Consider the following 288358-nt stretch of genomic DNA (forward strand, 5'->3'; position numbering starts at 1 on the left):
CAAGAACCAGTTGCATTTTTACAAGGATATCTGTTTGTGGTGTTGTTGTTGGAGGGAATATACAGCACAAGATGCTATTTGAATGGCACCGTGTGTGAATGTATCATTGAAATGTGTAATCCCTGAGCAGCTGGGGAGCTGTGTGTGATGGAGAGAGCTGGGCTTCATCATAGCCTCCACAGGAGACTAGATGAGTCCAGAGTGAGAGAGACAGACAGACATAGAGACTGAGAGAGAGAAGGAGGGGAGGTGGAGAGACACCATACTGACAGTATGAATGATACATCATATGATTGTCTTGGACAGAGCTGTTCTCTCTGACTGCCTATACTGCACTCTCCAACTGTCCTCCATTTCACAAGCCCTGTTGGACTGATTTATTACACTCAACAAAACTGCTATAGACTAGACTCGATGTTGCTGCCCATAAGTTTTCAAACTTTTTCACAGGGGAATATTCCCAGAATGTAGTTTTGTTTTTTTTTTTGTAATTTATGTTTTTGTTTTCCCCTCATGTATTTCCCCAGTCCTGGTGATGGGTAATCAAAGATGAATACATATGAGGTCCGATCAAAAACTCGCAAGTCTGTGTGTGCCTATAAAAAGCAAAAACAATGCCCGATTTAAATTTAGTCAACTTGTGCAAGCTCTGCTCTGCTCTCAGTGCTCGTCCCACATCTGGAACGCTCCCTGGATGTCCTGTTTGAGCACCGGCTGCAACGCATACTCAGTCAAAACGGTGACCCGGCAACTTGAATTTCATTTTGAGGATTAGGAGGAAGTCGTAGGGTGCCAGATCTGGTGAATATGGTGTGGTTAACTACACATGACCATGCCACACGCAGAATCAAAACTGTCCTCATCAAGTATACATAAGTTTTGAAATGCTAAAATTTAAACCAGCAACAGTGGCATGTTTGTTAGGCATTAGCTCAAACGTTTTAGATTATTTCCCTTTATCTGCAATGTCAATCAGTGTAAAAAGTTCACTGGAATTGTTGAAGTCCTTTTGAGGTTGAGACGGAATTTTTTTGTATGACAGCCACTGGACAAATCAATAGCAAAATCAAATAAAGGTGGCATATCAAGACATATTTGAGTAGATATGCCTGAAATGCACTTTTGTTTTATCTACTATCAACCTGTCAATACCAGTCAATAGTCTTTGAAGAGTGAAGTCTTTTCTTTCCTTTTCTACCACTGCTCAACAAGCAAAGGGCTGGAATAAACACATGTCATCATTGGGATAACAAGAATGGTGTGTTTGTGGGATGTAGGTTACATTTCAAAGGTTTGAAAGGCCAGAGAAAGCTACCGTCTGTGAATTATTGAAGAGGTAAGGGATAGGATGGAGAATATGAGTGAGTAGCATTTAGAGTTCAGAAGAGAGAGAGATGGCCAGCTCACAGTGCAGTTCCGTGTATGACTACGATGGGAAATCTATATACCCTAACCTTTCTTTGTCTGTAGTTTTATTGAAACTGACTGGTCAGGGGGACGGTATTTCACCAGAATAGTATAGAGAATCCAGGCACTCCTGCTTCCAGACCTCATCCACTCGTCAACTTACAAAACTGACTTTGCATTGTATGTGGATGATGAAACCTTGTGAATATGTGAAATTCTACTTTCCAACTCCGTCTGGAACTCATATCGAGCCTCTTTTTTGGACTTTTATGTTTGATAGAAATTCACACTCCTGATAATAAGTGTCCCTTTGTGCAACTATCACATGCAAGGAGTGTTATTCAGTTTTTATCTTAATAAAAACACTTTTTGCTTGTTTTCTGACAATATATGCAAACTTCACGCAATCTAGATATTCAAATATCACGCGGTATAGCCATAGGTTCTCAAAACACCTATGGGATTACATTTGTTATGGACAAACATCAAATTTTCACTTCCATTTTGCACCTATTTTCTAAATTTGCCAATTTACCATAAATACAGACAATCATCAGAAATGACAACATATGGAACTGCAAAGAGGATTAGGCATAAACATCTCCCATATCTCCTCCAGCAACCCCGTGGAGGGAGGGCAGGTTGGCAAATAGGCTTTTCACATTTCAGACACCACAATGTCACTCCATCTCATTGCGGCATCCATTACGTGCTACCTTGGGAATGAGGAGAGGTCCATGCTGAGAATCAGGGCAGAAAATGGCCGCCCGCTAGGAGGGGTAAAATGGCCAGCGTTATTATTCTGACTCCCCCCAGGGGGAATTGGCCTGAATATAGATATGCAACATTATAAAACCAGGTTATTATCTGGGTGCAGGGTAACGGCCTCTCGCCTGTCTCTCCCCAATGACACACACACACATATATACACACCAATAAACACACATCCACACATAGCTTGCACACATATTATAAAATCTGGGTAATGTAGCATACTGTGAAGATTGTAGCCTTTCTGGTTGATTGAGGGATGTTTACCATCCCTATTGTTGACATTTTTCTGCTTTCATCATGTGTCATTGTTTTTGTGATTATTTTCTTTCTTCTTTCATTTGCAGAAAATTAACATCCAGCTCCCCTCCGTCTCTCTGCCTCCCTCTCTCACTCAGTGTACATAATGTCGTTTTATGGTGCAGTGATATTTCCGATTTCAGTAATATAGACGGCCGCTTCATATCAGTGAGCATTATTCACTTATGGGCTCCTTGCTTTAAGACATATTATTTTGTCAGTAATAAAATTATTATTTGAGTCAATATCTGTGTTGTTTGTGTGTGCATGTGTGTGAGTGTGTGCGTATAGGGTAAGAATTATATATAGGTTTTACAGATTATACCTGGCATGTAGAGCCGTGTGTAGATATTCACTACCACAATGATCTAGCTCTTTTCACGAATGCACGCTTGGACAAATGGACATTTAATGTTATCTCTTCATGCAGCACAGGATTGACACAAGCAATTTAAATTAGACATAAAGCCACTGGGCCACCCTTCTCTCTCTTTCCCTCTGTCTGTCTCCTCTCTATATATGTTGTCTTCTTTCAATTTATGCTCTTATCTTCCTCTCCTCCTCTGTATCTTACTTTCTCAGTTCTATCTTCTCTCTCCCTCTTTCCGCTCTTGTTCTAAATTTCCCCTTTTCTGTTGATCTCCGCTGATTATGCCTCCCCTCCGTAGATTTGCCCCAACCTTCCGATGTTTTTCATACAGTTTAATAGCCCTCTCTCTTCTCTTCCTCCACCTCTCTCTATCTGTCTATCTGACTTCTCCAGGTCCGCTCTAATTCCCTCCTTTATTCATGAACCTAACCCTGCTGGGTTGGCTTGGTGTATGTGTGTGTATTTGTGTGTGTACGCACGCGCAAGAGGAGAGGCAGACAGTAAATAGGAATATGAATCTTTAAGGGCCTGCTGCTACTGTGGCTGAAATGACTTTTCAGAGCCGCAGTGATTTTCCAAGAAGGATGTTGATGAGGGCCGGATTGCAGGAGATGTGTAAGTGTGTGTGTGTGTGTGTGTGTGTGTGTATCTGTGGGCTTTGGGTCTGTTTTGTCTCTATGAATATGAAAAAAAGCGATCTCAGTCGTCTTGTCTCCAAAGCTCCTTTATAAATCCACAATCCTTTTAACTTTATAATCTCCTTTTTTGACCAAAAAGCACCATTTGTTCAGTGCATTGTTTTCCTAACGGATTGGGAAGCAAAATGACTCCTATGCACAAAATAAACTATTTTCTGTCTTTCGTTTAAACTCTTTATATAAGAAACTGCATTTTATTCGTTTCCCAGCCTAAAATAAGTAAACGCAGAGTGTCACATTTATGTTTTACTCACCAAATAGTCCCCTTTATTCATTCAAAGTGACTCATCGTGGATTATCATGTATAAATATTAAAAATCCGCTCTTGTTTTGCACTTTGATTTATTTATTTTCGAAACACGAGCGTACGAGTTTCTACTTCAGCATATACGTAGTGGGCAGGGTGCTGGACCTAAATGGCTATTTGAGCACCACGGCCATGTGTCTTGAGCCCAGAGTGTCAAGTTGATTACTCACCGCTGACCATGATGAGTCAGCAATAATTCATTAGCGACCCGAGAGCACCATTGGGATGGCAGCTGGGGGGGGTCAGGGTTAGGGCTGGAGGTCATGTGGGAGGTGCTGCTCACTGAATTAAAATTAGTGGTTAGCCTTGGAGTGTATCCTTTCAAAATATTTGACATTCAGTGGAATTCAGTGGGGACATGAAATGCCACATGTCAAAAAAAAAAAAGAAGAAAGGAAAATATTTACCCAAAACGATGTAGATAACAAATCAACTGAACAAAATCTAGAAATGGTACAACTGTGGCTCTGGCTAGAGATTGTTGCTGATTTGTTACTCTCAGATTTGTTTAAATTCTGTATGTAATGTGACTGAATGCCAGCATTTGCCACCAATTTTAGAATTATACCTATTTTTTTGGGTGAAGATCCATTGAGATTAAATTACAGTCCCCTTATATTCAATAAAAAGTCGCTGCTTTTCCATAATATCCCTTGATATGTGTGCATGTCTATAGAGTATGTCTTCTCCTTTGTGGCTGGTATGTACTTAAATATGGAAATCATTCCATGTTATTTCACCTCATCATGTGACCCTAATATCTTCCTCATATGTCTTCCTTCTTTGTCCATGAAACTAGACTCTGATTGAACTATTTCTTTACTTTTAGATTTTACCTGCCTCCAAAAAGCTCATCATGCCTCACAAGGTTGGCTCATGGGCTACAACTGTTTTTACATTAGATTAGATTTAGCTCTAGATGGAAAGCTTAGAAAGGTCAGTGGGTGAGATACTCCTGTTTCATAAGCTAATCAAACCTGACAACCCCATCAAAAAGGTCCAAGTAACTGCTGACAGCTTCTGAAAAAAATTTAGACTGCAGTTGTGTGTGCTTGTGCGTGTGTGAATGTGCGTATTTATTTCTATGGTGTCTATGCACCCATGACTGTGTGTGGATCCACAGCTATACCTGCTAGAGTGTGCCTCTGCAACTCTGGGCTGTCTGTCACCAGCCTCCATCACATTACCATAGAGCCATGACATCTCTGGCAGCCTTCTGAAGCCTCAAATCTGATAAAAACAGAGATAAATCTGATCTCTGATCTTCCTGATGAATATGATAAGACCTGCTCCAGGTTAATGGACCTTGACACCTATCAAGGCCCCGGGAACCACTGATCCCGGATCAGAGGTGGAAGAGACAGCGGAGGTGGAGTAAGAGGGAGTGAGACCTGGGGGGGTTTAGTGGGAGCTGCCCTAGAGAGGTGGTCGCAGGCTGGGCTTGGATGACAGCCATGGCTGGGTGACGGTCCAAAGCTCCATGCAAAGCCTCCTTCATTCTCATTCACACACACACACCTATCCACTCTCACACACACACACACACACACACACACACACACACACACAACTTTCTGTTTCGCTTTTCCTGTTTTTAATTCTCCCATCCTACTCCCTTCTGTTCTCTCTCACTCTTGTCGGCTCTCCTTCTATTTCTGTTTTCTCTCTCTCACACACACACTAACACACAGGGATCTGGGGGATATATAGGGGTGTGGTAGAGCTAGTGATGGGGCTCTGCTTTGATGCCCAGTGGGAGATTACAGGGCCAAGAAGCAGAGATAAAAGTACAACCAAAACACAGGTAGCTGCTCTTGCTTATGCCTTACAAACACATTCACACATACACTTACACACATCCATAACACATGTTCAGAGTAGACCAAGGATGCACACACACAGATACACACCTACATACACACTAACATCTAATGGCTAGTCAGTGACACTGAGGTCTTAGCCCCTGTCTGCCAGTCCTCATTTGTTTCCCAGCCCCTCCTATGTGTGTGTAGCAGTAGCACTTGCTACTGGGTGTCTTGTTACTCCTCAGAAGGTCTATTGATTTAACTCTTGCCACAATCTATAACACTATTGTCTTGCCTTAAGTGTCTCATCTGTACAATTCACTGGCAGGAGTCTATACATCAAAAACCCCGCCTGCTTAAGGATATTGGTATTCTGCAACATGCTGGGAATACTTTTTTTTTTCTTTGTGAATTTCACATTTCTTGCACACTCAACCTTACTTTTTTAAAGCATAGATGCTTGCAGCTAGGCATAACACAGCCTGGTAGAGGTTTATTTTTACTGCTGTTGTGTTTATGAAGTCAATATTTTATTTCACAATATCATATAGCAGTGGTATAGAGCAGAAGTTGTATTTTAGGTTTTTTTTTTCGATCTGTTGGGACATAGATGAAATATTCAGCCTTATTGTGGCATCCTGGAAAAATATGACATCCTCTTTTTAAAATAAACACATAGGCATACAGCTGGGAAAATCCAAATGTTACAGCTGTGTTTGCTGAAAGGCTTCGATTTAGGCCTCAAAAGGCCTTTAGGTGTGCTGCTTGTTTAAAGCTGAAATACTCTTTCTTTTTCATGCACTTCTGAGAATACAGATCCTGTATGTATGTATGTATTGGCATTGAGATATGTACAGACCTTTTGATCCTTTTTTGTCCAAGCACGTCCAATCTACCTGAAAGCAACAAATGACCCCATTATTCTCATAGAAAACAGCAATCACCTTTTCTGGTATGCGAGAAATGCTTTCTTACAAGCAGTCTGTACACTCATGATGTTTGGCCTGTGCAGCGTTTATATCTTTATGAAGCAATCGAAATAGAAGAAACTATAAAGAATATGACTACTTACATAGTCATTCAGTTGATCTAAGTGCAATATTTTATTATCCTCAGCAAGCTTTGCACAAACCTCAAGGTTACCTTTCAGAATCTGGCAAGATCTTACCATTGATTACCTTCAAGTGGCACCTCAATACAAATCGTTAACAAGGGACTTCGGCCTCTTCCATGCAGTATTAATTGATTTTGTAAGAATGTTTATGATAAACAAGGATGAATGGCTATGCAGGTGAATAACACCGAAGCTGAAAGCAAAATTCCAAAATGTTGCAGTTTCTTTATCTTTTCATGGATGCAAACATCTTTGAAGATCTACACTTCATAACATTGGTTTTGACAAACAAAATGCCATTTCTTTGGCCTTGCAACCACCAAATATGTTGCCTGAAAAAGGGAAACAAAAGCCACTGAAATGCACTGACAAAAGAGGGATAAACAGAGCTTTGTCAGTATTCTTATCAGAGCTTCACATTGTTGAATGGAGTAACAGGGAAGTTGTGGTACATACCACAGAAATGTTGGAAAACTATGGCAGTTATACATTTGTGCATACGTGGGTGTATTTAGAAGTCTGGTAGCAACTCCACAGTACAGCCTGTGAAATAACTGGACTTTATTTTTTTGTTTTTTTATGTGGAGTGATGGAACGCATATAGATTTATGTTACATATGTGTGGATTGGGTCTTTCAGTTGAGATCTATGTAACATGGTGTGAAAAGATGCAACTTGTCAGCATCATAAGAAAATGCAACAGTGATTAAAAAAAGAAACATTAACTATCAGCTTTTGAGAAATTATTTCAATCTCACAACTACTACCACACGAGTGTTTGAGTTCTAACTATATATGGGAGATCCTAGGGCCAATTAAAAAAATAATAACAAATAAATAAATAAAAAAAATCTTTTACCTTGGACTACAGTTCACTGCTTGATTTCAGAGTTGTGAATCCATAAATCACTATGTGCTCTTTATTTTGTTCCTTTTTTTCTGATCTTTTTTCCCTCGATCCACATTGCAGCAGTGTCCATTTCCACGGTCCATTCTAAATTTCCGTGTACGTTTATTTTTATCTTAACTCAGTGTTTCGTATGTGCTCTGCTGCTGATCTCCATCTGACACTGTGTGTATCTGACCATCTGGTTAAGAACCTAAAGTCACACAGAGACGTGGTTGTCACGGTGAGGGCCTCTGTGACCGTGGAGACATCAGCAGTGTAATCCACGGGAGGCACATGTACCATCCTAGTTAGCATCATCAGGCTCCGCAGGATATGACTCAGGCCCAGCAGGAAGAGGTAGTGATTAGAGGGGGACTGGGTTATGGAGATGCCATTACACTGGGAAATGATCAGAGGTGTTCATTAGGAGCCACTTACAGATGACATTAGTTTTTCTTTCCACAAGCTGTGTTAACGTATCTATCTATCTATCTATCTATCTATCTATCTATCTATCTATCTATCTATCTATCTATCTATCTATCTATCTATCTATCTATCTATCTATCTATCTATCTATCTATCTTCTCTGGTGCATACATTTTCACTAATAATTCATTCGGTGACTGCATTGGTCCAGAATATTTACACTGAAAATCAAATTCTGTTGTTGTTTGTGGTGCAGGCATGAATAAAAACATGAGGGTGATTTTCCAAGGCAGACTAATGTGCCATTGGCGCCTTTTCCTCTGGAGTTCCATTGCCCTAAAATGAGGCCGGTCAGACAGGGAGTGATGGCGTTCCATGATGGTATTATATGATCACTACCTAGCCGCACGCTTCCCTCACCCTCTCCTGCACTCCCTCTCTGTTTCACTGTATCCCTCCTGCCTCATTTTACCCTCACCTCGGTGTCCAAATACTAAAACCAGCCATTTTGGATTCGCATCACTGTCATTCCATTATGACGGGAGCATGCAAGCGTGCATGCACATGTGCAAAGATCACAGTTACGTATGGAGTAATGTACACATACATAGCCACATGCCGACAGTGTTTCACAACGGTAAAAATCCCAAACAAAAAATACCTAACATTGTGAAATCAGTTTGTGATAGAAAGAGATTGTAGCTACTACATGCTGACAGGTATTCAGCATTATAGCGGGTCTGAACTTAAGTACACAGCACAGCTGGAGGGGAACATGGTATACTGTGACTCCACCGATCTATTTCAGTGGTGGCCTGAGTGGACTGATACTCCACATAAAGAAAATACATAAGAGTGTAAATATATCTTTTGACTAGACCACTGGTACCAAAGCTGAAATAGATACAAAATTTAACCAGTGTTCGCTATCCAAATTATGTGTTGCACTCTCTCTTCATCATGTATCATTGGCCCTACTGTCTTTGAAACATGTCAGATTTTTCTTTTTTTTTTTTAAATCTGTAAGCCTTCAAGTCTCACTCGGCATTTAACATTCCTCTGCTCCTGCACTTTGGTCATTACAGTTATTCTAATTATTATATCATTTTGTTCCTGAATAGACAGTACATCTGAGGCAGGCTGTTCATTTATCCGTGCTGAAGGTTCCCATTGAATGCAACAACAGTCCTACACTAAGTAATGTTCATAGCAGGAACTTGATCCCTGGATGATGACTGTGTTAAGATGGCAGATAGGGAAAGAAATCCCTCCCCAGCGGTGCCATCAGCTTTGATATGCAGGCCTCCTTCACATGTGGATCCTTCTATGAATATTTCACACGTTGGTTTATATATATTTACAGACACATTTTTATTACAGGGAATTATATCTTGGAAATGTCAAGGTTAATTTCCTGGTAAGGAGAGAGAGTGAAACAAGGTGACTGCAACAAGGAGAGGAATGTGGGGGACTGAATGTGTGTGAGTGTGTGTGCATGAGTCACATAGTGGGTGCATCTGAGTTTTTAACAACCACACAAGAGAGAAGGACAGCAGCCTATGAAGGGAAGACAGAGATACCTTTATTCACATATCTGCACTTATCTGAGTCACAGCACAGCACTTGTTCAGAATTAGGAGTAAAAAGAGCAGGAAAGAAAGGGAAAATGGAAAGTGAGGAATCAAAAAAGGACTTGTAGGAGAAATGTAGACAGTAAATATTTTTAATCCTTTTCTGCTCACAAAAAAGTATGAAACAAGGAGGACAAAGATGAGGAGAAACGGCCAAAACATATATCATTGCAAGGGCGAAAATTACTTGACTGTTAAAACATTGTAACATATTTCCAGAAGCCATGCACAAAATTATTACCATATTAAACTGACTATTGAGAAGCAACAGTATAGTAATTTCAGAGATAAAAAAAAGTATGAATCAACACAGTCATTTGGACATGAATGCAGTTGTCATAAAAACATCTTCGTCAGACACCAGCAGTGAAAGTTTAGACACCTCAGAACAGAACAAGAAAAACTGAGACACAATAGTTAGTATTCAGTCAAAAACAAAATATCACTGTACCTTGACGTACACAAACAAACAATAAAGTGCGTGTTGCGGTTTTATTCCATGCCCCAGCCTTCTCTCTTCCTTCCATCCAATTTACTCACTTTCTTTCTGTTTCGTGAGACATTTCCCCCCCGCTACAAAGCCGACGTCATGTTCAGAGCTTTTCTACATAAGTGTTTCATGTCACTCCTTTTCCTCTAAAACACACTTGCCTATTCTGTGTGTTCCTGGTCTTATATTTGGGTTTGAGAGTGAATAGGTAACATTAAAGAGCTATCACTTTCTCTTTCTGTCATTCCCCTCCTTCATACACCATTTGATCTGAAGCCAGATATGGCTTTTAGATGTAGACTTGGACACATGCACGCATTCACACATGCATGGCAGCACACGCACTAGCGCAGACAATGTGCGCACACTCTGTCTGACTGACAGATAAACAATTTGAGGGAACATACTCAAACGTGCAAAAACACACCTTTATTTTGCACGGCTTTTATTTTGTGTATCTCCTCCCAGCCAAACATCAAAAGGGGAATAGCATTTCACATCACACAAACAAACATCAATATTACAATCCTCTACAATGCCATTTTAAAATACCCCACCCTTGACAACTTGTGGAATAGGTTGAAGGAATGCAGTATTCAAACAAACAGACGTAAATACACAACAAATACCACCTACAGCCAATAAAATATGCATGGCAGAGGACGAGTACCTTTAAACAGACTACTGTCAGAATTAATAACATGCATCGAAAACAAAGTAACAGTGACTGTCTTCCACAGGTGTGTGTCTGTGTGTCTTCATATTCGATTCTACCCATGGTCTATTTTTGCACTTATGTGTGCATACTTCGGAGCTCAAATATAATACAGCTCAGTAGTGTCATGTCAAATGCATGAGAATCTAAGATTATTAGACGACGTGGAGGGGTCGGGGGGACTGCCGCAAAGAACAACTTCTCAGCTTTATGCTAATTTTTTTATGACACACATACATAGTATCCTGAAATACAACTTTTGCAACACAAATCAGAAATCATTTTAAAAACCTGAACAAAATTATGTGACTCTGCTGAACTGTTCAAGTACAAAATGTTCCAAAAGCTAAAATTAATGCACTCAGATTTTAGGAGTGCAAAGCCTTGATATATTAGATCCCAATAACTCATCTTTTCCTTTACTCCTGCCTTTGTTCACTCTCTTTCTGATCTGTAATTGAAAAAGCATTCCAATTTTTATTTTTCTCCGCTATCCAAAGGCTAAATCCAAAACACCAGCCAAGAGGTTAGCCTGGTCACCTGGCACCCACAGGCGCTCTCTTTCTCTCACACACGCACACACACACATACACACACACAAACACATACATAGGCACACGCACACACACACACACACCTGACTGCTGTGCTTCAATAAACTGTAAATTCCTCCTCTGCGCCCACCGTACCCAAGCTAACCCTTTAAAAGTCACCCGCCTCCACCTTGTAATGCATGAACACACACACACACACACACACACACACAGACACGCACACAGACATGCACATACATACTTACCCACAGTCACACACAACAGACAAGCCCAAACACACAAAAAAACAATGTGGCTTAGTGGATGGTATCAAATTTAGTGGCCACGGGGATCTGGCTGGGGTCATAAATCTATATCTAACATGTGAGAAAATCTCTACATGAATATCTGGAGACACAGAGGGAGAGGGAGATGGAGAGACAGACAGCAGGGTACAGAGGGGAGGAAGACAAAGAAAAAAAAGAAGCAGAAAGCAAAGTAAGAGTCTTGTAAAGAGAAGGAGAGCCACAGACAAGTAGCATCAGTGGGAGACACGAGGCTGAGCAAGGTATAGAAACGGAATAAACAAACACATGCAAGATGGTAGAAAAACTGAGTGGGAGAGTGGGCGACGAAGCACAGCGGAGGAGAAAAGGAATAAGTAAGAGAGATAAAGATAAACCGGCAGAGGGAGAAATAGAAAGATAGACGGAGCAAGAGAGTCACAGATGGAGACTGTGACAGTGAGAGATATATGGGCGGAGAGACAAAGCGAGAGAGGGAAGGAGGGCCCGGAGAGCTACAGGCAGACAGACAGACAGACAGACAGACAGACAGACAGACAGAGTGCGAGGGAGAGATACATGACCCCTCTCTCTCTCTAACAATGGCTCTTCATGTGGTGCCCAGCTTAGCAGGCGAGCCGTTGGAATCAGGAATGTGGAATGTGGGATTTCAGGCTTGGAAGTGATAGCTACTGTCTGTGTGTAATATTTAGGGCCGACACAGGGAGCCTCTGGCACGCCATGAAACACATGGACGGTACTGCTTTTTCTGCTGCGAGTCAGTTTATATCTCCTGGATACGTGTGCATGCATACATATGTAGAAAAGTGTAGAAACACAGAACGAGGTATATGTACAGTATCTGAGGTGATCTTCAAAATGATTTCTAAAATATTTTTCTTTTCTCTAAATGATCATCAATATTTATTGTTTCTAAAATATTATTTATTCATTATTATTATTTCTGTCACATTCATAATATTGCCCGAAGAAACATCTATAACTTTAACTTAAGTAAAAGCCGCACATGATAATATAAAAAAAAAACATTTATATATAAGCAAAAGCCAATTAAAAATGTGGCTTAAAGATGAATAATATGTGTTCTCAAATCAACTAAAAACATCAAAAATAAATAGTAATTATGCAGATATGCCCACGTTAGTGTATTTTATTATTATCTGTGTAAATGTGTAAAAACTTTTTTCAATCAAGATTTTAGATACATTATTTGAAACTATATTTGTATGTGTACAATCCAAATTAGACTAATTACTTAATATATTGTGGAATATTTTAATATTTAACAAAAACAATTTTTAAAAAATTATATTTGATTTATTGATGATATTATTTTAAAGTATGAATCGGCAGCCAGTAAACAGTGTCAGATATATGTAGTGGAATTAAAAACGCCACATTTGCCTCTTGAACACATCAGAGTAGAAGTATATAGTCAGATTTAAGGGAAAACTTTAAAAGCACAGCACTTAGTAAATGTTACTTCCCACCACTGTACGGTGAATGTATGTGATAAATGTATACAGAGGCCCTAATAAATGTCCAAACTCACAAAAACAAAAAAAAGTTGTGCAGACCCTGTACAGGTGAGTCTAATCTTCCTGAAGCTCCCTGTAGAAATAAAGAAAGTTGCATTTATACACGCATACTTTATATTGTCACTCTTTGTCTCTTGCTCTTCGTCTTTCTCTGTCTGTCTCACAGACACGGAGCTAACACACACACTGCTGCTAACACAGGAGACAGTTGTTGCTGGCCGCCCCAATGCCTGTCATGGCTGTCAGGCCAAATCCCACGAATTATGGCTGTTCCAGATGTAAGAGATTTCTAAGCTGCCTCCAACGGCCTGCGGTCTGTGGTGAGAGAGAGAGAGAGAGAGAAAGAAAGAGAGAGGGAGGAAAACAGAAAGAGAGGGAGAGAGAGATTTGGGTTTATGCAGTGTCATCCAAAAATCTATCTTCCTTTTCTCCATCCCTCATCTTTATTACCTTTCTTTATTGTATCAATGGAAAAAAGAACGGCCATTACTTCAATTACCTGTGGCCAAGGATATTATTTTATGTATCACACGTTTGAAAATTTCTCATGAATGTGTGACTTACATCTGCAAGAAAGACTGACTACCTAGCACGCTCGTATTTTTAAAAGGCAGCTGGAAAATTGATATTTTTGTAGGAATATATTTTTCCAGCTGAGTTGCGCTGTTTGTGTGAAATGAAATCACGACACATTCTACATTTTCTACATTTTCTATTTATTACCTGTTGGTACTACGGGGGTGTATAAAATCAGATCGTATTAGAGCTCCCAGTTCAACAATGACATTTGTGTTTACATATTCAACATTAATTATCGCTTTGAAAATATTTAGCAAACCACCAGAAATTTCTTTTTAAAACTACTAGTTGCTGCAGGATTACTGACACATTGATCACTGTGTCTGACCAGTACATTAGTTCAATTTCCCCGTATGCACGTCAACACTTAAAATTCAGCCCCCATCACTCTCTTACTTCTTTTGGTCTGCTCTCACTCTTTCTCTCATTAGTACTTCGTAACCAGACAGTTTATTTGAAATTATGAAAGCATTACACTCTCTGATGTAGCAGTTTAAAAATCAATAGCTGAAACCCTAGCTGCCTCACTTAAGCCCTCTCCTATGGCAAAGGGGATGTCTCTTTCTCCCTCTCTCTTAAATGGTAATTTCATTTGCAGTCACTAAGACCTCACCGATAATTACCAATGCCCTGAGAGAGAAAGGCGAGTGAAAGAGAGAGGGGAGGGATGGGAGACAGGAGAGGGAAAGAGGAGAGATGGATTAAGAAAGGAGAGTGAATGCCAGTCATTAGAAAAGCTTTCCTCTCTCCCTGCTTTGATCAGAGTTAAGAACACATTGCCTTCGCTCTATCGCTCCCTGACACCAACCTCTGAAAAGAAAAGATGGAGCACAGGAGGAGGAGAAGGGGGGTGGTGAGTGAGGAAGAGACCGACAAAAAAAAAAAAAAAAGATCCCTGAAGTCTTAAATAGCAGGCCTTAATTTTGACATTGAACCCGCTCTGTTCTTGGGTTACACCAGGGCCGTCCATTTTCAGAGAGCACCACCATCCATTTTTTCCCCTTCCTTCTTCATCTCTCAAATGAACTAATCAGAAAGAGGAATATGAAGTGTCCTGCAGGATCCATTTCTCTAGAAGCATATGGCAATGATTGATGGGGGACAACTTTGACTTTCCCAGGTCATCCTCCTTGCACACATCTGGGAGCATGCAATAATTCTTTTAATTTTAGACCTCGTCTCTTCCTTCTGTTCCTTCTTTTCTACCTCTTCCCCCTTCAATGTTGCTTTGGCCAAAAAAGAGCCTCCTCTCAGTCTATCCCTCTTCTTTCTCTCTCACTTTCTCAAGGCTAACGCAACCAGTCATTTTGGCTGAAATAAAGGTACCGTAGTGGTTACCAGATGTTTATAAGGACTGTTGGGGCAATCCCCTTGTTTTTTTTATGGCTCCCAAGATTTTTCTTTCTTGCTTAGAAAAAAAAACCTTAAGAAGCACTTATGTCATATAGCTATGGCAACTGGATTTACCATATGTGTAATGGCTAGTTGATATTTCATCATGACAAATACTGTAAAAGAGCCACAAGGAATATGAGTTACCTGTGTTTATTGCTTTTGAATGGATTTCAGTCTGAAAGCAGCTTCTTTTACTTAAGCTGCACATCCTGAGATTTATGCACATCCAGTTCTGAGGAAGGAAAATAAAAGGATTTCTTTGTTTTCTTTCAGTTTTACTTGGTAGTTCCATTGATTCAAAGTTGAATTAAATATAATGGAACTAAAAAGTTGAAAAAAAGAAAAAAAAGTGTTATTATTCAGAGCCATTCAACAGGGAAGGTTTAACTTTTTCAGTGTGTTATGAGAGACAGAGGGGGAGAGACAACCATTTCAAACCTCCCCGACAGCAACTGGGCCTTGTTAGCTGTGCATTGAAATCATCTTTGACTCCGGGTTTACAATAACAGAGAGGAACTTCGACCACTAAATGCTTTCGGGAAACCCACCCGTCCTCCTTCTGCCATGTGATGATCCCACCTCTGAAATATTCAGCACCATTAACATTCCGATGGGTATCATCCCCTTTCAGACACAATTCGCTCTGCTCTTCAGACCTGTGGGCCAAGGCAGGGAGAGGCCTGGAGCAGATGTTATCTGCTCTCATTCTTCACAAGATCTCTCCTCCTCCAAATGCACACTGTAAGTGTTATATTTGATGAAGAGGAAACCATATTCTTCTCTTGCTTAAAAAAAAAGAAGAAGAGGAAATCAATGTAATAGGACTTAAAAGCCAAATATTTACTATACAAAATGATTTTCTAATAGTTGACATTGGAACATTTGAATTTGGTTTCGTTAATAATATTGACAAGAGGATCTATGTTTAATTTCATTCCATGTCGGTTTAATTGTGTTTTTTTTTACATCAGCTTGTTTCAGCTTATCTTTAAATACTCAACCATTAAAAGCTTCCATCGGTTTTATTGTCCAATAAAGCTGAAATGTGTTTGATCTTAATTGCTAATGATGTGACTATGTGGGTAAATTGTTTTGCCAATCAAATCGTGTGTTCTCTCTCATACTTACAACTGCTTTCATGTTGTCAAACTCCACAGCTGAACTGCCCACAATTAGCTAGGTGTGCGTATGTGTGTGTGCCGTCCCTAATCACGTGTGATCATGTGAGAGACAGAGCGCTACACTTTGAGCACAATTAGCCAGGCATTTAGGCATCTTAATTGGTGACATTCGATCTCAGGCACTCGCTGATGAACCACTTAGCAGCAGACTTATGGATTAGCGCCCGGCAAAGCTCTCTCTTCTCAGATGTAACTAACAGGTCAGGAATTAGTGCTCTTAACACTGCCTTACAAATGAAGACAGCTGTATTGACTAACATGGAAAACTGCTTTCTCTTCCAGTTTGCTTTTTTCTAAATTTAGTCCCCCTCTTGAAGTCTTACTCCTGTCCTCTCTTCTTATCGTCTCATGTCATGTGTTTTCTGTTCTTATCAGCCGAAACAAGCTTTTGTTTAAACTTTGATTTGTTCACTCCTGGACAGTTTCAACTGCTATGTTGGCTGTGGGCCACTCACATTTGGCCGTGACAGTATTTGGCGTTTTGTTGTCATGGCGCTGAAGCTGTCTCAGTTGTCTGGGCAACATGTGCCGGGGCTCATGGGAGCCTCATAAATGTCATGTATCGACGGAACCGCTCCAGAGAGCAGGAAGTCCTTGCCAAAAAGAAGATAGATAGAGCGCCACTGGTGTTGGGGATGCCATGTTGCATTAAATCATTTTTGCGCCATGCATAAAAACACAGTGACACTTGCCAACATATGTACAAGTAGCTTTGTATGGAGTGATCAACAACAAAAACAGAGATGTTACAGATGTGTGAACAACCTCTTCCTCCTCTAACCTTTATTCTTGGCCTCCTTTTATAGACTAACCCCCATTGAAGGAGCCGATTCAGCAGCGCCCCATTCCGATCGGTGTAGGTGTGTCACTTCTCTGCCACACTCTCTCTTCCCTAGGTCACTGTCATGTGCCTGGACCTACTGAGCAGAAGGACTTTAAACAGGAGAGACAGCACTTGTCCGTTAGATTAGTGTGTCCCCGACGTCACATGCCTATGCCTGCACACGTCACCACTTGTCTGGAGGTGCCTGTCGGGGTTCATTAGAAAATGCCCAGATTTAAAGAACAGGGAAATTTTTGTCAAAAGGTGGACAAAACTGTCTGCGATGCACGTAATGTGTTTTCACTGAATATGGAAACATTTATTTGATTTGATGTTGCGTGTTGTGTAATTGCAGACAGGAAAACAGCACACTTTCATTAATAAAAGTACCTTATTTTTTTCTTTCTTAGATCAAAAATAAATATTCCTGACCCCACATCATCATTATTCAACACAAAACACATATTCTAACCAACAAAGCAACTCCAGGCTGAGGCGAGGGCCGGTCGGCATTTCAAGCGCCCCTGAGATTCCAGATATTCTAATACCGTGGGACCTCCTCTCATATTTATTGTGGGAATCAGAATTTATGATGAGTAAATTGGGCTTCTTCATCTGTGTGCCGGGGGGGTTGCAACATGCGGCCGAGATGGCTTGACTTATTGATTACAGGGAGCAGTATGCCCCATTTCAAAGGGAAGGAGAGCCCCCGCCACGCAACTTCTGAGAATTAATTTGCCCGGCATGGGCCTTCATGAGAAACACATGTCCATACACACACAAATGCAGGCATAGACACAAACAAGCACACAAAAACCAAAGCCTGCAGGTAAAAGAATCTCACTCCAAAAAAAGAAAAAAAAAAAAAAACACCTACACATGCATGCAGCCCCTTCTGCCCCCACCAACACACACACACGCACACACACACACACACCCGCACACACACATACATGAAACCAATTTTTGCAGTGCTCCAGGTATTGTTGTAACCAAAGATTGTGCAAAGATTGTGATTGTACTTGCTGGCACAAGCATAAACACAATCACAGGCATCTCAAACATTCTCCCACAACCTGAAAAAAATTAAGCCGAGAAAGTTATTTTTTTTCTTTTTGTTTATTTTCAGCTTAGGCATGACATTCACTTTAAATGAACAATGTTTCCCTGTTTAATTAAATACTGTTTGAAATGAAACGTTTCTTTTCATTCTTTCCTATTTTATTTTGGTTATTTTTTGTGAAATAACAAATACGATGAAAAGAAACAAGAAACACAACCCCCGTGACTGAAACGTGTTTAAAGAATTTTTTTTGCCCGACAGCTTCTCACATAAAGTACCATCCAGTGACACTGTAACTGTGCTAGAAGCAAATACGACTCCAACACGATCCCATCCAAAGTGTTTCTCCAGACCGAGTCACAGCTGAACAATCAATGGTTCATCCCTGGCATTGTCCACTGGATCGCCCTCTGCACTCAGACACCAGCTCCTATTTCACCAGCAGCACCCGCGCTAATTTATCATCATGGTCATGACAGACAACACATCTGTGTGTGAATGGATTGAGTGAGGAAAGAGGGAAGTGAAGGAGGGACGACAGTGAGAACAGGAGGGGCAGAAACAGGGAAGAGTAGGAGGAAATATGGTAGCGAGGAGGATTCGAATCGCACAATCGAGGCTCTTTAAGGGTCATATTTTGTTTGAAGGGCCCCATCCTACCCTTCACTCGACCTCTCGCTGTCCCTCCTGCCTCTACCCTCATAACACGCTGCCAGCTAACCCCCTCAGCAACTGGACAGCTCATTGTCTTGGGCTATCTTATATTACAGCCCATATACTACAAGTGTGATATGGAAAAGAATTAAAGAGCTTAAGGAGTGAATTGAGAATGTGAACCTGCAGAGGTTTATATTGCCTATAAAACTGCAGCTTCGCAGGCTATGAAAGGGCACATCCAATGACGACCAGCGTTCTGATGACTGTCCTGTAGGAAGCATTCTTTTTTAAATATTTATTGCTTGAATGACACCGCTGTGTTTGTCAGCGTGGCAAAGCTGTGCAGACGTTCCAGCGTTGAGATTGATGGGCAGATAGGTTGAAATACGGATGGACAACAGATGGGGAGACACACACTTTACACACACATCTTGTGTTCACATGTCCTACGCTGGCATTCGTACAGTGTTTGTGTGTGGTTGTGCGTACATGCATGCATACATGTCGAGACAGCAGGTGCGCGCATACACACGTGCTTGTGTGTGTTCAAGCAAGCATATCTGTTTACTTTTGCTCTCCAAAACCCACTCACATTTGAATGCAGGAGACAGGACACATCTCTCTGCTCTGTGAGCCGCTAGACAGCTCAGTCAGAATATTTTAGAGTACACACACATATTACACCCCTGTACACACACACTCACACACACACACACGCCTCCCTGGGGTAACCCATATGTGGCGCCTGGGGAGTGCAAAATGGAACTTTTTAAAAGCCAAAAACACTTCTCCCGAACAAACTAGTCTCGCTTAATAATACCACACTCGTGTTTCTCTCTCCTCTCTCACGACAGGCCGTCATTATCTACAAGGGGTGGGTGTTTCGGCAGCGTTTTAGGGAAAGGTCGTGGTTGTTGTTTTGGCATCTGAAAGCCTTGCAACATGACAGATGGCAAATAGACTATAAACTATTTGCAATCTATGCATCAACAAATACATTTTGGTATGGAAATGAAAAAAGGAAGGAGTTTGGGAATTGCGGATTTAGCGCGAAGGTGCTGCGATTCACAAACTCCTGAGACGTTCGCTTGACTGAATTGCTTATTTTGGAGCCGCGTTACATGCTGCAATACTCTGTTGTGCATTTACATTCAGGAATCAAGAAAATCTATGTTGTTGAGCTGTTTTTTTATATATACAGCATGAGAGCTGCAAGGGTCTTCTTTTTTTTTTCTTCAGGTGAGGTAAATGAACTTATGTACACACAGACACACAAAAACAAACACACACAGAGTCCAGGCATACAACCAGTATGTATACAGACAAACACACATGCACCTTCTGCTCTTATGAAGATAAATATGGCAAGGGGTAGATTTTCACCCGCACCCACTGAACGGGATACACACATTCATCTTTGCTGTATTTGGTGTTTTGGGGTGTGTGTGTGTGTGTGTGTGTTTGTGTGTGTGGGTGTGTGTGTGTGTGTGTGTGTGTGGATGTGTGTGTGCGTGTATATGTCTGCTGGTGGTGGTGGTTGTGGGGGGTTATTGGGGATACAGCAGCAAGGGTGTGTGCACCTCACTGCCTTTTCAATGTATGGAAATGTATGTGCATTTTTAAAGTAGGGGGGCTAAATTTATTTCTCTTCCCCCCCGTGTACCCTTCGCCCCTTCCTCTCTCTCCACACCTCATTCCCGAAGCTGATAGACCTATGGATGCATGATAGATGGAGAGAGAGGGAGGGAAAGAGAGGTAGAGGGAGAGATGGAGGGGGTCTCTGCATGGATGCATACATGCATGCATGGATGTATATATACCCCACTCCCCTTTTCCTCTCAAACATGCGCTATAAAGTCACTAACACGTACACATGCATACAAACACACACCTTTGAATTCAGGATTCATGCGCATACCAAACGTAATCCATAGTTTTACATAATGGGGAGGAGGAAAGAGGGGAGGCAAGTCGACTCCTGTAGCAGGGTGATAAAGATAATATGAATCATCTGAGTCTTTCTCTTTCTCTCTGCATGTATACACATTCACCTAGGGAGATGCTGATATGCTATAGGGGAATATAATGAGATATGGAGAAGGTCCCCCCTGATCGTCAAGAACACATGTGGGTCATATGTGCGCTTTGTGCAATTTTCACAATGTGTAAGGATTATGGTTCACGGTATGCAGAGATTTAAGGAAATTGCTCCAAGTGCACGTCATATGTGTGCAGAATGGCAAAGCGATTGCATTATTTGCACGTATTGCATAAAGGCAATTACATTGGGAACGCACAATGGAGTGCACTGTTTTGATATGCAACTGATGGATTTCCTGCACATTTGAATAGTTGTATTGAGGTTGTTTGTCGCTGGAATTAATTAAGCAAGAAAAGTATGCAACACACTCTACATACAAACAAAAAGAAAAGTCACTGTTAATTATTCAGAAATAGTTAATTTTTTGGAATATAATTAAAGGCATTTAACCATCAGGGACAGAGTGAGATCAAAGATGTATATTTGATGTCATGCAGATAGCATTTTTAAATTAGCAAACCCTCTTAACTTTATAATTATCTTTGGCATGAGAACTGAGGCAGGAAGTTCTTTTGTGTTAATTCTGGGACTGAAATAGTCTCCTAAGAATTAGATGAAATTAATTAGAAATAATTGCAGATAGACATGCAGATTGCATTTACAATGCAAATAAATCTTAGTGGAGCAGAACTAAAGTTTGTTTTAAAGGTCCATATTATTCAGTGAGAAGATATAAGAAGACTATTGTATATTAATATAAATTAGCTTCATATGAGATTTCCTTCTATTTTTGGGAATTTAAGCACACATTATAACAGGAATATGTGTTGATTGAGGGTCACTTTTTCATTCACGTTAATTTCACTGCACAGCATGACAATATTTCCTATTCCTATTTCTGGGAAAGGATTCATGTTTTTGGATGTGTGTGTCACAACCACTTTCTCTCCCCTCTCCTAATGTTTCTGCTGCAGCTGACACACACAGTAATGTCCAGATATATCAAAAAAGAGAAACAGAAAGAGGGTGTGGTGTGTGTGTGTGTGTGTGTGTGTGTGTGTGTGTGTGTGTGTGTGTGTGTGTGTGTGAGTGAGTGAGAGAGCGAGAGAGAGAGAGAGGGGGAGAGAGGTTGAATTCTATCTCCCAGTATCAGCAGCCCCACGGAAAAAAAAATAGAATTGTTTCCTCCATATTGAGAATCAAAGCTAAGCCCGGTGTTATTGTGTCCACCATTTTGACTGCAGTCAACAGACCTTGAGGAAGCAGGTGCACCAGGATGAGTGTGTAGGTGTCAGTACATTTTACTTATTTTTCTTTCCTTTTTTTGTGAAGAAAAAAAATTGCAGGTCAAAACGCATGCTCCTGTGAATTCTTCTCCTCCCGAATCGTTGAATATTTTAAAATATATGTTCACATTACATATATACAGTGTATATATGTGTGTGTGTGTGTGTGTGTGTGTGTGTGTGTGTGTGCGGCTGGTGCACAAGCATGTAAGCCTGCAGGTGTCCGTGCCTTGTGCATTTATAGTCGCAGGAGCTGTTGACCTCATCCGCTGCCCCCCACAGCCACCCTGTGTGTTTCTAGGGGACCCTTGAACTTGACCATGGAAGGAAAGGGGTTATGGGACTGGAGACTTAAAACAAACCACTCTGATGGACAACAAAGACAAGGGGGGGAGGGTGGTGTTGACTTGGGTTGAGGAGGGGTGCATAAAGGTTGAGATTCCAGGGGGAAGGTCCCCAGGGTGTGTGTGTGTGTGTGGTGTGTGTTTGTGTGTCGATCAGCTCTTAGAAATGTGTTTCTTCATCTCAGCAACATGTGTGCTAGAATATGCAAACTGTGTGTGTCCATGCATATATATTGTGTTTAAATGTTTGTGTGCATTAATGCTCATGTTTATATTGTGTTGCCTTGTTTTGTCTTTGCATGGAGTCTCCCGCGCTTCAATATGAATGTTGATGTAGTTTGCAGTAATTTAGTGAACCATAAATTTGATGCAGAAAACAGTGAAAAATGTAAGCCCTGAAGATGTTACATTTTTAATTGAATATGAATAATTTCTCCTTTTGTTCAAACTGAGCTAAACACTCCGACAAAAACGCGACTACTGCCTCAAAATACGGTGTGTAAAATACAGTACAGTAAGGCTGAAAAGTGTATAAAGTGTGTATGAGAGAGACCAATATCCCAAATAGAGGTGGTAAATATAAGTCTAAATAAGAACCTGCAGAAGAGAAGATGAAAGGAGACATGGAATGGAGGCAGATGGAGAGGATGGCAGTTTGTGGATGAAGATGGGAGGATGAGGGGAAAGTGAGAGGAGGTCGAGGCAGGGAAGAGGAAAAAGAGGTGGTGGTTAGAGAGGAGGAGGTTAAAAAGGGAGAGGGAGGAGAAGAAGAAGAAGGAGGTAAGGAAGAGGAGAACAGGTGGAGTTGGAAGGAGGGTTGAAAGAGGTCAAGGAGTAGACCGTGTTTTGGCAGGGAAAATGAAGGGGCATGTGTGTGTGTGTGTGCGCGTGCATGAGTGTGTGTCTTCCTAATTGTGAGTAGAAGGTGAGGGGTGAGGTCTAGGCACGCTTCTTGCTTAAAAAAAAAAAAAATAGCAGATAGAGATGGACAGTCAGGCAGCACTGGGCTGTGTGTGTGTGCGCACCTGTGCACACGTGTATGTATGTGTGTCTGCGCACTTGCTCGGCGTGTGTGCTGCATGCATGCGCCTACGAGTGTGTGTTTTAATAGCCACAGTCAGAGAGCCTCTGTCAGACGGTCAGCTAATTGGCCATCTTACAAGTACAGAGGAGGCTGCTCGCAAATTGGCAAAAAGGGCAACCGGCTTCAATCTGATACCAAACTCCTTTCTGTCACGATGCTGTCCATTAGACAACAGCTTAAGTCAGGGAAATGGAACAAAAATAAAGAAAAACAGAATACAAAACAGGGGGAAAATAGTGGCGTAATTGTGCTTTGGAGACTAGTGTTGTTGCGCTCGACCCGTGTGTAGCGAGACAATGGGGATCATGCCAGACTTAGCGTAAATAAAATTTTGGCGCAAACATTGCCAACTCATTGGGCTGATGTGATTTTTTTCTTCCCTCATATTTGTGTGTGTGTGTGTGTGTGTGTGTGTGTTTGTGTTTTTTCTTGTTGCAGAAGCCTCATGTATTTTAATCCATGTAAAGTCCCAACTGGGTTCCAATTAGGAACAGGTTTCCTAGCGCCCTGTGGGGAAACTGATAATTATGCCGTTGACTGTGGTTGCGACTTACAGTATTTGTGTATTTGTGTGCGTGTGCATGTGTGTGTGGGTGTGTGTGTGTGTGTGTGTGTGTGTGTGTGTGTGGTGCAAGGGGACTTAACACAGTGTATGATATCCTTTTTTATCTCCCCGTAATGTTTACAATACTGACGTTGTTAGCTGTATCAAATGATCCTTCATAATTAGACACAATACAGAGATTCAAATCCTCTTATCTCAGTTGTTTATCATAAGTAGTGAACTACACACACGCACACACATGCACACAAACATTTGTGTATTGTATTTTACACTAAATTTAAGCTTGAAGACACAACAAGCTAATGCGGTTGAGTATAACTGTTTTTTGCACATTTTTGGGCCTTCATTAAGCACATGTTGAAGGGCTTGTGTGGTGTTTAAAAGGACTGCACAGTGGATGGTAGCCTATTCTTTTTTATCTTTCTCTAATGTTTACACTGCTGATGATCTTAGCTGTACCAAATGATTCTTCATAATTGGGCATGATGCACAGATTCAAATCCTCTTATCTCAGTTGTTTACACACTGTTTTAGCATTAAAACATACACATAGAGGAGTTATAGTGTTACTCTATTTAAAAAAATTTAAAAAATATAGATGTACATTATGCAAGCATCTGATTTTATCTATTAATACATGAGTGTATGTAAGTATGTGTCTGTTCTACTTTGAATGTGACAGGTAGCTGCACCCTAAAGCTCTTCCAACTCCACAGCCGCCAGCTAACCTTGACAAAAAAAAAAAAAAAGAGGAAAGAGTGACGCTGATGTAGTGGACAGTGCACCTCATATCTAAGCCTAAATGCTGAAAAATGTCCCCTCAGATAAAATGGATGACCCAGCTGCAGAATCCATTGGTATAAATACATTGTTTTGCAAGGCTGAGCTAACAAGAAAGCAAGAAAATGTTGAATTTTTCTCTGCGTGGTTTTCTGCAATTTGAAAAGCTTGCCATAGCGGCAAAAAAGCCGCCCGTGTTTATTTTCAGCACTGCAGTTTTTTGGGGATGCTAAAGCCCTCCTCACTGTGTATTCATGAACTCTTATTGTTGTCTCCACTATTTCCATACTGTGTCGCCACGAAAACGCCTCACAGAAGGGAATTGAATATGAGATATTTACAGCCTTTTTCTTAATCCGTACAGATGGCCATGCTGGGGTATGTACATATCGCCGTAAACTGTTGTAGACTTATTCATATCAGACGAGATTCTGGGAGGGGGTATTGGGTAAAAATCCAACTCCAATTTACAAATCTGAGATAATTTTCATATTCCCCTCTGAAGATTTTTTACATAGAAATGAAGGGAGTGCAGGGTTGAGAGGGACACAAGGAATCTTTTGAGACTGCAAAACAGCATAATTGTTTTGCTATCCAATCGGGTGTTATACTACACATAATATATGGTTATTTCATACAGCCTCCAGACTGCCAAGATGTTTTCAATTTGGCACGGCCCTGCGATCATGATATCACAGAGAAAAGAGAGAGGGAGAGAGAGAGAGAGCTTCCAGTCTGGGATGGCCAGAGCAGTGAGAGGGCGATCATTTCACCAAACTCAAAGGATTTTTTCCCCCCTTCTCTCTCTCTCTTTCTCCCTCTCTCTCTCTCTCTCTGGGACGAATAATTCCACAGTTGCTGAGGCACTGAAAAAGCAATCTGCGGAATACCCCAGGGTCATGTCTGTGGCCGGATGATTTGTGTGAAATGTCATACATTAAATATAAGTTTAACATTCAGCCCGGTGCACTGTAAAACTGCCCTGTCGTTGCCACAGTCCGCCATTTCCCTCCGTGCAGGGAGGGTTCGGGTTCAAGAAAGCGGTCACAAAGGAGTTGGACACACAAATACACACAGAGACATGGACACACACACACACACACCACCCCCTGTGTCTGCCCAATCTTAGAGGGAGTAGGAGGAAGGGGGGGTGCGGACAGCGGGGAGTTGTGAGGCCATTCGATCTACAGCTGCATTTCATTTACGAATGCGAGAGCACTAACTTTTTTTTTCTTGAAAAATATATCTATATAATTTTTTTTTTTTTCAATTTCATCTTGTATTTTTTCCCAGGGAGCTTTTGGGCTAGACAGGAATTGAAAAAAAAAAAAAAGAAGGGGGTAAAAAGGGAGGGAGGTGAAAGGTATACAGACAGATGGACAGAGAGACGGACAGTTGGTCTTGAGGCAGGTGTTGAATTCGCGTCTAGGCTGAGATGACAAAGTAAGAGAAGAGGTGAGGAAGGAAAAAAAGGGTTGTAACTAATTCATAAAGTTTCAGGAAAATAGCAGCCACTGAGAGGAAGAGAGAGAGAGAGAGAAGAGAAGCGAGAGACAGAGGAAAAAGGTGTCTCCAGGGACTTCAGTGAAGCAGTCATCCCAGAGAGAGAGAGGGGAGATTCTGTCCATCCTAGCAGATGAGAAAGAAATGACAGAGAGGGTACAAAGGATGTCATCTGCCAGATGGACAACTGATGAGTTTCCTCCCTTTTCTCTTTGTCTTTCTGGGGGTTTTTTTTGTTTTTTTTCTCCCTCATGGCTTGTTTGTTTGCGCTCAGTCTATGCCTGTAGAAAGTTTCTGTCTGAATGACTACAATAAGATCATGTGTTTGATATGTAAAGGGAAAACGTTGTGGATATTTCAGAAATCTGAAATTCATTGAAGATGGCCAACTTTGGTGATGATCAAAGGGCAAACAGTGGATGTTTTCAGTACAGAAAATATAAAACAGTATATCAGCCCTGATTAAGCTGTGCCAGACTCAGGTGGATATTGTTCATGAATGTAATTATGTACCTCTGTGCTTTTTCAATATATTCTTATCTACTTGGCACAGTTCAATTTAGTTTTCGCCTGGTGGTGTTTGACAACATTTGCATCTAAAAAATCCATGCACCCTTTCTACAAATTCTACTTATTATTGCCATGAAAGAGCTTACCACTAGATTTATCAATTTCACCTTGAAGGTGTTGTACTTGCCAGTGCATTTGTAAGCAACCCGGGACTCTTTGAAGACAAACACAGTATCGTACAATCTGTAGCCCCCCTTTCCTACCCTTCTCCTCCCTTTCCACTCCCTACTTCAAAGCAGAAAGGCTGAGATGAAGGTTTGGAAAGAAATGGAAAACAAATTGTTCATTTGTATCTGGGAGGAGACCAGACACTTGAGCAAATGCTTTCTGCATTCTCTTTTTACATGCGCTGCAGTAAAGTTATCTTAAGGTGGGATGCGGGCGAGCCAGAGAAAGGCGAGGCCCCAGAAATTGCTGTTTTAAAGTCTCAGCCAGACAATCAAATGTGTAAATGAGAGTGAAGCTGGTCAATGATCAGCTTCAGGACAAATCTACACAGATACTAAATGCACACAACTGAAAGAGAATTTTATACTCTCTTCTATAGAAGTAATGCTGTATTCTGTGTTGTTTATGCTGCAGGAGGTATGGAACTGCAAAATAATACAGGTTATTACAGTGTTTAATTTTTATATGTTGTGTTCACATCAGTATTTTTGAATAGTCTGAGAATACTCATTTACAGTTTAGTAAATAAAATTTCTGCACTACTAAAGGTACAGAGGTAATAAAAGAAGAATTAATCAAAGTCAAAAGAGATACTATTGACAGAGCTGCTTGCAGTGCTGCACACACAGTATATGCACAAAATAACTTAACATGCGCCCTTTGAATGCTTGTGAGAGACCAATTTACATTCAGTTGACTATAGAAAAGGACCCTGTAGCTTTGATCATTAAGAATAAAATTATGCTCTTTCATTGACAAAATAACTCAGGCCTTTTGATGTCAAAGGGCTTGACTGCAATAAAGGAGACCATGCAGAGTTAAACAGATGCCTTGTATTAACGAATCCGAGAAGCTTTCACATAACATGCATATCATTCTGCTTGACTCTCTAAGGTGATGTTGGACAATCTAAAAGATGAAGAAGAAACTGCTCCACACTTTAAGTCACCTCTGCACCAATTTATAGCGTCAGTGTTTGATTGATGAGATGAAGGACCGAGAGGCCCAACAAAATTGTAACTGCCACTTCTTTGTATCACCGGCCTCCATTCAGGCGCCGGTACACAGTATCTGGGGAATTAACACCCATGTGTTTGGTGTAAGGATTGAATATCTGAGTCAGTGTTGCACTAGAGGCTGAGTTATAGATTGTTTGACAGTTTATCCACATACAGTACGCCCCTCTCCATATAGTTCGAGGCTGTGCATGAGGAAGTCCATACCATAAGGATATATCAAATGGTTTTATATATATTTCAAGCTTCAAACCTGTGATAAGGATAAATGGGCTGATGGGAGAAGGCCAGACTGTGGCTCCTTGGCCATTATCCACAGGCAGCCAAATCAAACCAGCAAATCAGGAACAATGGAGCCCTCAAAGAGCAGAGTGGGGATCAAAGCAGCGCTAACTGGCCATTGCAATCCAATTGAAATGTTCACTTTGCATCTCTTCTAAGGTAATGGATGTGGAGAGTGGGAGGTGAAAAGAAAGGGCTGCCCGCTCACATTTGACGTAAAATTATGGAAGGTAAGAAGAGAAAAAAGGAGAAAATGCACGTGACAGGCCTGGCCTTCTCAAGTCATCTACTGTAGAAGCTTTATAATGTCCCTTGGTTATTTTGACTTTGAATTTGCAAAGTCCCATTTTTTTTCACTCCCTTTTTTAGCTTCCTTTGAACCTTCCAATGGTAACATTATGATGACATATGAGATGCTATACTATGGCCCTTGTGCATGTGGAGTAGGACTGAGGCAGGCTATTTCTTAAAGTGTCCTCTCTCTCTCATTCCCTCTGTGTCTTCCTATCTATCTCTCCCCCTCTTCCTCTCTTTGTCTCCCCTCATCACTTCCTCCCTCCATCTCTCCATCTCTCTCCATTTGAATGTGTTGATCACCTGGGGAGATGCTGCATTAATGCTGACGCCCAGTAAAAAGCAGAATCTCCTCTTTATTTATCTGCACTAAAATTCCTCCCAATCTTTCCAGCACATTTCACTCAATCACGCAACTCAGGCCATTCCATTAGCCACACAGGGGCGTTTTACCCCATTGAGCACAACACGCCCCGCACTTCTATGAATATAGATTCCCCTAAATTATGTATAATGGGAGTGCTCAGATTTTAGCATTTTTACTAAGAGGGTTTGAGGGTGTATGAGTTGTTTCTGCCGCTTTTTAAGTGCATCTTGAAATTCACAGTGTGTGAGAGAGACTGGAGATGGTGTTTGCTTCCTTTGAGTTTGTAAATGGAGTGTGGATGTGTCTGAAAATCTGAAGTTGTCAACAGGTCAGAGAGGAGTTCAGTTAGGGTGGATGCTGGCATATGATACATGAGAGGTTAAACCTACATATACACATTCGATCAACTTCTTCCCAGCTAATTCCTTTAACCTTCAGAAAAATCTGACATACCATTGCTACCTGCGGGAATTTACATGACAGGTACCTGTACGATTACATATCATTAGCTTTATGTTTCAGTACCCCAAGCTGGATCTATATCATCAGCAACTGAGGTCTTAGTCTAGGAGGTCTGAATTTGATCTCTTGTTGTGCTGAACATTTTCTGCTCCCAGTGTGAGTAGTGGGACTAATTGGATGGTAAGTAATTTTAATTCACATGCTGGCAGTTGGTGTCCATGTAACTCAGCGGGAGGGAGGGACACAGCTGAGCTATATCAACAAACAGACCCGCAATTCTATAATCAGAACAAAATCAACATCCTCATTACTGACTCCAAGCTGCTGCCTGCATCAAAAACGGCTTCAAAACTCTTTCCCCTTGTTTTCAGCAAGTGATTATGTTTAGTGTCAGGCCAGACATATCAACTTTTTTTTTATTTATTTTCCATTTTGCACAGAGACATGCTCACCAGAATTCTAACAACCTATGGGGGTGGTGGGGGGAAAGTAAGGGATATTTTAATCAGTTTGATATTTTACTTGTTCATTTTGTGTAGTGTCATAACAATATTGTAACGTCTCACTGAAGTTAGGCTCTTGCTTTTTTTCAGTGAGTAAAAAAACATGCCAATTAAAATTTGTAGCAATTGTTTCATGGTATAAGATGTGAAACTGTAAACACATTCTACAGCATTTCACAACAACTCTGAATGTAGATGGCATGTTTTCATTCTGTGCTCCCAAACCCTGCTGGACAATTTATCAGTGCATTCATGCTTTTATATACATGCTTTCACCCTTCTCATTACTTGTTTTGAATAGCTTTTTTTTTCTCCCCTCAGCTGCGGCTCCAAAGTGATGGATGTTTCAAACAGGGTGCATTTTAGGATTTAAAAAAAGTTTAAAATGTATCCTCCTTAGTCATGATTAATTTCAATCTCATTCTGCTGCTTAAGACAGATTTCTCATCAGTATCTTCAACAACAACCTGAGCTAAAACTTTACATTTTCTTTGTCCACAACACTGTTCATTCCTGTTAACATCTGGTTAGGTATGACTAAACCGCTGGATAGTAATAGTAATTATGTAGCTGCATGTGGTATGTTGCTTCATGTGATTTGTGTTGCTGCTGTTTATGGAACCTTTGTGTCTCTGTACCTGTGGTCTTTGCTGCAGCAGGTGAGATTTCCAACTATTTCTGCAATAAAAGCCATCAGGGTGAAGAGATGCTAAATACACAAACTGTTTTGATACAGTTTTTATATTGTAATTAAAGGAAGCATAAATATCCCGTTTACTGTGTTAAAATATGTGTAATGGCACTATATATCTCATTTCTTAGCATTCTTCAAACCGTACACACAAATATATGCTTTGGTTTGTTTTTTAATATGTGGATTCATGACATTCAGTAGAGTTTCTGAACTGTATGTGTAGTTCAGCAAGACTAAGGAGTCATTTATGTATAAGGCATTTTGGTCAAACTTTTTCTCCATTGCTGTACATGCAGCCACACTGTCAGATGCAGTGATTCAGGCATGTATGAATTATGAACAACCGACAGAGGTGGACCAGAGCTGGGCCTTATGTAGCTTGTCCACACTTGCAGCCCTCGCTCAGCTGTGTTATTTGAACACAGCCTAATGCTTTATAATATATTCTATATTATCACATGACTGTGCATTTTATTTGCCTGCAGCTAAGCTTGGCAGAAAGCCGCAGAAAGTAAAGGCCAATAGGTTGCAGGTTTCCAGGGCCTTCTGCATGTTTCATGAACATTGCACCCCTGACACCTATTGAAATTATGCTTTGGAAATTCAAACATATGTCGAAATCTTTTTAGTAATGATTCTCGGTAACACAGCTTCAGTGCCAGTATGCAGATGAGTGCCAGCGCGGCTGTCAGACTGTGTCTCAGGTTGAACTGGGCCTGGATGCTGGCTGTCCCTGTTGTTAGAATGTAATGGACGTGTCACCCCTGAGGAAAAGCTGCTGGCTGCTTGGGTCACCATGCCCTTCAGCACATGACACACACGTCACCGGTGTGACAGGAACATGCAAAAGCATACTGACGCCATGGCAACTGAATCAGTCTATGCGTGTGCAAGTGTGCACAGCTGTGTGTTTATGTGCGCGTATTGATCCAGTGCGTTGTCTAAACTGTATTATTGACCTAAATGTTGTTTCTAACATCTAATCTGTTCTAGCTCAGATGTAATTTTATAAAGAATTTAGAAACACTTGTTAGCTTCACTTAAGAAATTGTCGGCTGATGGGAATTTATTGCGGCGATTCAGATGGATTGCTTTCATAAAACCTGATGTTGCATTGAGGGAGCCAAATATAGTAAGTGTTCCAGTAACTGTATGATGCCTCAACACACACATACGCACACCCACACCCACACCTACCTACCCACACACACACAAATAAACATACGACAAACACTCTCACATATACAGACGCGCACGCACACTTGTTATCGATCTACAGCTTAGCTCATGCCAGCAGGTAGTCCAACTCACCGGTTATTCTGAGGAATTGCTTTCAGTAGCTCCATCCACACACACACACACACACACACACACACACACACACACACACACACACACACACACACACACACACACTACATGATTGTTTCCAGTGGCTAAATCTACACAATTTGTACACAGCCAACTCTTAAGACACCATCACCTCCTCTTCACAGATCAAGGGCTGAGTTTGTCGATACCACGCACACACACAAACACACACGCACACTCCCAAACACACTTGCAGCCTTGTAACTGAACCATGTTTAATGCCATGAGAGTATCAAGTTGAATACTGTTGCATACTTAGTTCTTTATCCTGATCTCTCATCCCTCCATGTCTGCCCCTTCCTCCTCTAAATATTGCTTTCTCTCCTTCTCTGTCATAGTCACACTTTTTTGAATTCTCTTTACAGGTGATAACACAGTTTGGTGTGTAAAGGATAAAGGATTGAAGCATTGTGTATGTATGAATGACTTGGGCGTGCTTGTGTGCATGTGCATGTCATGTTTGTTGTGATCCCAAACAGCCGGGTCCTGCCTCTACCGCTGTGTCCCCTTTTTTTAATCTAATTTGAAAACAAGCGAGAGGAGCACGAAGTTCAGTTTGTAAAACCAACATTTGGTATAATGGAATGTTTCTCATTAAAGGCAATCAGCCAGTAGACAACAAAAGAACCTTTCATTGAAGAATATGAAGTGAAAATAAAAAACAGGGCACCGCTGTGGCTGGCACCGTTCCCCTTGTAATATGTTATGTGTGTAGCCTGCTCCTCCTCTCCCGAAATCGGCCTCTCTTGTTTGAAACGGATCGAATTAAGATGTTCAAGGATTTTTCTTGCTCCTTGCTGCTCTTCTCAAAGGTCATAAGTCTAATGTAATTATGGCACATAACTGTGGTAAGGGAAACACATGCCAAGAGATGATATGAACATACAAGCTGTAAACTGCAACTTTCTTTTCGCTAAGCAGAATGTTGCTTTTTATGACTGAATCAATATCTTTAACTAAAGCTTGTAAAGCCGCCCAGTTAGAGATTTTATTTAGGCTTACCTCTGTCTGACCTCCTCATACTCCGCCTTGACTTTCCTTGCATGAGAACAGCAGGAAGCCTTGCATAAGAACCAGGTGGCATTGCGTACTGCATATAATATTACCCCAATGTAGCCGATTTTAAAATAGACATTTATTAAATGCATTGTGATGTATATGCTGTTTCTTGGTATGCCTCAGCTCCAAACTAGGCTGAAATGGATTCTCTTTTCCACTTCCACATTTCTAATCTGCAAACTGTGTGTGATGTGCAATTTAAAATATTAAAACTAAATCAGGCATGTGAGATTTAGTAAATGTTGGCAGCAAATGCAATGTAATATAAAACTGATTAAAATTAAACTAAGTTTTGCACTCAAAGGTTGATTTTAAATAATCAAATAGGTTACAAGGCAATTTTGTAGTCTTATTTTATAAGAAGCATTCTAAAGGGAACAGGATATTGGGCCAAACTGTGGTGGGTAAGTAAAGAAATGTGAAGATATTGAAAGATAAACCTACAGAAGGAGTAGTGAGAAATAAAAATGGAGGAAAATGAAGAGGCAGGGAATGTGCGCATAGGTTGTAGGACATAAGGTTCTCACTTTGAAGAGTTAAACGGTTTTTAAATATCGATTATGCATTTCAAACACCTCAAGTCTGAGCTTCTCTGCCTCTCTGCTTGAGATTCTCGACCAGCAGCGATGCCATGCAAAGTGAGAGTCACGTGACTGGTGAGGGTAGCCAAGTTAGCATCACTGCTGCTTGATTCTCCTCCAAAAATGTCTTAAAGAACACAGCAGTTGTGTGCTGGACAACATAGTCTTCAGGGTTTTTATTTCAAAAGTATTGTAATGGACATGTTTCAGTAGGTATTGATTATTGAAAATTACTGCTCTGTTTATTACAAAAAGCACTGAGCTGTGCCCTCTTCATTCACTGATATTTCTCCGGCTTCTGCTGTGCGACAGACTCACACAATAAGAGGACTGCGAGGTGAAACTTCAGTGATAACACATCTGTAATACATAATTTACATTAATGGCATCATTAGATGTGTTTTTTAAAACCTGATTAACTTCAAGTTCTGATTGCAAAATTATTCATAAGGTATAGACGGAATACATTAGGAGAGTAAAACAACAACAACACTAAAACATTTAGAATGAAGCTGGCAAAATAAAGAATGCTGTACATTTTGGAGGTGTGGAGGTGCTTTTTTAACATGATTTATAACTTTTACATTTGACTTTTTTGCATCAGAATTAGTTGTAACTAAATAGAAGTGATGAAATAAGAGTTTAATTTTTTTGTCTGAAGAGAACTTGTTTAATTGCTTCTTTTCTTGATTACATTCTGACAATACAAGTGTCTTGGTCAGTCATGGGACTCATATTTTGCAGGTATTAGGGCTCTAGCAAGAGTCTGTACATATGCAAGAGCAAGAAAAAGACATACCTTTCAAAAGAATATGAACTGCAACACTTTGCTTTTCTTTCTCTCTCCCGCACAATATGCCAAACAACACTGACAAACAGAATTTGCACTCACATATACAAGAAGTCAAAAATAATCAGATTTAAATTATCGCCTTTCATCCAAACACCAGTAATATTTTTTTTTTACAACTCCCTAAATTTCCCCCCAGTTGATTACAGCATTGCATGCCCAATTAAGCAACTTTCTGATCTTTTGTGCTTTCATAGGTCGGCTGTAATTCTTAATCCATTTACAAAAACACAAAAATAAAGAACAAAACTTGGGGAAAGAAAGAGAAGAAACTTATAAAAATTATAATAATCAGCACATTGACTAGCCGACAAAGAAACAGGCGTGTGTGTGTGTGTGTGTGTGTGTGTGTGTGTGTGTAGGAGGATGGAGGTGGCAGTGTGAGCATGCTCTCTCTGCTATTTGCTCGACTGGTAATCAGCCAAACACGCTACAAGTCTTCTGCTATGATTTGCCCCCCAGTGTGTCTCCAGTCTGAACGCCTGTGAGTAAATCAGTGTTTCTCTATGCAGACATGTGCATGCATTTATTTAATATCTCATCTTTAGAGTATATGTATATATACTGTATATATAAATATATATTTATATGTCTGTTTTTGTCAGTGTGTTTCCATGGGACTTCGTCTGTGTCCGAGTGTACTGTATGTCCACATGTCGGCGTGTACACATCTCAGAATATATATTTGTTTCCTGTGCCTTCCCCCTGCTGAGAAGCATAGTCTGAGGTTTACAGGTTTGTGTGCGCATGTGTGTGTGTGTGTGTGTGTGTGTGTGTGTGTGTGTGTGTGTGTGTGTGTGTGTGTGTGTGTGTAGCCTTACATGCTCACAGATGTGTGTATTCGCCGGATGGGAATACAGCTCCTAGGACATTTAATCTAGGGGGAATTTCACGCTAGTTACTGCTTGTCATCAAACGTTTCTGGCGTAAAATACTGCAGCGATCTTTTATTGGCGGATGTTCGGGACGAATTCTCTGTCAGACCCCTGAGTGCCCCGCTGCCCTCCAGACAGGCTGGAAGTGTGTGTGAAGAGCCAGAGGAAGACACAGCAGACAAAGTTTGTTGTCTTAGTTTTGATGCTTTTGAGTGGAGGCAAAAAATTCCAAACCTTGGATGCTTGAGTGTGTGCAAATTCAAACTTTATAGTACAAAGATGCAGAAACACGGAGCCCCTTTTTCTGCACACACCCTATCTATCTCACACGCACACACAGATCCCATGCTTAAGGGAAGACTGATCCGGTATATCTAAAGTCGTATGTGTTCACTTAGTAAGCCACAGCTGCTAGCACCATTACCATGATTTCCTGTGTGTGTATGTCTCTATGTCTATCTGCCCCCTCAACACATACACATCTAAGGATCCTATCCAAATGGGGTTTAGCAGGACACATATTTTACACCCGCCTGAGTTACTCTGATGTTCAGGTGCTTCACTGTAAAATGTGACCCAGGTTGTCTTCTAATGCATATCACAGCATGAGGAAAAAAGTTAAAAAATCAGGACTGCGTATTCCCTCCACCCCTTCCAAGAAACAAAGGAGGGAACTCATAACCTTAACTTTAAAAGTCTGAACAAAGGAAAGAATAATAGCTTTTTGGTGCCTCTTTATTAAAAGCTTTCAGTATTTAAGCCGGCAGCGAAAAACAAAGGACACATTTGTTTAATAGAATAATCCTTCCTGTATTTAAGACGACTCCAAAGCTTTCAAATTTGAGCCTTAATGTTTCGACAAGCTGTTCAATCAGTTGTTTTTTGAGGACATTGCAAATGGCAGGCTGTCTCTGAAATACGTTTGCTTGTTTTACCTGACCCACTTTTGCTTCACTGTGTGTGTGTGTGCGTGTGTGTGTGTGTGTGTGTGTGTGTGAGAGTGTGTATGAGTGTGTGTGCACGGGCGTGTGTATGCGTATGCTCTGTCCCTCTTTGCTCAGAAGGTTGTAAATGTAATCTTAGACACATGTTACTTTGGCTGATGTTTTTCAGATTGATGTCAGTTGCGATTAGCATATCTCCTGCCAAGACACAGGAGTGCTCTTTAGAGTCTGGCCTCATACACACTCACTCACACACACACCCACACACACACACACACACACACACACACACGTATGCAAACCGTTGGGTAAACATAGCTCAGCTGCCATTTTGAATGATTGCACAATGATTATTTGATGCAGTGATTTATTTTGAACGCAGCCTGTAAGTAAACTGAAGCAGGGAAAGATGAGAAATCTGACTGACAACCTCCATAGCAAAATTCTACTCCAAGACAGTCTCCTGACACCCCTTTTCCCAGCAACGTATTATTACATGCTGGCCCCAAAAACACATTTTAACACTCCCCTGGCCTCCAACTTTAATGTCACCCTGTCTGTTTCTTAAAATGCCGTCTGTAGAACGCAGCCATGTAAATGCAGCTGTGACCAACACACTCTGTGCTGAAACTGTTTCATTTACATTCATCTTGTGCTTGGGAATGGAGAATTCCGCCTCCAATGTAAGACAGCAGGGAAACTGTGCAAAACGAATTTCTCACCATCTCTGGAGAGCCAACGTTATAGGGATTCAGAACACACCCTTCAGACAATGGAAGAGGTGGGGGTCTTATTTTCTCTTCTCTCTCCCCTCTTTCTCCTGTCTCTCTCCACACCTCCCTGACCCTGCTTCCCCTCAACCTGCCCAGCAGAGTGAGAGAATAAGTGTAGTGCCAACAGGGGGTGGGAGAGAGGTGGGGGGATTCGGGGAGAGAGACGGAGGGGAAAGTCAGATAAAAGTAGTTAAAAGGAGAAACGGAGAAGGTGGAGGAGTGGAGGGGGGGTGGAGGGGCGCAGGTTTGAAGGAACAACAGCAGAGTGACTGACCAAATACTCAGCGACAGTAGGAGAGAGGAAGACGGATGCAGAGGGGGAGAAAGAGAGAAGGGGGAGAGAGGACGGGAATATATATGCGGTGGCCAGTGTTGTGAGACAAGGCAGGTTGCTGTCACTTTAAAAATGACTGTAATAAAAGTGACCGTCGGAAGATGGATCTGGTGATTTTGGCTTGCTAATCAGTCATCTGTGAAGAGGACCACAGCCCAGATTCAGCGGCCGCCTGACACCTCTTGATTGATGCCTGTGCCCGATAAAAAAAAAGGCCCATTAACTGTCCTCCTATTAAACTGGGTGAAATGGCAAAAAATGCTCCTCTCTCCCACTCTGCTCTTCTGATCTCTCTTTCATTTAAACCACATATCCTTTCATATTTTCTCCCTCTTTTTTTTCCTAATCCTTATCAGTCCCCACTGTTAAGGTAGTCTGCTCTTCTTACAGTTAATATTGAGATGGTGGGAGAGAGTGGGAGTAGATGTTAATCAGCGAGGCCTACTTGTGTTTGTATGTGTGTACTTGTTCACGTGGCCACCTGATGTCACATACTGTCTTTGAGTGCGGCCGTCCCGCTCGGATCAATAGATAAATAGTCAACATTTCAGCTGGTACCTGCATCACCAATTCTCATTAGGTATGCAAATGAGCCCGCATCATCAGTGATGTCAGAAAGTGTGCGACTTCAAACCTCGTTTTTGCCTCATGACATGCGTCAGGAAAAAGTAATGACCCCACGACTGAATCTCATATCTCCTCATCTCTTCTGTTCTCTCATAGACACATACACACACACACACACACACACACACACACACACACAAAGATTGCCTGCAATAATAATAACCCCACAGACGACAGCTTCAGCCCCCTCCTTCCCATCCCCACATCCCCACCTCACCCCCATCACCACCACCACATACAATCAAACAAAGCCTCTCTCTTACCTTGCGCATGACCAATCCTTCCATCTCTCCCTCTTTTTTTTTTTTGCCTCCACCATTCTATCTATGCATGCTCTTCCCCATCTGTAAACCCAACCACACCTAGCAGCAACACCTTGCACTCTCCCGACCATCCCACAGCCTACAGCGCGGCACTCACACCCCCAATAAATACAGCCCTGGTCTGCCGTTTTCCCATCTATCCCTTTTTCTCTGCCCCAGTCTCTTTCCCCCTCTCTCTCCCTCTCTCTCTCCCTTTCTCTCTCCCTCTGTCTTTCCCTCTCCCCTCGCTCCTGGCTGGTGCTGGTGAAATATCAGGACAAACGGATTCCAGCTTTTTTCTCTGGCTCAGAGGGGTTGTTCTGTGCGATTTGGCCCTGGGGTGCATTTCAGCGCTTCTGATGTGAGAGAGAGGGCGAGGGAGAGAAAGAGAGAGACATAGAGGGAGAGAGAGAGAGAGAGAGGAGGCAATGGAGGGAAAGAAAAAGGAAGTGTGAGAGAGAGCGAGAGAGGAGACACAGCTCGGGTTTATCCTTTCTTTCTGAGGGGCAGTCAGGGGTTTTAAAATGACAGGCTTTTGACCGGCATTGAACCAGCAACTTGAGGTGTGCATGCTCTTCGTAGCTTACAGAGGCCTTGAGGTGATCTCCATACATAATCAGGACAATCCACCTCCATGACAGGTGCGCGGCCATCTTGGAATCTCTCTGAGCCGGTGGACTTGAGCAGAGTGTCCGTGTGCCGGTGTGTAAATGAAACAGATGAACTGCAATCCAGCAGTTTCATAGCTTTAAATAAATTGACAAGCTTTCAAATGAACTGAAGGAAGGAACAGATTTTTGCTCTGTATAATTTGGGTATTTTTTATTCTCAAATAGGAGTGTATGGTATTTTGAATTCATTTTGTTTTTCCACTGAGCTGCTACAGGTCAAATGTAATAACATAGGTTTAAAAATGTCCCTGCAATATTCATTGAAGTCTCTGAAATTCAACATGTTTCATAACCTTTGGTGGACTTGAAAAATTGTATATGCATCAGAACTAAGTGGAAAGCTTTTTTTTTTAGGTTGCTCAGAATGAATTTCTCAATATTCATCTACTTTGACAGTTAGGTAAATAAATGTCTGGTATTTTAGTTTTGAGGCCAGCCATGTCCTCAAAATATTTTTATTTTAGGACATAATTTTGCAGTAGAGTCCATTTTGGAATTTCCACTGCTGAGTGTGTTTTACCTTCTCCTTGCATGTGTGTAGATTACATGACTTGTGTCTACATGTGTGTGTGTTTATGTTTCATAATCTCACATCTCACTGTGAGGCATTCTAAAAGGATTTGTCATTCTCAGCTCAGCTGGGCTGATTGTGAATTAAATGTATTTTTAGGCACCTTTTTTCCGTCCCTTTGTGAACCCAGTTAGAATTGAGGTCAGGACACACAAACAGACACACACACACACACACACACAAATGCACACGCCATCTCAGAGAAAGACACATAGCTTTCAGAACAAATCACTGTTGAACTACCCTGTGTGGAATGATTCTGACATTTTGTTTGGGAGAAATAGCATTTAATTGAAGGGAGGGGCGATACGGATGGCAGTTATGCAACCAAGGGAAAATGTCTACATTTCAACCCAAATTGAAAACATAACAGAGTTTGTGTGTGTCTCTACGTGTGTATGTGTGCGCGCGCATGTGTGTGTGCAGAGGTTGCATGTACCATTTCAATGTTATCCACAATTTGCTTCCCTGTCTGATTGTGAATTAGTTGAAGTTATGGGGTTTATGCCATATAAAACAGCATTGATTTTGCATTATAATCAAAGTAATTCCTCTCTCATGCTTTTTAACACCTATCTATCAACTGTCTTTCTTAATTGTACTGTAATTGCAAGTATGAATTTACATGTTATAAACTGTCACATTTCTACAAATTTGCATTGCTCTTACTCTTTCTCTACAATTTTTTTTTTTTTTTACAAAAATTAATGAGCTGTTAATTAGGGGAAATTAGAGATTGATTAATGTATTTTTTACATCAGAAAACAGAAACAATTAAATAATTTTCCTTCTTCAGGGAAAGTTTAACATGCTTTTATAACAATTGTGACTCTTCTGTGAAATTGTCAGTGCTGTGGCAATACATTTTAAAGCCTGCTTATCTCTACAGGGAAGCCCTGTTTCTTTTGTCCCCAACACAGTAAGGTCAGAGGTCAGAGTCACCTCCAAACAGACATGTTGAATTGGGAGAGACTCGGTGTTTTGCTCACTGACACTTCGGTGTGGTAGGTGCTTGCAGCAATAACTGCTTGAACTCAGGTCATTGGGTTTAATGATGGTCACTTGGAAAGGAGGTTGAAGAGCTCTCATAAGGACTCTTCTAATGCAGTGATGAAGCCAACAAGCATCTTTCAGGGTCACCGCACACCTCAAAAACATGACGCCTCTCACTCTCTCTCTCTTTCTCTCTCTCTTTCTCGCTTTCTCTCTCTCCATCTCTTTTTCTCTTTTTTTGTTCTCTCCTTCCCTTCAAGCGTTGCCAATTTGTCTGGGCTGCATCCCTTAATCCGTGCGCATTTACGTAGTGGTCATTGCGCCTCCGGTTGACTTGGTTGGCTTGTTAGATGATGGCGTCCATGCAGGAGACTGACTGACTGTACAAGCTCACAGCTGACAACAGTGTTCGGTGGTAACTCGTCGCTTTGTAACGTGCTGCAACACATATAACAAGTGGTAAGACAAATATCTATATCAGTGTTTTTTTCCCCTAAATGTATTATTTTTTCTAATTAATCAATTAAAACTGTTAATTATGACAAGTCATTATTTTTTATCAAGCCAATAGAGGTGTATTTTTAAGTAAAACATGATCAGAAATATGAATTGAAATTTTTAACATGCCATTAATTTATCAACAGCACTGTCACAAATACAGGCCTGCTACCAAAACACAACAGACAATGACAGCATTACTCTTATATCATGTGTAATATATTACTTTTGAGTAACATTCCCAGAATGAGACGCTCCTTACGTTTTCGCCCCGCGTGTCGAGATATCAATCTGTTGCCATAGAAGTGACTTCTCAGTACTGACTGGGTTATTTGCCGTGTTGGGATGGCCCACTGAGTGTCAAGGCAAGGAGGAGGAGGAGGAGGAGGGTGGGTGTTTGGGGGGGGCATGGATGGATGGATGATGGGGTGGGAAGGTGGAGGGGTGACAGTCCCCCAGAGAGGGAGAGTGGAGGCTCCTGGAGATCTAAAAGGACCTCTCGGACCACTAAATTGACATGTTCAAGCTCCTGGGTTGTCATGAAGAAAGCACTTTAATAAGCCATGTGACAACATACAATATAGCAGTCTTTACTTTCATTAGGCCATTAAAGAAGAGGCCTCCCGTTAAAGTGCAGAGTACATTTTGATTTCTATAATATGACTTTGTTGTAACTGTAGTATTTATGTGTGTGTGTGCAAAATCACATCAATATTTATTATTATTATTATTATTATTATTATTATTATTATTATTATTATTATTATTATTATTGTCAAACAGTGTTTCACATTTAATCATAATGATGTAATAGAATGTAGGTTTTCTTAAAATTGCATTTTATACATTGCATTCCTGCAGTATACTTTAATATTTACATAAGGGAATTGTAGTTAAATTCCTATTTGGGAGTCAATCAATTCATTTGAGTCCTATTATGACTGTTGTCAATTATTTTCCTTTGTTTTGTTTCTTTTAATGGAGCATACAGGTGCTATTGTTCCCATCACAGGCCTATAAGTGCACGTGGATCTGAGTGACAATCAATAGAATTTGGCGTTAAAGAGGGCTGCAAGCCAGTAGATGTGTTGGGACACCACGATAAGACCAGGCTAGAGGGGGGGGCTTTTCTTTCTTTTCTTTTTTTTTTTTTTAATTCCCCCGTCCATATATGGAGGACACTCACTGGACGCGTGTCTATTAAATAGGGTTCAACAATGAAAAAGATCGGAGGAGCAAAGGGCCAAGTGGGAGGAGGGCAGCGGGGCGAGGTGAATGGAAACAGCCCTGGTGTTGGCTGTGGGGAGGGGTTAGGCACGGAGGATGTGTGTGTGTGTTGTGTGTGTGTGTGTGTGTGTGTGTGTGTGTGTGTGTGTGTGTGTGTGTGTGTGTGTGTGTGTGTTGATGTTGCCCAAATGCGGGCACCGACGCCTGCCAAGTCACTCTCCTTCTCCTCACTGTTCTCCTTCCACTTGCTTTTCTTCTTCTGCGGCTCTAACGTCACGGCGGACCTCGTCCCGCCTGCATCAGGGTAAAGACTTTACAGTCAGGGGCCATCGATTGCTCTTATCAAATAAACAGAGTGACACCGGCGGACCCCCACCGCCCTGCACCTTCACCCACACCCCTCCACCCTCCCTGTCCGCTAATCTCAAGACCCCCCCACCACCCACCTTCACCCAATTTCCCCCCTCCCTCCCCTTCGTCCCTCTACATCTCTTCCGTATGCTCGAGAGCCCCAGCAGCTGTGGTCCCATGTAAATTTTACATGATTGGCACCTCCTTATTTTGCCCCATCCGCTTGCCCCCCTAACTCCCCCCTCGTGTTTTCCCCCCTCCCCATATCATGTTGCATATTAATGCACAGTTTATGCAATAGCTCATCTGACAGTGCGCACCGGCTGTCATGTCAATGCCTCTTTTTTTTTTTTCCTTGCGTGGGGGAATTTGCATAGGTGATTATAGTGCCCTGAAGTGCTTGATTGTTGCTGTGTTCGGTTATGTGATGCTGAAATGTGATATTTAAGGAGGGGGCGAGGGGGAGAAACGGTTCCCCTTGACCCCTTGAAACGCAATCCCGTGTGGCCCCGTTTGATTAGGGCATTTTTTTCTAATTGTTGTCATCAGGACTCGCACTATCATTGTGCATCTGGAAGCACTTTGACATCTAAGTCAGCGGTTCCTTCCCAAAGTGGGGTTCAAGAATCCCTAAAGGCCGAGCGGCGTGGGGGCAGCAGTGGCGGTGGCTGGGGTTCCCTCGGGCAAAATGAAGAATTGTTTAATTTCACTGTGATTTCATTAACCCGGAATTGTGGCAATTAGAGGACATGCGTCTGAACAAAGGTTCCACTTGTGCCACCAGTAGCGCAGCACTTACAGCAGGTTTACAATTCCAAATCAATAACAGCTTAAAAAAAAAAAAAAAAAAAAAAAAAAAGATATTGGGCATCCCAGTAACAGAATCCAATTAAATCAGGACCCTTGGCTGGTATAAGGTGTGTCTATTTGGGGGTCCTTGACATGAAAATGTTGGAAAAGCCCTGATCTAAGTGACTGAGGCAAAGGGCTGCTTTGACAGTCTTTGTTTTTAGCCCAGGCGCTACAAGCTCTTCCTTTTTTCTCTTCTCTGCTTTTTTCTTCCCTCTCTCTCCCTTCCTCTCTCTCTCCCTCTCTCTCCCTCCCTCTCTCTCTCTTTAAAAGGGAACGGAAGAGTGGGCTGATACCGGTCTCATGTTGCGTATGGATTTTCGTTTATATAATCGATTGAAATGACCCAATACATTGATTTCGGGTTCAGTGTTTTACAAACAAGCGTTTATGGGTCTCGATTTTATGTTAGGGATGATTCCAGTGTGACACCGATGCGCACAGAAGTTGGGAGTTGTTGATTTTTAAATAAATGATCTAAATGCAAACAAATAAATATCTATTGTTTCATGTATAAAAGACTATAAAAAAGACTGACTCGGGTGGAGGGGGGAGCAAAGGAGAAGAAGGGGAAGGGGGGGACAGAAAAAAGACAATATTGTGCTGCCTCTCTCCTTAATCAAATAAAGTGGTGTAAAAAAAAAAAAACACGCACACACACACACACACACACACAAAAGCATTTCCTTCCCTCTGAATTTCTCCTTGAATTATATGCCATCACTAGTGTGTGTGATTGCGGAATATTAAATTAAAGTGGGATAAGTCCGCACCGAGGCGGGCTGCGTCCAATCCGCAACTCATTTCCCCTGTTGTAGCACCGCATCACTGCGCTCCTCTCTTTTCAATGACAATGTGCCAAATCTGGGCATTTTGAAAACACTTTCCATATGCTATTATCGGATCGCTACTGAGCAAGAGAAAGACAGAAAAGAAGGAAAACGGAATGCTTTATACCAAAGGTACCACGAGTCTACATTTTTATGTATCTTCTCTTTCACTGGCTTATAATACTTTATGCTTTTGGGGGAATTTAAAAGAGGTAAGAGAAGGTAAATTTGAAGTTTTTTATAACGATTGTGTATTTATGGAGCGTTGCTGGATGGCTTCAGGGTTGAGTGTGAAAATGTCGAGAGAGTTTATGTTGAGCATCTATGGGCAAAAAAACTTAATTTCTTTCACTGTTGTTTTTTTTTCCTACGTTTTCCTCTTTTACTGCTGAAGAGGAAATACTTTTTGGCCACTTCTTTGTGGAGTATCTTGTGAGGAAACGAGTTAAAGTAACATTTTCTAGGACGTTAATTTCGATGAAATATTTCTTTCTTTTCTGATTTATTTGCAAATAAACTGATTTCGCAACCTTAAATTATACGCATGTGACAACTTGGATTTATATTTAGAAGATCTCTGTGTGTTGGATTCCTTTTGAAAGAGTTTTAATGACTGCATGCATTTTCAGTTTTTAAGTGCTTTTTAAAAAATAACAAATCTTGGCTTGATTATTGTGGAGACAGTGGCACAATCACATTTTGGTTGCAATGCGTTGAAAGAGTTCCACTTAACTTCTTGCTGTCTGTTTTATGGGCCTTTATGAAGCTTTGTTTGTGCATGTGTTTGCTGGACGATAGTTGGCCAGTGGGTCAGTGTGGCAGGTTGTGGGTCAGAGCAGTGGGCTTCTCTTTTTTTGTGTGCTTTTGTGTGTGTCCTGATGAGGCAGAGGGGTCAGCCCTGCAACCCCACGAGGGCGCCGACGCATAGGACAAACAAGGTGGATATCTGATTGCACGTCCAGAGGAGGAAAAAAAGGAAACTGACCAGGTGTTTGCAGCAGACATTAGGAGACAGGTTGCAAAAATGAGCAAATAATTAAAGAAGAAATTATAGCATAAAAATCAAGCGGAATCCTCAACAGAAGATTCTACAGAATATATTGATGGACCAACAATACTCCCATCCTTTAGCATCTCCCCGAGTGTCAAGCCAATATGGTAATATGTCCGGACGATTCAAACTTATTGATCTGCTGAAGTGACAGAAGATCGCTGTGAGTGTTCAATGCTACCTTTCACATATTAATAGATGCGTTGTAAAATAAAACAAACAGCATCTGATCATTGATAATTACACTACAATTAAAAGAGCTGAATTTCAGCCACCTTATGCCTCGCCACAGAGAAATAATTTATTTTTCTTTACACACAAATACTCGCGCGCACACGCACGCGCAGAGAGAGAGAGAGGGAGACACACACAGACACACACACAAGCACACACACAACAGAGCCGGAGTTTACAGATAAAAATCTATAATTAATTGAGGATGCTGCTGATATGGAAATGGGGCGAAATATTAGTTAACGCGGTCTATTGTCAAGCGGTTCTCCGGAGAAAGAGCATCGTCTGCAGGGAGAGAGGGAGGGTGGAGACCGGGGGGATTTACAAAACGCAGGAGGTTAAGATAAGCGACAGCCTATATCAGTTCTCTAAATCCGCTTTGTACTTTCTCGTTTTCTCATCGAAAAACAAATAAAATAACAAACACGACTCCGCTCAAAATGCCAACGGGGCGCACAAATTTAATCGCTAGAAAGTGGGAAATAAGTACATCCTTTCCCAGAAACGGAGACACTCGTAGGAGAAAAAAAAAGAAAGACAGAAAAAATCAGGCTGGTTTATGTCTACAAAAGTCCTCCGTTTAGGTGTTTAAAGTCGTAAAAGACAAATAGGTCCACTTCATATGCGCTTTGGGAAGATCGACGCACGGCCCCTGTGGACTTTTTTGCGCGTCCGCTGCAGCAGCGGGGTAGACTCGACTCTCCAAGCCGTCTGTGAGCGACGCCTCCCAGGGTTGACAGGCTAGAAAACCCCCCTGGAGGACAGGGAGGCAGCTGCAGCAGCAGCGGCGGCGGCAGCAGCAGCAGGAGCCTTGGATCCCGGTGAAAAGTGACGCCTCTGTTCATCACCTCGACCCACCCACCCCCCTTTGTCAGAGACCTCTCTAAACCCAGAATAAACAGCCTCGGGTCGGGTCGGGCTCGGATCTCTTGGCTTCTTAAGGATCCAGTTGGTATGGGTGCAGTCCAGTCAATGTGGCTGCAAAGTTGACCTAGTACTTCACTTGCCAGCAGCAGCCTTATCATCACATCCCAAGCCCCGGCTCATGCAGTTCAATTCACCCCCAGCTTCGATTTTTTTCCATGAAGGCGAACAAGATCTCTTGATTTTCTCCCAGATTGAGACTGTGTAAAGTCTTTCTCTTGCCCAAAAGCCTCTATTAAGAAACCGATGGGGGAAACACAGTAAACGGCTCGCATCGAAATGATATAGGGCCAAAAGACCGATGCACTTTGTAAGGACACTAAATGTAAACGCCAGTGAATTGAGCTTTGAATAGAGAGGGGGATTTTTGTGTGACCCTGTATTGGATTTTGCAGTTTGGCTCTATTGAGCTCACACGGGGCCTCAGCGGTCCCGAAAGGGCAGAGATGACTTTCCAACATGTGTTGGATTACTGTGATGCTTTGTGCCTCTGATTTTTAAGCCTGGATGTTTTTATACGTGTCATATATGCAACAGATCGAATGCAAAAATCCTCTCTCTCAAGAAAACAGCCAGTATACAATAAAAAGCCCAAATCATGCATCCATGTGTAGTGTAAATTACTCACGTGTGTGAATGCGTTTTGTACTTTTGTAAGCATAAATAATGTTACATATAAAAATACATTCCGCACAATGTCCAGGTCCGATTTGGATGCGCAGCACAAGGCGGTTTGGTGCTTTTCATTCTCTCCTTCAGGTGCTATTTCTTTATGTTTTTATGCACGTTATTGATCAAAAGTGTTATTCACAAAGTTCACCTGTCGTTCAATTGTTTCCCATAAAAATTCCAAACTCCATCAAAATGCTAAAAGCATGTATCTATTCTTACAATTCTCTCAATCTGCAAACACGGTTCATTTTGCGCTTCTTACAAAAAGTAATTCACCTGTAGTGTCATAATTAATGAAATCCAGCTGATCTATTGCACAAAAAAGCAGCATGGACATAACAAAACAATAATCTTATATTTGTTAAATGAAAACTGAAAGAAAAGCCCGTGTCAGCTTTTTTGCACAGCAGTTCGGCAATATGCATCTGGAAAACTTGCTTTTTTTAAATGGAAAAACATTAATTCTGAATACTTGTGAGTAATTCTGAATCCAGCCTGTTTGGTGTATAGGAAGCGCTTGTCCATTGTTCTACATGTGCTTTGGCCCTTTACAGAGAAACCATACAAAAGGATTTTCTGCGCGCATAGACCTATGCGGCCGCCAGGGCTCCGTGTGCGCGTCATTTGCAATGTGGAGACTGTTGATCAACTCACTAATTACACTTCTCTCCTCTCTCCCTCCCTCTCCGTCTCTCTTTTGCTCCCTCCCTCCCTCTCTCTCTCTCTCTCTCCCTCTCTCTCTCTCTCTCTCTCTCATTCGTCCTCTCTCTCTCTCTGTCTCTCTACCCATTCCCAGAGTGCATATCGGGAAATAGACACACAAAGACATGCGCACTCAACTTAATCAGCCATTTTTTTAAACAGGGCTAAAACGATAATAATTAGCAGAATAAAGACATATCGGATTTTCATTTCCTTTCCTTCGTTTCCCGACCCCCGTCCACAAGAGAAACTGCGAGGCAGCCCGTCGACACGTCGTTTCACCGCCACCGGAACCAAAATAAGGGATAGCTCTCTAAACGCTTGACATTTGTGATTTTACTCCCTTTTCCCATTATAAAGTTGGAGGATTATTGTAATTTTCCCTGTTTTTCCACCTTTTTATTGTCTAATTACGCAAGCCGCTGGATGTGACTGTTTTATAAACCCAAGAGCAAACAGAGAAGCGGAGGTGACGGTTTTGGAGGGGGAAGAAAGTAAGTTTTTTTTTTCCTTTCCACCTCTCCCTTTAACTTTTATTGAGTAGTTTGGGGTGTGTGTGTTAAATTTAGGGGTCGGGTATCGATTATCTATCTCGCTGGTGGATCTTTGACATCGGGGTTGTTTGGATAACAGGTGCTGGGTGCTTTTTAGTCCAGAATAAAGGCGGATATCGTGATGTTAGTGCAACTCCGGCGCTTTGGCTACAGTAAAACAAGCGACTGACAGGCTTGGAGGCGTTCTTACGCATGTGTCCGTGCTATTGCAGTACAATCTCACGTCCAGACCTGCCTTTTTTTGCAAAGTTTATACGATGTTGTTGAGGTTGTGTGCTGGACGGATATAGCAGATGAATGTTCCACGGTAGATACAGCGAGACAAGACGAGCCTCCTTTGTGGCTTTGCAGTTGCGGATATGCCTTTCCAGTAGTCCGATCCCTCGGACATGTCCGCTTTGAGCTTGTTTCCAGTCGAGGTGTCCGGCTTACCGTTTCCCCCCCTTTACGTCCCGACTCCTCGCTTTACTCTCCAGCCATCAGATATTTCATTTGAAGTCATAAATCGGATGCACCGCTGCGCTCAGAGGCAGTTTTTAACACGTCGGGTTTCATGCACCTTCCAGGCATTCACGGCCGAAGTGACACGATCCCCGACACGATCCCCTCTCTCGTGTGAATAAGTGTATATCTTTCAAATTGCCGGAGTAGGAGCTTTATCAAAGGATGGTTCCAAAAGCAGCATACATTTTGCCGGTCATAGTCCAAACACCTTTACCTGCTGCGCTCAAAAAGTAGTCTCACTTTACCGAGGCGTGGGAGTCTGCGTCGCCCAGGAGGGAGACGGATCGCTGGGCTACTGATAGTACGGAGAGTCCCTTTAGAGCCAACCCACTCCCCGGTCCCTCTAATTTTCTTAAACATCACACTGTATCCCAAATTCATTCTCCTATTCACATTTATTGAGATTAACATATTTAAATTCCGCCTTCCATTAATAATCAGTGAATTCCATTTCCACACTCGCTCCCCATCCGCGTCGCTGCACTGACGCTCTAATTTCCTGATATAAAACTGTCCTCCTGTTATTTCCCAGAGATGCTGCTTGCAACAGCTTCTGCAAGTTGTCGATTAGTGTTGTTTTGTATCAATTTCGGGACGGCGGAGTGCAGAGGGAGGGATTCTCAGGTGTTTTTGCGTCCTGGTGGCTGTTTTTTTTAGGTAGATAGACTTGGCTCGGATTGGGACGCCACAGTGACAGGGGGGACATCGATCGCACGGGAGGAAAAAAAAACAAAACATCAGGGCCAAGGGGCCAGTCAGTCTCCAACCCGGGTATGTAACGGTGTAGTGAGTGTGTGAGAGAGAGTGTGTGTGTGTGTGTGTGTGTGTGTGTGTGTGTATAGAGAGACTGTGTACGCTCCAAGTGAACGGTACGCCAATGTAGGATAGCCGACCTTTTTACAGGATTGTCTCTATTTATACGCGGCTTTTCTTGCTTTTTTGGGGTATGGGTTTCAGTGCGTATTTATCCTCCAAAATAGAGGCTTTTAATTCAGTTTTTCCAATCGCATTATACTTTTAAATTCGTTTGGATTATTGGGTGCGTACAGGGTTTTTTTATATGCTAAATGTAAGCGTGTATTTTAATCAAAATGTGGGATTTTCTGTAGAATCTCCAAGAGCAAATGAGGACGGCTCTTATTAGTTCAATAATTAGAAATGATCAATTTAGAACTGTAATGATTATAATAATTATTTTTGTTATTATATAAAAACTTAGGTTGATTTTGATTTAAATTTTTAAATTCAAGAAAAGCTTTTCCGTTTTTTTATCAGTTAAATGTGAACTTATCTCAGATCAATTTTCTAGATTGATCAACTATGAACAGTGATTTTTATTTGATTTTATTTTTTTGGACAGGATAGATCTTCTGTGTACTCAGATGATTTAATTACATCTGCATAAAATCCTGTATTTCAAAACAAAAACACGCAGCCTGGGCCTTATAATAAAACAAGTAAAAATTTAAAAGTGAAATTACAGGACGATATGATCCTGTCTAATTGCAGGGAATTTCATCAGTTAATGATGGTATTGTCTCACTCCATAATAACAACAATCGCTGTTATTTTTCTTGTCTTGCAAATGAAGAGAATTTTTGAGGTTTGTGCTCGTAGAAGCTCAGGCCCCTTGTTTTTGTTTTTCTGTGCTGGGTGTCTTAGCACTATCAAAGACTGCGTGTGTATATCTCTTCATGTTAGTTAAGCTGCTTGCAATGTTCATTTTACCCGTAGCAGTAAAGGGGAGGGATAAAAAAAAAACATATAGTGTGAAAGATGGGCAGACAGTCCTGGGAGGACAATAGCTGTTGGCTTGAAAATGCTTCTTGATTATTAAAAGCTAATGCATTTTCAACATTGCAGCCTTCATTAAGGGTGCGGATGGAGGGGGGTGGGGGGTGGGGGTGAGAGGGATGAGTGGGTACTGGGAGGAGGAGAGGATGGGAGAGGAAGGGAAAGAGAGAGAGAGAGAGAGAGAGAGGGAGACAGGGGCTGAGTCTGTCCTATAACTCCTGGGTCTAAGACACATGCAGCTAGAAGATTGGCTCGGGCCTCTCCTAGGGGTCGACAATGTGTCATTTCCACCCGGCTAGATTGCCCTCTGCCTATCTGATATTAATGTGCAAATCAATATTTCAGGGATTAAATTTCCCTTCTTCATTTTTTATGGTTTCTACCTCAATAAGTCTCCCGTCTAATAGAGGAGGCTGGATGATTTAGAAGCCTTTGCTGCAGAAAGAGAGAGAAAGAAATAGAGAGGAGCTTTGCAACAAGGCTATCGCTGCATTTTAATGTTCTTCTTCGTGGATCCCCCATAGGCCCTTAGTAAGGAGGGCTATATCGCTGCTTTACTGTGTAAAGACAGCCAATTTGGCTAAAAAGGCAGAAAGGGAAAATATGAGTCCGGTTGAATACTTAAGACGCTGTGGTAATCCGAGTAGTAGGTATTAGTGAAGGGGTGCTTCCCCCCCTCAAAGAGACTCACACAGAGCTACATCCAAACCTGCATTACCAGCCGTCATGCTTGAGCGAGCAGTATAGCTTACTACACGCTGGACTGCTATAACAATATAGTTTTTTTTTTCTCTCTCTCTCTCTCTCTCTTCTTTTTCTTCTCCACTTTTCACCTTTTTTGCATAGAAGCCCATCGACATCCATTGGGGAGATTTACTCTCCTGCGTAATAACATCTGGCGTATGTGTGTGATAGAAATGAATCACTCTGACACAATGACCTGCGTATGATTATTGGGGAAGGGAGGAGCGTATTACCATAGTCATAATGCTGCATCTCATTGAGAGTCAACTAAATGAGCTTGGACCCTCTGACTCCCAATAGACATTCATTAAGGGACAGCGCACACAGAGGCGTCTGTCAGCCAATAGGTGTGTGCCTGTGCATGTGTGTTTGTTTAATCCTCCTTCCTGTACCATCTGGTGCATGTGTGCATGCGTGTGTGCGTGCGTGTCCAGTAGCAGCACAGTGTGAATTTCTCTTCACTCAGCCCCCCAATTCCCCCCCATTCAGCCTTAGCAGCAGAGCAGAGTAGACTGTTTTAACGTACCCTTGATAGGTAGAGTGTCAGCGATTGAAAACAAGAAAAGAGAGAGAGAAAGAGACAGAGGAAGAGGCACAAAAGAACTCTAATTGTAGCACGACCGCTTGGCTTCCTCCCTGATTCACGGCCATTACGATGTGAAAAGCACAACCGCCTGTCCTCCATTATCAAAACGCCAGGCCTACACACACTCTCACATCCATGCACGCATACTCACTGGAAGGAATCACGTAGATATTTTTTTGTCTCGAATGACTGCTGTCATTCTGGTCACCTGCTCCCTGGAGATTCGGTGCTGATATACCCAGCATTTTCTTCACGTGAATGACAGGTGGTTGAATTTGCAAAGTAAATAAAAAAAATTTCTTCTTTATATTTAAGGTTTCCAAGCTGGCGCAGTGTAGTTAGAATGTCAACCGCAGACATGTAACCGGTGTTTTGCATCAATTGTGTCTCACTCTCATCAGCCAAGTTGTCTTTTTTAAACTCTCTCCTTTACACTTCTTTTTAGATTTCTCATGATGCAACTGCTCAAAGCGCGTAGTTTTTGATGCAAAGCGCTATTTAACAGTTGAACTTGTGTGTGTGTGTGTGTGTGTGAGGGGTGGCGGTCTGCAGTAGTAGTGTCAGGGTCTCCTGGCTCAGGGAGGCCTTTATAGGGGAGAAGCTAAGAAGTTCGCTGCTGCTCAGCATTATGTCTCAAAGAGGGGGGCTTCCTGTGTCAGCCCTGGGGCACCACCACTAACACACAATTTCTCTCTATCACACACACTGAGCGAGACGCGGAGGAGGGTTAAAGACTTGGAACGAGATCAAGCCTCTCCGTAGCTCCCGGGGAGGGTGCTTGTGAATATGCGAGTTTTAGTGTAATTAGCACTTAATTATATTAACATATGCAAATTGTCAGGCGGAGAGCTTGTACTGCCGGTGGGTATCGGCGGAGATACAAGTGACTCTATTGTACCACCACGGCAGAAAAGAGAATAATGGGTGTGTGTAAGGCAACCAGCCAGCAGCCAGCAGCCAGCCAGCCCCCCGTGCTAGCACATAACCAGCTAGCTCATTTAAGTCTCAGGCTGGCCACTTTGCCAAATTTCATTAGTCGCCATGACGACCTCGCTAATTGTGCTGACTAATGTCCCTTGTCCCTGACCTGTCGTCAGTTGGGATGGGTGTGCATCCTTCCCCTCCCCAAAACATGGGAGGGTTATAGAGAGTGAGAGAGAGCCCCGACTGTCCAGATTAAACCAGCTCACAATGACTCCTATTTACACACGTTCCGCTTGTATGAGCATTTGCATATTCAAAAATACTCTGCCGTCTTTCCTTGTCTGCTCAGTGTGTGCGTTTGCATGTGCACTCGTGCACAGACAAGGTTGCGCGCATGTGGAAGCAGTGTGTCGGAGGGAACAACAACAGTTCATCTGTGTGTTATATGTGTCATTCTCTGTCTGTCACATGTGTAACACACACAGTGTCTGTGAAGCAGGACTGGGACTGCGGGTCTGGTATGGCCCTGTGTAGCTACACAGCTGAATTTGTTTCTGATTATTGTACAAGACCGAGATTCTGGCAAAGAAAAACTTGGGCTAAAATAACATGGACAAGGAGTGCGAGGGAAACTTTCAGCCCTTCTTTTCATCCCATCTAAATGTCTAATCACAACTTATTAATAGAGACCCCCAATCAAGCAGCAGGACTTTCTTTTTTAGGGGGGAGGGTGGCCAAACATTTAATGTTCTGTGCTTCCAGATAGCCAAAGGTGGCTAGAAATTGAGCCTAGTTGGTGCTACTAGTACTTGCATGCTAATCCTGTTTTTTGACAGGAACGTAAACTGATATAATTGCTTTTCAGAGGCAGGAACGGCGGTTTATACAAGTGTGAAAGCACGGGAAAGGGGATTAGCATTATTTTGCATAATGCTGGGCAGGCGCTGAATGGGGCATTGAACGCTTGACTGGGTGACAGAGATGAAAGAGAGATGAAATGCTCTACCCCTCTTTTCTCTCTCCCTCCCTCTCTTTCCTCCCTCCCTCTGCTCCAGTCCCTGTGTCTCAGGCTGCTACCGGTAGAGGAGTGTGTTTGCTGGAGAGGACCCCGGAAACAGCAGGCCAGTGTTTTTGGGTGTTTGTTTGGAAGCCAACAGATGGAAGCTGTCATGTGAAGCAATATGTATGATAATAGAGTAACTGTGAAGACTGGTAAACTCCCTAAGCCTCCATGTATATACTAAACTGCATCCCTAAAGCACTGGAGTGTACAATTATGTAGTGGATGGATGTGGCTCAGGTAGCATTTACATGGAAGGAAGGGAGCGGCTTTCGTGGATCAAATCAAACTACACTGCTCTTACAGTTTCCTTTATTGAGATGTTTGCTAAGGATTTGATCGGATATCATCTGGGCAGAGGCAACTGTGAAATTGTAAGGCAGGTGTGTTTTGTGTGAATGCCTGCATGTGTGTGAGCTGCGGTGGCAGGGGCAGGAGGGAGCTCAAGGGTGGTGACGCAGCTTAAAATTGCCACCGTGACTTCCATATGACCCATCTCGACTTTGTAAGTAATTTATGATCAACCGTCATCATTGCTATTGCATCTGGCCTATGGAAATGATCCCGGGTGGAGGGAGGGGCGTGAGGTTGGGTGGTGGAGAACATGAACGGCACAAAGGCCGGTGTGGCCTGTTTTTGTTGTCTCTCATTGGACAGGATCCTCTTTCTTTGACCTTTTGCACGCCTTCCCTCGCCTTTCATATGCTAATTCTGGCCAGACCTGAGGAGGAAACGTGCTGGAGCTGAGTGGAGGAGGACAAAGACTCCCTCTCTCTTTCTCTGCCTCCTTTCCACGCTATATCTCCTCTTTTCTTGCCTCTTCCCCTCTCAAGCAACTTGACAGACTTTGGCATGAAAGGAAGTGAGTGCTTAGTGGATGGGAAAGGTGGGGATGGCATTCTCACTGTGACCCGCACCACCTGTGAGGATCAAGTGTGCTGCAGTGATCCTCAGTTATGTGTATGTGGAGTTTTATTTTGAGTGGCCCTTGTAGTGTGTATTGCGGATCAGTAATCGTTTGAGCCACGCCGCCGGTAGTGTTATAGCACAGGCCGAGTCAGTTGAGTAGTGATTTGTTGCTTTTCCAGTGAAGGTAGTCGAGTTGTCATACAGAGTCTATATTTCTCCCTCTCTCTCAGCACTGCCAACTCTATCTTCTTACAACCAGTAAAAGTACTGTCTCTGGCGGGGTAAAAGGATACTAATATAGTTACTACAACCCTCCCCTAACATAATACTCCAGTGCACCACTGTTGAGCATGACGTGGTTTCAAGGCTCTTTTGGCTCTGTTATGGGAAGGGGGCATGTTATCTGTAGGAAATGTAATTTTTGTCCTCATTGAAATCGTTCATTATTGAGCGCGGTTATCTAAATGTTTTTGTTGCTGTTGGTCCAGCGCCAGTCAGGATTGCGTTACCCTCTCTCTCCCTCTCTCTCTCTCTCTCTCTCATGTCTCTATGTCTGTTTCTCTCGCTCTCTCTCTCATCTCGCCAAGCCTTCATCAGTCTCTTAAGGGAAAATAGAAAGAGGGGGATTTTTCTCTTCCCTCTGTGCGCCGTCCCGTTCTCAGGCTCTCCTGCCTATTTTGCATCAGCCATCTCGTACAGGATATTAGCCATGGAAAAACATGGGTCTGGGTATTTCATTTAGAATAATATGTTTATTCTTTTCATTTCAAAGTGGAAGTGGGGGGATTTCATGGGGTGGGGAAAGAACAATCGGGACCGTGTGTTCGAGTACTCTTTCTGTTTGATCTGAGGTCCTGTGGGCCCTGGGGTGGCTGGGATTCTCAGGTTTAGGTCAAATAAAATGGGGTGGTGAAAAAAAATGAGGCCTCTCTCTTTCTCTCATATTGTACCGCTGATTGCTTTCTCCAAATCTCTGTTGTTGTGTTTGTCTCATGTTCTCTGTTGCTTTCTGTCTCATCTGTCATTTACATCTCTGGATGTTCTCTCTGTCGTCTGTTGACAGGCCTGGCAGTCACGTGGGGAGGGGAGCTAATAGCAAACACTGATTGGGCAATTTGAATGCAAAGAGAAGCTCCCTCCTTACTGATATTGCTAAATATTGCTATGTATTCCTATTAACGCTCATTTTATTTCAACACATCGTTTGTAGACTTGAAGCCGCTGTTACCTTTCAGTTTGTGACATTGTGTGTCCTCTATACGCCTTGATGCAGTCATTGTGAAGGACACTTACTCAGCCCTTCAGGTCCATGTGAGTGCCTCAAAGTCCTCATCTTATATATTCAACAAAGCATTCAGCAGCCTTTTATTTTAGAAAGTTTGTCCCTCTTTTGTACTTACCAACAAAATAACGCACAGCACAAAAGGTTATATGCCGCATTTTATCGATTGCTCTCAAAAGTATTTTCAGAACTGTAAAAGGTAGCGAGATAAAAAACAAAACCAGAAAAGAAGATATGCGCAACTACTTCATCGAAGCAGAAGTTAAACAGCAAGCTCTTGACTTAAGAGGAAACAAAGTTGATGAATGACTAAGTTTCTCCAGGTTTGAGAAAAGACACACTACAATAGCACAAGACATCTCATGACAAATGATACATTCTTTTCCTCATTGGCCAAAGACAAAGGCGAGGATTGAAAAGGCAGAGAGCGTAGTCACAAGACGTATGCACATTAATAGACCTTCAGGAAAGACGGAGAAATAGAGAGTGATACTGTATCCATAGAAATAATTTTTAAAAATGCTGCATTGCAGATGATAGAGACAGTTTGTTTTTTTCCCACAAGGATGTATGCATCCAATCACCTTTACTTTATTCTCGATTCATGTGTATGGTTTGTATGCGTGTCAGCATCTGCATGTGCTTGTGTGTGCATGTTTATCACAGGTATGTGACATGATTGGCATGTGGTATTCCTGAAGGCAATAACATGTGGATATCAAGGCCATTGGCAAGGCTCATCAGGGAATAAGTGGCTAATTAATTATGCATGACTTGTGGTCGTAAACCAACAGTGTAATGAGAGATGAATGAATTTGTCAAAGAATTTGACTTGAGTTGCAGGGAAACTATTATTATTATTATTATTATTATTATTATTATTATTATTATTATTATTATTATTATAGTAACATTCATTTTACTTAATTAAATATTGTATATAAATTTCAGAGATGTGTTGAAAAAATAAATTTGACATTATAAGACAGCTATAAAAGTACCTGCAAAACAGTGCGTTTTTAAGGTATGCTCCCTAACAGAAATATAAAACTCCTTACTTTCCTTCATCTCAAGGTGTTAAAACACTCACCCATGCAGCCACATTAAGTATGAATAGTTGTGCCCCATTTTGTAACTGCACAATTATATGAAAAGTAGTAAAAAGAAGGGAAAAAAACAGATTGGACATCTTTTCTTTTCCAGTGTAGGTCTCAGTCTGATCTAATGCAGGCGAGCAAGCATGTGTCTCCACAACTCCCCGAGGAGACTTCAGCCAACATCCTTCTCAAACCCTACCTCTTTTTCTGGCCTGGCACCAGCTGTGGAATCATCTTTAATTATTTGCTTTTAAAAAGAAAAAAAAAATAAGAACCTCTTTTTTTTTTCTTGTGACAGTAAAGAAGAAGAGCAGAGCAGGCGCTGGAATGCTCTTGTATATGAAATTGTAGGTATTAACAGGGCTAGTTTTGTCAGCAGTTTCACTGATGTATCAGCTCTCTGCACCTAGACTAAATAAAGAGCGGAGTTTTGCCTTGTTTCATCCCGGCTTAGATGAGCAGATATAGGAACGCTTGGGGGGAACTGCTAAAAAAGCAAAGTATGCCGAAGAATGGACCTTTTTCTTAACACAATATCTAAACAAGTGTCACGATGTGCTGATGGATGGTCTCGTGGTCTGTTTGGCTTTTTGAAGACACTCACACTTTTGGAATATTGTTAAATGAAAGGCAAGACTTTTCTTAAATACGACAGTGTTAAATAATTCTTTGCCCTTTTCAGGACTTGCGTACGATTTTAAAAATAAGATATCTGTATGAATGTGGCTTTGCTCTGAGCTAGGCACAATCTGCCTGTGCATGTGTGTGTTAAAGAGAGAGTGAAAAACAGAGATATTGCTGACTGTGGTCTTCAGTTGCCTCAACATTGACCTCCACGGTCCCCTGGTTGTCACATAAAAGGCAATGGATCGCATTTACACACATACGCACGCACACAAAGACAAAGGAAAAAGACACACACAGAGAGAAACAAACTCTCAATTTTTATGTCACATGTTAGATTTAAATATGTAATTGTGTCATTTATATCTAATAGCGGTTGTTTCCTGCAGTGAACAGTAAGGTAATGGGTCCATTTCATCTCGGTTCCCTCTCAGCAGGCTGGACCTAGATTTGCGTGACATGGTGTTTATTTGATAAAAGAATATTGCTGCGTTAATCTAAAACCATGCTAATTACATCTGACAGTTGTTTGTTTGTAGTGAAATCCAATTAAAATGTACACTTTTCAACTCCATTGCTCTTTTTTTGTCCCTCTCCTCCCCCTATTCTCTTTCCTCCCTCCCACAGTAACCAGAAAAAGAGCCTATGATGGCATAAATAACAACTGTGCTTTCCTTGTGGTTTTTGTGAGAAGAGGGCAAACTCACAACAGCTGTCAGAAAAAGGGGGTTTGTTTAAAAAGCAAATGGCTTTGGTCTAAAGTTCATTTGGAGACCTCTCTAATTAAATAGAGAGCCGAAAGCTTAAGTTAATTAGTAATTCCCTGGGTTCAGAAATTAGACCTGTCACGAGTATTCAAGCTCTTGGAAAGCCAAAAGGTATGTGTGTATTGTGTGTTTTTCCACAAATCCCTTATGCCTGTTCCCATCTCCGCACACAAGTGTATCTAAATGTGTGTTCATTTGTGCTTTTTCTAATGCAAGGCAAGCACATTTTTTGCCTGTTGAAATGTTCAAGACATTAATGGTCTTTTTGTGGCGTGTCAGAGAAGTGCTCAGGAGATGTTTAAGTGAGGGGCACATAGCTTGTGGCGTCAGTCAGGATACCTGCCCTATGATTATGTTTATGAAGATAATAACAGGGCTAGGGTCCCGCTGAGTGCCGTCTTTAGAAAACAGTGGGGGTTTGAACTTTAAACTTTATTGTTACCCCTGGAAAAGAACTGGAAGATTTGGTCGCCATGTATGAGAAATGTCTGCAATTAGCAAGTTGTCTCTGTCTCCCTACCACAAACTGTAAAAGCAGATCTTCTCTTCTCTTCTCTTCTCTTCTCTTCTCTTCTCTTCTCTTCTCTTCTCTTCTCTTCTCTTCTCTTCTCTTCTCTTCTCTTCTCTTCTCTTCTCTTCTCTTCTTCGAGTATAATTGGACAGATAAGCACAGGTTAAATAAACATAAATCAGCTGACTATGACACTGAAAAGACAAGATGTCCCTACCTGTTCAGACCGTAATAGAGTTTGAGCGTTTGAGACAGCCAGCAAACACACGGCTGTGGTTGAAGAAAAACACTGACTTGTACTATGTACCATCCTCTATCTAATTGTACTGCCAGCATGTTTTTGGTCACTTGATACTAATCTTTCACCAAATAGGGCAACATGTGTGACATTTTTCCTTTCCTAAAATGGAATAAACTTTTGGCAACAAGTAGCTGGAGTTGCTACATTAGTTTGTAATCCTTAATAATAGGTTTCAAAGTATCGGCGAGACCTGCTGCTCTTATGAAACAGATTTCAGCGCTGCGAAAGGACTTCATGTTTTTTCTTGCGCGCTGCCATGCCAAGTATTTAAAGAATAAGTCATATGTGCTATTTTGAGTCCTAAAACAAGTTACACATACATGCGTTGTTTCGCAAGCGTCACACTTATCATAGCATAAAATAAGCAGAGAATCTGAGGCTCATGGTAGTTGATACAGTATAACCAGTCGTTTATATTTGCCAGGTGGATATGAAATGCCTGCGTCAGAGACTGCTCTCAGTGTCTGTCTGTGAGTGTGTGCTATCCTTGACTGACGTGGACAGTGTTTGCTTAACCTCTTCTGCGCTGCACTACCACGGCCTTGTCAGTTTAAGTGTGTGTGTGTGTGTGTGTGTGTGTGTACGTGTGTGTGTGTGTGTGTGTGTGTGTGTGTGTGTGTGGGAGAGAGAGAGTGAGAGAGTCCAGCAATGGCAGCTTTCATTTTTCATGTTCCCAGCAGTATTTTTTCTAAACAAACCTGCTGAGAGGCAGAGTGAGAGATACAGAGGGGTCTGAATCAACACAAATGAGTGATATTTGTAATTTTTTTTTCCAGGGCTAGTGTATAATTGTGTGTATCTACACACCCCATGAGAAAACATGTATTTTAGAGATTTTTTTTCAGGCTTTGTATTTAGCAGGATTATTAATTTCGCTTGGCAAATAATCCCACCCTGCCGCCCCCTTCAACTTGCCGTGTTATTGCAGAGAGGAGGTGTGTGTGCGGGTATGGTCTCATGCTTTTGCCTCATCCAAAAGATAAGGCTGTGATTTATGTAACAGCTAAGCCCTTTCATATTGTGTATGTTGTACCTTACAAGAGCATGATGAGCAGGCTAGATTAATATTTATTTAGCACAGGCAAATCAAGGATTAAGCAGTCATCATTTTAGCACTAATCCATGTCTCTGGTGAGATGCAGAGACAAAGCGAGGCAGATTACTAAACACATAACGCCACAAACCAACAATTAGTTGGTGACTTGCTTTCCTCAACTGTGTAGAAAAAGAGGATGACAGTAGATGCACAAACGTGCACAAACACACACGTATTGTATTCTGCCCAATCATCTCTTTTTTCTTTATCTATTGTTGTTACAGTTTGCCTCTGCCTGACTTTTAACTTCTCATTCTCACCCTTCCGCTCTCTTCAAAAGAATCCCTCATTGAAATTAGCAGTGGTTTGTCTGATTCACTCATCTGACGTAAATGTGTCTCATGATCTTTCCACTGTCCGAACACACATGCACACACATGCACACACCCACACACTCAGATACACACACACACACACACAGAGACCGACACACATGCATGAGCAATGAATACTTCTTTCTTAGCTCCAACCACGTGGGAGAGGGACAGTTTGCTTAAAGTGTGTGAGTCTGTGTGTGAGCGTGTATGTGTGTGTTACGAATTACTTTGGAGTCTGTAAATAAAATTACATTCTTTGCTAATTGAGTTAAACTGCTTCTTCGGGAGACGTGGCAAAAAAAAAAAAAAAAACGATGAAAGCGCCCTGTATATTTTTTTTTGTGTTTGTATGTTGCAAGTCGAAGTGTGTAGGGCGGTAATCTAGTTTGCGCTTAGCACTTTCAAGTGGTAACCAACGGGGACACTGTGTGTTTGCTGGCACTGTCCTCAAGCTTAAGCTTATGCAAAGTGCCAAACTTAGCCTTGCAAAACAGACAATCAAGAGTCGGACTTGTGAGTGTGTGTGTGTGTGTGTGTGTGTGTGTGTGTGTGTGTGTGTGCATTTGTCTGTGTGCGTGTTGTCTGTAGGGGGGCAACTCTCACATAAGGAGCAACAACAAGGAACAGCGAAGGGGCCAAAAAGAGCATTGGAGAGCTGCTGCTGTGTGGTGGGGGGCGATATGGGAGGGGTGGTGGCGATGGTGGGGAGGGAGTCCGAACCAGATGTGTGGGGTGATTGAGAGAAAATAAAAAGGAGAGAGATAAATAAAAAGAATGAACAGACGAGTCGTGCTGCGATAGAGAAAGACGGGGAGAAGCAAAGAGAGAGAGAGAATGCCATCCTCAGTTCCCCTTTGCCCTCCTTCCTCTCTCTCACCCGGCCACTGAATGTTAATGGCTTTTCTGCCTCTTCTCCCCCCCTCTACACGCACACACATATATCCCTCCCCATGGACACTGGCGCATTGTTTGCGGCAGTGCTTCTATTCTTTCAAACTTAATTACCTTCTTGCCTTTTGTGGCGTCAGGGGCTGGAAGTTTTGCTCCTTGGCAGTGGAGGTCGTCACACATTCTTCGGCGGTGCATTCCCTTAATCTGAGGGTGATGGTGGGGGGGTTTTGGGGGTGGTGTGTGGGGGATGAGCGAGAAAGAGAGAGGAAGAGTCGAAAGTGTGGAGCTTCAACCAGCGTGCACGTCTAAGGTGGTTTTAGTACCCCTCTGCACACGTGTATGCACGCGTGCACGGTCTTAATAGTCAGGACATAGGCTGCCCTTTGTTTGTGCGGTTCATTTCCAATCAACCCTAATTAACTAGAGAGTGTTTCCAGATTGCCGGCAAAAGAAAAATCCCCACTTTTTTTTCACTCCCCTCAGTCTTTGCTGGTTTGAGTTCGAGGAAGGGGAGAAGAAAAAAACATTGAGGCATTAGCTATGTAGATTGGCTTTGCCTTTGATGCTGGAAAATCTTTAGCAAGGGCAGTAAGTGGTGACTGCGACCCGGCAGTGTCTGACTGTTTATTTTCATGTTTCAGTTTGAGTTTAGTCTGAAATATTGCCTCTTCAAAGGCGTGAGGCTTGTGCATATATTTAGACTGGACTGTGTAAGCCCAAAGTCCATTTGTAAGAATGTTAAATCCAGTCAAAGTTGTCTTTAATCCATTAAACTTTGTCTCTATGAAGCTGTACAAGCAGCAGATAAATGCTGACACTGACCCAGGATACACATGCTGCATGAGTATCATAACGAAAAACTTCTTAACAGAAATAAATTGAACTGGGCTCTGAACTGGATGGGAAAATTTTTGGAGTGGTTGCCTCTAAGCAGTGACTGGAAGACACGAGAATTGTTTTCACCTCATCCTGTTTGAACTTAGGACTGAGGCTGGTGTAATCTGACCCTAAATCAGATTCTAGAACCCATCCATGGCTTGTTGCTGCAAGAAAGCAAAACAGACAAACATGGCCTCTGGGTTCACTATTTGTCCTCACCTGGTCAACAAGTTTATGTTTGCATCCGGTGCTATACTATTTTTGTTTCCTATAGTGCTCTCATCTCATATGTTGCTGTTTTTTTTCCAGTGTTACGAAGATTTTTTTTTTCTCTAACAATGAAATATCAGGTACAGGCCTGAGGGGAGTTGGGTGTAATGTTACCTGAGCAACCAATGAGACCAATTTACTTGTCATCAACCTGAGGGATAGAACCTGCATGCCTGCTCTAGGAAAAGAAAGAAAGACCATTTCCGTCTTCTACATTTCTCCCTATTATCCTCCTTGTGCCCCCTTCAAACTGTCTCTCCAGTCTTTTGCCTTTTACAGTCCAAGATCATTGATCATGTGGGGCATAATTTTGATTTTGATTTGCTAAAAGGCATTTTTTGCAGAGTAGGTAATTTGTCGAACAAGATTCCTGTGCTAAATGGAGTGGTGCTTTAGGTGTCTGGGCCATGCCTTGCAATAATGATAAGGTGTCTTTTGGTAATGAAGGCCTTTGCTCACAAGGGAGACACAGGGAAGAGGACAGGCGAACAGAAACTGGGTGTGGGGGGCATTGGGAAGCTCTGCTGCATCTAGTGTCTAATATTACACCTCCAGGCAACAAACAAGGGCTGCATGAAAACCCTTTGTGAAGTTAAGAAGTAAAGAAGACAAAAAAACAGTTGGTCATGCAAAAGCCCTCCCTTTCTCATCCTTTTGCAATTTTCTCCCTCTTTCTTTTAAGACTTTAAACAGACAGCATTAGGCCCTCTTGTGTGATTGTGTGCATATGTGCGCATGTGTCTGTGCATGCATGCATCAGCGCTCTTTGATGGCAGGCGAAGCTCTTCTTACATTGTGAAGAAGGAGATAATTCCCCTCCTCCTTCATCCACTTCGTTTTTCATCCCTCCGTTTCTGCATGGCAACAAATAAACAGGTCTAATTAGACCAGAGTAGGCCTATTCATGGCACTGACAGTGGGAGATGGATGCAGGGGCTTTCACAGCGTCCTTCCCCTTTGTCTTTGGCTAACGCTTGGTGACATTTTGATAGAAGATTTGGTGTTAGACTGAGGGGCCACATGCCGGGAGAGAAACGACCTTGTTGGAGACCTCAAGGAATGGACACATAACCGTAGTTTCACGCTGCTTCTGACTTTGTTGTTTGACTTTGCAATATCTCAAGGGTCACCTTAAAGATGCCGTCTCGATTTTACCAGTCATTAGGTGTGTTCACGTGTCCCCAAACAGTTTGACAAGAAGAGAGAAAATAGCCATTGTAGAACTTCAGATCACAAAGCGCAGATCCTCCTAATTCCAGTGTTTACAAATGCTGTAAATGTGCACCTCAGTATTAACGGCACTGTCTGCCACTGCATTAAAATGTCCGACAGTTGGAGACGAAGAATTTGAACCTAACTGATTCCCATGTAAACAAAGACGGCAGTGTGGCGACACTACAATTACAGGTTTGTCATTTTACAGGCTGAAACTGCAGCTAATGCGTGATAGTCTGACAGGAGGACAAAAATAGGAGGAGACTCTGAAATGTGGACATGTTGTAACACTTCATGTAATATCAGCACATTTATTACAACTGAATAAGTCTAAAAGCTGACAGTGGGCCCTAAAAATTGTACTTTAGGCCTTTGTGGTAGTTTACATGCAGCACATTTGTATTATCCTGTAATGATGATCTGTCCACTTTTTAAGTTCTGTAAGATACAAAATCCAACTTTCTTATGAACTGGAGGCATGTTAAGGATAATCCAAGCCTGACAGAAAGCAGAAAAGTTGTAAAGAAGTGAAAAAAAAATGGAGAAATCCCCTCCTTCAGACTGCCTCTCTGTCTCTCAGGGAGCTACTGAAAAGCAGATGGAAGGATGGGGAGAGAGCAAAAGGGAGGGGGGGGGGAGAAAAACAATAGGCCAAGGAGTCTCTTAGCCCTTTTCACCCATCAGAACTAGCAGTGTCCAAAGCAGGCATTCCTGGGCTATTATTTGCCTCTCACTGGATCTGATCTGCCACTTTAATTACCTTAGTGTATGTGTGTGTGTGTGTTTGTGTCTGTGTGTGTGTGTCAGCCTGTGTCCATATACGTATGTGTGAAAGCAAGGGGACATGCTTAATTAAAAAACAGAGGTAGGAGCGGCTCAGGCCACCTCTTTTGTTCTTCTGTTAAAGGAAGGGAACTGTTTCTGCAGTGTGGAAAAACCTGAGCTTCATTGTTCGTTTCGCTCTCTCTGTATGTATCTGTCCGTCTATCACTCTCTCACAAATGAAAGTAGTCTGGTTGGTTAGCAGAGCAAAGGAAGCCAGTGGGGGAGAGAAAGAGGAATGTTTCTTTGCTGGTAGTAATATGATCTGCCTTAAAAGAAACAGTAGTGGGCACTACTGCTGGGAAAGGTGTGAAATGTTGGGGATGAAGCAAAGCAAAAAAAGAAGCAAGAACAGAGCTGATTACATGTTATTATATAGATCTGTGGACTGTAATAAAATGTTACTTTGGGTTCAGAAAGGTAGAAGAGGAAAATATTGGATTTGCTTGACAGCGAGACCAGACATCTCATTTCTTCTCTGTCCAACTATGCTAAATTAACACGTGCTGAATGGAGCACGATAGCTTCAGATGCTTACACAAGGCTGTATTGCACCACATCTCTTTTTTCATAAGAGAGCGTGGGCTCAATTAAGAGCTAGGACTTCAGCATTTTACTGAAGATTTGGCATAGAGCAGAAGACGGCTTCCTTTTTGAGCCCCCACATAAGGCTAAATTATTGAGAGGCACTGATCATCAGTGCACTCACAGAAACTCAACCAACATACTACAACCAAACAAGCAATTTCATGCTTTTGTTCACTATTGCTGTTTGTATTTTTTCAAAATTTAAGGCTCATTTAACTCTGGCGTGCATGTTTTTACATTAAAGAATAAGCTTAAAAGCTGGAAAAGACTACATCCAACATTAAGCTTTAGTCACATCATGTTATTTTGTCAGTGTTCCTGCAAAATTAATAGCTTCAATTAGAATAAGAGGTAACAAAATAATGGACAGCTATGTTATTGTTGGCAGGCAGCACACATGTAAACATCTGCTAACCTGTTAGCATTAGGGGTGATATGTCAGTGCCAAGTGCTTAACACATTGGCTTATCCATAAGACATAATTCCATACTTGAAGAGATGCATAATTCATAAACCACAGTGTTTTATGTCCGAGCTACAATTCAAAGGGGTTGCTCCCCAATGAAATAAGCAGTGAAATGACACCACTGACAAGTAGTAAATCCTGTCGTATGTGTCGCATTAGCTCTCAAACCCACTGCTTCTGAACAGCTTTACCCTCAATCACATTTAACACAAGCCTTTGGAAGACGGACACTGGTGGGAAAATGAAAAATTGCAAATGTACATTTTGCACACTGTGTTGTTTTGGCACTAGGTGAGCGTAATGGATGATTTATGGTAAAAAGCCGGATGAGCGGTAATTCGAGTGAATGTAGAAAAGCCTTTATTTTACATAATTGTTTCCCCACTTCCAGCTTAACTTTGTTTTATACTTTTGTCACACATGCAGTGTAGCTATGTCTAAAATGAAGCCATGAATTAGTAAAGAAGCAGGCGCTGTGCGTGTCTCTCTGTAAATACCATGGATCTTTGTGGTATGACACACGTTTGCTCTGTTTCATCTCCTTGCTTGTTTAGAATGCAGTGCTAATTGCTGCTAATGTTTTTGCAATTACAGTGCGAGTGAACATGCAGACAGGTGTGCAGAGGGCTGCCTGTTGTAGAAAATTATAGCTGTTATCTCCAAGATCTGTGCCTTAGGCTATAAGTCACAAACAGAAAAAAAAAACAAGACTTCAAAAATCTTATTGAAGCAACAGTTGGGTAGGGACGCTACAGATGTGTATTGTGATTGGACACAAACATGTACAGGTATACTGCGACTTTATAGTAAAAAAAAAAAAAAAGGCATTTTAAAATACTTTCAAAATGTACAAACAAAACATACAAACAAAACAAAGTACACAAAATATATATATATATGTAACATGTTTGCTCTAGAGCTAAAATGTATCCCATCTGACTGATATTAAATACCTAAGAGATGGTTTTGTTATGTACATACACACATCTGCCTCCTGCCTTTTGCCACATCCATGCTGAACTGATGAGCAGAGAAATTCATTTTCTGCTCCTTGTGAATTTTTTTCTTTAATCTCACGAATAGAGAAACACAAAGTGAGACACAGAGAGAGAAAACATAATTTCTCTCTTTTAATCTATCACTAGTCCCCATGGAATCATCTCTGGGATATGTCAGATTAGACCTGATTATAGCGCGTGCACACACATGCACCCGCAAACACACTCACACACATGTTTGATTTCATTCCTCACGCTTTTACTGTCCCTCTCACTGGCTTTGTTTAGCCCTGGATTGTTGCGGATTAATCCTCTAATTGCTTTGTAGCTTTGTTGTGAGGGAGAGGCTGTGTAGAAAAAGAGAGGGAGAATTAAGCAGCAGGTGGATTGGGTTAAAGGTTAACATGGCTCTTTAAAGCTTTCTTTTAATGCTAGCTCATTTACACGCAAGCATCTGAAAGGAGCTGGTACTGTATCAAGTGAAAACACACTGGCATACACAACTAGTTCTCATTTGTTGCATTTAGCTGAGCAAGAATGTAGTTTCTTTCAAGTACCAATGGAGCTTCAGTTCTCAAGCTGTTTTTTTTTTCTTCCCTAAAGTTTTTTTTCCACAGCTGTTTTTTCTGCTTCTCTTTAGGTGGTAAGAAATTACAGCTATGATTTAACGTGAAATAACTGTGCCGTGTTATGTGTGTTTATGGGCTTAGGAGGCTTTTTTTCCTGCATTGTGTGTATGTTTGTGGGAGCGTTTGCATTTGTGCCTTGTTGTGAAAAGCCAAGAGATTGAAGTAGTGAGGGGTTGAGAGATGGGCAGCCACCCAGGATTGATAGCATCTCACTGGTATTCCAAACATCATTCCTCATGGAAGCTTGCTCTTTCTGTCTTTCTCTATATTCATCTCCTTTTTTCTTTCCTGTATTACATTAAACAACAATGTGTTATTATAGATGTAAATATTTTTAATTTCGTAATTTATTTTTATGTCTAGTCATTTTTTCCACCAGTTAGTGTCCTGCCTTTCCATATGATACAAGTACATTCATATGCTTAGTTGTATTAAAATGTATGCCTTCTTTCCTCTCTTCTTCACAAAAAGTGTAACTCATACCTTCAGGGTATAAATAGGCTAATAGGTACTGCCCAGTTAACAGGTTTTGATGGGTAATAACATGCAGAGATTGGCATAACCAATGATTGAAGACATCCCTCCATACAGTTTTTCTCTTCAAAAACAACTTTAAAATGCAAATTTAATTGATTATCACCACTGTTTATTAGTTGTTTTGTTCACATCTGTGCTAGTCTGTTTATGAGACAACTGGGATATACCTATGAACTTTCCTATAGCTTACTGCCACGGGAACTGCTTTGTGCATTCGTCATTCCCCCTTTTTCCAACCTCTGGTCCCAGAGGTCAATAAGAAACAAAACCTCTGTTCAAACAGGTGCAGATTTTATCAAAAATGCAAGTGGGAGCAGTTAGTACTAGGTTTCTCAACTTCTCAAAAGCTACTTTTATTTTTCTTGTGATGTATAAAGCACTTAGCCAGCATTTGGATTGGAGTTGTTATGCAGAAGGGAAAGTATACCTAATTACAGGTTGATCTGACTAGGATATTCTTTTCTATCCGACTATAATTCACACTGCACAAGGGGCAGAAAAATTACCAACATGCCCCCCTATTGAAATAAATGAGCAGAGCTTATGATATTAAAACCTCCTTTAGAAATCCACCTCATCCAAATGAGGCTTACAGCAACACAATTAGTACCAGGGTTAAATATAGGTTGAGAGTACCTTGGAATTAATTAGAATAAAGTCAGTAGTGTTTAAGAATTATAATTGCTGCCAAGTCTGATGTTAAATACCATTTACTAAATCTCAGTTGTCCTTTGTTTATTTCTTTCTCTCCCCAACTCAGGTCCCTGTTGGGCTGGATGAGATGAGATCCCTATGTAGTGGTCGTCATGGCAACTTGTGACTCTCCCCCTATGGTGTCGTCACGGCAGCAGGAACATGGTGGCCAGAGGCTGGATACTGCTGCTGAGGACAACTCCGTCGTCGCCATGGAGACCAGTGTCGCCAACAGCAACAATGCCAACAACAACCAGTCGTCACCTGCCGCCATTGGAGAACCGGAGAATGGCCTCGGAGAGCCCGTTCTGAGCCCGCTGAGGTCCACTACTACCCCTACCACTGTCAGTGCAACTACCGACCCTGTAACTGAACAGAGTCGGAGAGAAAGCTTTACTACCGGTAACAAAGGGAGTGTTACCGGAACTTTACCAGGAGTAGGAGGAGGAGCAGCTTTGGGTTCGGACTGTTCTGCCCCTGCCACATCCCCTGTGGCACCGGCAAAGGAGATCCCCTGCAACGAATGTTCTAGTTCCTTCTCCAGTTTACAAAAATACATGGAGCACCACTGCCCCAATGCCCGCCTGCCTGCCGCTGGAGGTCATGAAGAGGGTGAGGAGGTTGAAGGGATGATAGGGGAGGAGAGTGAAGATGAAGGAGATCGTGAGGTGGGTGCTGCAGAAGTGGGGGAAATGAACAGTGAGATAGAAGAGGATAGTGATGTGGAGAACCTGTGCAGCGAGATCATCTACCAGCCCGATGGCTCCGCCTTCATCCTGGAGGACTCCAAAGAGCAGCGTGGCAACCAGGGGGGGCTCTCTGCAGCTCTCCAATTCAGGGGCCTGCTGTCCCCCCAAACCTTCCCCAGTGCCCAGGCCAGCGGTGGTCAGAGTGGCCTGAGCCCAGGGGGGGAACGGTTGGAGCAGCCCGCTGCACCCATGTCCTTCTACCCCCAGATCATTAACACCTTCCACATCGCCTCATCCCTTGGGAGTAAATCCCTAGCGGCCGACCACCCCTCCTTCCCAAATACCTCAGCTGGAGGGCTGGCGGGCGCTGGTCCTGTGTTGCACAGTTTCCGTGTCTATGACCTCCGCCACAAGAATGACAAAGACTATCTGACGGCGGATGGTGCAGCCAAAAACTCCTGTGTGTCCAAAGATGTCCCCAACAATGTGGACTTGTCCAAGTTTGAGGGCTGTGTGGCCGATGGGCGGCGGAAGCCTGTGCTGATGTGTTTCCTGTGCAAGCTGTCTTTTGGCTACAGCCGTTCCTTCGTGACACATGCTGTCCATGACCACCGTATGACCCTGAATGAGCAGGAGCAGAAGCAGCTGAGCAACAAGCACATCTCTGCCATCATCCAGGGCATCGGCAAGGACAAAGAACCTCTTATAAGCTTTCTGGAACCAAAAAAACCCCCAAACTCTGTGCTACCCCACTTTCCCTCACCTGCCAACTTCTTAGGGCCAGACACGGGGCTCCGCGGCTTGTGGAATGCTTTCCACAGTAGTGGGGAGAATGCAGATTCCCTTCAGGCAGGTTTTGCCTTCTTGAAGGGCAGTGCCAGCAGCTCCTCTACTGACCAAACCCCCAGAACCCAAACCATGCCAAAGGCTGAGACCAACCCAAACCTCGGGGGAGGGGCTGGTGCCCACAGAACCCCCAGCGGGAGTTCTGCTGCTGCTGCCACTGGTGGCAACCTGGAAGGTCGGAACTCTGATAGTGACTGCAAAGGCCACGTTAGGGACACATGCACTTTGCAACCCAATGGGCCGGACCTGAGCCAGTACCCGCCCATCAAGCGGGAGCCCGGTACAGTGGGAGAAGAAAGTCCAGAACAAGATGAGGATGCTTACTCCAGTGGTGGTGGAGTAGAAATGGAGGCAGATGAGGAGGAGGAACAGGCCATGAACATGGCGATGACAGGCAAACGGGCCGACAGCACCAGTAGCAAAGATTTCCCTCTCTTAAACCAAAGTATTTCCCCCCTTTCCAACAGTGTGCTAAAGTTGAACAGTGACAGCAAAGGCCCTGCATCCACCTCCTCTTCATCCCTGCCTGTGTGTGAGAAGCTGGAGATGGAGAAGAGCCGCCTGTCCACTGCCCTGGCAGCTGCCAGAGAGCGGGAGAGCAGCAACGACTCGAACAGTGAAGGCCTGGCAGGACGGGATCGGTTATCGCCATCCTCCAACCCCCTTGACATGATGATGTTGCGCAGAGATGATGAGAGTCCTGGACCTCTGCATCAACACATAGGAAATCCTAGTACGCCTGGAACTCCTGGGACTCCTGGCACCCCTGGTCCAGGTGAAGGGTCCCCAGGTAGCGGGGTGGAGTGCCCCAAGTGTGACACGGTCTTGGGATCCTCACGGTCTCTGGGAGGGCATATGACGATGATGCATTCACGTAACTCCTGCAAGACGCTGAAGTGTCCAAAGTGTAACTGGCACTACAAGTACCAGCAGACACTGGACGCTCACATGAAGGAGAAACATCCAGAGTCTGGTGGATCATGTGTGTACTGCCGCACAGGACAGCCTCACCCTCGTTTAGCTAGAGGCGAAAGCTATACCTGTGGATACAAGCCTTTCCGCTGTGAGGTCTGTCCATCTTATTCTTCATTACTATGGATAATCAAATAGCAATCAAAAATTATCATTGTGTTTGCTAAACATAGGCTAATGGAAAATGTGTAAATCAGTGCTACACAGTTAATGTAGTTTGCATCTGAAGCCACCTTACAAAGACAGGCATCTGACCAATTTTGCAACCTCTGTAGCATTGACAGCTGTACTTGTTTAAAGTAATATGTTTGCATCAAAAGACAGATAAGACGCAATTAAATGTTTTATATCTTTTTATTAAACAACACCATTAGCAGCTTTAAAGCTTAATTGAATTATCAAGAAATACTAACAATAACGGTAACAAAATCATTCATCAACTTGTCTTACTTGTAGATGCATTTAATGTCTATCATGCATCATTTTTAATTCTTAATTATTTTCTTTTAGGTATGCAACTACTCAACCACCACCAAAGGCAACCTTAGCATCCACATGCAGTCAGACAAGCATCTGAACAATGTACAAACACTCCAGAATGGTGGCAGTGAGGCACAATACAACCACAACCATGCCAACCCTGTACCCAGTGCCAGCCTTGGAGGAGGCTGTGGGGCACCCTCACCATCCAAGCCCAAACAGAAGCCCACTTGGCGTTGTGAGGTAATGAAACAAACAGAGCATCATTGTAGCTCTGTGGTAGCAACATACCAATTTGCTTGTTGCACTGTCTGCACAATGAGCCATTTATCTCTGACTGCGTCACTGTGTCTATTATTTTTCTTGGCCACATCATCTGACCTCTGGTTTCTAATACATTCTAGCATTTTGTCAAAGTATCTCTAAAATCCATTCAAAATTCATCATTATGAACACAATACCAAATTACTTGGGAGGCCTGTTATTCTATGGATTAGGTATTAATATTGTGCTGTTGTTGCTGTTATGCTCAGTGATCATTTAAAAAATTATACAATTGTGAGTCGTAAAAAGTATATGAATTATTTTCAATCTGAGGTGTAAAATATTGCTTTGATGAAATAGACCTAAATATTCAATGTTTCTTATCTTTCACCAGGTGTGTGACTACGAGACCAATGTGGCAAGGAACTTGCGAATTCATATGACCAGCGAGAAGCACATGCACAACATGATGCTGCTGCAACAGAACATGAAGCAGATTCAACACAGCCTCCATCTTGGCCTGGCTCCGGCTGAGGCCGAGCTTTACCAGTACTACTTGGCTCAAAACATGGGTCTCGCGGGTGTAAAACTAGAGAACCCAGCCGGCAGCAGTGGCCCAGATGCCCAGATGATGATTAACCCCTTTCAGCTAGATCCTGCAACTGCAGCTGCTCTTGGATCTGGTCTAGGTGAGTGATACTAGATTTGAAACAAAACACAAAGAGACACATGCCTGTTAATTTTACACCTGAGTCAATTAAAATGCAAAAAAAAGGAAAAAAAAAAAAAGGCATTTCTGCTGAGGTTGAGACAAAGTGCTAAGTATTTTCCTTTTTAATATTTTTGCCCTGGGGCTTGTTATTCAGTTTTCTTCAGCTCATTTTTCACTTGGCCAGTTTTATCTGTTTTATCTCATCTAACTGATGCCATCTAGGTATTGTTTTTTTTTTTTTTATCTCTTTGTGTTTCCTTTGTTGCTCTTCATTTTTCTCCATGCCCTCTCACCTTCCCTTTTTCTGCTCCCATCCTTTTTGCCTTGGACCCCTTCCCTCACCCTCCTCTCTCTCTCCTCTCTCTCTTTCTCTTATCTCCACTCTCATATTGTCCGTCTGTCATTGTCTCCTTTCTTTGACCCCTCTCACTGATTAAAAAATGATTATGAGATGCCACATGAGAATTATTCTTAATCTTTCATTTGTAATTTTCTTAAGTCAGCTTAATCCCCCCCCATGCACACACCACCCCACCTTTGCTCACCCTGGAGAGAACACACATGTACACACATATACGCATACAGACACTCACACACAGCAGGAAGCAGATTCCCGTAGGAGTGAGTGAGAGAGATTTAACAATGACCCTGCAGTGTTGCACACCCACTCCCTCCTTTAGTGTGGAGGTCACAGCCCAGCTAGCAGATGTACTCTCAGTGAATTACACCGACAACACACAGCTCCCTATAGTGAGCGCAGCTGTACATAGGTACAAAGGTTTAGATGGTGTGAGCAAGATATTTATACATATATTTATATACTGACACATACACACACAATGCATTCATAGATTATGAATGAATATGCATACTTACATACATATACTAAATGTTAGATTCACACAGTCTAAATTTCTGCTCACATTTGGCAGCCACATTTAGGTAACAGCATGTCCTTTTTTAAACCGGTACTCACGAAAAACACCCACACACAAACACATGTTTAGTCATCTACTAATTGGGAAAATAATACAGTAAAAAAAGAAAAGGTTCAGATGATGTGAAATTGTTCACATCATCTGAACTGTCATCTGAATTGTCATCTGAAAAAGGGCATGATGAGTTTTGGTAACATACATAGAGGGACAATAAAAGGATCAAACGAAAGAGTTAATTACATCCGTATGAATGGCAGATCTGCTTTTTGTCTAAGGGTGGGTGGGCAGAAGAAAAAGAAACTGTGTTTAATGCATTGATCAGCTTTTCAAATCTGTGTGTGGATGTGAGAAAAGCCTAGAGCCCTAAAACCGTTGTCCCACCATTGCTGAGAGCAGTAATTAAAGCTACCTGATGAGCGAGTTAGCAAGTTGAAAAGGATGATTGTAATTGATCCTGATTCAATCCTATTAGGGTTTTTTATAGACAAGACTTTGTAAGGAGCCCTAGTCCTCTGTGAGGCTTTATTTTATCAAATCCTTTTGTGTGAGAGAGGCCTTCATAGAAGACTCTCTTCTCTTTCCACACTTAATTTCATTTAATAAAGAGTCTTTTCTCTTTCTCTCTATCCTTTATCATGCCATATGCATAGCAGCCTTACATTTTCACCAGAGCTTTGTGTTTCTGTCAGATGTCTTTGTTTTTATATACAATTCTTCCTGCTGTACATGCTACACTGCCATTATCTGTCATATTATCTTACTGTGGCTCTGTGTATGTAGCCCTTTTTGAACACCTGCTTTTTATCCTTCCGTCAGTATTTCTCTTCTGCTGTCTAATCTGTGTTTTCACTCATTTTTTTCCATAGTGAATAGTGACCTATCAGGAGAGTTGCGTCTTGCCAGTGGTCAACTGATGGCAGACGACCTCTCCCTGGTGTCCTCAGGTGGAATGGGGGGCATGTCCTCATCAGACCCCTCCCTCTCCTCCTTGTCGCCACCTATCAACGATCCCTCGTTGCGCCTCTACCAGTGCGCTGTGTGCAACTGCTACTCCACAGACAGCCTGGAGGCTCTCAGCGCCCACGTCAATGCCGAGCGCTCTTTGCCCGAAGAGGAGTGGCGCTGCGTGGTGGGCGATGTCTACCAGTGCAAGCTCTGCAGCTACAACACTCAGCTTAAGGCCAACTTTCAGCTGCACTGCAAGACAGACAAGCACATGCAGAAGCACCAGCTGGTGGCCCACATCAAGGAGGGAGGCAAGGCCAACCAGTGGAGATTAAAGTGTGTGGCCATTGGCAACCCTGTGCACCTCAAGTGCAACGCCTGTGACTACTACAGTAACAGCGTGGATAAACTGAGGCTACATGCCACCAACCAGAGGCATGAGTCTGCCATCCGCCTTTACAAGGTAAAAACCCTGTTTACACACACTGGGTTCTACAGACATCAGCTATCTAATCTCAACTTTTTGTCCCAGCTGACAAAAAAAAATCATCATCAAACAACATTCAAAAATACGAAATACAAGAAAAGAAATCATTTGAGGATTCACTGTTTTTGCAGGACACTTGCATTACATTGCATAACATACAGTACAAAATGACTACAATGCCATTCTTATTAGTTTATATCTGATAGATTGAGCATTCAGATTCAGGAAAAGAAAACATAGTTTTGTTTAAAAAGAATTTCCTCCATCCTCTTAACTGCAGAGTCACACAGATATAAAGTTCCCATGAGAATGGAATGACAAAGATAGAAAAGGTCACTGTGAGAGTACCGAGGATGATTTCCATCCAATACGCTTACATTTCCTGCTTGTAACCAGCTGACACTACTGTCTCTGCTAATGATACACAAGCCACATACTGTCAGTGAGTTTGAAATAAGTTTGATTATCTTCAGCTGTCTTTTCAGCTCATTTTCCAGCTCTCTGTAATTCTGGAATAATTCAAAATTCTGTTTCCATGATAACGATGTAGAGCTAAATTAACTATTTAGCTTTGTACTAAATTATTGTACAATAACAGTGGACCAGCCTTGATGCCTACATGGTCCAAAAATATAGACATTCACAACTGGAGACAATTTTAAAAAAAAAAAAAAGAAAAAACACTTATTAGTAATTTTAAAAAAAATGGTTTCAGATTTTTCAGTGAAAGTATACAATTGTGTATATATATTTGTACTTACACATTTAATGTTTGCACTGTTTGGTAAAATTAGTATGTATGTACACATTAATATGAGCCTCCTGCAGACTAACACTCTTTTTCTTAAGGCCAGTAGGTGAACTTTTGTCTTTTTTGTTTTGCTTGGGATTACTTAATCCTGACGTGTCACAGTGTTACCACACTAGTTGCCCATCAAAGCAGTAAACTAACACAGGGAACTCAGTTACTTAACTAATTAAACTCTTCGCACTCGGAGCAATAAATAGTTCGTGCAAAGAAATTCCAACATGCCCGATATTTGGCGTCTTTCTCTCCCGCTATATATTTGAGGTGATTTAGTTTGTCAGATGTCTCCTTCAGCTTAATAGGATGCTGTTACATTCCCAAGGCCTTGACCTACAGGACAGGATCAAGTGCATTACATTAATGAGGAGTTCTTTACTACTGTATGCAACATTTGGCAGTGGGAGGTGTCTAAGTGTGTTAGTGCTTGTGTTTGTGTGAGTTGTGCCTTAAATGTAGAAACAACAGTATTTAGAAGATGAAGAAAATTTGTTTTTTTGATATTTATACACACACACACACACACACACACACACACACACACACACACACACACATATATACAATACTACAATTTAATTTTTATAGTGATTCACCCACTTTTATATATAATAGCATCTGATCACAGTTATTTACTCTTGTTTTTAAATTGGAGTTTTTATTTTTTAAATAACAGTAAAATTAAATAATCAAACAACTTAACATTTTTAAGATTTTAATCTATAACATTACATTTGTAAAGAAGATTTACTTCACTGACCTACCAAACTTCATCAGCATATTTAGTTTCTGAATCTGGTGCCCGTATTGCACATTAATCTTTGAGGAATTAGATTCATTTGGAAATCTGTGACTGATTCTTACTTACAGTTTCAAGTATTAACTGGATTAAGCACATTGGCAGTCTTAAGGTTATTTAAAACAGTCTTACTTGACTTCAACAGGATGTGCATATTGACAGGATTGCCCAACAGTCTGGCAACGGCTGAACTTGGCATGGGATGAGTTGGAGATGCATCTGCTCAAGGGAAATTTGTAAATTCTTAACAAACGTGCTGCTTGCACTTTGGCTTAAATTAGCAGAGGTCCTAACCAATAGGATCAGCTCGATTAGTAGATTTAACTCGGGATAAAGGAGGCGTTATCACAAGTTTGTGAGTTTTTGTGTGCATACATATAAGAACATTGAGGCACTTTTGGCTGCTGTTTCAGCTGATTTAATATGAGGCAATAGCCAGATACGGTTACCAAGGCTACACTAAACATTGACAGCCATTGAATTATGCAGAAAGCTATTTATATCAGTTGTGATTAAATGTACAAATCTAAGCACTATCAACAGCACAGAAATGTAACCAGGAGGCTTGTCTGAACATACTCGTGACTTTGTTCTGTTTTTGCTTTCCAAGAAAGTTAAGTAAGCAAGGGAGTATCCTTTTAGGCACACACAAACACCACTTTAGCCAAGGCAAGTGAGGGTCATCCCAGTGCCCCCTCAGTGCACCCATACACCCCTGTACCTCATCTACCCACCCACCTACCCCACAGGCCTCAACAAATCTGTTCCACAGATGACGGTTTTAATGCCTCTGGCAGAAATTCCACTATTTTACCCTTGGACATGTGGTGGTAAAGCAGAGCGAGAGGGGGAGAGAAAGCATAGACAGAGCAAAAAGAGAGCGGCCGAGCAAGAGCAGAGGAAAAAAAAATCATTTCTTTATTTGACCAGAAAAACACCTCTCCTTTTATGTATTGGCAGAGGTGAAAAGCACATGGGGATAGAGGTAGCTTGGCCGGGCGCATAAAAGATCCGAGTGTTGACGACTTTACCATCTGGTTTTTTGGAAACACAGAATATCTTTATGGCATGGGAAACCATTTGAAGATACAAACAAAAAGCATATTCAGGAGATTTTATGGCTGCTTTGTAGCAGCAATGGAGTACTTCTAAGGGGAATTGAGAGTTTAAAAGTGTTTTTTTTCCAGACTTTGAAACAGCAAGAGGGAAATGACATTAGCAGCACATGGACATCAAGTCATCTGGTGTCCAGGGCACAGCAGGTGGTGCAGGAAGTCATAGGCCTTACATGGAAAAAGCGGAGGTCTACACCTCACTGTCTATTGGATAGGAAATGTAGGGAATTTAATTGGTCCTGGTTTGTTTTTCACAAGAAAAGTGACCACTCAGAGTGTGTTTGCACAATCTCCCATGATAGAGAATTTAGTTAGAAATGAGGTGTGTGTAGAACGTCACTTCTGTGGTATTATCACAGCTGTCAAGTGCAAATCTTTATCCCCTAAAAATGTTGTAAATGACAAAATGGAAGCAGTTTTATCTTAGCAATTGTACGCTAGCAGCCTGTGAGGTAAGCTTTGCATTAAATGGTATTGTAGCATAGCGTGTCCATAGTTGGCTGGTCCCATGTTTAGCTTAGCATTGAATATGATGATATATGGCTTCGTTATGATTTTTAATAACAAACACTGGGCCTAATACACATGGAGACAGGAGTAAATCTGTCAGTGCCATTCACAAGTGCCGCCTGGCTAAGTGGGGGGTTTAGTTTGTAGTGAGCGTGTGTGTTTGTGTGCGCAAGCTTTGAGGTTGAGATCTGGGTTGTGCTTGCCCCTGGGTCATTAAGAGTTGAGAATGTTCATGGTCAACGTGGCATGGTCAAGGACCACACACACACACACTCACACACACACACACACACACACACACACACACACACACACACACACACACACACACACACACACACACACACACACACACACACACACACACACATTCTCTGTGTCTCGTAGGCCATGGCACCTGTTTCTCAGATGGCTGTCTGAATAAATCGTGAACTGTCTTGAGCCACTGCCACCGCACCCCTGTCTGTCCAACGTTCCGTCATAATTCAAGTGGAAATGGATGTCCGGGGTCCACTGCACTTTTCCATATCTCTGTTTTTCTTTTCATTATTTTTCCTCTTCCTGTCCTGCCTCTGCAATCTCCTTTGAACTCCGAATCTTAGGCTCATAAAACGCTCAGGAAGAGAGGACGTTTAGATGGAGTGATTTGTTAGTGGGACATACAGAAGATAAAAACAGATAGAAAGGGTCTCTTTTTTTCTGTCTCACACTCCTTCACCACCTCTTTTTTGCCAGCTTCCTTTGTTTTGTCTCTGACTCTTTTTCTTTCATTCTCTCTCTCTTTCTCTCTCTCTTTCTATTTCTCCCCTGGGGAGCGGCAGATAGGCCATCTCATTACCCATGATCCTCTTGGCAACACCATGGCTGGGAATCAGGGGGTGGGGGGAATTAAACAAGGGGAGTGATGGGAGGAGGGAGAGATGGAAGGGACAGAAGACGACATGGAAAAGAGACTGGGTTTGTAGATACATTAAAAATAAATCTCCCTTTTTTCATTTCATCATCTGCTTTGTATTTCTCTCTCTCCTTTGACTTTTCTATCAACCAAGGGACATTTCTTTCTTTCAGTCTTCTATCTTTGCCCCCTCCCTCACATTTAATTCTCCTCCATCTCTCTCAGATGGAGGTAGCTGTGCTTATGCATCTGTGATATTAAGTCTACCACTGTGCCTTGGCTATTAGCAAGGGTCAACCCTGCCCACTCTCATTTGAAAATCAAATGGCCCTATATATATGCAGCCCAAATTATTGAACTGTCATTTGGACTTGTGTGATGGGGAAATGGACAGGAGATTGACTCCCATAGATTTGCATAAAAAGTCATTGTGCTGGTCCCCGGAATAGAAAAGAGACTGGATCTATTTCAAATGCATGGCACCATTTATGACACACACACACACACAGACCCACACACACATTTAAATGCATATGTACATACAGAGGTTTAGAATTACATTCATAGAGACACACTCACATGTACAGTAACCACACAGACACTCACACACAATTGTAGTCTTGGTTATCAAGTTACCATTTTCCACTTGAGCCCATGTATGCTTGTTCCAGACACAGCCTCTTGATCACAGCGTCTTTGTCTCGCACTCACAGACAGACTTAAAGAGTTGCTATTCTCTTCAAAAAGGAATGTTCTCAGACACTTCACACTAGATGCTACTTGACTGCGAGATATAGATTTTCATGTTCTGTCATGGAGACAGATGATGCCGCCAAGAGTTCAATGCTGTAAACCTGAGCAGACAAATGAATTCACTTCAGTATTTTTGCCAGAAAGGTTGTCTGTCTGTCCCCCTTTCTCTCTCTCTCGCTCTCTCTCTCTCTCTCTCTCTCTCTCTCTGCGAGGCAAAGAGACGCCGGTTAGTAGATTATTCAAATCATCTCCTCTTTCACCTGCGTGGAGATTACAATGGAAATCTTTTAGAGGTCCAGGGGTGGTGAAGTGGGGGACGGAGGGTGGCGGCTAATTAAAGCATAAAAGCAGGTGTGTGCATGTGTGTGTTTGTGTGTGTCGGCTGTAGCTTTCTGTTCGACAGAGAGGTTTGAATGAATGGACTTCCCCGCCACCCTCCCCCTTCTTCCTAATAATCCTCATAGATATTAATAAGAGTTTCGCCCATTCTTCCTCTAACGCCTTTACCAGATGGTCGGCAGAGCGTTAGTGTGGTGTGTGTGTGTGTGTGTGTGTGTGTGTGTGTGTGTGTGTGTGTGTGTGTGTGCGGTGTCCAGCTTTGGTCCAGCTCTGGACTGACACTCACATGTAATGTTTAATTACCTAGCCAGGTCCCCTCCTCCCCTCCTCTCCTCTCAACTTCTTGACTCTCTGATGAATTAGGCCTGCAGACTGTGATGTAGTCGCCTTTTGTTTTTTTTTTCCCCCCTTAGACAAGGTGTGTTTTTCTGCAAGTGAGACAGAGAAACAGACAGTGCTGGTTTTCTCATATTAATAGCCAGATGTGATCCTCTTCATAATCATTCCCACCCCTCACCAAACTGTGGGTCATTTGGGCCGTGTCCATGTGCAGGGGACTGTGAAGCAGATTGGGGCTGACAGGTATGGGAACGATAGCAGAAGGAGGGGCGGAGGTTTGTGAAGTGTGTGGAAGGAGGGGGTGGCGGGGGTCAGTGTCTTCCAGACCACCAGAAGGAAGGGAACATTGCTGGGATGCGGGAACAAAGAAGCTAGCAGGAGTTTGTCTTTTCTTTTTTGTCTTTTTCCCCCTCATCTTAACCCTCCCACCCTCACATCCCAACACCCAGCCAAACACACACTTCCCTCCTCCTCCTTCCATCCTTACACCCCCTTACTCTTACACTTGTCTTCTTCCTTTTTTAACATCCCCAACTCATTCCTGTTCTTTCTTTTCTCTTGGGTCTTGATCATCCTTTTGGGACAAAGATAACAAGATTGTTTAAAAAAAAAAAAAAAAGCAATAATCAAAGAAGGCACATGAGCTCAAATATGATCTCTTGGGGCATGTTGTCTTCTCTTTTGATGCATTGATTTGATCAGAGCAGTCTCAGACAGATCACATGGCAGGGAGATCAGATAAATACTTTTGTGTAAGTTCATTAGCTTTACTTTTGAAATCACCTGACATTAAAATGTGGGCTTAATTTGTATGAAAGTTGTCATAAAATTTTTCATCTCTTTGTTTTATCTATTCTCGAAATAGTCTGAAATGTTACATCAGCTTTAGAATGGTATTTAGATAGTATCATCATGCTTTTCCCCTCTCATGAAGCTATCAGGATATTGATATGGACAAAGTTGAACTGAAATACTCCTCAACGCCCTTCCAGATCAATAATCAATCGATTGGAGGTAATTGTGCTACTCCCTTGGAACGGTCCCAAGTCACTCTCTCTCGCCTCCTCTCTCCTTCTCACACTCTCTCTGTCATTATCAGCATGTGGGCCAGTATTCGGCATTTCAGCATTCCAGCTGTAATTGATTTTAACCATTAGGTGCTCAGTGAATAGATAAGTAGTGGGAGATATTCGATTATACGGTGAAAGAGAGGGACAGGGATGAAAAGAGTGAGAGAAAGAAGGAGGGAGAAGGATTGAATGATGTTGCCGGAGAGCTGCAGAAAGGAGAACTGACCTGTCCTGCTGTCTATCCGTCTCCACCACTGGCCTTCCATCTTTGCAGCAGCACAATACCCCTGACCTCCTGCGAGTTCAAGCAGCTTAGTTTCTGCGAGGTAATCCCTAATGCTTTGAAATAGACCTGATAGAAAGCCCACTTACTTGTTCGGGATTAATGTGGTTTGTGTGGGGGGTGCTGAGTTTTCAGCACATTTAGTTAAATTAACCCGTTGGAATTATCATATTCAACTCTAATTGTGGACTTATACTTGCGCAGTGATGAGAAGTGGACTGTCTTTAAAAGCATGTCACACTTTACTGACAGACAGATGGGTGACTTGGATTTAAAATCCTTGTATATCAGCTGCTATGCATTAATACATTACCCTTTCTCTGTTGTTTATGTCAAGGTTTACTGTGCTGGTGGCTGGAGTGCTATTATTCCTTTCCCATCCTCTACGGAGGCCATTTTGAATCGGAGTGCAGCTGAGGGTGGTATTGCTTTCCCACTGTTTTCTGAAGATATAAGTCTGATTTTTTTTTTTCATTTTGTCCTTTCTCCTCTTTTTCCTCATTCTGGCAGGAGTGTAGGTTAGGACTAGGGGTAGGGGCTGATGGGGGAGGTGGAGGGGGGGACAAAGGCAAACATTTGAGTAATCTTCAAAGAGCCCATTGGTATGTTGAGTGGACGCTGGTATGCGGACTGTGGCTGAGGCTTTTTCAGGGGAAAACAATATCCTTCCTTTAGACGGCTGGGGCCTGGGCAAACACTACCAGCCAGGCGACTCTGCCCAGCGCTGCCACTGCTATCAGCTTACCCCCTCCCCTTGCTCCTGCACAAAATGCTAGGGTCTTTCAGTGTTGCCGGAACAGCACAGAGCTCATCATTATGGGTTTATGGGGGTAGAAAGAACGTCCCAGGTTGTCAAATGTGTGGTTGACTGAGTTTATGTAACATGTCAGAAATTGTTATCAGCATGTGCGCCGTGACACGCAGTCACTATTTAAATGTTTGAGGTCTGATATAGCGGGACAAAGCAGACTGAAATGGCTGCCTTCTGTAAAAGAAAGTAGAGAGGGATCAAGTGTGCCATCTTGTAGGTCAACTGCAAGGCATTTGATTTCCTGTGGCAATATGCAAAACAGCATTGCTCAAGAGGTGCTCTCATTGTGTTCTCACTGGCAGAGGTACCACTCCAACATGCGCTCACAAAGACATAGTACTGATAGTTAGAGATAGGTATAGATCAAGCGTGCTATATGTACGGCAATGCAGCTATCAAAAAGTAGCACACTCATTTTATAAATGCAACTCTTAAAAGAAACCAGCAGACAGTCTGCCATTTTGTGACAGTTTCAAAATGAACTCCCTTTGTCCAGTAATCACCAGCCATTTTCTCACGAGGATCCAGGGATAATTTCTCCCATTTCTCTGTCATTAGCAGGGCCTGGTATTAGGCTTGTGTTTTGTTCCCTGTACCTTTTGTTTTGTGCTAAGTGAAACCATGCGACAGGGTAGGGGCTAACTGGAAAACAATACTCCCCTTCACAGGCTCAGGAATGTGTAATTAGTGATTTGAACCCAACTATGCTCGTCTAGATTCTTCCCTATCATTCTCTCTCTCTTTCCATCTCTTGTTCTTTTGTTCTCTCTGTCATAGATTTTCTTCGCCTCTCATATCATCATATCTATCAGTTAGTTTCTTTCGCTGTCTGTTTCTGTCATTCCTTTTGTCTAACTCTCTCTAATAGACATTTTTCAGCAAGTCTCCATTACGTATAGAGCAAAGAAAAACAAACTTGGCAAAAATCGCTGCTCCTCTCGGCACCAAAATTATTTTTCCTTCTCTTTCCCTTTCAGTTTTAGTTAAATATAACAACATCAGTGTTGTACAAACCTCTTTGATGGAACCAGCCAATAAGCTGAAGCCCCAGATTTTCAGCCCCTTTACTTTTGTTTTTCTCCCTGTGCTTCATAGACCCTGTCAATTAGACCTTCCCTTGATTTCCCAAAAGCATCTTTGCATGTTGGGAAAAATGAAAAATGATGAACCCTGCCCAAAAGTATGTTAGCATTTCAGCAATATCCCTCCCTGTGCACTGCGTTGGAAAAAGATAATCCCACAAGCATGTTAGCATTTCAATGATCTCGATCTCAGTATTTTATGATCTGTGGTCCCATTGTGAGTCAATGGAAAAGATAATCTCAGCAGCAAGATGGTTTAGGGAAATGGGGAGGTCTGGTCAGTCTCACCTGGCGGCGATGGAGACAAGCGGGGGCTTTTAGACCCTAATGGGCTAAGGTCAGGATGGCTAATAGGGAGTAAGTGGCTGAGCCATGCTGTCTAAATCTAATGCTAATGTAAATACTGATCCATTTTCAAGGGGGATGGAGGTGAGCTGGCTTTCAAGACACCTAGCACACATACACACATGCACCGATGAGTAAGTAAGATCTGTTCTGGTGTCTCTGCCTCCTTGAATCTCTTATTCCCAGCTGCAGGGGCAGTACAATGTAGAATATGTGTTGCTTAGAAATTAGATTTACCACACGTTCATTGATTAGAACCAGAAAAAATGCAGTAGTTCATAGGTTTTTTTCTTTGTACTGCTCTACTTTCCTTGTAAGCATGAGTGTGTCTTCGCTGGAGCAGAAGAGAGAGTAAAAGATAGAAAGACTGAGATTTTTCCAAGAAAGGGGCTAGAGGTCAGGAAGCTGTGAACTTCAGGTTGACCTTTACCCCATACGTCAGACGCACTTACGTCACGGCTACAAGTGTGTATGTGTGACCGACTGTGTCTGAGTCCATGTGTGGGAGTCAGAAAAATGGACGGCAAGACTATTAACTGGACTTTAGAGTTGCATTATTTTCCACGCACCCACAATTTTTTTCTGCTGACAAATACCAAAAAGGAATAAAGAAGAAAGAGAGTGAAGAAAGATGGAAAGAACAAGACCAGAGATAGAAAGAGAGAGCGAGAGAGACAGGGAGCTAGCACAGAAGTGGTGACGACCGGCAGAAATTTAGTATGAAAGACTCATTGTGATAATTCATTTATTTGACTTGGCGGCGATTATACGATGGATGCTTATTATTATTGGGTGACCTAAGCTAAGCTCGCCCACAGGCCCTGCACCTCATGGACAGGCCCCAGAGCTGTGATCACATGTGATTGCCAGCAGGCAGAGAGCTGAGAGAAACAGGAGAGGCAATTCAGCTCTAGGAAATATTTTTCTTTGCATTTATGAAAATCAGAGCCCGGATTGTAGAGAAAAGAAAAACGACCATCAGGAAATAAAAGAAGGTTGGGGTGGGAGTGCTGGGATTGTTTTGTGTCTCCGGCATCCCATGATCACATACTGTGTCCTTGTAGGAGAGAAAGAGAGAGAAAAGTAGGAATCGTGCATTGTGTGTGTATATTTGTGTTCTGTGCACTCAGCAGTTTTTGCCTCTATATGCATATTTGTTTTTGTATCTGTGCTGCACCGAAATCATCTCTCAGTACACTATAGTTGCTGTTCTCTTTAGCGGTAGAAGTAAGGTGGCACATACCTGGGCCCTCTGCATCTCCTTTCAGCAGCGCAGTCTGCCAGCGAATCCATTGGCAGTGATCTTGCGTTACATCTATGTCTCGGGGGCTGAGTGGCGGTTAGCAGTAACATGTGTTAGGGAGGTGGTAGCACTGATGGAATTCTACACTTGGCAGCCTTCCAGGCAGTACTGGTATGTGTTTAAAATACTTTCAAGGAACAATACATGCTTTTGTTGTTTGCTGGGCCAAGTGGGGCTGTTTTGGTCTCTGATGGCCCTCGGGGGGCCCAGGGGATAGCACCGGAAGCAAGTGGCATTCTAAAAAAAACAAACAAAAAAAAAACAGGTATACCTAACCCTAACAATGAGCTCCCTGCTTCCCCTAAAAAACACTGATGAAAGGAGATAAAGAGGTTTTTATTTTTATGTGTGGGGTGTACATTTGCATGCATGTGAATACTCTAAGCAGACTCAAACAGCAAAACTGAATGTATGCAGCAGTTCTTTTCGTATAAAACGTGTGCACACATGCTCTGACACACACTGGTTATTAAGACATAGCTGCGGTGGCGGAAGGTTCTTACTTTCAGAATGTATTCATTAGCTGCCTGGTTCTACACTTAATGACAGGAAAGAGTCATGTTTGTACTGAATACCCTAATTTGTCATTTGGTTTATGGAGGAAATGCAACCCCATTGCTTTGCGCTGCTTTCAAAAATATTTTTATGCTACCACTGAACACATTACAATCATAGGCAAAGACAAAAAACGCACAATTCAAATTATAGACAGACACACACAAAAAAACTTGTGAGGCATAATCAAAAAATGTGGGGTTGAAATTACTGATGCATAAAAACCAAACGCACACAAACACATGCACAAACAGTGAGAAGAAAAGGCAGATTGAAATTATACCCCCACACACACACACACACACACTTTCACGTACATGTACATGCACAGGAAGATAAAAGAAGTTGTGAAAAGATATCTTTTGGCTTGGCTTATTAAGAATTCAGTTAATGAGGCAGCTTTGTCACCCCAGATAGAACAAATGGATATGAGACAGCAGTGCTGCTATCCTCCCCGCAAACCCAGGGAGCGAGCAGAGAGGAGGTGTGTGCGCTTGTGTTTATATGTGTGTGAGAAAGGTGTTTTGTAAACATCTCATTCTGCATAATGAATGCAGTCCTCTGTCATCGTCACACACACACACACACACAAGCAGCAGCAGCAGCAGCAGCAAACCACTACACAAGGGAGCTTCCTTTACCTGTCAAATTGACTCTCCTCCCCTCTTCTCATACAAGTCCCAGAGTGTATCTAGATGTGTGTGGATGTCATTGGCAGGGCTGCCAATGTTGTGTTTTTGACAAGTAAACAGGAAGTCCTGAGTGTCATAATTTGCATTCTCTGTCTACGGGTGTGTGTGTGTGTTCACCTCCTCCACCATCTAGACATCTCTGTGCCATGTTTAGGTCTACCCAGGGAGTGCTGCTTAGCTGACTTTGATTGGCCCACAGGGAGTGTCAGCTATTTGGTTGTTTGCCAAACACTAATCCCCAACAATTAACCACCAGGCACTCTGGAGAGGTGCCATATTGACAAGGATGGCCCTTTTTGCCATTTCCCCCCCTGTACACACACACACACACACACACACACACACAAAGACACTCAATATGATACAAATATACGTACAGCACATATGCACACATACGAATCCGCTGCAGCATAAATTACATACAGGTTGCAAGCAGACACACACGGGCGCAAACCCAGGAGCAGGAACGGTGTGTTTGTGTGTTTGAATATGCATTACACAGCCCACGCCTGGCAGGAGTCAAAGTGCTCCTTTAAAAGTTCATAAATCATGGATGTTCTGGCCTGTGATCACCAGACCGCCTGCATTTCAGGCCTGCAGAGTGCCAGAGTGCGACAGACAGCCCTCTAGTTTAGGTCTTAAACAAACCCTCTGGAATGTGCTGATGGGGAGAGAATTAATATTAGGCCTAAACCTATCTGGCAGCCCAGTTCAACCCCAAGTATATCATTCTGTTCCTCTCAGCTGAAGCCTCATATCCTAAAAACTCTACAATGTAAGTTAGAACATTGAAAGATGTGTGGTATTTTAGACCACGGGTGATTTATAGGAAAATGTTAATTCTGAAGGAGTACAATTCTCATAATGGCCATGCCATTAGTAACCATTATAAACTATCAAGGATTATTCCAATGAAACCTCGCCTCTCCTGATAAGACTCTTAACCATCATGGCTATCTTCACTGTTTGGAAAATACATATGCTCGCACACGCACAATACACACTTTTCAATTCCATTGCGCTTTTCTTCTGTGAAAGTTGTTAATGCAGTACTGAAGGTTGTTACTGGAGGAAAGAAAGACCTTGTTTGATTACTAATTTTCTATTCAGTTCTAAGAACCCCTTTCAGTTTCTATTCAATTGTAAGTAGCGCCCATCTCAGTCAGAGTGGTCATGAAATGAAAGTATGTTGGAGTGTCCAGACACAGTTGAATTGAAAAAGAAGTAAAGACCAAGCATTAGTACAATGTATTCTTGTTTTAAATTCTAGTAATGATAATAGTTGATGATGGAATGAATGACAGTGAGGATGTATGTGAGCATAGGGGCTTTTGTGCATAATGTACAGCATACTTCAGAGCAGTTGAAGGCCATTTTGAAGGGAAAGATGATTGGTAACTTTCTAGAAACTTGTTGAGAAGAGTTACAAAAACTGAGAAAATTAAAAGAGTTACATTTCGTTGAAAAGACAGTGTTGTTTATGCATGTGATATATGTGTGTTTGCTTCCGCAGCACACGTGTGTGGCTTCCACAGTAAGGCTCAGCAGCCCGGTTCTGCAGCTAGGGAGGGAGGGGAAGAAAGAAAAGAGGCAAAGAAAGAGAGAAAGAGAAAGAGCGAGGGAGGCCTCCTTTCACAGAGAAACAAAGATAGCTGTAATTAATGGCCCTGAGCTCTGGACTAGGGGAGCTTTCTTCTGACAACTCCGACTTAATTAAAACTTAAGACTTCTGAAAGGGCCTCTGACTGCGAGGGGACGTCCCACCGTCTCGTGAGAAAAACCTCGCAAGATTTCCTACAAAAGAAAGAAAGAGGGAGAGACAGAGAGAAAAGATGTGTTAGCGGCTGTAGCTATGTTGCTAATCCCTGTTTGTCAAAGGAGGAAGAGGAAAGAACGGAGGGGGGGTTAGAACTCACACACCTGCGGCCCACTCCTCCCACCACACGCACACACACTCCTCCCACACATGCATTTTTGCAGTCTCTCACTTCTTTCTCTATATACCATGATGCAACAGTGCTCAGGAGAAAAATAGTACCTGGGTAACTTTTTTTTGTGCTTCAGGAACTAAGCATCTTCCTATAGTAAGATGTGAGAGACAGAGCAGGGTTTGCACACACACACACACACACACACACACACACACACACACACACACACACACACACACACACACACACACACACACACACACACACACACACACACACACACACACACACACACTTGCCATTATGTGTATTAATTCATGCACAGAACCCTGCACCTGTTTCTCACATGGCTGTATGAATAAATCTTAACAAAGCATAAACTAACCTCTGTGAGCCACCTCTGTGTCTCTTTCTCTTTGCCTGACTCTCTTTTCCTCTCTGTGTCTTTCTCTCTCTCCCTCTGCCCTCCCTCCACAGAGGATCAGATAATAAAAGCTTGGCCTGGTCTTTTGTTTTTGTGCATTGTTCATTAGCCCGGCAGCAACAACAGAAGCACACTTGATATGCTTGGCTTGACTGGGTGTATGGGAGTAGGGCAAGGTGGGATGGGGGCTGTGAGTGCATGCGCGTGTGCGTGTGTGTGTGTGTGTGTGTGTGTGTGTGTGTGTGTGTGTGTGTGTGTGTGTGTGTGTGTGTGTGTGTGTGTGTGTGTGTGTGCGTCTGTGTGCGTCTGTGTTTGTGCACCTACACACACCAAGGGCAGGACAAGAGGTAGGGGGTAGCTTTGCATGGCTGCAATGCCATTAAAGAGGCAACTGGAAATTAAGGGCTTGCAACTGACAGCACACGTTGAATGAGAAACCCCTGCAGCTGCCAACAATAAGGAGAGCCGGACAATGTGCATGTTAAAGACAAAAACAGTGTTTTGAACTCAACCCCTTGTCTGACTTTTTGTGTGTTTTGAGTCTCTACATCACCTCAAACATATCCAGTTAATTTGAAATGGTGTATAGTGTCTGAACCATAGAACTCCATCTGTTGCTTTTTAAGGGTGTTACCTCAGTTTAAGGTTAGCTAACAAAATCCTGTTTGTCCATATTATTTGAGCTTGATCTTGCTTTCTACGTCCTTTTATAGTTGAAGTGTTTTATGTTAGACAGTTAAAGCTTTTTGTGTGTGCATTAAATTTGTGTAGAAGTTAATTTTTACAGGAACCTTGTTCTGTAGCATTTTTTTTTTTTTTTTTTTGAGAAATAACTACAGCATGGTTGTAGAAAGTAATGGCCCTGACTCACATGTTGCTTATTGACTGAGTTTTGGCTTGTTTGAAACTAGCAAAGTGGGATTTCTGGGTGTTGAATTTTTGCAATTCAACTGGAAGCCAAGTAGAAGGAAGGCTTTTATGGCCATTTTTACAAAACAACAATTACAAAGATATTATTGAAAACAGTACAATAATGGAAATACTTAAGAGGGAATGAATGTAGCTGTTAGAGATTTGCAGCGCTGAAATGGGCCGAAAACATGAATACATCTAACCTCCTCACTCTCCTCTCTTCCGTCACACAGCACTTGCAGAAGCAGGACAGTGCGTACAACCCCGAGTCGTGTGTCTACTACTGCACATTGTGCGACTACTCCACCAAGGCCCGCCTCAACCTGGTGCAGCACGCCCGCTCAGCTCGCCACCAGCAGAACGAAGGACTGAGGAAGCTCCAGCTGCACCAGCAAGGCCTGGGAGGAGACGAGGATGGACTGAGCCTCCACGAACTGTTCCATGTCAAGGAGTGCCCCACCAGCCAAGGTCTGTGCTTTTTCAGTCTGCTCTGTCTGTTTGCTTCAGCTGTTGTGACTTGTGTCTATTTGTTATCTTTAAGGCTTTGAGTTCATGTTTCATGGATTATTTCTATCTTGTCACCTGTGTTTTCTTTAGTTTTTCTGGTGCAACACATTCGCACTGTGAAATGTCTCATTCACTATTTGTTTACACTTTTTTGTTTTTTGGATTTTAGTTCGGTGATAGTTGTGGTGGTTAGTTTTCTTCATTTGAATCAGATCCATCTATTTATTTTTATTTTTTTTTGCTCTTTACACTGGACCACTCCCCCTTTTATTCCATCGAACCTCTCTTGCTCTCCACCTCGTTCCCTCCTTTCTTTGGCCTTCATATCCAGATCACGTCTCTCGATACAGATCCGTCCATTCCTCCTAATCTCTCCAAAATGAGCATACTGTTCCTATTAGGCTGCCGCGCTTATATCTGAAACACACATACACATACACACACACACACACACACACACACGCATACACACATACTGTCCTGTGCACAGGGACATCCCAGGCAGGCAAGCAGTTAGCTTATGAAATTTCACCTTGGGAGGATCTCATAGTGAAAGGCCTGTACACACATACGTTAGTCACACACATACGTTGCTCTCTCTTTTTCACACACACACACACACACACACACGCTCACGTATGCTATGGCTACACAGTCTCTCCCTGGAGTGAGCTTTCATTTCCTTTCTCATGACCAAAGCAATTTGGCTTTCATTTAAAAGTCTCCGTCCTGCCAGCAGCTAATAAGTGTAACAGAACTGTAAAACATTCAGAGAAACAAAAAAAAAAAGAAAAAAGATTAATCGTTTTTCTTTGAGTGGGGGTTGGATGGTTGGTGAGGGGTTGCAGGGTGTAAGGGGAGGGGGCTGTGCTGTAATTTAAACCAGAAGACGGAGAGTCAGGGTCCATTATTTAGTCATCCCTATGTTAATGCTGCCGGGAGAAAATGAGCGCTTAACTTGTTTTTGCTTTGCTTGACCTAAAGGAGCGGGTGGAGTGGGGTGTGGTGGTGCGGGGGGGGGGGGGGGGGGGGGGGGGGGGGGGGGGTAACACGTTTTGAATAGCATTCCAGCATAGCATTAGTCCATACATCCGTGTGTGTGTGTGTGTGTGTCAGCCCTGTATGCGTATTTCACCATGAATCTGTGCTCCCCGAACTGTCCTGTTTATACTGTACATGTACTCCCAAAACAGATGGGGGCCCAGCGCTTAGAAACATATGTGAATCCCAGCACACACACACACACACACACACACACACACACACACACACACACACACACATGAACAGGAGAAGAGCTCCCAGTCCTGAAATGGAGACTTGCCGGTGAACGTTTGGTTTTAATTACACGTGGATCAAAGTTTCGGTGAGATTTGGGGTGCAGCAGAAAAGCATGCTTAGATAAATCATTACCTTACATTTTAACGTAGCCCCCAACCACCTCCCCTCTTCTTTTCTCCTGCTCTCTTTTTTTGTATCTCCCTCTCTCTCTCTCCTTTTTTGTCCTGCTTATTCCATGTGCCTCTCTCTCTCCTGCTCCTGTCCGTTTTTTCATTCAGAACACAAGCTTCTTCTTTTTTTCTCTTCTTTTCCTCCCCTTTTTACATCTCAAACCAGCGAGCGCGACCAGGTTTTAAACCTGTCAAAAGTAATATTTGCCCGCTGCACCTATTTCAAATGTTCCACTCTTAAAACACACCATATTTGTTGCTTGGGCCCTCGTTTTATACCTTGGCTTTGATGCCACATGGTGAATTTCCATGAGGAAGCTAGTGCAAAGCTTAAGCGGACGCTGGCCACATCCAAAATGCTAACCCGCTTTTTTGGATGCCCTCCTTTTGCCCACTGCATAGACTTTTTTCCCCAAACAACAGTATTCTTTCACAAGGTACATGGTAAATGTTTCAAAGGCATTTCCTCGTAGCCCATAAGTGTTTGGCAGGTGTAGGTAGAGAGCGAAGTACTAGTGTGTCAAGGGGAGATCAAACACTCAGAGTCAGTGTAATAAACTCTGGTTGTGTTCTTGTTCTATAGCTCTGGAGTAAAATAGAACACTTGCTTTTTTCTGTTGTTGTTTATTTTTAGCCTTTTTTTGTGTTTCAGATTACACAATCCTGCATGCTAACATCGCATACTAGTTTATGGTATGAGAAAGAAAGCATGTATTATAACTGCTTTAGGCTTCTATAGTGATAGATGATGTGAATGTTTTCACCGATGGAAAAGGCTCTATAGTAGGCAACATTTTCAGCCAGTGTTCACTTTAAGGACCCTCTGTTTGTGTATACGTGCATGTGTATGCGTGCTGTTAGTTTTCTGGGGCTACAACTCCTGACTCGAGCACTTTCTGTTCATTAGAGACTGGTATGAAAAAGATTAATTTAAGTGCTGACCGGTATCTTTCTCTTAAAGCCTGGGACTTGGCACCAAGCCAGATAATTATAGGCTCATTTGGGAATAAGAGTTCTAATGCTCTGGACTTTATGTACATGTGAATGGCTTTCATTAAACAATTTTGATGCTGATTTTATGGCCTAATTAAGGATACAGTACTGCAGTGACGCACTGCAAGGGCATAGGTGTTTTGAACAAAGACAGGAGTGTACAAGCAACACTTGTGCTGCATTGTGTATGTGTGCATTTTTTGAGAACCTTTCAATCACTCTTATTCTTTTGAGTCTGTAATTTTCAGAACGTAGGCCCAGCCATCTCATCCTTTACACAAGGTAAACACTATTGTGAAGTGAGTGAGTCTCTGTGTGCTTATCTACTTGCACACTTGCACATGCAGCAGTTAACACTCACTGTCTATACAGTAAAAAGTTTCCACCATGATCTTTCAGCGGTGTCCTCTAAAGCCAAAAAGCCCACACTGTCCACATTTCTGAGATAAACTGTCCCTCTCTGTGTACAATTAAAAGTGATAAAGAAAATTGAGTTCATAAAAAATGCCAGTTTGCATCAGACAAGCAGGCAGAATGAATTGCCTCTCAACATGGAGGACTCGGAGGCCATTTTGCTTTGAGGGTCGTCCAAAAGTTATTAGAAAAATTAGATTTTTTTTGTCCTCTTCTCCGCTCGGTAATGAAGTTACGCCCTGAATAGAGCTGTTTAGTAAAATTCAAGCAAAAAAACAAAAGAAAAGAAAGATGTGACAGATTGCGAGTCATGGGTATTCCATCATCAGTTTCGTAATTTGAACAATTTGTTTTGCTGGATTTTTGGAGACGTTAACTGTCTCTGAAGTTTCGTTGTTACAGTGATTTTCTTCTGTTGCCAGCTCTGTCTCAGCCATTTGTTTGGCCATAAAAAATGTTGCGTTGGAGGTGTGTGTATGTGTGCACGAGTGTGCTTTTCTATGTGTGTATCCTCGCCCATTAGCCCTGTGCTCCATCATGTGTAAAGCTCCTCATAAGCCAGACCAAGCAGAAACATGGGGCCTTTTCTGCATACTTTACTTTCTGCCATTTTTTTCCCTTCCTTGTTCCCTCTGTCCCTCACAAAAAGGAAAGGGAGATGGGATCTTATGGAGGTAATTATTTCTGAGAGCCCAGCCTGTCATCCATCCCTCCACCACCCCACCACCCACACATCTCCATCCTTCTACAGACCCCCCTCCACCCCCACCCCAACCACCACCACCCGACATGCATTAAAGAGGGAGGGAGAGGACCCTCTTTGTCTGAATCCCCCTTTTAAACAAAAGACCTCTTCTGACTTAGAGAGACCAACAACACTTTTATCATGTGTGTGTGTGGGTGTATGTGTGAGTGTGTCCAGAGCCCTTTTGTTTTCTCTGAGTGATAAGGCTCTGGGACATTTTTTGGTCTTTGTCAAATTAGTGTAGCTGTGCTAACCATTTACATAGCAGCTGTAGGCTAAAAAACTGAGCCTAATGGACTCTTATTATCTCTCTATATGCTTGCGTGTGGATATAGATGTGTTTGTGTGCATCCAGCGGGAAGTGATGGAACACGGGCCGAGAGAAATCGTGCCATCTCACTTGTTTCCAAGAACGTTTGTTGTTTCGAAACGCACCAAACCCAAAGTGTGTCAGAACTAAGTCAAAGTATCAAAAAACACTGAAAACGATCATTCAGTTTTCAATGTGGGATAGGGCTTTGCTGTTTCCCAAAGAGCATTTCAATGTGATGACACCAAAGCATCTTTTGAGGTATTAGGTTTTCCCTCCTCCCTCACTTTCACTCCCCCATCTTATACTTTTTTTTTCTTCATCTGGGTGGTGGGGGTGGTTTCGCCATTCCAGCGGTTCTCTTCTCTTTTTTTTTTTTATTTTTTGGGAAGGTCTCTCCTCAGACAGAAGTCTATTTTCAGGGTTTGTCTCAGTAATTTGTGGCCATTACATAAACATTCATGGATGACCAGAGGAGTGAGAGAAAGGATGCAACACACACCCAGATCCTGCTAACCACGAGAGTTAGCATAGTGGTGGCCATTTTCTCTTTCAAGTTAGAATGGAGAGGGTGAGACCAGCTGACTACCTCATCAAAGAACGCTTTTGGCCTTTTTTAGGCCCTGCTTTGTGTCTCCCATGCAGTCATCCATTAGATATCTGTGTTTACAATTGGCTGTAATAGATTAAGGCAGCCAATTATGATGCATATTGATTTGCTTACATCCAGATCATTTAATACAGTAATTTATTTGTGACCTTTTCTTTTTCACTTACTGTGACGCTGGAAGTTAGTTACATACTGTAAAAGGTAATGTCTACAGATTTCAGTCAGATGGGATCCATTCCTCGCATAATAAAAACTTGGAATGTTATTTTATGTGCCCAACATGAGTAAAAATGCAGTTCCTGGGGAGAACTATTCTGATGAGAGTGATGTGATTTTACCCAAGAGGATTTTAGTGAACTATGTAGTTTTTTTATTGCTGTGCAATTAGTTGGAGACAATGCACTGCATTTTAAATCATTTGTCAAATCAAAATAAGACACATTCATATATGTATATTATTATATTTTCGGCAAGTAGCAATTTACCCCAAATTTCCCAAAACCATATTCTCTATGGCTGAGGGAGTAAAAGATGTGGTCATTTTTTGAATAATTCCATCCAAGCAAATTATAATTACTTTGTGGTCTGTGTGTGCACATAGAAAAAAATGGGCAGCAGCCTGACTTGTGCCTCAGAAAAAAATGAGCCTCGTTCACCATAAACTATTTTTGAAATGGTGTGTCGAGGCGGTATGGGCTCAGGCCGATTGTTTTTCTTTGAGCTGAGCAGCTTTTTGGTGGAGGGGTATTACCCGGGCTAAATTGTTCCCTCATGTTTTCCGCCAAGGTTCTGTGCCCACCACACTGACAGTTATAATTTGCAGAAATTGCGCTGATTATCTGAATTAGCATACCTGACCAATGCCACATTAGTCTTATTTACAATACAAAGCCGTGGGGGCTCTGAGGACGCATACTAAATATGACTTAACCCTTTGAAGAGGGGACTGGCGTCACAGGGCCAGAACGTCCTTCACGTCAGTGATATCACAAAGAGCTTAAGGCCCCACTCCATATGGAGCTGAAAGCCTCTGGAAGGCTCCTGGAAAGGGAAGTGGTGGATGTAAAGTCCGAGGACCATATTGAAATCACAGGGTTATTGCATGTTTTCCCTTCCTCTCGGGTTCTTTTTGACTTTTTTTCTTTTCATATTTTTCCCCTCTTAGCTCTTGTCCCCATCTTGTTTTGCTTTCCTTTTTTCCCCTCCGTCCCCCCCCCTTTCACCCCGGTTCTTCTTTATTTTCTTCTCCCTCACCTCCATTCTTTTCCCTCCTCGATCCCTTCATACACCCCCTGTCCATTGACTCTTAACCACAGATGGACAAAACAATGGGCCATGTCACACAGCATTAAGACAAACAATCCAGTGATGGGAGGAGGGTTGTGTGGAGCCGGAGCCACGGTAACCAGGCAATACGCTCACTGGGTCCAAGCAGCCACTAATCTCAGACGGCGATGATACAATACACAGATGGACACTGAAGGCAGCCTATATGCACTCAAATCCACACGCAGAGAAAAAAAAAAAACACTGTGAGTGTTATCAGGTAGAATTTCTGCCAACTCTTGCAAGAGCAGAAAAAATCCTTCTTTCTGTTGCTGCCTTCTGTCTCACTCTCCTCTGTTTCCTTTACCTCATCCATCAATAGGAGGTATGGAATTGGTAGCAGCTATTGATTACCTATAGACTAAGGCTAATCGTCGTTAACTGGAGGAAGCTTTGCAGTTATAGCAGCTGTCAGTGGCTTGTCGTGTGTGTGTGTGTGTGTGTGTGTGTGTGTGTGTGTGTGTGTGTGTGTGTGTGTGTGTGTGAGAGTCTGTGTGACCCTCCAGCATTTCAGTAGCAATAGCTGTTCCTCTCCACTGTTTACTTACAGCGGACTAATGGCCTAACAGCAAGGCAGCGCATGTAAAAAAAAAAGAAACCCTCTGGACATTGCTTCTCCTTCCAGAATAGGGGAAATGTATGTTTTGTCGGCCCAAAGAAACGCTGAGAGACATGCCAAGTTTCACCTCCCCACCTGTGAATAAGACCCATCTCCCTCTCGCTTCTTTTCTTCATCTCCCTAATAGGAAATTTGAGCACACTGTGTGAGATTAAAGCAGAGAATCAATGCCTTGTGAGCAATCATTTCCAGACAAATCTCTTTCATCCCCCCCCTCTTCCTTCTCCGTTCTCTCGTTCGTTTTCTCTCCCACCTCCTAATGCTAACAGGGGGTCCTGTGTCATGACATCCCTTTTGCTTTTATCATGTCCTAATAACGCTCTGAAAATAGAGAGAGAAAGAGGAATGTGACAGAAAGAGAAAAAGGATGCTGGGGAAAAAAAGAACAAGAAATGGAGAGACTGATAAAAATCCATTGAATGAGCATGGGTCTTGATTTGTGCTTTGATGTGGATGTCTTTGTGCAAATTAGACAAATATGCCCGCTGCTTTAGTCATCTCGACGCTCTTCAAGAGATGCCATCTCCCTTCACCATTTTTTTTCATAAAGGATGAAAGGAAGGAAGGAAAAAAATGACTGACAAGTTCATTTAAGGGCATAAAAATATACATTTTACAAAATTTAGGCAACGCTGAAGAGAAACTGTTGTTATGTAAAGGTGCAGTATGCACAAAGTAACCTGTACAAGGCAGTTAAATGAAACAGAAAATTTAAAAAAAGAACATAAGGTATTCACTGAAAAGATGCCGGTGTTTCTGCTAGGTTAGGCACACAAGGTGCTTTACCCATGATGGTGCGTTGGGCTAATGGGCAACGATACACACACACACACACACACACACACACACACACACACACACACACACACACACACACACACACACACACACACACACACACATACACACACACCTTGGCCAGGCCTTTGTTTCAAAAGCAGGTTAATGGGGAGTGAGGAAGAGGAGCGTTGCAATTTTCTGCTCTTTAGGCGCCAGAGAATTCTCTCCAGTGTAAGAGAGACCAGACTCTCAGCGTAATAGGCATTTTACACCCTCATCACCCCTTGCACACACACAAACATGGACACACACTCACCAGAAACGTGTGGGAGTGTAATAGGCATTCTATGGTGTGTATTGCCGGTCCCCAGAGTGCCAGTAAGTGTTAGACATGCATAGAGTCGGCAATGAGACAATCAGCATGCTGAAATTGAAACCTTGTCTGGAGTCACACAGGAGGGGAGGAAGATGAGCGCTGGGAGAGGAGAGGAGAGGAGAGGAGAGGAGAGGAGAGGAGAGGAGAGGAGAGGAGAGGAGAGGAGAGGAGAGGAGAGGAGAGGAGAGGAGTAGATTAAATACATAAGCTTGAGGAGCGGCGATAGGAGCACAGATGGCAGGAGAGGAGAGAGATGCAGAATAAGAAGAGAGGAGAGACAGAGGGGGAGGAAATAGGAACTGATGTTTGTTTAATTGCCTCATAAGTGATGACACAGATAATTATGTCGAAAAAAGAGATGCTCCTCTTAGGCAGGACCAATGAGCAGCTGTGTCTGTTTTGTTGTGTGTGTGTGTGTGTGTGTGTGTGTGTGTGTGTGTGTGTGTGTGTGTGTGTGTGTGTGTGTGTGTGTGTGTGTGTGTGTGTGCTGTCTCTCCCTATAGCCCCGTCATCTGCTGTCCCCCCCAGCCACATCAAGTATAGGACACCATTAAAGCATTATGGTTTGTGTCATATCAAATCATTCAGCTTAATTAACAGAAAAACACACGCTCAAAATACATACACACTCATCATTTGGAATCATTTTAATTACTCTCTAGCATCCCGATTATTAATATCTCTGCGTCTCATACCTGGGGATATGAAGATGAGTGTGTTCACCTATATTTCCTGCGCTGTGTGTTTGCAGGCATTCGTGTCTGTGTGTGTGCAAGTGATGCTCCCTTGACTTCATATCTAATTGTCTTTTTTAATGACAATATTCCACTGTGTGCCGGCTGTATGTAATGAGTCAGGGTGTGTCAAAGTGCAGGCCTGAGCTGTCTGCTTGAGTTAAGCTCTTCCCGTCTACTGCAGAAGCCTCCAGCATACATGCTCACGCACACATTTGGCGCACACACTCAAAGAGACAGTATCAATGTGGGAGTTCCTGTATCTGACATGAGATTAAGAGGGCCAAGTGGAGGAACGTCGAAGAACTGCCCTGTTGCATTTGCAAGAAGGAAAAAGGACCATCCTGTCACCCACACATGCGCACACACACACATGCAAGCGTCCTGTGCTGTAAGTGAGCAGTAGCCTCCCTTGCATTATTCACAGTGGCCGAGTGATCGAAGCCTGGTTCAATAGCACTAAAGCGGCGCACGCTGGAGAGATTTGTCTTACAAAACCTTGACACACACACAGGCGCACATATGCTCTCACACACATTGATTTTTGGTGGTGGGAATCTCCTAGGCTTTGGACGAAAGACAGGGACGTGAGAGGGGCTTCCCCCGTCAGAGCAACCCCCTAACAAACGCGCGCACACACACTATTACACTCTCTTTTACACTCACTCTGAAATATACACGCACACACTGTGCATAGGCAAATGCTGTAAGTACATGTTTAATTCTCACAAAATGAGTTGTGATGACGGTGATGTCCGACGATAGCATGAATAAGAAAATGAAAGAAAAAGTTGAAGATGGCAGACGGAGAATCTACCGCTTAGATCTGATGGGGTTTCATTTACAGTAAGATGAGCTGATGGTAAAATAAAATAAAAAAAGAAACGCAAAAAAAAAAGTCTAACTGATCTTTTTTTTTTTTTTGCTGACTCTCCTCTTTTGCATTTTACCATCAACCGGCTTTTTGCAAGCGAGGCAGAAAAAAATCACGCATTGCCTGATATGTCAAATCTTTCCACTGCAGTGTGTGAGTGTATTTTTGCACAGGAATGTTCAATTTGAAGCCTTCACTTGATTTGAATGGCAATTTTTCTAAAACATCAGTCACTTCTTTCAGTTTTCCTATTTTCTTCAGAGCGGCACAAGTAGCCGAACACATACCATCCCCTCTGGCGTTTTTGACATATTAACATGTATCGACAAGCCAGCACTTGCATGCCTGTACACTGAGGCGCAAACACACACATACACACACCTCTGTCCCCTGAAGACATGTGATCAACCAGACCCAATCCCTTGTAATCATCTGGAGCCCCCCAAACACACACGTATTGCTCCCCTTCAATCCCGAGTAATGGTTTGGGGCAGGGGGCTGAAGCGGTGGGCTTCTTTCCCTTAGCCCCAGTGTCTTAAGCTGCCATTGATTAAATGTTAACTGATATACTCGGCCCTGGCAATCTTGTTAGAGCTGGAGCAGGCAGGCAGCTAGACAGACAGTTTAGGACCCGCACCCTCCTGATCAATAGCACAGATAAAGATTTCATCCATCAATGAGCTCCCAAAACAAAAGGTATCTGATACCTGATTAGGCCCGTGGGGACATGCACAGATTTGAACATGAACACATGCTTTCACATGGCCACATGGGTTGAAGCGCATAAAGAGATGACAAACAAATACACTTGGATCACAAACACAGGCGCAGTTTAAAACTCAGATCATAAGCTGAAATAAGCATACGCTTGACACCCACACACAAACCCACACACACATTCTTTTCCTCACTTATTTTGTCCAGAATAATACTTCAAACAACTCCATCTGAAGTCAATCAGTTCCACACCTAATGGTGTAATTACAAAAGAACACACACACACACACACACACACACACACACACACACACACACACACACACACACAGAGTCAAATTTGCAGATAAGACAGTCCTGACTTTTCCCGGATGAAGGTTAATTACGCTGTGTTAGTTCACTTAGGTGTGTGTATTTGTTTGTCCATGCAGGTGTATATGCATCTCTGCTGAGTAGTGTGTGAGTGTCTGCCTCTTTCCTGAAATGCATGTGCATTTAGATGTCATGTGCATGCCAAAGGCACTGCAAAACGGTGGAATCAATGTCTGGGCGACCACCACTGTTAAAGTGTATCAATAATGTTCCCCTATCTTCTTTCCTTGCTATTGTCACAGGGCAGCTTGAAAGTCCAAACCATGCTGCAATTAAGACTTAATTATAAATCAATATAAGAAGTCATTTGAATATTGATTTTTCCCTTTTCTTCAAATTGTTAACATATTCCACACCCTGTCTATGCCTTTTTCCTTTTTGGGGGGGTTACAACATTGATTAGAATCAATACTTCCTTTTACAGTGATCTGAGAACTGCTTTGGCATAATTAGAGCCAAAAACACCACAGGATGTCTTGATGGGATTTGTTACCCAAGAGGTGGTCAACGGGTGCAAAATGTCACAGGCCCTTAAATTCTGATGTCTTTTCAAATATAGTTAATGACACTTTGTAGCCCTCAAACAGTGATCTCATTTTGGGGGATTTTGGGTGACATTTGTTGTCACAATGCCAAAATGAATTTCCATAATTTTCACGGCTGACATTTTCCTTGATACGACGCTGTATCAGAGCACACTCCAAAAAATGATATCAATGCAACCCAGTAACCTGCATTTCATTTGATTAAATGATATCTTTGCTGTTTTATTTTCCTGCTCAGCCATTTTGAGGGGCTGTGAGATTTTCAAGTGGCGTGTCAGGGGCCGGGAGTCTAATGCATGGAAACATGGAGCTTTCTGTTTTCTGACGGCTAGCAGAGATAAGGTAGAGATATGGCTCTAGCACTGGCTCAAATCTAAAACAGATCCCGCTGGGGGGGTTGGAGGAGTTAAGAAAGTGAAGGAAAGGAAAAGGGGGAGAAGGGGAGCGGTGGAGGTAGCAAGAAAAGGGAATATTGTCAATCCTCTAAGTGTCTGGCGGTGTCTCTCTTTCTTTCCCTCTTTCTCTCCCCCACTCTCCCTCAGTAATCTGATTTATTCAAAGCATATGTGTGCTGCTCCGTCTTTGTCTGCTTCTATTAGGGCCAGTGGGGGCCCATATGACATTGTTTAGCCAGTAATGAAATGGACATTTTTTGCATGTTTTTGAGAAAGTCAGAGCAAAGCCAACACTCCTTATTTGTAACTGTCTGTGAATACCATCTCCAGGGCAGTACAATACCATCTCTGGGCCCCAGGTCTGAGTATTTGTGTATGTGTGCGCATCGCATGTGAACATATGCGCCCACATGTTACAGGTTCCATGTGGTCAATTTGGAGATGATTCTGAGCAACCTAATGAATATTTTGGCTTGAAGATATTTCTTCTTTTTTTCTTCTGTGACTCTATTCCTCTTATGTTGAAGAGTTTTGTCATCCGCTTTTAACCTCAACACATAATAAGGCCCTGATGATGCGCACATTTTTGTTTTGCACATGCTTTTTCTATGGCAAAAGACACATCACATATGAAATTGTTAAGTGCTAATGAAAGCTATGTGGTGCTCCGGGCTCAACTGAAGCCCACATCAGAGTGGAATGCAGTCCTTAAAAAGAACTGAAAATGAATAAAATGAATACAATTCAGTTGTTTCTTTTTTGTCACATTCCTTTATGTGTAATCCAAATAAACATTTGAATCTTGCTCCGCATCATGCAAAGAAAACATTTAAAAACATTTGAAAAAAAATGTTATTTAATTCTTTAAACTATTGCACTAAATCACAAAGTATTATTTGTAGTAAATCAATTGATAAAACCTGCAACATTCATTTACATTAGGATCTTATTTTTATCAGTATTTTTCTGTCTACACAAATCTTTCCTTTGTTTTCCATCCAGGATTACAGTCTTGTTTTTTGTGGCCCTGAAAGCAGATGGTTTTATGCAGCTAAAAACGGGACAGTAGCCCAATAGGATAAAGATCTGTTTAAGCATTATCCATTTGGCCACTGCCCGTCACAGGCCTATTTTAAGCGTAGACATAGACACACACAACCATTCTCTTAAACCATGGCAGCCATTTTATTAGATTCCCTGTTTTCAGGCCTCGTATTAGTTCCCGGAAAATAAATAAACCGAGAATACATGACAAGGACCAGTCTGGTCAATTGGAAACTATATCTATCCTGCTCGTATCTTTGTTTACCAGTGTAGTGATGGATGGAGAGATACGGGGATAAATGAAGGCACAGAGGAAGAGATGGGATAGGTATATGGATGGATAGCTGTGTGAAAAGACAGAAAAATAGATGGACAGATAGATAGATAGGTGGATAGATAAATGGATGGATAGATAGACACATGAATGAGGCAGGGAGATCTTGTTGGCCTGATAGAGTTGAGCAGGTATGCCGAGAAACAGCTGCTTTCTTCATTAGGTTCATCTATCGATCTCGGACCCTTGTTGTGCGCGCATGCGGTGTGTGTGTGTGTGTGTGTGTGTGTGTGTGTGTGTGTGTGTGTGTGTGTGTGTGTGTGTGTGTGTGTTTGAGGAAGAGAGAGGAGAAAGACAGGAGCCTCTGTAGATAAGTGCTGGTAATAGAACAGAATGAATTCTTATCACAGAGATGGGAAGGCCATTAACCCTCAGCTCCTAGTTCTCTCTCTCTGTTGTCGTCTCTGTCTGGTCCAACTTTGCTCTCTCTCTTTTTGTCTCTCCCCTCCCTCCGTCCTCCGATCTGGACCTGACAGGGTCACGTTGGCGAGTGTGTGTGATATTTCTACTATGTGTGCGACTCTCCAAGAGTGTGTGTGAGTGTGCGTGTGTTTTTCAGCTGCCGTTGTGCAGACTGCCCCATCGGCCAGATGTTTATAATCAGGGGCTAGATAAATATTGGACCGAGGAATCATGAAAGACCAGGAAAAACAGAAAATACAGAAAGAGATGGGAGGAGATGAAACAGAGGAGAGGAATCTTCTTTTCAAATTATTCCTAAATCCCTCAGTAAGCTTGCCGTGCCGCCTCCTCAATTCACCTACTCAGCCTAAGGTGATTCAAACAGCCGAAATGCAATATGGCTGTTGTGTAAGATGCAGGTGTTTGCGTGTGTGTGTGTGTGTGTGCGTGCATGTGGTGTGTGTGTGTATCTGTGTGCACATGCACACGTGTGGAGGTGTACAGTAGGTCTGCTAACCTATTGTATAAGACCAGGTGTTGCAGCATTTTTTTTTCCACCACTGAACCTTTTGAAGCTATATTTTTGTCCTGTGAAAACCTTTTGTATTTGCCATTAAAGAATCATTAACATCACCCCCCCACTTTCCCTCCAGTGCCCACAGCACTGAAAATGAAACCCCTCTTAACACGAAACAACAGTTTCTGTCTGCACAGCAAGCAAGACATGCAAGCCTTTAATCTTGGCTATGTTTATTCATATGATTTTCTTTTCCCCCCCCTTTTTTTTTTCAAAAGAGTAATAGGTGTTTTGTTAGTCCCCTGCAAGACAGCAGAGCGGGCAATTTGAGCGAAAGAAAATACAATGAAGTGTTTCAGGAAGTCGTAATTGACAACAACAAAGCAAATTTGGAGCTGCTGATACAAGCATTTTTTGCACAAAAGTCATTTTTTCGGCTTATTCTGTCAGTTCAACTTATTGACATTCACACCAGGAGCGAATTAAATGTGACAATCCCATTGTCTGGCTTTCAGAGTCGACCTGAAACAATAGATTTTTTTTTTTTTTGCTGGTGTAATAAGTTCTCGTGTGTTTTAAACAATAAATGGTTGAGTGTGGGTGGATTTCAGAGCGTGGATGGAAACATGTCTGTTTGCTTGTGCTGGTGTGTTTACATGTTAGCATGTGGGCTGTGGACTTATGTGCATGAAATACATTGAAAGCCGTGTGGGAGTAAATGTGTAGAGGGTTTCATGTGTAGGTGTGTGTGAGTGTGTGCTAGTGTGTGTGTGTGTGTGTGTGTGTGTGTGTGAGTGAGTTATTCCCAGGCCCTGTGCAGGAGCTGTAGACCCTCTCCGCTGGGTTGATGTTTAGTATTTTAGACATGCTACATTAACAACATCTGGTTAAGATCTAAATGCTTGTTAAATGCGCTGAAATTCAGGGGGAAAGGTACAGGGAGAACGAGGGGAGAAAGGAGGGATAAAGAGGGAGAGTAGGGTAAATAAAGATTTGAGGGTGAGAGAACGGGAGGGAGGGAGATCAGTAAGTCTGTAAGGTTATTACTCTGGCAGTATTACCACTGGCCCTTGACTGTGTGTGTGTGTGTGTGTGTGTGTGTGTGTGTGTGTGTGTGTGTGTGTGCGCGCGTGGCTGTGTGGGATGGTGTAATGTTTCAAAGCTTTCCCCTTAAAACCTAGAGGCCAAACTAGAGCCACGCGCGCGGCGCAGGAATGTGACATCACAGGGCCCCTGTTGCTCGCATACGCACACATATGCACACATGGTCTCACAGGGGACACGACCAGAGTTGTAAGAAGAAATCAACATCAGCGTCATTCCTAAGCTAGGGAGACATGGCAGTCAGGGGTGTTACACAAAACATTAAGGCTGCATTACTACCACAGATACACTGGACACAGAATATCTAGTCTGTAGTCGTATTATTAGACTGATAGCACACTTATAACAGTGTTGTATATACAGTCCGGGGTATACAATAATAGTTTCGCAGTCTAGTTGTTATAGCGTTTGTCATATATTTCTTTATTTTCTTTGGCAGCAATTACATTTTCAGTTGATGCTCCACTTTCATAGTGTCTATGATTTAAGATAAACAAAATGTAAAACAAGAGATTTTTTTTTACTCCTTTACCCCTTTAATGAGCACCATCCTAGCCCTAAGGAGGCAAATTAGAGGCAGCTCAGCCCAGCTAATGAATTCAGCCATTTTGGAGCCTCCGTGTCCAGTTTCCTGGCGTGGCGTTGCTCTGCAGTTGTGTGCTGTACGACTGAGTCCTCCACCGGGCACATAATGACCCGGCATGGCGGTTATGGGCCCTTAGGGGGAGACGGGAGGGGGAGTGAGTGGTCTCAGAGCAGGTCATTATACAGCTAGAGGGCACACACACACACACAGACGCACTGCGCTGACACTTTCAATACATTCTTCATTGCCTCCATCTCCCATATGTCTATTCCTTCATTTTTTTCTTTCCAAACATCTTTCTCTATATCTTTCACAGTATCCTTGTGCCTCTGTCTATTTGAGTTTTGAGTTTTGAAGGATATAATCCATCTTTGAGTACTAAAATTTGCACTGAAATAATTCAAAACATCTCCTTTTCTTTTACAAGTCAAATGCATATAGTTACTTTTTGCACAAATAAGACAGATAGACTCTAATTGGTCACGCTGGCTTCTAATTAATAGTTAAATCTAAAACCAAATTGATTTGGCTGTATCTATGATCAAGAGTCACTTAATTATTCTTCCTCTTTAACGGTTAAATATAGGCTTGTGTTGCACGGTAATCGAACCCAGGGTCTGTGGTTAGCTCGAGCTCACCGGCCGGCTTTAATGTTCCGACTGACCCACATCAAAGAGAGTCCCACCAGGCTGCCAAAATCACACACCCTCCACAGCCTGGCCTGCTCGCTCTGCATGTGTGTGTGCGTGCATGCACAGACGCAGTGGAAGGTGACTGTGAAAGTTTTTGCTCTGCGTGTCCTCTGGTAGCGATTAAGTTGATGGTTAAGAGTCCCTGCTGTAGAACCCTCTGTCTCACACAAGTACACACACACACACACACACACACACACACACACACACACACTTGCACATGACATCTCACATGCAAACACATGCAGTCACTGTCTCACTCACTTGATCAATGGTACACATCCACACAAACACTCAGGAACATGCACCGCACGCACAGTCATACGCGCACTCACGTACACACTCATGTGGTGTGTAACCGTCAGGGTCAGTCAGAGGGCAGACGCTGTGCTGATGTATTGGGAGAGCTCGTCTGGGAATGTCCTCAGTGTGGAAACACATTCCCCGCATGCACGCGCACACACTCGCGCACACGCACACACACGCACACTCACCACAGATAAAACTGACTAGAAGGGGAAAGGAGTGAAAAAAAACACTGATGAGGCCCAGATGATCACCCTCCTTTTCTCTTTTCTTTTTCTCGTTCTTCACCCACTCGTCACCCTCATTCCTTCCGCTCTTTCCTTCTTTCTGTTCATTTTCTCTCCTTTCTCCATCTAGCTACAGGTAGACTGCCCCCTAGAGGTTAGTTAAGATGTGGGTTCAGCATTGTTATGATCACACACTGACGGCAGTTTTGATCACCTTCACCAGACCCATATCTTTTGTTCCTTATTGTCCTCCTTAAGAAAAATAACAAGTTTAATTTACAGTTTGCTCATCTTAATTGGCTCGTAAAAATGTACTGTCAAGAGGTATCAAACACATGAAATTTACAGAGATTAGTCTCTAAATATTTCATCATGTTGAGATTTGTAGTAGCTGCATATAGAACAATAATATATATGTACATATATATAAATATATTAAAAAATATATATATGTATAATTCACATATTTATTCTCATTGCAGAGGTAATATGAAATGACATTTATGATATAAATTGTGAGCTGCAGTATATGATTAAAGTCATACTATACATACATATATATATATATATATATATATATATATATATATATATATATATATATATATATATATATATATATATATATATATATATACATATATATATACACATACTGGAACGAAGAGAGTTGCTGACAAAGCTGTCAAAGGAGATAAAAGGGTTTTTGTGCACCTGCTTTTTGATTTTTTTTTCTTTTGAGACGTTGTCTTGACCTTGCAGTATTTCTGTTTTGACCCGTCTCCTTACCCTTCTTTTCTCATGCTTCCATGAAACATGCTGTTCGATTTGTGCCATTTGCTTTTCCTTGGCTTCTAACAAAAGTCAAAAATAGAGAAAAGATAAACCATTGATGAAGGACTTTCAAGCCCACTACGCACACACAATATTTACACCAGCACACATACACACTTGGTATCCTTCCTCTCTCCATCTATACGAAGGTGAGGTGAATTAAAATACAAAGATGGACGCTGCAGCACCAGCAGTGAAAATTGCAATTTCTGCAGCCCGGGCTCTCTCGGCTGACAGGAGATATTTCATCTCCGTTGTCACCGACGTATTAATAAAACATCAGGAGCAGAGTGCAGTCCCAGTCTCTTTCTCTTTCACACACATGCATGTACACACACAAACACATTGCGTATACACATGTGCAAAATGTGCACAGCATACATGTGCAAATGCAAAAATATAACAATGTTCATGAATACAAACACACAAACACAACTGCAATTTTCCTCCTCAATCACATGCCAGCATCTGCCATGAAAATTTCATGCTGTATATAATGTCCACTTAATGTGTTGCCGATTAAAGCAATGGCGCCAGCGCTTTGTCTGTGGGTCTGTCTGTGTTTTCGTGTGTGTGTGTGTGCTCGCACCCCGCCGAATGTGAAAGGGTTAATCATATCATGTTTCCAAAGAGAGGGGGGTTTGCAGACCCCTTGTGCTCATCATACAATGGCCAAAGTGATTGTATGCAAATGCAGGCTGACCTCAGTACACCCTTTGCCTGATTTCTGTGAATATGAGTCTATGTGAGTGCGTCTGTGTGTGTATTGCAAAATATGGTTATTAAGGCAGTGCAGGATTGATGAGCACAGCTCTTTTATACACACTCACACATGCACACAGACACATACCAGTTTCATTCTCTGGCAGAGTGAGGGGTTTGTGGTGAGAGAGACCCCTCCCCTCCACCCATTTAAAAGACATAAAATTTTTAACGTTTTTTTCTGTGTGTGTGTCTGAATATGATGCCGAGTGTGTATGATTTGATGCCTGTTTGCAAGTGTTTCTGTTTGATTTTGTATTGGTGTGTGCTATCCCCTGAGATGGAGGAGGGCACTGTATGTAGGTGTGTGTACGTGTGTTTGTGTGTGTGTGTATGTGTGTGTGTTCATAGATGTGTATACATGTTTGTGTGTGTGTGTGTGTGTGTGTGTGTGTGTGTGTGTGTGTGTGTGTGTGTGTGTGTGTGTGTGTGTGTGTGTGTGTGCAATGCGTGCATGCGCATGCCTGGTTATCTGGCCTCTCTCAGACTGCTCAAAATTCATTACAAAGTGACATCAGCCCAGCCGGAGACAAATGATGGCTGGATGAAAGGGAGCGCTGGGGCTCGGCTAGGATTAGTGTTAGCTTGTGCTGGCGACACATATACACACATACACACTTATACACACACACATACACACACTTTAATCCACTGGCAGAACACTGCAGATACACAGAATTATCAAACAAGGGGCTGAACTCTCAGAGATGGGCAGGCTAATCTGCTAATAGTACAGAGCTGCACGTGTGTGTTAGTTTGTGTTTGTGTTTGTGTGTGTGTGTGTGTGCGTGCACACATTTTTTGCAGTAATTTAAAAAAGATACACAAACACAATATGTGTGTAAAGTATAGTAGCAAGTATGATCTGAACAATCTCCATAAGTGATTTTGCTTTTCTTTCTTTTTTCATTTTTTAATTGACACTTTATAGTAGGTGAGTGTTGTAGGCTATATGATAAGGTTAACACTCGCCTTTGGCTTTTTTTAGAGCAGTGTTTTTTCCCCAGTGGTTGTCGTGAAGCAAGATAGCTTTTTCATTTTTTTTTAACAAACGGAATCATTGAATTTCCGCTATGATTTGATATCTGTCAAACATATAACCACTATTCAAATAAATTGATGAACAGGAAAAATTTTAATGCTTGTTTATAACCAATATATAAGAAAAATGAAACATTATTAAGCCGTCTCTTTAAATTATTTCTTTTTTTAATTTACCTTCCGAAGAAAGACAACTAAAATCATTGAAACTGTTTCCCAGTAGGGCATAGTTTGTTGTCACACATCTTCCCTGCACTCAGGACATGGATGTATTATGTTTCACTCGCTAGAAGTAGCATGGCGGGGCTATTTTCAACAGAACATGTGTTCAAGTTACTGGAGTTATTTACTGGTGAGCTATAGTCTTCAGTAAACCTGAGCTTTGTGTAGGAAAAAGGGGGTTTATGGGGATTAAGTGAACGTGTTTAAGCAGGAATAGTTTCAAAATGACTCTCATATGATATAACAATGTCTGTTAAAATATCTGCAATATTTCTCAAATCAAGCACCATGGCAGGTTCTTGTTTCAGTACTGGTCCCCAGCCATCAAATGCTGTTTCTAGAGACCATCGTGGGTAATGGAGTTGTTTTTTTGTTGTGCATTTTCAGAAGAGACTGCCGAGGACTGTGACAGACCTCCTCGCTCCTCCTCCAGGCCTGGGCACAACCTCACCGACCGAGACTTGAGTGACAGCAGGAGAACTGAACGTAGGTTTCCCATACAAAAACACTTACTGAACACACAGAGACACACAAATATACACAACACATATGAGCCATAAGCTTCCCTTCTTTTCTAAGTTATCGTTCATCTGTCTCTCCCTCTCAGATAAGGTTCTAACGTGTGTGTAACATGTGAATGCTGCTTACTAGCCTCCATGTGACCTGCTTTAATCGTTTCCATCTGACAGAAAGAGAAAAAGAGAAAGAGAGAGATGGGGAGAGAGAGAGGGAAATAAGAAGAGAGAAAAATGAAGAGAAAGAGAGAGGGATAAGTTGAGTGTTGTGGATATTACCAGGCAATGTCCAGGCCCCAGATTATTTTTTAATCAAATCAGTTTGCGTGCTTGTAATTTATAAGCGCCTTGCATTAATCTTTTCTCGTTCTTGTGCCCTCTCCGATGACATATTAATTTTTCATAAGCGTAGGATTAGATGGTGGGGGGGTCTGTGTATATGTTTTTCTAATATTGCACTGCATCCCTGCAACCCTTAAATTAGTTTTTTTTTCCCTGCACCCTCCCTTCATTTTTCTTTCTCTCCCATTTTTTTTCCTGGCTCAATCCATCCCTTAATTGTTGTCCAATCTGTGACCCTATCACAGGCATTAGTTTGGATAGAAAAACAGCGCAAGATAGAAAGAGGGGGATGGAGGGGGGGAAGAAACTGTTTATTCGTTTGTAAGAATGGCCATGTTGTAAGCAGGGAGGGGCAACAATCTGTAAAAGGCAGCTTGGTGTTTTTTGTTATTTTGGGCGAGGTATGGAGCACATAATGCCTCCGCTGCGAGGCTGTGGTCGGGATAGCCCCGGCTTTGTTAGATTTGATTTACCCAAATAAGAATTCATATGGTCTTCTTATGTATGAGATGGAAATCCATGGCTGGAAATGAATATTGCATAGGGTCTCTCTATCCTCCTTTTTTCCCCCTCTGTCATTGCATGGGGTACTCATTCTTTCTCCCTCTACTAATGTCTCACCCCCCAACTCACACACACCTTCCAACTCCCACCCTCTACTCCCTCTATCCATCTGAAACTCCCTCCCCACCTCCTCTTCCTAGCATGCCATACCTAGCTCCATAATGTGAGGCTCAATGAGGCAGAAGGAGAGCTGAGTGAGGCTGGGGCCTATTAGTTTAGCTAGTCATCTATCTTTCGGCTCTATCTCTCTGACAGGCCTGTCTGACGGACTGGCAGGGAACCACCATCCATGCATTTACCGCTGCATATTACCACCAGCGTCATTTAACACCGCCGCACACATGCAAAAAAGCAGACTGACAGTGTTCAGGTCCCTCCTACTTTAAAGCATGTGTTCTTGAGTGTAGTTTGAGTGTAGCTGCATCTATTTAATAAAGCACAAAAGTATGTATTTTATATTTTGTGAATAGTTTTGTTCAAGGAATCATTTCGGGATCAGATGTTAGTTTCACTCGTTTTAGTTTGCATTTGGAGCTTTCAAATACCAGAAAATGCAAAGGGGATCCTGGTATGTCAGCATGTTGCTTTGCTTGGACTTTGTTTTTTTATTTTTTATTATTATTTTTTTAAACCAGGCAGATTTGGCATCTCCTTCATCAATCCTAAATCTCAGGCAAGCTTGGATTGTTGAGATGTGTGTGTGTGTCTGTCTGTGTGTCCATATGGAGATCTCAAGGGAAGGGATTACCCTGTGACCAAGTGAGCAGTGTGTTTGCGCACTTCATCTCCAAGACCAAGATCCTTTAAACAAAGAGGGGCAGATAGATAGAGGAAGAGGGAGACAGAGAGAGATGGAAGGGGGAGGGGCAAGGAAAGACAAAAAGAGCTGTTTTCCCTTGCTTCATTTATATTGTCTTTTTTAATCCTATGTCACTTTAGATTAATTATAATCCATGTTACATTTTCCATGCAAATGTTCTCGATGTGGATTACTTCCAGATAGCTTTGTGGCATGCGTGTAGATGGCACATGTCGCCACCATGGCTCAGGGGCCCACTTCTTATAAATACCCACTTCTTCAAAATAACCAACTAAACAAAGGCCTCAGCATGGAAATGAGCCTGTCAGGCAGCCTAAGGAAATTACAGATCTCTACCTGCTTCAAATTAGCAAAGAAATTACTCATTGTTTCTACAGTCAAATGTTATGTATTTATTTCATGTACAATTCTGAATTGTGAAGATAAGAGGGAAACAAAATGCAATCACATGCAAACAAGATGTGATGTTAAATATTCCATAATAGCTTGTTCATATTCAGATTTTTAAAAGTATTTTTCATGTGCATGCATCTTGCAAATTCGGCCAACTTGAGAGGATAGCTGTGTTCCTCTTCTGTCTCTCTAATATGAGATTAAAATATATTAAAGATATTAGCATGTTTAATTACAAGCCTGCAGCAGTTCCTTTGTGCATGTATGTGTGTTTCTGTGTAATGACAGCTTGTTGAATGTCTCAGACGATTTGTCAAATGTGACAAGGCCATGCTCATATTTATCTCTCATTAGAACACAAGCTGGAGATGGAAGAGAATGGAAGGCTAGTCATTAAAAAACACAAACTACAAGACAGCTGCTGTTTAATAGCCTTGCTTTTCCCCTTACTCTCTCTCCATCCGACTGTGTCTCTGCCTCTCTCTCCATTTCACTCCTTCCCAGCCTCTCTCTCCCTCTCTGTACCTCCCTCCGGCTAGATCTGGGCCTGCTGAGTGCTTCGGTGGGAGTTTGGGGTTCAGAGTGTGTTGCTGTAATGTTATCAGGTGACCGGGGGTCAGCCTAATGCGTAACCTCAGAGCAGTAGGCCAGTAAATCATGCTGGCCGGCCCTCCCTGGCCCGCTTTGGCCAGCTCTCCCTGCTAGATTTACTGCTCCGTAACCTTAGCCAGTCTGCCAGGACTCAGGACAGCTAAATTGAATACTAAATCCAAACCACCCAGCCCCCCACCCCCACCCCACTCCCTGCTCTGTGTTTGTGGGCTTTTTGTATTTTCATGAAGTGAAATGGCAGGAATGGAATCATCAGTGGAATTGTTTTGCAACTCCTAAAAGAAAGAAGAAGCATTACAATAGTTTGATTGTTTTCAAGTCAGTCTCCAAGACTTCATCCTGAAGATGAAGTTGATTTCGTATGAAGTTGTAGTTCGAGGGATGTATGGATTCGATGATATGTTCATTCATCGCTTGAAAATTCCATTTGGTTGGTTTAGTTTGCACAACATATCTTACCCTTTCTGACACAAAAGGGCAGATTCTAAAATAGATCCATGGGAAAAAAAAAAAAAACATTAGCTATGATGGTATTGTTGGTCCCCCTGCCTTTCGAGGAATTATTTGGAACAGAAATATCTTGAGGCGAGGCTACGGCCTCTCTGTCCTTCACTACAAATTTTTTTCCTGCTCTTCACTCCATTTCTGCCTTTTCCTCCATGGCTCTAAACTTCTTTCCATTTGAATGCCCACTTGCGTGTACATAAGTGTGTGTATATGCGACTCCCTAAACACCATTGACAGTTGCAAATAAAGATGGGTGGTGTGTGCGCCGCTCTTTCCCCCTGCAATACAAAATGGTTTGAGTGTCATAAATCACATTTTGATTTATCTAATCAAGCAAGGTCCTGCTCCATGCAGACATTTGTCATTGGCGGTGGAGGTTGGAGGTGAGTAGGGGCCAATTTCAGGTTTTATTCTGTCCCTCTACTTCACTCGCTGGGCTGCAGCTGCTGGAACCTACATAAGGACTTAGGGATGGAGGGAAGGTGGGATGGGAGGGGAAAGAACAGGGAGGAGGAGGAAAAAGGACAATCATGAAGGATAAGGTGCAGACTCAGAGACAAAGGGAAAAGAGAGGAGAGTCTCCTGCCTTGTTCTCAATTGTGGCTTCTGCTTTTTCTCTCTAATTATTTTAGCTATCCAGCACTATATTGAGGGTAAGAATTTGAAGCTCATCAAAACAGAGATATTTAGGTTTTCTCTCATAAATTTACTAATTTTGTTTGGCTCAGGTTAGCCACTGTATTTATTTGTCTGTCAGGTGATTATATCCTTGGAAGACACTAATTTTGAATAAAACTCCGCCTCAAAACAACTTTATTAGTCACTGGCAGGGGTTGCTATTTAAAGCTCTTACGTGGCCACAGAGAAAGAGAGAACTGCTCACTCAACATTCAGGGTTAACCAACTGTTTTCCTTTGTGTGAGTTTCACAAGTGTTGATGAAAGCACTAGGTCAAAGACGAATCCAAACCAGAAGGACAGCTCTTCATGTTGCACATGCGCGTGCACACACACACACACACACACACACACACACACACACACACACACACACACACACACACACACACACATTGCACAAACATACATTTACATTCAACATGACAGTAATCAATGGTGATGTGTGGGCCCTTTCCCCCACCGCATTGTAAATGTGTTTGCAGGCTCTTGTCCGACAATCGCCTCATCTCCTTTTGCAGGGATGTAATTTAGTTGCAAATTGACTGGAAGACGGAGGCAAAAATTGAAAGTTGAAATTAGAAATGGCTATAATAAATATGGGAGGCGGGGCGCAGACTTCAGAAAGGTCAGGTGATATGACGGGCGCTTCCAGCCTGGACCGATCTGACCAATGGAGTGTCAGAGGCCCGACATGAAGCACGTAATACACACACATATATGTACATAGACACACACACACAAGCCCTGCAGGGGCCATCACAAGCGGTGGAAGACGAGATTACCTCGCTCTTCTGAGCTGCAGAGCAATTCTCGGATGTTCTTGGAAATTCACATTGTGCCCTTGTGTTTTTTTTTTCTCCCTCTCTCTCTTTCTTCCTTTCTTCCCTCCCTCCCTCTCTCTTGTCACTTTCCTTGACAGGCCAATATTTCAGGCTCCAGATATAGGGGATTACAAATAAAATAAGTGGAACGCCTACTTAATGCAACAGAATTAAAATGCATGAACGGGCCGGAGGAATTGATATGCGCCCAATACAAACATGAGCCACAGAATAATATGAAATACAAAATGTTTTTTTTCAACCCCCTCTCCATGTATCAGTGCTTTGATTTCCCTTTTTTTCCATTTGTGCATCTAGCGTGAAGCGTTGATTCGCAAGAGTGAGGCTCACATATTGCCTTGAGTGACCAGACGAGGGAGGGGACGCAAGAGAGGAGGAGTGGGGAGATGGCTTAGGGAGAGAGGGAGGAAGAGAGCAAGGCAGAGGGAGGGAAGGAGGGAGGGAGAGTTGCCGTTGCTGTGTCTTTGTGTTGTGCAGAGTGGGTAAATTGCAGTGGCAGAGTATAGCAGGGCCTGCACGGCCTGTATCTTAGGATGAGGCTAATGAAAGATTTATCAGCGGCTGCAGCATTTACTAAATACAACCAGAGGCTGATCTCTCCACACTGAGCCCTGCTGTTAACGTCACACACGCTTACACACACACACACACACACACACACACACAAATAGACACACACAAGTAGTGCTGCTACTGTACCACCAGCCGTGACCAAGCCCTGAAAATTTAGCATCTTATACAGACACAGGAGTTGTTGAGGCAGCTGGGGAAATGTATATGAACTAATGAAGTGTATAATATTACCATAACATATAATGTATGTCGTGCTGTGATAATGAGCCTGCCTGAGTTTTTCTCATTTTACATGTCCTCAGGGCAGAAACATGCTAGTCTATATGAATGTGAATAATACAGTCCATGCTTGTATCCATGGTACTGTTGTTCTGGTGTCAAATAATTTTTTAAATCCTCACCAATGTCCTACAGAATATTAATTTGGTAGACTTCTTTACATTATTCACTCTGTTATTTGTATATAAATAATCATTGATCAATTTATAATTGATACAACCAAAAAATGTCAGATTTGGTCAGAATGTCAGTTTATCCTCAAATTTGTCTTTTTTTGGCATGCTATAAATTAATTTTCCCATCTCTCATATGCATGATCCTGCCATCGATAGCTTCAATTTTTCGTTGAATTTTGAAATACGTAAGAAGCCTTTTGTGCAAAAAATGGAGAAATATGTCTAAACTTGGATTACACAAATGCAGACATATAAGCTATAAATAAAAACTATACAAAATTGACGAGAAGCTGCCCTCTTTAATGCTTTACATTGTGTCCAACTCTTTCTCTCTGTTTATCCACTGTCTTCTAGGAGTGAATGCCATATCCAAAGAGGTTACCGGACCGAATGCTATGGTTAAACATTCCCTCCTGCCAGATCGACAAATTGAAAGTCCACCCAAAAGGCCAAAGTCTGCTGAGGGGAAGACTTCAGCCAATGACCAGGTAAAGGTTTGTCAAATATCTGAAGGAAACTGCCTCCTGGCAACTAAAATAGGATGTGTTCTAGCTCCTTCCCAAAGTGTTCGAGGTGTACTTATGGTGACCATGCACCTGCAACTGTTTTCACCTTTCACCAAAGAAAATGTGTCTAGGTTTTGGAAACTTGTGTTTATCTGTTTAAGGCAGGTATTTGGCACTTCATATTCCAATACTTATTGGAATATGTTGTTGGATGTACAGAAAGTAAATAGCTAATGAGGCAGGTTGGTTTTCATAAGCACTAATGACAACTAACCTTCACTGTCACTGTGGGATGGGCTAATGGGGAGATACTTAACTGTAAGAAGCAGAAATGCTAAGCCAAGCATTTATCAATTGCTGGCGCCAGCTTTCATTCAAAGGGTTAAATACACCCCGCCATTCCCTCCCTGACAGAGCTTCTTAGCATCAAGCACAATAGGCCAGCCTTTGTGTTCTAAGTGGAATACCTGCACTAGCCTTGGGCCTCCCACCCTGCGTCTTTTCCCCTTTTTGCATCTCTTTAAATTATATGTGTTTTTAAATTAGATTATGAAGTATTAGCTCGTCTGGTTCTGGGCCCTGCAAGGAGGGAGGACTTAGTCATTTCAGAAATGGATTCTATTAAGACAGGTGGTAGGGAGGCAGCTATGCTCAGAGTACTCCCTGTAATGAGGGCAAGGCGCAGCTTGGGAGAGTACACACCTTTGTCATCTGTAATCTCCTGATTAGAAATTCTGGCCAATCGTGTTTTCTACTAATAAAATTGCATGAGTTGAGCGACTTAAGTGAATTACATGAAACATGGCTGATCTACATTTTCTGTGTTAAGGTGGGCATGGGAACTGATGGGGAGAGGTGAATGTGTTAGGTTGAAGTGAGTGAATAGTGAAGAATACAAAAAAAAATTAGATTTTGTATATATGGGATCATTTTAGCCCCTAATGGTGGTTTATGCATGTTGTGTTTCTTGTGGCGGCCGCCTATGTTAATGACTGTGTAATGCAAGAATGTTACCCACTGAAGTGCATTAGGTGCAACAAAAAATAGTAATTCCTGCTCCCTTAGATTAATTTTTATATGCACAGGATGCCTGTTTCCTTGGATATCATTTCATTTTTCTCTTTCCAATCAGATGCTTATTATGCTATCTTGTTTTTTTTTTAGGTTCAGCAGTGTCCATATTGCAACTACAGCAGTAAAGATGCCAACCGTATGCAGCTCCATGTGATGTCCCAGCATTCCATGCAGCCAGTGATTCGCTGTCCACTGTGTCAGGATGTCCTAAGCAACAAGATTCACTTGCAGCTGCATCTCACTCACCTTCACAGTGTGGCTCCAGACTGCGTGGAAAAGCTCATTCTGACTGTACGTAGAAGTAGTGATGATGAATATGATTTGTGTATATGTCAGCAAAAGTGTTTTATAACAAACTGAAAAAAAATCTTATAAAAAGGAATTGCATATTCAAAACGAAAGGTGATAATGATGTAACTTATTATTTAAAAAAAATATTTTTTGTAACATTTTGTCAGAAATATCCAGTGACAGTAGCTCTCTGCTACATGACATGGGGGCAAAACCAAAACAGACATTGCTATCCCAGTCTTCTAATTAGTTGAAGGCAAGGTTGCCATAAAACATATCCCATGTATTTATTGTTGAGATACTACCACAAACTTATCTACTGAGCAGAGTTAATTCTCTCTTAAAATAAACAGTTTTAAACAACTTGACACACTTACTCAACACGTACTATATATACTCTGCAAATTGTACCATTATTGTAAACTGCCATAATGATGACATTTTGTTGGTCTTGATAGGTTGTTGGACCTGACACAGCAACACCAAATAATGTAATGCATCCCCAGACTGGACAAGAGAAAAGTCTCGCTTTAATGGATTGCTCTACCTCTCTTACTGATGGGTCAGGAAAGTCTCAAGGTGAGCAGAATGTGCCATTTGAATTATTTTCTTTTTTGTCATTAACTTGTCTATGTGATAATACAGTTTATCTGATATATGCGAACAATAATTGATGAAGTGTATATTTCTTCAAATTCTACCTTCTATTTGCAGGAAAAATCTCAAAGGATGAGCTGACCAATCAAGACAAGAATGAATTAGATCTGCAGGGTGAGGAAATCAAGCCCCCAAAGGAGGGCTCAGAGGCTCCAGACTGGAAGAGAGCTAGTGGATTAGGACATGATAGCAAATCCCCTGATACCCTCCAGGACCATCTCAGTGAGCTCCAACGACTCCAACAGCAACAGCAACAGCTCTCAGTATCTGATCGTCATGTCTACAAATATCGCTGCAACCACTGCAGCCTGGCCTTCAAGACAATGCAGAAACTTCAGATACATTCTCAGTACCATGCCATCAGAGCCGCCACTATGTGCAGCCTTTGCCAGCGCAGCTTCAGGACATTCCTGGCCCTCAGGAAGCATTTGGAAAATGGACACCCTGAACTTACTGAAGCTGAGGTGCAGCAACTCATAGGAAATCTGCCACTGAATGGAGACATCACTGAGAGTGAGGCCAGGGCCTTGGAGGAAGCTCAGGCCTTTGAACATGACTTGGACAAAGATGATGAAATGGACCAGGAAGAGAAGCCCAGTCCTACAGGAAGCGACAGTAGCTCTCTGCTAGATGACATGGGAGCAGAACCAAAACGGACTTTGCCATTTAGAAAAGGGCCCAATTTTACAATGGAGAAATTTTTGGACCCTTCACGACCTTACAAGTGCACAGTATGTAAGGAGTCCTTCACCCAGAAGAACATCTTACTCGTCCACTATAATTCAGTTTCACACCTTCATAAATTAAAGAAGGTCCTTCAAGAGGCATCAAGCCCAGTTCCCCAAGAGACAAGCAACAGCATTGACAACAAACCATTCAAATGCAATATTTGCAATGTTGCCTATAGCCAAAGTTCAACACTTGAAATTCACATGAGGTCAGTACTCCACCAGACCAAAGCCAGAACAGCCAAAACTGACGTGAGCAGCAGCAGCAGTGCCACCAGCACTGGTGGTCCAGTACCTGCAAAAAGTCCAGGCCCAAGTGCACAAGGGATCACAAGCAACTCAGACACTGCTAGAAGTGGAACACCCTCTTCTAACAAAGAAAACACTGTGGAACCCAAAGAACCTAACAACAGCAACAACACAAAACAAACGCTAACTACTGATCATGTTTCAGCACAGGCAAGCAGCCACCAGTCAGCACAGTCCTCAGCCCAACTACAACTGCAGCTGCAGCATGAACTCCAGCAACAGGCTGCCTTCTTCCAGCCTCAGTTCCTTAATCCAGCTTTCTTTCCTCATTTTCCAATGACCCCAGAAGCACTGCTACAGTTTCAACAGCCACAGTTCCTCTTTCCCTTTTATATACCAGGAGCAGAGTTCAACCTTAGCCCAGAACTTGCACTGCACTCAGCAGCAGCTTTTGGAATGCCTGGCCTGACTGGATCATTCCTAGAGGACCTTAAGCAGCAGATGCAACAGCAGCACCAGTTACAACAGGCTCAGGCCCAGCAACAGGCTCAGCAGCAACAGCAATCCTCTCAGACACAGTCGCAAATTCAGCAACAGAAAAACCAGCAACTGCAAAACCACAAGCCCAAATTGGAGTCAAGCACTGTGTCAGTTTCAGAAATACAGATGTCAAGAGAGGCTGAGGACCACCTTGAGAAAAAAGAGAACAGGGCAAAGATGGAAAATGGAGGTGATGCATTAAATGACGGAGGAAAAGACAGCAAAGACCCCAAGAAGTCAAAGTTCTCCGAGCCATTGATTCCACCTCCGCGCATTGTGTCAGGTGCAAGAGGTAATGCAGCCAAAGCACTATTAGAGAACTTTGGATTTGAGCTGGTCATTCAATACAATGAAAACAGACAAAAAAACCAAAAGAAAAACAAAGATGGAATTGAACAAGTGGAGATGAATACTGATAAACTAGAGTGTGGAATGTGTGGAAAGCTCTTCTCCAATATGCTTATTCTCAAAAGCCACCAGGAACATGTGCACAGTCACTTTTTCCCGTATGTGGAGCTTGAAAAGTTTGCCCAGCAGTACAGAGAGGCTTATGATAAACTGTATCCAATAAACCCTGCTTCACCTGAGACTCCCCCACCTCCACCACCACCTCCTCCTCCTCCACCACCTCCCCCTGCTCCAGCCCCAGTGACAGCTCCTCAACCTCCCTCTACATCAATGGCCAAGCCCCAAACCCCAGTACCTTCACCGGTTCCTGTTGCCCATCAGAACACACACCAACCTTCACACCAGGCACAACCACCCCAACCACCACCCCCTCCTCCAACACCTACTGCCCCCTCTGCACCACCCCAAGTGCAACTCCCTGTTCCTTTGGATCTGCCCCTTTTCCCACCTCTGATGATGCAGTCTGTCCAGCACCCAGGCCTGCCACCTCAACTGGCCCTTCAGCTGCCCACTATGGATTCTCTTTCTACAGACCTTACACAGCTGTGCCAGCAACAGTTGGGTCTTGATCCAAATTTCCTCCGCCAGTCTCAATTTAAGCGACCACGTACCCGTATCACTGATGACCAGCTAAAGATCCTCCGTGCCAACTTTGACATCAACAATTCCCCCAATGAAGAGCAAATTCAAGAAATGTCAGAGAAGTCTGGCCTGCCCCAAAAAGTCATAAAGCACTGGTTCCGCAACACCCTCTTTAAAGAACGGCAGCGAAGTAAAGACTCTCCCTACAATTTTAATATTCCTCCAATTACTACATTGGAAGATATTCGAATGGAGCCCCAGCTCAATGCACAGGAATACTACAGAACTGAATCATCCATTAACAAGAGGTCCTCCAGGACCAGATTCACTGATTATCAGTTGAGGGTACTTCAAGATTTCTTTGACACTAATGCCTATCCGAAGGATGATGAGATTGAGCAGCTGTCCACTGTGCTCAACCTGCCCACACGAGTCATTGTGGTGTGGTTCCAGAATGCCCGGCAGAAAGCTCGTAAGAGCTATGAGAACCAGGCAGATTCTAAAGACAATGAGAAAAAAGAGCTGACCAATGAGCGATACATCAGAACAAGCAACATGCAGTACCAATGTAAAAAGTGTAACATTGTGTTCCCGCGCATTTTTGACCTGATCACTCACCAGAAAAAGCAATGTTATAAGGATGAAGATGAAGAAGGAAATGACGACAACACTTGTGAGGAATACGCAGATTCTTTTGAGCAAGGTCAAACGAAGACTACCCAGGCACCTTTAGAGTTTTTCAAACAGTCCCAAACAGGAACTGCCACCAGCTCTGGCTCAAGCTCTCCAGTAATGGCCTCCCCTCGTGCTGCCATGGGAAAAACTTCTCCCAAGCCAGATATTTCCCCTGAAGCTGAACTTAAACAAACTGAGACCGCTCCGTCGCCAGTGATCAAGTCATTACCAGAGCCCAGACCATCTAAAGCCTGCACACCTCAGCCACCTCCTCAAAAAGCTCCCCAACCACAAATGTCAAGACCGCATTCCCAGCCTCAGGCAGCTGCAGTGCCCTCAAGTCCACTCTCCTTGGCCCTTTCCTCACTCACAAACAGTCTCCCACATCAGATGCTTCAGTACCAGTGTGACCAGTGTAAGATTGCATTCCCTACTGTGGAACTTTGGCAGGAGCACCAGCATATGCATTTTTTGGCTGCTCAGAACCAATTCCTTCACTCTCAGTTCCTTGAAAGACCCATCGATATGCCCTATATGATATTTGACCCCAATAACCCCCTAATGGCCAGCCAGCTGTTGTCTGGTGGCCTCTCCCAAATCCCTTCTCAAGGTGGCTCTGGTATGGCCTCTGCTGCAGGCTCTGGGACAATGAAGAGAAAACTGGATGACAAGGAGGAAAATGCTAATGATAAAGATGGTGGAAACAGTAGTGAAGAGCAACACAGAGATAAACGTTTGAGAACCACCATCACACCAGAACAATTGGAGATTCTTTATGACAAATACCTACTTGACTCTAACCCAACAAGGAAGATGTTGGACCACATTGCACGAGAGGTTGGCTTGAAAAAGAGAGTAGTGCAAGTTTGGTTCCAAAACACTCGTGCAAGAGAGAGAAAGGGGCAGTTCAGGGCTATAGGGCCCTCCCAGTCCCACAAGAAATGTCCCTTTTGCAGAGCACTGTTCAAGGCTAAATCTGCGCTAGATAGCCACATACGATCTAGACACTGGCATGAGGCTAAGCAGGCAGGCTTTAGCTTGCCCCCAAGCCCAATGATGAACCAAGACAATGAAAGAGGTGACAGCCCAAATAAGTATCATTTCTTTGACTACCCACAGTTGCCTACCAAGACTGAGCCAAATGAGTATGAGCTGCCTGCCGCATCCTCAACTCCAGTCAAACCATCTGAGGCACAAGTAAAAAACTTCTTAAGCCCTTCATCCTTAAAAGCTGAAAACTGTGATGAATCTGAAGGGCCTAATGTTAATTCAGCAGAAGCTTCATCTTATGATCTCAGTAAGATGGACTTTGATGAGACATCATCAATTAACACAGCCATTAGCGATGCTACAACTGGAGATGAGTATAATAACAATGAGGTTGAGAGCCTAACTGCCAATGGAGGGGACAAGCTAGGTGACTTCAAAGGTGGCCTGGCGGCAATTTCCGATGGTGGCAATGAAAGGTTCCAATTCAGCATGGTGAGCCCTGCCCTCAGCTTTTCTGGAAAAGATTGTGATTCTTACTTTAGCTCCAGAGATGATGAAATGGATGAAAACAATGACAGGAGTGAATCATCAAGCCTTGCTGATCCCAGTTCCCCTAGTCCTTTTGGGGCAGGAAATCCCTTCAAGTCTGGGAAAGGCAACAATGCTGGTGACAGGCCAGGCCACAAACGATTCAGGACCCAGATGAGTAACCTGCAACTTAAAGTACTCAAAGCCTGTTTTAGTGACTATCGCACTCCAACAATGCAAGAGTGTGAAATGCTGGGCAATGAGATTGGACTCCCCAAGCGTGTTGTCCAGGTGTGGTTCCAGAATGCCCGTGCTAAAGAAAAGAAATTCAAGATTAACATTGGAAAGCCATTCATGATAAGTCAAGGCTCACCAGAGGGACCCAGGCCTGAGTGTACTTTGTGTGGTGTAAAGTATACTGCCCGTATGTCTGTCCGAGACCACATCTTCTCCAAACAGCACATCACCAAAGTGCAAGAAACCCTGGGAAACCAGGTGGATAGAGAAAAGGACTACCTAGCACCAACCACTGTCCGTCAGCTGATGGCCCAGCAAGAGCTGGATCGCATGAAGAAAGCTGGTGAGGGACTCAACCTGCCTGGCCAGCAGCAACAGACTTCAGTGGACAACAATAATGCACTTCATGGCCTCAGCCTACCCTCAGGCTACCCAGGGTTATCTGGCCTTCCACCAGTGCTACTTCCTGGGGTGAATGGGCCATCATCACTTCCTGTTTTCCCACCCAACACACCTGGTGAGTTAGTATGACAAACAGTGAAAAAAGTTAAACAGACTAGAAGCTTTATGAACTGAGCTTTATGATGCACTATTTTATTCTACTATACTACTGGTTATTCTGTATCACAGTGGTGTTTGTCAGAGTCTTATTTTTTAAAAAGTATTTTAAAATCAAAAATGGTGGGACTTAGTGCATGCATAATGTCATCATCGAAGTTGAACTGCTAATTGCTAATTCAGAGATTTTTTTTTTACAACAAATGTATCTATATCATGGCTTTTGATTGTTTTTTTTTTTGTTTTTCCCCTTATTGTAGGTTTGGTATATTTATATTAGAATATAATGGCAAATTGAAATTATCATAAAGCGCATGTGACAGTTTTGTTCCATAACAAAATCTTAACAAGACATAAAAACTCAGCCAGTGACAAATTAAGCATCTTTATCGTATACAAACAAATTTCCATAATGACTTGGGGATGAATATTTAAAAATATTGAATATTTCCATATTTATATACCACTGTATTTCAGCTTTAGCGTCTCCCGGTGCTGGCATGCTTGGGTTCCCTACACCAGCCACCCCCTCTCCTGCCATGTCTCTCAGCACTACCCCAACCAAGACTCTTCTGCAGACTCCTCCTCCTCCTCCTCCACCTCCTCCTCCTCCTCCTGTTCCCTCCACACCTTTGGCAGCAGTAAACCATACAGAGCAGCAAGGCAAAGACTCCGAGAGAGACAGCAGCAAGAAACCAGGAGACAAGCCACCTCAAATGAAGGTGAAGGACAGAGAGAACGAGAGCGGCTCACGCCCTGAGACCCCCAGCATGGCCAAAAAAAGGGAGAAACCATGTCCAGCTCCAGGGAAACCAGGAATCGAGACTCAACTGGATGCCACACAGCTCCAAGCACTTCAGAATGCTCTTGCCGCAGGTGATGCCAGCTCATTCTTGGGGGGACAGTTCCTGCCCTACTTTCTTCCTGGATTTCCCAACTGCTTCTCTCCCCAGCTTCCTAGAGGGGTCCAGACAGGGGGCTACTTCCCACCACTGTGTGGAATGGAGAACCTCTTTCCATATGGCCCAGCAGCAGTCCCACAAGCTGCCATGGCCGCTGGTCTCTCCCCGACCGCTCTCCTGCAGCAGTACCAGCAGTACCAGCAGTCCCTCCAGGATTCACTGCAGAAGCAACAACAGCAGCAGCAGAAACAACTTGAGCAGCAGCAGAAACAACTTGAGCAGCAGCAGAAACAACAACAACAACAGCAGCAACAGAAACCAACCCCTGTGAAGACACCCCAGAGCGTACAGAGCACCACAACCAATTCCTTCAAACCAAAAGTAGCTATAGATGCTAAGGATGACAACAACAAAGGCTCTTCAACAGAAAGCACAAAAGAAGAACCGAAAACAGATACCAAAAGTACCATGGATTTTCCAGACGCTTTTATTGTACCGTCCGTCAAGCATGAGTTTATATGCAGGAAGTGCCAGATGATTTTTGCTGACGAAGATTCAGTGGTGCGTCATCAGAAGTCCTTCTGTTACTTCGGACATGCTTTTACTGACCCGCAAGAGACAGTGCTTCGAAAGGCGGTGAGCAACTACAGTTGTGTTGCCTGCAATGTGGTTGTTAACGGGAATGAAGCACTTGGCCAACACCTTCAGTCGAGCTTGCACAAAGAGAAAACAATCAAACAAGCAATGAGAAATGCCAAAGAGCATACTAGATTATTACCTCACTCTGTCTGCTCCCCTACTCCTAACACCACATCTACCTCGCAGTCTGCAGCTTCTTCTAATAACACCTTTCCTCATCTCTCTCGCTTGTCCATGAAGTCCTGGCCAAATGTCCTGTTCCAGGCCACCACAGCCCGGAAAGCTGCTTCCTCCTCCCCGTCTGCCTCTCCTCCTCCCCCCCTCTCCTCACCTTCAACGGTTACCTCAACTTCCTGCAGCACCTCAGGGGTTCCAACCTCACTACCCACCGAGAGTTGTTCAGATGAGTCTGACAATGAGCTAAGCCAGAAGCTGGATGACTTAGATAACGCGTTGGAAGTCAAGGCTAAACCGGCCTCTGGCCTAGACGCGAGCTTCAGTAGTATCAGAATGGATATGTTCAGTGTGTAGGAGTGACAAAAGGATCCCTTGCTTAAAGAAAAAAATAAGACTTTTTAAACTGCAGTTCCAAAGTTTCTCTTAACCCAAAAAATTACAGTACCAAATGATTGACTCAGGATTGTTTTTCCCATATTGATATGCTGGCAAGATATTGATTGATTTTTGTTATGGACAGAACTGTTGCAGATGCTTGACTGAGCTTATATTGTATACAAAAACATGGAGTAGGAAAAAATCCCACAGGCTCCCTTGGGGAGCTTGTTTCAAGCCAAAAACTCTCACGATAGCAAATTGCACCTCAGCTGGATTGTTTTCCAAATGCTAGCATGTACTGTATGGGATGACGATCCAGAACCCTCAAAGAGAATCTCTCTTAGTTTAGATAGGTGTAATTCAGTAGCTTTAAATTCTCAGGTCAGAACATAACATTTCTCATTTGTTAAAGCAGCAACAAGCCTGGGTACACTTGGCTTATAACCAAAACATGTCAAGCTTTATCGGACGCATTTCCTTGATGTGTATAGAGTACCAAGAGACAATATTACTGTTACAATGGACGATGTGCATATCCTTTTAGTTTTGCCCTACAAAGACAGTATGGTTTTGCCACTGAGGGAATTTAGAATGGTGAAGTAAATGTGTATGATGCCCCTGTGTTTGCCAGTTTGTATTACAACAAGCTGTATCTATTTCCCACCCCCTTTTTTTCTTGTAGTATATACTAATCTGTGCCAACTCTTACCTTCTCACTTTTACCTCTGCTCACACCCTTTTCTGAAGAGGTAATAACTCTAGTTTTGATAGACTCTCTCGGATTATGTGAATATAACATTTTTCATTTGTGAATTGCTGTACTGTTACGGTACCTGCTTGTGTCTGGACTATAGTGCACTTATTTTGTTTTTATTTGTCTTTTTATTATTTGAGTAGGCCATTTGTTAATTTAATAGATTTTTTTCTGTTTGTATGTATGTATGTTTGTGTTTTAATTATTATTTGTGTCTATTGCAGCAGCATATTGGTCCATATTTGTTACAGGATTGATGCCTAACAATCTAGAGACCTATTTAACAATTGGTGCATCCATGAAAGCAGTACTGTATACTTGAAACTGTTAAGGTACAAGTTGGTCACAATGTTAAAAAAGGTATGATCATTTGCTATACGTTTGCAAATATGCTGCTTTAAAAGGGGGACAACAGCATTTGTGTTGTATATTGAAAACATTTTCATGTACTTGTAGGAGTTAAAACAGTGTTACACCTATACGCAGCCATTTAGTGCATAGGTTAACGTCCTCCCATCAATTCTCTGGGCACTTCTGATGATCTACAGTTAAAGTCAGCATTTGAATTTTTCCACATTTAGTGATTTCAACATTGCAAAGTATTACCTTACAACATTTTTTGCTGCTACTGTGTAATGTTAATTTGCTTGCCATACATTCTCTCAACTTTCTACCAGACAAAATACTGATCCATTAATTGCTTTGCTTTGCTTTTTTTTCTTTTCTTTTTTTTGTTATTTTGTTATTTTGCTGTGGAACTAAGAATGTGAAAGCTGTCAAAGGGTGTTCAATTTTTTACGAATCACTTTCTAGTTTGGTAACCAGTGTGATTCATTCCAAAGTAACAGAAGGCTATTTGTATGAAAGAAAAAGGCTTGTGAACAAAGAAAGCTAAGCTGTTGTACATATTCGTAGTTGGCTGTGCATGGTACAAATTTATTAATATGAAGAAATGCAAAAATGTATTGCTTTTGGTATTTCCTATTCTGAGATGAGCAAGTAGCATGTAATGCAACTGTTTGACAGGTTAAATCAAATCATGCTTAGTTATTGTTTCAAACAATGAAATCAAGTAACATTTCCTCTTATGTTTTATTATTGTAAAGGTGTTTTTTTTTTTCAAAGTTTTAAAGCAAAATGTCAGTTTTTAATTTTCTGTGTGAGCTTTTTAAATGTCATTATTTGGATTTTTAGTATTTTACATTTACTTTATTCCTGAAGACACTTTTCGATTGTGTTTCATAAGAGACATCCTGGCCTCCCAAGGTGCAATTCTGCCATTGTACAAACATGAGCGACTGTCCTGATTCCAAAGGCTTTCACAACTCTGGCTTTTTGCCTTTCCCCACTCTGTGGCTCAGCATTCTAAGACTGAACTGTCAGCTAGCATCATGTGCTAAGATGCTAGCATCAGACAGGACGCTTTCCACACCAAGGACTGGTAAAAGCTAACAAACCAACAAAAAGGATGGTCCAACAATATAACTGTACATAGATATTGCAACTGCACAGCAGCCAAAAAGAAAAAAAAAGAACTTTTTAAAAAAAATGGATGGATTGTGTCATGTTTCTGGGGACAGCCTTCAAAAGGTTGAAATTGGAATTGTTCTTCTGGATGTCAAAGGGATTTTCATGGCGCAATCATATCCTACACAATATGTACTCTTCAACATCTGGGTTACATAGGAAATGCACCCTGAGGTTTTAATAAGAAGAAGCCCCTATGGCTAAAACTTTAAATAAACTAAACCAAAAATGTTATTGATGTTTTATATATAGAGAGTAGTCGCATTAGTTTTTGTTACTGTACTGTTTGAGGTCTCAACTGTACCGTATCACGGTAATAACATGGTTTTGAAACCTTTTTTTTTATTTTGTCACAGACCTGTTGTCATAGTTGAAATGACGTTTATTGTAGATGGTATTTGAACAACTTCTGGAAATAGTTCATCAAGTATGTTTGTTGCTCATTGTTGTGATACATTAAAAACTGTATCTGCAAACCAGTTTGGTCTCATCAAATATTGTTTATTTCATTTATTCACTATGAACACTTTCACGTGTTTGTTATCTTCAAATCTTTTCTCACATTTCATCAGATTGCATTTCACGCATCTGTTCGATAGCTTTTTGGATTTGACCATATATGTTTTTATCTCATTATATTATAATGTAATGATTACATTGTGTATATTGTCTTATATATTTTAATGTGGTTTGATTAGCAAGGGTTTTAATGAATATGACTGTCTTTTAACTAGTATACTGCAAATGACAGCTTTAGATGCCTGTAACATTTGGAACTGAAAGTGATAACTGAACACATTTGCAGTAGGTTTTTAATAGTTTTTCACATTAACCCACAAATTTCCCCAAACTCTCGGGTATGCCGGCGTCATACTATTAACAAAACGTGTTGTGTCAACATCCCAGCAGTAATTGTCATTCCAGTCACTGACAGACCAAAATTCTAAATCATATAATGGGTATTTCCCGTCATTATGCTATTTGTGGTAATCTGATTCTAAGCAGATGCAGGGGATTATGTTTGGAAGTATCTCCTAATCTGGATCTGATCAGGTGCTGCTCTAGAACCCTCACAGTGTAAGGGAAAAGTCCACGATATTAAATCACAATCATGGATTAACAGATGGGACAGCCACAGCAGAAAGCGACAAACATTTGTTGTTACCAAAAACTGGTAAGGTTGGTCCTCTCAGTGAATGGCAACTGAAGCACAGCGTCCTCGAGAAAAGGCACGAAACATTTTAGCCGAGCTTTCCAGATAGAAAGATAGATAGTGCTTTGTGCTCCTGACTCTGTACAGCTTTTAAAATTCTATTAAGAAGCAAAATGGATGCCATTGTCAGACAAGAGGGTGACGTTTTAGATCTGAGGTCAACAGAAGCTGTCACATTAAAAATTGCACTTCAGGAACACCTCGACACAATATATCACACCCTGCCAGGAAGACGTGTCCACCACCAGTGTCAGGGTCACGGAGAAAGCCGACATTCACAAGTTGTTAAGTCCACCTAATGAAATTTCACAAGGGCAGCAAAAATGAAGGGGAAGATGTGGATCTTTTCACTCCGAATCACTTTTGGCCTTCATTGTTTCGCTCCACACACTTCAGTGTGCAGTGAAACAGCCGCGACATGTAAAAGCCTCAAAAACAGCGTTTTTCTCCCCCCTTCTGACTTCACCCCTCGCCCTTGACGAATGTGCTCAGCTCACAGGGTGCAACTGTTCTGCTGAATGGCCCTTTCCTGTTGCTCAGCCTTAAAGCACAGGCGGTTGCTGAGTTAGCCCACCCCCCTTTCATATTATGGGATTGAATTGCGTTTGACCTTTGTGGAGAACAATGGCTGAAGGCCTTTCATTTTTCTGGCCTTCTAAGCGCCTAGAAGAAGGACCTCTTTACTCTGTGTTTTCACTGTGGTCTGCCAGTAATTCACAAACAGGAAGACAGTGTGATGTGTGTGCATGTGTTTGTGTTTGTGAGGGTATCCACAAATGTATTATTGTTCACTCTTTATAAGTCAAACAAGATATAAACCCTTGAAACAGAATTTTGCTGTGACCGTATTTTGGGGGCCACCCAGCCGGACTACCTAACTGCACTGTCCTAGAATGAAAAGGCCTACTGAATAGAAGAGTAGTTCATAGTAGTTTAGACGCAGCTTCGCTAAAGAGGCCACAGCAGTGAGCGGTCTTGCCCTGAATACACGATAAAAGGTTTACTGTAAATTCCAAATGGCGTTTTCTGCAACCCATACATCACTCATGACCATTAGGTTCCACCCTCACTTGCACAGTGCACCCTTCTAGCCACAGCTTTCCAGATGATACAGTACAGAGGTTGCAGTGGAGGCAGATCTGGCTTTGAATAGCCTGCAGCCAATGGATTTTCTCTGGATAATACAATGTTTGGGACAGAGAGGCAGGGATTAGTCCAGACGGATACATCCACCACCCCCCACATGCCCAATCTAATTAGACTGGAATCAGTTTAAGATGAAAGCAAGCCCTAGCATCACCGCACTAAATACTGGAATTAGTATTCCCCGCATGGGAATTTAATGATGGAGACTGAAAATCCAATCACATTCACTCCCAGTTTAGCCCCTCATGCATTGGGCCTGGACAATGACGAAACGAAAGAACAACAACAATGATTTGTCTGTCAATAGATATTGACCAACATCACATCTGAGGCCACTTGCGTATTGGCATTACTATGTTGTCATCATTTAACGAGGATAAACAGCTTATAATCAGATATTTAGACAGTCTGTTTCTGATGTAAACCTTTGTGACATTCTGACTCTTGAAAGGATCATGAAGGGAAGCAGCACGTTTTAGAACAAACCCATCCACTGGCTCCAGTTTCTGTCTATTTATTGTTTAATATGTTTCTGTGTCATCTCTGTAATTCCAATCAATAGTGCATGTTCAAATATACACATGTTCTATGTCTCTTGCTTGCATTTTGGCCCTGAAAAAAAAAACCCATTAATCTCCACTGTGGAAAAAGAGGGACTGCTTGTCCTCGCTCATTTGTTCCTCTAACATAGAGCACTGCATTTACACAAAAAACCCTTTAAAAGGAATTTGTGACGTTAGTTATTAATCAGCTCCTTACATCAAAGCCCTGATTGCTGCAGAGGAATTGAAACTGTCAAATTATTATCATGCAGACAGCATCAGATCCTTTTTAGCTCCGCTGAGTTTGTTTGAGCACAAGATTTGCTGATAAAACAGAGCGTACTTTGCTGCGCACACATATGAAACATTCTCATCGTCTCTTGACTTTATCTTGCCCTTATTATTATTATTTCCATACCTAAGTATATGCAGTCAAGGGAACTCTATTTTAAAACCACTAAAATGCAAGCCATATTTCAGCGTCAGGTTGGTGATTAACGGCACAGACTGGAAATAACTCCGGCACCTGGGTTCCATCCACCACACAATATCTCCTCCACCTGCGATTCATCCACCAAAGCATTACACCTGAGAAATCAGGAAACCATTGTCCCTCGTGCACAAATACTCAACATGAAATCTTATTATTTATTGCTAGCTATTTTTCGTGGTATGCACCAAAACAGAACCTGTTGTTTTTCTGGTAACAGGTGTAGTGCAACTTCTCAACTGATCCAACAACTGATTCTGCAAAACTTTGCTATGTTTTACCCACAGGAGGGAATTCAGCGTGATTTTTTTAGTAAATGAGGACATAAATATTGTTTGCACAGTTGGCTGCAACCATCAGTGGGGAGGAGGGAATAGAAATAGGCAACAAAAGGCACAATTCTTGTAGTGACGCACTTTCTAATGTGCAAAATAAACATTAACAGCATTTTCTCAGCATTTAGCCAAGTGTCAACAAAAGCCACACACAAACTAACATATGAAACCGGCAATCTAATCTTTTTTCTAAAGATATTTCTTTTGGCCTTCCTGCCTTTAGTGTTTACCACTGCAATACCTCATTTCTGAGGTATAAAAGGAAAGGAAGAAGGTGAGGAAAATGGAGGGGGCAGGAGTACACCTGCCTTATTATTGCATTGTGGATGAAGGATACAATCACTGCTGGCATTTCTACAAGACACACAGCCAACTAACACATATTTTAAAATGAAAAAGAAGGAGGGGGAGGTGTGTGAGAGAAAGGGAGGGATGCCCGGGAGAGAAGGAAAAAGAGACGAAGACAGACAGGCCAACAGGTTGACAGAGACTGAGTGTCAGGGACAGAGAAAGAGAGGGAAAGAGAAAGAAAGACAGAAACAAAAAGAAAGTGGGTGATATAGACAGTGAAATGAGCAAGTGATAGAAGTAAAGTGAGAGTGAGAGCAGGAGAGAAAGAAAAGGAGGGGCGACCTGAGAGAAATCAAACATGGGCTCAGTGCAACTGAGGTACGTCGGCAAACGAGCATGTTATGGCAGCCCGCTGGGACTTCCCCGGCAGATCGTGCTGTTTCCCAATCTGTTCTGAAGAGCGGCACAGCCCCACACGGGGACGTGTGAAGGCGTCAAGATGGGATTGCTTAAGACAGATGAAACAAGGTGGTTTTTGATGCCATCTCGAGCGGACAAAAGCCTGATTTCCTGTTTTGCCTGTGACACAAAGGGTGCTGTGTAGTTTGCTGAACAGTTCAAGGCTTTTTGTTGTCAGGGCTGTAAATAACTAAACACATGAGAGGTGAAGTTATGGAGGGAGGGCTGAGATCCACATGCCAGAAAGTGAAAAATATGTGACACATTTTCTTTTTTTGGCATTTATGATGCTTAACACCTGTAACAAACAAATGATATTACAGTCCTCTCATCAGTTCCTTGCACGGTTTCCGTCAGAGTGAAAACAACTCAAAATGTGAACCTTTTGGCACTTGACTCTGCACAGCCGCAGCTTTCTTTACATTCACTGGACCCCTGAAACAATACCGCAGTAACAGAGATCATCGTGTCAGGCTTCGTAATATTACTTTACATTTTAAAGGGCGCTGAGCTGCCAGGCTAAGGATTTTACAAGGCATGCCGAGTCGTTGGGGAAATAAGGGAGCAATGGAGGAGGGAATGAAGGAATTTTAGGGGGTGATGGGATATGTCTCACTTTTTGTTCACGCACACACACATATGTGCTCACAAACTGGAATCATACCGTGTGCAGTGGAAGAGCAGGCGGTGAGGAAATGGAAGCTAAATATAAAGTGACACTATGCATTCCCCAGGTCATTCACAGGCCCGGCTCCAAATCACAACGCTCCATAGCTCGTTGTTCATCACACACACAAACCCAGAGTCGCACAAAGAAAATTTTAAAACAGCCAAATAAGCATTGGCTGTTATTTATAGAAACACCGGTGAACATATGAGGAGATGTGTTGACATCAAATTGGCTCAGATGCTGGGCATTATTAAGGTCCTCTTTGTATATCAACTCAGCATCCTGGCAGGAACATTTGTAACAAAAAGCTTTTTTAATGTTTAAATGAAAATTTTAATGAGAGCCTGTGTTGCTTTTCCTTTCGATGTCTTTAAGAGCCCTCTAAATCATTAAAACTTGCTCTTTCTTTGATTTCAAGGTCATTTGAAGAAATAAGGCAGCCTTAAGTGGCCCTCGGACCAAAAGTGGCCTATATGCCAAAGACCGCAAATGAATGTAGCCTAATGCTTTTTAATTTGCATTCATCTTTAAAAACACAGAAGAGCCATCTCCAAGTTATAATAGGCTGAGATGGCAGTTGGAGGCCCTCTAGTCATTAGTAGCAATGCAGCTCCTCTGAAATGAAGGCCTTTCTCATCTTATTTTAACTTAGGCCCATTACTACAAAGATGCATTAGCCTGTTGTCCATTCTTCATTTGTGTGCGTGCAATACTTCTGCCTGGCTATGTCTGCGTGTGCACACATACGTTCACATGTGTGTATAGATTCACGTCCTTCTCCTTCCTGTGAGCGAGAACACATGCAACACCGCCATTCAGCAAACACATGCACGAAAACAAAAGACGCTAGAAGCAGGGACCTTAGGAGGAGACGACATGCATTGTTTGTTTAATCACGTGTTATGAGATGACTCTCTGTAATTATGTTGTCATCTGCCCGCTTCAACACGGCAAAACTGGGCCGCCCCAGCATGCCTTGCTCCTCGCTCGTAATTCCACACTTCAAGCTTTAATGGTCAAAAGCGAGAAAAATTAGTTTTTTTCTCTTCTCCTTCTGTCTTTCATCTTTACTCCTTTTTAAAATATTTATTATTATTATGTGTGGAGACTGAAACTGCGTCTTTTATTTTTTTTGGAGCAGTCACATAAAGCCTATTTGACAGGCACTATGTGTCAGCTCCCAGTGCATATGAGTGTAAGGCAACAGATGAACGGTTTTTACGTACTATACTGAACTGATGAGATGGCAAATAACAGTGTGTCCTATTAAAACACACCAAGACGGGTCTTTCTTATTTTGTCCCCCATCCTTTCCTCTCAATTTTCCTTCATGTCTCCTCCTCTTCTCTGTTCCATTTCCTTGCTGCTCTTCCTCCTCTTTCTTTATCTCCCTCTATTCTGTGTGTGTCCTTCTCTCTTTCCCCTCTTTTCCTTTCTCTCTCTCTGCTCAGCGATAGGTGGTGTGAGTCTGAAGAAAAAACTGAACATCTCCAGTGAAATTGGTTTTCTGTGGGGAAACTGATGGATCACTCTGTGTTCCTGACGGGAGTATAGGGGATTGTTTATGCCAGACGGACAAATACATGTATACACACACACACACGTGCACACACATATGCAGGGATGAGAGGACAAGGGGCTTGTTTATGCTGAAGCAGAATGAATTTTTATGAGCTGTAGATTGCTGTTTATGGGGAAATACACTTTTAAGCTGCAAGAGATGTAATCTAGAGTGTAGCATGACCAACAATGAATTATGGTTTGGGAGGCAACAGCTGCAGCAGCCTTCCTCTCACCCTCCATTTTCTCAGCGCACACATACAAACGCACTCAAACGCACAGATTAGCAGCGAAAATGTTACTGCTTTTAGAAACAAATGGCTTCATACGCCCAGTAAATCGGGCACATTTGAATACACACAGAGAGATCATGAGCATCTAACTGTACACTAGAGGTTGGTGGTGACATGCAGCTGATGTGCAATTGTGATTTTTTTTCCTTTTATGACACTGACATGCCCAAAGTATGTATAAAAAACAAAACTACAAAAAGAAAGTTCAATAAAATTGGAATTTCTCAGTGCCACAGTGTCTTTGTGTTAACCTGTTTTCAAAATGCACTGTACAAGAAGTTAAACAAAGGCTGTATTCCCATTTTCAGCCTGAACAGTGTTGTTATCATCATTTCTTTAATACCAGCAACCTCTATTACAAGAAATGAGAAATTATTCCATTACAAGCCATCTCTCCCCTTCTCTTCCTCCACAAACACATCCATGTAGTAGTAGATATGCACTGTGTGACTGATGGAACAGAAGCTCGCTTGTATTGTTATTCCAGAATCAGATGTAAAATTGGCCAAACATGCGCACAGAAAGTTTAAATTTCACACCACAGAGCTTTCACTGCATGCCTTCTTGGATTCTACACAAATGCACACCAGGTACAAGACTAATTTCGAAATATTTACAACACACAACCTCCCTTTTACCATTATATCCCGGCTTTTTCTGCTGACCTCTTCAAAGCTTTTCACTTCCCAAACTATTCTGTGCATCATATCCTCCAGCACTCATTCACACATCAAACTATGGACTGTGACATGTGCCATAAATGCGTTTAATAATGATATGTATAAGGCTAATATCAAATGTGCAAACAAGTGACAAAGCTTTAATACAAGAAATAAACAGAGACCAGTACTAGTTATTTTTGATAAAGACTGTTCTGTAATTTAATATATTTTTTCGGATGTGATCATACTCTATGAAATATTGACTGAGACCACAAAACTGTGTTGTTGCTCATGAACAAATGTGACACTTCTATTCGGCGCAGGCATCATAAAAGGGATCCTTGATTTCACCTGGCGTATCATTACTGAACAAAGGTTGAATAAAAACTACAATGACAAAAATTAGTAATGCCAACCAGACAACTTCTTTTGCAGTCAGCTCATATAAATGTGTGCTGAGAAGAAAAAAAAGGTTTTTATTCAGAGATTAAATTCATTCCCTGTGTCTTTTTTTTTTTTTTTGTCCCTAGTTTTTATCAGCACTCATGCAATAACTCGAGCGGAGAGATGGAGCAAATGTATTCCACCCATATGTATGAATGAATGAATGAATGAATATGATTACCAAGTCTTGGACCCTCTCAAGGACAAAGTGTTGCGTTCCATTTGTGTATGCTGTTAACCGCCTTGTATGTGTGTATATTTGTGTTGTGTTGTGTTGTAACGCATTTACCTTTGTCCATGTCTCAGTTTTGACTGAATGAATGTTGCTTTGAATTAGAATTTTGGTATGTTTGTGCGGGTGTTTCATGTGCAATTAAAGTCTCACGTGTGTGCGTGAGGTTGTCCTCCAGGACTTCTTTTTGTGGTGTAATGACAATTCAATTCCTCCCACAGTGCACACACAAACCCATCTTTCCCTGCTTCCGTCCCTCACCTCCTCAGTGGCAGTCACATTCAAATGCAGCCGTTTGCAGGTGACGTACCCAGGAAAGGCTGTCCTGTAATTGTGTCACTCCGTCTTCCTGTGGTGAGGTAGCTGGTGGCTTGCTGCCTACCGGCCTGCGACTCACCAGAATTACCAACTGAGGGGAGAGAGGGGTGAGGAGGGAGGGAGGGAGGGAGAGAGGAGGGGTGCCATTAAAATGCAAAATCACCACTGCGGTGCAGTGCGGTGCCTTGCACCGCACTTTTTCTCCAAGGCAGCCATCTTATGATGGAATGAGTATGTGTTTGATGGTGTGTGAATGTGTGTCCGTTTGACTCTGTGCATGTGATTGCACGCGCGCATGCATCTGTGTGTCTGTGTGCTTGATAGAGTGTAGAGTTGAACTGCGGCGAGGAATGGTGAGATGGTGCGGGGTTGTGTGTGTGCGTGTGTGTGTGTGTGTATGTGTGAGGCAGGGGTGATAAATCAGAGCTAGGTAAAGGCTTTTTAATGCAGCGGACCCCTCTCCCAGCCTCCATCTTCTGTCAGGGCTCAGTAAAAGATGAGAGCCCCCTGGGGAACAGCACTAGCCCGCAGCATAGCAGGGCTACACCGCAGGTCACACACACACACACACACACATGCACACACACAGGGCCAGACACATAGCCACTGACTGGGCCTTGTGAATGGGTGAATACATGAATAACTGAATCTACTGAATGCATGAATATATAAATAAAAACCTTCCACGGGAGCCACGTTTATTGATGAACAACCCCAAATAAATGTGTTTTTCAAATGATTTCCAAATGAATTCCTAAATGATTTATGGTCGGTGATATTGCATTTAGATCAGAGAAAATATTTTCGTAGAAAACAAAATGAATATTTGGTTCATTTCTGTTTGTGCTCCTAAGGTCAAACAGAGTCTTTGTCGATGATGTTGGTTGAGTCTTGAAGCGGCCCCAAGTTTCAGGGGGCCGGATATGAAAAATATGTGGAATTTGCCAACATCTGACAATACTTAGTTGGCAATATATCTCCTGTCTGATAGAAAAATGTGTTCTGAATTGCAGATACGCTCTCTTTTCTGGCATACCTTTTTAATTTGACTTTGAGGGAAAACACGCTGGGCTCCGAGATAGACAAGGAGAGATATGACTGCTGAATGTTGTGTAGGCCTTTGTGGATGGGGCAGAGAGGACTCCAGCAGCTTGGCGCAGAAGACAAGCACAAACACTTGAGAACATAATACTTGACAACGAGCCCAGAGTGTCAGTTAGGGGCCCTACAGAGAGAAGTCTGGTGTGTTTGTGAAGAGGATGAAAACTGAGAATATGGAAATGCCAGACAGAGCTGATTTTTAGCTAGAATTTCAGAAAATCTGGGTTTCAGATTTATGCAGTTTTTTCATTAGTTCATCAGGTTATTAAACAATATAGCATTACTTTGGACAATTATTTTTTCTTATACAAATTATTTTTTTCTAGGATGTAGCTGAAATTATGTAAAGAAAAAAATGGCAGCATACAATAGCAAACAACCTGCCTCAGGTTGCATTTTGTATATTATGTCACACTATACTAAAATGTCAGTTATTATGTTCATATGTATTGATTCAGTGAGTGTTAAGTACAACATAAATGCAAAATGTAGTTGAACTGGCCCCTATTAGAACAATCTTCTCACCAGGCCATTATACTCATGTTAAGCTAAAGCATTACACATCAAACGTCTGAGAGTGAGTCTGAAATCATTACTAAACTTCAACAGAAAATTAGGGAATTACATCACATTATAGCATCAAGACAGATAAAAATGATTACAAACACTATACCAGTTAAAACTAAACAAACTACACAACACCACATCCAAAACCATCCACACTGGAGGTTTACACCTCACGTAGTACGACAGAACAACCTAATAGTTGTTTTTTTCCTCGGGTTACTGCTCCATGTTCACTCAAGAGTCTATCAGCTCTGACAATGCGCAGCTCCGCTTACAACTATGTGCTTGTGTGTTTAGAAGGTGCAGTTCAGTTTGTACTGTACTTTGTGCTGAGATGAGAAAGGTAATGCGAATGTTTGTGTGTTTATGATTCTTTCTTGTGCATGTGTGTCTCCGTGCATCTGTTGGACTGAACAGGTTAATGCTGGTTGACACATGCGGTTCACTGATCTCCTGGAGGAGTCGAGACTCGCAGCAAAACCTTCACACACAGGTATCCATGGCAACCACAAAAATTATATTTCTTCCTTCCCCAGCAAGCTGGAGATTCCAAGATGCTGAAATGCACAAATACATTGTCATTACCTGGCTGCCTCAGACTTAACAGGGTTAGGCCTTTGCTGCATGCTGTTCTCATTGTTCAGCGTCGCCTACACATGTAATTTAGAAATTCCTCTTGTTACCTTTACCCGGCAGAAATGCCATACTATCTTTACATACTCTTTGCCCATGCAAGGTCCCTTTCCTAAAATTCCATCCATTCATTGCTATTATTCTGTTTCTACATATTTTCTCTTCCCACTTGGCTCTGGGATGTGAAATATTAGAATTTATCATTGAACTGAAGTAATGCTCACCACAATGGCATGACATTATCAAATATTAATGACTCTTTACATGTTCCTGCTTGTATTTGGCTGTTTGTGTGTATTGAGGGCCTTGTAGTAGCAATGATTGACAGACGATGGGGAATAAAGCTCTGGTCGATTTCCACGATCTTCTTCTGTTGTTGCTGACAACTTCTGGTTGATTGCACAATGATTAGAAGCTTTTTTTTTTCTTGACTCAACAACAATACACATTTATGAAAATGAGTTTAAAATAAGAGTACCGCAATATAAAAGTGTCCATCCACTCAATATATTGTTGCTCAAACAAAAGGAGGTAGAAACACAAATCACTATTTTTGAAACTTCAAAAACCACGCCACATATTTAAACAACTTTCAGTAAAATTTCTTTGAAAAAGTGCCCATTTTGACTACATTGTACCAGTAGGTGCACTAATACTGGAGCCAAACGCATGCCTGCTTTTTCATCTCTTTGAGGGGAAATAGGAATAAGCACATTGTGTCCTGCACCACATTCCTGAACAAGCAGAGGTTCAATCACATTTGCAGAAGTTATCAAAACTTTCAAAGAGCTCAGCTGGCGCCTTAAGCCACAGGAAATTCACTGGGACATCTGGAGGGATGTGTGCAGATTATTGCTCATTTAGTCTGTTCTAGACATCAGTAGGAAGAGCACTGAAATGGCTAAACACACGCACAGACTGCAAGATGCACACACACTCAGACGGGCTTGGCTTTGGCAGATGTTACCGCGGGCGCACACAACACACCTGAGTATAATCCTCCCATGATGCCCTCTGGTCGTTTGTCCTATCCCCTCGCTATTCCTGCCCCAGCTCCTCCAATCAGAGGACAGGTCAGGTAAAGTTTGCTTACATCTCTTTAGTCCTGTATTAGAGGGAGAGGATGTGAAATCTAAAATACGTTGAAAAATCACACTGCTTGGTGTTTTTATTTGAGCCTCGGATAACTCTCTTGTTATTTTACAACCTTGGAAGTTCATGTTCAGTCAGAGTATATTTCTGAAAAAAAAAAGAATATTGTGCTTCACAGGAAAAAAAGAAGTGGTTTTTGAATTAGACGGATTTGCAATATATGTAATAAAACTGCTTTTTGAAAAGTGATTTAAATACAGAAGGAGCACAAGCTGATGAACATAACTACCACAGAAATCTTTAAAAATTGATTTAGAATGGTGGACACATATAAATAAACAGATATGTAGTATATCAAAGTATATAATATTGAAGAATCCACCCACCACCTCTCTGACTGCATAAATGTAGGCTATCAGCGTTATATTTGTTTCAGATGTGGTGGAGGAGGCTATGGCTTTTTGAAGTTACACAGTAGCACAACCTTTATTGACATGCATCATAAGATATAAACCTTTTTCTGTGTGTTTCCTTGATCTTTCTGTTTTCTCTTCCAGGCGGCACGCATTGGGGTGAACATATAGATCATATATATATCTGAAATTATCCTGGGTTTTAAGAACACAAAAGAAAAGGCCAAATTCTATATATTCCCAAACCGGTGCCGCCCCATCTTTCTCTGTGTGTGAAATACAAGCAGACAAAACCTCAACACCATGATAAAAGCTCAGGAAATTACTTCCTTATTTTAGGTGTGATTGATTGTCCCCCTGACCTGTTAGACTGAAGAGGTGGTTAAGAAGAAGAGGCAGACTAAGATAATTGGGCCCGGTGGTATCCAAAGCCCGGCAGGTGTTGAAAGAACTCTCATAATACAGGTACCTGCAGCGGCTGCAGCCCTGAACTTCAGCACACCTAGGATTTCACTACCTTGGAGGAATTTTGGTGTTTTATGTTTGGCATGTCTTATATTGAATAGATGAAATATGAGATACTTGTAACTCCTATTGACGTATTGGACATGCCACAAGAAAAAAAAATACACAGGTGTCAAAACTCCTCTGAGGTGTCAACAAATAAATGGTGCATTTTTGTTTCATCTTTTCTTGGCATGAAAATAATGTCATTCGCTCTTTGAAAGTGATGTCAGTTGTTGGAAATATCTCCCCAATACAAGAGGGATGTAATTCCCTTACCTGTTGAAAAGTAGGTAAAAGCTTACACCATTAGCACAAGGATGAGAGATGGAATTTTGTTGAAGTGAAAAAGCACAGGTGTTTTTACTGTTTAATTTCATTAGTCATTCATGGAGCTTTCAGAGTCCTTCTAGCCATTTCAAATGAAGAGGTAAAAGCCAGGCATAAGCTTAAATGATAACATTCTTTCTCAGAAAAAAATATGCATGTACTATCCTTATTATTATCTGCGAGCCAAGGGCTCTGTTCCAATTAAAGAATACCACAGATGGACCATTCAACAAGCATGCACACAAACGAACCTACAATAGGTACAGTAAAGTACCCAGTATTACAGAGCCAAGAGAAGAGCTTTTTTACTTTAAAAACTATTTAATCAGGAAAATCAACGCCTCACATCAAAGAAATGGAGATGAGGGACAGGCGGATAAAGAGGCTCATCAAAGAAGGAGATCTTGTTAGGGATTCAACGCCCTAATTCCCTTTCTCTTAAAACCATCGTCAGAGGGGGCACAGGGCCAATTTGCTCCCTAAATGGCTGCGTGTGAATGTGCAGATTGCTTTGCATAGCCGCTGGGAATCTGGGCTTCTTCTTCTTTTTCTTCTCCACACGGAGCCTGTGAATTAGAAAAGATCCAAAGACAGATAGGCTTAACTGAGCCCTAGCTACCTTCCTTAAGTCCAGAGCCCTGTTCCAACTTCCAACTAATTCAATCCATGGCCTAACTCAATTAATAGACTTTAATGCAATGTTTCTTCTTTATCTTTCCTCTTTCCTGGGGATTGGGGACTTCAATTAGAGTTGCCGAGTAATATCAGCAAAAAGGTTTGGATTGTAAGTCCGTCTGAATGTTAAGACAATGACATGTCCCAGTGGCATTAAGGTTGATCATATATGCATCCTTAATCTCAAACATCTCCTTAATCTCACTTTCTGGGACTTGCTTCACATTAATGTAATGTAGTGCATTAAATATTGACAACCAGTCTTTCCTGTCTCTGGCTTTATATGCATTAGTGTAGGATTCATTAGTCAAAATGTCCTTGATGTGAAAGAGGACCTCCATGCATCCACGTGATGAGCCTTTTGTTTTTACATAATATCAAAGCAATCTGTGATCTCGGATTGTAACCCCACCTTAAGGTATACATTTTGCTTTTAGTCCACCGAGAGCTACTTTAATGCTTCTATAGGTGCTTTAAAGAATACAATTCATTAATTTTGGCCTTGCATTACCACCAAGGACGTACACTCTACAGACCTGCAGAAGTTCTAGGAGAAATAAAGATCACATTGGTCAGTAGCATAAATAATTTAATATCAGCTCTGCCAGCACACATACCTAGTATTCTTCAGGGCATTCATGTACCTCATGAGGACAAATATTTCATGCTTTATCCTTCCTGGCCAACAGAAACATTAACCTCATCTCTCTGCAAACGTGTGTGCGTCCTTCTGAGCCGGTGGATCTGAGATCAGCTCCCCTGCAATAGGCTTTCTATCACGCCTGCAGTTCCGATTGATCGTCTCGGCAATCAGCAATTAAGCACTAGTGATCAGAGCGGGAGAGGGGAGGAAGGTGGGGGGAGGTGAGAGGGAGAGGTGGGAGGAAGTCCCCCGCCCCACACTCCTCTCGTCAGCCCAGGAAAGGCTTCAGTCAGCTGGGGTGAGTTTGGCCCGGGGCTGGGCTCACTGGTGGAGGTTAACTCCAGCATAAATAAGCATCTTTGGACTCATTACAGGGATTAGAGAGTAATTCGCCTGCGAGGAAGGAGACGACTGCCAGGGTTTTGGTACAGTTTACTACAGTCTTATAGGGGCGAGGGCCCTGGAGATTACAGAGGGAGAGAGATGGAAAGGCAGCAAAAGAGAGAAAGGCCAAGGGAAAAGAGAGGCTGGCTGTCAAGTGTGTATGTGTGTGTGAGTCAATCCAAGCCCCCGGCTGCCCCCTTGATCTTGAGCATGTTGGGGTGCTGTGAAAACGGATAATGGGAGTTAGAACGACCGGGCCTGTCTAGAGAGAAGTGTGCTGATTGTTATAACTTTCCCTCATCTCTCTCTCCTCCACTTAACTAAATAAACACCCAAGAGGTAGCACTCTATCAATTTTAATGATGTTGAAATACAATTTAGGCACAAAATACACAACAAATGTTAATTTGGCCATGATGAGAAGCATCAGAAATCCCTCCCATATTTATTCAGCTGACTTTCTGCATTTTTCATCAGAACAAATATTCCCATTTCAACAAACACACACGCACGCATGCACGCACGCACACACACACATGCCAACACAGAGCCAATTTGGAGCATAAATCAACACGCTCACTCATCAAATATATGCTCTCTCTGGTTCTCTGTAGTCTGTCCAGTGCACCAAAGACAAATAGTTCTGTCCAAAGTCCAGCCAGAAAAGCAGAAGGGGCAGAAGACTGTCAATATATGTGCACATACATTAAACATAGCAGCCTGATGTGTGTTCAGAACAGACACAGACATCATAAAGATAAGCCTAGTCATGAACTCATACATGACTCAATGTTTCAAAAAAGATGGGCTGCTCAAAGAACTGGACTGTTAAACTTAATGTTTTAATATATCCCTATATTGTGACACATGTTAAATATATACTGGATGTTCATCAAAATAGAGCAAACTGTAAGATACATTTACATAATGTCATTGGTGTTTTCCCAGAAATTTCACACTAAATTTATGACAGTTCCACCATTGGCAGGATGTGATCTTCACATGCCGATCATCTCCACTTCCATCTTCACCAGCTCAGGCTGTCCTGCTTCAGCACCACATTTGGGACAAGTCAGGTAAGCATCTGCGATACTGTGGCTTTTAATGCAGTAGTAGCAGAAAACGTGCTGGCAGCCCACAGCATGAGGAATCGTTGGCCACTCTCCACATATTCCACACTCTTTCCACACCCCTTGCCCTTGCCCTGTTCCCTTCCCATCAGTACTTTCTGCCCCAAACACAAGTGAAGACATCGTTGCCTTCATTTTCCTCGTATTGATCATTGGTAACAGGAAGATGAGGAACTCTGCAAAGCCGTGCCACAACAGTTCCCGGTTCATGTATTGGTAGGTTACATCTCGGACCACATCGGGCTTACTGAAAACCGCCTGAGCTCCTGTGATCCTTTCAGCTAGGACAGGATGTCGACCATTTCTCAGGAACACAAGGAAGTTGAGGAGACTTGCGAACTTGATGATACTAGAAACAAGAGTCAGGGCATTGCGGAGACCCTGCTGGAGCAAACCAACATCTCTTTCAGGAGCAGGTCCTTGTGAGCTCAAACCTAAGAACGGCAGCAGCTTGTGGGAACGCTCCTGGAGCCATTGGGGACCTACAGTGAGCACGGCCAGACCTAACTTCTGCCTGGGAGACAGAGGCCTGTAACGGGGAGACAAGGAAAATGTGCTGTGATAACGCAGGCTCAGTAAAGACTGGCCCACGGTGGCGCTGCTAGAATACAGTGTGAACCTCCAGAGGAGCAGATGAAGCAGAGCCCTCAGTTCAGGCTCCAGGGGGGTTAGCATGCCCGGGCGGCAGTTGTGGAAGCACTGGGAGAACTGGTTCCACACCAGCTGCTCCAGGGCTGAGTCCAGCTCCAGGGCATCCAGCTGGCTGATGCGCAATACTGGTGTCTGTGGGTCGACATCGGGTTCCGGACCAAAACTTCCCACTGTCCGTTTTTGGTTGTTCTCGCTTTTCAGACCTGCTGGAAAAAACCCAACAAGGATACATACACATTAAATAAGTTTTTTTTAGGAATTAATCTTTTTTTTTTTACAGCCTGAACTGTATATATTTTTTGCCATTGTTTCTAGATATTATTTAAATCTATGCACCAAATTTACTATTGACAGACCAAACTTCATTGTGCTAAACTGTACAACCATACAAATGATTCAATATGTTTTAAATAACAAATGGGTGAGTAGAAAAAAAACTCCAAAGAAGGCCCAAACTGCAAAAACAAGATCCATGTTGTTTAGGAAAAAGGATTTTCCTTAAAACTGCCAATAACTAATAAATGTCTCATGACTCTACATTATTAAATATCTTATTAATATATAGGCAGCACTATATTTGATCTGTTTAAGTCATGAACAAAATATATAGAGGCACCACTATTAAAATACAACTCGGCCGCTGGGAGGATTGAGGCCCTGGAGGTGCAGCCCATCCTGTTAGGAAGGTTATTTTTTCTTTATACATAGGAACGGAAATCACTTTTCACATGTAAAACCCGTCCTTAATGCAACTTTTGAGCTGTGCCATGCAGAGGAGCAGGGGGTCTTAGACTGCTTTCTCCAGTGTATAAACACACAATCCTACACATACACACACACACACACACACACACACACACACACACACACGCACATACACACCTAGGAGGCGAAGCCCAGGGGCTCTTGGTGCCTGCTCCCTCTGGAGATAGGGGGTGTGTGTACAAATCACATCACTAGGGATTAGGCTAACGGCACAGTCTATGGTACACCATAAACATCTGCCAAATGTGGAACAATTTTCCTCCCCTAGAGTCGACTCCATATGGGAGCTCACCATTGTGACGTCTGGGCTATTTTGTGCTGCATACGTTTCCAAAGTGCTCACAGTTCTCCAGCTTTATCTGCCCTTTCCTCAAATGAAATGCTTAAGAAGTGGAGGACTAACTAACACAGAGAGAGACAGAGCAGGAAGGCCACAGAGAGAGAGAGACAGTGAGGCCTTTTTTTGACAGTGGCTTTTGTGTCTCGCCGAACAGGATTTGTCACGAGGCTTTAAAAGAGATTTCAGCTGGGTAAATATGGCAGCTTTGACAGAAAGAGACAGAAATGATGGTCACTATAGACGTTTCTCGAGGAAGTTAAAAAAAAAAAATAAATAAATAAATAAAAATTTAACATGCACTGGCAATGCTTGGGTTTATTGTGGTGCACAGGACCATCTGTGTATTCAAGATGTTTCAATAGAGCCAGGATACATCATCCAACTAAGTTAGAATTAGCAAATGAATGAAAAAAGAGTGAATTCACGCTGAAGTAAGCAGGTATGACAAATTCATTGAGCTGCATTTGAAATGCTGCCATGTTTAGTGACTAGAACCTCGCCTGCGACGGGAGTAGAGTTTGGATTAAAAAAGAAAAAAGAGAGTTAGTCTGAATGTGTATGCTAACCAATAAACAGGCTCTATTTGTTTAGCTTAATCTGAAAGTTTTTCCTTGATGGGAGAAAATGTGCAGATTATGTCCCTGTGAATGTGTGTGTGTGTGACTCTGTATGTATGGCAAGGACAGCCTTGATCTATGCAGAGCTCTAATACTGCGCACAGCTAATCTATCAGTCCACAGTTACACACACAGACGTGCACACACACCGCCAGGTGGTGGAAATCCCCGTCACAGCAGCAGCCCTCTCGGGAGAGTAAACCCGGCCGGGTCCAATAGTCTTTTCAAAGCCTTTTATCGAGCAGTTTACAAGTTATGAATGAATATGTTTTATTTGGGGAAACACGGTATTGACAACCACCTATCAATAGTAATGTGACTATTGTCAAGGGTCTGTCAATATTAATGTAATTATGATGTAGAGGGATCAGAGGGATGCTGGAGTCGGGGGCCAAGTAACATCTCCTGCCCACTGCCATATCAATAGCTGGGATTGCTATTGACAGCTTCCCTTCAGACTTGCAGCACTTGCCAAATATATAACAAGCAGACACTTCAGTCAATGCTGGGCTGCCTATAAAAATTAAGCATTTGAATTTACAGGGCTTTTACTGTGGACAGCTGGAAATCCATGTTCCTTATGTAATAGTCAAAAGTCACAGTCAATGCCAGTGTTTACAGAGTAATGACACGGTGTGTGTTGGAGGACAGAAAGTGGAGCATTTGCACACAAAAAGTATACAGAGATACAAGCAGAGAGACTCTTTCTCTGATGTATTCACACACATTCGCCCAGCTGATGTGAAATATTGACTTGATAATTCTCTTGTGGGTCAGCCAACCAACCGACCGAGAGACAAAATGCCCTCTTTTGAAGAGTTGGTGGCTGACAACCAACAGAGTCAGAAGGCATGTTAGAAGAGTTCAGCGAAAATCAACAGAAAATCACCTGAAAATTCTGAGGTATTGCTGATCTATCAGAGCGGTATAAAATACTTTAAAAACATATTCCTGGGAATGTTAAAGGGTATTTTGATTCAGGTCAGATGAGAGTTTTTCTCTCCCCTTGTTCCCTTAGCTTGTGCATCTTGTTCAGACAAAGATAGCACACTGACTCAAGGCTGACTGCAATAGCTTACAGACAACAACAACAACAATATCCAATCTAACAGGGAACACGCTGCAACATTGCTTCAAGGCAAAAGGGGCCATGACCAGTGTGAGGAAGGAGAGACGAGGCAACAAAAGCATACAGAGCATAAGTCTGAAGCCTGGAAGCTGCACTGGGTCCTCTGAAAATTAGACAACAGGCTGTAATGACAGCTACCAAACAGAAAGATGGAAAGACAAAGAGGCAGACCAAGAAAACAGACACGTCAGACAACGTGTCATAAAACCGCAGCTGCTCACACCGAGCTGCTGTCTACCGATACAGTGAAGGAAAAAACTGGGTGAAAAGATGGCTAAGGAGAAAAAATGAGGGCGGGTAAAACAGTTAAGCTCAAACCTCTCCGTAGGAGCTGACCTTGAGACTGAACGGTCACAATAAAAGAGGAGGGAACATTCCTGAAGCATACACAGCTCAGCCACACTGAGGTGAGGGCATCCAGGGAATAGCCTATAGACAGAGGAAGGCTATGCTTTCTTTTTGACCTTGGCTTTGGTGTCTAGGGAGGGGGTGATGGTGTTTAGGGCAGGGGACTAAAGACTGGGGGATGCTGGGAAGACAGAGTGTCTCCGGGGGATTGGATTTTGCTTTTTCTGCAGCGGAGGTGCTGTGAAGCCACTCACAAGGCTATCACTGCATGCCAGTTGGAAACAGTGCGGCCAGAAGTCTCGATTTACCTCCTCATGTAGTGCAGCGCTCAAATTCCTAAGCACTTAGCTATGGTTGTTAGCATAATGTATTTGTTGAAATAATGCATAAATGTTCACTTGGCTTTCTGTGATACTTGTAGCGAGAAATAGGCTATGCATTGGCAAAGCACGCTGGATTACAACTTTACATTTTCTTCTCTCGCTCATGTAAATTAATTTGTGTAAAAGCTCTGGTGGATAAAACCTATTTCTCTGAGCACTCTAGCCTTGTTTTTTTTCTCGTTCCCGCGCCCTCACTTTATTGCCCTTCTTTCGCCAGGAACGAGTGCCGGCCTATTAGCCAAGGCTTGCTAATGTCCTCACTATGAAAACGGATGAGAATGTCAATTTTAGAACTTTTAAGAGAGTGATGTCATACAGCAGACCACAGGCATTACGGGGACACTAAGATTACCCAGGCGGTAACCAGACTAATTGTTATGAGTCTGTTTCATGAAAAATGAATGTGTGCAGATGCACAGAGGGGTCTTCAGGCTGTGTGTGTATGTGTGTGAATCACACACTAATGCTTTATCAAGGCTCTCCTCTTTCTCTAATCACCCAAGACTCCTCCGAGCCATGGGGTGAGAGCCAAGTTAATGCCTGAACACAAAAAAAAATACACATCAGTTAGAACAGCACATCTGACACACAAAAATGTGCTCTGCTTAATCTGGTTTGCTCAGAAGGTGAATTATTTAAAAGAATTAATTGATTTCATGAGTACGAAGGTTGAGTATGCTAAGGCTGTATGAGTAATAAGTACAAGGGTTTGCAGAAAACAACTTAAAAAGTCATGAAACATTTAAAGGGCAGAGAGGCACAATGAATGTGGAGGGAACAGCAGAGTAGCTAATAAGTGAGAGAACTGAAGTTGTGTCTTTCTTAGGAGTCAATGAGAGAGCAACTCATGCAAATAAAATATGTTATCCTGAGGAATATTTGATCAGCATATTTCTTAACCTCTCTTTATCCATGAAAAATGTAGGGATAATAAAAGAGAAAGCATAGTGTCTATTTTTTGAATCTGTGCAACAACTAAAATATGTGTGGGTGCAGAAAATGCGAAACTGAGGGGAAGCTACTCTTTGTCTCTTGCAAATCTATGAGAATGTGAAGGCTACTGCGGGATGAGCGATTAAAGAGTTTCCTGGTCAAACTCACAGTACAAAAGTGGTTTTTAAGCATTTCTCATTCATCTGAAATGGGAAGCTTAATGCTTTGATTTGTTTCAAAATTAGAAATAATGTGTTTGGCAATATTCACATTACATGCAGCAGACTTTGTATGTGCAAAGAAATTTGAAAATATGATAAATGTAATGTATTAATTACAATTAACTTAGTGTACTGGGTATCTGACAAATATGCTACATTGTCCATGTAAAATAATCACTAGTTTTGTGTATGGCAGTTTCTTTTGTTTATGCAGACCACTAGATTGTACTGTAGTACTGAATGTTATACAGTAAAATGCCTAATTTGTTGGTTGGAGCTTCTGACATTTTTTGCCGTATTACTTTAAATTAAATACTTTTTTCATTTGTCCACCCTTTTTCTTCAAGAAATAGTATGTAAAATTTAAAAAATGTCTTTGTAAAACTGTAGAACAAATTGTCTTCGGTGGGATTCTTTCCAAATATGACTGAAGAAAACTCCATCGCCTTTACCGTTTGCCTTTAGGTCTCACCAGCACTGGAGGAAAAAAGGAAATATAATTCAAGTATATGTAGTATAATCAAGTGTATATATGTATACACTACCGTTTAAAAGTTTGGGGTCACCCAGACAATTTCATGTTTTCCATGAAAATTCACATTTTTATTTATGTGCTAACAAAAATGCACAAGGGTTTTCTAATCATCAATTAGGCTTTCAACACCATTACCTAACATAATGTAGCATTAGAACACAGGAGTGATGGTTGCTGGAAATGTTCCTCTGTACCCCTATGGAGATATTCCATTGAAAATCAATTGTTTCCAGCTAGAATAGTCATTTACCACATTAACTAGACTGCATTTCTGACTGATTTAATGAGTAAACAGTAAGGATATTTCTAAGTGAACCCAAACTTTTGAATGGTAGTATGTATGTGTGTGTGTGTGTGTGTGTGTGTGTATACACCAGCAAGATTTTGTAGGTTGTTTGGAAAATAAAAAGAATATTTTAAAACATAATGAAAAAAACTGTAATTTGGAACCTTTTTATGTGGTGTGGTACTGATGGCAAACGCTTCTGAAATTGATAGAGGCAATACCTGTAAAACCCTTCAGGCAGACTACCTGTTTCTCGTCAACATCATCATTTTTGTAGCCGAAACACTTCCATGCAGCTTACGTTGCACTTCTTTATGAAACCAAATCTTCCTTTTTAATGCTTCATTCCTGTGCCTCACTCATTTTGCTGTGCAAGTGTGGAATCTGCATGTCAACACACTGTCTTGTAAACAAACAAACAAAAATGGAGCAAATCCAACAACACTTAAACGAAAGCGAGTTTTGTTCAATCGGACAGAATTATCTTCTAGATTTGTCATGGAAAGTGAGAACTGAGTCTAAGTCTAACTGTGCAAGTTTTCCTTTTGTATCAGGTTTCAAAAACATTGTAGCATGGTGTGTTTCAGTTATTGTGCATTACTTCACATCTCACTTCCTGCAATGTGACTACTTCACATGCGTACATCATAATGTTGATACTGTAACGATATATATTTTGCAGCCCTACTGGCCTTCATCTGGAAACTATATAAAATGACCTCATGACCCCACAGATTGATATCACAGGCCAATTTAAGTTCTGCGAATCCCTTAAAAACAAACTCATCAAACTAAGTGTTTAGTTCCAGAGGCATGCGCCCAATACTTCAATCTCATGCAATCAGCCGCTGCACATTCTCCTTATAATGGCATTGTCTACTTAATTTTTTAGCTCATGCCCATCAGTCTTTAACAACAACAAAACCCAAATCTGCTCCATTTTGATAATAAGGCAAGAGCATTATGTGATAATCACGGTGGGGATTAGGTTTTGGCAGAATGTGTGAGAGCAGTACAGTCAACGCCACTGGAAAAGAGAGATATAACTGAGAGACAGATAAGAGTAGAGGAGTGATGATATGGATGAGAGAAATGAAGTGAGGAGTCTCCTGAAAATCAATAAGATCAACTTTGCCTTGAATCTCAATGTGGAAGGTTTTGATCTCTGGCACTGATTATTTGGGGGAATAATGGACTTATATGCGGAGCTGCAGAACATACTCTTGAAGGAGCACACAGCCACAAGGTTGCAGTCCAAAATTTCACTTGATGTACACATGGACAATACTCATAATGAATACTAATTCACATTGGCTGATCGTTTGAACCGTATGCAGTATGCAATATATGCCTCGATAGACATCGATACTTGATTTGAAGGTAAATGCAAACATGCAGCAAAAGGGTTGAGACAGAAAACACACTGATCCAGACAGCAAAAAGGAGGTAATAACGTCAAAACGTGAGCCTTTATACTGGCTAAACAAAGCAGACGAGCCGCTTCTAAGCTTCCTGTGGAAATATCGAGGCGTGGGAGAAAATAATGCTGACTTACGTTTTCTAAACAACGCAATGAATATATATTTACCCATTTGTTTCCAGCTGAAAAGCGAACTCAACGTAAACCAGACCTTCCTGATACGACGAAAACAAGCCGTATTTCCGGGTTGTTCCGCTACAGCCCGCCTCTCGATGTAAACTCACCAATGGTGTATAAGAACGTCACGATTAGGAAGCCCGTGACCAAATTTAGCCAATCAAATCCCGCAGCGCCAAAGCGGGGAAACTGGAGGTGGAAGCGGCGGTCGGTTTGGGCAATAATTCATGTGCACTCCTCCGTTGTGGTAACGACACATAGCGACCAAACTGTTGGTGTAGCAACGGTAATTCACACAAAGTAACACAGATAATGTCTTACTTGTACTCGAAATGCCAGGCAGTTAACTTTTTTAGGTTGTTCTACAGCTGTCCAATAATGTAAACTAAGACTGCTCAAACATTTAACCAGAGTGACAGCCCGTGATTGTGAGTATCAGCTAATTAGCGTTTTAAGGCTACATGCAGTTCGTTTACATAAACAACGCAGGTGCTTTACTGGAGCCATGCCAGCGACGTGCACACAAGAGTCGGGGGAAAACTCGAAGGTGTCGACAGAGGGGGGTGATACTTTGAACCTGCCCTCACCTTCAGGACAAACAGAGCTGGAAGCAGCCGACCAAGGTCTTGGGATAGACGCAAACAACATTAAACACCTAATTAACGAGTTTAACAGACTTTACGAGCAGAGGCTGAAATGCCTTGAGGTGGACGCCGCCATGTCAAGGGAGGAACTCCAGCAGGTGAGCTCTTTGAAGAGATGTCACACAAGTAGATATGCGTGAGGTAGCGTGGCCGAGCGCTGGATTTAAGCTCCAGTCTCTCTGGAGGCGTGGGTTCGAATCCCAGCGCTGCCATTATGTCCTTTGTTAATCCAGATACAATGTAATCTTAATGTAGACATGCATTCATTTCCATTAATCTGAAAACACACCGTGTTTATCCACCCTGGTTGGTGTTGTATAATTGTTGCTGTGGCAATCTTGCTGTCTTAAGTCTACATTGTGTACCATTGCATTAATAGATAGGTATGCACAAGTGACAGTACATTGAAGTGTGTAAAGTGATTTACAGAAGACTTTTTTCCTAAATGTCGGCGATATTTATCTTAAAACATCACAAAGTGCATAAACAGTTTGCTGACGGAATCGCACATCCCCATTCTTATTTCCGTTGCTCATGAATTTCACATCTATTAAGCTAAAAACGGAAATGTCAGTAATAACAAACAGCTTAGATTAGGTTAACTTGACACTCAACAAAAAAAGAATTTAATAATTTTTCCCCATTTGACATTAACAGTTTGTTGCCCCCAGCGATTTGTAGGAGCCTTTCTTCTGAGTTTATGAAATGCCTGCAGCATCAAACAACTGCAGGATCCATATGAAAGTCTCTAAAGCAAAACAGTTGCTCACGTGGAACAGCGGCGCCTGTAGCTTAATTAAATAATTAGAAATCATCCTCAACATGGAGACATAATCACTTAATGCCCTGTCTGTCCTTGCATGACTGATGAATACTGTGTGGATATCATGGTTCTCTCTGTCAGTGGAGTAAGTATATGATGAAGAAGCCAGAATTGTCAGGCGTCCCATGTCTGAAAAGGGCTGTTGTAAGAAACTGCCTGAACATGAAGCATTTGTTTGAGTTATAATCACATCAAAACAGTCCTAAGTCTTAGATAATTTTTCCTAAATCACATCTGCTGTTTCTGTTAACAAAAAAGTAGGGGCAAGCAAGTCACATGTTTAATTAGACAATTAAAAAATATTGGCCTCCTACTAATACTGTATACTCTTGTACCTAAAATAACATTGGAATCAAGCTGTTCCTCGTTTTGCTGTGGTCACTGTAGCCCCCTGGTAACCCCTCTTGCATTCTGGAGTCAATAGCATGAAATATATATTTATATAAATAATTTGTAAGCACAGCATTCAGACCCAAAGTCTCTACTGGATGTGTAGTTTTTGGCTTACATCGGTTGTCATTAGGTTATCATCCATCCATTACAAATCAAAGAGCATCCTGTCCACCTTGACTTGAGCATCAGAAGATGACCTCTGTCTTGTCAGACAAATGACGAGAGGAAGCGCAGCGGTGCTTTCATAAAGCCGCAGCACTTGTAACAGGTGGCAAATTGCATTATGTTTCCATCTGAGCGGCAGAGATCAGGAACACAGATCCACACTCATATTTAAAAAAGAGAGGTTTCTAATCATCAGGATTGTCATGTGACATCATTTAGCTGCAGAATGTAGCCTGTGTGAGCTGGACTGTGCATCAAAGCAAAAATAACAAGGTTTCAGAGATGGGTTTCGGTCAGCCGGCCCCAGTCAAGGGCCTACCTAACAAGGTTATGTGTTTAGAACCCAGGAGCTCCATGTCCTAAAGGTTGATGTGGGCAGTTAATCATCAAGGTTGCCCATTGAATATACAGCGCCCATTCTTCCATGAACCCATTGTAGGCTTATAATGTTTCCTAAAATGTTAAAACACTTTAGCAGCCTGGCAATTAAATAATTCATATAAATATAAATATATATTCATTGTCTTTGGCTTTAGGGCAGGTATCACAAATAGCTGTTCAAAAGCTGAAAAATACTAAACTTAAAAATACAATGTCAACCCTAGAATGTTGCCTTAGATACTGTCACATTTGCCATCTTTGTAAAGTTACTTTCCCTGAAGCTATACATCAGTGTTTTGTTATGCGTCAGGGGACAGTATAAACTGCTTATTGACTTTTTGGCTGTAGGGGACAAATGCTTTTGAACGCAGATGTACAGGCGCTCCTGTAAGGCAATTTAATTCTAAAAAAAATTAGCACTCCTGTTTATCTGAGCTGCAATCATTGTATGTGTAGGCTATCTGGCTGACAGTACAATCCTTTAAAGGAAAAAAGTGCACAGTTTTGTTCTTTCTCTCTCTCGCTCTTTTTTTTTTTTTTACTGAGATGGAAAACTGACCCAAAAGACAGTTTTGAAGAACTGTGAGAATTTAATATATAATGTCTGTTGAGGAGCATGTTCAGGTGACTTTTTTTTTTAAACAATGAAATTTGAACTTTGAAATGCATTCTTTCGGAGACAAAGTAGCAACAGGGAATAAAATCTTTCTAAGTCTGCTCTAACCAACTCCCTACTCTTGTCTGCTCATGAAGTCTTCCTTTCTAATAACACAGCACGGAGGTCATCCATTGTGTATCTTAGGCAGGCTGCTGTGTGAAAACCAATAGCATCCGACCCTCTTGCATGGCATGTTCAACTTTATGGAGCAGCTTTGGAAAGTGTAACAGTGTTTTAAATGTCAAAACTAATTTCATACCCCCATGAAGGGGGATATCTAAAGCGTGTCAGTGATTTAGACAAGAAATTTAAACAGTGATTTTTTTTTTTTTTATTACAGTGCCATATGAGCAACAAGTCTGTTCTTACAATGGCAGTGTTATTTAACTTAAATCGAGCAAGTGTAAATTTTAACACGACAGACAGTGGTTGGTATTAGCTGTTGTCGATGTTATCATCACTCAGGCTCCCTTAAAGGCTCTTGTGTTGTAGGGCCTACTCCAAATGTTAAAAATGGATAGACTACTTGTTTGGGTGGAAAGAGGGCCTGTGGCCATCAGGAGTAGATTTCACCATCAACACAATTTCTGCTGTTTTTAGGTGAGTGTTTGTTTCAGTTTGTCACAAAGTAAAAGAATCACAACCTGCCCTGCAAGAGTATTGACTTCCCGCCCAATGTGTTTCAGTGTTAAATCAGATTCTCCATCTTAATGGAACTACCCTAAAGACACGAGGGTAAGATACAACTAAATAAAACATACATTTTCAGATTCTAAACCCTGTTTGTCTGGCTCTTATGTTTCCCTTGTGAGGCCTTCATTTGAGGGTATAGTCCTTGTTTTTCTTTTCATTCAGTTGCTTGTCAAAGTGACATCCAACAAACACCGATTTACGAAGAGGGAGTACTACATTTATAGGTCAGAGAACATGACTTACTGTGTTTGCATATCTGTCTGTTTTGAATTGTGTTCATCTTGCAACTAATTTGCAATAGCAGTTTAAGTTCACTACCACATTTTTTTGTCTCAATGCAGAAGGCAGTGAAATTAGGGTGAATTGGGATGTATATGTTGTTTGATTTCACTCTAGGGTCTGTGTATCTTCCCATACTGTAATTCATGTCTTAATTTAAACATTCTGTTATAACATATACTGATGACTAACACATTAAAGCAAAAAACAACATAAAATGTCTTGGTAAGCACCTTGGCATTAATTCTACATGCCTCTGGAACCCTGATGGAGGGATGGAACAGTACTTTTCCAAAAGATATCCCCTTATTTGGTGTTTTGGTGATGGTGGTGGAGAGTGCTGTTTAGCATGTTGGCACAAAATCTGGCACTTGTGTTCAATTGGGTATAGAGCTGGTGTGTGCAGACTATAGCACATGATTGAAATTATTTTCATTAAACCGTTCTGTGACTTTGAATGCTCTATGAATGAGGGTATTTTCATCCTGGAAGAGACCATTCCCACCGGACAGAAATGTTTCATCACCTTATGAAAGTGATCACCCAGTACAACTTTGTATTGATTTGCAGTGACCCTTTCCTCTTAGGGGACCTAAACCATGTAAGCAAAATGCCCCACACCTCATAACAGAGGGACTCACTGTGGGGGTTCAAACTTCAGGTCTTTCCTTTAATTGTCACCCATATGAAACTGATAGTCTTACTCCAACAATAGCCATGTACTTTGGTAACCAAAAAATAACCATAAAAAGGTATATTGTGATTTACATGCCACTGCGGCAGATTGTAGGAAACCAAATGGAAGAACTTCTATACATATTTTAGAGATATGTTTCTTGTTAACAGGCTGTTGTTGCGTTAATAAAACATAATTATGTTCCTCCTAAAGCAAATAAAATGAATCCAGAATGCCCTTAGTTTGTGAGAAAGATAATTAAATGTTTTTTTTCAGTGTCCCATAAAAACATGTACAGAATTTGTGATGCACAGATTATGTGTGAACCAGTCTGTTGTTGTAGAGTTGGTAAAACAATTACTATGTTAATTCTTGAAAAAAAAAAAACTCAGCATGTTAAATAACAATACATAAACTACTGTTTGATCCTGCTGTGCTGTTGTTCTTACAGAAGAAAGTGGATTTCCTGCAGTCTTACGTGAATGACCTCACAGACCAGAACCAGTTGCTGGCTCAGACCATTGAGGATTTGCAAAGGGAAGCTCGACACAAAGTTTCCAGTTATGGAATGAAGCTACACAGCTCTGATCATGATTTGAACGTAAGACTCATGTTTTTATTTATTTATTTTTTAATGTTTCTATGATTTAAATAGGTTTACAGTGATTTTTAGGGTATTTATTTCCATAGCAAATGCTTGTGTATTTAGAAAACCCATCTGTAGGAGATGCCTCTCTGACAAAAGGATTTCAGTGCATAGAGAGCTTTTATTTTACAGTGTACCCACAGTGCCAAAAAAATGTCAGTGTACATGCAGATAGCATAAGCTTGAAAACAACAATTTCAATTTCTGATAAAACTGAATTTTGTAAACTTGGATGGTTATCTGTAAAGTTTACCTCAAGATACCCACAACTCCCTTTGTGTGCCCACACATATATGAAACAAGAGCATGACTTACTTGTAATCTCAAAGTAAAGGTAAAAGAATAATCAGACTTTGCTGTCTAGATGTAACTCTGCAAAGATTTGCAACATGAATTTTGGATACAAACCGAGCTTACACCCTTTGGATATATTCAACTAAGTGTTCTTTGCTACCTTTCTGTGTTGCCAAAGAGATAGTTTTCTGCATTAAGTAGAGCAGCATATGTCAATAGATTGAAAAGCTGTCTTGAAAATAAGATCAAGGTTTCATAAACACGATTGTGGACAACTTTATTTGAAAGCAAGAAAATAAGAATATGAGAAAAGAACAGTTCATAGTTTACGCTTCTTTTCTCTAATATTATTGTCTGTTTGTGTACACTAATGGAGGCCAAAGCATCTATGTCTGTATAGAATCCAATCAGCAGAGATCACACTGAATATGGTTATCAGTCAAGTTCATGGAAATCCTTCATTGTTTAGACAGAGCAATATGACTATGTGAATAATGGCAAGCATTCTTTGTTAACAATACAATAAACTCTTGGATGTAAACTGAAAAAAGAGTCAGGCTGCAAAGGTCTGCTCTACTTACCGTTGAAGGTTGTGGCCTAGACCATTTTCTGTATGAAACTACACATTATCATTCATTCTCAGTAAATTGGAGGTGGAAAGTTCTGTGCAAAATGTTCTAACAAACTTTAGACAGAATAATGCATTTTATTTTCCAAGATTGCATCAACACAAGGCAGTACTAAAGACATCATCACCATGTGATGTAGTGACCTTAACATTATTGTTGCATTTCAGTTATGGCCAGGCTTCTATCAATATTCACTCTTCTGAGTGGATTTTACACACAGAAAAGTAATTATGGCCTATTATACATCAAAGTACTTACCTGCTATTATGGAGAAGGTCAGAGGGCTAGTTTTGTATGCTCACTGCTTCTGCAAAGGTCAGTCTAATACAATGCTTTGCATTTCTCAGCATTCAAAGCTGTCAGATTTTTAAAACTTAATTTTCTTCAGTGACATTGCTTTAGTAACAAAAAAAATACCAACATCTTTGCAATTTCTTTTCCATTGCACTTTCTCTGATGCATTCATTGAATATGCTATACATTATACAAGAAACATTTCTTACAATCTATAGCACAATACGTGCCTACGGAGAGGTGAGAGCAGCGGAGACATTTATTAATTTTAATATACATTATCAGTAATGGAATTTTAGGCACTTTACTAATTTATTTGTCTCTCCTGCTGATTAAAAAATACAGATGAAGGGGAGTGGATGAAGAACAATCTGTAAAACTCATTAAAGTGACATTCTCTTAGTTGCCAAGAGTCCTTCAGTTCATCCAATTGCTTAATTTTAACATTGTTGGAGGCAACGACAGCTTCTTTTGGCAGCTGAAGAGACACAGTGTGAGGAAACATAATAGTTTGCTGCCACTATCGACCCATTTTCAGAGCTTTTGAATGTCCATTTTCACCCGTCTTAAATGATGCTCTCACTGTCTGTTTATGTTACTTTGTATGTTTTTAGGGTCTAGATTGGTAAACAAATACAAACAAATGGACTGCCTCACTCAACAGTCTATTAGGGCAGTCAGGGGACAACAGTGTGTTTCTGCTCTGATGTCCATAATGTAAAATCCAATCAAATGAAGAGCATTTAGAGCTACTTATGGACCGTTCCACCATGTAAACGATGCAATGAGCTCTGTAATAGGAGCTAGGCTAACGTCTGATTGAATCGTAGTGTATGGCCCTGTTGATGCACAATAGGACTGAACTGTAATGGACACTAAACAGAGTTTGTTTTGTGGTCATAATATCATGAAATCCAAAGCTTGTATTCTTTGTTCTAGACTGCTGCAATTAGCCTGTTGTCTATTTGTCTTCTACAGGCAGACTGATAAAGCATTGCAATATCCCCTGCATACAATTCAAACATGTATTCACAATACTTTGTGAATAATACTGAATAGCTGTTTTAACCCATGGGACCATTTAAGTGGATAATTGGACAATACCTTTTGCATCTGTAATTGTATGGTTTTGTGAGATTTTTTTCTTTTCTATTAATATTAATACTTTTGACAACGTTATCTTAACGTGGTGATTCTCAGTTGGAAACATCTCCATCCAGGTAAAACCTTCATTCGTAATTCTATAATAAATTCTATACAAAAATGACCAAGGTCTTTTCATAGCACTATGCAACAATCTTGAACAGCAATAGGTATCATGCTTTGAAGTAGTGTAGTATTCACTGACATAAGTTATTATGGATTCTCAAATGTGTAGATGTATATTTGGTTGGCCTCCAGGCAGCTAGATCCTGATTGTTCCACATAGAGAACATTTATTAGTAGGAGAGTTTTAGCCCTTATGGTTATGCTATATTCAGAGGTTGGCTTTTTTCCAGCTATACTCTGGTTGGACAGTTTGAGGATTATTAATCACATAATGTAAAAACCAAAAATTACACTTTATTGGTCCTTTAGTAATGTTTCTTTCCTTTAGTTTTATTCTAAGCAGGTGAAAGGCACACGGGCAGCTATAGAACAACTTCTGGAGGTGGCAGAGATTCAGTATCTTGTTTAAAGATGCATTTGCTGGCTGGACGTTTGCCAGCTAAAGGTTTCAATGACAGTCGGAGGATGAATGAAGCACCTGTCCCTAATTTAAGACACTAGTGCAGTGCCTGGTCAAAATGTACAGTTTGCACCGTGTGTGTGTGTGTGTGTGTGTGTGTGTGTGTGTGTGTGTGTGTGTGTGTGTGTGTGTGTGTGTGTGTGTGTGTGTGTGTGTGTGTGTGTGTGTGTGTGTGTGTGTGTGTGTGTGTGTGTGTGTGTGTGTGTGTGTGTGTGTGTGTGTTGCTGTTGCCTGAGGAGCAGAGCTACCACACACACATAATGTTACTGCTTAGGAAAGAGGACAACTATAAGGATACAATCACTGAAAGGAGCATGTGAACACACGTGTAAATGTGTGTGTATTGTTGCTCATAAACATAAAATGCCTGAAGTGAGCCTGAGGAGCAGAGCTAAGGCTAACTGACCCGGCCATTGCTAAATGATCAAGTGGAAAGTCGATAGTTATTAGTAGCTTACTTTGGCATAACCATTGTGGTGACAAAATAGATCGAGGAATAGCTGATTAGTTACCAAAGATGGCAACCAAAACAACTTCATATTCGTTTGTACTCGTTGACACCAGGGGAAGTCGAGCAGACTTTGGTTACATTATCCAGGAAAAAGATTGAATGAGCTGTGGGCTGTGGGGATCTGCTGGGGATGTAATTAAAAACTGATGTGAATGTACTGTCAACGCCTCCTGATGATGAAGGCCCGCTGAGGACATCACTGAAAACTTGCTATTGTGAGAGTAGCAGAGGACATTTTTAGACAAAATGTAAGGACCACACATCCAAATGACTTCGCACTCAACAGGGCACTTCCTGTGGTCATCAGCAATACACCTACGAAGGGTGAAGTAGATAGGATTCAGAAAATGTAAAAACCCAGGCTCAAACTTGTATCACTTCATGTTGTGAGTTTTTTGTGAGATTACAGATCAAAATTTTGTTTAAAAACATCCTTAATCAGTTATCATGACACTGCTTTCTGCATCCATCAACTGATATGTCTTCAATGGGCCATTTGGCACATTTTGGTGCTTTGTGTGAATGTACGTGTTTGCTTATTATGGGCCTGTTATTGTGCACATATTGTAATTCCCACAGTTTAGCACTTGGCCAGCAAGGCAGTATGGGGCGACTGTGGGCTGCAGGGATGGGATCAGGATGGATCAGAACAGGTCAGTAGGAATCATTTGGGATCACAGGCCTTTTCTTTGATCTACTCATCCTGTCATCTCACCATTCCCACACACTCCAACTGTTACCATTCCAATCACATTCAGAACATCCCCATGATAGGAAAACACAATTTTGAGACTGTGCCTGCATTGGAAATAAATAATATTCTCTTGTGCTGTGGTTTATATCGGAAACATCCCATTTATTAAGGTTACTTGTATACAAAAGACGGGATTAACAAACAAAGGCCTAATTTCCTTTGCCTTGTTTGTATCTGAGGAGAGAACAAATAGGTTACAACAAGTGTTGACAACAAATTTGCTAAGCGAATGCCAGAAATGTCTCCAGCTGTGATGAGAGACCTCCTATTTTTTTTCTCTCTCTCTTTTTTGTGATTCACAAAGTGGCTATTTATGACATTCCCATAAACCACAGAACAGGGGTTATTAAAATATTAAGGCCTGGGAACCAAATGAGAAAATTGGTCTCATGACTTAATCCATGCTAATGAGAACATAATTTTTCTTGTCATGCGGAGCACTCTTCATAGTAGCACTCTTAAGACCCATTTTGCTTCCTGGGCTGTAATTCAAGAAAACAGTATAATAATTAAGAAGCCTGTAAGTTACACCATCACTGTTGGTTAAAAACCTTTTGATCTCCAAAAGAGGAACATTTCTGGAAATAATAAAACTTTCAGAATGACCACAAGTTATTGAAATCATACAGCGGGTTAGTTTCACAACCATACATACTGCTATATTAAGATCAGCTTTAATCTGTTTCCATGTGACAGTGATGATTCAAATACAGCAATTCAGTGAGAATAATTCTAATAGCATTATGCAAAAAATTTATTTGGTATAACTGATTAAGAACAGAATTATTTTGGTTAGCAATTCCTGCTTTGGACCGGAGGACCCTGTGTGGCTGTGACTGCTCTGTTTGAGTCAATGAGAGAATGTGGAAACTCAGTTCAGGTCTGCATTAAAAACAGTCTCTGAACTGTGTGGCCTTTATCATTCTCTCTCTCCTTCCCTCCCTCTCTCACACACTTAAGCATTTGCTTGTGTAGCAGCTGCTTTAAGGGAAACAGGGACTAAGAGTGAGAAAGGGAGAGCAGGGGAGGTCAAGGGGTTGCGATGGTTGACTATGCTAATGCTGTTGTTAATGACTTTGCTGTGAGTGATAATTGATCGTCTTCATTACCATATTAACTCCACAGCACCCCCCAAGCCCCAAGTCTCTCCCACTATGCAGTATGCAGTAATGGATGCCCCTGTTTGATCCTTGGAATACTGAACTAATTAGCTTAATTAAAATCAATAGAGGTGCCAATACCAGGTTAGACATTTCAGGGACGCCATCTCTATCTGCAGGAAAAGGAATTTTCAGAAAGAGAGGGTGAAACAGGATGGATGGTAGGGGGTTAGAGGAGTGGTTCGTAAACAACAGGAAGGAAAAGAAAGAGATGAGGAGCAGGAGGAAGCAAAAGGGGTTTGGGGAGATGGGCAGACACTGGGGCAGTATGAAAGGAAGAAGATAGAAGAGGAAATGAAGTTGAATGGAGGAAGAGAAGTTGCAAGTTTTAAAATGTAAGATGGAAAAAATGTGTAGACAAGTGTGAAGACAACAAAGCATGAGAGAAAGAGACAGAATATATCAGAGGAATGGAGGCAGCCAAAGAAAGGGGAAACTAAACGAGAGAGAGAGGGCGAAAGAGGTTCCTAATGCTGATTTATGAGTGCTTGACGGTCGTTAGCTGGAATAAATGGCTTGTAGGAGTGGCTGCAGCATTACTCCCTGTACAGGATACTAAGTGCATTGTAAGGTCAGCCATAAGGCCAAACTTACATATGTAGTGCCCTGCCCTTGTAAACCTTTGTTAATATATCAGCCACAGGATGGAACTGTAACTAGTCCATCTGATACACCGGGGTGACTGTGGCTCCCTAACCTGTATGGTAATTATTTTATTTCAGTTTTATATTAGGAACAACCCAAAGGTTTTGTGCACAGAACTTTTATAGTGGGATAAAAGCAGATGCTGTTTTGTTGTCAGTGTGATTTGCTGAGGTGTAGTCCTTAAACAAGTACACGGCGAAGTGATTAGCCAAGTCAAGGAAAGGCAATCAACCACAGTTTTAGTAACTAATTCATTATTTAAGTTACTTTTTCCAAAAAATGTGCTTGTGTCAGTTTTAAAATGTGATTATTTATTGCTTTTCTCAGTTTTTCATCTTCATAAAATAAATATCAAATAAGGAGTGCTGGTCAACCAAGCAAACAATTTGAAAATGTGACCTTGGGCAAACTTGGATGGATATTTCACAGTTTCTTGAGATTTCATAGACTAAATGATTAATCAGTGAATTATAAATAATGAAAATAAGGTGGTTAACATTATTTGTAGCTCTGATACAGTCCATGCGTTTAGCATTTTCTGTATCATCTTGTAGACTGAACTGGCTGGCTGTAGAGGTACATAAAAGCACTGCGGCACAGCAATTGCAGGATGTAAAAATGCTTATTTTAATGTATACAGGGACAATTTATAAAAATGTTTATTTTGCAAAAGATTTGCATTCATGAGCCAGACCTACATATGCCATTGTGAATCTGATATCAGCTTACCGATTATTAGTAAATTACATTCCGCCAATTGTTCTGCAATATACCGATGCAGTACACATTTTATTTTTTTTATTTTTTACAAATTTTAAGCTTCGGGAAGTTATATTGTAACTGTTGTAAGAAATGTGTGTGAACTTATACTAAATAGTTCATCTAGTGCATCTGATGCCATGCTGTATCTTTTCCATAGCCAATGGCAGCAGTAGATGTATGTTATTTACTTGCAGGATATCTTCATAGTTGCATCACTTTACACTTGAATCAAATGATCATTCAGATGATCTGTCAAGACAAAATAAAATCCACATTTTTACACACACACACTTGCTGTAAACATGCATGCTTTGACATACTAGAACAAGAAGCTACCTTGTTCCTTCCAGTCACCATCACCATGAGTTGCATTATCCCAGTTTTTCATCCTTTGCTTTCTGTTGTGATCTGGTGACTCACGCACACACGTTCCTGCTTTTGTTTTTTTCTCCTCTGTTGCTTTCAGTTGACCTAGCTCCAGAGAAAAAAAGGATTGGAGGGGAGTGGAAAAAATGGAATGATTGCGTAAATGGATGGACTATTTTCAGATAGAAAAGAAACAAGAGAAGGGAAAGTGTGTGTGTGTGGTGGTGGTGGTGATGAGGGGGTGTTAAGGAGGAGGCGTGGGTGAGGGGCAAATGATAGAGACAGGAGGAGACAGAATGTGACGAGGTTGGAGGCTGGAAACAAAGGAAAAGAAATGAGGGAAAAGGGAGGAGAAAGAGGACCTACGGCAGTGGAAGACAGAAAGGGAAGTGTTTCTGTGAATGGCTGCTGCTAAAATAGGCTTTTTTAGTTTATTTCCTACTGCAGAAGTACTGCTATTTTGCACGGGTTCTGCTGTTACTAAAAGTAGCAGCTATTTCGCCACTCTTTAACAGAATGGACCTGTAGGATTTGTTTGACTGTTTCCTACATCTTGGCCTTCTCTACCAGAGATTGTCATGCAACTTGGCTTGTTATAGACAGCATACATACTATAAGAATGCATTGCACACGTCTGTTGTGCTTGTTTAGTAAGAAAGCTAACTGATGTGATGTGATATTAATGTGATGTACTCTCTATTTCTCTATGGTTTTTCTCTTTTTTTCTCTCACTGATGCCCACTTCTGATTTTGACCATTACTTGAACAGCACATTTCCTCACCACTCTTTAATGATACAGTTGTGTTACACCTAAAACACACAAAGACAGACACACACATACACACGTACACGTAAGCCCCCCTACTAACAAATGAGTTTACCGTGGTCATAACCTTCACAGGGCTCATTATCATAGATTGCAGGCCTTTTCATAAAGCTGAGACCACTGGTGACGGATTACTAACGGGATGGACACACACACATACACACACACACACTCACACACATCATGGTCTGTAATGAGACCTTATTCTGGACACCCAGCCCAGCTGCCTGTAAATTACAGCCGCCACTCTACCATACATACTTAATCAGCTAATGTTGTTTTATTCCTTATTATTAATTTGCTCCTGTTTCTGATTTATCTAAAGCTCTCTGCATCACACCAATATTTTGTCTCCTTTACAGTTCAGAGAGGCAGCAAAAGAGAGAAAGCTGTGCGCTTATTCATGTACTTAGGGGATTGCATCTGTAATGAATTGACTGGCTGTTTAGGCATACATAACACAGCCTACTACTCACCTTAATAATGTAAGCAGGTCGTAACTCCTGCTAACCCAAGGGTATATAAGGCATGCATATACACACACGCACAATCACATCCCCTAACACACACAGCCTACCTATATTAGCCACTGACCTCTACGTTTTCCAGGTCCTCTCATTGGCACATTGCAGCAGCATTGGAATCTGAATGTTTTATGATGGTGGGGGGGGATGTTGTGTGTGCGAATGTGTAACTGTGTGTTGCATGTGAATTGGTGACAGATTCATACTCACGGCCAGCCTGTGCTTATTCACACTTTGGCTTTATATATCATTCTCATATAGAGCAGTAATAGTGCACTTATATGCGATACATTATACAGTACATGCCATCATTTAGAAAAGATCTTCATGCTGAAATCAGAAGGTTAAGTTGAATTACAGTCAATCAGTTTTATAAAACACCTTGTCGTCATTGTTTGAGGCATAATGGACTTGAATGGAAATTAAATTAGTTTTCATGAAGTTCATTGTACAGTGAAATCGAGAATGAGATGGGAGAGCTGTTTCTCTATCATTTGTGGTACGCTCTATTTAAAACCAGTGTCCTAAAAAGCAGCTTGTTCGCTTGGCAGACATGAACACAACCAGTCTGCCAGCAATATGCATCAAATATTAACATCACATTTAATGGACTGAATTTCATCTTTCCATGCGCACCAGCTTCTCTTTTGGATACACTTTCATGTGTATATTTGGGTTACTATTTGCCTAACCTATATTCTGCATACATATAAACACACACTTAACACATGCATAATTGAAAAACACACACACACACTTGTTCCTACTCAAAGCACACACACAAACAGTATACTCACACAGGGCTATGTGTTGACCTGTGAGTCATTGCTGTCAGCATTGATTTCCTTTTCCCAGAGTGACCCCTGTCACCAAAGCGATAGAGTGGCCGATATTTCACCAGGACTGCTGGGTCTCTCTCTTTCTGCCAAGCCTCCTGTCGCTCTCTTCCTGTAAGTCTTTTTCTTTATCTTCCTGTTTCTCTTTTCATACCTTATCTATGCCTCATACCATCGTCTGTTTGCTTTTCTCTTTTTAATAGTCCGCTTAATGAAAATGTTGGACAACTGTTAACTTTCCTCTTGAGCTCAGTTTAATGGTGTTTCTGCCACATTTTGATCTGTTTCAGTGCTTTTTGAACTGACCTCACGATAACTATGTTGGAACGTATTTGTCACTGTTTCTCAACAACTGTTCAGTCAGAAAAAGAAAGACACACAGAGAGAAAGGTAGACAGGGTAATGTCAAATGCTTTTTGAGACCGAGGAATTGTTCTGTATGAGCAGAAGAGTGTGTGTGTGTGCCTTTGCCTGTGATTTTATATTCTTTATCAGTCTCTCTTGTCTCCCTTGATTTCTCAAACTCTGTCTCTCTTTTACATTGTCCTTCTTTCAGAGCAAGTAAATCTCTCCACTAATATTGCATCTAATATATTCGGTTTAAATCCCCAAAGAGGAAAGCCAAACTATTCAATCATTAGAGTAATCATATCTTTAATTTCATCTTTGATTCTTTCCTATATATTTGATTTTGTCAGCTTTTTGATTAGGTTTTGGTTATTTGTATGCAGTTGTCCTTGTTTTGAAAATGAGAAAAGTAGAAAGCAGGGATTTTTTTTTATTGCCCCTTCAATAGTTTATTTATGCAGTTGCACTTTGTATATTAATGTCTTCAGCCCTTTTCCAGTGATAGTATGGTCTTGTTGCTGTGGTCAACAAGATGCAAATTCGTAGCAATTAGTCAAGGGTGACACACTTTACACCTTGACTCCAGGGGCTGTCAAATTTCATAACATTTTACAGCACCTTAGAAAATCAATTTCTACTGAAGTATTTTTCCTTTACTAAGCAATGACTAATTAATAAATAGAGCTGTGTTGAAGTAAAACGGTAACACTGTTAAGATTGTTAAGGGTACGTTCAGAAAAGCTTCAATTTTAAGGTCATGTCATGCAATATTAGTCACACCGTTTGGTATTTTACTTACTGTTATGTAACTATACTTAATTAAAACAATTTTGAAGCTGTACACTGTTAATCTTACCTATAGCTTTAATTTGTTGCTCGATAACCAGGGTGTCATTTTGTTACTTTCCCTGTGGAGATTTGTACAGTTTTTCTGATCCCAGTTCTCTCTCCTATAGGTGTCTGAGGTTAATCTGAAGACTTTGTTGCTGGATGAGTTTATGGGACCTATGGTTCACATCCCACACAGGTATGTAGAGTGTGGCTGATGTCTAGTGATTATTAATTACTCACCTTCCCTCCTCATCAATGAGGTAATTTTTCCTCTCAGAAAAAGTTTGCTCTTTACTGAAATAACTAATAACTTTGTGAATCAACCACACACACACACACACATACTCACACACACACATACTCCCTCACATATCCAGGTACCTCACTGTGGAGAAAGGAAATGGAGTTGGCCTTAGGGACTCTGTCTATCCTTGGGGAGGATGAGCTCCTTAGGGAGTCACTGCAACACCACTGTCCCCATGGCAATATGCAAATCCCTATAAGATATTTCCCACCATGCAGTGCTCTGAGGCCCCTAAAGACTTGTTCTGTTTCTGCTTTAGACCTTTCTGGAAAGACAGGTTTTTATTTTAAGTTTTACACATTTTGACAAAACTAATGAAAGAAGTGTTTTCTGAATTTAAATCTTCATGGTCATACATATTTACCCATTCCACAGTTTTCCTTCGCTAGCAAGACACCTGAACTCACCAATCTAGGATGAGGTTTGATGTGTGAATGATTTGAGGGCCACATTTTGGCAGTGAAATCAATTGTACAAATATAACATTTAAATCAACAGACCCCGTGTCACTGCTGTACACTTCAATATTATTTCTTTATATTTACTTTTCATAGATATCTTGTGCTAATAAGTAATAGATTTCTGACAAATGCTTCATTCTAGAAGTTGGCACAGTATAAATCAGCTAATTTCCAAACATAGGAATAGTAGTGCAGTCAATAATTTTTTTTAAAAAGCTGTCACATGAAAACTAAAAACACATCCAAATATGGTCAGAAGTAACAGTCAGTAGTTTGACAGCCTGCAGTGCAGCCAATTAAAGCACCCAGCCAAGCAGAAATCAGTGGTCTGGCACAATGTGGCACAGTTGAGTTTGTGGCTGAACAGGGTTTCTTTGCCATTCCTGTAAAAGGCACTGAAGGGCGTGATGGATCCTCACTCAGCGCACTCGCTGTCAGAGATGTGGGGATTTGCATCACACCTTGAGCGTTTTAAATGGCTGCACATATAATAATAAAAAAAATGAAATAAATGAAATGAGTAAATCAGGTCTCATGAAATGAAATGACAGGCAGGTTGAAACAGCGGGTGAGTGTGTGTGTTTCTTGCCACCAGCGTCAACATTAAACACATCAGATTGAAGCCACCCTCCAGGGTAGCATCACTCAGCCAGATGTGTGTGTGTGTGTGTGTGTGTGTGTGTGTGTGTGTGTGTGTGTGTGTGTGTGTGTGTGTGTGTGTGTGTGTGTGTGTGTGCATGGTGAAACCTAAGTCTTTTATCTACTTTTCCGTTTCCTCAGTTTTTTTTGTTTATCTACAAATTTATTTATATATTTCAGCTGAAATGGTGTACAGAACACTCACATAGACTCTCTCACACACACATTGATCTATCGATGTATTGATGTGTGAGTGGGTGTCAGTTTTTTTTGTTTTCCATCTCCCCCATTTTTTTAAATTATTTCCCTTAGTATAATCTCCTGCAGAGTTTTTTTTCTTCTTTTTTTTTTTTTTTTTTACACTTGAGTTAACTTGAGTGCTGTTTTCCTTTGCCAAAAGCAGTCAAATGCTGAAAGTTAGTTAGGTGTGAAAAAAAAGAAAGCTTTGACAGAATATCTTGATTCTCATTTGGGAAAGGTAGAAACTTAACTTATTTCACACTCAGGCAGTATCCCTCAGTGTAACTGCTCTAATTCAAAACTCCAAACTTTTCTCTGTTAACAGAAGTGATAAGATATTTAGGCTTTAAGAGACTGGAGGTTCATCACTGATACATTATTATTTTCCTCGTGGCTATGCTTTTTTTTTCTATTGTCCAGCTGTTTTTCTGACAGTCTCCAGACACTTCCCTTACCGTTTTCTTCTTTGCACTGACAGTAGTACTGTAGATGCTATATTACTTTCTACCTCTGTCTCTATCTCTTGCCTATGTTTCTTTCGCTGCCTACCTCTCTCCCCCACTTCTCTCTCAGGACGGGAGGAGGATATGTCTCTTTTTCTCCATATTGACTTTCCCAGGTCAGGCTCCTCTTCTCCTATTAGGCCAAGCTAACTGATCAATACGTGGGCCTGGTGGGCTGCAGTGTGGACATGTAGACAGGCACACACAGCAGGCTGTGCCCTGACCAAGTGCCACACTCATTAACAAACACACACACACACACACACACACACACACACACACACACACGCACATACACGCTATGCACATGCATCCACTCATTCACACACTCTCATGAATATAAATTGATAGATTTTTATTAATATTTACACTAAATTTATCATGATACAACTTATAGTGTCCTACAAGCATTATTATTACAATCTGTAATAAAAAAAATTGCAAATCTTAACAAAACTAATCTAATGTCTAACTTGATAAGTCAGTCATGTCTAAATCTTCATCCACTTGGCTTCTTTTCTGTCAGATACGGAGCAACAAGAAACTCCTCCTCCCCTCTCAAATCTTCTCCTTTTTTCTCCTCCCCTGCTGTTCTCCCAGCTGGTGAGTTGTGACATCTGCAGTGCTGCGACATGGATAAGCAGCTGCCAGAGATGGAGCCAGGGAGGGAAGAGGGGAACGATGGAGAGAAGACAATGCAGGAGAGAAGTGAAGAAGGAGGAGGGGGGTTGCCTTAGGAAGGAGTGAGGGATGCTGACAACCAGCAACAGTTAGACGTACAGCGGGGGGAAGACACGGTTGCGTGTGCGCGTGTTCGTAAAATGCGTCTACGTCTGTGAGTGAACCGGTGTGGGCATATGTGCATATGTGTCTGTGCATGGCAGCGTGCCAGGCGGTGCCATCTGGCTGCTTGACAGAGCTCTTCTCATTAACAGGGAGGTTAATTGCTGTGGCAGCACCCAGGCTGTGTCAAACATCACCCTGGGGACGTGGCGGCAACAGACTATCTACATGTTTGTGTACGTGCATGCACCAACATGTGTGCATTTGTGTGATTAAGCATAAAACGAGGCACTGGAAACCCCAAAAGTCTTATCTCAACATAAAATTGGTTAACAGCAACCTGCAGTGTATGAGCCCTGACACGTGAAGAAGGTAGCATAAAGGACCTGTGCCCCGTGTGTGTGTGTGTGTGCGTGCGTGCGTGCGTGCGTGCTTTTGCATGCATGCCAGTCTACATGCATGTTTATATTAGTCTTATGAATTATGCCTTGTTGCTGTAATGATGTAGAAAGAATTGGGTTTACGGAGCCAATGTCTATAGCCCTGAGGGCAAACACATATACACGCTCACACACACCCACATGCAGACAGGGTGGGGGGAAGTGGTGGCAATTTGCATGTTATTACTGCATATTCATGACTAATTTTGTTAGCCTTGCTTAATAGGCCTGAGTGACAGCTTGAGAAATCGAGAGCCTGCTTTAATATCACACACACTCACGGTGATACACACTCTCATACACACACACACACACACACACACACACACACACACACACACACACTCTTCAGTCAAATTCTCTCGCCCTGCTCTCTGTCCACACAGTAATCATAACAACACTTAAGGCTTTAAATAGGAATTCCCTGTTCATCTGTTGGTTTGACGTTGTGTCATTTGTTTTGCACGAGTATCATATATAACAATATAGTAAGTTATATAGCCTCATTTGTTACATGCATAATCATAACCTACAATAATATGCACATACACCCACACATCCACACACACACCCCACGAATGGCATGAATAAATTTGCATTCTGACTTGTTGCAGATAGAATTTCCCGCATGTTTTCATATTTATTTTCCCAAAAGAAGTTGGAAATGTTTGAAATACAGCATCTTCCTCTTGTAAATTAATTCAGTTTCATCCATTAATGGTGCAGAAAATAGAAGCTTATATACCATTAAGTAATACAAATGGTGTTTATTTTATTTTTTTAATCTTTGTTGACTGCATATTAGGTTGTTGTACGTGCATTTGTCTGTTTTTAAAACGAATCTTTTGCCAAGACAAAACGATGTTCCTTGTGTCAGCCAGTGAGTGTTTTCTGTAGTACACGTATGCATCACACACACGCACACACACACACACACACATACACACACATATAGCACTCTAAACCCGCTGCCCCACTGTGCAGGTGAGAATAGGGATGAAATTGGCTGCGGTTGCTTTTCATTCAAAACCCTCTTTCGATTTTCAACTTGTCCCCATTTCAGGACATTCGTTTCCAAAGCATCCCTCCTAAATTTGGGGTTATTTAAGCATTTTTCCATCAAACTGACAGGAAAATAAGTTTTGGAATTGCTAATATTCCGACCAAGCTCTTGCCCTCTATTTAAAAGGCCCTAAAATAATGAGAAAAATTGTGTCATAATGCAGCTGTAGAAGATGTTGCCCTTGGTTATAGTTGTAGTGTATGAAAGTGAAACCTGTATTCTATCCTACTTTTTGGAAAAGACTGCTTTTCTCTCCACATTTACGTTCATGCATGGGCTCCTGTACCTGCTTAGGAGGAGACATAGATTTTATACATTTGTGCTCTGAACAGTGATAATTCAACACTAAGGAATACCTTAGTTAGAATGTTTTTTTTTTTTTTAAAAAGAAACAAGTGAAATAATAGCAGAGCAGTGCATACACGTTCACATTCTCTTATAGACACAGAAACAGAATATACTCTAAAGTCAGTATTTCACACTCTCCTCTGTGGCTTTTACTCCATTTGACTGAAAAGTTGCTTTTTTTTTTCCTGAAGTGAAAGATTTAACTCTCAGCGCTCTCTATCCACTCACATGTCACTTTTGTCAAATCTTGCCTTTCCGTCTCTGCTTGGTGCGAAAGTGTAGACACGCTTGATCAAATGTGAGTTTAACATTTTTAATCTGCGCAAAGTTTCATCAGAATAGCTCATCTCATGAGGCTGGTAAATATGAAATTGTGTGTGTGTCTTTGTACGTGCCTGTGTGTTTGTGAATAGTACCACACAGTACCGTATGATCTGTATTTTTTTTCCTCTTTCCATCTTGGGTGTGTGACAGCTGTCACTGGTGAGTCAGAAAGGTGTCTGGGCAGAGTTAACGTATTTTCACCGCTGGGAAACGCACACACGCACACACACACACACACACACACACACACACACACACACACACACACACACACACACACTCACAGATAGACACATATCAGCTCTAGCTGCTGTCACCTAGCACAAATTTCACCAGGCTCAGCATCTCTTTGCTGCTTTTGAATTAGATTTTTTTGAATCACATTTTACCCTTTATGCACACACACTGTATGCTGTTCACATATTGCTTATTTGTTGTTTTACTATTTTATTAGAATGGATTAAAGTAGGTAATTAACCATTGTAATTAACCATCAAGGTTGGTTTAAGGTTTGACTTGTGTATTATTTATGTGATTAATACAGTTTACCAGTTTAAAGACTGGCTGTGAAAACAATGATATACATGGCAGTTATTCTGTTAAAATTTTTATGTATAGTGTATTTAAATGATATTAGGATCAGGTTTTTGCCTCTGTAATTTAATTATACACACACTGGAAATAATGCTTGTGAATGCCGTTTATCAGCCACTTGTATAGTAGTATGCTCCAGCTTTATGTTGCAATACATAACAACAGTACATACTTAAACCTGTACAGACGTATTTCACTAATGTAAGAATTTCTGTTGTTTACGTTCATCTTTTAGTCTGTTTTTTCCTAAATTTTTTGATCATCTGCCATCCTCTCCCTCCTCTTTTCTCCGTTTTTCTTCTATAGCACTGGTTCCTTGGTCCAGATTGCATCAGAGTCAGAAGACCTTGAAATCCAGTTGCAAACCAAGGATGTAGTCATCTCTGAACTTGAGAGGGAACTCAGAGAGAATTTACAGCAAAAGCAAAAGGTAATTGACTCACCTTGTCCTTATTTGAGCACATTACCATCAATAAACCATCAGTATCGCACCACAAATCTGTAAGACATTATGTCCTGCAGTAAAACTTTTTGTGAACCAGCCTGCCTATTGGTCAAGATATTTAGTTTTTGTGAAAATCTTTCCTCTGATTCCCAAATATACTTAAATACAGTATATTGAGATTCCTTATTTTAAACAATATAAAGAAAAAAAGTCTTACTATTTTAGCAGAATTTTTTACTGCAGTTCTAAGATGGACTACACGATAAAATGACTTGTTAAGGAGGCTTTTTTGCAGCTTGCTTGTTATTGTTTAGAAGTCTGTTAGAGAAAAACAGAGAAGGAGAAGTCTTTTTTTTTTTTTTTTTTTTTTTTTTTTTTTTACGATATTGGTTTGGCAGCTTTGCTACAAGCGCTCCATGTGCAGCCAGGTTTAACAGGAAGCCATGGCGTGTGTGATGAATTACCAGCATATCTCAGAGCTCTGGGTAACAAACATGGCATCGCCGGCCGGGATTAAAAGGGAGAGTTTTTTACGGCCTTCCCACACCTCCTTACAGGGTGTCACTAAATTATACCCACTGCTGTTTTACTGTCTTCTGTGGCTTATGGTTAAGACACACATAAACACACACAGACTTGCAGAAATGCACACACACACATACATTTGTGCTTGTGGTAAGCCCAGGCTTGTTGGTTGTGTGTTGACTGGTTACTATTTGTTTATGCAGCTTGTGAGTTGACTCATTTGCACTGTTGCTAATTAGTGGCTTGTGTGATTACAGAGCCTGAGAGAAACAAGTAGAATAACTGGAACTTGTTCTGTTAATCATATTTTGAACAAATGTTGATATATATATATTTTTTATTCTGCTTGTGTTTCTGTTTAACTAGTACGTCTGCAATGCAGATGCTCAAAAGGATCTGCTGACACAGTCTCACATACACACACAGAACATATTGCTTATTAGCATTGAGATGGAGCATTAGCAAATTCTGTTATAGTTGTTTGTCCTTTCCGGTCCTCTGTTTGAATGTATCTCCCATTTTTACTATCGTACAACAACACAGACAACTAAAAACACTTCAGAATGTAGGACATCAACTGCTCTTTTGGAAGGAAGATCTACTATAATTACAGTGAGTTATTTTGTTAAAAAAAAAAAAAAAGATTTTGAAAACATAAATCAAATATTTTACTCATTAAATTAGGATTATTGAAAGATTTTTCCGAAGAACATTTCTGGAACATAATAAAAACATTGGTCAGTGATTGACTGTCTGTGGTAATATAACTTTCCCTCCTGTAAAACAGTCTTTCACATTTTACCTCCTTCATGGCTAAGACTGCAACACAGGTGTTGGAAAGTACTGAGAGGCTGGTGCACCTGCAGAGTGAGCTGTCTTGTCTGCAGCGTATCCATAAAGACAACATGAAGGAGATTGCTGAGAAAGACATCTGCATCACCAAACTGCAAGCTAACATTCAGCTACTGAAACAAGAGGGAGCTGACACTCATGCTCAGGTGTGTAGAGACTCGTGTATGAATTAGAATTTGCACACATGCACTTCCACATGTGCTCTAGATCTTGGACGTGTAAAATAGCTGTTCATGTAAATTCACTCACTTTCTGTCAGTCACTTCAAACATCTTTTCCTTAACCTCCTTCCTCCTTTGCTGTCTTGCAGAATGTTGTCTCACAATGAGCCTCTTGATGTTTCATATTAGTTTTTTAGATTACATGACTGGTACCTCATTTGGTCCACAGATTGCAGGGATGTGACTGCCTGCAGATTTCTCCTTTTTCCTGTCTGACTTTAGCTTTCCAAACTGAATGTGAGAACAAAAGAGCTGCAGGAGGAGTTGAAGAGAAAAGAGCAGAAATGGAGGGAATGCGAGGAGGAACAGAAAATGAAAGATGAAAAGGAGAGTGAAAAAGCAGAGGAGAGGAGAAGGCATGAGCATCAGATGAGAGAAGAGTGGATGAAGAGAGAGGAAGAGTGGAAGAAGGGGACTGAGGAGGATAGAAAGGCCTATAGTGAAGCTGTGAAAAAGTGGGCTGAGAAGGAAGCTATTTTAAATTCTGAGGTGAGCATATCATTGTGCTTGATTGATTGTACCTAACCAAACTCCTCATCAGTGGCTTAAACTGTGTAAACTTAGTTGCAAAAAAGAACAGCTATTTATTGGGGGGGGTGTTCTCTCCATAATGGTCTTGAGATTAGAACATATAACTTGAAATCAAAGGTTTTTAACAACTCACTTCACACACAGTAAAACACCTTTATCTACTACTAAAAGAATCATTTAGTTATCGGTATAATTTATACACTTAGAATAAACTTTCTTCTTTTTAACTTTCCATACTTACTTTTCTGTATTAAGATCCTGACTTAGTGTGTCAGCTTTAACTTATATTTTAGTGATGAATTTTAATTAATTAACTGAACAGACTTAGTGTGTTTACATACAGCAGTAATGACGCAAACCTACTCGCTCGTATACACACACAGACACACTTACAGTCTTAAAAAAAAAACAACAAAACACTTCACCTTAATTCAGACCTCAGACACTCTCTACTCTCCTCCACCACCACATCCCCTCCTTCCTTCCATCCTGCCATCTCGCCACAACAGCTCCAAATTAATCTGCAAAATATTGATTTGAGGACCAAGGGGGTGAGGGGGGTGGGGGCGCACGATTGCGGCCGCATATTAATACGAACGAGCCGGTCTTCGTCTCTCCTCTATACTTTAAGATCCTCATATCTTCATAATTGATTAATGTTCCTTTGTGAAGTGGGGATGAATAATACATTAGTGGGCCTGCTGCACCCTCAGGCTGATGAGAAAATGTTTAATTTCAGTAAATGTAGCGCTCCTTCTCTCTTTCGCTCTCTTTCATTTTCCTTCTCTGGTTATTTGTGAGTGTTGGAGTGTGTTTGTGAGTTTTCACTTGTGAGTTGAAGACTAGAGGAGTGCTGTTGATTTGCTTTTTCGTGTTTACTGTCGGCTTTAAGCGCATGTTAAGCATCACAAACAAAAGGCAGCATCTGCATTTGCAAACATGAATGAATAAATTGGTAGAATGAGCTCAGTATTGTTCTATTAACTGATATAACTTCAAGAGCTGTGTCACTTTACAAGCTGTTTGCCTTCACAAAGGAAATCATCCCTTTGGACATTTCTGCACATATTGCATCATTATGCACTGCAAACATCAGCTGCTATATTATCAGTCAGCAATCAGCGAGAACATGCAAATGTGCCATAAACCCACCTGATGGGAACAAGTAGCCTCCTCTACAGCCTGGAAAGGTGCTGGGAGCTTGACATTTGTCACTCGCACTGACTGGCACAGCCTGGCTCCACTCAGCTCATCTGGTTAACAATGCTAATTATGCTAATCAGAAGTCTAATGATGATGATGAGGGGTTTAAGAGCTACAGCATAGCAGGCTTAGTGCGTGTGCGTGTTTGTGTGTGTTGGGGGAGTGTCTGGCACCTGATGGTGAGCATCTGTGTGTGTAGAATAGATAAACGATGGAGTGAACGCACACACGCAGACACCCACAGGTCTCACTTCATGCCTACTTAGCTTTGCTTCATTTTCATTTGAACGTATGCCAGCGATGAAGGGGATCTATACACATGCACAGCTTCAAACATACACACACACAGCACTAATTGAATAAATAATACTTATCCGTTAACAAGGATCCTAATTAGTTATGCTAATCAGCCTAGATAACCCAATTAACCCCATAGAGTGAGGCAGGGAGGTCTCCTCTGTGTGTTTATATGTGGGTGTGGATTTCTATGCCTGAGAGCATATCAGAGACACTTAAGAAAACACGTTTGCCTAATTAGTTTTCAGTGACATAGACAAGCATTTATGTTTTTTCATGTCACCATTGTTCTGCTTTTGAATGCGTGGTAATAGGCTTTCCACACCAAAGGAAATAAGAAGCATTGAATTCATGTAAATGATTTTTTTATGTTCCTATGCTTCCATATGTGAGGATATCTGCATTTACATGTCTTTCTTTCTGTTCTGCCAGTCTGTGTCTCAGTTAGATCCACATGGACATGTATATTTTTACAACTATTATGGTAGTTTAAACAGAGTGTGTATTTGTTCAGAGAATGTCTGCCTGTTCCATTAGTTTATGTCCTTGGAAATACAATTTGGCCTCAAGTTCTCTTCGTTTATTTAAAACCTTCAGTCAGCGTTCCCCTCCTAATAGTGAGCCGTGTTTCCTCTCGTTTAGCTCCACCACTCATTATCCGGGCCATGTGGAGGAGACAATGTTTAGAGAAGAGAGGGAGAGAGAGACTTGGAGAGGGACAAAGAGAGAATGAGGGAGAGAGAAATGGAGAAAATGACTAAAAATGAGAGCAAACCAGAAACAAAAAGACAGAGGGAATTAATGAGTGAGTGAAAGAGAGAGAATGTAGATTGTCTTTGAACCTGACCACAGCTGCTTTTGCATTTAATGAATGGTGAGGAGGAAGAAGGGAGGGAGACACCCAGACAAGACTGTCTTTGTTGTGCCTGTGCCGGAGAGCGAGTGAGAACACAACAGATTTATGTCTTACAGGAAGTCTCCCAGATTTGTGGTGTCGCAAACCGCCTACCCTGAGTCAACTCCATGCTCTGGCTTGTAATTAATAGATAGTTTAAGTTTCGGCGTGTGCAGTTGACTGTATATTTGGATGTATTGAGTATTCATGTATCTGTTTGCTTCCGTGGCATGTGTCTGTGTTTTCATTGAGGCATGCAGTTGATCGTGTGGTTTGCAGATGAGAATTAGTTTTGACAGAGTAGTCCTCGTCTGCCCTTCTGGTTTAGTCTGTATATCTGACAGAGAGAACAACAGCATCAGAATAATTTTACACGGGGATAGAAGTTACATGTCTTGAAGCTCACACAAAAGTCCCTCAAGAGTGGCAACTGAATGTTTTCTCATCTCAAGGCATACAACCACCTGTCAGCTAGTACATTGTTAGCTAGTACTTGTACATGCTCTCTGTCCATGTGTGTACCTTTTTGTCTACATGACTGTCTTTGTTTTCTTTTTCTTTTTTTTGGATTACTGCTGGTTTCATTTTTCAAAACAGATTCAAGCCTACATTCAAAATTGACTGAAGATGTTTATAAAAAAAAAAAACAAATAAATATTAAATTCTGCAACTAACCTCAGCATTAGGTTATGCCACCTTTGCTAATGTGCTAATGGAATTCACTGTGGTGAGCCTAACTGCAGGACTTAATCCAAACCCTGCACTTTTGTAATGGGACGACCAAACACCAGATGATACTCAGCACAGTACAGGTCTTGAATGAGGGTGAGATGCTAATATTAGCTCATGCTCACATAAGCTGAGTCATCTCCTCTGTGTCCTTGGCTTATTAACTGATTTAAGACTGATTAGATCAGTCTTGCGCTATCGTGCACTGGCACGCATATACACATGCACGCCAAATTTGAATATCAAAATGGAATTGCTTGACCAGTGAAAACTAGATTAATTCAAAATGTTTACATCAAGGTGTAGCTAAAACAGATGACTGTGCATATTTTTAATGCACCTTGCAGCATTTAAAGCCATTTATGACATTAACTAAAGCTCATGTTATGCAAACACATTTTGTAAGTCAAAGCCACTTATGTTGAGAATACGTGATGCTCCTTTTTTCTCCTTCGCCTTGATTTGACTTCATGAGATCATCAGCATAGGTATTGATTTTGCACTCCATTAGATAGAGTTTTAGTGAGCTACAATGTGTGTACCTCTTTCATAATACCATGCCACAGTAACAAAAGAATGATGTTGAGCTGTTTGACTACGCCGCTGTAATTTCCATGCCATTTTCTTTTCATCACAATCTATAGACACTTCAGGAAAAGACAAGAAAGTATGCTTTTTTTTCTTGTCCATTGTCCACTTGTCCTGTGCTGCGGTAAATGGGTCAAGCCATTTACCACAGCACCATTATTTTTAACCCCTAATTATTACCTGTGAGTATCCTATTTCCCTCGCTCTGTCAAGGTTACAGTATGTAAACAGATTACGCATGACTCTCCTCACAAGTACTGTCACAAATTGCTTTTCTTCTCTTTTGTGTCCAGAAACTGTCAACAGATTGCACTGTTGCTACCAGGTCAGATCTCCTGTCAATATAACAACATGCAGACTGATGTACATTTGGCATAGAAACCTCCCACATCCTTATTCTTCCATTGCACTCCTGTTTCTTCTCATTTGGACGTGTTGCTCACTTCTGCTGTAAGCTGTTTGAGCCGCTCAGAACATGATGTTACAATTTCAAACAGCTGTCCTGGTCAATAACAGAAGTTGTTTTGGTGTGTTTTAGTTAGTCAGCCATTGTAAAATGTGTACACTTGTGTGTGCTGCTGCACAGGACTGAGTGTTTCTTCCTGTCTCTACATGTGTGTCTGTGACAGTTTCCTCTCGAGATGTTAATTCCTCTCCTCCCTGTTGTTGTCATGCTTCCACCAGCAGTGTCTGCACAAGGGAGACGAAGACATATTGGTGTTAATGAAAAGCCCTCCTAAACTATCCTCCCCGCATGAATGTTTAAACATGCTTGTCATAACATTCATTCGCTCACACATGACAGCTAGCATCTGCAGCTGCCTTGCTCGCCCTCAATATTTTATCATACCATCTCCCTTAACCCCACACTAGCACAATGGCTGTGTGTTAGCAAACTGAATTATAATGACTCAAAACAGGCTACGCTCAGACTCACTGCCAGCACAGGCCTTAATGGATTCAGAAACACCACAGGTCTCTATAATGGTATAGTTAGTCAATCATATATATGAAGATAAGAAAGAAAGTCAAAATCAAGAATATGCTGTTATACAAAGAGGGAAAGAAAAACAAAAATGGAAAAACGACAGAAAGATAGAAAGAAAGAGAAAAGCAAAATAGAAAGTAAGGAAAAATTGTGTATCGAAGGAAAAAAATAAGTAAAGCAAGAAAGAAAGGAAAAGAACAAAGAAGCAAAGAAAGCAAAAAACGAAATCTTCATGTCCATAAACAGTATGCTATTCAGAAGTCCCATAATGCTGCAGGTCAGCAGTTGTGACCTTGGTGGTTTTGACAGAAATGATTCACCATGGTAACGGTTGGTCTGCAACCCTCAGTACACCCCCGCACCCCTCATCACTCCCCAACCTTCCTTACTGCTTCTCTGCCAATTTGATTGGATGCACAATTGAAATGTCATGCCTCAGCAAAACACATGCACGTGCACCAGGTCAACCAGACTGAAAGAGGAATGAAAGAACAGGACGTGCTTGACACTCTGAAATGTAAGAAAAGCAGAAGTAACTAAGAGAGGGGAAGGTTGCACTTTAAATCACTCTTGTGTTTCAGAAAGCAAGAATGACTGTTTCAGTATCTACATTTGAAATCATAGTTATGGGTTAACATTGTGTGCTGGACAAGGGACTCAGTGCATCAAAGCAGAGAAGGTAGTCAGAGTCAGTGAATGCAGAATCAAATGAATATTAATGCACAACCAATTACCTCAGGGAAATGTTGTCTGTAGGTTAGCTTTGCTAACGCACGCGTCTCACCTTTAGCAAAGTGGAAGCAGCGGGGGAGTGGGGTGGGGGCTGCAGGGTGTTGAGTGCGGGTGGACAGCGCTGATATATTCGTTTTCCTCCTAACAAGCTTCTCTATTCCTGCTAAAATAGAACTGTCCAGCACACAGCCCCTCCTCTCTGCTCACCTCATTTCACCTAGATGCAAACTGCAATTTTTAAAAGAGGGAAGCATTGCCTCTGGCTGAGTGAGAGTTAATATTAGTAGCTTGACAGTGCTGTTTGTTTTCAAACATTTGATAAGCAGCAAAAAATCATTCACTTTTTGAACAAAAATAAGTCTTAAAGGTCACTTAGATGACAATATTATTTGCTTGTGACTCGGCAATGCCAATAATGACAAAAGTCTCCTTTCTTTCTCTGTGCTACAGCAATTTTTAGGGCTGTAGTAGTGATGTATACTATCTTGCTGGGTGAGTAGCTTAGCACGATGCAGCACTTATCAGTGCAGGTCTCTAGCTGCTGCTGATCTGCATAAGTGACTGTGCCACACTTAAAGTCCCTTCTAAATCAGTGTTAAAGCCTTGATAATAGACCTCACTGACCAATTGATTGGCCTTCATATGTTTACAGCTCACTTTAATTGCCTCAAAAATACCATTTATCAGCCAAGTGTGTCCATGTATGCATGTATGTGTGTGTGCAAGCATGCCTGTCCATCGACAAAAAGGCCTATTGATTTATCAGCATCGGGATTTGTCCCGTTCACCATACATAAAACCCCTGCGTATGTGCTGTTCAAAATGGGAAATGGCCCCATTGATTCCCTTAAGTTGGAGCCCAAATGCTAAAGATTTTTGGATAAGCTTTCTCATTACTTAAGCTGAAATCAATAGGGGAGAGCATGGGTCTAATGAATGAACGGGCCACAGATCAGATGGGGTGTGCTCATCCCTGGCCTGTCCTGGTCGATCTGAGTGTGTGTGCATGTACCTGTGTGTGTGTGAGGGTGGGGGGGTGGTGAGAGAGACAGAAAGAACCTGTCTATTCATGTATCGCTAGTCTTTTTCTTTGACACTCACAAAAATTCACAATGGAGGTCCATTTGAGTCGTTGTGTTTTTCTGTATATTTGACTGATCACTGCTTTATTAGTTCCTGTTTTTCTCTTGTTCCACATCGTGCTACTTTTAGAAGCTTGTCTGTTGTCCTTTTAGAAATGGAACCAGTTTACACCTAATTAACTTCAACATAAGCTCTGCAGAGAATTTTAACATTTGTTATTTTTTGATTATTGTTAATTTAACTTCACAAGTGATCTTTCTTCGTAGTTGGAGATCAGCAGGAAGCAGGTAGAAAGACAGAGCAAAGAGTTATCAAAGCTCCACCAGAAGGAGGAGACACTTCTCTGTGAGGTACAGAGGAAAAAATACCAGAAATTCATGTATTTTCTTTTTTTTCTACTTTCATTTAGCTGTGTTCACCCCTTTACAAACACACATGCACGCTCACACAAAGGGAGCAACTCAGGACTCGACATTTTAAAAAACAAAATTATGACTGATATGAGTCATTTTCAAATAAAATTTAGATTCGACATTAATCCGCATGGGAACATAATATGCAGTACATGCAGCTAAGTGTCAGCCAGTCAGCCGGTGAAACCAAAAATTTAGCACATACACTCACATACAGAAGCAGCTACTCCTCCCAACCGCAGCCCCTTTGGCTGACTTTCTGGTTTTTCCACTTTCCATTCTTTCCACTCTTTTGAAATATCAAAATGACACAGAGTGGCGTATCACTAGAAAATTGTCTTTGGCAGTGTGCAGACACTGCCTTTCAGATTACATTTACCAGACAACTATGAAGAGTTTCATTTTGTGGTTTGGCCAACTCTTAGAATTAACTACATTAATTAGTCACAGCTGATATTGCAGACAGTTATCATTTCAGTTAGTGACACTGAGAAGTCTCCAGCTAGAAATTCAGAGCCTGCAGACATTTAAATTTGATAGTAAATTAATAGTACTATAGTTATTAAATACATACACATACATGTGAAGTGGAATACTTGTGTCTTATTTAGTAGATTTCTGCAGTGTGTCTTCATATAGGAAGAACAATCAATAAACTGTGCATATCAACAGTATCAACAAAGAATGAGACTCTGGGGTGCATATCACTAACCAGCACAGTTTTCAAATAGTAAACTCCCTGTCCCTTCCCCTCACTCTCCTCTAAGGTGTCCCGCCTTTTCAACTCATAAATATGGAAGGCAAAAGATGATGAGATTCACGGACAAGAAAGGAATCAAAATCTATTGTAGCGTGTCCTTTTCCCCGTGTAAAGTTTGGATTAAATGTCACACATTAGCATGTGAACTTTTAAATGAGCTTGTTTGCTCTCCACAGTGTGGGGCATGTAAATACCCATCTTGAGTATGGAATGGGGATTTCTTAGTGGGGGTTGGGGTTTCACAAGAATTGAGAATTGTAGGACATGTTTGAGGGTAGCACTGGCAATTAGGCTGCAGCAAGGGACTGGAGTACCAAACAGCTCTATTGACTGGTTACGTCTGGCTAGTGTTTCACACCTGAAGTGGCAGATATCAGCGGATGGGAAAAGCTCCCTGATGGCTGTGGCTTCTACTGATTTCGGGGAAAGAGATGATTGACGGGCACTCCCAAAATGAGGTGATTGACACGCACCATCAAAAAGAATCTTCTCCTGGGCAAATTTGAGTGTGAGTGGAGAGAAATGTTTATGTACAAATATACACGGATATGAGATAAACACTAACTTTGGTGTGGTGTGGCTATGAGGTATTGAACGTAAAGGATTTTACGTATCAGCGGACTAAAAGCTTATATACTTATATTAATTTTTTTTAATACAGTTTTATTATATTTGAAACATTTAATTTAATCTGGAAAAGAAAACATATAGCACAAATAAATTTTAAGGAATAAAAAATAAAAAAATCTGTTTTGTTTAAACAAGAAGTCAGAAAGAACCTTAGGATTCTGATCTCCCATTGCGCTGTCGCTATTGTGTCTGTGTGTAGCCTGGTTGTGTAAGATATAGACTTTGATAGTAACCAAACACCATTATATATGTGCAGTGTTTTTTTCATTGGCTAAGATTCCCTTTGTTTTAAAATGTGAGGCTGCTTATTTATTGACATAATTTCCTCTCAGTGAAGGGCTTGTGTCTATAAAACACATTAAAATCATATTGCAATCTCTGCTAACCCAGGAGCAGCGTCATTGTTCTATTATACTCACTGAACAACAGCATCACAGCCTGTTTATCAATCCAATATCTCATAATGTGCTCTGTGCCTGGTCATTTTGAATATAAAAAGATCTCATACCCTTATTGTACCATATTTCCTATATTTAGTATTAATCTCTTGTACTGACATGAATCTGACACATCCAGTATGATATTTGATTAGTTGTTTTTTTTCTCTTTTTTTTTGTTTGTTTTCATAGTCTCCAGGTGATATTGGATACATGTGCAGAGCTGGTATTATGTTGGCTGTTTCATCTGGGTATAAAAATGATTTAGTGTGTACTCAGCACGCAGTGTCATTGACTAGCTTTAATTTCACTGCAAGGGTGGGCTTTATTACTCTGCTACTCTCTGAATGTGTGTGTGAGAGAGAGAGAGCAAGACAGAGAAGAAGAGAGAGAGAATAAATGTTTCTGTGCATATATATATGTCTGTTTTCCTGCTCGTTGGTGTGGCTGCATGCCACACCTTTGCATACACATGCACTTGTGTACAGTTATATATACAAAAATTATGTGAACCCTTTGGAATGACCTGTTTTTCTGCATTAATTGGTCATAAAGTGTGAGTTATATGTCTTGTAAGTTACAAGGACACAAACAATGTGCTTAACCTAATAATACACAAACAGTTGCAATCTTTTTTGTATTTATTGAACAAACCATAAAAAATTTCCAGTGTTTGTGGCAAAAAGTAGGTAAATCCTTGGAAGTAGTTTAATTTAGTTTGACAGCAACAACTCAAAACAGGGGTTTCTGGTCTGACACAACATTCAGGAAGAATTTTGGATGATTCCTACTTACAGAACTGTTTCAGCTCGGCCATTTTCGTCCAGTGTTGGTATGCTCAGCCCTTTTAACATCACACGTACAGCTGTGTGCTCTTCCCAGACAATTCAGTCTTTATTTCAAAAGTCCACAAACCATTCTCCCAGTGCCGCTATATAGTCCCAAAGCGTTTTGTTAAACTTCAGTTCTGCACCTCTGTGGTGTCCTGTCATGGACGTCATGCTTCATGCAGCCACGCACAATTGATTTACATGTGGTAGACTCGTGAACACAAATGTTAACCCACTTGAGTAATTCATTTAAGCCTTACAAACTAGTAATCTGGGGATATTTTTACCTCACTGAGCAATCTGCTTTACACTTACGTCATCTAGGCCTGACACCCACTTCTAGGAAGAGTAATACTAAATCACCTCCGTTTATAGACAGTCTCTCTAAGTGTGAACTGATGAATGTCAACGTCAAAAAATCTTATGTCTACCTTTAAAGCACAAAAGTAACAACTGATTTTCTGCACAGAGATCCTTAAAAGGCATAGATTTAATTAATCAAAAAATAAGGCCGTCATTTGTATTAAAAGGTCTTGAGTCACAGTTTCAGAATTAAAAATGCTGAGACTTAGGAAGTAGGATTTTCATCATTTTTTTTCTGACATTGCAATTTAACATCTCAGAATGCTTTAAAAACAATGTAACTTTTAAAAATAATTTACCAAATCCCTCATGCAGATTCAGTGCCTACTTCAACTAAAATTGACTATTTAACCAAGTTTTCGGGACATGGCTGACATCAATACCAGGTCATTCATGCAAAGTGTATTTTGTACAGACGGTGTTTCCAACCCTGCATGATGGGGGCAAAAACAATCCCACATGCACATACACCAGCAAGTGTGCTATTGGTGCAAAGGTCATGTCCAGTACAGACATGTTGGAGTTACCATTCATGGGACATGGAAGTTCACTTGGTTTTTAACTAGCCTAAAAATGCCTTAAATGTAACTTTCCATAAGCTGTAGAAACACTGTGTATTAAGACTTAAAGCTATGCATTATTAAAGGAGCGGCCACTTTCAGTCACAGGTGGGTGGTCTGGAGATGTTTGCATAGTTCGCCTCACCTCCAGACATGCTCCACGTTTTTGCTCATTTCATCAGTCAAACCCTGCCAAGTTGGCGACAGCAAGAGCCACAGCAATGAGGTTTAAAACTCCCCTTCAGGAAACCTACAGGTGACATCACGGCGGGTTTGTCCATGTATATATGCAGGTAATTGCCTTACATCACATAAACAATCAACTTTTTTAGCCCTTTATAAGCTTCATGCAAATAAATATTCTTGATTGAAAGACCTCTGAGGTCTCTTTTTTGTGTTTGTTCATTATTATAGGTTAAGTGTAGATTTGACCTAATCTTAAGACAAATTTGTACATAAACACAGATTCAAGGTTCAAATGCAGGGTTCAGTTACTTTTTCTTGCCACTGTATATCTCTGTAGTATATCTCTTCACTCCTGCTGTATACTGAGGCTTTCCAGCATGTAATTATCATTCAGTGAAAGAATCAACTAAACCAACACTTGAAACAGCTCTCACATCACACTCAGGCCAAACTGGTGGTCCCAGTGCAAGAAACAGAGGAGCTCCACTTTGCCGTGACAAACCTTACTTCTGATCAAATGCTACAGAGCCATAATCATGTTTGTGCCACTGAATTCTTTAACCTTTCCATGACCCCGTTGAATGCCAGCGGCCCAATCACAGAACCTAATTGAATCTGCTCGGCGGCGCCCCCCCGACTGATGAAAAAATAAAATTGGAGGTGAAAAATGAATACAGCAGTGAAGGAGAGAGAGAATGAAGGAGGTGATGCTGGTGGTGGGGGAGGTGGGAGGGAAGGAGGGGTCGCACTGCAGTTTTATAAATACACAGACGCACTCACAAGCACACACCCAGACACGTACACACAGTCACACCTTTTTCAATCCTGCTGGAGAATGGGGAGTGGGAAATGACAGAGAGAAAGAGAGAGAGGGAGGGAGAAAGAGGTTGGACCCAGGTTTCTCATTACCCCCCTGGCCTATTTGGAGGATATTCCTATAAGATAATCTGATTTATTTGCAATTTTCCTTTAAGCGGCTTAGTGTTTACCTCCAAGATTAATATTTTTCTCTGTTATTAATATCAGACTGTAATTAGGAGTGATGCGTCTCGCTTCTGCACTGTGCCGTGGCCGCCAGGCAGCTCGCTGGATGAAACTCATGTTGCGACTCACTTGTTGTGATCCTGTTTCACAAGACAACAAAAAAAGAAAGGAAAAAAAAACGAAAAAAGAGAAGGAAGTTTTAAAAGGAGGAAAAAGGCTACAGGGTGGGGATGTAGAATTACAATCGCGCCATACCTGCCTCTGTGTCTAAGACTTCTGTGTATGTAGGTGTGGGTGCAGGACCGTACAAATTTGTGTGCATTTCTTAGTTTATGTGCATGTGTGTGTGTGTGTGTGTGTGTGTGTGTGTGACAGTGTGATGGTCCCCTCTGATTGATAAGGTGTCTGTGCTGGCTGCAGATTGCTCTTGCTGATTGCTTCTGAGAGCCCCAGCTGATTTATAATCAGAGCAGGATGAAGGATTGTGCTGTGGATTGCTTATCTGTTTGCCCCCCTCACAACATAAAGTGACAAATTATCATGTTGAACACACACACAGACACACACGAGCACATGTGAAAAAAAAGTAATAATCTGGACCTTGTTATTAAATATACACAGACACTGTTACACAATTTCACAAACACACACACACTGGCCGTACAGAACATAAACAGCTTCACTCATCAGCACTGTCATATTTTCATGATTGCTCCAAAGAGTGCAATCAGTCTCATTTGTTTATATGTGAAAATGTCAATACCACATATAAGTCAAGTTAAGTTGCAATTAACTTGTTTTACACAGTTTTTTGATTTACTCCACTCTGGAGAATTATTTGGAAGCTTCCATACTAAGGAAGTGAGTTTGTTCATGTCTTATTGGTATTTGTTTCCTTTTTTTTGTTTGTTCTTTGGACACACCTCCTTGTTGCTTACTGTGCCTGATATGTAGCTACATTTCCATATGCATACTCACGTTCCTGATGTCTGCCCCTTACAAAGATTGGCTTAAATGCATCTGACAAAACAACAAATATATGCTCTTGTTGTTCTCAGTGAAGTGATTCTGATTGTATTTAAAACATTGTGTTTATGTACAAGTATGGTTAGAATAGAGGTTGTTTTTGATAAAGAGGTTGGCATATTACATGAGACTAATTCCACTTGGCAAGCCAGAGCACAAGCCAGCAGGTTTAAATGCTGACAGGTTTTGCATGCCCTATGGCACTGTGACAGCTCTGTGAGTGTGTGTTTGCCTCTGTATCATTCTGTCTTTCTGTCTTTTGCCATTCTTACCTGTCTTTCTGATTGTTTGTTTCTTTCACTGTTTTCGCTGTTTTGTAAATGCACAGTGACAGAATCAGGAAAAAAGAAACACAAAAACACAAAGTACAGGAGTGCACGAGACACAGACACACGCGCACACATGCACGCACATGCTGACGAATGGCAGCAATTAGATGGGGAAACCAAGCATGTGAGGACAGAGGAGCGCTGAGGGGCTGCAACCGCTGTACGGAACGTGTGCGCACGTGTTGTATGTGTTTGTGTGCGTTTGGACGGTTTTTATCCTTCTATGTATCATCCATCTGTCTAAATATCAACATTGTCTCATATGTCACTGGACAGTGGCTGTGGTGGGGTGGTTGTGGGGCATTAACATTTGCAATCACAAACCAAATAGGAAAAGGTCTGGATTACAACATTACAACTGTGCAAAAAATTAATTGCTCAAGGGACCAAAGCTGGAACAGACGTGCTTGTGTTCAAAAATATTAGGAAATGGTACACACGGGGACAGAAAAAACAGATTTTTTTTTTTGTAATTTCTCTCTTGCTCTGGTTCCATGTCAGCCTACTGACTTGATCAACCCACTGACACTGAGGCCTTGAGCTTTCTCAGTTCTGCTGTCATCTTCCCACTGGACGAATAACCTTTTCACTGCAGTCAGAGCAGCAGTCACTTCTCATCTTCCCTTTTAATGTGAGAATTCCTCTATTTGAAAAATTCCTTACAGCACCCTTTCCTTTCCGAACTAATCACATTTCTGTCTATTCCAACTGCTATCTAGAAAGCAGTCCTCACCTAGTTCTGTAACTTTCCCAGAAGTCCCCTGCTTTTGTTTAATATTTTACATCACTGACATAATATAAAGGTGATACAACCTTGTCTCTTAATCATTTCCAGACCATATGGGATATAAAATATTTCTTTTTTCTTTTTTTACTCTGCCTTAATACTAGATAATATGGCACTGCTGAATTTTATATGTGAAAGTCCCTATTCATAAGCTACACTAGTCAAGTAATAAAACAAAGTCAAATCAAGCCAGATTTGGTCATACAGAAATATTTAGATACATTCAGTTAATAATGGTACATATTCAGATCTGTGCATAACATTTTTAAGAGAAAGTCATATACGCTGTTCCCACTATACTGGTAACTCATTTCACAGGCTTTGTAGCTATGAAGAGGGCTACATATGAATCTAGCTTTCTGAAAACATATATGTCTGTCAGTTTTTTTTAAACTGTATGGAGGGTGGAATGGGTGTGAGTGTAAATTTGTGTGTATTTGCGTTATTAACGGGTCTTCCTTCATACCAACTTTTTGTGCTTCTGATTTATACTCTGTAGGATTGTGCAGATTTTACAAGCAGGTAAGTGTGTGTGTGTGCGCGTGTGTGGGTGTGTGTGTGTGTGTGTGTGTGTGTGTATATTTGTATTTATAACCAGTGAAGATGTGTGTTAGACACAGCTACTGATGAATTACTTCACTTCCTATTGCTTACATCACAAATCATCCCCATATTATAAGCCTCCTCATGCAAATAAGTGCTACTGCGTGTGTCTGTGTGCACGCGTGTGTGAGAGAAAGGGAGATCAGGCCTGAATACATGTCTGCAAAATAAAACAAACTGTTATTTACATATAAACTAAATGCACAGTGTGAGTTCATATATGTAGCCCATGTATAGCATCAATGTATGTTTTGAATGAGTGAGTAAGTATGCGTGTGTGCGCGTGCTTGTGTGGTAACCCTGTATCGCTGGCAAGCTCATTTCTCTCAGAAATCAAAGTTAAATGGGTCATCTATCATGAGAATATGTGACTGGGACTCTTGTCTCTGCCATGCTTAATGTGTGTGTGTGCCACGTGCACATGTGCAAGGTGTGTGGTGCAAGAGCAGTGCGTATCTGTGTGCTTCTGCAGTTGTGCGTGTGCACACAAAGAAATCTGTGTGTGTACGTGGCGGCCACTTGTCTTTGCCTACGCTATGATTAATGGTTTACATTGGGCTGTTCAGCCATGCATGTTTCTTGGTTTATCGTTTTATGCTGTCTCCAATTAAAGCTCCATAACTTGAGTGATGGCTTCACGCCAGTGTCCATCAATAGAGGCCATCAGCGGCCTCATGCATTCAGGATATGGAAGCCACACACTAACTAATATCCTCTTGTGTCAGAGCCAGTGGGCAGTCTGCGTGTGTGAATATACAGATGAATATGTGCGCTTGCACATTAAGTAGAAAAAGTATATTGATTTTAACTGATCTATCTCTTCAAGTAAATCTGGCTTTACTTCTTAGGATACTCTTAAGAAATGAAATTCATTTTCAAAGTGCTAAAATAATATAAATATGTTTATCTAATAAATCACATCAAGTTATCATCAAATTCTTTTATTTCTCTACATTGTCAGACAAGTAAAAATTTTCATAAAAGAATAAACAGCATAAATTTCTGCAGTGCGTGTATTGCTTGATTTTGCATCTTTGTGTCTCTTTGTGTGTTTGCAGGTCTGTGTGTGGGAAGTGATCATGGATACATACATCTGGATGTGTGAGCTTGTTCATGCGTGCACCACACAGGCATGCACGCGCCACGCAATATCATTTCACGCAATATTATTTCTCATATAGCTGTAATGACATTAGGCCGATATGTTGATTATACTGTCGGCAAACAGCAGCCTGCTGATTGGGTTAGCATATTACCTTATATCACATCTCTCCATTCATCCCTGTGTTTTTTTCTTTTTTTTATTGCCCTCATTTTTCCAAATCACTTCCCACTTCCCCAGTTTCCAGGGCAAGGTTTCAGGCTATGCAAGCAGGTGAGGTGAAGTAATATGATGATAGGAAGGCACAACAATGCAAGGAAGGAAGAACTAAAACCTGAGAGCAGCTGTTGTTGTTACATGTCTGAATGCGGGACAGAGCCTGGTTAAAGGATTGTAAAGGGTTAAATTGGGTGAAAATGCAAGAATAAATAAATATTTAATGACACAAAAACATAAATGAGAACACGCAGGTTTTACATGCGATGGTTTCTGCTCAGCATGCGTTTTTTGATAAATATATTTAACAGGTGTACAGATTGGGAAAGAAAAAATAGGGTGTGATTTAGTGACGACCTAGAAAAAGAAGGAGGGTGGGGAGGAGTGAGATATTTTAGAGTGGGCTACAGAGATTGTTCAGGAGAATGAGATTTCATTTGCAGCTGGGACATTGAGTGATGACACCCATAGTGTGTGTCTGTCTGTGTTTGTGGTCACATGTGTGCACACATTAATGGCTGACTGTGTAACTGCACATACAATTCACACATGCAACATACATATACACTATATGTGCTGTTTATGCATTGTAGAAAACCACAGGTTTGCTCTCAGGCTTGCTTGTGTATTTCTTCTCTGTGTGTCACTTACCTCTTTAATATCAGTCTCTAAGCTGTAAAGTGCCATAGCAAAAGTCAGAATCACTAGAAAACAAACTGGGGCAGTATACATGCACCTGTCTTCCCCTTTCACCAACTAAAATGTACATGCAAACATATAATTCAACTCAAAAACAGTCTTTGTTATTAGCCAGCAGGAAACAAACACTACACAAAACACCACTGGCAATATTTATATCAGTGCCGTTTGGTTCTTAAACACAGCAACATGAGCATGTCTAACTGTAAAGATAGGAAATTTCACTGCAAATTACTAATGGTGTTGCTCGATATTTGTACCACATGCACAGGTAATGATTTAGCCATGCATAGTGTACAGTAGGACACACAAGAAGTAAATGGAAAAAAGATAACAATCACAATAACTCACATCAGCCATCCCTAATATATAGGGTGCTACGCCATGTCATGGCTATATGACACTAGGAGAAAAATGAATGGCGGTTATCTGGAAATTAAAAAAAGGGGGGGAACTGATTTAATATTCAGCAATGGTTGAAGGGGCTGGGGGAAGGGAGGAAAAAGCGGACTTATGGATGGGGGGAGGTGGGGGGAGGCGATGAAGATGGAGGAAATTAATCAGTAGTATCATCTCCAGGGGAGTTTAGCTAACCACCAACCTCAGTGCTTTTGTCAGCCAGTAAGGAAGCTTCTTCTGTATGTTCTGCCATAACAAACCAAACCCATCAAATCACCAGTCAGACTCATTTTTACACAAGGAGACACATACTCACCTGCTGAGTGAAGTCACACTCTGCTATGGTTGTTTGTATTTGTGTGTGAGTTGTATGTACTGCATAGTGTGTGAACATATGCATGTCAAGAATCAAAAATAATGGTTACACAATCTTAGCAACTTTATAGAGATTGTATTTTCTTAATTCCATGCAATATTACTCAATTCTTTATCATTTTTCACAGTGGAAGTTTGTGAATGAAGAAGATTGCAGTTTAGTACAACAAATGTGAATGTGAATATGACACTCTCTGTTCCAGGTTGAGGCCAAAATGGTGCATTTGAAGGATGAACTCTGCGCCTTTTTTCACAGAAGGATGGAGGAGAAAGAGGCAAGGATTGTCCAACTAACTGAAGAGTTAAATGGAGTGAAACAAAAAGTAAGATGTGGGCACATAAACATGCTTTAGATGTTTTTGATGTTTGTACGGAATTTAAAGACATTTTACAAATTCTTAAACCAATGGGTCCTTTTTGGTGGAAAATTTTGTCATAGCTGCTTTCACAGTTGTAGTGTTTGTGAACATGGACTTCCAAGTATTGGGATGAGTAGCTTGAAGACAAGACTAACTCGGTAATATTCACTTGCAGTTCATAGCTGTTTTTGTCAAACCCACACACATGAATGTATAATATTGAAAAGCTTTTGAGCAAATTAATTGTATTGCATTGCGAAGCCTTGGCTAACATTATTGGTTGACCCCTGGGATTCTGTTAGCTAATTTAACTGTGCTATCATAGCGCTTCAATCAGTTTTCCACCCACTTATTTTATACCCTTTCAATTATACAGATTACCATTGCTGGTAGAGCTTATTGAGCTGTACTTCTGCTTGATTCAAAGGCACACCGGCCCATTGAGGCAAAAGCACTGACAGACATACACACAAATGCACGAGTACACACCACTTGATCTGCATATCATTATGCTTTTGATCGAATGCCAAGGTTTTGCTGAAAAAGACATCAGAGTCAAATGGAGCGAACATGTACACAACACCTGTAGGATTTGTGTGTGTGTGTGTGTGTGTGTGTGTGTGTGTGTGCTCATGAGAGAGGCAGCTGTGAAATCTGCACCTGTTTAATTGAATTAGCCCTGTTAATGTATTCACACAGGCTGCCAAAAAACCGTGGCATTAACAAGCTCATTAGAGCAATTAGTTAATTAATTGTCTGCATGGCAGTGACTTCCCAAAGAGCTGTGTCTTCATTATCTGATGACTGCCGCCTGTTGGATCACTGGATGAGAGCTGATAATGCTTTACGCGTGTGCGCCTGTATGTCTTCTGAAATGTCATATATTTCTGCATATGTGTGTGCGTATATGCTCTGTGTGAGGGATTCTTTTCGGTGCATGAATGCTTGTGTATATGTATTTGCCCGTCAGTGTGCGGTATGCTGAGAATATGGCGGCCAATATCAGTGTGCATATTGCAGTGAAAGGTTATGTGGGGGCCGTCACTCCCACAGGTAAAGACAGAGCAGTCCTCCTAGCCACTTTCTAATCTCTCTTTTATTAGAAGTTAATATCTAGCCTGCTCTTTCTCACTCCACACTCCCACCTGCTTAGAAATGGCCCCGCTCCATCTTTTTAATTCAATTATATTAGCCACCCTCTCTCTCTCTCTCTCTGTGCCCATAACTCTGCAACTCACATCTCTCTCTAACCCACAATCTCTCTCTTTTTTCTCTCTGTCTCTTCCCATCTCACCCCTCCTTCCTTTGTCCTCAAATGTTCCATTTCTATTCGTAATCCTAGATGGAGGATAGACTTTGGCCAATCAAGGATTTGCGCAAGCCACTCTCCCTTTCTCCTCTTCTCTGCCTCGGTGGCAAAAAAACATATGATGGCTAGGAGGAGAGGAAAAAAGGAGAGATGGGAGGAGGTGGGAGGCAGGAGTTGAGGGGGAGGACCCCAGGGGCGAAACTTTGATTGCTAAAGTAATGAGACTTGATCAGATTGAGGTTTCTCTCTCAATAGGAGCTCTACTAATATGAAAGTCCAAGGCTTAAGCACTCATTTGAAATAAAATCACAAATCTGATATGCTTTCTTCCGGACTTCCAGCCAAGGTCCTATACTCCCCCACTGGAGAATTAAGTCTTCACACAGACCACATGGGAACTTTTAATCATCTCTGATGGTGGCAGATTTGCAGATGAAAAAAGAAATCACCGTAATGTATTAATTATGTAACCATATTATGCACTTCTGAAAGTCAGTGCTATAAAGACCTTGGAGAGATTTTAACAGACATTGTGATCTTTAACTAACTGGATAGATGGGTGGCATTAAAGAAAAGTCAACATAATGTTTTTCAGGTTTTTTTTAAGAGTACTAGATTCACAGCAGGCTGTAAGCAAAAAGAAATATAAATATTTTCATTCAAGATGCCTTGTTTGTAGACTATCGAGTAACATAAATGTTTATGATTTTCTAAGATCAAAGTATGACATGATCTAAATGTACAAAATTGCCACATGTTGCATTTTGCCACTATTTCAATCAAGATGAGTGCATTTAGAGACCTTCAAAGCACTAAATATTGCACTGTGAACAATGCTCAAGACCTTGTAAAAATAGCAACATAATGTATGTTACTAGCTGACTGGGGTAAAGTTTCGATTCCATTAGTCACTTTACTTTGCCCTTTCTTTTGTCCTTTCAGCGCTTTACCTTGGGTTAGTCTAAACTACCTTTGTAGCAGCTTCCAGACAATGTTGCATTATCAATTAAATTACTATCTTTCTTACTCTATGGCATTACTTAGCTAAAACTATCTATAGAAAGAGTTATGTTTTAATTTAATACATTTAATTATTTATACATATATATATACATTTAATTCACATTAAATATTGCTTTTGTCTAATAGCATGAATTGTAGTCATAAGTCAGTACGGTAAAAGAATTACAAGTTCCCCTTGCCTGAACTTCATTTTACATTAATGGTAATAATATCTAAATTGTATAGAAAATGTGCTCTTTTCCTTCATATTAATTTTTCATCTGAAATCCCTCTTGAAATCTAGATGGGTTAGCATAAAGAAGATGAACTTTTGCCCACTTGTGTAATCTGTTGAATGTGGCTGCAGCTCTGAAATTCACACATTATTGTCTTAGCTTTGTAAAATGTATTTAATTTCCCAATAGTCACACTAAAATTGCTAGAATATGCGGATGAAAGAGTCATTTTAATTCAGTGTCACAGCAATGACTGCCCCATTGCTTATAATTGTTACCATCCATTAGGATTGCTGTAGATAATTTAACTGCATAAAAGGCCACCTTTAACTCACTGTTGCACTGCATTGGATGATATATGCACTAGCTAGTGTGTCTGGAGAGCTCTTTGAAGGAGGTAGAGGTGGGTTGTGTCAATGCCAAGACACAAACCCCTAAACATAGTCTGCAGTTTGAGGAGATGATGGGAGAGCTTGGGAGAGATCACAAGTTAAGGGTGCTGCTCTTTGCTATGATCGTGCCTTTATGTCTATGTTGTGGTTATATCTGCATGTCTTTCTGTCTCACAAATCTTAAATCATGCAGGCTGGTGAAACTATGCAAGGGTCTGTACTTATGTGTGCATACAGAAGTGTACGCACAGTTTGTGTACAGTGCATGTAAATATGTTTTTAAGTTTGTGTTTGTATGTGTGCTGACTGTCTGTGGAGCCTCCTCACTAATCTAACACAGGACTCATTTAACACAGTGCTAATGAATAGGGGCTTTGATTTGGTAAAGGGGTTCTGAGCCACAGGCCCACACACACTCACATTCATGCATGGGGTGAGGAGTTCAGCCACTGTCTGCTTCCTTTGAAATTATGTCTTCTTTCCCCACAGTAATTTCTCAAGCACTAATTTATATACAGTGACAACAGTTGTTTTGTTTTAGTTTTAGCGCACATGCATTTAGTTTTCCAGTGTTTTCTATACATACCGAGGTCCTTTTTCCATCTTGATGATAAAAGTGTGGATGTTTTAGTTTTAAACAGACATCTTGAAGGTTGTACTAAAAAGGACTGAACATTTTTTCAAACAAAAGGCAAGAGAGTAAGCATCTATATCTATGCTAAGAATGTTGTTTTTGCTTGAAGTTATCGTTACTACATCTGCCAACATTATTGGACAAACTGTAGAGATATGGTGCACACAAGAGACAGTCTTTCACAAGATCAGCTAAGTGTAACCAGCTAACTGATATGAATTTGTCCTACTTGATGCACACTCAGTAAAATGGAAACATAATGTGACATGTGTGAAGGAAAAAGATTTATTATTTATTTTTTGTACATAAATTTCTGTTCTTTAACTGCTACAGCTTGACTCAGTGCAGAGACAGAAAATTTAATATTTAGCATACGACTTTTATTTGTTCTTTTGGTGTCAAATCTACAAAATGTAGTGGCATCAAAGACCAAATCCTTAACGGCAGCAAAATGTCTGGTGTATGTTGGATTTGTGCATGTACTATATATATGTATATAGAGTACAGATTTGTGTGTTTTAGATGAAAGATAGAGAGGATCGTGTGAGGCACCTGGACCAGGATGTGGTTGCCTTGCGAGCCACACAGGACTCTCTGATGAGAACACTGGCTATGAAGGAGAAACACTCTGAACAGCTGGTCCAATGCAACGCACAGCTCAAAGAAAGCCTGGCCACGCTGCAGAGCAAAGTAGGTAACACATTCTCTCTCTTCCACACACACACACACACACACACACACACACACACACACACACACACACACACACACACACACACACACACACACAGGATGAGAGTTCTTCTTAAATAAGGAACAGAATTGGGCAATGTTCTCTAAATCAAATCCAGTCAGGTACTTTGGGGAATTCTCCTCATTTTTTACTTCCTTCACAGTTAATCATCTGTCCTTCTTCCCCTCCTCCTCCGCCTTCCCTCCCTTGCCCTCTCTCCATATTTAATAACTCATCGCCACCATCTTAGCTCCGCAGAGGGTTGTCTTGTTGTACAATGAAGAACCATGTTTGTATGAATATCACTTAGCCATTAGAGGGAATAAGACTGGAGGAGGGGTTAAATATTGTTTTGACAATTTTTCTCTTTCCATTCATTATTTTTCTTCAGACCATTCTCTTTTTTTGCTTTCATTCTCATCCTTTTTTTTTCTCTCATCTGCCTTGTCCGGCCTTGCTCTCGCCCCAATGAGAACCAGTGGTAATGAATGTGAACATTAAAGAGTCGTACGCATGATGAATGGAATGGCCTTTAGGTTTCTCTCACTGTCCTTTCTCTCTCTTATTATTCTCTCTCTCTCTCTTTCTCTCTCTCTCTATGTCTCCCTCCCTCTGTATTTCTTTCTCTCTCCTTCTTTTCTTTCTCTTTTCGCCCCTCTAGGTGTATCAGAGTGGCGCGTGGCAGTGATGTGTTTTAGGCTTAAATTAACCCATTTACTGTGTCCTTGACCAAACCAAGTCATTTGTCTGCTGCTAGTGTTTTAGCAGTGTGGGTGCCCTGTCAGCCAGCTAAATGAAATACATTCAACATAAAAGTAACACACTCTTAGATGCCGACTTTATGCCCTCACTTTTCCAACACTAACTCAATTCCCCTGTTACCTTTTTGACATCACTGGTGTACTTAGACAGCAGCGGCAGTTTAAATGTGATCATTTTAGCGCTGTGTTTGCATTGCATGTTACTGATGTTCTGGGGCTCATTTTGAAAAATTGTAGCGTCACAGGTTTAAGTAAGCATTTGAAAATGAACTGGCGTCTGCCTCTTTCAGGAATATGGGTACCTTCCTTGTAATGATTTCATACATTAGAAAGGTGCAATGACCTAGCTAAACACTCTTTGATGCTTTCCAAGGACCCAAGTTAATAAAAACATTGTTTTTCTTGTCTGATGATGAGTCACAACCCTCTGTGAGTCCTGCCTCCAGGTTTGAGAAACACTACTCTGAAGTTAGTGTCCAGTTTTATTGGTCCTGAGTGAATGCAGTAACTGTAGGGTTCCCTAGCCTGGTACAAAGCTTTTATGATGTTCCCTTTCACTGCTATGGTGACGAAGCAGAGGCAAACGTCTCTAAATGATACTTTCATTCCCTCCTTCTTTGACTTGCATCTTGTTATAATGGTTCACCCATTCTTCTCCTTGTGCGCTGCTCTTCCACAGCTTTCTTCATGTCTGCTTGTCCCTCTCAAAGCCTTTGCAGAATGTTCAAACCATAGACGACTAGACAAATGACACTTACATGCCTTCTGCCATCTTTTCTCTCTCTGCTCACACCTCAGTTACAAACAAGTGAGTGCATGTTGAGTGATATCAGCGAGACCCTGGATCAGACCAGAATCAGCCTGAACACAGACAGACAGCAGAAAGACAAAATCCAGAACGAGCTGCACCATGCTGGCGAAGAGGTGGAGCGTCTGCAGCTGGAACTAACTGATGCACGCATCACCACAGAAAAGCAGGTAATTGGTTTCTTCTGCAAGGTCTTCACTGAAATATTAAATTATAAATTCATGTAAAACCTTGCTTGTCTGACTCCGCCATTTTAGTGTAACAATTAAAGTGCTACAAGCGCATTTGACTCACTGCTTTTGGCCGTGACTTGTTGCTGCATGTCACAAGGTGAGTTGCGTGTTCTCCAGGTCAAAATCCATTTTCTACACAAAGTGAACAATGTCAGGGAATAAATGGTTAAGTAAAGATACACAATTTCTACAGGAATGGAGATTAAATATAATATTCACTTTAATGTAATGCATTGTCTTTTCCCACAATGGGGCTGATAAGAGGGGTCGCACAGGTGAGGGATTCATTTAAATATGAAATTTTCAAATGTAATATTCACTGTGACAGGCATTGTCTATTTCTACAATGGTGCTGATAATAAGGTTTTTAGATAATGGGTAATGGGATGTTCTGATATTTAGAGCCTTATTAAAAACACACACTTTTGACGAAGACAGACTTTTGACGAAGGCTTTCCCAACTCTTACAATGGGAGGAACTGCAGTAAAACTCCGATATGATATATGCTACTTTGCTTTTTAGCCGTCTCTATGCTCTGCCCTTGTTGCGATATGCCAACAGCATATGTTAATGCTTAGTGGTTTGTATTTAACCTTCAATTAACCAGGCTGGAAAGACACTCTTTCCTAAGCCTAAGAAATTCAAAGGCTTGAATTTGTAAAACAAGATGGAAAAAAAAGGGAAGCAGCATACAGGGTTCAATCCTTTTCACTGGCAAACCTCTTCACTCACAATACTCTTTTTCACAATGTTTAGGGTGAGAGTGAAGGTCAGGATTTTGCTGGCTATCATTGAGGCTATTGTTCCGACTGTCACTCAGTTTATAGAGTGCACATGTAAGACTTGCGTGCTCTGTAGCTCATGTTATATTACAGTAAATGGGCTTTGATGAAAATGACATATTTTAATTAAAACCTCTTGGAATGCACTCAAGGAGTTTTCCTACAGGATAGAAGCAAACTGTCACATTGTATGTCAAATCATTTTTTTATATATATATATATATATATACTGGTTGAATGCGTCTGTGTTGATGTGTTTTGTTTTGCATGCACAGTGTATGCGGTTCCCTCTGCTGTACAGTGTATTTGAGTGTGTCTACATGTGCATATGTGTGAGGTTGTGTCTTTCATGTTTGAATTGGTTAAGTCAACGGATGGACCGTTACACTCTGTCCAGGGATCTGGTTTCTGCTCCACATCTGGCCTTGCTTTATGCACCAAAACTGGTTTTTCTCTGATGTATTACAAGCTCCCTCTTACACACCCACACATAGACATACACACACACACACACACACACACACACACACACACACAGTCACACTTGCAGCTTTGCATTCACTCATGCACAATTCATTCCATCATTGCGTGGACAGTGGTAGTCGTAGGTGTGTGCAAAAGAGAGAGAGCATGTGCGCCTGCTCCTTCTCGAATATAAATGAAATGGAGAACTTTGCATTAAGTATTTTCCTCTGCAGCTCTAAATGTCCTAACATTAGCACAGCTGAACAAATACTGTCAACACTCTCTCCTTCATCTTAAATGTACTCTGCTGATTCACTCTCCCTTGTACACTGGCTCTCTCTCACTTAGTCTTCTTTGCTCAGAAGAAAAGGAAAGCAGTTTGCCTTTTCTATAGAGAATGTCTAGTCCAGTCATTTTTTAGAAATAGACATGGGAAATGCTTATATTATAGAAACCACTGCACATTTGCAGTTTTGTTTTATTTCTTCCTGTTTTCATTTAATAGCTTTCTTAGTAGGAAAGGTGAAATTATATTTCCCGGACACTGATTGTGATATTAAAGTCCTCTTTAGTCCAGCTAGGACTGTTGTTGAAGGTTGTCTGTGTGTAACTCAACAAAAAGAAATAGTGTAGAGAAATTAAATAAAATCAGATGTTTGCTCTTTTTTATGCAAATGTAATTTAAGGACAAAGTCCTCTTTAATTCCTTTAATTCTCTACCCTTTAAAAAGTTTGAATTCCTTTTTACTTATCCTCCATCTCTATTAACGATTCTCTCCATCTCATTAACTCACTCACATCATCATCATGTGAATAACCACATGTTGCAGTAATTCCAACATGGGGTTAAAGTGCGCTTTTCCAAACTCCCCCAGTGAGAAACTTGAAAGTAATAAAATCATTAACATCACAAGGGGCTTTGTCTCAGAGAGGATCTACTTCATCTTCCCAGGACCAAAAGTCACACACACAGCTCTCTAGAGGCAGTTTTTTAAACGCTCAGGTCATAAATGCACACAGGAAGAGGAACAGGGGGGGACTGAGTGAAACAGAGGGTGGGGGATCTGGTGGGTAGAGGACTCAGTTTGTCGTAGCTCAGGATGTGGACAGTAAAAGTCGCAAAATATGGCCATAGAGTCTTCCTTTTGAACAGCTTTTTGACTTCAAAACAGTATTCAAATGTGAAGGTTAAGGCCTTTTTTTTTATCAGATCAATCTCTGTGACCCATTACTGTGAGTTTAAAAATGTTTGATTCAGAATACACTAGTGGGAGCTGATCAGTGACTCAAAACTACATGTAGACTTTTCAAAGCAAATGAAATTATGTGCTGTATGAAAGCAAAAATCTGCAAATGTTATTTCCATGTGTGATGTTGAATCTTTTTATCAATTTGTAACACCCAGACATTTGTGTGTGTGTCTCCAGCTTCCTCACAAATGAAACGATTTTAAAAAGTAGGCACTCATAGCTCCTGAAAGAATTTAAAATCGTACGTTATTTGAAAAGGCCAAGGTGGGTTGACGGGAGCGAGAAAGCAAAGAAGAATGAAAGAAGATGGAGCGAGCGGTACAGCAGCGTTGAAGAAGGTTGTTGAGGCCTTCAAGGTTGGACATGGACAGACATCGGTCCTGCTCACAATGCTTTACAACAGTCAGAGTAGCTTACTGACTTTTCTCTCTTCTCGCTTTCTCTCTTGATCTCGCTTATTGCTCATTTCTTTTCTTGCCTTGCCACTTCTCCCTTTCATCCACCCCCTTCACTACCCCCTCCCACCCCCAACTGTTCAAATATTATTTCTCCCCCTCCTGTCGTCCTCTCCCCCCTTTTTTCTCCCTCTCTTTATCTTGTCATTGCCTGTCAGTAGGGATTCTATCTACGCTGAGTGTTGTGTGCGTGCGTTATGTGTGAACACATTGAGACTGAGATACACTTAAGAGCTCATTGATTTAAAAATACCTTCGATATTGGAGGTCCCCTCCTGCAGATTCGTTCAGGAGCTTATCACACACACACATAGACATCCACGTAGAGATATGCATAAACCAAAGCGCCACTCCAAAGTTTCTCCTTAAACTTTGTGATTGACCTAGTTAGCGTGTCGTTTTGACAAGTTGTCTGTTTTGACACGACATCCTCCAGTGTTTATCAACATCCATTCTGCCTATCACACACTCACATTGGGAATTCACGCATACACACACACACTCAAAGATAAATCAAGCTAAGATTTGAAAATTGGCACAAAGTGAGTGCTGTATTTGCTACGGGTAAGTGGAATGACTTGCATTTGTAGCACGAATAAAAGCTTTGGTCAGTGTTTTTTCTGTGTGAGTGCGTGTTGGCATTATTTCATCTGATGTCTGTGGAATGCAAAAACACAACCTGTATTATTTCTGTCCAGGGTGCTACCGGTTTGTTTGGTTCTAAGCCTGTACAAGAACATTCATGTGTGGTTTAGCTGCAAAGCAGTGTGTATTTGTGTGCACAGTTTTTTTTTTCCTCCGCTTGCCGTAGCTCAGGTTTAGTGTGTTTAGCGAGCCTGGCCGTCGACAGCCAGAGGTGAGGGGTCAAAGAGCCATGTTAACTCCATCAATCCCTCCGGACAGTTACAAACGAGCCCTCAACTCTGGTCAAAACAATCCCTGGATCATGCTGCACGGACAGGAGGTGGGGAGGGATGGAGAAAGAGAGGGCGATTCAATTTGGCATGAAGCGCTGTTGTAAATTGAAAGTGGAAAATATGTACAATAGCAATAAAGAAGCTGTTTAAATTAGAGTAAAGCAGACAATGTCTTTCTCAATTTTAGTATTTATGTGTAGTGAGACAAAGCTGTGGTCTTATCCTCATGTTATTCAGCATCTTTCTGCATTGAATTAACTTATCTATGAATTACAACAGCCCTGTGTGTTGTGCTTTTTTCTGGAGATAATCTGACTCATCTTTTGACTTCTAAAGCCTTAACATTTTATAAAATATCCCAAAATACATGAAAAACCTATAAACCCCATACCTGGGCATTTTTTTACTGACCTCAAACAGAGAAAGACTCTTGTGAACACAGAGAGAAGAGACAAAAAGTCCAAAACATTCCCCTGGGCAAACTTGTGAGGAATCACACCCATGTGAATACACATGTAGACAAGTACACACAAACAACACACTCATTTGGCATATATAGAGCTGAAGTGGGTAATTAGGGAAGGTCACCAAGGAAACAGACAAATACAAGCAATTGTCAGACATACTGAATACTCTACAGAAGGGTTAACAACCATTTCTCTGTTTGTAGTGTCATCTATGCGTTACCTTAAACGAAAATATGAAAATAAGACTGGAATACGTTATCTCAAATTCTATACACACACTGACTTTAGTTCCCCCGTTTCCTGAGATACATTTTGCGTTGCCAGTAAATCAAGCAGATATCACCTGTAACACAGTGTTTCATTGTCAAAATATTATGAAAGGTGCATCAGTGTTTTGCAATTAAAAAAATATAGCCCAGCACCCTTAAACTGTGAGAAAAAATGTCTTTGTCTTAAAGATACAGAAGAAGGAGATAAAGTTGCGTGCGCTGGTGAGGGAGCTCACAGAACATAAAAAGCAGCTCTCTGAATGCCAGAAAGAGGTAAATACATCGGCTTCATTATCCACCAAAATTACAATCATCTTTTGATATGTGTATGATTGATGTTTTTTTTTTAAGTTAAAAGAACATTTGATACCATTATGAAATAAATGTAATTACTGAAATATGTATTTAGTAATGGAATCAAAATCTGAATCAATTTTCAATCCTTTTTATGTGGATTGTGTGTTAGAGTGGGTTTTGTTGTCCTTTAATTAGTTAATTGTATTACTTAATTTTCTTCTAAGAGTGTTATTTAAAGTAAAAAATTGTTGTCCTAATGTGGGTACTGAATTATTGTGAGACAGTTTGTCTGAGTGACTTCATTTTGCTGCATATTTAACAGTTGCTTCGAAGGGAGAAGGCTTTGGAGAAACTGCGTGAGGAGACGAGTGAGCAGAGAGCCAAGATGGAGGACCACAGCAGAGAGTGTGCTCACCTCAACCAGACCAAAGACAGACTGGAGGCTGACTTGGCTTTGAGCCACAAGAAACTCCACACTTCACACCTGGAGGTCCATCTCTCTCCCTGTCTCTGTGTTCATGTGTTTGTGTGTACATAAGCATCCAATGGTCAGAACTGTGTAGCACAATCTGCATAGATATTTTTGAGCTTAATATATAATAGTTTAAAAAGCCAACATTTGCAATGCATTGGAAGTTATTTTGCGTGTCTTTTCTGCGGTTTAGGTTCGAAGCAGAGATCAGTTTATTCTGCAGCTCAGAGCTGAGATGAAGGCAGCCGAGCAAAAGCATCAAGGGACACAGAAACAGGTGTGGTGGCTTTTTTGTTTTGATTTATGTCAAGTTGCACTTCTCAGGTTATAATATCACACATTTGAGAGATTTTACTGAACAGTGTACACTGTATGAAATATTATATTTGGTCCTATTAAAACAGCTTATTTGACACATTCCAGCTGTGAAAAATATGTTTTCATCTTTGTTTCTCTTTTTGAGTTTCAAATTTGTCTTAGGGCTTAAATCCAATTCTAGAAGGTACTACAAGGGTCTTAAACCTGTCTTACTATTTTTTTGTTTTTGCTTTTTCCTTTCATATGCTGAGGCTAGGTTGAGTGAGCACCCTTGTGTTTTTTTTCTCCAACACTGCCCTGCTTTACACCCACAGAGTTGCACACATCCACTCGAGGGAAGTGCCCAAACCAGCAATAGTCTTCTACTGTTGGCTACTGAGCAGCTCCATTAGAGCAGTGGGAGGCGTAGCACCTTGCTCAAAGGCTCCTCGAAAGTTGGAGCTAAGGAAAAGGGAATCGTTACTCATTCATGTTTGCTGTGCCTACATTTTCCCAGCTGGTCCTGAGACTAAACTGGGAAACTCTCTGACTCAAGCCTGACTCCCTCACTTTTTGGCTACTGCCACCCCCTCACTGTTTTTTTCAGTCTGTCTGTGTGTGCGTTGTATGTCGGCATAAAGTTTTTCCCTTTCCACATTTTTCAGTTTTCATCTTTTTCTCTTTCTTCTTACTCAGGTGACAGCACTGGAGGAAGAGGCAAGACACTTGAACCATAAGGTCAGAGCACGTGAGGAAGAGGCCTGTCAGTTAAGTGAAAAGCTGAGAGGTATCGAGCATCTTAAAGACCAAAAGGAGACAGAACAACAGCAGCTATACGGTCAGCTACAAATGAGTCAGCAACAGGTAAGGAAGACCTCTCTTATCTCTTCTTTACCCTTTTCTCATCGTACCTACCTACAGGTGAAACTTCTAGTGAAATCTATAAATCAGTTGAACTCTCACCTAGAAGCTGTGAAACAGGTTCACAAGACTGAATTGCAACGCTGGAGGGGGACCAGCACCCTGCTTCACAGCCGATTGAAGCCGAACAACTATGAGCTCAGCCAGATACACAGTAAACTGACTCTCCAATTGAGAATCGGAGGTCACAAAGCTCAAGGACAGTTGAAGTCAGAAGCATATCGCCACAAAGAAGGCAGGCCTTTTGTGCATTCAGTTGCCAATCAGCTGAGCTATGAACACACGGCAGTACATTCTACTGTGTTAATCCAGTAACATTAAAGAAAAATCTGTTGCATTTATGCATCAGAGTGATGTAAATCACAGTAGACAAGCAAATAGTCAGGGTTTCATGCCAGCAACAACAAACTGACCCTTTTATAGCAGACAAGCTTTATCATGTAGTCAACTTATATATATTCCCATGTAGATCATCTGAATTACTAAACAAGACAGAATGACCCTTCTGTTTATCAACCTCTCATATCTAATTGGACACAAACATTAATACAGACGGAAGAACAGAGACTTGAAAGATTCAAAAAAAGAGGAGAACAATATAGTTATTATCAACTGAGGGTCAACTTGGGTAGTCATGCGACCACCATGAATAGTCAAAGGACAGTGAATGCGGTTTGTCAGGTCATGAGGGTCAAATCTTTTCTTTTTTTTACCATCATGTTTAATGATGTTTGTTTATTTCTCCAAAGCACAAGCTCCTGATTATGGTCACAAGAAAGCCATAGTGTCCCCATTAAGCCTTGTTATGAGTCCTTTCATCCAGCAACAGAGAAAAATGCAGTCCGTTATTAGTGTTTGGATTGTAGGGTAGTGGATTGATTAAAGGAAAAGAAATACAGTGACACGGAGCTAATAATATATATAGCTTTAGTAGGTGAAGTTGGCATATGACAGCTACTTTATATTGTGTGTGTGTGTGTGTGTGTGTGTGTGTGTGTGTGTGTGTGTGTGTGTGTGTGTGTGTGTGTGTGTGTGTGTGTGTGTGTGTGTGTGTGTGTGTGTGTGTGTGTGTGTGTGTGTGTGTGTGTGTGTGTGTGTGTGTTTCATAGTGCTACTTTAAAACTGTTACCTTGGATAACCTTGGGTAAAACATTCACCACCATCAGATAAAATCAAGTGTACATGGACTGAGTCAATGGTTTTAAACAGTCCACACACACACACACACACACACACACACACACGTACACCTACACGAGCTGTTCAGCTTCTGACTCGAAAATAGAAAATCACAGCTGATGACTCCTCTCCTCTCCTCTGGTTTGTGTCTCTTTCTGTCTTTTCATGAGCAATTTCTCTACCTAGTCTGCTAGCTTCTATCCAGTGTTAGTCCTAGATGGGCCCAGTTAATCCCTGGTTAAACCAAGCTGCGGTGAACCACTGAAATCTAACTAGTTGGCTGTCATTAGTTGTAAACCCTCATGTTCTGATCCAGATTATAGCGGGATTAACGTGGATGAACTCGAGATGAGTGTTAGAGCGGGTTTAACTTTCCCAACCTCTCCCCTTGAAAGGTGAGCTACGGTAGGATTCTTAGTGTAACGCCGGGATTAAGCTTGGTTTCACTTCCTGGGTTCCTCTTTCATTATGACAGAGGTTACTGTAGAGCAATGCAGTATGCTACACCATGTTAGGCAAAGTAGCGTACTAAACTAGCACTTTGATAATAATGAGGATGGTTGTTGCTGTGATAGTTTCAGCATTTAAGTGTGTATTTGTAAGATAATTTATTCTTTTTCAGTCATGCATACATTATGGCTTCCTACTCCTCGTATTGGCTCCTCATTATTTGCAGCGATGTGACACTCTCACACTGGCAGTCATTTGGTAAATTTTCTCAAGTCCCAGTGCTATTCTTCTTTAAAATTTAGCAGTGTTCGTGTCTCTAACACATTTTTAGGTCGCAGCTTTTCCACTTAAATGAAGACGAAAGGTTTTTTTATCGACAGCATTTGGGTTTCATTTGACTGTGTTTGCTTTCAGGTCGAGACATTTAAAGAGAAACTAATGAAACAGGAGGCTGACATGGAATTTCTTCACCACCAGCTGAAAAGAGCGAAGGGCAAGCTGAAAGAGACCAATTTGCAAAACCAAGGGCAGAAAGAAACAGTGGCGATTTTTAAACAGAAATACACTGTGGCAATAGAGAAGGTGCAAAGGGTGCAAGGGCAGGTGGAACTACTGGAAGAGGAGCTACAATATTCACAGCAACAGGTGGAGCAAAATAGAGTCCATTAGATCAAAACTTTTTCTACAAGTCTTGTGTCACAGGTCTTTATTCTCCAGTCAAGCTTCAGTCTAAAAATCTCCCTACTTTTTATTCACTATGTTTAACTGGTAGCTAAAAGATTCGCAATCAGCAGCTCATTCAATAAAGCAAGAGTTAGCTGAGCTGGAGCAGCGCTACCAGGAGAAGGTTGGCCAATGGGAGAGCTCACAGGAGGCTTTTGACCAATTAGCGGATGAGCTACAGGCCAATCAGAACCTACTGAGGGAGAGTCAGCAAAACGCCGACCATTTTAAAAGCCTGATGGGATCCCTCCAGGAGCAGGTGGACACATTTAAACAGCAGGTTAGGACAAATATGTACACATTACATCACCATTTATAAACACAGAAATGACAAAGATACACAAACACACATGCACATATGGTACATACTTAATCCTGCATCCGCATCCTCCGTATTTCTAGAGACCCTGATTTGTTTGCATCACTAATGAACAGTTCCAACATTTTTTTAAACATTTTGTGGAGCACTTTTGTTACACATTGTATATTGTTACTTATGCAACAGAAATAGAGCACCTGAAAACACTGCGTTCCTTGTAATATTTGCATGTGACAATCAGTGAGGCTGCATAGAAGACAATCAGATGATGACATGGCTAGTTCAGCAGCCAATGGGGAAGTCTGTCATTTCAAAATGAGCAGCCATTAATGTTACAATCGTCATAGTCTTGCAATGTATTTTTTTAAAGATACACTTTTCAGGAGGTATTACCGGAGGCCTCAACATAAGGATTTGAACGACATGTTTTAAGTTTCACATTAACTCTAAAGGGTGTCTCTGTGCACTCAGGTGCTTACCAGCTCCAGTAGCGCTGTGTGAGTACATGCATGGGTGTATTCGCATCATCGTATGCATGTATATGTGTGTGCACAAGTGTGCATTTGTGCATGTGTGCACTGACGTGTGTCACTTAATCTTTTCTCCTTTTTCTTTCTGTTTTATATTTACTACGTCAGGCAACAAATGAATCATCTTTATTACGGAGAAATTTAATTTGGATGAACTTAACTGCTGCCGCCAAGGTCAGACGGGCAGAATGTCATTTTAATCCAATCAACTTTAATCTGTTGGTTATAAAAGAGTTAGGCTGTTGAAGAATGGCTGTATCTCAGGCCCTTTATTACACTGGCTAATGACTTTGATTGTGAGGCGCCTATCAAGAGGTTAGGAGTTCCTATGGTGCTTCACGTCCTGCTAATTCGCTACCTCATGTCACTATTGGGCTCAGCTAACCCTAAAATCACTATTGCCTTCGTTCCCTGTTTACAAGAAAGTCTAAACTGTAAAGAATATAAAATCCTTATCAAATTTACAACATGACTATAAAACCAGTGTACAAGTTATAGTATTTCACATTTGAGGGTAAATAGGAAAAATGGTAACTTCCATAGTGTGAGTGTAGCATCTCAATATCTTAATTCTATCTCCATTCTGGTCCATTTATATTCTGACTAGGGAATATTTCACTATATCATTAAGATTGATAGTAGAAGACAAGTAAAATTCTATTCTTTTCTACAAAGATGTCAATTTTTAAATTAGTTCCATAATTTGCCTATATAAAAGGGAGCAGCTAATAGACTAAGATTGTGGATAGTGATAAATTAAGCAGTTTTTTTTTCTTTACACAATGAACATAGGCAATGTTCTCAGTGAAAGAAAACAAGGTACATTTTGCTTTTTTTGTGCAAAGAGGTAACCTTTTGCCATTAAGAGAACTCTACTAAGGTTTTTTTTTATGTACAATTGCTTATTGTAGTTTTCCCAAACCAGATTCACTTGTTAATGTTGAGCTTGCTGTGTTGAGGTTTGTCAGCTGTGCTGGGAACACCAAGGCCACACGTGCAAATCAATACACAAATGAGTGTAACACATAATAATGCGATTCCTTAATGGCACATCAATGTCATTGTCATTTATTAGTGAAAGAAAATGCACCTAATCTGTTGAAATGCAATTCATTACAAATGCACTCTTTTGTGATTTTGCCTTGTTTCTGTTTTAGAGCAGCTGTTGTTTGCAGTTTGGTGGTAACATTATCAGAGTATACCTGATTAAAATCAGACTAAAACAAACAGCTTTTACACGTTAGATCTTTAAAATCTTAAATATTTTTCTTTGTTTTCTCTACCTATTTCACTTGCTTTCTCTCTACTCATAGAAACTGACGGTGGAGCGCAACCTACGGCTCTATCAGCAAAGCCATTCTCATTCTGACGAGGAGTATCTCAGCCTGTCAAGACTCAGACAACAGCTACAGGAGGTACGGCTGGATAGTGCTGTTGTTAGACATTAAGGATTCCACATTCTACATGTTGCATTACAAAAACAATGAAATGTGTTTGTTACAATTACAGTATTTACAGTTGTTTTCAGTGATAACTTAGAAATTTTAATTGCTTCCATTATAAGGATAAAGTTAAAGTTAGTTTAAGATTTACACTGACAAAAAATTGCTACATTGAAGCAAAATTTGTTACATGAAAAATTTCTACATTCTAGTGCCCACATTCTTTGCATGTGTGTGTGTGTGTGTGTGTGTGTGTGTGTGTGTGTGTGTGTGTGTGTGTGTGTGTGTGTGTGTGTGTGTGTTTCAGCGCTGCACTGAGCAGGTTGAACGCCTTGCGGAGTGTGAAAAGGCTATTCTTCAGATGAAGTCAGAGCTGGAGAGACAGTAATAACAGAGTCTATAAAACTCTCATTCTCCTCTGCTGATCCTGGTTTCTGTCCTTGTCTTTGCTCTCATGCCCTTCTCCTCTGCCTCCACCCCCAAGTCTTTTTCATTCTCTTAACCGTTTACTTACCAAATGGCGCACAATAGGACACAATATCTTATGAAGAAAATGTAACATAGTGTATTGAAATAGTTTCTTTTAGTTCAGATAATCTCTTGTCTGTTTAAAATATACATTTTGTTAACTGGGACAATGTGTTCTTTATACAACAGTATGGTCAGGCAGTCACTCTTTTCTCTCTATAGAACTCAGGAAAACGTGGGTCTGAAGCAAACTCTTGCTGCTTCCCACCGCAAGCACCTGAGCAACCGCAGCGAGCTGGAAGACAAAGTGGCACATTTGAAAAAAGAAGTAACATGCTTAGAGCTTGAGCTGGCGGACACCCAAAAGGTATTAAAGTAATGCATATCTGCTGACCTGTCCTCTAATTTAAAGAGAGCCATATTAATTTGACCTGTGTCCCCTCTACTTCTGAATTCGGAGGCCTCTTCCATTGTCCTTAAATGTTGCCTGTGCATGCATATTGGCTAAGGACATGAGGAGGAGTTTCAGTTCAAGTTTCCAAACAGAAGTACTCCAACCACCTTCGTGGGCACCACACACCCACCACTCATGTGATTGTCCTGTGATTGCCTGGCAGAAACAAATTGCCTCGCCATTAATTAAAGCACCAAACGGTGCCAAGGCTGGTGAAATTGACTCCAATTAAGAGCTCAATGGGACACTAAATATTCAAATTACTCAAAGTGGTGACTGTAGCCTGGCAGAGTGCCAACATCACTGGCAGTCTTGGACACATCATTTGTGTGTGTTGTGTGTGGATGTGTGTGTGTGGGGAGCTTTGTATGCGCAGGTGGAAGTTGTAACATTTGATTTTGCACATTAATTTGTTCGTCCTCTGGCACATGCAAGTGAAACACATGTTGTGCTTACCAAGATCATACACATGCACACATACATTTAGTCTCACAAACATACATACACACTCAGGTAGGTAACTGTGATGCACTCTCTTGCTACTCTCTTGCTGTCAGACCTTGTCCATTCATTCAGTCATCTTCCCTGTGGAATACCATATAATGAGGCCATGTCATGTAGGGACACATATTGAAGACTACATCTACATTCATCACATGCATTATGCATGTACACATCATTAATGATTATTATTATGCATATATACATAATTATACAAGATTGTAATGCTTTACATGAATGCTTAGTCATACGCTGAGTTCACAACTATTGAGAGTAAGAGATTTTTGAGGGATGTTTTAATGATGATGATGTTTTTCATGGGCTGAAGCCTTGAATTACCCATATAAAGCATCTAGGGTGAGCTGAACACTAAGAGACAGTTCTTAATAAACGTCAAGAGTTCAAGCAGCATCACATTTGTTTACATACTTCACAGTATGCAATGTATGAACTAAATTCAGAAAGCCTTTCAAAAAAACTTAACACAAAAGTGATGTACTATATACATGCCAAGCAGTACGAAATGTCCACTTTCATGTCCACTGCCTTCTCTCTTTTCTGGCTGTAAGTCCAAGGCAAATATGTATTTTTATTTATTTATTTTTTTTAGTTGAAAGTTTTATTCAAGGTTTCCTGTGGATAAAAGCAAATGCAAGTGGCAAAGCAAAATCAAATAAGTCATTGCTGAAGACATATTTTAGAGTCCTGTTGGTGCCAAATGTGAAGTGCATTCTTAACACAGTCTCATAAGATACTTGATCTGAACAAGGCCATAAACGCCACACATGCATGTGTCACTTATTTACTGCTCCTCTTGGCCCTTACTTGTGCTGCAGGTACAGGTGACAGTCCGCATGCAGTCAGAGGAGGAGCTGAAGGAGGTCAGACGAGAGTCTGCAAGAAGGAGTAAGGAGGTGGGTGTGCACAAGGGAGAGGTGCAGAGACTTCAGGAGGAGTTGCAGAAGGAGGAGGAGAAGATGAGGAAAGCCATCAGAGAGAACCAGAGCCTGAGTGTTTCCACCAGACAGCTGACGCAGGAGCTGAAGGAGCTACGTAACAAGCATCAAGTGACAGGTAGCCATCTGTGGATGAACTCACACAAGTTGTTAATGTCATACATTTGTTTGTCCATATAGCCATCAGATAATTTCTTTACAGTCAAGTGACGTTCATAGCATATACATATATAATATATAAATTAACCTGGATTTCACAAGTCAATTTGTGTAGTTTTTTATGAAGAATAGTGATTTTTTTTTTCCTTTGGTTTAATGTTTGAGCCCCACAGCAACCTACTTTTCTAGTTATCTGTCTGAATATTTGCCTCCTGTTGAACTTTTAGTGAACATAGCCCATCAGAAGCTCATCGCATGCTAGAGGAGCTACAGTATGCACTGTCCCCTGCCTTTTTCTCCCACTAACAGCCACACTGCTGTAAGCTCAATCAGTTAGCTTGAATTAGCCAGCATTGTGGTGATTTGGTTGCTAGTTTTCTCTCCTCGCAGTGTTAACTCAGACACACACACATACGCACACACACATGCCGTAGATAGAGGTTTGATTTAATGGTGCACTGCTTTAGCTGTATGGTAATGATCTGGTTTATGTGTGTGTGTGCGCGTGTCCGACGGTGGCCTTTGTAGTAGTGTGTCAGTGCAGGAATGGTGATGGCTGGGTCTCTCTGGGCACAGAAATGTCTCATTAAGAATTAACGTACACATCTACGGTCACGCCAGGCAAACACCTCACATACGCACGCTCACAGCCATTTCTCCCAACTCCCACTGCTTTAATTAGCACATACACACTGGCTCTCCAAGGTACAAACACACACACACACACACACACACACACACACACACATACACATGCACATACAATCACCTATTGTCCGCAGAGAGATGAATCTGAGGTCTCTCTCTGTGGCAGACAGTGGCTGGCTTGCTCAGTGAACACTGCTCATTAACAAGATAGAGACAGAAGGACAACGCTGTGTAGCTTGGCCTTTGTCTGTGATCAAAACGCATTCCCTCAACTCTACTCTCCGCACAAAACCACATATTATTCAGCTTTTACCTTCAGCAAATACAGTCCAGCAATGTAGGGCCTCATTGTAATGACTTAAGAAGAATAAAGATGCATTATTGTAACAAAGGGGACATTGTTTACCTAGATATAACAGTGGTCTGAATAAACTGGTGAAGAGTCAGCTTGAGAAATTACTGTCATGAACAAAGGGCCTTTTTATTAACATCGAGGTTCTTTCTGTATTGTGAAGACATCACATTGAGTAGTGATAATTCTGTTTGTGGCCTGATAATGGTAGATCCGGATGGAGTGGGTTGTGAAAATGAACATGTTAGAATGCAGATGGATAGAAAAGTATAGACACATGCACAAAGATGTATAAAATAATGAGGGAAAGAAAGCTTGCTAGTGGAGACTCTCCCCACCAGGAAATTTTCATCATAAACACCTTTTTTCCATTACTTTTTCATTGCTTTATGTACCTTATTAACCCGGTGTATTGTTGTATGTTGTATATGCAGTCATTTGTGAGTATATCATTCTGTACAATTACATGATTATTCAGCTAATAAAAATGCAATGAAATATTAACACAGCACCAGCCAATATCAGCTTTAAAAACCAATAATCGTGTCCGTCCAAAATAATTTTGCTGCTCCTATTTGGACAATTACAGATATAAACTGGCATTTTTGTGGTCTCTATCAATTTTCGTTTCATCGGTAACTCTGTTTAGCTGTGTGAATTCTGCAGCTTGCAGGGTGTGTACACAAATGTAGTTGGAATGTGATGGATATTATACTGAAAGGTCTCTGTGGCCAGATAAAAAGAAAGAAACAGGAGAGGAGAATGAGTTGGGAACCAGGGAAGTGTCACATGGATGAGATTGAAGTGTCTGAAAGCAGCTGGATTCTATCAGACTGTGTCAGAATAGGATGAAGAGACTGGAAAGAAGGGAGTGATTAAAAAGGATAGAAAAAAGTCCTTAAACTTGGCGTATGACTGTATGTGTCAAGTTTGCTGTCAGTCTGTCATATATGGCTCTTGAAGTGTGCTGGAGAGTGTGCAGTAAATGCAGAATGTTGCCCTTCCTATTGCAGCACATATAGATGATTACAGAAAATACATATAGAGGTGCAGATGAAGAAAAACTGTGGTCATAATCTGTTCTGGCAAAAATCCTATGTGGTGAAATCTAAATGGCTGTCTTTATAGCATGTACCTGTGAAATTCAAGCAGGGATGGATATTCAAATACGACTGATAGTGTCATCTTACATCTTAAATAAAATGTGCTGTAAGGTGGGCTGTAATGCAAAATAAATGTGATGCTGTGACAACAAATGAAATAACAGCATAAACAAAAACACTATATCTTTATTTCCACACTTCCACGAAAACAGAAATGTGATATTACCACCCCTCTGTGCTGCTGATGTGCATCTGCCTAAAGATGATGAAATCATTATTTTGTGCACATGTGCGTGTGTGTGTGTGTACGTGTATATGCGTGTGTGCTGCTATCCGATCTGGATCCCTGGACACACACGTGCACAGGCCTCTCTCCTCCAATTCACCTCTATTACTAGCTATAATCCCATTTCACACTCTATCGATCCCCAAAACTGTTGTTCACCGGAACCAGCAGCAAACACTGGCATTTCTCCCCATCATTTCACCACTATTGTTCTTTATTACACAAAGAAGCCGCCCCCCCTCCCCCCCTTTGTCTCAGAGCAAACTCAGCCCCGCTGAAATATGAATTATAAATGTATGGCTAATAAAAGAGCAGGGGGGAAAGAGAGAGAGAAAAGGGGAGAGAGTTAGGGATAGAGAGAAGTGGTTGGTAGAAACATCAGAGAAAATGACTCCTTTACAAGAGTCTATTGATCAGTTTCTATCAAAGGGGGATGTCAGACATGAGATTACCTGGCAGTTTGAGCATTAGGTGCCGTGTGTTATAGCCCCGGGCCCTTGTACCGCTGCCAGAGGATTGTAAATAAAGCGGAGAGGAGAGAGCAAGAGGGGAGTGCGTTGGGGTGTATATGTGTGTAAGTTTTAAAGTCTATGTGTGTGTTAGTCTTTGTCTTTGTGAGTGTTCACTGTTGTGTGCATATGAGTTTTTTTTTTCTTCTTGTGGTGTATTTGTGTGCATGACGGTGTGCGGCTGTGTGCCTGCACCTTTTGGCTTATACCCAAAAGCAGTGTTGCAAGCTCATGAAACTTCTGAAAGAGAGAGAAAGAGTCTTGGGAGGCTTTGGGACGTCTCTCGGGAGCACCTTAGCCAGCTACGAATCCCCCAACAAAGCCAAAGGAAGCTCCCATGAAGCCTTATGAAGCTTTTATGAGGGCCAGGCAGGGCCCAGCCTAGCCCCAACCACTGATTCAGGGTTAGAAAGGTTTTCATCCTTCTCATGTTAAAGGTTAGCTGTGAGAGCAGGGTAATCTGACCGCAGATCTGTGATTATAGGCTGATGCTGTATGATGGGCTTTGAAGCTCCTACGAAGGCGTTGGGAGGGAGAGATTGAGAGAGAGTTAAATTTTGGACTAATGTCACAGCATATGTTGTGAAGCCAGAATAAAAGGGTCAAGAAAGGGAGAGACCAAAGATCTTAGATCTGGTGAACTATTGTCATAACTTAACTCATGAAGCCACTAAAACAGGGTGTAAAAGACCTCAGACCTGAGAATATGAACTTTTCTTTTACTGAGATGTGTCAAGAAATCCACAATCCTCTGCAGAGCCTCGATTTATGTGGAAAATGTTGTCAGTATTTGGTCATCAATCCCCACTAAGCTAAACATACCCCACATCTTATCTATTTGTCTAAAGTAAGCAATTGGTATATGTATGTGCTGCACTGTGCTTTGCAGTCATCTGATTTTATATTTCTAAAAAGTTTTAAGTACTAAAGTAAGCTGTCTGTTTTTCACTTCATTTTCCTGTGTGTGTTTCAGCTGTGCGTGCACCTTTCACTAATGCATGTTTGGGTGCAAATAGGAGAGTTTGTGTAAACGGTCAGTCTGTGCAGCTAATTGCTCTCTCTGTGGCCTCCCCTGGTGGGAGGTGTCACTGAGGTCACCTGAAAACTAATGCCTTGAATATGAATTTGATCCCCTTCTCAAGTTTTCATATCTCTGCTGTATTGATTATTGAGATTCATAGCAAACTTTCACCTTGAGGTTCGGTAAAATAGCCCAAGCAGGGCACATGCATACACACACAAATAGAAGTGTTTGTGCATCCGTTAAATATTTAGCGATTCCAGCTGCAACTTCAATTTTCCTACAGCTTTAGTTTAAACATTTTCAACGCTATAGAGCTACAAGCTACAAATTAATAACAGTTTTATTAAATGTAAATCTTCTTTTCTGTATTGTTTCCTTTATGGTATCGGTTTTAGCTGCTGCCTGTTCAATCTGTCACACAGCCACTATCTCAACATGGTTAATGGCCTTTAAAGCATTATAGAAATACACTAAACATTTCTCTATTTCTATTTCAGATACTCAAATACACATGCACACAAAGTCAAGGTCTGTCCTGTAAATATTCAACACACACACACACACAAACACACACACACACACACAGGACAGGAGCACGCACACCTCTTCATATTCAGCGCACACACCTTCTCAATATTCACTAGCCTTGGCCACCGATGGCTGACAGTTTATGTTATATTCAATGAATACTGAATTTAGTGAAAAGGTTTTAAGAGCTATGAAGAAACATTGACTCACAAAACAGCGTACAGAACAAAAAAAAAGGGGGGTGGAAGGAAGCGAATCCAAAATTTTAAATTCAAACTGAAAAGGGCCTGCAAAGCAAACCTAACCAAGAAACCTGACTAGTGGTTCATTATGCACCCGCTCAGTGTGCTAAACTACTAAGTGTAGGACAATGGGGTTTTATTGCATGTAGACGGAGGAAACGGCTGAAAAGGGAATGTGATTGAAGGGCTGCAGTCAGGGGTATGAGCTCAAGTGGCCTGCTCAAGGTAAAGAGTGCCATCTATTGACGAAATGCGGGAGCACTTCTTTTGTTCCTTAACAAAAAGGCTGCTTCTCCGTCCAAGTGTAAGTAGTGCAATGTGTTCATTCCTTCCCTTCTCCACCTCTGAAAGGCATTCAGTGCCTCTCCTGTGGCAGAGTTCTTCGTTGGCTTTGAAGGTGACTCGCAGTTCATGCTTTCCCACTCATGCTGAACTTGATGAGGAATAATAATTACCTCTGTGTATGCATGTTTTGTGAATCAATACATTAGCCTTGGTCTGCTGGAATATGTGAAGTATTGTGCAGGTCTGTTGTCATCTTTCATATTTGTCTCTTTAAAGAATTTTTTTTAAAAAAATCAACCCCCTCTCAAGAGCATCCGAGACAATTTATTAATAGCGTATTACAAAATATTTTGTTTTTCTGTCATATAGTAGTTTGAATAAGGCCAAGTTTCTAATGAATCTTAACTAAGACCGTCTGAAGTGAACTGTTGCTCTTCATCTCACACTTTTTCTTCATCTCTTCTCTCTGGCCCCCCTCTCTCCTGCTCAGTGGAGGAGTTGGCAGCTTGTGCAGAGGAGGCGAGGCGGATGGAGGGGTGCCTGAATGAAGGAAAGCTAGCAGAGGAGAAAATAAGGTAAGACGGGAGAGAAAGAAAGAGGGAAAGAAGCTTCCTCTCTTATCCCATTCCCCATCGTCCCCAGTGTAAGCTCGGTAATCAAAAACATTTTGACTTTTTACGTGCGGCATACAGTAGGCTTTTTAACTGAACATGTGTTGAACAGAACAGCCCTAAGCTCTAAATGCGCACGTTGTTAAGAGAGTCTACAAAGCAAAATGCCTAACTTTTTGGTTTATCACACATTTTATTATTATTTCTGAGTAATATCTGCTCCACTTTGAATCTGTTCCTATCTTAATCTAACAAAAATATATAAATATATTTCGATGGGACATGGTGACTAAGCAGATGTTGGGTCGTGGAGTTCAGAGTTCATACTTGAGACCCCTGGCTGACCCCTGTGTGTCACCAGAGCTGCGGTGATGACATCAGCAAGCATGTATCACCCAGTAGAGTGTGTGTTTGTGTGTGTGTCTGTTTGTGCGCGCATAGCTGTGGTTGTGGCTTTGGCTTCGACATGACCTCACTGCAACGGTCTCCGTCTCAGGGAGTTTCTCGGTTAAGTCGAGCCATGGAACATTTTCATCGTCAACCGACAATTTAAAACTCAGTATGGAGACTTTATAGGTTACATTCTGAATTATTACGTTTTATTACATTTAAACCAATTTTAGGTACTGGATGGTAAAACAATCGCTGTGTCTGCATATTACATCCATTTACAGAATCATGCTGTTTACTGTTAACCCAGTATTATCTAATAACTGCAAAGACATGAAAGGTTTTTAAGCAACAACACCATACTAATGGCTTCCATCTGTGCTGTGGGAAATCCCCTCCTTTCTCCACAGGATGCCTCCTCTCTTTCTTTCCTTTCTCTCTCCCGCTCTGTTCATCCTATCATATGTTCTCTCCATGGACCAATCTATCAGGCGTTTTCTTTCCTTTTTGTTTTGGCTCTTCTGCTTCAGCTTTTACTACCCCTGAGTTACTCTATTAGTATCCGCTTGAAAGTTGCTGCTGACACATTCAGTCAATGGATGTGTGTAGTCGGCCATAATTTATTTGGATAATATATTTTAGGATTTATATATTACATTCTCTTCCAATCATTTCAGAAGAAAATTCATTAAAATTGCCAAGTTCTTGCTGGTTATGCCTTAGTAACTACCAAGATTTACTTTATTATATAATTTTTATGATGAATACTTTTTCCTCATTCGTTTTTTTTTAAATTAAAAAGGGAAAAACGTATGAACTAGGTGGCTTAGAGGTGTTGGCCATCTCTTGCTCTCTTATTTCTGTCAACTGTCAGCTGTCCGCTATTTTACAAGGGAAAAAAGTTATAAAATAATACTGCATTTATGAGTAATCTGTGAAATGATTCTCAAATACTAATCCTGATTAATCATTTGGGTGTTTGTTTTTTTAAAACAAACATTCAGTTGCCTCATTGTCATTGTGAAAATTTACTGGATTTTTTTTATCTTCTAAAATATTAATCTTTACATTTGTGGTTGTCAGGAGGACAAAACATGTTATCTGAAAAAATCACTTTGGGAACTGGGAAACTGTTGTATAGATTTTTCATAATTAAACAGGAAATAATTTTCAGATTAATGGATATTGAAAAAAAATGGAGAATCTAGCAATTTGCGAATGTTTTAACAGAATGATTGATTAACTGCAGGGTACAATATAAACTTAATTTATAAAAAATGGTAAATGGGTTTAGATGGCTAAATGTGGGACTCTATTAAGATTTTTTTTTTTTTTTTTTTTAATATATTTTTGGATGAGTCAATTTTACACAAATGCCAATAAAAACTAATAGACAGATGCTGACTTTGTGGCCCTCTCCTGCATAGTCATTCTCTTTTTAACAGAAAAATCTATAATATGCTAACTTGTGATCACGATCCCAAAAGTTTGGGCTGTAAAAGGCCCAAATACTTTTACTATTCATAAACTTGTAATTTCTTGTTTTTATGATGGTTCTTAGAGGTGTGGGTCAAGAGTGGGGGTGGATTGTTTAGGTCTGTGCGTGTCTATATATGTGTGTGTGGAGGGTTGGTGGGGGTGTTGAGGCTCAAGAGCGGCCGGAGCGAGGCTGTGGAGGGAGGTTTGTGGAAATGGTAATCATTTGTCGTATTGATTCCGCTGTAGCCAGGGCAGCCAGCACACACAAACTCACTCGCACACATGTACACACACACTCGTAGACACTAACTGACTCACATGCGCACAGACGCACAGTTGCGTGGCAGGAATAGACCCCTTCATATTGATCCCCTTCACATTCCCTTAGCTCGGCTGCCACACACACGAACATACACACACACACACATACTCACACGTTCATGGGCTTATGTTAAACACTAACAGATCTGGATTTTTAAGGAACTTAATAGTGGAGCTCCGCATTTGTGTTAGTGTTTGTTTTAAGGGGAAATCAATGGATATGATGAGTGCAAAAATGTATACAAAGACTGATATGAATGTAAAACATCAATGTAAGATAATCCGCTAAAACTTTGACTAAAAAGATTTTTTTTTTTTTTTTTTAATGAATTAGCATTAATTTAGTGTTGTTTTTGTGTGCAGGTCCATGGCGGCGAGGCTGGAGAAGGAGGTGACAGAGCTCAGGAAGAACCTTCAGCAGGCTGTCGATCAGAAATTCAAGGCTGAGAGAGAGAAACAGGATGCACAAGACCAGGTAAATAAATACACACCAGACCTGAGTGACACAGCCTTGGCAAATAATTTGAAGAGTTTGCTTAAAACGATTTGGGACAGGTGAGATATTTGACACCTGCATGGTGAGAGGACTACTCATTGTGATACAGAAAGATATACTAATATGAGATGAAATTTTCAAATCCTTTAGCTGGTCTTTTTTTTATTCTATTCAGCAGCAGGTCAGATATTTAAGCCAGGTTTACTGTACTACATAAACATGAATGCAAATAGACATGATCCCTTCTCCTCTCCTCTCCTCTCCTCTCCTCTCCTCTCCTCTCCTCTCCTCTCCTCTCCTCTCCTCTCCTCTCCTCTCCTCTCCTCTCCTCTCCTCTCCTCTCCTCTCCTCTCCTCTCCCCCCTTTTTCGATTCCCTCCAAGGTCTCCCTTACCTTTCCTTCTCTCTCTGCACCCCCCTTACCTTTTTGATGATTAGTGGCATATATCCGGTGCTAGAGCCCGGATTATCTTGTCCAAGAGAGGGAGGGGTGTATGCGGGACCTAAACCTAGCAAGGTGATTTGGAGCGTTAATTCCTGGGTGTAATATTCCCTGATATTCCCTAATGTTCTGGCTGGGAGCTGAGGGGGAATCTCAGGGGAGAGCGGTTGTCAGAGCTGAGCTGCGGCTGTACAAAGGCAGAATGGATAATTAAGGGTAAAGCCAGTATGGGGAAGTGATGTTCATTTAGATTTGACAAACTTTGAATTCAGTCGTAAGCTTCCTTGCACCATGGTGCTCTCTCAGATCTTGATTTTGCATTTTGTTCTTTTAATTCTTAAAGTTTCTCCTTTTCTGTCTTCCAGGTTTTGCCTGTTCCTTTCACTGTCTGTTTTCCCACTCTCTTTTTTTCTAACCTTCTCTTTCTCACTCATGCATTTCCCTGTCTTTTCCTCTCTTCACCTCTTTCTCTTTCCCTCGCTTTTTCACCTTTTTTTTCACTCTGCCCTTGTGAATAATGCAACCCACATAGTGTAGCTCTCCTTTCTTTCTGTTTAGTATACCAGGGTTTGACAATTGTGATTGCCCAGGGCTAGTAAGACACCAGCTAAGGCCAGCTGATTGGTCAGTCAGTAGCCAAGCCAGTAGCCACAAAGAATTCTTCTTCTATTTCACGATTGTTGAAAATCCTTTCATCTCTGCCTTTGCTGTGCGACAGGCCCTCTTTTCTCAGTTGTCTGTGATCAAAAATATTGCATGACATGTCGTAGTTTGTCTGCCATGTCAGAGTGTTGCAAGAAGTAGACATGGTAATGGCTACTAGTGCATAAATGTTTAAAAAATGAGAAATGAATGAAACAAATATGGTTGTCCTTTGTATTCAATGCAACAGTTGCTGACATTTGTGGTTTTAATTGTTTATATGGTTAAAATCTTTCACAATATTACTTATATATAGTTCGGATATTGATATAAATTACCAAAAGGCAAAACTGCAAAATCTTAAATGTAAAATAATAACTAGATTTTCAACAGAACCCAGCCTTATTCTTATCATACTGTGTCATTGTCATTTGCAGGAACAGTCCAGCAGTTTTCTCAGTCTTAAAGAATAAGCCTGATATTCTGAGAAGCATGCTGCACCCAAAAAATAGATTCCACTCTCACATCTGTTCTGTAAATATGAAGCCGGAGACAGAATGTGGTTCATTTAGCTTAATATAAAAACTGCAATCCAGAAAACAGCAAGTCTCTGGTCAATGCACTGACCAACACCTCTACAGCTTAAAACAGTACATCGCGTTGGTTTCATCTGTACAAAAATGTAAGTGTGAAAATGACAGGTTGTGTTCTCCTGGATGCTGTTTGAAAGAAATTCTGCTGTTGCCTTTGGACAGAGCCAGGACTGCTGTTTCCTCTCTGTTTCCATACTTTATGCTAAGCTGAGCTAACAGGCTGCTGGCTCTAGCCTCATATTTAATAGATAGATATGAAAGTGGTATTCATTTTCTCATCCAACTGTCACCAAGAAATTGAAAATTGAATGAGGGCATTACCCAAAAGTATTAATTCAAGGCACTGATATTAGAGGTTTGTAACAACAACTAAGACTGTCTAATTATTATGATAGTAAAGCAGATACCACAACTGTCAACAGATGTTAACAGACTGACAAATTCAGAAACAGAATTCCTCCACAGCTTTTATTGCATTTGCAATAAAAGCTGATACAACAGTATCTGAGCAGAAGATTTTGAAGTCTTTACAATACTGTTTGTAAATGAATCAATCAATGAGCCTTTTGCTTTTTATTGTTTAGGTGTGAGTTTGTGTACTGTTATGTCTTTATTCAACTGTAGTCACTTGCCGGCTTCTGTACTTGCACACAATCCTTTACGCTTCCCCTTTGCATTCCTGCTATCCTCCATCATTTCAACAACAGATGAGCTTTTCAATGAATTTGACTCCAAACAGTGTTTAAACACCAGTGTGATGGCCGTTGTGACTATGACTCCTTCATTAGGTCCCAATCTCTGTTATTGACCAGCAGAAGATGAATTATCCGCTGGTGAAAAAAATCAAAGGGTTTGAAATGGTAAATGGTACACTACAGTGGCCTATAGAGGAAATCTATATTACAAATTGCCTTGGTGCACAGAAGCTGAACCTCAGATAGCTCTGTCTTTTTCTGTGTGTATGTCTTTGTATGCACAGTGTGTTCTATGCATGCGAGCGTTTGATTTGTGTGATATGTGATTCCAGCAGTGTTTTCTGGGTTTGTTTAGTGTCTCCGTCCTAGTATGAAGGAAAGGCTTTGCATGCTGTCTGCACTTGCACACACATACACACAAATACATGCACATCTCACTCAGTCCTGTCCCTCTGCATGAGTCCAGTTCAAATACAAGTCATGATAAACATGCAGCATGTTTTTGCGACTGATCAGATCATCCCTCTCTCCCTTTCCCTCTGCCTCACTCTCACTCCACCACACACACAATCATAGTCATTAGTGTGTTTACCTCAACTTCTTTTAGCTTGGAGTAAAAGATTTCAAACAGTTTTAATGAGAATTTTCAGAGAAGTTTTCAGATAGCTAAAGTTCATGAGCATTTTTTCGTGTCCATGAAGTTTTTTTAGTTGCCCAAGAATCTTTACAACCATTGATGTCATCCTATAGAAATACAATTAGACAGTAGATTTTAATCACTTTGAGTCAGTGGGGAGTCTGCCTAGTGATTAGACGAGTCTGGTCCCTGGTTAAAATCTTTGAAAAAGATACTGAAACACAAAAGCTCCAAGATTATTCGCAGTAGTTGGACATGGAGGTGGGCAAAGCAAAATGTCTTTCACTTCTCTCTTTGCTCCATTTTCTTCAGCACTCAAGGAGTGGTAGACAGGGATTTAACTGCCTAATGTTGCTGTTATGTAATCATTTCTCAGAAAGATGCACAAAAGTACATCTTCACCTGCAAAGGCGCCTTTACACCAAGCAATAACTACAGTTGTGTAACTTTATTGCATGTCACATGGCCTATAAAATCATGGTGTCAATCTGTGTCAGATTCATGATATCAATTTCAGGCAGGTAAGATTAAGTAATGTATATGGGATGAATCATTGGGCTACAATTTAAAGAAGAAAAAGCATGTGATGGTCACAAAAACTTTTTCTTTTTTTTTTCTAAAAAAATTGTACATAAGACATGTTGCATGGGCCAGCGTATTCGGTCTCATTTGCAATCATGTTCTGAACAGCTGGTTTGTGGTCGGGAGTTATAGTAGTATTTGCTCTGTCACAACTTGGTCTGAATTTCCGTCTAAATTTTGCCCCAGGTTTCCAAAAGTTTCAATGCCTCACAATAAATTAGGAGCACCATTTAGGATCTACAACTACAGATTTTTACCACATTTCTTTTACATTCCATTAATTACATGCCAGAAAGCCCAAAATAGCACAGTGTGAAAGGGCCTTAAGTGTTTTTATTTGTAATTTGGCTGTGTGTGTGCGCGCTTTTCAAGCTTGAATGTGTAGTGCTTTTAATTTTGGAGATGCTAGACAGAGTTGGTCTCTGGAACGGTCTTAGCTGTTCATTGATCTCACTCATTATACCTGATAGAAGCCTCAAACCAGGCCTAATTAGCTCAGAATGACCTGCACTAGATCACCATTTTTACACACACACACGCACGCACGCACGCACGCACGCACGCACGCACGCACACACACACACACACACACACACACACACACACACTCTCTGACACACACACATAGGTATGATGATGGTGAAATGAGGACAGACAAATGAAGCTCATTTGTTTAGTTGATGAATAAAGAGAGCTTCTCCAATTGTCTGACTGTTAAACCATGGAATGGACTTTGTGTTTGTTCAGTGTGTGTGTGCATGTGTGTCCCATCACCATCCCGCACAGCTCATTAAGCTACAGTGCTGTAATTCATTTGAGAGATGGGACGGACAGTCGAGCAGACAAACTAACCATGTTTTTCCTCATGTTGTCTCTATAACTTTCTGTGTCCTTCTTAGCTACCACACACTATCTTTCTTCATCAAAGACGGTTGTGCGTCTGTATTCCTGTTCACTGAAGCAGATGGAGGAACTCAATTCCAAACCATGAAAAGTTCCTGTATGCAAAGGTTCATGGCAGTTGCATTCGACAAGATAAATTTAATTTCGCACAGAAAGGAAGAGGATGAGAGAAACTATGAAACAGGGTTAGTGAAAGGTTGTTTCTCTCTCTTCTGTGTCGCATTTCATTTTGTTTTCCAGGTACAATTTTGTATTGCCTTTGTGTTACAAGACCTTTTGTTCTGTAATTGCTCACAGTGTTTATTTGCCTTGTTGTTTTTTTTTTATTCCAAAGCAGATTCTAATCAGTCAAGAAGGACTCCTCACTTCATGTGCCTATGTGTTTGTGACCTTGGTCAAGGTTTACAACGTTTGAAAAAACTGTGGAAATAAGTTTTTGCAATTCACATCTCATTTAACAGTGTCTAATTTATAAACCTAAGCAAGAATGCTATGATGATAATTATTCAAGGTTAACATCTAATTATCCCATCCTCGTTTCAGGTTCTGCTTGATTAAAAAGCTCTTCTCAAATTACTCTATTCAAAGTCACTCTCAATCTCAGGACTAAAGAATAAGTTAGCTTGAATTGATATGATGACTGAATTTTTAATTTTTTTAAATGATAAAAGTATGTCTCTTTTTCAGTTCAGTGTTTTGCAGTAGCACCATTTTTTTTTTTTGGCAAATATATCCCGTCTCACATGAATGTTCATGTCCCAGAGAACATGTAAGATTATACCATGATGCTTGCTGATAACCCATAATTACTGAGTTTTTAGCTGTTCCCCTGAACTGAGAGCCTCTGAAAGGAGATTGGCCTTGGCAAATTTTTATTTATTTATTTTGCCTGTGTGTTCCCTACAAATCCACCACGTAGGAGAAAATAATCAATTATATATAAATGCCTTGCACCTCTACATATTCCTTCATTTTCCAAAACATTAGCTTGCTGAAACACTTTTGGAAAGCAATGCACATGCTGTATGTTGCTGTTATTTAACACGAGCTTGGTGGAGTCTTTTTTTTCCCTCAAACTCTTGCTACATTAGCTCATCACTAAACAATACAGCAACAATTCAGTCCTAAAATTGTTCTTTTGTGTTGCTGCTGTCCACCTGGACAACTAAACATCAGCCAGCATCCTGAATGGGAATCCCACAAAGCCAAAACACATTCATACCTTTTCTGTTGTTTGAGGTTTTCAACAAATACCACTCTCTTGGAAGCTGCAGCACAATATTTGCATCTTTTCTTCACTGATCCTGCTGCACTACTTCACACTCAAGAACAAGCTAGTCTTGCTTTATGGAGGATCTTTGGAATAAAATGGATGAAACTGAGTTATTTCCAAGACTGGATGTTGTTTGATACAATACTAGTGTTGATGTGTTAACTGAGTTTTGCGCTTTTTTTGTAGACCTATTTTATACCATTTGCTGTATAGATTAAAAGCATATCTACTACTGTACATGGGGGGACTTGATCTAGTTATCAAGTGTTCGAGAAACTTCTGTCAAGGCTGGTAATGTAGCTGTGCTCATGCAAGCTAGATGCAAGATAGGGGATTTCAGTAATGGCAGCCACTGATAAACAACCCAGCAGCATGCGTAGGAGAGTGTGTGATGAGAGGAAAAGGAGGAAAAGGAGTCAGGCCATGCTGCAGCAGCAGACGAAGGTAATTAAAGAAGCCATCATCAGCATCATTAATATGCTAGATCTGCTGTGGCCCACTGACTAGTCTAATGGAGACCATGTCATCATCGTCACCATTAGGGAGAGTGAGACACACATAAACACACACACACACACTGTCTTAATGTTGGGTCACGCCATGATTACCACCATTAAGCCCAGAGTGAGAAGGCCTGCTTAGGAAGCTTCATTCTCTTTAGCCATCATACATGCACATGCACGCATACAGTACACACGCACACACGCTTGTAGATCTTTAATTCAGACCATGTGAGGGATAAGTATGCATATTTAAGTGATGTCAGGCCTGTTGGGTCTTTTAATTAGACAGAATGAATGAATGTTTTATAAAAACGTGTTTAACAATAAATGTGTTCATTAATTTGATGAGAGGATGTGCTCTGATGAGCTGAGTGGAACAGAGTAATGGCTCGTATTCAGCTCTGGTGGTTTGATGGTGGGAGAAGCAACAACTAGGCTATCTGTTTCTGATTTTGAACTCATTTTCATGTTCCTCTCTTTACCCAGAAAAGTCAGCTTTGAATTATGTTTATGCCGCGACCTTGGACGGTTTGGTCTGTTTTAATGAAAATGCACTTTTGTCCTGTACAGCTAATGTGCAACGTGATACCAGTCCACAGCTCCACAGAGAATAGAAAAGATGGAAAATCCATTAACTGCAAAAGTCCCCACTATCATTTTCTTTTTCTCTTCTGTCTGCAGGTATGCTTTATGGTTTGCCATGAGAGTTCATTCAGATGTATAAGTTCAGAAAGAATAAAAAACTGTGAATTCAGAAAGTCCATCTTGTATCTATTGGCAATGAAGAGTGGGGGCTGTGGACTGGACAACTCAGCCTTATTTTGATAGAATAAATCGAAATGATAAATACTGGTGCAACAGCTGTAAAGATTCCAAATCGTTCACCATCACCACAGTAGTCAACTCATATTCTGTAGCATACACCTGAGAGGACAAGTGGTATCACCAAACCTGGTTATAAATGCATTTTGTTGCCCCTTTTAGCCCCCATCATCTACTAAAATATTTGTGCAACAAAACCAATCTAAATGTTAAGCAGGTGTGCTACTTTACTCCTCCCCCCTCTCGCAATCGCACCTTCTTGTCCTTTTCCCTTTTTCTCTAAATGTCCCTCCCTCTCTCTCACACACTACTCCCCCTCTTTCTCACACACCCTTTCACTGCCTCCCTTGACACTGGTGGAAACAGAGTGATGATGTGTAATTCAGTCCTAATCACAACATCAGACTTGTGCTGCGATTTACATCCCTCCACCAGCCGAGCCAGTCAGACAGTCAGGAGGGAAATGTTAATGTGAGACCACAGGTAATTACTGTCATTACAGCATGCCACAGATTCTGCCAGTGTGCGTGTGTGTGTCCTTGTAGAGGTGTTGTGTGTGTGTTTTCTGAGCTTTTGAATGCTATGGTTTGATATTTTTGTGTATATAATTAATATCGGCTTATTAATACGTGGTTTTGGCCATTAAGCCCTCAACAGAACTTCCTTCTCATGAAGAGGTGTCAATGCGCGAGACAATTCAGAAATAAAATCACAAACAACAGGGGATCCACAATATTTATTCCATTGTTGATGAATGTAATTACAATTGATGCCCTGACTCAGTTTATTCTTCAAAATTGAATGATTTCCTTGATGTAATTTCATCGTTCTCACATTCTTTCTTCACTCTGTTTGTTGAAATGCAACCCTTCCCTAATCCAAATGTAATTAAAAAGTGTAATTTTTCATCATGTTAGAACATTTGAATTATTGATTATGTGACACTGCTATATTCACAGCTTTCTTTCACACCTGTTCATTCGCCTTTTCCATTTGTGTTGAAGGATCACTCTTTACTTGAACTTCAGCAACATTATTTTACATTATTCTGAAAACTGTTTGGATTCTCAAGTCACACATCTGCCAATATGGTCAGGATATGAATAAGTTAGATTTTTGGAAGGGCACAGGGGATAGTCCCCCTCAATATTTCGAACAACTTTGTTTTAAAATTGTCATATGGTACCTGGATTTTACATGAATAAAGACATGTCTACCACAAATTGATGCAGAAAAGGCACAAATTGGTGCATAAAAATTCACCAGAATGTAGGAAATGAAGTGTTTGACGCTTCAAATTTCCTGGGGGAGGATTCTGGACCCCCTGCGTAATGTGTTACCCCAATATTTAAATGAAACCAATACCCATGGTACCAGACACCAGAATACTTGTATAAAATTGGTTCATTTAGCAGCATTTTTCATGTTGTGCCAACTCCAGAACCATTTGATGCTGCAAGAGATTTTCGCCTCCCATTTTGCCGCAAAAGAACACAAGCAAAACCTGATGTGTGTCAGTTGTATGTAATTCTGTCACAGTGTATGCAACAAAATTTAGCAGCTTTTTTAATCACCTTGCATGCACCTTACATGGCAGCTCTGCCACCATTGGATTGTGATTTTCTGTGTTAATGCGTGAATGAAAGACACATTACAAAGTGCTTTATAGAATGGTTTACCCACCATGGAAGTGTGGATCATTTACTATTAAAGACTGATGTATATTCTGAAGCCATAAAAAACCTTTAAAGGGTTTGACCTAACACAACTAAAAGCTTATTGTTTGAACTTTAACATAGAGGACATGCAAAAGCAGTTGTCCTGTAGCCCGTTTCCCTGCATTAGAATAATGTAAAGCTACACTAGTCAGTCAACAAAATCAGCAAACCAATGCTAAGTTACCAGATTTATAGATTATTCATCTTTTTAAACTTGGTAATTCCTCCCCTTTCCTTTTAGTTGCTCATCCTCTGTGCTGTTATGTTCCCCTGAAGCCATGTGATATTAAGAAGACATTTTTTTGTCACTTTTATTTTTTTATTGAGCTCTGCATCAACCGAATTGTATTATCTCTGTTACATTTAACTCTGTGCTGTTTTCCTAGATACACATCAGCAAGAAAATATTTTGCTATACATATGATATTCAAAATACACATCCAGACGTGCACACACATGCACACCGTACATGATTCATCTCAAACCAGCAGTTGATATTTTGACATTTTAGGTTAATCATTTGACATTTTTATATACTTAAATTGTGGCCCACATATTGGAAACTTTTTCTGTTTGCCGAAGTCTTTGTGGGAAGATGGTATGGCATATCAAGGTGTTTCTATGGCGATAAGGGTAATATGTCAGGGTCCCCAGAGTTTAGGCCTGGAAAGGTCCTGACTGATAAGCAGAATGAAAAAGTCAGCAGTTTGGTCAGTGCCATCCAGTCCCTGTTTTCACCCCACACCCAGCTTTTCCTTTCTCCAATCTTGTCTTCCGTCTGCTTCTGCTCTCCCCCTTCCTCCATCTTTCCCTCTTCCTGCTTAATACCTCACCTTGCTATTTATACCTGTGTCTGCAAATGCCATCCCTTTCATCCCCCATTATTCTCCATTTACCTAATTTTTTCCTCTTGTGTTGCTATTATGTTCTATTTTTGACATTTATTTTCACCTTTTCTTCGCTTCCCCTCTATTAGAGCATCATTCATGCTTTTTTTTCACCTTTCTTTAATCACACCTTTGGCCCCTTCCACCCATTTATACTGAGCATGATGTGTGTGTGTGTGTGTGTGTGTGTGTGTGTGTGTGTGTGTGTGTGTGTGTGTGTGTGTGTGTGTGTGTGTGTGTGTGTGTGTGTGTGTGTGTGTGTGTGTGTGTGTGTGTGTGTGTGAGACTGAGAGAAAGACTTGAAATCCATGTAAATGTGTAAAGAAAGTGTGCAGTGTTAATATTTTCCTTTATAAAGAACTATGTCGGATGGAGTGAACATGGTTCTTTTGTGGGCCCGTTGTTGTACATCACTATTCTAATCTGTAAACAGAGAAAATGGTTATGTTTACAGCAAGTAAATGTCTAATTAGAGAGGAAACCTGAAAAATCGGTACGCTTCATTTTGAATAGGTGCCATTTGTTATACAGCTGATCAATACTTGACTATGTATTACAGGTGAACTCACTTCGGTCAGAGCTGGAAGGAACACGGTCTGATAATCTAAACCTTCGCCATGAGAGCCAGCTGGTCATGACCAATGTCGGCCTTTGGATCACTGAACAAAAGTATGATTGCATGACCATCATGATGTTGTTTAGTTTGTTTTATTCATTCATTTGCTCATAAGAGACTCAGAAATGAGGTAATTAAGGCAAGCAAGCTGTCAATGTCAATTTTTATTGTTGGTATCATGTATGTATTTGTAAGTAGTGTTACTCCTCTATGGGGTCAAAAGCTACAGAATAAGTCTAAGAACCACCGCATTACTACAAAGACATACAAACACACAAATGTGAAACACTTAAAAAATGTATATCATTTTAATGTCTGTTTTTCTCTAAATGTCTTTTTCTCTTGCACACTACAGCAGGGACTAAGCTAAAAGCTGTTCTTCATTAATGTCTTACTTTGTGTTTCGTTATATTTCAGAAATTTGTGTTTCCCTTTCAGGGCCTCTAATGAGAGCCTCACTGCCCAGATGAAGGCCCAAAACAAGGTGCTGCTCATCGTCACTGAAGAGAAAGAGTAAGTATGTCTGGCAGAGTGATAGTTTTTTTTTTTTTTTTAAACAGATTTTTTTTTTTGTTGCAGTGAGTCAGTCTCTCTTAACTTGTGTGTTTCAACCCTGGACATCTTTTTTTTTTTAAAGAAATCTGAGGAGAAATGTAAAAAAAAAAAAAAAAAAAAAAGCAGAGAAGACACTGTATGTTTGTGTGTGTGCACTTGTGTTGGAGTGATTCAGGTGGACTCTCTGACATACTTGTACCTGACAGTCTTTCTGCATGTCTGCATCATCGTGACACACACACACACACGCGTACACACAGACATGGGCGTGACATTTTCCTCTTACCAGAGATCAAAGCAGTCTAGCCATCTTCTGTTATCCCACCCCCCTACAGTGCCATACATCCCTCATCCCCACACCATAACCGTCTATGTGTCTGCTACTTCCTCCATCTCAACATACACCGAGTGTATGTAGGATAGGTTTTTTTGATGTTTGTGCTATGGAAGCATGTAGCAGCAAATGTAGTAGACTTCATACACTTGGTACACACTGACTGAGTGAAATTATCTCATTGAACGGTTCCTCTACATACTCAGCACCTGCCCTAGAAATTCCATAAATGGGAAATGTCTACTCCCTCTTCCATAAATAAAACTATTTGAGAATTTGTGGCATAACGAAGTACTGAAATAAATATCCACAAAGGTAAGTGATAAATGGCTGTGGAAAAAGCATTTCGTTCTAACAAGCTATGATACTGCATGTGTGTGTGTGTTTGTGTGTCAGAGATAATGTCTCAACTGCTAGTTAAAGGCTGCTCTGGAAAGAAGAGAAATGCAGACAGCACTGCTGTTGTGTGGCCGAATATTCTGTCTGCCATGTTAACAAGAGTCTCTTGATGATAATAGGTGTCTGTCGTTCTCTCCGTCTGCCTCTCTATGTATATTTGTCTGTTTAACTCTGCCTCTGCATCGCCCTCTCTTTGTCAGACATCTTCAGGAGGCTAATGACACACTAAAGGCAGAGGTAAAGAGACTGAAAGAAGTGGCGGATGAGAAGGAGAGGGACATGGAACGCTTCAAGGTGAACAAGTGCAGAGTGGAAAAGTGATGAACTACAAATAGGGAGAGACAAAAGAGAGTCGATCACAAACAGGTTTGTTTTTCATCTTCTAATTGTTTGCAGGCCCAGATCCGAGACCGGGGCATCCGGCAAGACGGGAAAACGTGAGTCATCTGCATGTGTGTGTGTCTGAGCGTGTGTGACCATACATTTAATCACATACATTTGTGCGCTTTCACCAGCTGATCAAAGTTTAGCATTCACATCCAACAAAAGCATTGCCCACCGTGTTTCGCTCTTTCACACACAATCTAGCCCGAACAAAGCTGATGATGATAATAACAGCAGGAGTGCCAAGTTGTGAATGAAACACCCCGTGGGCCTGGCCACCTGTGCGTACATGCGTGCATGCGTGTGTGTGTGCGTGTGTGTGTCTTCTTCACTATGAATACGTTATTCATGCTGGGCCTTTAACAATGATTACACTCCAATCAAGTGCCCATCCTCTCTTGCTTGCCACCCCCATGGCTGTCAAATAGCATTCATCAATAGAGAGGAGATATATTTATTATGTTCATTAAGGCAATGAAAATGAATGTGGCACAGATGGGATTGGGTGTAGGATGAAGTGAGAAAAGAGAGGGAGAGGGTGTTTGTGGGGGCACCTGCCTGCAGCAGTACTCTCCATACCCCCAGTGTTACCCCCTAAGGTATCCCTCATTAACAACTCCCCCCCCCCCCCCCGTGCTAACCTCACCCCGTTTTACACATGTGCACTCGTTGCACCCCTCCCCTAACGAACCACCAGACTTTGTTTCCAAAACGGATCAGATTTGTTTTGACTGGGGTAGGTTTCCAATGGTATTCAAAGCTGTCAGTCATTTTAATGATATCATTAAGGGGCCCGCGACAGAAAGATGAATCGCTTTTCTTTGTCTTTCCCTCATAATTGCGAATGAGCAAGAGAGAGAGGGAGAGAGAGGCAGTTCATATAGATGTATGCATAAGAGAGGTTTTGATTGAGCGAATATAATAACATGGAACGAGATAAAAACAGTGAATGAAAGCCTCTTCCATAGTGTTTCCCCATCCATTCTCTCTTCTTCCTTTTTTTCTCTCCCCCCTTCTTTATTATGTGGATTCCTAATTTATTTTATTTCATTATTATGAACCCCTCCTCTCCGACCCACACACCTATCCAAAATGCCATATGTATGAAAATCGTACATCTATAAGGCAACAGATATGTCATGATATCTGCATGGCACCCATATACATTGAGTGTATAAATCTCATTACTGGTGGCAAAGGGGATATATATTAACAGTGTCTCTGTCGCTATCACTGACAGCAATCAACACTGTGTGAAGGTTTTGTCATTAGATATGCCTTTATTAAAGAAATTTACTATGATTAGCTCCCCAATGGTCCAAAGCAGCTTGACTGTGAAGGCTTCACAATGGAATTGCTAGAAATAAAGCCCACACAAAGGTGAGGAATGAAGAGGAAAGAAACTTCATTAGATATATTGGTAAACTGCAGTATCCGTAAAGTTTCAAAAGTTGGTTTAGGAACAAAATAAGTGTCTTGTACCAAGGATGGCTTTACCCGATTGAATCAAAACTAGTATTCTTGGATTTGTTTGCAACCGCTGTCATCTTCTGATGGTTGTAAGACCTTGTATAACAATGTTGGTGCAGCTTAGAGCAACTACATGTGAGAAAACAAAGTCACCAAAAGATCCATTTAGCACCTTATGGATAAGGGAATATCCACATGTCAGCCACCTTGAAGATAAAACTGTTGCCTACACAGATAAGACAGCTGAGTTGAATGAGATTTCAAGCGCACAGACACAGTAAGAGCTTTTTTTAATAAAGTGCAGCACCTAATGTTTCAACAGGGAGCATGTCTTCATAAAGGTAAAAATTTAACGATAACTGTGTGTTCTAGTTCACATCTTTCAAAAATCCATTTAGCTGCTCCCATAATCCTGCTCAGCAGCTGAAGTTGCCCAGTTGTCACTGTATTGTAGATGATCAAATATACATTTTTCCAAAGCACTTTAAGGATTTCTTGTCCATGTTGGCTTAAAAGCTGAGGTACAAAGTTCATTCTTCTACCTTGGAAACGGTCGTTTAAAAAAAAAAAAAAAGCTGATGGCAGGGATGTGGCTCAGGAAGCAAAGCAGATCATCCACTAATCCCAGAGTTCATAGTGTTGTCCCTTGTTCTTGGTGTTCATAATGGCGACCTCTCCCAGCAATCTGAAGAAGAATCTGGTCTGGGAATTTGATCTGAACCAATGTTGAGTTCGGATTCTTTGCTAAAGTGAGGGGATTACAGATCCTTTCATAAACCTCCTGAACTGCTTCCAGACACATTGGATCCACCTTGACATTTCTAAGTTTAAACTGGGATGAGTACGATGGCCAAACAATGCTAAAAAGTCCAGCCCTTAAGCCTAATGTTAGCTACAGATATTTAAACCAATCTCATATGCAACTCTCAATAATAGACAACCATGATGACCACATCTTCAATTATCTGATCCAGACTTGTTTAGCACTTTGCTTTTGTTTTTTATCTTACTGCAAAGTCTCCATTTTGATTACATGCACTTGCCCATGAGATCATGTGAGGTAACACATTGCATCCTGATTGCTTCCTCGAGCGTGATGAACTTAATAATGCCCTGAAGTGTGTGATGTACCATAATTTCCAAATATTGTAGTATGTGCATGTTTGAGATGAGAGAAAAGAAAATCTGGGAAATTTCTCCACGTGTGTGATGAGACCCAATTTCAAAATCTGCTGGGATTTTAAAACTCCTCTAGTGTTAACCCCGCATAAGTTAAGTGTCCTTTTACAAAGTGTGCAGGCCAATGTTTGCTTGGCAGCTCAGCTGCCATTGATGTGTGAGTGTGAATGGATGAATGGGAGCCAGTTGTAAAGCCCGTTGTTCATTAAGGAAGAATAAAGCACTCTACAGTCCCCAAGCTACAAAACAAAGATGGCAGTTGTTATGTTAATATATTGCACTGGTAATACAAAAGAGGAAACCATAAAAGAATTTCTCGCCTTAATAGCTAAAATGTGTTGTAATCCTAATTGCACAATAAAAGCACTATCTGGACCATCTTGGTATCAATTAACAACCCCATTAAAACCTCACAGATCTTCATCATGTTATCCAATGAATCTAGCACCTCTCTAAGGTGTTATATGTAGCATGGTGTGTTTAAATGCTCCTTACCCTTTCTTTCCCTCCTTATATTTTCTCCAGTAATGTTTAATGTGAGGAGCAAGATAAGGATAAACTCAGACTATTTAATGCAAAAGAAAAAAAAGATTCCTGTGAAACAATATCATGAATTGTTTTGAAATTTGAATGGCATGCAATACAACAGAAAATTCAAATATCTTACAAGCAGTGATACTAAAGTATCAGAATAATTTAAAAATGGATAAAGAATGTTCACACTTGACCTCACTTACATGAAATGATATCTGAAAATACCAGTAGACAGTGAAATTCACTGAGTAATGGAAGCAGAGATTTATGCTGTTTGCTTCTGGCAGCACTGACTCAGTGACTGTCTGACACAGCCCATCTGGGGGAAGCGCTCATACAGCATCAGGCTTCATCAGTCGCATCACTAACGATGTGCTTCCAATTAAGAGCACCCAGTGATCATAGCAGAGGATTTGTACAAACACAGACAACTAAAGTGACAGAAAAACAGAAAGCGGTGATAAGACGGAGACTGTAAGAAGAGAGTCAAGCCTTGCATAAAATTTACAGCAACATGAGAGCAGTAAATAAGAAAGATGAGTGAGATTGGAGCAGGAGAGGAGCCATGTAGTTTATTGCCTGGTTTAGAGAGCATGGCCGCTTGGCTTTGACACTAATGACTGTAATTATACACACACTGATTGGGTTAGGCCGCTAATTACACACATTCGTGTTTACATGTAAACACAGGAACACATGTTTACACAGGCGTCATGCCAAGCGCTCAGCGCATCGCTGCTTTCTCACATCGAGTGCATAAATCTCACACAGTTGTCTCTGCGGCAGTGATGATTCATGATCTGCTGAAGACCACATTACCATCTAGGAAAGAGTTTAAATCATATGAAGAATCTCTGTAGATGTGGCGCTTTGGATTTTATGGAGTTGGCTTGTGCTTAAAGTTTATGCCTCCTGTTTTTCCTTCACTGCAGCAGTGGAAACTCATGGAACTCATCTTTTAAATGGCATTTACAATTTGAGAGATCAAAGGAAATTTCAGCATTCCTCTTATTAATGTTCTTTGTGACATCATTATAGTGTGAAATTAAAAGATCTGCAAGGGTCAGTTGCAATTATGTTCAGTTTATAAATGTCATTTTCAGGAAATTAGATTTCTTTTTTAAAAAAATGCTTACATTGGCCAGGATAAATTAGTTAGTTTGCTAATAGGCTGTGATTCAGATTATGTTCTGTCAGCTGGAATATGTATGGAATTTTTAAAGATATATATTTGCAAACTGTACTACATATTTGGGCAAACAAATCCAAAATATGAATGTTCTCTAGATATAACCACATATTTGGTTTGCTGTTTATTATTATGTATTTATAATTCAAATAGTTATTGATTAGTGACAGATTTTACTAATCAGTCTCTGGATCTTTTCATTGACAGCAATTGCACCTCAGGACTCTACTACAGTTTTTTTTATTCTGCTTTTGTTTCAAAAATAGTTTTGTTCAGTGGTTTTACCCTGTGCTGTAGCTCAAGGTTGCGTTATTATCCACATAAATTAAATGACTCAAAAATCAATCAGGAATCAGCCAAAAGATTGTTGGTACAGAACACTGTGGAGCATTTTTATATGAAGTTCTGATGGTCACTGTCGTTTTTGTTGTTGTTGTATTCAGTTGAGGTTTATCATAGATAGCTACAAATTCGTGGGAGCTGAACTGCTTCTCTAATGAATCTCATAAACTTTTCAGACAAAAAATGTCGCTTCACATATCAGCGTCTCTCTCAAGTGTCTTCTCGGATGCTAAATGTTTTAACTTGCAGCTAATAAGGCCAAAAGTTTATGAGTGTGTGTTTGCATGCATGCGTGCAAGTGTGTGCGTCTCAGCCTCCCCCCACATCTACAGGAACAATGATGCCATTTATTAGCGTTTCGATGAGCGCATGCATCTTCTCAACTGAAGCAAAACGGGACTGTCTTCCCATCCGCTGCTCTGATAGAAAATCCCAGCTTGCTCTTTTACAAGAAAATTAACATTGGGGAGGTACAGTGGTACTTTAATGGGCTAAGAAGTCTTCAATAAAGTATTTAGAAGGTTTTTTCCGAATGCTAACTGGACAGGTTCACTGGGGCATGAAAGAAAGAGCGTAAAGCGGGGGCAGCAAGCTCTTCAGCCCGTACAGAGCACCATTATCCACCGTCGTTAATTTAATAGACATTCCTTACTCAGCCCTGGGTCTGAAGATAGGAGACCCTAACATTTGTTTGTCATTTCCCAAAACGGTTTTAATAAACAGTTAAAATCTTAAATGGCTTCTTGTACTCTTAATGTTCCCTGGCTGCGCTTGCGTTTGTTTTGTTTTGGTTGGATTTTTTTTTCTGTTTTATATGTACTTTCTTATATAATTTAATGATTTCTGGAACCCATTTGCTCACCCATCTTTGAGTTTAGTAATAAGTTATAATGAAGATGGTTATAATGAAGATGATGTACGCCAACTTCTTTATGCCCCAGATTTTCGAGGACATTGGATTGAAACGGTTTTGCGAGGCAAGTGCATGTCATTGTGAAAAAAAAAAATAGGTGGAAGCAAGTGTAAACTACACATGAGTCAGTTTCAAGCAGAAGCCGGAAAGTAAGGTTTTTATTATTCTCTTTTCTTAAACTGCTACGAAAAGGTGCTTTAAAGGTTTTGAAGATAATTTCTCATGTGTTTGTTCCTGCGTGTGCGTACATTTGTGTTACAGCATGGAAAAGAAGGGTTGTGTTGCTCTAAACCTCAGCAAAATCGAGGACATGCAGACCAGACTGCAAGGCAACCTGGAGGCCATCGGAATGCTAAATCAACAAGTAAGAGCTCGTGCACACCCGCACACATACATGCACGCACACGCACTCCAGGTCCTGACAGTCCTTTTACCCGACAGATACAAATACACACCCACACACCAGCCCACCTGCTGTTGAGCTCACACAGAAGAGGAAGCTTTCATGCGTCCAACTTCAAACGCACACATGCGCACTTACACAGAGGCGCACACAGACATCCATTTCCTCTTCCTACGATAAAAGTGAAAAAGTCGGTAGTGGGGTGGGGGTGTGTGTGTGTGTGTGGTGTGGGGAAGGGGGGACAAATCGTATCGGGAAAAAGCAGTGACGTTTCTTTCCACTGGTAAATGATTTCCCTTTCATGAAACTGAGAGAGAGATGTATATCAATACAGCCGCGCTGATCTCTCCATGACAGCATAGGGAAATGGCCTGCTGTGATAAAACAATGTGGGGGAAAAAACACAGAGGAATATTCTCGGGAAATGCTGACATTTTTTACTGTGTTGAACTTCACAAGAGTCAACAAATCACCAAAGGAGAGACGAATCAAAAGTACTCCTCAGCCCCCTCAGTTCTCCAAAAACTCCAGGGCCTAGGGAACGGCTCACCCGACTTTTGTTAGTTTGCCGAGTGGCCCGCTGATTGACGGGCTACGACGAAAGCTGGTACTTGTTGAAGTTTTAATGTAGTGTTGTTTCAGTGAAAATCATATGACATTAGCAGTGGGTTTGAGACAAAAGAAGCATGGAGCAGAGGAAGAGACAGACAGAAAGAGAGAGGTGTTGTTTAACAGGTCAGGTGTGTAATAGCACCTCTTAATCTCTAGTGTGAATCATTACACACATCGATCCAACACGGACAATCTACTCACACACAAACATACAAGCAGATGGAAAAGGATAGGATACAAACACTCTGTGTCCACAGGGCGCAAACACTTGCACACATTTATATACACACATGAGCACATAGAGAAATCAGTAAAGAAGTTGAATGAAATGACTCAGATTGTTCTATGTGAAAGGTGTTGGGTTATAAATCAGATCTGTGTCTTGTTTACTCACAGACCGGATTAGTGCTATCTCACACACTTTCAACCCACATGCATGATTTCCCTCCAGCTGTCAAGCTGATTTCATGCAAACTTCTGAAATGTCACACAAAATTAACTGAGATGAAGATGAACATCAGAGGAAAAAACTGACCTTCTTTCAAGACTTGATGAGTGTTTGGTTATTGTTCTTCTGCTAATGTCCAGGTTGTTGTGTACAAAGATGAAAAACATGTTTGCATGGAAGCAGACTATATTCACCCTCAGCTAGAAGATGGACAGGTGTGTCCGATATTTCAAAAGCTTCTTCTGCTGCTTTTGATTCCAGTAGGAAGATCATTTATTTAAAATGAAGCATTCAAAAATACCCAAATTTAAATTTACTCAAAGTTTGCGGTCCCTAATTAGGTTTTCTGGCTCGGTAATTTTCATAATTTGCAATAAAACACTTAAATGGAAACTGAGCAATACAAATGAAAAAGTAGAAACACACTCAAGCAGCAGCATTAAGAACATCCCCCTCTGTGTCTTTCTGTTTGCTTCTTTCTTTCACCCTCCACTTATACACATCCTCACATCCTTTTCATCCAACCATATGCACACCAATTCAACCCGCAGTATGTGAAGGTTGAGGAGACAAGCTGTGATTTTTAATTTCACCCCCCTCCCTTGCAATTAGAAAAGCATCCAGAGCCACCAAAGACGAGGAAAATTAAACAGGTCCCCTTGAATATACAGTTAATTATAGATGTCACCCTCAGTGTTTTTCATGTGGAAATTCTATTGCTTTTGGCGTAACATAAAATGATGAACACATTGCAGGATGTTTGCCTGTTGAAGCTAAATACTTTTTAAGCATCTTATGATCGTTTTGACACATCGACATGCCATCAGCTGTGCGAGGGTTAAGCCTAAGACGAAGCTATTTCTAGTCATCAGATGTAATACATTTGCTGAGATTTATTAAGCATGTGTGCGTGTGTAGGGTGTCTGGATGGGTAATGTTAGCGAAACCATCCGGAAATGTGTCTGTCTCATCTCCGTTTGTGTTTTTCTCTCTCTTTCACACACACACACACACACACACACACACACACACACACACACACACACACACACACACACACACACACACACACACACACACACACACACACACACACAGTTATATGTACACACATGGCCAGACATGTCAATGTGACGTCATTCTTTAACCGCAGCTTTCACACACACTCACATACACACACTAAAAAACAGATGTGGATGAGTGCAGCTGTCATTACCCAACATGTCTCTTTGTCTTTGCATCCTTTAATTTCTTATTTTACTCTTCCTCACAGCTAAAAATACATTATTTCAAATCTTTTACTCTCTTTTATCTGCCTTGTTATAATTTTTAGACTGGCACATTTTGCATATAATTACCATGCTTTACAACAAATGCTTTTATTTTATTTTATTTATTTTATTGCATTTAAAGCCACTTTTTTAACTCACACTCCTCTCTGCCTTTACCCAAATGTCCTTGTCAAAAAATACACCCTCAATTTAGCTAGTCTGTAATTGTGGTTCCAGGGAGCCCAATCATGTTCTGACGATGTGCGATTTGTTTTGTGTCACGGATGATTTTGTGTCAAATCGACCTCTAATGATCGCTCAAATTGGTTGTTTTCATGTAGAAATTTACACCGTCGCATGACTCCCACTTGCAACCATTTCAAACTGTGAACACAATACACTCCTGAAAAACCCCCTTGCAATTTGCTATTTGCATTTCTGTTTCAACAGGCATGACAGCAACTGTGAAAGATGAATTAAGCACATAATGGAATGTCGGCTACTTGATGAACACGATAGCTGTTCACTTTTGATGGTTGATATTTATTGCTAACTTTGAATTAAGGTTTGGAATTTGATTGATTTAGCTAAAGGAGTGTGACGTTTCAGATTCCTTGAATCTTCCCCCAAAACTGCCCCTCAGTCTGTTACGGCATCAAACATAGAGGTTGTCTTTGTGAAATATCTCTTTGTCTGTGCATGTCTTCTTCTGTGCATATGTCTCTCTCAATTTCGCTTCCTTTCTCTCTATAGTTAAACGCCCTCAGCGGGGAGAATAAGCGTTTGCGTAGGCAGCTGGAGGAGGAGAGGTCCATGCGTGGACAAGTGGTGCAACTGCTCCCACCTCCTCCCACGTCCCAGCGCTGCTCCTCCATCCACCTCCCTCTCTCCCACAGAGCCCACCCTCCTCCCTCCGCCTCCCTTCCCTCAACCTCCTGCCTCCCTCGTCCTCTGGGTCCAGAGACATGGGACCCTGATGGGATTCTAAGTCAAACCAAGCTGAGCAGAGCTGGATCAGAGAGACCAGGTGAGTCCCAGGTTTTGGGTGAAGTGTTTCGGATCAGACCAACTGCAGAGTGCGCCGACTCCACCTCTCTGGAAGATGTTTGGTCTGGGAGGACAAGCAGGCATCTGGCCAAATGAAGCCCCCTGAAGACTTTGACCTGTCATGACTTCTTGACCCTCAGCTCCTCACGAGGGAGCATGCTCAGTATGAGGTTAATGTCCTCCAGGTCAAAGTCAAGTCCCAGGGTTCTTTTTGCCTGAGGGGGGCTCCAGAACCAGCAAATGATGGAATTTCCTTAGCTATGTTTTATATGGCTGCTGCCATGCCATGAGAAGAAGAGATTCATCCCAAGAAAATGTTCACATTTATAGATTATTTTGAAAGCAAAAAGACCTTATAGCATCAGCAATTAAATATTAAAACAATGATGTGGTTTTGCAGCAAAACTGTAGCACTAAACACTAGAATATTTTTTTAACATCTGCACTTATTTGGAAATCCCCAAGAGTTCTGATGAACTATAATCATTTTAATTAACTTGAATGGGTAAATGAACTAAACAGAGCAAATGACTGAGTGCAAATGTGTCTCACACTGGAGACGAGTCCTGCTTTGGATAAATGAGAGACGGCACATCATCAGTATCCACAGACATGGCTCAGATGTTGATGTAAATGGCTGGAGCTCAGCCTCTGATTACGCTGCAGCTGTGCGCCATGTGTCCCACGTCTACTGTGGTGAATGTGGCCGTATGTCTTTATGTTGGAGTACATTATGTGTCTGTGTGCTTCTGTCTCCACATAAGGGCCTGTGGGTGAGTGTGCACTCGCGCGATTGAGTGTATTAGCTGTTTAATATTGTAGATGTTGTTTTATATTTAGTTTTATACTTTAAAACCTATTTATTGATTTTTCTCTGCCGCTGTGCCTGAGCCCCCATGTTGGGATAACAGAAAAATAAAATTTGTAAGCAGCTTTATATTTCGCCCTATTTTCATTCCGTGTGTCAATATGCCAAAAATGCCTATTTTTTTTTGCCAGTTAGATATTTGTAGTTTAACAACAGCTTGCAGAGCTGGCTGTTAGCATTGTATAATTAGATGTTTTTTTAAGTTTTATATGACTGCTGAGTCAGACAATCATGTTGACCTGGGAACTACATTACTAGGCAGCAAAATCATTACAGTAAATGATCTAAAATGTGGTTTTGAAGCACAGTCACATCATATCTTTCCATGTACATCTGCAGGTGACTCATGCCTCTTTTTATGTTTATAGTGTTTGAACAAGAGCAGTGCTCATTCACACATGCAAAGACATGGAGAAGAAGTATGCAAATATCTGAATTTCCACAGAAAGAGCGCCATTACACTGTGATAATGAGAATTCAGGAGAAAGCAGGTCTCAGACCACAATTGGCTTCTTCATCTTGCCATTCTCTGTCACCGTTTCCCCCCACCTGTCTTCCAAACCCCCTTTTTTTTTTTATCCTTCATTGGTTCTGTATATACATAGCTGTAGTATAGCTGGTCAGAGTGTCGTACATTTTAATGATTTCGAGCAGAGCTGCATGTCCTTGTTAGCTTGGTTTTCCTCATTTGCCATGCCACACTCAAAAATACCCTTTTTTCATGTGCAAACACACACGCGTGCACCCGCTCACACATCCACACAAAAGTATATTCTTTCACAAACGCGCACATGCACACTTACACAAATAGCACAGTCATTAAAAATGAAACCACAGGCTTTTTGAAAACTCCCAGGACTGAGGGAAAAGTCAGCAGCGCAGCGGTGAAAAGAGTCCCCCTGGAAACAATGAGGAGAATGATCATTTGTTGTTCTTGAAAACCCGGTGAGGTTTCACAGAGGTTAAGCTTCCCTTTGATGTGTTTTTAACTCGTTTCAGCTCTGTGGAGGGATTAGTCAGCCTCTCACACACAAACACGAGTGCACACATTCACACACACAAGCACATGCAGGCTCTTAATTTCCACACCATGAGCTCCTCTCTCACAAAGACGAAAAGCACAGAACAGGCTCCTTCCTAACCTAATTTCATCAAATGAGCGTGTGTGGTGCTTCACTGCTGTATGTGTGGTCCCCTGGAAATGTGTGGTAAACCAGCAAAATATTGCAAGTCAGTATTTTCTTTTTATCCCAAATTAGTGTTGGGCTGTTTGTGAAGAGTGTAGGCCCTCAACCACGAGAGAGATGGAGAGACAGAGGAGTTGTTGATCATCACAGCGCTCATTAAAGTGTTTACGAGGCATTATTTGATCCCTATTTCAAGTTACAAATGATGGGGGTGCTTGGGCCCATGATGTGTTTGTGTGTGTTTGTGTGCTATCAGCCCCGTTCACACACAAAGACTGTGTTCATAGCTCATGTTAAGCAACTCTGCAAACGAATAGCACTGAAATGTTTGTTCTAACCAACTCGGAACACCAAATGGGTGCACACAGACTACACCAGAGCAATTTATATGGATTCTTTGCATCGATAATAAATATGCATTGTTTCTCTATAATTTGTTACACTTATTAGTAGCTGTAAGATTCTTGCAGAAACTCATTACAGTTATTAAAATGAGGGAAGTGAATTTGATCACTTTGGCAAAGTGATTAAAGTGATGAAGGTATGCAAAAGGAAAAATATGTACTAATCTATGCAGACTAATGAGAAATGAAATACATCATACTGTGTGCAGATGAGAGTAATGCCTGGGAAAAGAAGGACTCCACAAAGGCTTTGATATTAGTGATTTACTGAATAGTATAACAATATGGCTTTTTATACAAGCTATATCTCCAACACTCAGTATTTTGCCTCTGTTAAAATGACTTTTAGTGGGAGAGGTGGTTCTGCCTCGCCACAAACAGAAAATGACAGGACAGTAAGAGAGGGTGAGAAAGAAATAAAACTGACAGTAGTGCTGGCACATGTCTCCCCTACAAGTTAGATCACTCAAAAAGAAAAAAAAAAAGTAGGAAATAAAGAAAAAGAGACAGTCATTCACTTTTACAAAGGTGAGTTTTTGTTATATAGTTACTTTTTATCGATATATAGACTGTAGCTAACAAAATGCTGACATTCTGTTAATTTAAGTTGTAGGCAAACGGTTCTTTTTTTTTACAGTGACAAAATGTCCCAGCAGAAATAGTCTCATCACATCAACCTGCAAACACACACTGATTATCTACATTTTGTATTTAATTTAGTCACACATGAAAGAGTAAGTCTGTATTAACTAATGTTTTTCATCTTCTTCACATATTTACAGGTCCTCGGATAAATAAAAACTTGCATGTGCATGATATTGTAAGTACAGATAAAACAGCGCCATTAGAATTAAACCCAAATTATTATATTGTTGGAATATGATTTCATTTGCATCGGTTGTGGCACTACTGGGAACTCTTTGCATGCTTTTGTATTTTCTATTAACCAACAAAGGACCACAAACATCGACTCCACAACCAGCTGTTAACTCGCATATCCCAGAGGAGGACTTGAAGCAGCCATAACCAAGACTACTTCCTTAATTCCTCTGTCTATTGCTTAGTTGTCTGAAAAGTAATAGTGAGGAATAAGTCTTTAACTCTAAGTACAAGTCAGGAGGGATACTGTGGAGTGATTGGGAATGTGATGAAGGTTTAGAACATACTGGAGTCCAAGTGATGGACAACCTGATTCAGTAGGAACACAATGCCTTGTTGGCTATTGAACTGTTGGGGGTGATGATTTTCTCTGTATCTTAGCAATTAAGGGACTTTTTACCTCGTTGCAATGTCCAAAGGTTTGTTTTTTTTTTTCTTTGTTTTTCCCCTGAGCTTTGTAAAGCAGACACATGATACATGGAACAAAATGTTGAAGTGCAATGAATGGAAAACTTTGGAAACATATTAAACTGAGTGAAGGTGGGAGATGATAATAGGGGAATTCATGGGCAAAAGTAAAGCTGAAAGGGAGTTCACTTATGGGGAATACAATAGCCAGAAGCACTTGGGGTGATGAACAGTGCTCGTGTGTGATGTGCTGCTTGGAAGCTAATGTGTGATGCTCTGTTCATCCTTGTACAGAGGTTAGACCCTAATCCCAGATTCAGGAAGAGATTCACCGTTGCTAATAAAAGAGAAGGAGCCCTGACTCTTGAGCTGACTTTTCAAACAATGCTAAAGTTTTGGGGGAGATCGGCCACTGGGTCAGCAAACTTTAAACTTGTGAAGTTGTAGGCACTTACAGAGCACAACTTTACACTAATGCAAATTAAAGTACTGTAGAGAGTCATAAACAAAGAAATCTAGTTGAAAGTTGAATTAGTCTCATCTATGTGTCCGTCTTACATTTGTGTTCCTGGGCAACATAACAGCATCACAAATGGCACGCAACAGCACCAAATCTCTGTCAAATAGGGAGCAATTTAAACAGAAAAACAATACATGTCTTTAACTTAATAAAGACGGCTTCTCGAAATGTGTTGTCAAAGGTTGATGCAACCATGACAGCATATTGAACACGTCGTTACAATTAACGTTGATTGATAAACAGCAAAATGAGGCTTGACAAGAAAGATGCAAAGACATTCCTGTGGATAAAATTAATATTTGTGTACTTTCTCTGCTCTGTGAGTGGAATTCTAAAGGTTGTGATTGAGGTTTCTGTCTGTTCACCCGCTTGCCTGACAAAATGACACATTTAGGTCATCAGTGTACACGATCATAAATGTTATGTCATGGAATTAGAGTGTAAAAAATAAAGAACAACTCACGTATTTGACTGTCCACATAAGTAATATATTTGGATACACTAACAGCCAGGAGTCTTTGCTTTTAAAGTAAATCATAAATACATCATTTTTATGCTTTTGGATATACACTGCTACCAACTTTTGATGGAAAATATCTGATGATAGAGGCACTCCTGTGCATGACAAAGACTGTAATTTAATGCTTTAACAGCAGGTATGGTAGTACAGATGGACACAGTTACAGAGTTACACGGTTTGTGTTTGTGTTCCCATCTCTTAATAGGTAAGACGACCATGTGGCCAATTTCTCAAAAAAGTTTCCCCCAGAAGTAAAGGAATGAGAGGAAATGGGGGAAATGGTACAGTTTAAGACAGTAGGAAATCTAGAGGGAAGAAAAGATTACGAGGCAATTTGAGGGAGAGGAAGAGTTGAGGACTACAGGGATGGAGGAAAGACAGCAGTGAAAGAGGGATGCGTGAAGGGAAGAGACTGAAAGAATGCTGTTGGGGATTTGGGGAATAAGTTTGGGAATGAGGGGAGGAGCGCCGAGTGAGGGATGGATGCAGAGGGAGACTGACAAAAGAGAGAAGGGAAGGAGGTGTAATGTGTGATTTAGAGAGTAGAGAGGTTAAGATGGGAAGAGAGGAGAGAAAAGAAGAGATGAAGGAGGAGGAGGAGTAATGGGACATTTAGGGAGAGGTGGTGAGTTAGAAAGAAAAGTGAAAGGTGAGAGAAGTCTGCGACGGGGAGAATGAGAGATGGAGGAATGAGAAGACGCTGGAGATTTAGAGAGGGGAAAGATGGGAAAAGAGCAGAATGAGAGAAAAGAAAGAATGAGAGAGTAGTGTGAGATTTAGGGTGTATGTGGAAGAGAGAGTGGCAAAGAAGAGCATATTGTCCTTATCGGCCTGCTCCAGAAAGCCTGCTCCCTAATGGGGCCGGTGTGAAGGGGAAATGAGGACTAGGCCTGATGCTACCTGATTAGCCATGGACTCAAACACACATCAAAGGCAGGGAGGAAGGAAGGAGGACGGAGTGCAAGGTGTGTGTGTGTGTGTGTGTGTGTGTGTGTGTGTGTGTGTGTGTGTGTGTGTGTGTGTGTGTGTGTGTGTGTGTGTGTGTGTGTGTGTGTGTGTGTGTGTGTGTGTGTGTGGATGTGGGCTGAAGGTGAGTCACCATCACCTCCTTCAGCAGGACCATGAATGAAAATCACTCTCACTTTCTGCACATACACATACACATGGGCCATTTTCTTCAACCTTGAAAGGGAAAGATGCTCTGAATAAGGAGATCCTCTGAATGAGGGGGAACGGACGAGGAGGAGGAGGGAGGGAGGAAGGAGGGGTAAATAGACAAAAAGGCAGCGGGAGGCGTGGATATGGTGGAGAAAGAAAAAGAGGGGAGCAGGTAGGCAGAAGAAAAGGGGAGGGAGACATCAAAAAGAGTCATCATGCTCCGTATTAGCGAAATAATGAAATTTGCCTTTTAGCTAATGACATCTCATGACAGCTCTGTTTTCACATAAATTACAGCAGGCCGGACTGTCTCTTACACCTCGGCACAAAGCCATTCGCACACACACACACACACACACACTACACCTAAACACAAGGAAACCACTCACAGACACGCATGCAGAATGATCAGCAGCGACCAGTCAGTGTCCCTGTTTGAAATTCAACACTCTCAGACACCTATATTCCTTTTCTATCCCACACCCTGAATTCATTACTGATTCATTACTGTCACACACACTCACACACCTATAATCATATTCATCATACTCACCAGAGCCTCCCCTACCTCTCTTCCTAAATTTTCTATCCAAGGGAGCCCCAATATGGCTGCTGATGACCTTCATTAGTCTCCCTTTCTTTCTCGTCCACATTCTATATTCATCTACCTCACACTGTGTATGTTCACAGACATGCCCTTTCTTTGTGTTTTTTCTCTTATTTTCCCCGCTTCTCCACACTTTTTTTCATGTCTTTCTCTCGCATATTGTTTCATTCACTATTTCATGTGCCTTTCTCTTTACTCCCCCTTTGTTTTTTTTGTTTTTTTTTTATCTGTCACTCTTTTCTCATTACTCCCTCTCTCTGTTTCATTAGCATACAGAGTAAGAAGATGGCGCTGGGGGTAATCTGCGTGAGTCACCGGTGACAAAATGGAGGGCGTCATCAGAGGTCGCGGCGCTGTCATCAACCGCCAAACCTCCGCTGATGTGCGCCTGTCACACGCTCACGCTCACGCATGCGTCACACATATTTGAAGTGCACAAGAGAGAACGGGGGCAACGTGTATCCATAATCAGGTGTGACACATCACGGTGTAAATGCCGAAATCTCACCTGACAGCCACGTACACACATGCAATGTTTGCGTTGTGGGCCACCACGACGCAAACAGACACTGACAGGTATCTGAGTACATTTTGAGACGCACGTAACAGCAGCTTTAATGAATACAGCCGGTTTGTTGTGTTTTTGGTTTCCTCTAGTTGTTGGATTTATCAGGGTTTGAAAGGGATGTGGATGCGGTGCAGTCAGAGATGGACTGTGATTCGTTTTTAGCTTGTCAGGAAGAATTTTTTTTTTTATCACTGATAATCAGTAGAGTAGACTGACGGTCAAAAGCCGCCTCTAATCAGTTTAATGTAGCATCATCCAAAGAGAGAGCTTTGTATCATCAGGACATCTTCTGTGATCAACTTCTGTCTGTCTGTCGTCCTTCAAATACAAATATGTACGAATCTGTGCTACTTTCCCGCTTGCCACGAGACATGCTCACAGGTACACACATAGCAATCAGCCACAGCATTAAAACCACTCGTAGGTGAAGGTTATGGCATTAACCATATTGTTACAATGCAGTGTTCAGCTGGGAAACCTTCAGTCCTGCATTCATGTGGATGTTCCTTTGACACTTACAGCCCACAAAGACATTGTTGGCCTCCTCACCGGGACAACAAGCCCCTCTACACTATAAAATTGCTCAAGAATGAATCGAGGAATACGACAAAGAGCCCAAGATCTTGACTTGGCCCCTAAACTTCCCAGATCCCAATGTGATCAACCGTCTGTGTGATGCACTGGAACAAGCATAATCCACAAGGGCCCTCCTCTGCAGGATACCTTCAGACCTCTGTCTATGTCCTGACTGGTAAGAGCTGTTTTGGTGGCATAGGGGACGAATTGTTGTACTGTGTTGTCTATAGGTAAAAAAGAGTTAGCTGCATACAGTGCAGCATTGAATGTGTACTACATCAGTATTTTTTTTTTAAGTATGTTTTCTTGTAGATGTGAAATTGCGTTATTTGATGGACAGATAGCATATTTATCCTATATTGCTTGAAACACTGAAGCGGCTGCTGTAGCCATAAGTGGCAATTATGAGAAAATAGTACATAATGGTAAAATACAGATGTAGTACCACAAGAAGAAAAGAGACACAGAGCTTGCAAATATTAGCTAACATAGCTACCACATGCTACATGTAATACCGAACCAAGTAAAGCAGAAAAAACACTGTCTACTACATAGAGAAAAGTTTGATGCATAGAAATATTAATTTGCTGAGAGAAAAAGTATTTTGGAATTCAAAAACTACATACTGACCTGTCTAGGATGTACCCCGCCTCTCGCCCACTCTCAGCTGGGATAGTCTCCAGCCCCCATGGCTCTCAACAGGATAAAGCAGGTATAACTGATGGACGGACAGACGGACAGATGGATGGGAAACTAGTATTGCTTTAAACTTTTTGCTTTTTCAAAAACAAACTTTTTTGCATGAACTTCGCATAATATTGAAACTCGATTGCGAAAAGTTATTTTAAGTCATTGAAATCAAAAAAAATCATAAGTTTAGTTTTCGGTGGGCATTTTTATTAAAAATGCAGAGAATATTGATTGGTTTTGGACATCTTCATTTGGTTTATTAGCCATGCTGTGCCAGAATTTCATGATTTTTTTAAATAATTGCTCAACAACAAGGCAGTAAATGTTCGAAAACGGCGAAAAATCAGTTGCATCTGTAATTAACAAGTGTCTAGTGCACAGCAATCATTTAACAGTTTGGATTTCAAACAGAATACTATACTACTGACACGTCTCCAGTTTACTTTGCAAGGCTATCAATGCCTACTTTATTTTTTAACTGATTGACGCCATCAAAACATTAATCTCAGTACAGAGGAGCTAAATCTGACCTTCGCAGACACCACGATTTTCATTTACACACCCAATCCTGTTTGTTTTTTTTTCTTTCTCACCAAGGGAGAAACTGCAGTGTACCATGACAGTATAGCAGAACTAAAATCATGAGTGCGTGTTGATCAGTTGATGGCCTCCTACTCTGATCTTGATTAGAAATTGTGCACTTATTAATATATGCTCTTGCTTGACAAGCCAACTGTGTCTCAACAAAATAAATCACATTGGGCTCCGAGAATCAGAGGGAGAGCATTAGATGGCAGAAGAAGAGAGGAACGAGACGCTGCTAAAAACAAGATGGTTACAAAGAGCGGTAGCCATGGAAAGAGAGAGAGAAACAGAAAGTGAGAGGGGAACGAAACAGTGAGGACAAACAGAGTGAAGGATAAATTCCCAGGAGACTGTGTGAAGTTGTATTGGTGTGTGAGCTTGTCACTAATAGTGTCCCTGCCATGGTTATGAGAGCTGGAAATACTTTGGTGCTAATAGACAGATTATGGAAAGAAACGAAGCATGTCCTGAAATCCTCTTAGCAAGGCTTCACCTTTTTATTTATTTATTTCCTGCCATATTCCTTTCTTTCTTTCTCTCTTCCTCTGTCTACCTCGGTGGCCTTGGCATTGTCTCGCTGAACGTGTTTCATGTTTTGTTGGCGCTTGGCGGGTAGCGTTGTCTCCCTCTCTTTCTCTCCCCTCTCCCTCTATCTTTTTCTGTCTCACACATTTTCAAAAGGCACTTTATTTATTGTCCCTGGGGAGCACTACATTATGCATTAACCTGTTCAATTATGCATTCATTTATGCAGCCGTTGCCTTATGTAAATGCACTTTATGATTAAACAAATTGTTTCGCTGTTTGGCCGTGTGTTCCCCACATTGAGTGTTTGCCAGTGACATCATGCAGCAGTAGCAAGAGACTCCATGCCTAAAGTGTGTGTCTGTGAGTGTGAGTCCTATCTGTGCCCTATTAAACTGGTGAAGGGGCCTTCGAGATTGCAAGAAACACTCTGTGGGCTTCACAGACTGATACTGAACAGAGGAAAGCAAAGGTTTCCTCAGCCGCTTGCTTTGGTGCCCCCTAATCCAGAAGGCCACTACAAAGGCCAAGTGATGAAAAAAAAAGGCATCTGCTGGTCCTGTTGGAGGCCGTCTGATCATAGCGTGATTGTCGGTCTGGGCTTGCCACATTCCACACTATATCACAACTAAAGACATGAAGTATCACAATCTATGAAAAGACTGCAAGGCCTCGACTACATCACCTTTTTACAATAAACTAAAATTAAATTGCAGTATTTAATCTTTTCAGACCATTCGCATGTAGAAAAGGCAAGAGGTGATGCCCTTGTGTCTGAATTATGAAAAATATTTTTGCAAATGCCTGTGACCTGTTTTGTTTTACTTGACTTTTTATCAAAAGTTAGGGACGGATTTTATCTCTCTATCTCTATGTCGTTCCTAAGATACAAAGCCAGGTGACAAATTGGAAGAAAACCCAACATACAGTAACTTAGTAAGGCGTTGTGTCACCACATGCTGCCAGAACAGTTTTAAAGTGCCTCGGCATTGATTCTCCAGTTTCAAGTGTTACTGTACTAAACACCAATATTTCAAAAGGTATTCCCTCATTTTGTGTTTTGAGGATAGTAGGTGTTCAGTTGAGTTGAGATCTGGTGAATGTGAAGGCCGCCACATATGATTTGGATCATTTTCATGCTTGTCAAACCATTCAATGACCACTCATGCCCTATGGATGGAGGCACTGTCATCCTGGAACAGATCACTAACATCAGGTTAGTAATTTTTCATCATAGGGTAAAGATGATCACTCAGAACAACTTTGTATTGATTTGCAGTGTCCCTCTGAGGGCACAAGTCGATCCAAACCGTGCCAGCAAAATGCCCCCAACAGCATAACAGAGCTACAGATCCCTGCATTGGAGGCGTTAAAGATTTAGTAAGGATTCAGATTATTCCTCTAATTTGTCACCTGTCTGCATATGGCATGTAAAATGTTGTGGTTATAAATTAATGGTAGATGATATAAAACCATGTTCCCTCATCCATTATGAGACTTGTTAAGTGAAATAGCAGATGTCTATGAGACATCACAACAAATAAACCACAGAGATTTCATGAAGACACAACAGAGAAATTCATACCCACCATTGTCACACTTGTTATTCAGAGTAGAGTAAGTCAATCTTTTAAAAACATATCCCTTGATCTCAAGTTATCAACACTGAGTCAGGACCATTTACGACTTTCACATTTGCACGCATGCATGATCAACATTTGAACATCTAAGAACAAATTTTAGCTGCTTTGCAGTTTAAGTTTCAAAAGTTTTACTTTTCTTGGCTGCATATTGGTTAGAAAGCAAGCAGTGAAATCACCATGAGTGCCTCGGCCAGTACAATATTTGTACTTTTATGAGATCAACTAAGTGGATGTGTGCCACATAATGAAAGCGTTATACCACAGCGATATCACTGTCAAAAAAAAAGTGTAGAACCCTGAAACAACAGCTAATTTAAAACAAATACCCTTAATAGGCAGCGTTACAAGGCCAGCAGAGGCCTTGGACGTCTCCTGTTGACTAAAGACTAAGAGAGTTGCTCCAGACATCTTAATCACTGCTATATATAGCCTTTCCCCTATCTGACAAGAGAAATGAGCAGCCATTTAAGACAGATGAACTGTGTCTGGATGGCGGGTAGACTTATCTAAACCGCAGCCACACCTTTGATCTACTCCAGAATCTCCCACTGGTTTCCATCTGATACAGGCTATCTGATTTGCCCACGCCACTGAGGAATGAGAAATTTTAGAGGAGAAAAGATGAATGGAATATGCATTAAGACACCTTGACTATACAGTCACTCTATTTTTCCGCCTTGCTTTCCCCTTTTCTTCTCCTCACATCCAGCCATTCTTCAATCATACGGTTGTGGCTGCGACTGTGCCCCTCTCTCCCTCCTCCTCCTCCTCCTCCTCATCCTCTTCCTCTCTCTTCACCTCTATTCCTCTCTCTGCCTGCCTTCTCCCTCGGTATGCCTTCGCTCTCGCTCCATCTCTCCGTCTCTGCCGGGGTGTGAGTGAGTGATGGAGTTTTAGTGGACCCTGTGAGTGGTCCTGTGGTTTTTCAGTGCCACACATCAGAGGCAGAGCATTAGCCTTCTGCATGCTTCAGGAGTTTGGCTTGGCAGAGCACCAGGCCCTAACTACCTCTTCTCTTGCACTCGCTGCTGCCAGCGCAGAGGCCAGACAAACTACCTGAGCCCCATTCACAATGTACGCAAAATCATGCCGATGTCCCACTCTTTATATTTAGATTCATTAACTTTTATAAGGACATATGTGTGTTTTTGTTCCATTCATTTTCTGAATGTGCCCTGACACAGAGTGACTTGAAGTAAGTTTATATTGGCTGTTTTGAAGGAAAATGAGTCCCTATCTGCATAATATACAGTAAATCTTCATTATCCAAACCTCAGACTGTACAGACTGAATGGTTGAAGGAACAAGCGTAATGAAGAGAATATGCACAGCAATGCAAAGTTATAGTCTGGTAATTTTGTGAATTAATAATAAAGCTACCTGGGACTTGTGTCTTAAAGCTAGGAAATTATGTGAGCTTTACAAGAAACTCGGCCCTGATGGAGATGCTGGACCAAAGGAAGCATGAGAATTGTAAAGATGTGTGGTTCATGTAGTTTTACATATGTATACATTGGTGTACAGTATAATATGTATGCGAAAGAGAGGAGAGAAAAGCTTTCACAACCGCCTGGAGCCACTTCTGCAGTTCTAGCGATTTCACATACGGTAACTGTAATTAGAAACACATGAACATTGGTAATCTGGCTTTAAAACACTGCAGGGTCATGTAGAATTTCAGTCTAAGATACGTTCAAACATAAACATTCATTCATTATTTACCACATATTAGCAAGTGTGTGGTATGCAATCAGAATTTCCCTCTGATTGCAGATATTTCTAAAGCCCCTGTTATCATATTTGTGTTATGGAACAGGATTTATTTTTTTTCTGTTGTGGCCGTGAGGGGAAGAGGACATATACTGTCATCCTTGGACCCTGAGTCATTAAAGCAGACTAGAAGTCTTCTCAGTTGGGGACCCACATGAAATGAGTCTCTGACTTTTTTTTTGCTCCCAGACATATTTTAAAAAAACAGTCGTATTATGACTGACGGTCTGACGGAAGTGGAAGGGCGTCAAGAGCCACTACGGCAGACAGATAGCCTCAGGCTGTGCCACACACCTCCTGCACTGTATGTGTCTGTGTGTATGATTCTGCAGATGTACATCACATACACATACTAGCGATACAAAACACATCTTTAAAGCTTGCATTTTAATTATGCTGCTTTATTAAATAGTAATCACTGAAATGCTGCATTGGCATAATTTATTACAGTTCCAGTGAAGGATAGGGGAATATGCACACTCCACACATCATGTTCCAGCTAATTCCTGGACATTACATTTGGCTAATACACATTTGAAACAGCTCTCTGGTGGTGGTTTTGCAACAGAATAATTTATCAAAACAAGTGCTCCATTTTATGCTGTCCCTCAATTGATTGTGACCAGCACTAAAAGATGCAATACATAGCATGCAATATGCATGAAATTATGCTAATGCACAACACTTGCATTCATAGAGATCTACATATGGATATATATGTTACTTTATCATTTAAAACTACAAAATGTAGACTGACATAAAATGATTCAAGATGTACAGATACATAAAAAAAATCCAGCCCTTCCCTGATTGCACTTCACTGGCAAGACTAAAAGCATATTAAAATGAAGGACTAGTATAAAAGTAACACATATAAATTAGAACTTTATCAATCCAGATTTGCTGAAATATCCACAAGTTGAGCTGTTTAAGAAGGAAGTAGTCATTAGAATATGCAGATATGAAAAATAACACCCTCATGTGTATGTATTTGCTGATACACAAAACTGGAAACTTGAAACTGAACTGCACAGAGATTTTGAATTTTGAATCAGTCATGTATTTCATTCTGCTATTTTTCAGGTGTATGGATCTATTTGATGGCCTCAATAACCTCCAGTGAGATTTTATTTTTTGGCAGTGAACCTTGTGGTAATTTAAATATTTATTTTCATTGTCATTTAAACTGATGAATCTCATTTGTTTTTTATGAAAACAGAAATCTATTTTTTGAAGGGCTGGATCGTTTGCCACAGGAAAGTCGAAGAATCAGTTTATAGATGTTAAGTCAAAAGCGATATGTTAATGCTGCCTAACTGGATGTTTAGTGGTGCGCACACACACACGCACACACGTATATATATTTATACAAATTACATTCTGGTGACACCTCAGTAGTCACATGCTTGGCCATATATCTATGATAATGGTTACTATGCTGATGATCAGAGCTATTTACTTTAAATGGGTCATTATCAGTGGAAGACTGTACCTTGTGATGGTGATGAGGGCTTTGACAGATATATTGCCAGGCGGGAATAGGTAGTGATGATGAGCCACAGAAGTGTGCTACTATTCTGTGCTTTCATTCTCTCCTTGTGTCTCTCCACTTCATTGACGCTTCACCTCTTTGTCCTTTGGTTCAATTTTCGAATCACAAGTCAGGAGCAGTCAAGTGCTGCCATTCCGGCGCACAACGACGTGTCTTGGAATTCTAAAAGAAGACAGTGGAAATGTATTAGTAACACAAAGTCTGTGCTCTGTTTTTATTGAATTATGAAGAATTTATGATAGCAATTTGATCTGGTGTATCACTTTCAGCTAGGCTCTTGTTCTGCATGTTTAAGATATAGTGCCGCGCTTGAATATCTGTCTCTTTGGGGAGTTGGCAGGGAGCAAAGCATGCTGTGTGATGCTCCACTCATCCCAATCACAGCTTTGAGTCTTCAAAGAAAATATGATGACTCAAATTCATATTTGACACGGTAATAATAAAACTACTTAAAACTATAAAGTCTCTCCCAATTCCCCCATTTTCATGAGCCTGTGTTTATCTCCCCCATTTTAATTAGTAAGTGGCATTAATTCTGCTTTTGCTTTTATCACCAATCATTTACAAGCACAAGGATGATCATGTTAATATTACCGAATTATGGAATACATTCCCTAGGTTAATTAGGTTGTTCTTTTTAATTAGAATGTAATTGTATGAATTGGTGTCTTTTCAAGGGGAAAGGCAGGCCATCAGACAGTACAGGCGGCTCCGTCTGTCAGTATGGATGAGACTGTAGGCAACAGTGCCCTCTAGGTGTTAAAAACAGAACCACAGCATTGTGCTGAAACTGGCCTTCCCAGTGTTCGTAGGATGATTTGTGTGGGAGTGTTTGTGTCATTGTGTGTGTAATGGGCCTACATGGAAAAAAAATCCTTTTGTGAAAAATATACCAGTTTAATGATTCATCAGTGAGTCATAAATTAAACTGAACACTCATGGAAAAGTATCTATTTTCAAGGCGTTTATACTTGGACACAGTTGTAATGTTAGGTAACAGATTTTTTTTTTTTTCGGCCTAAAACTGATGTTTTGGGATGACAGTCACCTTTGCATAAACGTGCTCTGATTTAGACATCAGGAAAGACTAGGAATTAAAAGTATGGAAGGCCTCACAAGTGTCTGCGCACATTATTTTCTACCTGTGTCTGTCTGTCTATACACCTGTGTGTGTTTGCCTACAACTTATATACCAACTTAATCATTCAGTGCAGTCCCTCTCCCTCCATCACACCCACAAACAGCAAACACAGCAGACCACAGGTAAACAGCACTATCTCTAGGCCAATCCTTCACATGGGGTAAGGCAATTACAAACTCCGCATGTCACCACACCATGCCACCTGCATTACACACACTTCTACACACACAACCTGGAGACACACCCCTCAGTTTTTCGAACCATCCTGCACACTTTCTCACTATTTCATCTCTCTCCCGTTCCCCTTCTCCCTCCCTCTCTGCATGTCATTCTCTGTCACTCGCCTTGTGCAAAATTGCACTGAGGCGAGCTGCCACAGTATTGAGGAATAGTGTCATATACTGGCAATTTCCTCCCTAGGTGTCAGGCATACTTTACCTTAATATGTCTGCAGCGACTCTTAATAAAACAGTCTTGTCTATATACATATCTCTACCGCAGCCCGGCCTGTGCCACACTGCACACGGCACTCAATAGCATGCTGTTAAATATTTACCTCCGCTGAATGTCAATGGAGGAGGAGTAGGTGGAGAGGAGAGGAGACAGAGGGGAGAAATGGAAAAATGTGTCCCCGGTTGGTGTTTTAGCTGTCTGGATCTGTTGCATGGAGAAATTCCATATCAGCCAGCAGAATGTTTTAGGATATTGTGACGCCATATCAGTGTAGTCTGCTTGCTTGAGTGGGGGGAAAAAAAAAAAAAAAAAAAAAAAAAGGCAAGAACTGGAAATTGAAAAATAGTTGGATATTTGTGCCTCAGACAGGAAAGAGGAAGTATTCGGATGCACAGAAATTTACTGCGCCTGTCTGCCTTGTATTCGCGATCTTCAAGCCTCATGCAATGTGCCAGAACTCTATGTACTGACAAGCCTTTGACTCAAAAGAGTGGTAGGTCCCCTGCAGAGAGTCTGGGCAAAACTTATCAACGCTAACCAAGAAAGACTATTGTGGGTTAGAATCTAGCCGTACATCGCACAATTTTGCTGCTAACCATGCTCCTTCTAGCAGACTTTTGTTTTTATTTTTACACCCCACATTTTCAGATATGTAACGTGTTGTTCTGCGGCATACCTGTCTGCTAAGGATAGTCTAAAAAGCAGTAAAAAATTTCAATACTGTGGGGACAAGGAACAAAAATAGATATTTGACACTTGACCTTAATATTTAAGGTTCAGACAGGCATGTTGGATGAGTTCAGATTTGTGTGGTTTATGGCTTGTTTTAGCTTGACTCTGGTTTGCTTCAGGTTGTCACATGTAGGGAACTAATAATAGTGCAATTTCGCATGTGCATTGTACTCAGCAAGATAACAGAGGAAGTGTTGGGAGTGTGTCTTAGCTTTCAGAGTCACTGGTAAGCTGAAATAATCCTGCTTTACATGCAGCAGTTGCCCTGGATAATACTGTGAATTATCAATCCATTTGGAGTATTTACCCTCCATAGCTTCACATGGAAATTGAAAAATGTACTGTCCAGCCCTGCAAACTTTATCACTTAGCGGCAGCATTCATTCGAGCGAAAGTTAGAAAAGTCTCTCCTGGATGTTAACTATGTGGCAGGTGATCCTGATAATAATCATGAGCTTGAAGGAAGGAAAGCTAACATCTCCTTTAAGTGCAGATTTTCCAGCTCAGACTTAGAGTCAGAAATATTCTCTGCGAGTGGAAACAGAAAAAAGGGAGAAAAACGGCGGCTGGGTTTTAATGACTTTCTGCACATTAGAATAATCTGTCATTTCAATTAGCGGGATTGTCATCTATGAGATGTCTCCCGCTGCACCCACACATAGACACACCCACGTGTGCGCACATGCACACACACATACCACACATACCTATACCTTGAGGTTGTCATCTGTACCCCTCATGGGAGAGAAGCAGGGGTGTCAAAGCAACCCCCTCACCGCCGCCACCGTCATCATCACCACACACGCAGACACACCACCAACACCAGCGCCACAACTACACACACCATCCTTAAAAAACAAAGCAAGGTTTCAAGGGAAATTGCTTGACAGCAGCTTAAAAGCCAGTCAGGAATAACTTATCAGGCGAGGGCTGCCATCGTGCCTCGCGGGGTCATTTCATTACGATTACCTTACCCTCCTTAACTCAAAGAGAGTGAAGAGAGAGAATGAGTAAGAGAGAGGGGAGGAAGTTGGGGGGAGGGGGGGAGTACAGGTGGTAGTGGTGATGATGGTGGGGTGGGGGTAAACTCTTCAAGAAAGATAGATAGAAAGGAAGCCGAAGTTTCAGGAAGTGCTTAACTTTTACTTTTCTTCTTTCTCACTCTCTGGTTTTAAAACTTGTCTCAGTAATGAGCTTACATCTTTTTTTTCCTCCCTGCTCCCCGTCATATACACTATGTCATCTGCTGCTCCCTCACTCCTGCAGGTAGGACATTTCAAGCCGTAAGAAAAAAACAGTGAACAGTTTATTTGTTTCGTTGGTTTTTAAGGTCAACGTTTTTATACAGTGGAACATATTTGACCTAAGACCTCATTTGCCCGAGGGGCTTTCGCTGCCTTCAGTGGAGTGTATGTGCATCGACGGGGATTTCAAGCAAAGGAAAAGAACTTACCCTCATGTCCAGTGCAGTAATTTCATTAAACTTCCTTTGTTTATTGAGGATTACTTGACCCACTTTTAAGCTGTTATTACTTCTATCTAATTATGTTTTCTAGGTTAAGGAAGCATATATTTCTTTTTTTTTCTCTTTTGTACCTCAAGGCAATTAAGAGGCTTCCAGAAAATAAGACTGTATGGCATGTAGGGATGATGTTATGATTGCTAATTATGCTCTGATGCGGCCCTGAGAAATGCTCTGCGTTCTGGCTTTTGTCCGGCCGGCTTTGCCAGGCCCAGATAATATTTATGAAATGTAGACATTCTTGGGGCTAAGGCAGAGACTTTATAATAGGAGACAGATGGGGTCTGCTTCGGATTAAGAGCATCGACTCCACTATCTGTGGGAACACCTTCCCTCTCCGTATGTGTGCACTTAAATATGTGCGCATGTTTGCCTCAGCACGTTTGCATCTGTGCGTATGTGCGCCTAAGTGCTCAGCCATGTGTGAATGTGTGCGCGCGTGTAAATGCAATTGTCTTTGACAGCCCCAGTGTAGTTATTTTTTAATGCATTTCTGAGTTATGATAACCATCGCACAGTCTGCTCCTTCCACTGGCTTATATATCTGACAGTGGAAATGGGAATAATTGTACAAAAACGCTTCTCAATAACAACAAAAAAATCCCTTACAATTACATAGCTGGAGTTCATTTGGGCCAGAACTTTGTTATTGCCAACAACCAAAGCTATGTTTCCGAGTAAATGTGTCTTCATTCCTTATTCATCAGAACCAATGAACCTCCAGTACCTCGCTGAGATGAAGAGATATGCAATATGAAGGCAAATTGCAGATAATATTCCCCTGACAAACAACACTACAGTGCATTGTTTACACAACTAACATGCCTTCCTAATGACATCAAGCTAACACACTAATGACACCATGATAAATCCAAAAGCAAATGATCTTGGGACTGGTTCAGCAGGCAAAATGTTGTTCTATCTGTCCATTGTTTGCAGCTATTGAGACTTAATTATGTCTGTGTGATTTCCAGAAAAGATGACGGCGAGTGAAAGCATCTTGTTATGTTTGTACGTTCATTAGAATCGAGAGAGAGAACCATAAAATCTGATGAAGTTTTGGGCTTCATATAGGTGGTTTCTACTTTCATTGATTATAATGGCACCAGCTTTCCAGCTATGACTGCTTATTACTCCATCTCCTTCTTTAAATCTCCGCTTTTTCTGTCCCCTCGCTCTTCTTTTTCCCCATTGTCCTCGCACGATTCCCTCCCTCACCTCTCCTTCCTTTCATTCCTGTCTCTTTTCTTCTTCCTTTACATCCCTTTCTTTTCCTCTGCTCTTTTCTTTCCTCTTTTTATGTCTCCTTCTCAGACACCTTTGTTTTCTCAGGGGCAGGGGTTGACAGGATAAGGAATATGTTTCAATACCACAGGAAGGAGAAATTGACAGGCTTTAGTGAAATGTATATATATGAATAAACATGTGTATGTGTGTACATAAATTTGTGTCTGCTAGTGTTCTTACATGCATGCACTCCTGTCTGAGCTGTCTACTCTGGTCATTCAGCTAGAAGAGACAGAAAATGGAGTAAAACTTGGATGATTGCATTACCATTGAACAAGGCTCAGATTTAACTGGCAAACACTGCTTCCATGAAATACATCGGCTGAAATTCATAAAGACACTAACACTCCAGACCTGGGCAAAGGAAACCAATATTTCTGAAAATGTTTTCTCTTGTTTGAACTACTTTAAGATCGCCTGACTTCACTTTTCTTGCACACCAAGATCCGAAAACAGGAAAAAAAAATCCTTTGTAGAACTAAATAAGACACATTAGCTTTTTGAAGCGTGTGGCTTTGACTTTTCTGCTGTAATAAAATTCCTTTAATCTGTACTTTTCTGCCACAAATGTCCAGCTTCAGACAAGAGAAACAAGGTTGAATTGAGTCTTTTTTTGCTCCATATTAATACTTATCCACCACCAAATTGACCAGATGAAAATTAATTCAATTCAATTCAATTCAATTTTATTTATATAGCGCCAATTACAGTCAAATTGTCTCGAGACGCTTTACAGAACCCATATGCCTGACCCCCAGAGCAAGCCAAAAGGCGACAGTGGCAAGGAAAACACCCTTTTAACAGGGAAAAAAACCTCGAGCAGAACCCGGCTCTAATGTGGGGGGACCCATCTGCCTGCTGGCCGGGCGGGTTGAGAGGGACAGAAGAGGTAGAAAGGTAGAGATAGAGGGATAGAAGTAGAGGGGTAGAGGTAGAGATAGAGGGATACAGATAGAGGGGTAGAGATAGAGAGGTGGGGGGGTGGGACACAAGGACCATAAAACACAGCCACACATCTGAAGCATCCAGCATCCAGCTCTGGGACCAGGGACACTCGGAGAAAGGACACAGAAAGAAACAGAGTGAATGTAATGCAATAATGGTATATGTAGTAAATACATAGGTAGTTAGAGAAGGGCTCAGTGCATCAAGAGAGGTTCCCCAGCAGCCTAGGCCTATAGCAGCATAACTAGGGGCAAACTAAAGGGACGTCAAGAGGGGAAGTCAGTTGTGCAAATGAAAACACCAGCATACCCCGTCAGGGTCCCCCAGTCAGCCCTAACTATAAGCTTTGTCGAAAAGGAAGGTTTTAAGCCTGGTCTTAAAAATAGAGAGGGTGTCCGCCTCCCGAACCCAAACTGGGAGCTGATTCCACAGGAGAGGTGCCTGATAACTGAAGGCTCTGCCTCCCATTCTACTTTTAGAGATTCTAGGAACAACAAGTAAGCCTGCAGTTTGAGAGCGAAGAGTTCTGCTAGGATAATATGGTACTATCAGGTCTTTAAGATATGATGGAGATTGGTTGTTAAGAGCTTTATATGTCAGAAGAAGGATTTTGAATTCTATTCTAGATTTAACAGGAAGCCAATGAAGAGAAACCAATATAGGAGAAATATGATCTCTCTTGCTAACTCCCGTCAGTACTCTGGCTGCAGCATTTTGGATCAGCTGTAGATGTTTCAGAGAGCTATTGGGACAACCTGATAATAAGGAATTACAGTAGTCAAGCCTAGAAGTAACAAATGCATGGACTAGTTTTTCTGCATCACTCTGAGACAGGATGTTCCTGATTTTCACAATATTTCTCAGGTGGAAAAAGGAAGTCCTACAGATTTGTTTTATGTGCGAGTTAAAGGACATGTCCTGGTCAAAGATAACACCGAGGTTCCTCACAGTAGTACTGGAGGCCAATGTAATGCCATCCAGAGTAACTATATGCTTTGAAAGCAATTCTCTAAGATGTTTGGGGCCAAATACAATGACTTCAGTCTTGTCTGAATTTAGTAGTAAGAAATTATAGGTCATCCAGGTCTTTATGTCCTTAAGACAATCTTGCAGTCTAGCTAGCTGATTAGTTTCATTTGGCTTCATAGATAAATACAATTGAGTGTCGTCAGCATAACAATGGAAATTAATACAGTGCTTCCTAATAATGTTGCCTAAGGGAAGCATGTATAATGTGAACAGTATTGGTCCTAAGACAGAACCCTGAGGAACTCCATGATTAACCCTAGTATGCTCAGAAGAGTCATTGTTGACATGCACAAACTGGAACCTGTCTGATAAGTAGGATTTAAACCAGTCCAGTGCTGTCCCTTTAATGCCAATAGAATGTTCTAGTCGCTGTAATAAAAGTTTGTGGTCGATTGTATCGAATGCTGCACTAAGGTCCAATAAAATAAGTATAGAGACCAGTCCATTATCTGACGCTATGAGAAGGTCATTAGTAACTTTCACCAGAGCTGTTTCTGTGCTATGATGCACTCTGAAGCCTGACTGAAACTCTTCAAACAAGCTATTCCTTTGTAAATGTTCACATAATTGATTTGCAACTGTTCTTTCCAGAATTTTGGAGAGAAATGGGAGGTTGGAAATTGGTCTATAGTTGGCTAAAACATCTGGATCTAGAGTGGGCTTTTTAAGTAAAGGTTTGATTACAGCAACCTTAAAAGCCTGTGGTACATAACCTGTTACTAGAGAGAGATTAATCAGATCTAACATTGAGGAATTAATTAAAGGTAAAGCCTCCTTGAACAGTCTAGTTGGGATAGGATCTAAAAGACATGTTGATGGTTTGGATGTAGAAACTATTGAAATGAGTTCAGAGAGATGTATGGGGGTGAAAAATTCTGAATATCCATCTGGTCTTACAGCCAATTCTAAAGTATCTGTACTCGATGATACATCTGTGACATTTGCAGGAAGGGCCAGAGTAATTTTTTCTCTAATCGTAATAATTTTATTTGTAAAGAAGCTCATGAAGTTGTTACTGCTCAAAGCTAAAGGAATACAAGGTTCAACAGAGCTCTGACTCTTTGTCAGCCTGGCTACAGTGCTGAAAAGAAACCTGGGGTTGTTCTTGTTTTCCTCTATTAGAGATGAATAATATGTTGTCCTGGCATTACGAAGAGCTTTTTTATAAATTACTAGACTATTTTTCCAAGCTACATAAACTTCCTCTAAATTAGTGGAATACCACTTCCTTTCCAGCTTTCGGGAGGCCTGCTTTAAAGTCCGCAGCTGGGAATTATACCAAGGAGCAGGTCCTCTCTGAGATAGAACTTTCTTTTTTACAGGTGCAACACTATCAAGTGCTGTACGCAGTGAGGCTGCAGCATTATTAACAATATAATCCACTTCTGTGGGGGTAAAATTATAATATTTCCCTTCCATTATATCAGTAAGTGGTGCTGGACTAAATAGAGAGGGTATTATTTCCTTAAATTTAGTCACCGAATTGTGAGACAGACATCTACTGTAATGATATTTATTCTTAACTCCTATACAATCTATTGTTGTAAATTGAAATGTTATCATAAAATGGTCAGAAAGAAGAGGGTTCCGGGGAAATACTGTTAACTGTTTGATTTCTATGCCATAAGTCAGAACGAGGTCAAGGGTATGATTAAAACTATGAGTTGGTTTATTTACATGTTGAGAAAACCCAATTGAGTCTAATATTGAATTAAAAGCAGTCGTAAGGCTGTCACTGTCCACGTCAACATGAATGTTGAAGTCACCCACAATAATGACTTTATCTGAGCTGAGCACTAAATCAGATAAAAAGTCTGAGAATTGAGATAAAAACTCAGAGTAAGGAGCAGGAGGACGATATACAACAACAAATAAAACTGGTTTCTGAGCTTTTAAATCTGGATGAGAGAGACTGAGAGTAAGATTTTCAAATGAACTGTAACTAGGTTTAGGTCTCTGGTTCATTTTTAAGCTAGAGAGGTAAATTGCTGCCACTCCTCCTCCTCTGCCTGTGATTCGAGGAACGTGACAGTTAGTATGACTAGTAGGAGTTGATTCATTTAGACTAACATATTCTTCCTGCTGCAACCAGGTTTCAGTCAAACAGAACAAATCAATCTGGTTATCAGTTATCAAATCATTTACTAACAGAGATTTAGACGAGAGAGATCTAATATTTAACAGACCACATTTAATTGTCCTGTTTCTTCGCTCAGTTGAAATAGTGGTATTAATTTTAATTAGATTTTTATGGTTACTATGTCTTTTGTTTATTTTTGATTTGCTTAATTTATTGAATTTTGGTGGTCGGGGGACAGACACAGTCTCAATAAAGCTAACTGAATTACTGGAGGGTGACAGCTGAGAGGAAACTGCAGAGAGGTGTGGAAGACTACAACTCTGCATCCTGGTCTGAACTCTGGGTTGTCATGCTTTAGGAGTTCTAATAAAATCAGCCATATTTCTAGAAATGAGAGCTGCACCAGCCAAAGTGGGATGGATGCCGTCTCTCCTAATCAGACCAGGTTTTCCCCAGAAAGAGCTCCAATTGTCTATAAAGCCAACGTCGTTTGCAGTACACCACGTAGACGACCAGCGGCGAAACGATGCCATACGGCTAAACATGTCATCGCTTGTCAGATCAGGCAGGGGTCCAGAGAAAACTACGGAGTCCGACATGGTTTTGGCAAAGTTACACACCGATGCCACACTAACTTTGGTGACCTCCGATTGGCGTAACCGGGTGTCATTACCGCCGACATGAATAACAATCTTACTGTATTTACGATTATCTTTAGCCAGCAGTTTCAAATTTGCTTCTATGTCGCCCGCTCTGGCTCCTGGGAGGCATTTTACTACGGTCGCTGGTGTCGCTAGCTTCACGTTTCTGACTACGGAGCTGCCAATGATCAGAGTTGGTTTCTCAGCGGGTGTGTCATTGAGTGGGGAAAAACGATTAGAAACGTGAAGCGGTTTGTGGTGTGCCGGGACAGCGGGCTTGAACTTAGGACTACGTTTCCTACGAACTGTCACCCAGCTACCCTGACTTCCCGGCTGCTCGGGAGCTGCTAGGGGACAGCTAGCAGAAGCTACACTAGCAGCTATATTATTGCGGTCCGCACCGGCTAAGGGAGCCTGGCTAACAGCTAGCGGGGTGTTTTCCATGGTGCGGAGCCGCGCTTCCAATTCAGAGAGCCTCGCCTCCAAAGCTACAAACAGACTGCATTTATTACAGGTATCGTTATCACTAAAGGAGGCAGAGGAGTAACTAAACATGTGACACACTGAGCAGGAAAGAGAAGGAGAAGAAGAGGGAGAAGCCATGCTAACTGCTAAGTGCTAGGCTAGCGGACAGAGATAACAGATTAACTTAGAATTAAGTACTGAGAGGGTGCGTGAAGAAAACGAGTGTATGTTACGATTCAAATATTACCGCTACACACAGATTTAATGAATATCAAATTAGATGGAGTGGATAAGCTACAACAGTCACAGAACACAACACAGCGCTACAACAGGAAGTGACGCAATACGCTCACCGTAACGTCAGACGTCAGCAGATCAGATCAGCCCAGGATCGAAAATTAAGTGAATCAGTTGAGGCCATATTAGTCCCATTTGGGTAAATGTCATTGAAAAGATAGAGAACACAGCTAAGTCGAATGACACTTTCAGCTCAATGAATTAGGCACAGTTGAGGATTAGCCCACAATGGAGGTCAATTGATTAACAGTGTTAAATACAGTGTTAAACGCTGAAGTTTGAATGAAGAGAACAGAGAGGGAGGAAAAAAGAGCAGGCTTCACATGAAACTTAGAGAGCAGTCTTCTCTGTTTTTGTTTTTTCTTTATCTATCACAGGTCAGGTTTGCATAATCTCATTTTGCCAACTAGTATGTTTTCCTCCCTGTTGAGCTCCGATTCCTGGAATATCAAAGACTTGGATCTTCCTTCTTTTATCCTTCCTTTCCTCTCTCCTTCCAGTCTTTTATTCTTCTCTCCCTCTGCCATATCTTTTCCTGTCATATCCCATCTTTTGTCGTTTGCCTGGTTTCATCCCCCAACAATGGGGGTGAAAATTACATTTTAGCTGGAACGTTTCATGTTGCAAAGCGCCAGCCGGTGTAATCTTTTTTGCAGAGGTGAAAACATCAGGCTGCATTTGCTGCACTTCACATATGTAAATCAGAACAGTGATGCACACCTTCTGAGGCTGGCTAGACGATGCGTTTAGACTGCTTAGGAGACTGATACAATGTAAGCTCTCGCTGTTTGTGTGTGTGAGTGTGTGGTTTTCCACTGTGCATGAGCGAGTGTGGGTATATGTGTGTGCAGGCCTATGTTTATACCCTTTAGTGACAGCCTCAACATAATCTGAGCTTGCTCTACAGGCATGGTGGGATGATACTTCAAAGTAAGTACCTGCTAACAGACATTAGTCCATGTAAACAGGGCATACTCTACCTAAGCTGGGTGTGTGGCGCTACGTCTGTGTACGTGCAAATATATCTTATTTGTGTGCGCAGGTGCAATGGCATATTAATGTAATTACACACTGTTGTGCAGTGTAGTTTTATTTCTGCCTGTGTAAAATGCTGTTATGCTGTGCTGGACAATTCCGATTGAAATGTGTGAGTGTATGTTGGAATGCGTGTGGTCTGTTTGCATGTCATATTGCCTCTGTAGTGGCAGGTGAGGGAGTCAAATGTAATGAGACTGTCTCCCTTATGGTTTAAACATGAGCATGGAAAGATGGAGACAGAGAGAGAGAATATGTTCAGTTCCTTGAAGCAGAGAAATAAAGAGGGACTGAGCTTTCAGCTGTGTAACAGTTTGCCACATTTTACTGCGAGGAAAAGCTTGTGGTAAAAAAAAAAAGAGAGAGATACATTTTTACATCTTTGCGTGGATAGATTTTACAAACTTTTATATAGCCTGTGTTGGAGTGCATAAGGCACGAAACATCATAAAACTGCAAACTGGGTTCGGATTTTGTGCCGACCAAAAGGGCCATATATGACCTTGATGACCACCCCACATGATGTATATCTTGTTTCCTGTCTTCAGCCCAATCCACCTACAAAATGTGCATGTATGCCGCTAATTTGCTTTGCAAAGTATGCTTTCAAGAAAGCGTAATTGCTGCCTGAATTGCTTTTCCTGGTGAAGCTGCTTTGAAATCCAGCAGGCGTGACATCCTTATATTGTACAGAAGTGAAAAGGAGGAGGTCTGTGTGGATGGCACGGCATACAGAGCAGTAAAAACCAAAGAATTTACCACCTAGTATGACAGTACTAGACAATCGAGCATCTCTGAATTTATGTCCAGTGCTACTTTCAATGCAAGAAGTCGTGACAAAAGGATGTTGGCTCAGATTGGAGGAGGACATGTAGTGGATGACTTATGTGAAGGCAGCCCTGTCTCTAAAAAAAATTCAACCAAACCCTATTATTAGTTACGTTTTATTGAGATGAATTTGTTTGTGATGTATCAAAAATATGTTTCTTATATATTGGTTTCCGTCTGTCGCTTCTTCTCAGCAAAACAAACATTTTACAGGAAATGGTACTTGTCACCCTAGCAGTTTAAAACATGTTGCAATTTAACCCAAAGCAAAAAGTTGTTTTCATAAACCTAACCAAGAAGTTTCAATAACTAAACTGTACCGAACAGAACTCAAAAGATGAAAAAAAAATGAGTGAAAATGAAACCTAAAAATTAATGGTCCAACACAAGCCTGGGTCCACATCACCACCACCCCTCCATCTGCTTTACACAGACTTTGATGCTCTGTGAAACTTTCCAGCTGCATCATATTTCTATCTTTACTGAGAAAAAATGCATTTATTTCAAAATGTAACTGAGAATGCGGTTTAGTTGTTTCAGAACAAAAGTCTTTGGAGACAGGGTCAATGAAGGAGACTGGACTTACTGACCCTAATCTGGGATTTTACAGAATCTTCTTGTCTGGTAATAGAGTTGAACTTTGACACTGTAGAATGGGATTCTCATCAAGTTCTTACTTTTAGGCAACTAGACCACTTCCTAAGGGGAGGATTGTGGTTTTGTTTAAATACTTAAGAAACTTAGCAGGTTCTCTGTCATTTTTTTAGGTCAAGTTGGCTTTTTCGATATTTAACTAAGACCGCAGTCTCTGCAGAACTCTACAAAATGCTTTCAACGTAACCATGAAAAAATTAATCAGGCTTTAAATGGAGGAATGTTTATTAAAACCATGATGCATTTTGTTTATAGAAAACACTGCCTGGTTGGTGTTGTTTCTATCAAAAAGTATGAACTAATGGAAATTAATTGCATATATATGTATTGTTTAGGAGTCAAGGTATTCGGATATGAAACAAGAGAAATAAGCAAGTCGAACTGGATCAGAGACAGAACAAGTGATCTCCTGCCTCCGTCTTTTATTTGCACTTTTTGTCAGAGAAAATTACATTTAGGGCACAATATGATTCACTGACTTATATTATCTGTTAAGACACATTACCTCCAAGTCAAACACCTTTACCCTATACTTCGCAGTGCTGCTGACAGGATATATATCAAGTGCACTTATCAAACACCATTATCACACCTTTGGATGCATCGATGGTCACCCAACCTGCCCAAACCAGTCGGTTCATCCCTCACCATATGTTTCTTTCCACTGATAGAAATGAGAGAATGGATGAGAGGAAGGTGTAAAAAAAATCACCCTTTCAGACTTCATTCCCACACTGAAACCTTTTTGTATGATTTGCCTTTGTGTGTGACTTCCATCCAACATACTTTTGCACTTTCTCCTTTGAGTCGCTCCTCTGTTCTGTCACTTCTCGTTCCCCCCCATGTCCTGGCACGTCCCTTATCACTGCATGTTCAACACAGGCTGAGGGACTCCTCTCCCTTTCTCCGTCCTCCCTCTCTCTTTGCCCTCCTCTTTCCTGCCAAGACAATAGGCAAGCAGGATAACCCCTTACTCTAGAATTAATTATCTGCCCCTTTAATTCTGGGCCACGCTGATTAGCTCTGTATGTAAAATGGAGTCCATATTAACATAATATTTGGCTATCTCCTCTAAGCTGAGGTCCCCTGACCTTTTCAACCTCCTAAGTCTCTCTCTCTCTCTCTCTCTCTCTCTCTCTCTCTCTCTCTCTCTCTCTCTCTCTCTCTTCCTCCCTCTTTCTCTCTCTCTCTGTCATCTTTTACTCTCAGGAGGTCCCTGACAGTCCCAGCCTATGAATGTGATTTGAAGGGGTAAATTAGATTTTGCTTCTCTCTCTCTTTCTCTCACGTTTCCCATCCCTCCCTCCTTCTGTATGTGTATGAAACTAACGACAGTTCATTTCGAGGCCCGAGTATAATTATGTGTGCTTTTTTTTCCTCTCTCTCTCTATCATTGACTGCTCTGATGGCAAGGCTGATATGCTGTGTTAATATAAACGTTTAGCCGGGTTATTATGAGCCCTGAGAGTCGTAAAGGAAAGCCAACCTGCGCGCTGATTGTCTCCCATACAAGACGTCCACTTTTACTGTCTGCTGCTATTCTTCCCTTTATCCCTGTCCCCTGTCTCTCGGTTCCTCTATTTATCGCTATCTTGTGTCTTGTCTATCGTTGTCTCTGCTCAATGTAATGTCTCCCTTGCAGAGTTACAGGGACTGCAGAGCGCTTTCAAATCAACTTTCTTGAATGGTCATGAATGGCTGACACACTTAACACTGCTGTAGGAATGGTGAGAATGTTATTTGTGGAAATGAACATTAGGAGAACTACCATGCCACCGCTATCATGGCAGATTCATCACATGAATGACTGCTGAAGTTGTTTTATAGAAAAAAAAATCAATATTTGATACCATTCAATTAGTACTGATTATTATTTTTGACTCAATGAAACCTGCAGCAAATGATAATTTTCCTATTGATCGATCAGGAGATTGTTTTTGCATTCTACTAACTGATTATTTCAACAATTATAAAATAGAGAAAATTGCATGACAGATTGGCCATACTTACTTTTACACCAATGTTTGATACTGTAACTTGTATTTGCTATTGCCACTTGCTCTACCATCAACAGGTTGTCTACTAATAGGAAAGTTGGCGGTTCGATCCCCGGTCCCTCCATGTGCCAAAGCCTCTTTGGGCAAGATGCTGAAGCCCCCGTTTCTCCCAATGAGAGGCTAGCACCCTGCATGCCAGCTCTGTCCCCATTAATGTGTGAGTGTGGAACTCAAGGTTAAGAAAAGTGCTATATAAGTGTGGACCATTGGCCATTTACCACTCACATGAGGCAGCGTTTCACTGCAGGAACTCAGGGAAAGTGTGAGGTAGGATGAATGTTTATAGGTACAGCCCCACAATCAAACCTTTCAGCCTTCCTGTTCCCATTTCTATGTAGGACCCATCAGCTTGGACCAGGACTTCAATTCTTAGAGTGCCACCTAATAGTAGTTACTGCTTATAACTCCAAATCTAGGAGAATGTAAGAAATAGAACAATAGAATGTTTGTTATGTTAGCCTATATGGCAAATTTTGCATCAATATTGGTGAAGTTTGAGTGGAGACAATTGCTACTCACAGAAAAAATGGAGTTTGTAGTCCTTTGAATTTAACCAATTTAACCAAATTTGCCTTTTCCAAGTTCAACCAATCAGCATCAAGCCGTTTTGTCAGAGCTACTTGGAAGTACCTATTTAGTAGTTGGTTCTACATTGCTGGTTCCTGCAGACTGAATATGCACAATAATATTATATGCACATATTAGTGTGGACAAGGCCTCATTCTAGCACCCAACTACTCCAAGTTACCTGCATGCTTCCAGTTTTGAAACTACATGTAAAAGAGTCCCAGTCAAGAACATCAAGAGCACAGAAAAAATACTTGACATTGTTCTCTTTTCAAAGTTTAACCAATCAGCCTTGAGATCTGCACAGCAGAATGTTTTGAGGGCCACTCGGAAGTATCTAACCATGGAGTAGGTGTATTTTCTTCGCAAAAACATTCCTGAAAGAGGACCTAAAGGGGCGGTTCTTTGGGTCAGAATGTGCACAAAGGTTCCCGCAATGGAAAGCAGCTTAAATATGAAGTTTATGTATTTTCATTCAGCAGAGAAACTAGTATTCATTGCACTGGCCTTCTTCTGTAACAGACACAGACAGCACAATTTTCAATTTAGACTATATAAGTTATATTTGTTGTTGCGCTGTAATGCATTATTGTGTGGTGACAAACATCTTGTTCAACAGCTACTTATTTGTTAGACTAGCGTCTAATTTTCTGGTATGGTTTTCCACTGGTCATTGTTTGGTAATACTTTGTTTTATGGATTAGATTTCTAAAAAACCTGTAGCTTTTGAATTGAATGTATTTGGCAGCCTGCAGTTTTTTTAAAGCTTTATATCAGCCCTTGAACTCATACCCCACACAAAATCACAAGTGGCTTGGCCTTAGAATTCAGATCCATATCTGAGTATGATATATACGGCATTTATCAATGAAAGTATTGAATGTTTTCCACACTATTTTTTTGTAATTAGATCATCTTTAATACACTCAATGCTGTTTTAAAATGACTCTATGTCTGACTCTCTGTTGATACGATAACCCACTTTTATCACAGGGACTATGGAAGCTTCGCCTTGTAATGTATTTTAAAAAATATTTCTTTCTGCAAATTAAAACATGCCTCCAGCAACCATTTTAATAGAAGATCACCTTCTTCTGGGATTTTTTTAAGGATCTAAAGGTCAAGACTTTGTCAAATTGTTGAACAGCAGTTTTTGTTAATAGTTATCACACAAGTGGGGAGTTTTCTCTTAGATCAAGCTGTGCACGTGCAGCAAAACAAAGCCACTCCAGGCATTTCCACCACCACTCTATCACCCAGCCACACAAGAATTAGCAAGCTGTTACAAAATCTACAATCTCAGCTAAGGAAGGTCTTTAATTGCCCATAGTGCGTGGGAGAGTGTGTGTTTGTGTGTGTGCATGTGGATGTCTGTGCTCTCTTCCTCCCACTCCTTAGCCCATTAGATATGGTGTGTGTTGTTCCAGCTCTGGGCAGGTAAACAGTCAGAAGGACATTAGCTTCCAATCAGCCTCCGCTATATCACCTAGAAGTTTAATTAATTTCAATCCATAGGGCATGCAGTGTATGAAAGTCTACATTTCTCTGTGTGTGTGCGTGTGTTTGTGTGTGTCTGTTTCCATTTAAACTCCCTTATAACCCTTTCACGGTCAGGGTGTCTAAAACTGCTGGAAAGGTCAGCACATAATCACTCTCTTTAGCCTGCCTCACATTTTAATTGACTATCTCCCACCTGCCTCCCCCCACCGACGCCACCACCCTCCCTCCCACATACACACTCGTACTGTACATAGACACACACACTCCCCCATCATTATGGCCAGTATAGATCCCAGTATGAATTGATGATCTCCTATCTAAAGCCTAATCACTCCGCAGGACCTTAGGGAGGCTCAGTGATCCGTTTCCTCTTCTGCTACACCATAGGACTCTCACATTCACACGCTGAGCCTGTTGATGAGTAGAAAATGAGCATTCTACCTGGTTTAATATCGTAGTTCATTACAAGTCCTGTGAAAAATTGAAACAGACGTAAGATGATACAAGGAGACATGCATTAAGATTGGAGAGATTGATGGAAGTGAAGGACTAATTGTAGAATGCAGGGGCAAATTTTGATTAAAAAAATTCATGATGATTTGCCTTTTTATTGCCAAGTAATCACATGCGATGGCTGCATATAGATGTAAGATCTGTGAGGTGATGTGACAGAGAGATAACCTGACAGGTATGTAGATTGTGGGTTGTATTTGGTGTCCTTGTTAAAGTAGCAGTGATTTGTGAGGCAACAGGGGAAGGCTTTGATCAGAAAAGTGGTGTTTTCATATGTAATAAATAAAAAAAATTCACAGTAGTTGAAAAATCAGTTTGCAGGAGTTTTAGAGTAGACTATTTTGTTAAATGCTTCACAGCACAACTCTGTAATGAATGCCCCAGTTTACTTGTTCCAGAAGACGGGAAGAATTGTCTTCTGTTTGCAACATCGCTGTTTGCAAGTTGTGTGCTCAGTGGCAGTTGCAAAGAAGTCGAGTGGACCATCATAGCGACATAAAGCAAGAATTTAGGCTAAAAAGACAAAAGATACAAGAGCAGTGATGGCAGAAACCGAGGGTGAATGTTTTGTTGTGTGTTAGCTTTTCATAGGTCTGAGGATGAACAAAGGATCTATAAGTTACGCTGAAAATGATTGCTTTCTGTTTGACAGGATAAATACACACACACACACACACACACACACACACAATGCACACACAATTTACAACAATAAAAAATAATCATGTAATCATTCTATACTCTGATAACAATTCCGAAAAAGTAATATTTGTCAAGGAAACATAAGAAAAAATCACGAAAAAAATCACATAGTCCTCCTTTAAACCACATAACAACAAAAATGTATAGATTTTATTTTGTTTCTTTATTAAAATGCAGACAGACACAGACAGAATTATGGGGATATACAGAAAGACCCTGGGTGGCAGCTATTCAAACATCTACATAATGCCCATTGATGCACCATTTCCTGAAGGAGCAAGACAGGACCTCTGCACACACACACACACACACACACACACACACACACACACACACACACACACACATACACAAACAAAATGGCAATAACACAGGCCTGCTTTTGTCTCAGCCTTTTGGAAGTAGAGAAAAGGGGAGTGTGAAAATGAGTGAGCAAGAGAAAAGAAGCCCAGGATGAGGTGTGTTATTCAGCCTCGCCACAGGGGGTTAGGACAACTAGGAGACCAGGAGAGTCTGCCCATTGTCCACACATGCCACACACATGCACACGCCGGACAGAAAGCAGACTCTGCCACAGCAAAAACCCAATATGTTGCAATATTTGCCAAAGAAATGTGAAAATTAGTGTAAATTGAGGTTATTTTCTCCACCTCTCTCGCACTAGCTCACACTTGTTATCCAGTCACCCTCGGCTCTGATGGGGGTACGTTCTACACCCCTTTCCATGGCTGAGGTTCAACACAGCCACCAAGCGCAGCTGCCACCAGAAATGTAAGGAAGAGACCGGAAGTTAGAATTACTTTCTGCTCAACTTACTTCTTTTCTGGCACTTTCCTCATATGAAACATGGATAAAACAGCTAATCGACGACTGATGGTTATCTGTATTATGACGACATGGATTCGATGGTTAGATGTCTCTTTCAGTGACACTTGAACGCATGCACTCAGACCTACTAGACTGCTTTCTGTGACCGCAAGGCTGCACTACTACTACTAGAGGTACACATTATACTGGATCAATGATCATCGATCCTTGTTTACACCGTTTAATCAAAGATTGTCTCTCTTTCAGTTCCATTTGCGATGATGCAACTTTTAATGTCTTAATTTAAACAGGACAGTTCAGAGGCACATTTTACAATCAAATGTGATCACAGGCATTCATTTTCAGCATGTATTGATTTAGAATTATTTCCTATAACCCTTAAAATCTAACACAATTTCACTGAATTTGTACAATTCCTCCAAAGCTCTGCCTGTCAGCTCAGTGTTAAGTTTAATATCATGATATTACTGTAGTGCAGCTAGAGTAGAAATTTGGCTTTTTAAATTTGTTTTTACTGTTTAAATGTTTGACACAAACCTCCTGGAGTGTCCTTGTCTCAGCTACTTAGAGATAACACGGCCAAAATGTTTGTGGCAGCCTTTTATTCCACTGATGAAAACAGTCAAGTAAAAACTGTTTTTGGCAACAATCTCTGCAAAGGAAGCTTTTCAGATTTGTCTGGTCATACACTGATACACTGGTAATTTCCATCAGCGATTCTCTGTACCTACATGGCTTGAAAGATGTTTGTTCAGTTTGTTGTTGCAGTTTGTAGCTTAGAAAATAATAATCTTGCCAAAGAAAAGTGTGCATATTACACAGCTCCATCATCCTCTGTAGAGTGTATTTCTTTATTCATCAAAAACTGCGTAAACTTTGAATGGAAATAACTTCCAGTTTGGTCAACAAAAAGGCATGTGAGAAAAATTATTGTCTGGTATAGCAAGGCTAATAAATATCAACACATTTCAGTTAATGCAAGAATATTTCCTGTGCAGACTGTTTGTTTTTTGCCTACTCCGCCTTTACCAGAAGAAATAAAAAATAATTTTGTGCTCCATTACCCTGTTTTTGCACCTCCAAATTACATTTTTTCTACATTTTGTTTTTGTTTAGAGGTCAAAAAGAATCCAAAACTAGCTCTTGCATAGTTTGTTATGATACATGAATATCAGAGACAGTATATCTAGGTCTGAGTGCATTAAATAATGTATTAGATGTACTGATTTTTGTGTCATTGATAGTCATCTTTCAAGACCATCTTTAAATCTTGCCTTTTTCTCTGCCCTGTCAAAACTCAGTTGAAACCAACTGTGCAAAACATTGGGAATGTGTACTTTTTTTCCCCTCCAGACAGGCTGATCAAGGGAGTCCACATGAAAGCTTCGATTCTTTATTGATTTCACCTTCTCAAACTGCATCTCTCCTGAGGGTGGGATTAGGATTATGAGCCAGGCACAGGTTAAAAGAGGATTTGCAAATTGACATGCTGATTGTGAGAAATCGGGTGGAACTCATTATTAAAATGCCACCCCTAATATTTTGTACACTCAGTGTTTATTAGTGAAGCTGAGATCCTAATTTTAACTGTCTTCACACATACATCACATTACAAGACGCACGCTCTCTTTTCCTTCTGGTGTAAGAAACCAAGTACAAAGTGGGGACATGTAACACATCTGGTTGCTTTGAAAGAAAAAAAAAAGTTGATACGGGTTGATAATGATATAGAGAACTACAGTAGAAACTGTCATCATTTGTTCTTTGTGTAGCACCCTCCAGTCTCACAAATCAAAACTCCAAACCAGAGGCCCTCCATTTGTCTCCAAGTATTTTGATCATTCTGCTTTATCAGTTTCAAAGACAATATTGCAACACAAAAAAAAAGTGAAAAAAAACGTGTCACAGGAGCTAGGCAATTGTGACACTTGGGAGAGAAAAGATAGAGCTTCGATGAAGGTGTTCATTGTTGTTAAGCACCAAACATGTCTGTTTGTGTTCTCATTTTGCGCTTTGCTTGTGGCTTATTCCACCTGATCCACTGCTTTAAGTAGGTGAATGCGATTTGTAAATGTTGACTTCTGTCAGGTAAGTTTCTGTGTGCGCTCGCCAAGTAAAGCAAAGAAGTATCTTTGAGTTGGAGCTCTGCTAATTTACAACAAAACAAAAATGGCACGAGAAACGGTGCATTTGCTGACTGTACACGACATGCAGCGGATGTCAGTGTAATTTTACCATGCATACGCAATTTTATAATTACGGCACATGTTTACTCTTTTGTTAAATTAATAAAATGCTGTTCGCATCTACTTCTTGGAATTATTCAAACATTTTTTCAGGACTGGTACAAAATGGTTTCAGAAGAATAGTTGTATTGATGAGCTGTGATGTTATAGCGCAAAAAAGTGTGACTGCTAATAATATGTGTAGCTGGGATGTGTTCATTACAGGTTGATTTGTGGGAGAGACGAAAATGAGGAGAAGAAATCATGTCCAGAGAGAGCTGAGATGCTCAAGAGAAGAAAAAAATGGTGAAGTCAGTCTTTTCTTTAATTGTCGACTGGAATCAAGCTGCATGTGTGTGCGTGTGTGTGTGTGCTGTTGTGTGCTCTATGTTTATGAGCGCTGTGTAATGATAGATTCACAACCTGCTCCCATTGGGCTGCGCCGCCTCTGACCTTTGACCTTGAAATCTCTAGTCAGGTTTAATGATCCAGTCCTCTCACACCCTGGAATATGTTACCGTGGAAACATAGCCTCTTCCCCCCACTCATAATGCAGGAGAGTTCTCCATCCGTGTCTAATTCAGTCTCAAGACAAGTCGGTGACCTCTGAAGATGTGTTTGCAGTCTGATCAGTATATCCACAGACGTACTGTTTGTCTCCCAGAAGCTGATGTTAGGATTTCTGCAGGTTAAATACTACAGTTAATGTTATTGGCAGTGGCCTCTGCAGAGACACTCCATGCAAAGCAGTATTACCCATCTAAAAATATTGGAATTACATCGTTAAAAACTAATAAAATGTACAAAAAGAAAGTCTTTTGAGCCTGTTAAGTTGATAATAACGAGCTTTTTACTCCATACCTTTATTGTATATTTAAAATGAAATGATCTCAAGGCATATCCAATGACTTTGAACTACATTCAGGTCTTAAAAACGAGGATTTACAGTGAATGTGTTGGCATATTATAGCATATCTTTGTTGAAAAGTCTGTTTTATGTGTCATGTTTTAGACATAGTTGTCCTCAAATGTGATTTACATTATTGAGAACATTGCCAGTTTTATCAATACCATTAGCGCTAATGTCTGCTAACACATGGCTGCATGACTTTAATTCTGCATATTACAGATTGATGATATTACACAGAAAGCTAAATGTTAGCCAGATAAAGTTAACAGGGTATAGATTCTGCGTGTCCAACTGTGGGGAGGAGGAAGGACTGGTCGCTTTTAATCAACGTAATATTTGTGACTGTGAGCTGGGGACCAGCCACATTATCATGTCAAGTTACAAATTAAAATGCCTGGCCGCTAACAGACTGGGGATATAAATGGGCCATCATGGCCATCTAAGTGTTCTAATGACATTTTTTGCCTGCCAGACAATTAATTCTATCAATCTGCATAACCTTTCCCAAAGCTCAGAAAACAATTGCATTTTTATGGCCTAAAATGAATGGAGTCCAACTGAAAAGTATGCTTAGGCAATCATTACATTATTTAACAAATGTATTTAATTGGATTTTGATGCCTGGGTGTCTGTTTCTGGAGCACTGGGGCCAGTGTGCTGACTCCAGCTCTGGCTAATTCAATAGGCTAAATGGAATCAGTGGAAACACTCTGCAATCATCACTGCATTAGGACGCTCATTCCCATCATGTAAACATTGCTTTGAGCTCTTGCCATTTATCTTCTGGTCTCTCTGTCTCTGTTTCCCCTTTATTTCCACCACTTCTCAAGACATTCTTTCATCCTCCGTTTAATGAAAGTTGAGGTTGAGTTCCGTTTTGGACTCAAGTGAATTCACAAAAAGCAATTTACCAAAAAGCTAGCACTTCTAGACGCATGAACTGCTTAGCTCCTCACTTTTCATAAATTAGGGGTGGAAGGCTTCCATCAGACAGGGTCTCAAAGGGATCGGAAAGGTGCTAAGCACGTCTGCCTTTAACGGAGGTGAAAAACAGAATAATTCATTAAGCATTGATCATCCCAAATGACAGCAAAGTGCTTCAACATTTAGCGGGCAAATAACTGGCAAATTGGCACACAATTTTTGTACATTTCCAACTCTTTAATGGGTAAAGTATGGAGCAAAAAGGCAATAAAAATGTTAGCAGACAACCCGATGAACCCACACCCAGCCCATTATGTTCACCACTCCTTATGGCTAAACGCCCTTAATGTCTTAAACTGTGGGCAAGGGCTGTCCTAATGATGCATTTTGGTGAGTGTTTCTTACTTTTTGATCAAAATTACATGTTTTATTTGATTCTTTTAAATGCAGTTTGTAATAGGATCCCCATTATGCAGTGGGTGAATGGACCCATTATGAAGGGTTAGGCTTAAAGTACCTGAGTATGTATTTGAGTAAATGTGCTTAATCTTGGATGGCCTAATATAATTTCTATCAACACTCCACCCTGTTCCGGCCTGTGAGATGAATACCGATATGACCTTACTATTGTATTATCATCGGTTTTGCAGCATGGGCAGCAGACATACACATACATGCATACTATTACCTGCAGTCTTACACAGAAAAATGCAGCTTGCAAGCATATCAGATGTCAAAATTTGGCAGTACACATAGTCTATCCAGACACATAAATGACCACAGACGCAACAAATTCTGTATTTTTAACAGATTCAGCCTTGGGCACAGCTCCATCTGAAAAACAATTAAAAGGGGCCAGGGCATGTCAGTCAACACAGGAAAGCTGGCAGACAGCACCGAACGTGTGAAAGTGTGTGAGGTTGGAGCAGCGCTAGATGAGCAGTGAGCTGACCTGAGCCCCAGCCAGACTTTATTAATCAAGTCAGGAAACGTGTGCAACCTCTCAAGCTTGACTTTACTCGCTGTCTTCCTCTGCTGTCTGCTTCTCCGTCTCAATGCTCTTTTCTGTTTTTTCCCCTTTTCTTTCTGCACTGGCATCGCCTACGTTATACTATTCCTCTCACCCTCACATGCTTTGCTGATAAATTTTGTCTCTGAGAAGATCAGATAGCAGCACAGGGATTTTGATACAATACCTCTTCAAGCAGCGACTCTGAAAGGTGGTAATGATTTACAGCATTATACCTGCAGAGACCCAAGAACTCCTGTGTCTCTGTGATTCATCTGTTTCATCTTCTCATTACGTAGCGACAGATGGATTGATGCCGGGCCCCTCTTCTCCCCTTAAAACCTTGTTGTTTGTGGTGTTCTGAGCAATGCTGTGCTTGTTTTCTGTGTTTTGTGGTTGGAAGTGATTAAGTGTTTGTGGCTACCTGTGGCTATTTTACTATTTGGTGTTTATCAGGCTTTCTTTGCAGTATTTTACAATCCGCCTGGATCTTTTTTTGCACAGTGCTGGCTGTATGTGGTAAAGACCATGGTTCCCATAAAAACTGGCTTCCTCTAACAGTGAAGTACTTTAACAACTCCATTATCTTGGCATTGCTTTGCGTCTGGTTGTAGTTATTTACTTAAACTGAGGTGGTCAGTACCAACACTAATCATGTCTAAAGGGCTATTCTAGTAGATGTTCTACTAAATCTAATTAATAACCCTCAGTTTCTGTGTAGACTCCACCAGACACTGCCATTCCTCAGAGGAGTAGTGTAATCTTTTACCATTATTGTGTCTTAAAATTAATGTAGTTGTGATTTCTTAATGTTAAAGCACAGTGCTACATCTGCAACTCTTCCAAGTCATTTTATTCACAATGAAACCCCATTGTTAGCCTCTGCAAAGTAGATGGAATAAAGAAAAAAACAGCCTTGAAAAGTTATTTTGTTTGAAATTCTGAGAAATCTAATAGCAGTTATCAGTGACTATTGCTCTTACTGAATATTGCTGACATGATTTGAGGGGTATGCTGTCAAAAGAATATGCAGAACCAGGAGAAGCTGTGAAGTACATTTCACTTGGGGTCTGAATGTTCTTATACCAAATGACGCAAATAAGGCAGAGAAGAATGATTAATGTGATTGCATGAGTGATTGCAGGATTGATTGATGGTTGGCCTCTTTAAATAAAAAGTTTGTGGCAAATAATGTATTTTTCGTCACAAGAAAAGGAGCAGAAGTATAGCAGAGACTGGAGGAAAGTACCCAGACAAGTTGGTGCAATATTGACTGTGCCACCTGTGATGTGTTTGACTTCAAAGGTACAATTACTTTGAGCGGTTTTAAGACTGATACCTGCTCATGTTAAGAGGCAGCCTCTCACCTCCGGAGAGCTGCCTGCCAGACGAGAAATAATTCATTTTTAAGAAACTTAGGCAAGGGCAAATTCTGCTGCACAGCTCTCTTCACATCCATCTTCAAAGAGAACCAAGTTCCTATATGAAACAATGGAATATTTGGCTTCTTATTCATGTCATGGGGCTTTTTTTTGCCAGTGCAGGGTCCTTTAATTCCGCTATTGTTACTGACAGGCCCTACTGGGAAGGCCTAAGAGGCTTTTTGGACCCCACTGGACACTCTTAAACATAGACCAATCAGAATGCACAATAACAAGTGAACATTCATTCCAGAACTGCAGGGATTTTAGTATCAGGATGATCTCCATCTTTAGAGAGACAATAACAAGTCCCAAAGATATCCTGGGTGTTTCCACGAGAGGCCATTTTGTTCGCTGCAGCTGTTTCCTCATGTCTCTTAAATGACAGCTTTGCTGCAGCCATTAACTTGCATGCCACTGAAACAAGTATTATAGTTTAATTCCTACCATGAAAAGCTTCCAGAGGCATAAAAACGGAGCCTGGATGTGGAGGAGGGTGCAAGCTCCAGAGGCCTCATTGCTTGTGTGTTGCGTTGACTTAATGGCAAATGGATGTCATTGGAATTTCGAGCGAGGCAGCAAGATCTTATCGCTCAGATAAATGAATTAATATTTTACAGTTCAGCTGGATTTTTTTTTCTGTTACAAGAAGGCTAGAGTTGAGGAGGGGGCGGGGGGAGGTTCAAGTAAATTAAGAAAAAAGAAAAGAGAACGAGAAAGAGTAGGAGAGAAATAAGAGCCTGGGATGTGAACTCTCCTAATGTTATTCAGAAGCAGTGAGTCATGTAAGAGAAAAGGATCTTTTCTTGTACCAGTCAAGGACATTATCTTCTCCTGCTAGCAGTTATTAGCATTAGCATTTATATATTCAATGCAATTTTGAGGTCTGGTGATACTCTGAGGGGTCAGGAGAGAAAAACGAAATGAGGGAGGAAGGATAAAAAAGGTCTTTTCTCGGTGTGCAATTGGTGCTAACCAGCACAGAATAACCAATGAGGTAAGACACAAGGACATTTCATGCTGGAATTCAATCTGTGATCAGAGCTCAAACTCTGTCCATCAACAGGAGAGGGCCACACCTTGGTCAAAGCTGAAATAATATGGACAATTTCAATATGATCAAGGAACAAAAGTTTTCATCGCTTAGGATTCTGAGCCAGCACTTTAATCTCAGACAAGCACAGTATCTATTTGTTGATTGAAATAATACATTTTGCATGCGTTCATTTGGTCAAACTTATTAATATCATACATTACATTTAGAGAGTTAAACCCGTCCAAGATTCACTCCCCGGAGATGTGTGATAACGTTTGTGGGTCAGATTGCATTCGAAGCAAATGGTTTGAATAATTGAAGATTGGCTGTTAAATTGTGTTTTCCATGAAAAAAAAGTGGGGGAGGTGATCCACTTGATAGTCACGCACACACGCACACACAAAACACACAAAGTGGCTCGACATAGTCAGCTAATGGTTTATCCCCCCAGCACCCAAGGGTCAAAGATCACGAGCTCAAGCACTCAGACGGTTTGACGCTGTGAGATGCATCATCTGTTCAATCTAAAGACAATAAAAGGCAATCGAAACGGTCTATACCTTGTTGATAATTGGGAAAATTGTGCCATAATGCTGCACATGATTTGAAGATTCTTTTTTTCGTTTTTAGATAAAACCATCTTTGGCATTGTTTAATTGCCATTCATCAAAGTGCAGCTTGAGCTGAATGTCATTTAAAAAAGGCAAAAATTGGTTAATGTGCAAAGAACAGCTGGACAGACTGTAGATTTCAGGTAGCAATTAGATTTTTATACTCTCAAAAAAAATCTCATATCATATACATTTATACAGTTTTCAGGTGTTTATCTTCAACCAGTCATTTGATTTTTAGAATTCTACAACCATGTGATTTGCATTGCAGGCACTATTTTATGTAATCCGCCTGTAGTAAAGTGTTTTTGTGCATGTGAGTCATGCCAGAAGTCTAAGCAACATTATACAGTGTAGTTTCTTTAACTTGAAAGACAATAGACTCTCCCATTTCACTGACAGCTCTGCATCCCATGCACCTATCATCATTTTGAAGGCAGATGGACCATAATGCCCGTCATTTCCACTGGCAGTGTGAATTAAGAAAGAGGGACTTCTGAAAACAATATGGGCTTTTTCTGCAGAGACAACAGAGCTGCAAAAAGGAAAAGTTTTCTTTCTTTTTTTGTCTAAAATTGCTTCAGTTCTTCATTTTAGCACAGAGCAGAGACAAACAGAAAGAGAATGAGAACGGCAATCCATGAATCTTTTATCAGCATTCATATTTCAATGTAGCTTCATACACCACCTATGTGAAATATGATCTTTACATAAATTCTCCCCTTTGTGTGTCCACAAAAGTCATCAAATCTCAGACATAATGAATCTCTTTATTCTCATCAGCTTTGTGTTTGTTCCACGAGTACTTTTGGAGGCCCTAAGTGTCACAATTTTCCCCCGTCCCTCCTCACGCTAACGCACACACCCACAGCCCACCTTGTCCTAGACAGTCATTGTGCAGTTGTATTAAGTGGTAGGGGGCAGAAGAGGAGGGGATGGGGCACAGTGAGGGGGGCACATTCTCTTCTGAGGCTGACTTTGAGATTGTTATTATCATTTTCAAAGCATCAAAGCTTTCTCTCTCGCTTTCTCTCACTCTCTCTCCATCCAAGCTTAAAGAGATGAAAGTTTGCCTTTGTTCCATCCCCTGCTACATTACCTCTATGCATTAGGCCTCCTCTTTATCCGTGAAATTACCTTTTAGCTTTCTCATTCAGTGCAGGCAGTCTGCATGCGACGAGATGGCTCGCACTTTTTCACCACATCATATCCCCCCTGCACACCTCTCTCTCTCTCTCTCGTCTAAAAAGATTGTTGCATTGGCAGTTTGATTTTGTCTACACCTCTCTCTCTCTCCATTTCACCGTGGCTCTCTCGCGCTCTCCACTTCATATAAGGTCCATCTGTCCCTTCATTATATGGTTAGTGTTGTTCTTTGATCGCTCTATCTCCAAAGCAAACACAGGGTTCTGTGTTGTTCTCCCCATCACGCAGATGGCTGGGAGATGATGGCTGAGATGCTTCTGTTCTCGCTGCTGTTCAGAGAGCCACTTTCCCAGCCTCTTAAAGCGCTCTTTGAAGCTGACAGGAAGCACTCTAAGAGAGAAAAGTTGCTTGATCGTCATGCAAAATCACCCCTCCCTCCTTTTTTTTCTCATGCATGTTTTTCCCCTTTGATTGAGCTGATCTTTCTTTCTGTCTGTCTGTCTGTCTTTTTCCTATCTATCTATCTATCTATCTATCTATCTATCTATCTATCTATCTATCTATCTATCTATCTATCTATCTATCTATCTATCTATCAATGTGACTTTATATAGTGATTGTATTTTACAGGGCACAGTAAAATATTCTGAAGCTCCTAACTAACAGCATTACTAGCAGTGAATGGAAAGTAGTGTAAAGCTCGACGCCTGTGCAGCCAGTGCCAAGTCAATAGATTTAATAAATGTTCTCCTGTCCATAAAATGCTCATATAGGAGTAGCCGTGTGTTTGCCTTGCAAAGCAATACATGTGAGTAAAAGTCCTTTCCACACTCATAAACTCATCTCCAGAGAAGCACTTACTGGGCATTGTTTGGCCGCAAGACAGCATTAATATACAAATGAGCAAAAGTGTATATATAAGGATGGGAGATACACACAGGCAGAGATACACACACATATTCTACACAGCTGGAATGACTCTCCACAGACTAATGTAATTAA

The 288358-nt window shown here is 41.2% G+C and overlaps 3 protein-coding genes and 1 long non-coding RNA gene across 7 annotated transcripts; 2 read left to right on the forward strand and 2 right to left on the reverse strand.

The window, feature by feature from the left end:
* Positions 1-9652: 9652 nt before the first annotated feature.
* LOC129347956 (uncharacterized) lies at positions 9653-38895 on the reverse strand. The gene is made up of 2 exons (XR_008600314.1): positions 38637-38895; positions 9653-13617 (listed from the first exon to the last, which is right to left on the reverse strand). It is a non-coding gene; the product is annotated as an uncharacterized LOC129347956 (long non-coding RNA).
* Positions 38896-44638: 5743 nt separating this feature from the next.
* On the forward strand, positions 44639-129623 carry zfhx4 (zinc finger homeobox 4). Of its 3 annotated transcripts, none has more exons than XM_035946429.2 (12): positions 44639-44797; positions 69374-71909; positions 72324-72536; positions 72952-73246; positions 75074-75615; positions 90836-91070; positions 110829-110927; positions 117099-117232; positions 118415-118615; positions 119074-119194; positions 119330-124726; positions 125245-129623. In XM_035946429.2, the coding sequence occupies exons 2-12, from the start codon at positions 69420-69422 to the stop codon at positions 126837-126839; spliced, it is 11322 nt and encodes a 3773-aa protein (XP_035802322.2). In that variant the 5' UTR covers positions 44639-44797; positions 69374-69419; the 3' UTR covers positions 126840-129623. The 3 variants fall into 3 exon arrangements, with proteins under 3 accessions (XP_035802322.2, XP_023121982.2, XP_035802323.2); XM_023266214.3 differs by lacking the exon at positions 44639-44797 and adding an exon at positions 48346-48742; XM_035946430.2 differs by lacking the exon at positions 44639-44797 and adding an exon at positions 49963-50077.
* A 14858-nt stretch (positions 129624-144481) lies between these two features.
* pex2 (peroxisomal biogenesis factor 2) lies at positions 144482-153149 on the reverse strand. 2 transcript variants are annotated; one of them, XM_023266233.3, is made up of 2 exons: positions 153068-153149; positions 144482-146125 (listed from the first exon to the last, which is right to left on the reverse strand). In XM_023266233.3, exons 1-2 carry the CDS (start codon positions 153069-153071, stop codon positions 145140-145142), a joined length of 990 nt encoding a protein of 329 aa, XP_023122001.1. In that variant the 5' UTR covers positions 153072-153149; the 3' UTR covers positions 144482-145139. The 2 variants fall into 2 exon arrangements, with proteins under 2 accessions (XP_023122001.1, XP_023122000.1); XM_023266232.3 differs by having other exon boundaries at positions 144482-146128.
* Positions 153150-153288: 139 nt separating this feature from the next.
* On the forward strand, positions 153289-245275 carry LOC111565924 (myosin-9). The gene is made up of 26 exons (XM_055006908.1): positions 153289-153818; positions 158240-158389; positions 169070-169140; positions 174950-175073; positions 176432-176611; positions 194635-194754; positions 198886-199053; positions 200656-200835; positions 205694-205777; positions 206124-206291; positions 206467-206550; positions 207267-207434; positions 209535-209765; positions 209893-210123; positions 212006-212107; positions 212442-212518; positions 212825-212969; positions 214394-214631; positions 220140-220224; positions 222814-222925; positions 233202-233311; positions 233697-233771; positions 234747-234840; positions 234943-234983; positions 240819-240921; positions 244045-245275. The coding sequence occupies exons 1-26, from the start codon at positions 153582-153584 to the stop codon at positions 244432-244434; spliced, it is 3768 nt and encodes a 1255-aa protein (XP_054862883.1). The 5' UTR covers positions 153289-153581; the 3' UTR covers positions 244435-245275.
* Positions 245276-288358: the final 43083 nt, after the last annotated feature.

The sequence above is a fragment of the Amphiprion ocellaris genome, chromosome 22, assembly GCF_022539595.1.
Source record: "Amphiprion ocellaris isolate individual 3 ecotype Okinawa chromosome 22, ASM2253959v1, whole genome shotgun sequence".
NCBI lineage: Eukaryota > Metazoa > Chordata > Actinopteri > Pomacentridae > Amphiprion > Amphiprion ocellaris.

Excerpts from the sequence above, each read along its gene's own strand:
- zfhx4 (XM_035946429.2), top strand. The coding sequence starts at position 69,420 with ATGGCAACTTGTGACTCTCCCCCTATGGTGTCGTCACGGCAGCAGGAA. Across the intron at positions 71,910-72,323 it reads ACAAGCCTTTCCGCTGTGAG|GTATGCAACTACTCAACCAC; the intron begins GTCTGTCCATCT and ends ATTTTCTTTTAG. Across the intron at positions 119,195-119,329 it reads TGGGTCAGGAAAGTCTCAAG|GAAAAATCTCAAAGGATGAG; the intron begins GTGAGCAGAATG and ends TTCTATTTGCAG.
- LOC111565924 (XM_055006908.1), top strand. The coding sequence starts at position 153,582 with ATGCCAGCGACGTGCACACAAGAGTCGGGGGAAAACTCGAAGGTGTCG. Across the intron at positions 199,054-200,655 it reads TGGCCACGCTGCAGAGCAAA|TTACAAACAAGTGAGTGCAT; the intron begins GTAGGTAACACA and ends CTCACACCTCAG. Across the intron at positions 205,778-206,123 it reads TCTCTGAATGCCAGAAAGAG|TTGCTTCGAAGGGAGAAGGC; the intron begins GTAAATACATCG and ends CATATTTAACAG.